We start from the raw sequence: 288,358 nt of genomic DNA, 5'->3' as shown, positions 1-288,358 counted from the left end.
ATTATTAGAATTTAAAAATTAAGTAATATGTGGCAGGACACAAAATCAGCATAATAGATATCAACAGATTTCATCTAAACCAGGAATATCAAATTGGAAAATGTGAGGGAAAGAAAATTCTATTTATAAAGTACCTAGTAACCTGTATGCAGGTCAGGAAGCAACAGTTAGAACTGGACATGGAACAACAGACTGGTTCCAAATAGGAAAAGGAGGATGTCAAGGCTGTATATTGTCACCCTGCTTATTTAACTTATATGCAGAGTACATCATGAGAAACACTGGACTGGAAGAAGCACAAGCTGGAATCAAGATTTCCGGGAGAAATATCAATAACCTCAGATATGCAGATGACACCACCCTTATGGCAGAAAGTTAAGAGGAACTAAAAAGCCTCTTGATGAAAGCGAAGGAGGAGGGTGAAAAAGCTGGCTTAAAGCCCAACATTCAGAAAACTAAGATCATGGCATCTGGTCCCATTACTGCATGGCAAATAGATGGGGAAACAGTGGAAACAGTCTCAGACTTTATTTTTGGGGGGCTCCAAAATCACTGCAGATGGTGATTGCAGCCTAAAATTAAAAGACGCTTACTCCTTGGAAGGAAATTTATGACCAACCTCGATAGCATATTTAAAAGCAGAGACATTACTTTGTCAACAAAGTTCCATCCAGTTAAGGCTATGGTTTTTCCAGTAGTCATGTATGGATGTGAGAGTTGGACTGTGAAGAAAGCTGAGTGCCGAAGAATTGATGCTTTTGAACTGTGGTGTTGGAGAAGACTCTTGAGAGTCCCTTGGACTGCAAGGAGATCCAACCAGTCCATCCTAAAGGAGATCAGTCCTGGGTGTTCATTGGAAGGACTGATGTTGAAGTTGAAACTCCAATACTTTGGCCACCTCATGCGAAGAGTTGGCTCATTGGAAAAGACCCTAATGCTGGGAAGGACTGGGGACAGGAGGAGAAGGGGACGACAGAGGATGAGATGGCTGGGTGGCATCACTGACTCGATGGACATGGTTTGGGTAGACTCCGGGAGTTGGTGATGGACAGGGAGGCCTGGCGGGTTGTGATTTATGGGGTCGCAAAGAGTCGGACACGACTGAGCGACTGAGTTGAACTGAAGAGATAGCTTTAAAAAGAAGTATGTGGAAATTCTGAAGAAAAATATAAAATCTCACTAAGGGACATAAGATTGAGATATATTAGAGCTCTGCCAGTTGGCTGGGGTGGAAACATGAACTTTATGTAACTTAGTTTTTCACCATAACTTTCAGTTTCCATTTATACAGGTTGGCTTAAAATCTAAAGTCTGAAGGAGATAGATTAATGTGAATATGACACATATAAGTGGTATGTATTTCATTAAACAAGTCCAGAAATTATCTAGAAGAATAAATGGAACAACATAACCAACATAACAACATAACAACCATAACTGAACAAGTATACTTGGGGGAAAGAAGTATACTTGTTCAGTTTAACATTAATATGTTATAAAGTAATTGAGATGGTGTGGTTTTACTATAGTCATATAATGGAAGACTAGTAGAACCATATAAATAGCCCAGAAATTGACCCTAATAAAAATTTGTAAATAATAGTAGTGGAAACAAATCTGAGTATAAAACATATTACACAACAAATTAACTACTTTGAAAGACCCTAAATATACTTTTCTTCCTTTAGACATTCACCAGTCCCTAGTAGATTTGAGTTAAATTTAAATGTAACATCATAAGTCAAAAGAAAATATGGATGAATATTGTCTTGAGTTGGAAAGAGTGTGTGATTTCAAGCATAAAGTAACAATGATAACAATGGAAAAGAAATCCAAATATTTGCCAATATAAAATTTTAAACTCTCTATAACTTGAAAAAAACACAAAAGTGAAAAAACAAGTACATATTGATAAATTTTATCATATTTATTAAAAGGGTTGAATATCCCCTGATACTTCAGTTGGTAAAGAATTCACCTGCAATACAGGAGACCCAGTTCGATTCCTGGGTTGGGAAGATCTGATGGAAAAAGGATAGGCTACCCACTCCAGTATTCTTGGGCTTCCCTTATGGCTCAGCTGGTAAAGAATTCACCTGCAATGTGGGAGACCTGGGTTCAATCCCTGGGTTGGGAAGATCCTCTGGAGAAGGGAAAGACTACCCACTCCAGTATTCTGGCCTGAAGAATTCCATGGGCTGTATAGTCCATGGGGTTGCAGAGTTGGACATGACTGAGTGACTTTCACTTTCACATCCTAAATATAGGAGAGAAGTAGTAAAAAGTGCTTTGTGATAATAAGAAAAGCAGCAAAATCCTATTTCAAAAATAGGAAAGACATGAGTCATCTCCCCATTGATTATGCATCTGATATATATTTATCCAGCACCTATGATGTCCCAGACACTGTGATGGGTGTGAGTCATACATGTGAAAGATGATTGAACCAGCGAGAATATATTTAGCCTTACTAAGAAACAAAACACGAATTAATGAAAAAATACTCTGCCATTTTGCCTACCAAACTGAACATTTTAAACAATACTACTCAATGCCACTGAAGATGTACTGGGTCGGGCCCTCAGAAAATGCAGAGGAAATGTATGTGAGCCGAGTTCCTGTGCTTCAGCTGTCTGTTTGGCAGGTCACATCAAGACTATGCTGAATCTTCAGAGAATAACTAAACAGGACAGATACTGGCACAAAGAATAAGCATTAGTTGTTTATTTGCTGTGTATTTACAGTAGTGAAAAATTAGAAATATCTTACAGAATCCAACAAAAAGATTACTTAAAGTACTGAAAGTAACATAATATGAAATGATAATAATATATAACCTTTATAAAACAGACCTCCTAACAATATTTAATAAGACACTTCCCTGGTGGTCCAGGGGTTGGTACACCAATCTTCCACTGCAGGGACACAGGTTTGATCCCTGGTCAGGCAGTTAAGATTCAGCATACCTCTTGGTTTGGCCAAAAAATTAAAAAAAAAAAGACTTAATAAAATAAAAATTGTTCCTGACATGATATAGAAGTCTAGCACACTATTATTGCTATATGCAGCATAATAATTTTTTAAAGATTTTTTTTAATGTGGACAGTTTAAAAAGTCTTTATTGAATTTGTTACAAAGTTGCTTCTGTTTTGCATTGTAGAATCTTAGCCCCTAATTCGTTATTGAACCTGCACCTGCTGCATTGGAAGAGGAAGTCTTAACCACTGTACCGCCAGGGAAGTCCCTGTAGCACAATAGTTTTGGGTTAAAAAGCACTTAGGCTTGCACTGAAAATAGTTGGGAAGGAAATTTCTGATGTGTCATTCGTGCTTACCTTGGGGTGATGGGACTTGAGGTGGTTTTTTGTTTCTCTCTGTTTGCTTTTGTTTATTGTAAATTTATAACTAGCATTTTTTTTTATCATAAAGACTGTCAACATGGAAAAAGCAGTGTTAAGTTTTTGAAAAGGCAAGAGGAGGAAGTAATGTAGATGCAAGGAGCATCTGCCCAAATGATGGAGCTGCCTTGCATCCTGGTCATTAGTTCATCACAGTCTCTGTGGCCCCTCACTCTCTCCCTCACTCACACACACACGCACACATGCAAACACACACACACACACACACACACGCACGCACACCATGCCACCCTCCTGCAGCAGATCTAGTCATTGTTCTTTCACTAGATAGGCGGCTTTACGCTTATTCAGTCAAATGCTTTGCAGCATTTTTGCCAATATTCTGCTAATTGATCCATGGAGCTGTTTCCTCTAGTGATTTATAGCTTTTTTGTGGTGTCGGCTTCTATTGAATTTCCTTAGTGGATTTTTGTCGTTACAATTGTTTCATAAATTGAGAGCTATTGTAGTGAATGGCATTTGATACTGGTGCTGGGAAGAAGCAAAGGCAGTTTTCAAGAATTGATTGTGCAGAACACCCCATGTCAAAGGGCCCACTCTAGTTCCAGCTGATGGAGGCCCTGTGGTGAGAAGTGACCCTTTATTTATCTTTTTGTCTGTAAGGATAGCAGAAACCGTGGGAAATCATGTTACATAAAAACCATGTGGTGGACAGTTGGTTTGGGATCAATCTCACAGACTGACTGACCGCCTGGCCTGTTCTTCAGAAGTGTCTACAGGCCAGCGACATTGATTTCCACATCAGGACTCATAAATCCTGGTACATGTAGCTCCCCCAGAGAATTCCCCTTCTGTCTCAGCAAGTGCCTAGAGACCCCAGTGATGCTGATCCCAGTTTGTCACTGATTTTAAAAATTTAATCACCTCACATAGTGGCTTATAGAATTTAAGGAGATGTTAAGTTTTTTAAAAAATTCTATGTTATCACATGCTATTTGAAATAAAATGCAAGCAGAAATTCACCTGATTATTTTTTAAAGGTTGTGATAAGTAGCCCTTTCTCCTATACTAAGGAGAATTTCATCATCTTTATGTCATCATCAATTATGAACCCCAATAAAATGTGGCTGGGTGGTTAGGTCATAGTATTTATTTTTATACAGCTAGGTGCCTTAAGCCAATCATAGTCTTATGGGATCAGGCCAAGAATGTGGGGAACATGTGGGAATGTCGGAAACTCTCCCAAGAACATGCCTATCCACTGACGTACTTATTCCACATTTGAAGTAGACTTCAAACTGAAACCAATTAATATTTGATAGCATATGCAGAATTAGTTCAGCTTTGCTGTCTCCTGAGGAGCGATTCCCATCTTTGGCACATGCTCTGGTGTTCTCTTTTCTGTTTTGCTTTTCCTAAAGTGCAGTCAACTAACCTGAGACACACAGAATGCACTTAGCCCTCAGAATAGAAAGTTTGTTCAACTGAAGCACCGATATCGCTTATCCTGCTTTTTCAGGTTCTCTTTGTCTCAGAAGACATCAGTTACTCTTCTCTGTGTCCACCAGAAACTCCATTTGGAGTTTCTCTTGGGCTCTCAGGATGCTCTGGGCTCTTTCTTCTCCTCCTCTTCTATCTTACCCATCTTCTTTCTGTATATAACATAGGAACAGATTTTATATTTGTAAAAGAAAAATCAAGCCATTAATTAATTAAAGTGTGATGATGAATAAATTTCCGTCATCTCCCTCCCATCCTCCTACTCAGATGATAGATGACCCAGAACTCACTTTCTTGAGACAACTGAAAGGATCAGAAAACCCTCCCTGCCTTGTATGGTGGAAAAACTACCATGCCTCTCTCTAAACCACTTGTGCACCAGACCCCACCCTCCACCTCCTACTGACAGTACCACGCAGCACCCACTCCCTCTCTGTGATTTCGCTCTCAGCTCTCTCCTCCACATCTCCTCATCTCATCACCAATGTCCCTTGCGTCTCCCACCCACCTCCTCCTCCTCCTCATGGCAGAACTTCCTCAGTCAAGGGTCTGGACTGTCTCCAGTTCCCCTCCAGTTCTCTGCTCAAGCATCTTTGACTTGAGCTCTCATTAGTCACCATTGGCCCCTACTTTGGAAAATTCACCGGTCAGCTTTCAGTTCTCACCTTCCTACACTTGACATGCTCGACATCACCTTCCATAAAAGTCTGCTCTCTCCGCTTCCAGGATAACATCCCTTCCTGGATTTTTTCTTAATTTACTGATTATATCTTGAGCTTTTACCCTGACTCCCCCGAAACCCTGAACTGTGGGCTGCCTCAGGGCGCACAGACCTCTTCATCCTATCTATACACACACCTCCTGCTTTGTGGTCTCATCCACTCTTATGAAAAATATTTGTAGTCTAGTGGCTCCCGCATTTATATGTCCATTGCAGACCTTCACCCTAACTCCAAGCTTGAATTCAACTCCTGCTTGAGATCTCCAGTAGGATGCCTAATACATACCTTTAAGTTCTGTTTAGGTTTAAGTTATCCAGCCAACATCCTCATCTGCTTGCTTACCCCCTCCGCTCATCGTCGCCCTGGTGTCAGCTGATGGCACATTCTGTCCTTCCTGCTTCTCATGCCAAAATCTATAGCGTCATCCTTGCCTCATTCTTTCTCTCCACCTCATATCCAAACCTCTGTCCTCAAAAATATGTTATTTATCAGTATGTCCACAGCTACCCACTCTGGCCATCAGCGTTTCTCCCCTGATTACTACAGCAGCTTCTAACTGCCATACCTGCGTCCACCGTTGGCACATATGGCAACAGATCCACCATCATATGCCTCTTCCAGCCTAATCTGGAGCATGTCACTTCTCTGGTGGAGCCTCCCATGGCTCCAGAGCCGGTTCAATGGCCAAGGAGGCCCTACATGATCCAGCCCCCTTTCCTTGGTCCCTGTGCTCCAGCCGCATGGGCCTCCTGCTGTCTGTCCCTCTTGCACTCCAGGCACTCCTGCCTGGGGATTTCTTCTTCGGTCTCCCCTCTGTGCCAGATGCTCTTTCCCCTGATGTCCAGGCAGCGTGTTTCCTTCCTCTCCTCCTCAGACACCACCTCTAGGAGGTCTTCCCTGACCACCCCATGTAAAACTGAAGCTACCCCCACTCTCTAACACCTTTTCCTTCTTGTCTTTCTCTACAGCCCTGATCCCTTTCAAATACAGTCTGTAGTGTATTTAATTGTCTCACTTACAGTCTCTTCCCCTTTAGTATTTAAGCTGTCTGAGGGCAGAGGTGTTTGTCTATTATTTGATGCTTTATCTAGCGTGCCTAGCACAACAGGTACAAATAAAAGCAGTTGCCTGAGTGAATAAATCCAATGGTTGTTGGTGATTAAGAACAAAGACACGGGTGTAAATGCAAATATTATTCCTTTGAGTTGGATCTAGGCTACAATTTCCTACTCATTTATCTCATATGCAACCTTTAGGGTGGGCTCAAGGGACAAGTATTTGATTTGAGTTATAAATAAGACCACTTTCTTTCCAGCCAAGGGGATGCTGTGATAGTGAACTAAGTTTCATTTTCATAAGCTCATTTTGAATGGCAGGACAGTCTTGGGTTTTTGTATTGCCACTTTTTTCTTTCTTTCATTTTAAATTTCTACTTAATGTATAAGAAGAAATCATACATTTCCAGTTCCCATCTCAGAGCCTTCACCTGTGCTCTGCTTCTGCCTAGCAAAGCATTTCCTTCTTGGTTCACTTGGTTCATTTGATCTCAAGTCTCAGATAACGTATCACCTCTGCAGAGTGGTCTCTGCCACTATCTTCGGTGGTATCTTCAAGGTAACCCTTGTCTTGAGCCTCTTAGTGCAGCTGATCTTTCTCCTTCGTGGCATATTGCAATTATTTTTTAAAAGTATTTTTATTTATTTGGCTGCACTGGGTCTTAGTTGCAACATATGAACTCTCAGTTGTAGTATGTGGGATCTTAGTTCCCTGACCAGGGATCAAACTCAGGCCCCATGCATTGCAGATACAGGGTTTTAACCACTGACCACCAGGGAAGTCCCTGCAATTCTTAAGGATATTTTTATGTGTATGTTTCTTTCCTTGACTGTCTTGCCTAAACTGTAAGTTGTCTGAGGACAGGGCCATACCTGTTGTGTTCAGCTGTGTAAACTCAGCAGCTGGGTGATAGTCACAGTGAATGCTCACTGGACACTTACCTGTGGTCAGTGATCACCAGCACTCCCTCCACTGGGTGTGCAGAGCCCATCTGGGATGCAGAAGGGAAGATCAGAGAGAGATGGGAGTGCGTCAGATACAGAAAGGGAGTGGTGAGTGCGAGAAGTCTGGCTCCTGCCGTGAGTCTACCCCAGATCCTGGGTCAGGACCAGGAATCCGTTCATGACTCGTGCACACACGCATGCCCAGGGCACAGATCTAGCTGACACCAGGGCAGCAGAGCCCACCCGTGCTTTCTCTTTCATTGGTGAATTATAGTTCATAGTGACTGGAAGTACAAGGAGACACGTTTCACAAATTAAACCAAGTCGTGTAAGAGCATTCTCAGAAGTCATTCGGGAGAAGGTGCAACCAGTCATGAGAATTCTAGAAAAATGAGAAAGCCAGCACCCTCTGTCTGGGTCATCATTTCAGTCCATGTGAGGTAATATAATTATTTTGCATAAAATGTTATCCATGTTAATATAAGTGTGTTATTATTGTTTTTAATGAGTTAATATGTATACTTAAATATTTTTCAGTGTCAATTTCATTTCTAATATGACAAATATTGATAGGTAAAACCCATATAAATAAAAGTCCTTTGAGTTCCTCAATAATATTTGAGAGTGTAAAGCAATCTTGAAACCAAAATATTTAGAGCTACAGGAATACCAATTTAAGAGTAATACGTATTGTTTAATAATATGAATGTCCCACAGCCTCTAACCTACAAGGTCCTAAGACCTCCACGACCCTGAATTGGAACAAGAAGAGAAGAGCTCAATTTTTCTGGGAAAGGGCACTTTATTGTGCAATAATTTATTTTATTTATGCTTTTTGAGAGACACATTTGACAAGTTAATGAAGTCTTTTCCTTTTATCTGACCACTGCTCTGTTCAAATCCTCCCCAAAGTAGAGGTTACTTCTAGGTCAGCAGTAGAACAACCACCCACCCCTTCCTGGTGCTCAGACACAGTGGCTGCCCTTTGAGTAAAAGACGAGGGAAGTACAGGGGGGGAGTATGTCTCTGGGGTCTGGGGTCCCCAGCAGAAGGGGCTGTCATGGGTTTGAGATTAGTGACTTCCCTAAAGCAGAGTCCCAAGACTTGGAGCCTTTCTTTAGGGTCTGTAGGCTCTCCTAGTCAGAGGTCATCTCATTGTAAGACGTGTGAGGACTATTTCCCCAAGGATCTGAAATAATTTTCATTCTATTCTGAATAGAACGATAACTTTATGAGATAAATTCACAAGCACTATTCCATTGTCTTCCCACCTGTAAAGTCATAGTATTTACATTTTGATGTTACAGATGAGAAAATTGAGGAGGTTATAGATTACAAATCTAGCAAGTGGTAGAGCAAAGCCATTAGCAGGGTTTATCATTCAGACTCTTAAAGGCCTCTGATTGTATTCATTTTTGTGTTTTATTCTCATATGTCTGCTTTGTTTATGGATTTTTCTTCTTATTTTAAGTCTCTGATTTTTACTTAAATTTATTAAACTAAGTTATATGAACTTAGTATAACTTTTGTTATAAAATGAGCTGGCTCTTTTTAAAAAGAGCAAGCCTTACCAATAACTGGGAATTGCTAGGAAAGTATTTATAGACATAGCATAATTAATTCCTTGAGCCTTCAAGGCAAAGGCAGGGAATGGGAGGTTAGGAAAGGGAAATAGGTCATTGTGAGAGCTTCCTGGTATTAGATGCTAGACAAACTGAATCAGGGTCTCACCTGCGGAGCTTTGAAAAACTGGAATGCCCAGGCCATGTGTGTGCCAAGTCACTTCAGTTGTGTCCAACTCTTTGTGACACTATGGGTTGTAGCCTGCAAGTCTCCTCTGTCCATGGGATTCTCTAGGCAAGAATCCTGGAGGGGGCTGCCCTGCCATCCTCCAGGGGATCTTCCCAGCCCAGGGAGTGAGCGCCTTTTCTGTCTCTTGCATTGGTAGGTGGGCTCTTTACCATCAGTGCCACCAGGGGAGCCCCCAGGCCACACTACCAGCCAATGAAGTCCGAATCCCTAGGGGTAGGAACCAGGCATGAGCTACTTCTTGTTCAGTCTTTGTGACCCGATAGACTACAGCATGCCAGGCTTCCTTGTCCTTCACCATCTCCCAGAGCTTGCTCAAACTCATGTCCATTGAGTCAGTGATGCCATCCAACCACCTCACCCTCTGTCGTCCCCTTCTCCTCGTGCCTTGGGCTACCAAGTGCTTCCTGAGCAACGACCAGTGGACTGGAAAATCAAGATCCAGCCCTGAAAGATCAGTGGGAACTCCTGAAGTTCTTGAATCATATGCTGCTTGGATTCTAACTACTTATTGGAGTTCAGTCAGGAATGAAGTTGCTCAGAGTCACAAAAATTACCACTCAGAGTGGTCTGAGGGGAAGAAAAGCAAATAGCAGCAAACTTTAATCTCTGAACTCCCAGGAAAATGCTTAGACATGGAAGAATAGGTCATACTGAAGGCTGTATCAGGAACCCAAGTTGAGCAAAGGTCAGTGGTCTAAATGGAGTACTGGGCAGAAGTCTCTTAGCCTATGCTTACACCTTACAAATAAATGAGAGAGCACAGAGATGGAATCACAGAGGTCTTGAACCTGTGTCCAAAAGCGAAAGGACAGACCAGGGGCAAGTACATCATTGTCCTTGGTTCCAAGGGTGAACCCTGAGGGTTGAGGGGTCATGGAAGTTAAGTAGAGAGGCAATTGAACAGAGATAGGATGAGACATCAGCATAGTCCAAACAAGCTGCACTGGGGCTGAGTGCAGCAGAAAACGTGAAGCCCAGTGTTGCTGCTGCCAAGACTGACCTATCCTGCAGTGATGGGGAGCCCTTAGGATGCCCCCCTTTAGTCTACAGCTAGGTTGGGCCCTCTGAAGAGTATGGCACAGCAGGAAGCATGGTTTTGGCATTCTCTGATCTTGCTTCCTTTCTACTGATTATTTAGTTGATCATAGCTCAGTTTGTACCCTGGAGAAAGTAAAGTCAGTTTTATTTTATATTTATATGATTTATAAATTTATGTATTTCATTATATTTAAAATTATTTAAAAGAATATTTCACAAAAATGCTGACAAATTGTAAACTCTCAAAAACTGTAACTATTATTTTTTTTGTTACTTCTCCTATTGGCAGATACACAGAGTTTCTATTTGCCACTCTTAAAATGTTTTGTATCCAGTAGGAATCCAGACTGCCACCCCTAAAAGAGGTATCTCTCACCTAGAATCCTCACCTAGAATCACACCATTTAGTTCTGTGTGTACAGTCAGAAAGCGATGGGTAGGGTTCAGGAAGTTCCATGATGCTCATTAAGTGCCTGCCATGAAGCACCCTGAACTTCCCAGGGGGATCCTTTAAGGTCTCCATACTAATTAAATGGGAAAATCAGTAGATCTGCAAAGGATTTACAACCACGATGGCAGTAACGAAACTCCTTTATGCACCCACTCAAAAGTTATTGAGTGATTTCCTGTGTTCCAGGCTTCAGGGAGATACAGTAGTGACCAAAACAGTCCTGACTCTCAGGGAATGTGCCTTATAATGGAAGAAGATGGACAATGAACAAATGGATGCATATTTGTTGGTCACTGGTGCTAAGTGCTATGAAGAGAGTGCAGGGGAAAGTGAAGTGAGAAAAGAATGCTGCTTGCTTCAGGGCAATTAGGGATGAGTGGATGAGTAAGGGATGAGTGATGCTGGAACAGAGGCCTGAGGGAAGGAGATGGAGAGGCATAGGAAGAGGACCTTCTTCCCCTGGAGGAAGAGCACCCTGGCCAACGGAGCACAAGGGTTAGAGGCTCTGTTGCACCACTTCGATCAGTGGACTGGAGGAAGAGTCATGAGGTTGTGGCTGCTGGAGCAGACGGAGGAGGAGGAGAAAGATGGGAGCTGAGGTCAAGGAAGCAGGGCAGGAGGATGGATCAGGGAGGTCTTAAAGGTTTTGAATTTAGACTGTGTGAGAAGGAAACTATGGAGGGCTTGGCAGAGTGGAATGCATGCGGTTTATATTTTTTGAAGATTGCTCTGGCTGTTGAGTGGGAAATAGAATATCAGTGGAGGGAGAGAGACCCATCAGTCTGGAGGAGACTCTAGCAGCTGAAGTTAGGAAGACCACAGTGAGGGCGGGTGAGAAGTTGTCAGAGGCAGGGCCTATTTTGAAGTGAGCATTGTTGGGTTTAGGCTGAGTTGATCTGAGGTGTGAGCAGGAGAGGTAAGGATGTCTCCACATGTACAGACTGAGCACCTGGGATAGTGGAGTCACCATCTCCTGAGATGGGGAAGAGCAGACCAGGGCTGGGTTGATCAGAGCTTGTTTAGATTTGCTGTGTTTGAAATGCTGTTAGATATTCATGGAGATGCAGCTGGTTGGAAGAGGAAACCCACCAGCATTAGTCATATGATTTTACTCATGTTACAAATGGGGACACTCTTCCCATGTCATGAGGAGTGTTATATTAAAATCTTTCTCTTAGGGTTTAACATCTTCTCCAAGAGTTTCTCTTGAACCACCAGGACTGCTTTTGTTAATGAGGGGAGGAGCAGGATTAGTAGACAGACTGTAGCAAAGGCTGATAGATGCTAGAGTTACAAATCTCCTGAAAACTAGATGTGTTGAGGTGACGCTCTCAGAATTTGGTGGGCAGAGCAGGGAGGGAGGAACAGGGTGCCCATATGAATTTGAAAACAAAAACAGGGGATTCTGGTAGTATTTCTCTTGCTTGATATTTTTTCTGGGAACATTATAATAAAGTTTTCCAAATCTTATTCTTGAAGAGAAAATATGTATTTGGAGTAAATAACATTTTTGCTGGGAAAGGAAATACATAGACTAGAAGTCTACGAGTTACAAGCGTGAGGTCCAAAGTTCCACTTTGCTGCTCTTTGTCTTTGGGACCCCAGACAAGTCCCACATCAAAGCCCAGCTTCTCCTCTGATGGGGACTATGGTCTGTCTCTCTGGCCACTGCCACTAAGAGGATTATGTGGCATGACAGCTGAGGAAGCCTCTTATAATTTGACAAATGTTATGCAAAAACTTGCTATTATTATTAACCCACCTCTTCTATCAGAGTTGTTTTTCTAGAAGTTTGTGTCATCCCATTACCACCCACCCTTCCTGGAGAATGCATAATGGCATGTTCTTCCCTATCTGGGATAGTAAATTCCAAAGATAAACCTCCTCTGCCCATATTTAAGGCTCCCCAAACTCGGTCCCAGCCTGCTTCTCCTGCCTCATCCTCGCCTTCCAATTAGGTCAGTATTCCGGTGTGCTGAGCCTGATTGGATGCAAGCTTCAATCTCTTTAGTTTTCAGTGGTCTCTTTAGTTCACTGGTTTGTCCCATTGTCCACAACAGTGCCGGCTGGTAGCAGGCATTCAGCAAATACTGTCCAGTGAAGGGAGAGAGTGCAGGCTCCTAGGACTTGCTAATGCTTTTCCTGTCTAAATGGTAGGACCACCCAGCAAGGTGGGCATTCTGGCCCCTTTCTTAGGCTTCCCTGATGTTCTCACTTGCTAGGAGGTCTAGAATGGAAGAGAAAGAGGACCTGGAGACGGTTATTAAACCTGTTGGTGGGTCAGGTGTATACAGGATTTGCCTGGCCCACAGGTGGCACAGGAGAAGTGGGTGGGATTGTCATAATGTCCAGAGCCCATACTGACAAGTGGCAGGTCCCTGCCTGCAGAGTGTCCGTGAAACCCAACAAGGAGTATCCAGTGTACGAGGCAGCAGAGGGAGTCTTAGATGCAGCATTTGGGGAGACTGGGTGTTGACATGGTAGAGACCTGAGAGCTGATGGTTGAACTGAACTGCAGGGGCAGTTCCCTGTCCAAATAAAATGACAGGACAAGGCAGGGACCCAGTTTCAGAGGATAAAGGAGAGACATGAGGTTTCCATCAAGATAAGATGTGAGAATACTCAATAGTGAAGCTGAAACTTTAATACTTTGGCCACCTGATGTGAAGAACTGACTCATTTGAAAAAACCCTGATGCTGGGAAAGATTGAAGGTGGGAGGAGAAGGGGACAACAGAGGATGACATGGTTGGATGGTATCACTGACTCGATGGACCTGAGTTTGAGTAAGTTCTGGGAGTGGTGATGGACAGGGAAGCCTGGTGTGCTGCAGTCCATGGGGTCGCAAAGAGTCGGACACAACTGAGTTATTGAACTGAACTTGTACCATTGCCAAGAGCCCACCTGGGCCCATTACCTCACCTCAGTTCTCTTCAATTCTTACAACCATCTGGGGTAGTTATCCAGCTGATGAAACTGAAGCTCAGAGGAAGGAAACATTAGGCCTTTCTGGCTGAGCATAGCTGACTTATGGCTGCATCATTAGTCACTGATACAGCCACCGCTTTGCATAAGGGTGTCCTGATCCAAAGCAGGTGCTCTTTCTGCCATATCATGTGGTCCCACGGAACCAGCCACAGTCACAGGGAGCCAAGGTGGAGATAAGTTCCTAGAACAGTCAAAGCCCAACTAATGACCAAGTCACGAGGTCACAGCAGAATAGAAGCAAATTGGATTTCGTGCTGCATCACCAAAGGTCCCCACTAAGCACGAAGCATCGGAGTCCAGAGCCTCAGAGGGCGCTCAGGGCACCACCCGCAGTAAGAGGACTGCTGACGTACAGCGCTGGGCAAGTTGCTGATCTTGGACAACACCCTCCTCCTCCCAGCCCTCTTCACGCTGCCCTGTTCTCTTCTCTGACTTTACCATGGATGCAGGAAACATCTCCCAGGGAGTTGTGGTTTCTCTGCATTCAGCTCAACTCCTCTGTTAGTACAAGGTAAGCTTAGGAAGTTTGTCTCAAAAATGCTATATTTGCCTGCATCTGCACCTTCCAAAAGTCTAGTCCTCAATTTTGAGCATCACGTGCTTTAGGGCACTCTCCAGAACTAAAATGATTTCTCTGGTGTGGCAGTGAGATTTTGTTTCTCTAAATTAGGCACAACTTTAAGTGCATTATATAACCCAACTTTAAACCCAGAGGGAAAAAGTCTAACATACATTAAAGGAGAAGCCTCATGGTGCCAGCTGGCCAAAACGTACTGCTGCATCTCCCCTGTCCTCAGATGCTTGGCTACTTTCCACATTTCCGTCATCTCTCTTTGAAAGCAACATGGACATCCGCACAGGTAACCAGAAGACCACAACAGGGAAAACCTTCAAGACAACGGCAGCAGTCCTACAACCAGCCTTTCTGGGGCTTGCAAGTGGGTGGTGGGAGGGAGGATGTTTCTGAGAGAGCATTTTCTGGGCAGAGAGAAGTGAAGTGACTCAGAGAAATCCTCAGGGGTTGGCTGCCGCTGTTGCTGTAAAACTAGCTCCTGACAGTCCTGCGGGAAGCAGGCTTATGTAAGGCTAAGCCAATGCAGGTTCTTCACTTTGCTAACACCTGGCTCTTTAATCCCCATCCCAGTCCAGCTCTGGCTGTAGCAACCAGTCAAAGGAGGAAGAGGTCAAACCTTATTTTGTCGAATCAACTAAAGTTTGGAGGGTCTTCCCATGTGGCTCAGATGGTAAGGAATCTGCCTGCAATGCAGGAGACCTGGGTTCAATCCCTGGGTCGGGAATATCCCCTAGAGAGGGAAATGACTACCCACTCCAATATTCTTGGAGAGGGCCAGTGATTTGTTTAGGATCACACAGCAGGTGGAAGAGTATTTAGGTCCAAGTCAGTCTGACTTCAGAAGCATTTTCCCCCAATACCTAGCCTTTATACTAACTGGGAAGGATGTTCCCTTGTTCTGCCATCTTGGGTGCAGGCAGCAGGATTGACTGAGGACCATACAGGCATGACACCTGGATCAGCCCCTTCTTGGAGGTGAGGCTTCCATAGAATGCAGGGGAGACCAGAGGACAGAGAGGCGGCCAGAGGCAAGAGGGGGCCTGGATGATTGGTGGAGGAGGATGTCTGTGTTACACACGTATTTCCCAGCCTCTCTAAAGACTTCCAGGTCAACCTTTGTTTGTATTCAATTATCTCTCCATCTCGTAGCCCGTAGTCAGTCAATAGCTTCTGCATTTCTCCATCTTAGTCAATAGTTTCTACATCACTTCAGTGAGAGAGAAACAAAGTGATAGCAAGCCTATTCATACCAGACAAACAAAAGGAGATTCACTAAATCAGTTTTAAATATTAATGGCATCTGTGACATCACCATGTTGGTTTTTTAAATTAATTTTTATTGGAGTACAGTTGTTTTACCATGTTGTGTTAGTATAGCAAAATGAATCAGCTCTACATATACATGCATATTGTTTTTACATATTTTTAAAATCTCAAATCTATATATGAAATAATGCTTTTGACTTGAACATTTTCACTGATACATGGTCATGCCAACTTAATAGCATTACTTATAATGGAGAAAAATTCAGTTCAGTTCAGTCACTCAGTCATGTCCGACTCTTTTCGACCCCATGTCTCTAGGCCTCCCTGTCCATCACCAACTCCCAGAGCTTATCCAAACTCATGGCCACTGAGTCAGTGATGCCATCCAACCGTCTCATCCTGTCATTAGAGCAATCTAAATTTCTAAAAATAGAATTAGTATGATGATTATTATAAATATATATTAAAATATTCTAACTTTAAAATCTACATGATGTATTTTTAATAAGAAAAGGCAATTCTTATGTATTGTAACAGCTAAATGTAAAAAGCAGAATGCAAAAATGTGTGTTCCCAACTATCTAACAAAATGCATAAATAGAAAAGGAAGGACATATTGGCAAATGACCATTCTGGTATTCTCTGTGTGGCAAAGTTGAGAGGGCATGAATTTAAAATTTTTTTAATTTAAATTTAAACATAATTTAATTTTTAATTTTTGTGTATTTTTCAAACTTTTAACATTCATCTTTTAAAAAAATTTTTTTTGCCACATCCCGTGGCATGTGGGACCTTATTTCCTCCACCAAGGATCAATTACACACCCCTTGTATTGGAAGATGGAGTCTTAACCACTGGATCACCGGGGTTAAGTCCCAGCATGTATCTTTTTTATACTCAAAAGTCCAAACTCAGAATTTCCTCAAGTGCTTGGAATTTGCAGAATGTGACTCAGCTTTCCAATGCCCAGGAAAGGCTGTGGTTGTGTCTGCCCAGTGGCAAGGACGAGGTGTTGTGGTCCTTACAAGACACACCCACGTTTGACTTTGAGGTCAGCAGCACAGCCATTGACACCATGGGGCAGTTTCAGCTAAAAGAACTGCTGGAGACAGTCTCCGCTCTCATCCACCACTGGTGCTGTCAGGTCCAAAGCAAGCTTTTCCATGTTACTTTCACTCGACAGCTAAGGTTTGCGGCCCCTCTGACCACTCTAGGTCAAGAAACGAGGCCAGATGTGAACTAAAGCTGGTGAATCCATTTAGGAACAAACTATTCCAAGGTTCTTTCTGGCACCTGTCAAGACACTGCAGCCCTCAGGGTGTGCTTGACAGCCTCAGTAGCTCTGCTTTTGGCTGGAAACTGCCTCCTTCTCCATCCTTTGCTTCACCAAGTCTGACCCAAGCCTTCAAGGCACTTAATGCACAGTTGTTGCTAAAATATCCCAATAGCCAACTCCTCTTTGCAGCTTTCTGTGATCACCACCCATTAGAGATAGTGATGAATGCTTCTGGGGGGATTAAAATACTGCTACCTGAACCCCACCCCAGTCTGCTGAATCAGAATCTCCACGAAGGTGGGTCATTTGTTTTATTTTTAATTTTGCTCACACAGTCAGCTTTTTCTGCCTCAGGTGTCTTGAGTTGAGTCCAGGGATCATGTCTCAAACAGCTAGCACAGGATAACCAGACTACATATTCAATGGACATTGTTAAAGAGAATTGAATTATATACAGTTGAAGCAAGGGCGCAGTGCAGTCCTGGTATTTAAGTCCTTGCCAAAATGCCACAATAACTTTTGTTTATTTATTTCTGACACTTCCTAATGGGCGGATAGAAACATGATAATTATAGAGATTGCTTTTCATCTTCTTTCAGACGGTTTTTGCATCCTGTGAAGCAGAGGCTGTGTGGAACTAGCCTTTTAGTTGTGTGTGGCCAGTATGCTCTAGGGATAGTGCTGCAGAGGTGGCCAAGAGTACAAACGGTTCAGGTTTACTCAGAAGGAGCCATTCACTGAAATGGTTTGCAAGGCTTTCCAATCATTACCAGTCCCAGCAAGGATCATACCTTGATCCTTGAGGTATGAGGTATCGTACCTCATACCTCCTCCCCTGCATAGGTAAAAATGAAAATTGCTACCCAGATTTTGATGGTATCTCAAGATGGGGGAAGTGTTTTCTTAGCTACATGAGGAGCTGCATGGTGTTTGGCTCTGGGCATCCTTCTTCAGTGTATTGATAATATGTCCATTGAGAGACTTCCCTGTTGGTGGTCCAGGGGTTAAGGCTCCACACTTGCACTGCAGGAGGCATGGGTTCAATCGCTGGTTGGGGAATTAACATCCCACATGCTGCATGGCATGACCAAAAAAATCCCCCAAATGTACAGTTGTGTGTTGTTGTTGTTTTTTAATCCAGTTTAAAAATATGTCCATTGAAGCACATATAAAATAGAATCATTCAGGTCAGTTCAGTTGCTCAGTCATGTCAGGCCCTTTGTGACCCCATGTCAGGCCTCCCTGTCCATCACCAACTTCTAGAGTCCACCCAAACCCATGTCTGTTGAGTCAGTGATGCCATCCAACCATCTCATCCTCTGTCGTCCCCTTCTCCTCCTGCCCTCAATCTTTCCCAGCATCAGGGTCTTTTCAAATGAGTCAGCTCTTCGCATCAGGTGGCCACAGTATTGGAGTTTCAGCTTCAAAATCAGTCCTTCCAATGAACACCCAGGACTGATCTCCTTCAGGATGGACTGGTTAGATCTCCTTGCAGTCCAAGGGACTCTCAAGAGTCTTCTCCAACACCACAGTTCAAAAGCATCAATTCTTTGGTGCTCAGCTTTCTTTACAGTCCAACTCTCACATCCATACGTGACCACTGGAAAAACCATAGCCTTGACTAGACAGACTTTTGTTGACAAGGCAATGTCTCTGCTTTTTAATATGCTACCTAGGTTGGTCATAACTTTCCTTCCAGGGAGCAAGTGTCTTTTAATTTCATGGCTGCAGTCACCATCTGCAGTGATTTTGGAGCCCAAAAAAATAAAGTCAGCCACTGTTTATGCTGTTTCCCCATCTATTTGCCATGAAGTGATGGAACTGGATGCCATGATCTTAGTTTTCTGAATGTTGAGTTTTAAGCCAACTTTTTCACTCTCCACTTTCACTTTCATCAAGAGGCTCTTTAGTTCTTCTTCAGTTTCTGCCATAAGGGTGGTGTCATCTACATATCTGAGATTATTGATATTTCACCCAGCAATCTTGATTCCAACTTGTACTTCCTCCAGCCCAGCGTTTCTCATGATGTACTCTGCATATAAGTTAAATAAGCAGGGTAACAATATACAGCCTTGACGTCCTCCTTTTCCTATTTGGAACCAGTCTGTTGTTCCATGTCCAGTTCTAACTGTCGCTTCCTGACCTGCATACAGGTTTCTCAAGAGGCAGGTCAGGTGGCCTAGTATTCCCATCTCTTTCAGAATTTTCCACAGTTTATTGTGATCCACACAGTCAAAGTCTTTGGCATAGTCAGTAAAGCAGAAATAGATGTTTTTCTGGAAAAAAATTAGAGTCATTAGAAAGTAGTAATGCAGTGTTTTTCTAAGAAAACCCAAATTGGGTAAGACTTAAAGTGCACATCCTAGACCCTTTATATTATGGTTGAGTAAGTACCACCCTTCTTGTCAGGAATACCCACCCGACTCCAGCCCTGAATTTGTATTCTTCTCAGTAACTCTTACTTTGGCAGTTGAGTATGAAATATTCCATAGACTATCTTGGACTGTTGTTAGTTTTTAATATGAGTGTGACCTGGTTTTCCAGGGCAGATATAAACCATAGCTTGTACTCTAATTCATATTCTAGTATTTGACATGTGTGTTGGTTGACTTAATGACTAAATAAATGAAGTTTGTCTGGGAAAAGCACTCTTAGCAGTTTAAAGCCATTCTGACATGTGACTTTAACGACCTTGGGATAATTTTATTAAAGCAAGAGTGAAATGCTGGCCTCTGACTGTAGGTCATAATTAAGCTACCAAATTGGAGTCTGTCATCTTCCTGGGACTAGTGTGGATGAGACTGGTTGTCAGAAAAGAATAAAACTAACATCTTGAAAGTATATGCACTTAAAACTCATTAGCATGTACCTGTGCCTCTTGCTCCCTCAGAACTAATGTTTCATCTTGAACAGCCTTTCAAAAACCTGAATTACTTCATTTTCTCATTTTCCTTTTAATTCTGCTGTCTCTTGGGTCTTTGCACAAAAGCTTCACGAGCAGTTTGAAGGGGGACTCAGGCAGATGACAGACTGCCTGTCGCTGCCACCCCACCAAGTGAAGGCTGTGTCTGCTGCTCCCACATCCCTGGAAGGATACAAAACTTTCATCTCTGATGTTTTCTGCCTACACAGTAGAATGGAAAATTAGAGATGTTATCTGAATAATTAATTCCAGCCTCAAATGGAAAAAAAAAAAAGCTGAAATATCTAGATTGTTGAGACTTCTGAATTTCTATTTGTCTGAGTGTAGGAGGCTTTTCTTGTGAGTAATTGGAGTGGCAGTGAGGACCCTGAATATATTACTCTGTCATTGAGACTCAAAACTTCTAGGCATCAGCTTCAGAGTGAAAACTGTTTTAGTCAATTGATAATCATCTAGTTTGCCTCCTGGGGATGGCTACAGAGAGTCAAATTAACTTGTATTAAATTTTATGTAAACCCACACCGTACTATTGAGCAAAGATTTCCCCATGGTCAGGAATCAGTGGGATAAGTCCTGGGATTTGTCATTTCACTGTGGCAGCTGCAGCTTTTGTGGATCGCAGACAAGCTCTGGTGACAGTCCCAGGCGTACAAAAAAAAATACAACTATGAGAAAATCATTCCCTTTATCTACCCTGTAAAATGAAAAATCCTCTAAATCCCTTCAGACTACAGCTCTTCCCTGTGTGTTCATAGGTTCTAAGCTGCCTCAGTTGAGGCAGCTTAGAACAATCAAAAAAATTAATGAATGTGACTGATTAATGTCAGAAGGGACTTTTTCTGTAAAGTCTGTTCGAGAATTTCAGTAGCAAGTGTGATGTGAGTGTGTTTACATGGTAGTCACTGCATTTCTTGTCTCCACTGGTTGATTTTCTTTCCTCTCACTTCAGCTGTCCCAATCATTTTATCCTAAATCACTGAAGATAGGCCTCATTTTTTTTTAATAGTCCTGGGTCTTTCTTATTTCCTTGTTTTTCCAAAGATAACTCTTAATTTAAACCATCTCTGCTGGCCCTACTCTTATAGCCTGGGGTCTGAGATGGTGCAGTGTGCAGTGGGTAACAGAATGAGTGACAGTTGAGTACCACAGGTGAGAAATATCTTAGGAGTGACCACAAGGATGACAGAAAAGAAACTTGGGAAGGAACATATCACCCAGGATGTGAACTGGCCTCTGCCTCTCAAGAGAGGCAGAGGATGGATATGAAACAGAGAGAGAAACCAGATGTGTTTCACTTATATTGCCAAATCATAAATAGTTTACTGTTCATTTCTGCTCTAAGTTGTCTTCCAAAAGTGGTTTTATTGTTGTTGTTCAGTTGCTAAGTCATGTCTGACTCTTTGCAACCCCATGAAATGTAACATGCCAGGCTTCCCTGGCCCTCACCATCTCCCAGAATTTGCTCAAACTCATGAGTCAGTGATGCTATCCAACCATCTCATCCTCTGCCACCCCCTTCTCCTCCTGCCTTCAATCTTTCCCAGCATCAGGGTCTTTTCCAATGTGTCAGCTCCTGACATCAGGTGGCCCAAGTATTGGAGCTTCAGCTTCAGCATCAGTTCTTCCAATGAATATTCAGGGTTAATTTCCTTTAGGATTGATTGATTTGATCTCCTTGCACTCCAAGGGACTCTCAAGAGTCTTCTCCATCACCACGATTACTAACAATTGAACTTACATCAGCTCTGGATGTGTTCTTCCCAGGCATGTTGATAAGAGAAGCAGAATACTGCTTCTGGTCTGTTCCTCTGTGTCCTGAAGACAGGCAGCCATGACTAGGTTCATGGCCCTAGTGACTGGCTCCTTTGTTAGAGCTGAAGTCCAAGATGGTGCCTTCCTATCAGAGTCCTGACAGGTGATCTGAAAGAGCAGTGCGGACTATCTCCCATACCCCTGAGGTGACAGCTGTACGACGTCCATCTACCCTTCTGGTAACTTCCCCTAATAGCTTGGCAGAGACTTCTGTCAAGTTACTCCTGAAGGAAGTTGTTCAGTAGCATTTCACAACATTTGTGAAAGCACAGTGGAGGTGAGCCCACTACTGTATCTTCTATCTCCAGAAGGGCTCACTCTCCCCAAAAGAAACACCCCTCTTCTTACCTTGGTGCATTTGGCCTTTAAGTCAGTCTTGTCTCTACTTCAGCTCCATCCTTCCCCACTGCTCCTGCCCCAAGCATCCTGCCTCTGACACACAGGTCTTCTTCCTATCCCCTGAATATGCGTGGGCAGTCTTTAAAGCACTCATGCCTTTGTATATGTTTCTTTTGCCTAAATTAAACCTTCTCCCCTTCTCCCTGAAGACTTAATTTCCTTCCTCATTAGACAAAACAAATAGTTCTTGTCCTGTCCTTTGATCCTTCTAAATGTGTTTGTCACCCTGTACTGAAATTATTGCTTATGCATCTTTCTTACCACAAGTTAGTAGCCAGCCCAAAGATTGCAAATACAATATGTTCCAGAAAGTCTAATTTGCTCTGTATTGGTGTGTTGGGCAAGCTTTGCAAATGAAGAGTGAAAAAATCTTGAAATGTACTTCTCTTGATTAGTCCTGACGAGAAAATTATTCTGGAGCACATGCTGCTAAATGATGCAGTGTTTTCCAACAATAAAATTAGGTACAAGTACCATGTGTCGTAGGATGCACCACATGGTACCTGACACTCCTGTGTTCTGGGGTGAGATCCTAGTAGAAGCAGGCCACACGGGATACCTCTGTGGTCTCCATAGCCGAGCCTTCAGATTGCTCTTCATTTACACACCCCCTCAAAGACCCAGGATGTACCTTGTTCATTTCCCTCTCCTCCTCTCACAGTGCAATTCAGCGCCTGCTTCGCAGATGACACTGAGGGTTTAGACTTCAGGGACTGTCTGACTGGTAGAGCTTCTCCATCCATGTGGACTTGACTTTCAGAGTTGCTGTAACACAGGCTCCTCCAGACACAGCAGGCTTCTTGCTCTCCTCCTCATTGCTATAGAATGATGCTTCTAAGTTGAGCAACTTGTATTATTTCCTAGGTCAGATCTCTCCTATGGCTCACCATCCTCCAAGGGAGGAGGTTGTTTGTCTTGGTGTGGCATGGAGACCTGCCTGCCACTCTTCCAGCCATGCCACCTGACTCTCTGGCCAGTGCCTGGGAGAAGCTCTGCTGAATCTAGAAGCACGCCAGGCTTTTCTGAAAAGCTGTGTCTTTACACACTGAGTTTGTTCTGCCTGAATTGCATTCCCTGTCCTTGCCTGGTCCTTGTCCTTGTCACCAGACATTCCTACTACTCCTTCCAAAGACAGTGTCACTGTTCCCCCACCTGGAAAGTCCTTCCCAGCATCCATCTCCCTTCCATGGGGGTCCCTTCCCACTGCTCCCTTATCATTGTGTCATAGTTGACTGCTTAAATGTCTGCCTCCTGTGCAAAACTCTTGGAGGAGAGGAACACTGTTTCATTTATCTCTTTCATCTCATCTCATCTCATCTCCATTCTCAATACTGAGCACAGCTTCTAGTATATAGTAATGACTCAATAAACAGTTAGTCTTTGGGATCAAGGAAAGAAGAAGAAAACCAAGAGCAGAGTTTACTGAAAAATCCACCCAACTGGCCAGGTCCAACCTTCCAGGGGTGGAAGATTTTAAAAGAGAGCATCTATACGGCACTCCTAAGCCTCATGGTAATCACTTACTTTGGAGTGTTAACTCCAGCATGTGTGCAAACTTAGCCCCTCATTTGAAACCCTACTGAAGTGTCCTTCTTACATCTGTATTCATTGCCTGGCTGTGTTGCCTATTAGCTGCCACATCTAATCAGGATCATGAAAATAAGAGGGAAACCTCCTCACATTTCCCACAAGCCTGATGTCCCTCCTGAGAGAGGAAGGCCCTGGGTTCCCTCATGGCTCTGTCACTCACCTGCTGTGGTCAGCAGTGGCCGCTGCCCTTCTGGGGACCTCTGCTTCCTAGTGGGGGGGACAGGACCTCCCACAACTCACTCTGGGGGTCTGGGTGACTCAGTCTTATAGTCAGATTTGGGAGACAGAACTGTAGCCAAGCAGGAGCCCTGGGTACGTGTGTGATGGAGAGACACTGTCACACATGTCAATGGCTCAGCTGCCCTGTGGAGTCAGGAGCAGAGATGCAGAGTCAGGATGTTCCTCGTGGCTGCCTAGTGCTGGACGCTGAGAAGATCAGACATGCAGACATTCTGCTCCCCTACACTTTCACCAGGGGCCTCCCGAGGGGTCAACAGGGTCCCCGGGAGCTTGAATGGCCCAACCTGGCCTGACCACTGTGGTTCTGGGAGATAAGCATTTGGTTTTCTCCTGCAAGCGTCAATAGGTGAAGAAGGAACTTTACCAACATCTGGTAGTATGGGACCCTCCTGAGGAAGAAAAAGACCTATTTAACATTGAAAAGGGAAAGACAGGAATGTTTTTCATATCTGGACATGACCATTCATGTTCTGTCTCTGTCATTTGTCTGTCTGTCTCTCTCTGTTCACACACACACATACACACACACACACACACACACACACACACACACACACACACACACACACACAGGATTACCACTTTCAATGACCTTTCTCTTCAACATAGGACAGAATGAAGCACTAGAGATCAGGGATTTCTTGCAAACAACACAGGAAGCTTCCCACCCTTCCCCAAACTATCTCCTAACTTCCTTTCTCCCCATCCACTGTTTCACTCATACAGACCACCCAGATTTTGACAGCTTGGTTCTTGAATGCCTCCAAACATAAGCCTCTGTAGAGACACAGAGCTTCATCAAGAAATTCCAGACTTGACTGAAGCAGTGAAGGGCACACACCCAACGAAGCATGGCAGGCCATCCCAGTCACCCATCTTAGGCACAGACAGAGAGAAGGCATCTGGCCCACAAACAAACCCTTTCTTCCCCAGTCAGTGGGGTCCCAGAGAAGTGGGGATGGGACTGTTAACTCTAATCAATGTCTTGTTGGACTTCATTGTCAGTGATAAGGCTTTACATGTTCCTAAAAGAATGGATTGACTGTCATTTTAACCAGCTAAAATCCCAACTTCCTATGTGGATATTCCCTGGGTTGGCTTGACTTGCTTATTAAAATCTTCTCTGCCTTGTGTTCCCTTTCAGCCGACAACATGTGGGATTCTATTTCTTCTTTCAAGAAAAAGAGCCCACACAATTTAGTTTATGTAACTCTGTGATATTTTTCTGCACAATGGCCAGCACAAAAGATGGAGTTTTCAACACATGGCTTTGAGGCTAAAAACATTTTGGAGGCACAATTTCAGGGACGGGTGCCCAGCTGCTGAAGAGCTGGACAAAGATGACGCTATTGCAGCCACCTCCCACTCTTCCTCCTCAGACACGCCCAGCCATCTGGTGGGGTCAGGGCCACCTCAGCGCCTCACGCCCGCCTCTGTCCCGCAGCATCACTCACAACAGCAGAGGTAGGAATGTACCGGCAGGACTCAGGTCTTGGGATATGAAATGGAAGAGGGGACCTCCCTGGGGGCAGTATTTTGTCTCATTCTCAAGCCTTCCTTCTGACCAGTGTCATTTGAAAATCAATAATTCGAGGGATTATGGACACAAAGTTGTGTGCTTGAGACAAAAGAGGCACTGAGTTGAGTTCCTGAGAGCAGGGAAGAGAGCATCACATCATGGCTTCAAGACAGGGGAGGCAGGTCTGTCCCAGGCTTCGTCACCCACGTGCCCATTCATTCATTCATTCACTCACTGAGCATCCACTGCATCCTTACCCAGCGCTACCTTAGTTGGAAATGCAGACCTAAAGGAACTGGGCGGGGACCACACTGTCTTGGTGCCTACATCCTAGTGAGTGAGGTGAAAGTGAAAGTCGCTCAGTCGTGTCCGACTATTTGAGACCCCATGGACTATACAGTCCATGGAATTCTCCAGGCCAGAATACTGCAGTGGGTAGCCTTTCCCTTCTCCAGGGGATCTTCCCAACTCAGGGATAGAACCCAGGTCCCCCTCATTGCAGGTGGATTCTTTACCAGCTGAGCCACAAGGAAAGCCCCTACATCCTAGTAGAGAGGCACTAATAAGAAGTAAGTTAACAAGATAGTTGCAGAGAGAACATGTCTGTAAGGCTCTGGCTTACTCTCATTATCAAGGAAAATAATAAACAGCCTATAATAGGAATGGAAAAGAGTTTTATTTGAGCCAAACTGAGGACAGCCTCTCAGACAACTCTGAGGAACTGCTCCGGAGAAGCACGGCTTTAGGCATGGTTTTCTGTCTCGTCAGAGCAAAGAACACCAAACAAGTCAGGGGTACATTCCTTCAAAGTGTCCAGAAAAACAGACCAGCACGTACATAGCCAGTCAGTATGACCTTAGCACCTGGGAAGGGAGTCATAATGGAAAGAGTACCAGTAATGGCATCCCAGGAAGGAAGGCATTTAATCTTTACTTTTAAGATGGACATTCTTTATTTCTGGTCAGTGAACACTTTTCTTTAATAATTAAAGCAGATGTACAATGTATGTTTTATAGGCCACAAACAGGCTGTTCTGGTTAGCATGAAATTTAAGTTAACTCATGTACAAGCCAGATTGATTTCCTCATACCTCAATATATGAAATTTTATTTTATCAGCATCAAGGCCAGAGAGCGAGATGGAGGATTAAGAACAGACACCAAGTTGAGAGCAAGAGACTTGGGGCCTCAGGAGTGCAATAAGCCAAGGGGACTTCTGAATGTGGTCAAAGCACATAGCAGAACCCATCCATTCAGCCCTTAATATACTCTGTGGTATGACCTCAGCTTTCATCAAAGACTTGTCCAAGCAATTGAAAGGTTGTTGCTGAACCATGAAAAGACACCGGAATTCAATCCAGGGCCAGAGACAAGGCTTGATTGCTCAGAGCTTTTGTGTAATAAAGTTTTATTAAAGTATAAAGGAGATAGAGAAAGCTTCTGACATACGCATCAGAAGGGGGCAGAAAGAGTACCCCCTTGCTAGTGTTAGCAATGGAATTATATACTCTCTAATTAGTTATTACAGTGAATCAAAAGAATGTCTGGAGGTTGTAAAGATCTCACTAGACCTACTCCCATGATTTACATTTTAAGATAATAGGATTAGCCAGAAGGTTTTTTTCCAGAGACTGTCCTCATGCGGGATACATTATTGTTATATAATCCTAAGGAATGTAGAGGGGGAAAAAAAGTTTGTCCTTTCTTCCTCCTTGAGAATTCCAGACCCCTCTCTCCTTGGGGACCCCTAGACTTCTTATCAGCCTGCCTAGGAAATGACTCTCTCACAATCTGCCACTACATTTGTGATTTTAAGATGATATATTCTTTTAAGATATTGTTTACCACAGCATGCAGTGTTTCCTACATAAAGCTGAATATGAAGCATCTTATAACTTAGAGGGAAAAAATTATTCCCATATTCTGATTGTGAGAATTAAATTTTCCTTTATCATTTTGACTGCCAAGAATCTCAGAGGAGAATCTAAGTCTCAATTACCGCAACTATATCTTCCCATGTTATAATTTAGAGAGAGGGCTTCTGAGTGATCAAAGTGCCCACTTATAATCACATTGTTGCTGTTCAGTTGCTAAGTTGTGTCTAGTATTTGTGATTCCATGGACTGCAGCATGCCAGCCTCCTCTATCCTCCAATATCTGCCAGAGTTTGATCAAATTCATGTCCATTGCATTGGTGTTGCTATCTAACCATCTCATCCTCTGCAGCTCCCGTCTTCTTTTGCCTTAGATCTTTCCCAGCATCAGAGCCTTTTCCAGTGAGTTGGCTCTTCACATCAGGTGGCCAAAGTATTGGAGCTTCAACTTCAGCAACAGTTCTTTCAGTGAATATTCAGGGTTGATTTCCTTCAGGTTTGGCTGTGGTATGCCCTCCTCATAGTCACATCAGTTCAGCTTAGTTCAGTCGCTCAGTTGTGTCTGACTTGTTGCGACCGCATGAACCACAGCACGCCAGGCCTCCCTATCCATCAGCAACTCCCGGAGTTTACTCAAACTCATGTCCATCGAGTCGGTGATGCCATCCAGCCATCTCATCTTCTGTCATCCCCTTCTCCTCCTGCCCCCAATTCCTCCCAAAATCAGGATCTTTTCCAGTGAGTCAACTCTTCGCATGAGGTAGCCAAAGTACTGGAGTTTCAGCTTCAGCATCAGTCCTTCCAACACCCAGGACTAATCTCCTTTAGGATGGACTGGTTGGATCTCCTTGCTGTCCAAGGGACTCTCAAGAGTCTTCTCCAACACCACAGTTCAAAAGCATCAATTCTTCGGCACTCAGTTTTCTTCACAGTCCATCTCTCACATCCATACATGACCACTGGCAAAGCCATAGCCTTGACCAGACGGACCTTTGTTGGCAAAGTAATGTCTCTGCTTTTTAATAGGTTGGTCATAACTTTCCTTCCAAGGAGTAAGTGTCTTTTAATTTCATGGCTGCAATCACCATCTGCAGTGATTTTGGAGCCCCCCAAAAATAAAGTCTGACACTGTTTCCAGTGTTTCCCCATCTTTTTCCCATGAAGTGATGGGACTAGATGCCCTGATCTTAGTTTTCTGAATGTTGAGCTTTTTTTTTTTTCATTTATTTTTACTAGTTGGAGGCTAATTTCTTTACAATATTGTAGTGGTTTTGCCATTGACATGAATCAGCCATGGATTTACATGTGTTCCCCATCCTGAACCCCCCTCCCACCTCCCCCCCACCCTATCCCTCTATGTCATCCCAGTGCACCAGCCCTGAGCACTTGTCTCATGCATCCAACCTGGACTGGCAATCTGTTTCACACTTGATAATTTACATGTTTCAATGCTATTCTCTCAGATTGACTCTATGGGAGAAGGCGAGGGTGGAATGTTGAGCTTTAAGCCAACTTTTTCACTCTCCTCTTAGAATGGCTCAAATCCCTACTTCCTGCTGCAAGAGGTGTGACTTTGGCATTGTTTGTTAATTATTAAATATCTGAGCTGGGTTTCTCACCAACATGGAAAGAGTGATACGTGCTAGGGTTTTAATGAGATAATGTACCAAGTTCCAACCATAGAGTAAATGCTCCTAATATTATTATCCTTTCTTATTGCTACTCCCCGGTTTCTATCTGGCTTATATTTCCCTATTTCCATCTACATTTCTTTTGTTGTAAATTTTCTCAAATCCACTGCAGAAAGAAATGTTATATAATTTTTTTGAGTTCCATTACCCGCCTGATGGCATAACAAGAGCTGAGGATAGGATAAAAAAGCTTCAGGCATCTACTTGCTCAAAATCAAATCTGTTCATGAACTCAAAAAACTCTCATGTTCTTTCTTTCTGCTAAATAACGCCAGTTTCTATAACCTCAACTTGTCTACTCTAATGAAGTTTCCTTCAGGGCCTGTGTTTTCCAGTCACAGTTTTTGATTTCTGAGTGTAGAGGCATTTATTAAGAATCACTTTCTCTATTCTAGATGTCTTTTGTCCACTTTCTTTTCATTTTTGAGATAGCACTCACTCACAGCTTTATATTCCAAAACAGCAAAGCTTTTAATAACTCTGTCAGTTAGAAATTGACACAGCCAAACTTTTTGTCTCCCTATGTTCTTTAAAAAACCAAAAAAAGATGTACATAGTAACTTGTTCCTTCCCTAGAAGTGATGTTTTTTGCTTTTAAGATTCTATCTCCTCCTGGAAGGTTTTGTTTTTGCTATTGTTCTACAATGCATACTAAACAGATTAAACACACATGGCCTATCCCAAGATTTAAAAAAATAACTGAAGAATATAACTTAATTCAAAACATTTCAACAATGATGAATTATTTAAGTCAGAAAGCAAAACAAGTAAACATCATTGTTAGATCTTCTGTGACAAATGGGAAATAAGCCAACAGATGGAATCACACTCCCTATGAAGCAGGACATGATGTGATCAGATTGTTTTTAATGCTCACTCATTGGGCCTCATTTTCAAGGGTCAATTAAAATATATGCTTAGCATAGCCCATAACTAGAGCTATAATTAGAAAATTACAATGTTACTGAACCAATAATTAGAAAATTGCAGTGTAACTGAAATTGTTACTAATATTCTATGGTTTTCTTATCAGTGTCTATTGCCTATCAACAATGTAAGAGAAGATAAGCGACATTTGAATTACTTGATGGAATATGAAAAAAACTGGGATACAGTTAGTAATATGGTTAACTTCTCTGCATCTGTTGAGTGAAGGAACTAGGAGAAAGAAGGGAAAGATTTGCCTTAGAGATGAGGGAGAATTGTGAGGTTATAAATATTGGAATTGCTGTTAGGGAAAGAGTAGTCTTTTATCCAGGGCTATTTAAAAACAGGACAGATGCTCATCTCTCTCCTACAGTTCAGATGTGAGCAGAGAGTGATTAAACTGTGTCTTCTAGCTGGATGCATCTATAGTTTGAACTAGAACACGTGTGAAAGTCTTGGGGGAACATGGCCACAAAGAAATGACATGTTGGAAATCAGCCATCCACCTGCTCTATTCTAGAAGCAGCTGTGTGAGTCTTTAACAAAAACACCTGTTTAGGAAATGATGGTGTAGCATCTGATATTAGCCTTCTTCCTATGTAACTGTCTCTATTTTTTTCATTCCCTGCACCATTTACTACTAACATCACATCTTTCCGTATTTTATATATTAGTCATTTTAAGCTCTTTGTGGAACAAGAAGGGACTTCATTGAGTAAAATAAATACTATTAAAGTTTTTAGCCCTTTTGTGTGTGTGTGTGTGCGCGCGCCAGATGTCACGGAAGTTCCGGGAGATATAAAGAGCGGTAAACACTGGCCTCAGGGACTTCATAGCTTAGGGCACAACACAGGTCAACTAGCGATAATACAGTGAGAATCCTTGCAGGGAAAATGAGATTCCTATGGGATCACAGAATAGAAAGCCCCTCTCTCTTGGAAATGGGGAAAGATATAAGGAGAGGTTACAGCAGAGCTGGTGCTGGAGCATAACCTCAAAGCAGGCTATAAGTCCTTCCTACAAGCATGAGTGAGGAGGATGTGGACAAAGCTGGGGTGAGGTGAGGGAGTGTAGTCTTCAAAGAGCAGCATTGAAGCTGTCCTTCTAATTCCAGGAAAATGCTATTAATTCCAATCTAGTAAATTAATGAGAAACATCTTCCTTGACTAACGTTTCTTTCTATGCGTTTGTTCCCACCATGTGGATGGTGTAAACTGGTGTAATTTGACAGTGTCAGGAGACTTGCCTGGTTTCCGGGGAATTCTAATAAAAAATACAGCAGCAGAAATCTTCAATGAAAGCAAAGCACTCTATAATCTACCTTGAGCCCTGACTGACATGACATAGATAAAAATCTCTCAGCCTCAACATGAAAGCAAAAAAATATTCCCTTCAAGTAGTAACCTGACAAATAAAGAGAAGTTTTTGTTGTTGTTGTTGTTGTTGTTGTTGTTTTCCCCTCGAAGCAAAAGGAAGACTTATCCAAAGGCTGGTAGCTAGGACACCTTTCCGAACATGCTGGCCTGTTCACTGTTTGCAGTGTCAGGTTTGTAAGAGGAAACCTGGAAGGTCATAACTAGGAATGAGCTGAAGGTCTGCCGTTGAGTGACTTAAGTGTGAGGCTCTGAGGACACATGTGGGGCTCCTCGACCAGTACAAGAGGCTCACTCACGGCCCGGGACCTCCGTTTCGGTGGTGCTTTCTTACTAAAACAATACTAGTAGTGTTTCAGTCGTAGATTTTTATTTATTGAGCACTTACTATAGTAAGAGCTTGGTTTGCATTTATCTCGTTAAATTTTGACAGCAACCCATTTATAGACGAGTAAACAGAGGACTAGAGAGATCAAGTAAGTCGTCCAGGGATACACAGCTTGGAAACTGGAAGGTGATGCTGCAGAATTGCCCGTCGTTTGGTCTCACTCATAATTATATACTTGATTATGTCATTTAATTCCAAGTAGTCATTTTGTGTTTTGGTTTTTTTTTTTTAATTAGACTGTAATTACTTTACAATGGTGTGTTAGTTTCTGCTGAACAAGAGAATGAATCAGCTGTATGCATACATATGTCCCCTTCCTCTTGGACCTCCCTCCCAGTCCGCCATCCCACCCCTCTCGGTCATCACAGAGCCTCACAATGAGCTCCCTATGTCACACGGCCGCTTCTCACTATATTTTACACATGGCAGTGAATATGTTGGTGCTACTCTCTCAGTGTGTTTAAATCTCCATGATAACACAGTAAGATTCTATTGGTGCACATGAAGTGCATGTGAACAGAAGAAAGGTTACACACCAGCAGCAGGCTTCCTTATTTTGGAGGCTTTACAAAGGTCTCTGAGCGAAGTTCCCTGAACAATGATCAGCTTCCTGTGGTCCTCTTGGAACTGTCTGGAAGAGCCAGGGTGCCTGTGAGGTGGGCTGTTCATGAGCTGTTCCTGAGCTCAAGGCTGTGCCTGTGTTCCTGAGAAGTGGACTGGTTTCCAGGCAACACTGTGGTCCATCTATTTTCATACTGTTGCAGTGGAAAGCATTAGAAAGAAAAAAAAAAAAGACATATGGTACCAATAGTGTGATAAGATGTTTCTGAAGCCTGGCTTCTCTGCCAATAGTAATTCCATGGTTACCACCAGTGGGGCTAGAAAAAGTCCCAACAAGAGACTCAGATGATGAATAAATAGGCCTGACATATGGCCATTAAGGCCCAATATTCCAAATACCAACACTGTGCTTAATCAGGTTAATAGACTTTTTACAAGTGCCCTGATCTTCCAAGATGGAAAAAGTATGGACCCAAATTACTGCTAAATAGACTTATATCATCTCAAGAGTAGACTGGTGCCGAGTCTGGTTCTCCTGGCTGGTTAACAGAAACTCAATAACTTGCATTTGATGGATGTGTATAATAAGTTACAGTCCTGAGATCTAAACTGCATGATGTAACATATTTTAAGACCTTAATCTTCTCTTCTTAAAAACAAAAGTGCTATTAGTTGTATAACAGCAGGTTCTTTTATAGGCAGGAACCCCCAAAATGCACATTTAAATCCCAATTGTAGTATACTTTGATGAAATAAAAATCACCGCTGCTTGTTTCAAAAAAGAATCCCTCATTCCAATTCTACAGAATGCCCTTTCCCCCGTTTTCAAAGCCATCTGTAGCAAAACAGTCATGTTATTGGTCTGTATCAGCTCAGCTAGTTTGAAGTGCTCCAAGTTGTAAACAATAAAAAAAAATGCATTTTTTTTTTCTCAGCAGATACAATATTTTCTACGGTATTAGCTCTAAGGGAGACACGGTCTTCTGAGGTTGGGTTTTAGTGAAACCTGCAGTCTTTGAAGATTACTAAAATATCTGAGATCCTTAATAGACATTTCAGGTGGTACAGTGACCTGCTGTAGAATGAGAGTTGAGAATGAAAGACAGTGACCGCCTCCTCCAGCAGGGACTGCCAATGATTCTGGGCTGTGTGTAGGGTCTCGAATGCTGCAGACATCACTAAAATGTGCCATGATAATAACCATCATTTGCCATAAAGAAGGGTAAAATTGGATCCAATTGAATTTATGCCAGAGAACTCAAGAGATGGCACTCTGGGGGCAGTCACACCGCCAGGTCATTCTGTAGACATTCCTGGCCTTCTGATACCAAGCAGGCTGGAGGGAGCTGAGGGAGGCAGAGACCCCAGCAGAGCAAGGAAAGGCATGGCCCCTTGGTGAGCGTGTATTTCCTTCTTGCCTTCCCCACCTGAACTCAGAGCTACCACTTTGGCCCCGAGGAAAATGCTCTGTGTCTGTTTCAAATCTTCCTCAACGGGCTTCTCTCTCCCTGCTGGCTGCCCCCAACCCATCCTCCCTTCCCTGTGAAGACGATGACTGACTGTGGAGCCAACATCTCCCGCCCCTACTGACTGTCTGTTTGCCCCCACAGAATCTGTACCAGAACAGGTTCTTAGGCCTGGCCGCCATGGCATCTCCATCTAGAAACTCCCAGAATCGACGCCGGTGCAAGGAGCCGCTCCGCCACAGCTACAACCCAGGCCAGTACCACAGTGTGGCCATCAGGACTGGCCCCCACGGTGCCGTCACCATCCCCCGCTCCACCAGCGACACCGACCTGGTCACCTCGGACAGCCGCTCCACACTCATGGTCAGCAGTTCCTACTACTCCATAGGGCACTCACAGGACCTGGTGATCCACTGGGACATCAAGGAGGAAGTGGACGCTGGCGACTGGATCGGCATGTACCTCATCGGTGAGTAGAACAGCACTTAGTGCGGAAATAAAGGTCGGAGCACCGTAGTTCAGGCGTTCAACAAGTATGTAATGCGTAATTCACTTTAAAGGATGCTTTACTGTGTCAGTAAATGGGATCATTTCATTAAAGTGCACAGTTCACAACCGAATGTGTTATAGGCCACATTCTAACACACAGAAGACCACACACGTAGGCATCACTTCCCACTTCTATTCAGTGGCAGAGAATTGGGAGATAGCAGGGCAGGATGTAGCTGAACACAAATGTCATCACCATTGCAACTATACATTTGCTCTTCTACTTATGAGTGAGTGAATATGAAAAGCTTGATTTTAAAGTGAAAGTGTCACTCACTCAGTCATGTCAGACTCTTTGTGACCCCATGGACTGTAGCCTGCCAGGCTCCTCTGTACATGAAATTCTCTAGGCAAGAATACTAGAGTGGAGAATGATTTCCTTCTCCAGGGGATCTTCCTGATGCAGGGATCACACCCAGCTCTCTTGCATTGCAGGCAGATTCTTTACCATCTGAGCCACTAGGGAAGCCCTGTTTTTAAATCCATTTGTTTATAAGTCCAGAGCAATACAATATATGCAACCAAGGTATGCACATATATGTGTAGTAATTTCAGTTTAGTTTTCAACATTCAGTTTAGTTCAGTCACTCAGTCATGTCTGACTCTTTGTGACCCCATGGACTGTAGCACTCCAGGCTTCCCAGTCCATCACCAACTCCCGGAGCTTGCTCAAACTCATGTCCATCAAGGCAGTGATGCCATCCTACCATCTCATCCTCTGTCATCCCCTTCTCCTTCTGCCTTCAATTTTTCCCAGAATCAAGGTCTTTTCCAATGAGTCAGCTCCTCACATCAGGTGGCCAAAGTATTGGAGCTTCAGCTTCAGCATCAGTCCTTCCAATGAATATTCAGGGTTTATTTCCTTGGTTGGATCTCCTTGCTGCCCAAGGGACTGTCAAGAGTCTTCTCCAACACCACAATTCAAAGCATCAATTCTTCAGCACTCAGCTTTCTTTATGGTCCAACTCTCATATCCATACATGCCTACGGGAAAAACCATAGCTTTGACTATATGGACCTTTATTGGCAAAGTAATGTCTCTGCTTTTTAATGTGCTATCTAGGTTAGACATAGCTTTTCTTCCAAGGAGCACATGTCTTTTAATTTCATGGCTGCAGTTACCATCTGCAGTGATTTTGGAGCCCAAGAAAATAAAATCTATCACTGTTTCCATTGTTTCCCCATCTATTTGACCGGAAGTGGTAGGACTGGATATCATGATCTTTTTTTCATTTTGAGTGTTTCCACAGGGCTCTAGTGGGCTGCAGTAAAGGATTAACTTTTCCATTTATACTAGCTTGCACCCTTCAGTTTTGCCACATTCTTTCTGCCCATCTATACTTTAATTATAATGGTTACTTGTTTAACACCTTAGACAATTAGGTTGTTGGCCCCAGATCTGTTTTTTTTTTTTTAATTGTTCTTAAGTAACTGGTTTAGTCGCTAAGTCCAACCCCATGGACTAGGGCCTTCTAGGCTCCTCTGCCCGTGGGATTTTCCAGGCAAGAATACTGGAGTAGGTTGCCATTTACTTCTCCAGGGGATCTTCCTGACCCAGGTATCAAAGCTGGGTCTCCTGCTTTGCAAGTAGATTCTTTACTGACTGCGCTATGAGGAAAGCCCTCTTGAGTAACTAATAATTATCAAAGATTATAATTGAGAAGTATAGAACAAAATGCAGTTATTGGAAGACAATTACTTTACAATATTGTGTTGGCCTCTGCCACACTTGAAGACAAATCAGCCACAGCTATACATTTGTCCCATCCCTCCTGAACCCCCCTCCCATTTCCCACCCTATCCCACCCCTCTAGGTTGTCACAAACACTGGATTGAGCTCCCTGTTTATAAATTGATATAGTCACTATGGAGAACAGTATGGAGACTTCTTAAAAAACTAGGAATAGAACTACCATGCGTATGTGCATGCTAAGTCCCTTCAGTTGTGTCCAACTCTTTGCAACCCTATGAACTGTAGCCTACCAGTGTCCTCTGTCTGTTCTCCAGGCATGAATACTGAGTAGGTTGCCATGCCCTCCTCCAGGATATCTTCCTGACCCAGGGATCAAACCCGCATCTCTTACACCTCCTGCATTGGTAGACAGGTTCTTTACCACTAGCACCATCTGAGAAGCCCTATAACTACTATATGACCCAACAATCCCACTGCTGAATATATACACTGAGAAAACCATAATTGAAAGAGACACATGTACCCCAATGTTCACTACAACCCTACTTAAAATAGCTCGGACATGGGAGCAACCTAGATATCCATCAACAGATGAATGGATACAGAAATTGTGGTACATATACACAATGGAATATTACTCAGCTATAAAAAAGAACACATTTGGGTCCATCCTAATGAGGTGGATGAACTCAAATCTGGTTTTGAATCAGCTCTTCACAGCTTTACCTTCCTGTAGTGGTCTCAGTGGCATTTATTTCTCAAGTCAAAGAATAGTTGGAGTAGGAGCATGGCAGAGGAGAGAGGTGGAAACCTTCACCCATGGGAAGAGATGAAAGAATCTGGAGCTCAGACTTAGATCAAGGCTGAGGTGTAGATCTGGGGTAGTTGTCCCTGAAAGTGGAAGAATTCACTCATGGATTGTATGTAGAAATAAAGCGCCAGAAGGTCCCTATCAGAAAAGAGAGGGAGGCAGAGGAGGAACTCAAGAAGAAGGTGGAGGTTCGATGGAGAGGTAGAACAAGAACTTGGCAATCACATCATAGAAGATGAGAGAGGGGGTGTTTGAGGAAGGAAGAGTCAGCAGTATCAAGTGTCCTGCAACTCCATGAATGAACAGAATCTGATGTTAACATGACATTTCGACTGAGACAAAAGTAAACACAGTGCATCCTCTTGAGAATCTCAGTTTGACAGTTTGTTCTTCCCACAGTAGAACACATATATAACTGTGAAGTGATTTAATGCAAAATGCCAACACTTTCGGTGGCATAGCATTTCAAAAACAACTTCCATATCCAAAATTATCTGTGAATCTTAAAAGTTCATTATTTGTGAGTCCTTAGTAACTCATCTGCCAGATTCACGGTGCCTTGCCAAAGAGCAAATCATAGAGCTCAAGTGATTTCATCTAATCTGTCATTCCACAATTGAGGAAATGCCAAGTTAGTGGTTCCCAAGGCCACACAGCTGCCTACCCTGGCAGCAGACCCCACGCTGACCATGGAGACATCTTGGGACATTTGGGGGTAACTCCACATATGGGCCATTCCACATCAGTGGGTAATCTAATTGTCCATGTGAGGCCAGGTTTGTGATGCTCTCAACTCTGACCTCCAGAGTTCTCCAGACAAACGTGACTTTTCTTCTGCCAAAGTAAGTGAGATATCTGGATTTGGAAGGGGACATGTGGCCCTGTTCACTGACGCTATCAGCAAGTCATTAATGCTGTCTTTAGCCAGGAAGCCAGCCATAGCACAATAATAGTAGCATTACTGTTACTTTCACCATGAAATCACATTTGGTTGCCCTCATTTATGGGGTGGTTCCTGAACTCAAGAATGTAATGAAGGATTCTCTCCCCTATGGCACAGAATGGGGAAAGATATGGGGTTTCAGTGTCAGCTTGATCTGGCTATGGAGAAAAAACATAACTTTCTTCTCAGGATCATTGAATGGAATTGATGAGATGCTATGCCCTTACTGCCTGTTGATCATTAAATTGCATCTTGATTTAACTTGTCAGGTAGCTCTAGTCTCTGGATGCATTATGGCAAATTACTCTAATTCCCAGGATTCGTTGAGCCTAGCCATGGTTGTTAAACATGTGCTCAATTGTTTCAGTTGTACGTTATAGAATGTAAAAATGTCTTACCAAACCCAGAGGAACCTGGAAAAAGACTTTCATTGTCATTAAATGGGTAGAAGCTTATGATTTGGTCATAGAGGCAGATACAGTTTTCATCACTATTCCCAGGAAATAGTTTCACAGTCATTCATTCAGTAATGACTTTGACAAGTGAAAGCTAATTGTTTGTGAGTCCTATACTTAGGGTTAAAGATTCAGCAATGCCTATGGCTTCTTCACACTGAGGAAACAGTAGTGTATATTTGGATTAGGATACATCAACTAAAGGATACTGTTAAAACCTCTAACCATTAGAATGCTAAGTTAATTAGAGTGAATCGATTCAAGTATTTTCCACCTCTTCATTTTACATTCTAATATGTTAAAAAGCTGAGTATCTTAAAACCCTCTTTAGAATGATCAATTTCTAAAAATAGCCATTCCTTTGACTCTGTTGGAAGGAACCCTTATTAAAACTGCTGAAATATGAAATAAGTATGCAGTTACCATTATTAAAAATATTATTGAATAGGTAAATTAGGCATAATATGCTTATAATTTGCAAAACTAACCTTCTTATTAACTTGGGGCTTCCCTGGTGGCTCAGATGGTAAAGAATCTGCCTGCAATGCTGGAAACCTGGGTTCCCTGAGTTGGGAAGATCCCCTGGAGAAGGGAATGACTATCCACTCCAGTATTCTCGCCTGGAGAATTTCGTAGACAGAGGATCCTAGTAGGCTACAGTCCATGAGGTTGCAAAGAGTTGGACACGACTGAGCAATCTTATTAACTTAGCACTTTAATAAATCATATCATTTTTATATCATGTTATATACCATGCTAGCCTTATACCATGCTAGAATCTGCTCAATACTTTAAGTCATGATGAAACTAAAGCATATTCATGCATTTACATTTCAACAAATTAAGAGATGATAACTCAGTTTGAAGGCAGGAGAAGGGGACAACAGAAGATGAGATGGTTGGATGGCATCACCAACTTGATGGACATGAGTTTGAGCAAGCTCCAGGAGTTGGTGATGGACAGGAAAGCCTGGCATGCTGCAGTCTATGGGGTCCCAAAGAGTCAGACACGACTGAATGACTGGACTAAACTGACTGAACTCAGGTGAAATTAAGACTAAAAATTTCCTAAAATGGCATTTTTGAAGCATCTCCACAGACTGGTGCCTGAGGACATATATTCTCTTCCATACCTTTTGGTTGCTTTATCTATGTGAGGTTAGAGATTATGGCCTGGATCAAACTGATTTTTTCTAATTTTTGAGGGCTTCTTCTGTGACCTATCCATGCTCAATGTTTATAAATATTGTAAAATAAGGACACAATACTTATATGTACATGTTTCAGTTCATAGGGTACCTCACAACGCAAGGATCTATCCATGCTCAATGTTTATAAATATTGTAAAATAAGGACACAATACTTATATGTACATGTTTCAGTTCATAGGGTACTTCACAAAGCAAGGATTCTTTCTCTCTCCCGTGTGTACGTATGTATATTTAGCTTCAGTTATATAAATTCAGTTGGGCTTCCCAGGTAACATGGTGGTAAAGAAAACGCCTGCTAATGCAGGAGACACAAGAGACATGGGTTCGATCCCTGGATTAGGAAGATCCCCTAGAGTAGGAAATGGCAACTTGCTCCAGTATACTTGCCTGGAAAATTCCATGGACAGAGGAGCTGGGTGTGCTACAGTCAGTGGGTTCACAAAAAGTCGGACACAACTGAGCAACTCGGCACACGTGCACATAAATTCAGTTACCTGTTGTATATTCTGTTTTCTGTCTCTTCCATTTTTTGAGTCAAGTATGTCAAAATTGGTAACAAAAATTTTTTGCTTTAATTTTGGCTCCTATATCTCTACCTTTGCCTCTGTAAGTTTTATATTTTGTGGATTTCATGCTGATTACTAAGTGCATGGATTTTCATGATGTTTACATCCATTTCCTCTACAATTTCTTATAGGTTATTGTTACAGATATGCCTCTGTCTGCTGTGCTATTCTTTGTCTTGAATTTTGTTTTTTATTTTTTTTAACTATTTAAGGCTGCTAGTCTCTCAGTTTTCTTCTGCTTCATATTTTCTTGATCTTTTTCTTTTCTTTATTTGTAATCTTTATCTTTTTTTTAAGTGTAGCTCTTTCTGTGTGCTTTTTTATTCTGAACTCAAGGTCTCTTGACCTTTAAGTTTCTAGAATAGCATATTTACATTTATTACACTTACTGTTCTATTAGGACTTGTTTTTGCCATCTTTAGGTACTTTACTGTATAGTCTGTTTCTTGGATTCTTCTTTTCTTCTTCCCATTAGATCTGTTGATTTTGAAGTTATGTGTTTTTAGTGCTCTTATGGTGACTCTTTTAATCATAAACCAGTAAGTCTCAGTCAAGGGTAATTTTGCCTCCAGTGGACATTTGGTAATATCTGAAGACATTTTGGGATGTCACATTGTAGGGGGTGTTTCTGGCATCTGCAAGGTAGAATTCAAGGATGATACAAAACAGGATATAAAGCACAGGACATCCCCCACTACAACAAAGATAACAGAGTTAGCCAGCTGAAAATATCACCAGTGCCAAGGTTGAGGAGCCCTGTCTAGACCACCATATTGAAGAGCCCTGTCTAGACCACTGTGTTTGCAACCACTGGTTTTTTTAACTTTGTGAATATCTCTTCCAGTAGGCTAGTAATTCACCCAGCATGCTTTCATATTCCTTTGGTCTTCTAGGACTTTCATTTTCCAGATGTGAACACTGTCCTTTTTATCCTCAGTATCCATTAGTCTTTCTTGTATATCTTGAACTTTTTCTAAAAGAGTTTCTCAATCAGATTTTCCAGCTTCCTAATCCATTTTTTCACCAAAAATCATAAACCGTAGTAGGATAGTGCCATGATGGATGAAGGGCAAATGTAACAGCCATATGCATAGCACCCATATCCTCACATCAGTTTCACTGTATCTCAGTTATCATTCCATGAGGCCATAGTCCTCGGGTTCAGTAAGAATGGAAAAATTTGCCTACATTGCCCCACTTTAGACTAACAATATGTATTAAAGGTTTGAGAAGCTTTGTGTAAGCAACGTGCTTTATTTAGTTTAACCCAGTATTTTTTATATTTCTTGAGTAAGAAACCCTTTCTTGTCTTCAATATTTGTCTATGAGATATTCCACTGTGAAAACCAAACAATAGCAGTTATAGGAAGCTATAGAATAAGTATGGAAACCCAGTCCTTGCCCTTAAGAAAAATTTAATGTGCTGAGCCTTAAAATGTAAAGTTTTAAGATGAAAGCCAAAATTGTCTCTTTAACTAGACAGCTGCACACAGAAACTCCCAGATTGCTTCCTATGGACATCAGCTCTTAAAGCACTTTTTCTTTTATAGAGTTTTATTTTTTAAGTTTTTCTTTTTATATTCTTTATATTTTAAGTTTTTTTATAGCAGGCAATCTATTAGAATATAGAAGAGCTGAAGGGGGGACTTCCCTTGAAGCCCAATGGTCAAGACTCTGTGCTTCCAATGCTGGGAGCATGGGTTCGACCCATGGTTGAGGAACTAAGATCCCACATACCACACGCCAGAGCCAAAACAAAGAGTTGAAGCTATGCTTCCCAATTTTGGTACAACCAGTTAGAATACTGTTTCAAAGAAACAATCTGAGGGAAAAGTTACAGGGAAAAAGAGCGGCATTTATTTTTAGGGCCTCCCCCATCCTTTACCCTCAGATTCCCTTCCTGGAATGAGAGAACTACAACCTTTGCTTAGTAGTGTGAAAGGCAAGTAGAGTCTCCCCAGACCTCCTGGCCTACTATTTAGTAAACTCATAGTCTAGTGATAGTGGGAGGACCTTGGAGACTTTTCCGAGGTTGATTATCAGAAGGTGTGAGTTCTTCAGGGAAATGGAAGCTACACTATATTTTTTCTGGTAGGCTTAGGGAGTAGATCAGCTTCCCTTTATTCTGTGCTCCCTTGCCCATTCTGTTCTCAACAGCGATAATATACTCTTCTTTTATAGATTAGAATGTCGGAAGCATAGCTACAGTTTTCATTTGGAAGACAAAGCAATTTGAAGACAAATGCAGTCCTTGTTTCTTAGATGTGCTTCTTTCTGTAAGCTTCACTGGAACTTTCTGATTCAAAATTTTAATAACTTGCAAGGGTCTTTTTTCTGTAATAAATTGTGGAGCAGGAGGTATGAGGCTTCATGCTAGAAGAAATAAGTATCAACCAGCAAATGCAGTCTTTTTTTTGAGAAACCTAATATACCTCTATATGTTTTGTACAAAATGAGTGATGAGAAAAATTTTAATAGTACTAGCCTAAGCTAATGTTTCAGAGGCTTCCCTGGTGGCTCAGATGGTAAAGCGTCTGCCTGCAATGTGGAGGACCCAGGTTTGATCCCTGGATTGGGAAGATCCCCTGGAGAAGGAAATGGCAGCCCACTCCAGTATTCTTGCCTGGAAAATCCCATGGATGGAGAACCCTGGTGGGCTACAGTCCATGGGGTTGCAAAGAGTCGGACATGACTGAGCAACTTCACTTTCACCAGCTAATGTTGCAGACTATTATTAATGGTTTTGCACATTAAGTATCATGGAGCTTTGCCATAAAGGGCTCTATTTTTAGCCCAGACTATAAATACAAATAGCTGCTTGTTAGATGCCTGACGCTGTTCTTAGACCATTACGTCTGTTGTTAGCTCATTTATTCCTCACAGCGGGCTTTGAGGTTGGAATTAATATTATCCCCCTTTTGTAGTGAGAAAGCAAGGACACAGAGGGATTAACTATAATGCCTAAGCTCAAGTAGCTAGTAATGGTCTAAATACTTGCCTCAAGGCAGCTGTAGATATCCCTATAATCAAATAAACACTTCCACAAAGACTTGCACCCCAACGAAAGATGCAGAAAAACGCACCTCGGTTGGTTGTAGGAAACCAGTGGGGCTGCCATTCCTCAGTGTGATGGAGGGCATGGCTTGGCCTCCTCCATCCCAGTCCTCTTCTCTTCTCCAGTGCCTTCCTCTAGTGTAGACCCTGGTCCCTAAAAGTTACATTCCCCAGACTCCTGTGCAACCATTTTCCAGGTGCAAATTTGCTCCCTTCATTTAGATGCACCTGTGCATCTTTGGGAAGGCAGAAGTGAGCTAGGTGTTTCCTCCTGATGTTAAGTCTATGGCTGCCACAAGCATGGCTCTGAGAAATTAAGCTTTTCTGTCACAATGCCCTAGCATCCCCTCCCTCGCTTCCTGGGTGCCAGCAGGCAGCCATGTAGTAGTGGCAATAACCTACTCAGCTTGCCTCTGGCTGGTCACTCTTACTGCAAGTGGAGAGGCAGTTGCTGCGGCTGTGCCTCGATCTTTCTAATACCTAATTCTCTGCATTAAGTCCCTTACTGCATAAAATATCTGGTCTGATTCTGTTTTCCTGCATCTGATCCTGACTACACCTGGATTCCCAAGCAAAGACTAGTAACTTCTAACAGTTGGCAGTACATGCCTTGGGGAAGGGAGCTGACCCCTCAGCACAGATGGTCTGGGCAAGGATACAGACTATTCTTTCTCTTGTGTGACTTGCTGTGAAGTGTTACAGTTACTGTAAGGAAATGGGATGCTCCTCAGGATCAATTGGCAATCTCTTAGTATGTGTTTAACCTGTACAATGGAATGTATCCTTGTCTCTTTAAAATGTGTGTTATTACCATTCTCTGCAGCCTTTTCTGATTTTCCCACCTACTCACCCCCATCCTTTTTTCATTTGTTCCCTTGTGGTTCGATATTTAGTCCATTCTTATACCCACAGCATTCTAAAGAAATTGCCTGTGTTCCTGAAAAAAAAATTCCTCAAATCTATTAGGAACTTCCTGAGAACATAGGCTGTCTTGTTCAGCAGTATATCCCAAGGGTGTCGCATGGTAAGTGGAGCAAATACTCAATACATGTTTACCTAGTGCATGAAGGAACACTCCCTTTCTAGGTGTTATTCTATGTGGATACCTGACCATAACTATTAAAGTGACTATTCTGGTGATCAGAGTGGATAAATTCAGGAAAATACCTCTCCTTGGAGAATTGCCATAATGAGGCAAATTCTATCCAGGTACCAAAGACCCAGGGAACCAGGGAAATATTATGCCTTTTTTTTTTTTCCAGAGATGAGGCAATTACTGTAAAAGACATATTATGCAATCATCTTAGTAACCCAAACAGGGCTGTGAGCATACACTCTGATTACAAAGACAGACAAATTTTGCAAACAAGTGATTTTCCAAGGGATACAAACAGTTCCTGCTATTAATGAGGCAGAGACGATGCTTCTCTGCCTGATTGTCTTTGCCAAGGAAGAGGCAGCTGAAAATGTGCAGTCGACTTAGCAGATCACAAGCACATTTACCGGTGGGCTCATGTAATCCTCCCCAGCGAGGCCCCAGTTATCACCTGCCCCCTTGTAGATGAGAACCCGCAGCTGTAGAAATGACACTATTGGTAAATGACACACAGGTCCTTGGAGCTGGGTCCCTTAGCCACAAGCTCTGCTCTCTTTTCACTTCATCCCTGTTTCCCTATTCTGGCCAGATGCACAGAGTGAACCTCAGTTGCCAAAATAGCTACCATGACCTAGCCCCTCTCTGCAGAATCCAAGTTCTGGGTCTGTTCTTGGAAACCCCTGAATTCTGGTTGTTTCCCCATCTACTGTGATGGATTTGCAATCTCAAAACATGGATTTCTCACAGCTTCAGATCCATTTAGCTCCATTGATTACTTTCTGATAAAGTGGAAACTGCAAGGGCCCCATAAAAGATTAAGGTAAAATTCACATCACTGTTTTTGTGCTGAGAACATAATGTCTGGAACCAAAGAAGAAGCAGATGGTTACATCTTTATGGATCTGTCCTCTCCAAGGATGCTGCCTTGCTCTCTGGACACCCGCTTTAAGAAGGACATTGATGGGTTACAATATGACAAGCCGAGGAAGGGCAGGAGGGAAAAAGCACAGTCTCCCCCACCCCCAGCTCCTCTCAGTGCTTCCACAAGCAGACTCTGCCTGCTCCAGGCTTGGACACCACATGGAGGCCTCACTCCATCCTCCATCTCTACTCTGGTGGCACTTTCTCATCCTTCATCTGCCCCTCAACCTCCTGTTGCCCTCCCTTCCTGTAGCTTCTTGTCAGAGCACTCTGTTCTGTTCCTTCCCCTCCCCTGTTGCAAGTTGTAATAATGCATTTATTTCTTTACTCAGTATAAAATCTGTGTCTTTAATTGTTTGCAAGTTTTAGTTCAGAAAGGTTTTGCTCAACACCATGGCCCCTGCACTTTCCCAGCATGGCAGATGGGTGGATCTCAATAAGTATCTGTTGAATGAACAAATGAATACATAACTGCATAAAGAATGGATGGATAGGTGGATGGATAAATTCATGGATGGGTCCCAAGTATTGGATGATGATGGGTGTCCAGATTGGAAAAGAGATGATAAAAGATGGAGCCCATGGGAACTGGGCCCCAGATAATAAGTGTGCTTAGATGTCTTCTTTATGCCTCATTCTCAGACCCAAATAGGGACCAGTTAATGAAAGCATTAGGAGAAAGATTTTTGCACTGAGATTCTACACATGTAAGAACTATTCAAAAGGAAAATGAACTGCCAGAGAAGCAATGATTTCTCTGTTCCTGGAGCATTCAAGAACCAGCCAGATGTGACAAAGAATCTGCCTGCCAATGTCAGAGGGACAGGGTCCCTCTGGGTCCTTGGGTCACAAATATCCCCTGGAGTAGGAAATGGCAACCCACTTGAGTATTTTCCACTGATATGGAAAATTCTATGGATACAGTAGGCTGGTGGGCTATAGTCCACGTGGTCGCAAAGAATTGGACATGACTCAGCAACTGAGCATAAGCACAGGTGATCACTTGCCAGGAGTGCTGAGGAGTAGGAAGGAGATTTCTGGATTAAAAAGGGGTTGATCCAGATGGTACCTGAGAACACCTCTTACTCTCTTTTTCTGTAACTCCAGGTGCTTTTTCTTCTGTTGAGCTGGAGGTAGCATCAATATCTTTTGCTCTTTTCTTTTTTTTTTTTTTTCCATTTATTTTTATTAGTTGGAGGCTAATTACTTTACAGTATTGTAGTGGTTTTTGCCATACATTGACATGAATCAGCCATGGATTTACATGTGTTCCCCATTCTGAATTCCCCTCTCACCTCCCTCCCCATCCCATCCCTCTGGGTTATCCCAGTGCACCAGCCCCGAGCACTTGTCTCATGCATCCCACCTGGACTGGCGATCTGTTTCACACTTGATAGTATACATGTTTCGATGCTGTTCTCTCACATCATCCCACCCTCGCCTTCTCCCATAGAGTCCAAAATTCTGTTCTATACATCTGTGTCTCTTTTTCTGTCTTGCATATAGGGTTATCATTTCTATCTTTCTAAATTCCATATATATGTGTTAGTATGCTGTAATGTTCTTTATCTTTCTGGCTTACTTCACTCTGTATAATGGGCTCAAGTTTATCCATCTCATTAGAATTGATTCAAATGTATTCTTTTTAATGGCTGAGTAATATTCCATTGTGTATATGTACCACAGCTTCCTTATCCATTCATCTGCTGATGGGCATCTAGGTTGCTTCCATGTCCTGGCTGTTATAAACAGTGCTGCGATGAACATTGGGGTGCATGTGTCTCTTTCAGATCTGGTTTCCTCGGTGTGTATGCCCAGGAGTGGGATTGCTGGGTCATATGGCAGTTCTATTTCCAGTTTTTTAAGGACTCTCCACACTGTTCTCCATAGTGGCTATACTAGTTTGCATTCCCACCAATAGTATAAGAGGGTTCCCTTTTCTCCACACCCTCTCCAGCATTTTATTGCTTGTAGACTTTTGGATAGCAGCCATTCTGACTGGCATGTAATTTAAGATCTAAATGTAAGACCAGAAACTATAAAACTCCTAGAGGAGAACATAGGCAAAATACTCTCTGACATAAATCACAGCAAGATCCTCTATGACCCATCTCCCAGAATATTGGAAATAAAAGCAAAAATAAACAAATGGGACCTAATTAAACTTAAAAAGCTTTTGTACAACAAAGGAAACTATAAGCAAGGTGAAAAGACAGCCTTCAGAATGGGAGAAAATAATAGCAAATGAAGAAACAGACAAAGGATTAATCTCAAAAATATACAAGCAACTCCTGCAGCTCAATGCCAGAAAAATAAATGACCCAATCAAAAAATGGGCCAAAGATCTAAATAGACATTTCTCCAAAGAAGACATACAGATGGCTAACAAACACATGAAAAGATGCTCAACATCACTCATTATCAAAGAAATGCAAATCTTTTATTTTTTTTCTAAAATTTCTGTTAGCTAATATGTTTCTCTACTCTGCTTTCCCCCTTTCCTGGGACTATAGATGAGGTCTTGTCGGAAAACTTCCTGGACTATAAGAACCGTGGAGTGAATGGCTCTCATCGGGGCCAGATCATTTGGAAGATTGATGCCAGCTCTTACTTTGTGGAACGTGAGTACTTTTCCCATTCTTGTTGCTCGGGCTGAAGCAGAATGCAGCTGCTTTTGTTCTTTGCTGTGATGCATTGCCTTCTCTTAGAAATATGTCGTATAATAAATGTTAGACACCATCATTGACTGTACGGTCCTAGTCTACACTGGAAGTTTGGTGGAAGAGTCCTTTCTTACGACACACCCATTTTCTTCTTTTGAATTTTAACTAAATGAGAAGACATAATTTAAGGTCTAAATACAGTATCAGACATGAACACAACTTGCAATTTTTTATCTTTCTAGAGTCAAGAAAATAAGTGTTAAGGATACATGAAGTCTCAGGATACATGAAATCTCATAACTGTATCTTCATTCTGCATGAACCAAAATGAAAAGGGATTTGCGTGTAAATTAATTTAGTACTGGTACCATTCCTTTCAAAGCAATTCTCCAAGATTTCTGTGACAGAACATTTCCTACATGTTCAGTTCAAATAACAAACTATTCAACATAACTGTCTTCATCAGTTGTATAAAGATACACTTTAAATAAAATCATCTTTATAAAATATATAAAATATTATTATTATTGAGTGAAAGTGTATTCAAACTCGATGAAGTTGTAATGTTCTGGAATAAATATTTGACTTACCATGTCATTATTCAAAATAACTAAACGCTGAGCACTTTAGAGAACTGACATTTTTTCAAGTACAAACTTGGAAGGATCTCACTTCCCAGTATACCTCCTGGACTGAAAATATCTCAGTCTTTTTAGAAAATGGATGAATTTCCATTTTGCAAATAAATCAAATGAATGCACAATATACTAGGAATGTAGTTTTCTGCGCAAGTGTAGCATAATTTGTCAAAAAGTAAAAATTTATCAAGACAAAGCTTAATTGAGTTTGCAAATAATTGGAATATTCACTCAGGCACACACATAAATCAGATAAATTAAAATGTAATAATAAATTATAGCTTTAGGAGTCAGTGCTTTAAGATTGTATAAAATATGCCATAAGAATTTATATTTTTAATATAAAGTAATTTGCATTTTCAAAATTGTTTTATAGAACAAGTACCAAATTAAGGAACAGAAAGAGATTGGATGTACAAAATGTTCTAATATGGCTATCAAAGCATATGCAAATCAAAGATCTTCTTGCTATAGTATAAAAATGTAGAATCCAGGTTATATAAAAATGCGGAATCCCAAGCCATTATCCAGAAGGATAGAGAAGTTTTTGTTACAAATCAAAAATAAGACTCTTTGAAGTCTCTAGGTAGTAGTAAACACATTAATCTCATTGGCAAATTATTGCTTCTTAAAATAAAAATAATTTTATAAACTTTGAAAATTGGCTATATTTTAAATCTTGAAGTATAACAGAAGGGCATTTTACCTGGAAATTAAATTAGAATAATAAAATAACAAAGCTTTGTTTTGTCCATTTTTCTCTTTATTTTTTCCTTTTAGTGTTTACTTTTATGAGAATGGAGGTATATCACTTATTACCTGGAATCTGTTTTAGTAACACATGTCATTTGGAGTTATGATTCGGTTTAGAATTAGGTAATAGCTACTACATAGGGCTTCCCCGGTGGCTCAGTGGTAAAGAATCCGCCTGCAATGAAGAAGACTCGGGTTTGACCCCTGGGTCAAGAAGATCCCCTGGAGGAGGAAAGTGCAACCCATGCCAGTATTTTTGCCTGGGAAATCCCATGAACAGAGGAGTCTGGTGGGCTACAGTTCTTGGGTCGCTAAAGAATCAGACATGACTGAGCAACTAAACAACAACATTAATTTACGTGGTTTTTTTGAAGGCCTGATTAAGTCAGATTTTTTAAATACTAACAAATTAGAAACATTCAAAACAAATATTTTCTGGACTCTCCAAGGAGTTAAATGCAGGATAAAATATGAAAGAAAATAACTCCTGACTTCTTTCCTATTCTGTGACATAATTTATTCCTAGAGGGCACCTAGCTGTGTGACTATGGTAATAATTGTTGTAATATGAGAACTAAAAAGATGCAAATTTTAGCACTGACAAAACAAAGAATTAGTGAAATTTTAGCTTTACCTATCCTGTGGCTCAGATCATGAACTCCTTATTGCAAAAGTCAGACTTAAGTTGAAAGAGTTTAGGTAAGACCTAAATCAAATCTCTTACGATTATACAGTGAAAGTGACAAATAGATTCAAGGGATTAGATCTGATTGACAGAGCGCCTGAAGAACTATGGACAGAGGTTCATAACATTGTACAGGAGGCAGTGATCAGAACCATCCCCAAGAAGAAGGAATGCAATAAAGCAAAATGGTTGTCTGAGGCGGCCTTACAAATAGCTGAGAAAAGAGAGAAGCAAAAGGCAAAGGAGAAAAGGAAAGATGCATCTGAATGCAGAATTCCAAAGAATAGCAAGGAGAAATAAGAAAGCCTTCCTCACTGATCAGTGCAAAGAAATAGAGGAAAACAATAGAATGGGAAAGACTAGAGATCTCTTCAAGAAAATTAGAGATTCCAAGGGAACATTTAATGCAAAGATGGGCTCAATAAAGGAGAAAAACAGTATGGACCTAACACAAACAGAAGATATTAAGAAGAGGTGGCAAGAATACACAGAAGAACTATACAAAAGTTATACTATATATAATGACCTTGTATATACTATATATAATGAGCTATATGAGTATAATGAGTATACCTATACTATATATAATGAGCCAAGGTGAGCGGTGGCTGCGCGGCGCTGGAGCAGCTGAGAGGAGATACCCACGTCCAAGGTCAGGAGCGGCGGCCATGCTTTGCTGGAGCAGCCGTCAAGAGATAACCCATGTCCAAGGTCAGGAATGGTGGCTGCGCTTTGCTGGACCGGCCCTGTGGAGATACCCCAAGTCCAAAGTCAGAGAAACCCCAGTAAGACGGTAGGTGCTGGAGCAGCTGTGAGGAGATACCCCACATCCAAGAGCAAAGGAGAAGCCCCAGCAAGACAGTAGGAGGGGCAAATTCACGTTTAGAATCAAACCCCATTCCCGCCAGAGATGCTCAGAGGGCTCAAACAAACCTTGTGTGCACCAGGAGCCAGGGACCCCACAAAGACTGAGACAGAACTGTGTTTGAGAGTCTCCAGTGGAGGTACCGGTCGGCGGTGGTCTGTCGCAGGGACAGGCTCTGGGTGCAGCAGACTTGGCTATGGCATAAGCCCTCTTGGAGGAGGGCGCCATTAACCCGACCATAGGGCTGCCAGAACTTACACAGCCCTGGGAAATAGACTCTGGGAGGGCACAACAGAACCCCGTGCACCAGGACCCAGGAGAAAGGAGCAGGGACCCCACAAGAGACTGTCCCGGACTTGCCTGTGTGTGTCCAGGAGTCTCGGGTGGAGGTGTGGGTCGGTGGTGGCCTGCTGCAGGGTTGGGGGTACTGAGTGTAGCAGTTCATGCATGGGATCTTTTGAGGGAGGTCACCATTATCTTCATTGCCTCCACCATAGTTTGGCCCCAGGCAAATAGCAGGGAGGGAACACAGCTCACCCATCAACAGAAAATTGTATTAAAGATTTACTGAGCATGGCCCTGCCCATCCGAACAAGATCCAGTTTCCCCCTCAGCCAGTCTGTCCCATTAGGAAGCTTCCATAAGCCTCTTATCCTTCTCCATCAGAGGGCAGACAGTCTGAAAACCACAATCACAGAAAACTAACCCATCTAATCACATGAACCACAGTCTTGTCTAACTCAGTATAATGACCCAGATAACCACAATGATGTGATAACTCACCTAGAGCCAGACATCCTGGAGTTCAAAGTCAAGTGGGTCTCAGGAAACCTCACTGTGAACAAAGCTAGTGGAGGTGATGGAATTCCAACTGAGCTATGTCAAATCTTAAAAGACGATGCTGTGAAAGTGCTACACTCAATATGCCAGCAAATTTGGAAAACTCAGCAGTGACCATGGAGCTGGAAAAGGTCAGTTTTAATTCCAGTCTCAAAGAAAGGCAAGGCCAAAGAATATTCAAACTACCACACAATTGCACTCATCTCACACGCTAGCAAAGTAATGCTCAAAATTCTTCAATACAGGCTTCAACAGTACATGAATCGAGAACTTCCAGATATTCAAGCTGGGTTTAGAAAAGGCAGAGGAACCAGAGTTCAAACTGCCAGCATCAGTTGGATCATAGAAAAAAGCAAGAGAATTCCAGGAAAATGTCTACTTCTTCTTTATTGATTATGCTAAAGCCTTTGACTGTGTGGATCACAACAAGCTGTGGAAAATTCTTAAAGAGATGGGAATACCAGACTACTTTACCTGCTTCCTGAGAAACCTGTATGCAGGTCAAGAAGCAACAGTTAGAACTGGACATGGAACAACAGACTGGTTCCAAATTGGGAAAAGAGTATGACAAGGTTGTATATTGTCACCCTGCTTATTTAACTTATATACAGAGTACGTCATACAAATGCCGGGCTGGGTGAAGCACAAGTTGGAATCAAGATTGCTGGGAGAAATATCAATAACTTCAGATATGCAGATGACACCACCCTTATGGCAGAAAGTGAAGAGAAACTAAAAAGCCTCTTGATGAAAGTGAAAGAAGAGAGTGAAAAACATTAAAAAGAACTAAGATCATGGCATCCAGTCCCATCACTTCATGGCAAATAGATGGGGAAACAATGGAAACAGAGACAGACTTTATTTTTTTGAACTCCAAAATCACTCCAGCTGGTGACTGCAGCCATGAAATTAAAAGATGCTTACTCCTTGGAAGAAAAGCTATGACCAACCTAGACAGCATATTAAAAAGCAGAGACATTACTTTGCCAACAAAGGTCCATCTACTCAAAGCTGTAGTTTTTCTGTTAGTCATGTATGGATGTGAGAGTTGGACCATAAAGAAGGCTGAGCACCAAAGGTTTGATGCTTTGAACTGTGCTGTTGGGGAAGGCTCTTAACAGTCCCTTGGACTGCAAAGAGATCAAACCAGTCAATTCTAAAGGAAATCAACCCTGAATATTCATTGGAAGGACTGATGCTGAAGCTGAAACTCCAGTACTTTGGCCACCTGATGTGAAGAGCCGACTCATTAGAAAAGACCTGATGCTGGGAAAGATTGAAGGCAGGAGGAGAAGGGAACAACAGAGGATGAGATGGTTGGATGGTATCACCGACTCAATGGATATGAGTTTGAACAAGCTCCAGGAGATGGTGAAGGACAGGGAAGCCTGGTATGCTACAGACCATAGAGTCTCAAAGAGCCTGACACAACTGAGCAACTGAACAACAAAAACTATCCTGACAAAATCTTACAATGTTGTATTATTATAGTAACTCAAATGTTATTTTAAATTATGTTTTAGTTATTTCACCCTGTTGAGTACTTGGGATCTTGCTTGCATCATGCAGGATCTTTCATTAAGGCCCACAGTCTCTAGTTGTAGCATACAGGCTCAGGAGTGCGCAGGCTTCAGTAGCTGCAGCATACATGCTTAGTTGCTCCACAGCATATGGGAACTTAGTTCAAGACCAGGGGTGGAACCTGCATCCTCTTCATTGCAAAGAGGACCACTGGGGAAGTCCCTCAAATGTTATTTTTTAATGTGTGCAATCTGGCTCAGCAGCCCAGTCCCAAGCCTTCAGGAGGAGCTCCCACAGTCCTTGTTGACCATGTGCTCCCAAAACAAATGTATGGTTACCAGGGGAGTAAGCGGGATGAGGGATAAATTGGGAGATTGGGACTGACCCACTCACGTGTCTGACTCTTTGCGACCCCATGAACTATATACAGTCCATGGAATTCTCCTGGCCAGAATACTGGAGTGGGTAGCCTTTTCCTTCTCCAGAAGATCTTCCCAACACAGGGATCAAACCCAGGTCTCCCACATTGCCAGATTCTTTACCAGCTGAGCCACAAGTGAAGCCCGACATATACACACTACTGTATATAAAATAGACAACTAATAGGAATCTATTGTGTAGTACAGGGAACTCATCTCAATACTCTATAATGACATATATGGGAAAAGAATCTTAAAAAGAGGGGACATATGTGTATGTATATTGATTCACCTTCCTGTGCAGCAGAAACTAACACAACATTGGTAACCAACTATATTCCAATAAAAATTAATTAAAAAAAAAAAAAAAGTCCCTCAGAAATCCTTTTTGCCTTGCCAAGAGGAGGTGATTTTACAGGGAAGGTATCTTTGTTTTGGTCTCTGGCCCAGACCAGTTATATGTAGTTCCCTGTTCATTGTCGCTTCCCTTGGGTAGCAGGAAGAACAGCATAGTAGGCCTGGAAGGACCACTGATTATGGCCAAAAGAATTTTTCCCAAAGGGACTTCCTTTCTCCAGCCATCTTTGGGTCAAGTCACATGATTATGGTCATGATCTCTGCCTTCTCACAGCTGTCCAGGCCTAAACTAGAAATCTGCAGTCATTTTTGACTGCTCTGTTTTGCCGCAGTTTCCTGTTCCCCCTCAGTACCACCAATCACCAGGTCCTGCCTTGCCTCCTGCTCACACCTTCACATTCAGCCTTCTCTGTCTCTGCACCCGCTTTCAGATTCACGTCCTGACTGCTGCTTGCTCTGATTTCATCACTCTTTGCATTTGTCAGAAGAGTGAACATCAAAACCCCTTTTCAGAACATCATTTCCAAATCCTCTTCCAAATCCTCTTTCATAATTTCCTCCTCCCAAATTAAACAAAAAACAACAACACAGTGTTCCTTGATTACACATAATAGAAATCTAAACACCTAGTCCTGCTCTGAGGTTTTTGGGTTTTTTTCAATTTTTTTGTATTTGAGTAGAGTTGATTAACAAAGTTTTTAACAACACCCATTAAGCATGGTGAGATGAAATTTATACAGGTCAGGGGTGGAGTTTGCCTCCTCTCTCCACCCTTCAGCAGGTGGCTTCAAGCGAGAGGCTTGTGGGCTCAATGGCCCTTGTACTCTGAGATTTTGATCCTTCTCCTATAAAATGAAGTTAATGCACAGTCTCCACAATGATCCCATGAAGACTGAGAAAGCATACCCGAGGGGGGCCAGGCACATGTTTAGTATAGCCAGGTAGGCAGTCTAGTAAGAAAGCTTTGAATGAGAGGTTGCGGTGCTTTTCTGTTTGGGGAATGGACATAGTGGTCCTTGTTGACAACTGTGAATTGAGTGGCTTATTTTGAGGATTTCCTCTGGGGAAATCCTTTGCAGCCAGAGTTGGGGACTGAAGGACACCAAAGGAAAAGCAGGGTTCCAGGAGAACCAGCTGACTCCTCCTTGTTAGCATTTCTGGCCAGTGCCGGCAATACAGAAGAGCCAGAACAAGCCCTGCTGGAGCCAGAAGGTTCCCTAGATCTGCCCAACTTAGCCACAGGGATCCTGCCAGGTCAACAATCCAGATGGTTCAGATGACATGTTGTTACAGCTTTTTATTTGAATCCGGATGTGTTTCCACCAAGACTGCTCTGCTTTTAGAACTGATATGGCTAAGAACTGCACTATGGGCTGCCATTTTCAGTCGCTGTTTACTTCGTTCCAAGGAGCTGTCTCCTTTCATATTGCAATAAATATTTGAATCATAGGCTCTAAGAAAGTCTACTTCTTTGTAGGCAGAACTAGAAGACACATCTACCTTTCTTTCTTTCTTTCTCCCTATCTATATAACCTTATGGTGATCATGCTGCTTCACAGGTGTTCTTTAGAAGCAGTGTGGCTCCATAAGTATTTGCATGATACTGGGCATTTGATTATTATGCCACCTTATTTTTGGGCTTCCCAGGTGGCACAGTGGTTAAAAAATCTGCTGCCAATGCGGGAGATGCAGGTTCCATCTCTGGGTCAGGAAGATCCCCTGGAGTAGGAAATGCAACCCACTCCAGTGTTCTTCCCTAGAAGATTCCATGGACAGAGGAGCAATGGCAGGCTACGGTCCATGGGGTCACAAAGAGTCAAACATGACTGAGCATGCATGCACTAGATTTTTATTACATAATTCCATGGAATTATACCCCATTATAGTTATTATATCATAACTACCCTCATCGCTCATCCAGGTTCACACTATCCTAAAGGGAAACCATGCTCAAAATTGTACCCTACACAATCATGAAGTAATTTCAATATAGGTTATGACCTTACTTGTATTTCTTAAATCTTGAGAAAAGAATATGCAGTTCACAGCAACACTCCTAAAATGCATTTCCTCTTTCACCTGTGTTCTTTAACCACACAATCTCGCTGGTGTTCCCTTCCCCACTGAACTTTGTAAGCTTGGCTCAAACTCATGCTGGTTTTCTTCCCTTCTTTGTTTCCTGCATGTTTTGCTTTAAAAAGCTAAATGAAGTCATCTTACTAGAGAGAAGCCTCTGGAGTGGTAGAAAAAGGAGCCCAGGCCACCAAAAACACACTCACTCACTCTTTAGGAGATCAGAGTGAAATGGTTGGAAATATTCATACACTAATAATGTCTGGGCTGCTAGAGGCCAACCTAAAGGTGCAGCAGTTCAGACTGAAAGGGGCCAATGAGGCAATGGAGTGTGGCAGTGCGGGCGCAGGGGTCCATATGGGAAGATGGGACATAGGAGTGAGGGGACACACATAACAAGCTTATCCTTAGCCCACCCTAGGTGAGAAGCCAGACTGTATGCAGTCATCTCTTACCACATCCAAATAGTCCATTACACCCACAGGCATCAAAATTCATCTTCTGTCCATAGATTAAATATCAGACCATTAAAGAGTAACTAAACATTGTTACAGAAAACAGCTAAAAAAGATGCAATCAAATCTTTCAGTTCAGATTTGCAGCAACACAGATGGTTCTGACTTCTAACTGGTTATGTGTCAGACTCTCCCAATGAGATGGGACTCTGATCTATAGGTGAAGGCTCAGTCCCTGCCCTCCAAGATTTTTACTTTCCAGGAGTGGGGACAAAATCATACTTCTTACTGTGTCCTATATCAGTGAACGTGACCACCCAACCTGGCTTTGGGGCCCAGGGTTAATCACCACCCACAGGTAAAAGGAGCCAGTGTGTGGACTTGGCCAGTGGAAAGGAAGGACTGGCTTTGGCGGCCAAGTGGTAGAGAGCTCATTGTAGTGCCTGCAAAGGCATGAAGGCATGGGAGGTGAAAGTTGAAGGTAAAGCTCTGAGAAAGAGGAGAAGGAGGAGGAAGGAGTCGAAGGTGGAGCTGGAGGAAGAGAGATCATCAAGTCAGGAGGATTAAGTATGACCACAAATTCTTTGACATTCCTTTCATCAGGAGGCTAGGTCCATGCCCCCTTCCCTTGGGCCTGGGAGGCTCTATGACTCTGTTCTGGCTTCTATGTTGAAATGATGCTACGACCATTGGGGTGCTTGTGTCTGTTGAATTACTGTCTATTTTTTTCAATTCTTCTGCTCATTTAAAAAAATTTTTATTTCTTTTTAATTGAAGGATAATTGCTTTACAATATTGTGTGAGCTTCTGCCATACATCAACATGTATTGGCCAATGGTATAGATATGTTCCCTCCCTCTCTTCTGCTCATTTTTAAAACAAGTTGTTTGGGGGTTTTTTGATGTCAAGATGTATGAACTGTTTATATGTGTTAGATATTACCTTTTTCAGTCATATTATTTGCAAATATTTTCCCCCATTTGTTTTGTCAATGGTTTACTTTGCTGTGCAACCTAATTAAGTTTAATTAGGTCCCATTTATTTATTTTTGCTTTTGTTTCCATTATCCTAGGAGATGGATCCAAAAAAATATTGCTGTGATTTTCGTTGGTGTTCTGCCTATGTTTTCCTTTAGGGGGATTTTATAGTATCTGATCTTCCATTTAGGTCTTTAATCCATTGTAAGTTTATTTTTATATATGATGTTGGAGAATGCTCTAATTTTATTCTTTGACATGCAGTTATCTGGTTATCCCAGCAACACTTACTGAAGAGACTGCCTTTCTCTACTCTATGTTCTCACCACCTTTGTCATAGATTAACTGACCATGGGAGCATGGGTTTATTTCTTGGGTTTCTATCCTATTCCATTGATCTATAAGTCTGTTTTTGTGCCAGTACCATACTGTTTTGATTATTGTAAACTTGTGGTATAGTCTGAATATAGCCTTTTATTTTATGCTGCTAAGAGTACCATGAGGTGAGTGCTATCACCATTGCATTTGAGGACAAAACTTAATCTGAGACATAATAGCTGATGTGGCAAGTGGTGGACCTGGGATTTGAACCAGCCTTATCTGCTGTACTCATCAGCCCCAGGGGAGGATCTATGGGGATACTGGAGATGCAGGACACAGAAGGGTTGCTTGATGAACTGAGGTTCACAAGGAGTTGGAAGGAAGAGGATGCAGAGAACTGTCAAGGAGTCCAGACTTCCCTAGAAGCCCTTGACCTACTATGGACTTCCGATCAGAAGTGTGGGTGGGCAGGCTGGGAACCTAAAATAGAGAAGGAAAAAATATTCTGTGTTGACTTTTCTATAGTGACTCCCATTCTACAGTGACTCTTTTCTGAATCAGAAGGGAAAGGAGAAGAAACAGGAAGAACTCATGAGTAATTTTTAACTATACAGACATGGTAGGGTCAAATTAGAACTCTACAAAACAGATTCTTTTTGTCCCTCGCAAAACCACTCTATACACAGAATGCATCTCTTTAAATCACAGACACAAGGATCTAGAAACAACCAGGGCTGCAGAGGCCCCTCCACATCTCTGCCTCCAGAGAGGGTTTCAGTAAAATAAGGACAGCGTAGTAGAGTGAAGTAGGTCAGAAAGAGAAAAATGAATATTGTATGTTAATGCGTATATGTGGAATCTAGAAAAATGGTATAATTGAACCTATATTGTGCACAAAACAGAAGCAGACACGGATGAAGAGAACAAACATATGGACCTCAAGGAGACGGAAAAGGGGTGGGATGAATTGGGAGATTGGGATTGACATATATACACTATTGACACTATGTATAACATAGATAACTAATGAGAACCTAGTGTATATAGCACAGGGAACTCTACTCAATGCTCTGTGGTGATCTAAAGGGAAAGGCAGTCTATAACAGAGTGGCTATATGTATATGTATGAAGGATTCACTTTGCTGGACAGTGTAAACTAATACAACACTGTAAGGCAACTATACTCTAATAAAAATTGTTAAAATCTCCTTGAGACAGGAACAGTAGCTTTCTCATAAAGGCCTGTGGCAGACCAGGGCAGACAGAGGCCAGATTGGCAGGAAAGTATGTGGGGCAGACAGGGAAACTGACCTAACTAAGACTCTGTGTCTGGACCTGCAGCCAGGTGTCTGAAGGACATGGCAAGCTCATTACCATAATGTCCAATTAGACACAGCAGATGGGCACAGGGTGACTCCAGCCATCCCAGAAAGGTGCCTGTACTTGTCCCTGGGGAATCTGTGCATGGCTCACAAGATCTCATCTCTGGGCTGTCATTTGGATTAAGGCTGTTGTCCTGAATAGAGGAATAAGAACAATAACAGCAGCAGCTCAATATCTCTGAGCTTTCCCAATGTGCACGGCACCATGCTGAGTGCCTCAGACATCTTGTTCCATTTATTCTTCATGAAAATCCTAGGTGGCAGATGTTATTTTTCCCTTTTCTGATAAGGAGTCTGAGGTATAGGAATATAATGCACTTGATCCAAGAGTCACAAGTAACAAACAAGTAGTGGGGCCAAGACTTGAACCCAGATAGTCTGACCTCCAAACCTGCTCTTTAGCCCCCATGATGTCCTGATAAGACTAAAGTTGGCCAGAAGGGCTCCCGCCACTCAAGTGGAGGTTCAATGTAGAGTTCCGGTCCTTTGGAGGGTAAGATGTTAGGTAATACACTAGATAGAACTCTGAAGTTGGAGTCCATGCTGGGGCTTTACCTCCCAGAGTGATTGGCGGGGAAATTGTTTGGGCATCACAGTGGGAACCAAGTTATCACTGGACTGAGCAAATCCTTGACTAGAGGAAGGAAAGTTTAGATGATTAATGTATGGCTTTCCTCCCCTCCAGATGATTCCAAGTGGGGAGCTCCATAGACGCCATCATAAAAGCTATAAAGTCAAACTAGAAGACAGAGTCTATCCAAGATTTCAACCACTTCCTCCCACATAAATTCAGAATCTCCTCCATTTCAATGTACTTGTTATGTATGTATGAATCCAATTTGTGTACTCATTTTTAAAAATATTACTTATTCCCTGTAGAAAGATGAGAAAAATATCAAATGTCATCCATAATTTTGGCAAAGATAACATTTTTAAAGGTTTGTTTTTGTTGTTACTGCTGGTAGCATCTCCATTTGGAGGGTCTTAGTAAACAGATTTTTGTTTTTTAATTGGAATATAATTGCTTTACAATGTTCTGTTAGTTTCTGCTGTATGATGAAGTAAATCAGCTATACGTATACATATATCTCCTTCGTCTTGAACCTCCCTCCCACCCACACCCATCCACCCATCTAGGTCATCACAGAGTACAGAGTTGAGCTCCCTGAGCTTGTATAGCAGGTCTCCTCTAGCTATCTATTTTACACCTGGTAGTGTATGTATAGGGCGTCCGTGGAGGAGGCTCAGTGGTAAAGAATGTGCCTGCTAAGTAGGAGATGGGGTTCGATCCCTGGGTCAGGAAAATCCCCTGGAGGAGGAAACGGCTACCCTCTCCAGTATTCTTGCCTGGAGAATCCCATGGACAGAGGAACCTGGTGGGCTATAACCTTTGGGGTTGCAAAAGAGTTGGACACGACTTATCGACTAAACAGCAGCAGTGGCATCAGCGTGTGATAATCCTAACCTCCCAATCTGTCCTACTCCCCCCTCCCCACACCCCGTGCCTGCATCTCCATTCTCTCTGTCTTTGTCTCTATTCCTGCCCTGCAAATTGGTCATCTGTACCATTTTTCTAGACTCCACATACATGCATTAATATACAATATTTGTTCAGTTAATGAATGAATGAATTAAGCTAGTGCTCAAAATGCCTGTGCAGGAAGCAGAAGACTTGTGCTCAAAGGTGACAGCCATCATGTCTCATCTTTCCTACTATGGGCCCCTGAGCTGTCATTATAGAGACAGGGAAACCGAAATGGAGAGTGGAAGCCAGGTGGCCCCTGGTCAGACACACGGCAGGAAGATACCACAAAGAGAACAGAGTTGACTGACCTACCCAGCTTCTTGGAATAGGGAGGCGGCAGAGAGGCACCACCTTTCAAAGCAGAGAACTCTGCTCTCTAGTGAACATAGCCTGGTTCACACTAGAAATCTGACTAAACACTGCAGCACCTCCTCCCTTTATTGAGGGTAGGGAAGTGGATGCTAGAAGAACAGTGGGAAGGGGGATTTCCCCCTTTTCTACTTCATTCTGGGCTTATACCTCTCTCTTTTGACCCCCTGAGCCTTTCCGCCAAGTCTTTGGTCATGCACAGCTGTAGGGTCCTTTGTGAGGATGGAGACCCACAGAGGGCAGCGACATCCTGCCCACATGCCGTGTGTGCCTTCCAAGACACTTATCACTGCCACCACGTACCAGCCTGGGGCCAGTTCAGAGGTCACCCTCAGGACTTCTCTGACATTAGCCAAGACAGGTCAGTCTTGGCTGACGGTCAACTCTAAGGCCATTTTCAAATAATGCCAGCTATACTGTCCATACCAGCTTTGGATAGCTAGGAAAGAATTCAGAATCCAAATAATATGTTAAAAGTACAGACTCCCTCACAAAATCTCATGCATCACAGTTGCCCCAAGTTCCAGAGTTGATATAGTACTCAAGAACACTGCAAAACCCACCAAATCTGGAAGATGTAAGCAATGCCTCAATCCATGGTGGCAGCTGCTAGCCTAAGCCCTGTTTCCCTCTTTCCAAGCAAACCCAGAATCTGCAGCATCTGGCCCATTGCTAGTGACAGCTGTTACCTGAGGGAAGAGGGCAGACAAAAAGGAAAAAGGAGCTAATTGTCTTTAACCTTTGCCAGAATGAATGTCAGTCTCTCCCGGGTTGCTCAAGGCCAACGAGCCTAAAATCCAAACAAGAGAACTCGTCCTATAAGCAGAGAATTTTATCTTATGCGTCCCACCTCCTTGAGGAAAAGGACAGCACCCTCACCCTCTACCAGAGAAGGACATACAGGAAACACTCCTATTTTTATATAAAATCTATCCATTTTAGCCCATAGACTTAAAGTGTTTTCATGGGACTCCTATTCCTTATATTTAAAATTTGTCAGTCTTTTTTTCTCTCTCTACATGAATAGTTAGCCCTGATGAAAAAAGACTTTTACATTATGAGTTTTCTGTAACAAAGAACACAAATTTCTAGTGAAAGCTAAGCCTTTAAGGTCTGACTTAGCCTTTAACAAAGGAAAAGACGTATAGTAAAAGACAGAATAAATATGAAACACTTTTCAGAGGGGCAAGAATAGACTATGTAAAACCTAAAAACAAAGACAAACAATAATAGAAGGGAAAAACAATAATAGAAAGAGTATAGGAACATAGAAAAAAAATAGTAAAAATAATCTACAATTAGACTTAACCCTTTTTAACAGCATAACCACTGTCAGTTTCCAAATTGTAGAAAAATATAGGCAAACTCAATGTAAAAAACACATTAAAACATCAAGACCAGTTAAATGGAAGTTCTGGGTATTTGACACAGTGACCTTATAATGCTGCTGCTGCTGCTAACTCACTTCAGTCGTGTCCGACTCTGTGCGACCCCATAGACGGCAGCCCACCAGGCTCCGCCGTCCCTGGCATTCTCCAGGCAAGAACACAGGAGTGGGTTGCCATTTCCTTCTCTGATGCATGAAAGTTAAAAGTGAAAGTGAAGTCGCTCAGTTGTGTCCAAACTTACAATAGTACAAAGCAAATTCTTACAAGATTTGGAACCTTGAAAGAAGACCAACCCACCCTTCAGCATGGAGATGGAGAAGATTTCCTTCAGTCTTCATCTTCCAGCTCCAGCCAAGCTTTTGGCTGGGCCTCAGGTGAGGTTTCCAGCCAGGTGCCCCTGCATTGCCCTCTGTTGGCAGGTCCGCAGAGGCCATGTGAAGGGTAACAAGAAGAACATCCTTAGAGTGCCGCTGATGTCGGCTGAGACTGGACAACAGGGAACCTGGAACTCAGCAAAGGGGTCAGTAAAGGTATCCTAAGACCCTTCATTAGAAGCATAGGTTCATGCAAAGCTTCCAGGATAGTCCAAGCTCTCAGTGGTCATGAAGCTATACTGAGGGCATGATGGAAAGAATTTCATAATGCCTGGTTCCTGCACCTAAAGGAAGTGTAGAAGTGAGTGAGTAGTAGAGTAAGTACCATACAAACAAGAGCCTGAATCCGATGTGTGGAGGGTCTTCTATCACCTCTCCCACCTCCACACACTTTGCTCCAGGACAGTTGTTGGTCATCCACTATAGACTCATCTCTGAACCTACCCAGAAAGAGATACTGAAATTTCCAGTTAAGGCAAGTCAAATGGATGCTAGACAAGTAGAGAGGGAGCCTCTGCCAGCTGAACAAAGACAGCACTGTTAACCTGCCTTGATAGTCCCCTGGTTTTACAGGAAGACATCTGTGCCTCATCCATCACTTGCTTCTCTGACAGCCATGACACTAACCTGCCCTGACAGAGCATCTCATGTCTGCTGACTCTTCCCAGTTGACCTCCACAAATTGGCCAAATAGTCAAGATCAGTGTCTCTACTCAGGAATGGATTTTTTCCCAAGAGAAAGCAATCCCAATAGACTCCAAAGCTGCAAATTTCTTTTCCCATGAAACCCACACCAATGGAGTGCAGTGTCCCTTTTTCAGGAAAGGAACTTGCTTACTGTGAAGGCTGCTTTTTTGGTATCAGGGATCCCTTAGAGGGACCCAGCATCCAGGTACTGTATCCCAGGTCAGAATCGTTGACATGAAACAGACTGCCAGATATTGCTGCAGCTAAGGTCTTTTATTCAGGATTAGCAGAGAATTGCAACCATGGTTCAGGGTCTGCAATCACGATGAGCCACTCGCAAGTCCTCTCCCAGAAAGGGAAGGAGACCACTTTTATAGAGAGGATAAGGATGTTGGGAGGGCTGTAGTAAACAGAGAGCTCATGGCTTTTCACTGGCTGAATCCTTGCTAGAAAAGAAGAGGAGTCTTTCTTCCTCCCCCTGGGCTCTGCTATCATGGCAGGGCATGAGTGCTCCCTCTTCTGGTCTCCCAACTGTATTTAATTTAGGTTTCTGTTTATTAATTTTTAGCAAAATCAACTGCAACTGAGAAACACAGCAGCCAGTTCCATATGCAGCATGCCAGATGGCCTGGCATTTTCATATGTGCTTTGAATTACCGCGTCTGATGTGCCAGGAAGCCAAAATGGTGGGTGGGTTCTCCTGGGGCCCAGAACTGAAGCTTTTGAGTGCAGAAGCCTAGTAAAACTATAAAATTCTCCCCACAGAAAACCATGGTCATTCAGCACATCTGCAGCTGACCAAGTTAGTCCCAACTGAGCAACCAATTGGAAGAAACTTGAATGATGTCTCCTAGATTCCAAGGGAAATGGGTGGGGGTTGGCGGGGGAGGGGTGGGGAAGAGAGGTACCCTGAGAGGAAGTAAGAAGAGCTTTTTCCACTAAGATGTTCTCCTGTATTTCTTGCCAAGGAAGCCCACCACTGAGGAGTTCACCTTGTTGTGCAGCTCCTTCACAAGATTAAAATATGGTTGTCTGTGTTACATAACTCCGGGAGAGCCTTTTCCATAGACTTTTGTGTGAGCAGTGTCCCTGGATTTGGTAACACTTCAGACCTGTTATTCATAGGAATATCTGGTGACCACATATCAGAAATTATATTCTGCCTCATACTACCATTGCTAAGATCTGTGCATGGTCAAGGGTATATCCCTTTAGCCCAAAGGGTTACTGTACCCCTTCCAACCTCCAGAATAACCATAGGCTTGAATTCTGCCCTGCTTCACCATGAAATTGCATTGTATCTCATACCCCAATATCATAAAACCTGTACATCAATTAGATCTTCTAAAATACCCACAATCTGTGTCTCTCTCACATCCATCCAGTTTTGAAAGGGGATATTCAAAATCTTCTCCCTGACTATAAAGGATTCATTTGAAAGATTGCATCCCTCCCTCCACCTCCACCTCCATACTTTCAAAAACCTTACCCTTCATACATCAGACCTATGCCCCAGTATGTCCTCACACCCCTTGGCACCACTAATCTGCATAAAGTTAACTAGTACCTAAGAAAATGACATACTTCCCAGAAAGACCTCTGGAACACCTCTGGAAGGTCAAGAGCTGACTCAAGACATACATCGTCATCACAGGATATGGGGAAGGGTCTCCATATGGCCTTTGCCCTTCATGCTTCTGGCCTGTGCCCTTTCTGCCTTCTGGAGCTCTTCAGTATGTTGTCTGTCATTCTACAGCCTCCTGGTTTGTGTCCTATCTCCATTTCAGGGAACTCACTCCTCCACCATCCGACCAGCCATGACCCTCCCTTTCAGTTGGACTGAAATACAGAGACCCACCCCAGTAATCCAGGATTAGGGACGAAAATATGTGACAAAGAAGGCACTCGACTTTGTGGTCTGTACTTGTCCTTGGAGGATCTGTTGAGACCCCTACCTGACCCTGAATGCCCCAGGGAGGCTCAGAGCCTGCTCAGCCCACTCCATCTAGGAGGGAAGACTCCTAAGAGTGCCTACAGCTGTGTGATCCTCTTTTTCCATTTTACGTGGTCTCCTCAGTACCAAGAGACAGAAGCTTTTGGCTCACTCTTCTGATGTTTTCAGGATTCAGGATTCAGCAAATGTCCGAGGGGAAACCAGCTGGGTACTTGAGGCCTCCAGAGTTCTTCACTCTGGCCCCACGTGGCCACAGTCACTCTGCTGACTTCCCTGCCACCAGGGCAGAGGGCTGTAGGTAATCAGCTCATCTCACCAGTACTCTCCCATCTGGAATTTTGTAGTCCTTGTTGCTTCCATTATTCTTCAGTTCTTTGACCATTCTGTTTTAAAATCAGCTTATCTGGTTAGCAGCAGAAGCATTGATCTGCTACAATTACTATATCCCGGCAGGAAAAGGAAGGCTCTAATTGCCTTTTAGCAAACACTCTATGTGCAATGATCCCAGAGAACAGAAGCACTGTCTAGGGGGTGAGAATAACCAGCTCTGAAATAGGAAACAAAAGGCATTTATTGGACGATTTTTTTTTTTTTAGCTTGAATTTGGCCCTCTAATACCCAAAATAAGTATTTCTGTATAGTATCATTTCACATAATGATTTTTTAATCGTTCTCCCACATTTTCTGTGTCACCATATTTAAAGCATTAACATAGGGTTTATGTTACTGTGCTAAGTAGGAAATTGGTGAAATAATATACAGTTCTTCCTATAAAAAGGATATAGCAGTTAACTCAAAAAAGTTACAGTTAACCATTTTTTCATTCAAATAATCATAATTTATCTATTAGAGAAACATGATTGTATCAGAAGACAATTTTTAAGTTGGACGAATGTGGAGTGCTTAAAGATGTAAACATCTTCTGGGTTTAATCAAAATTTATCACCTTATTTTCTTCAGTTATTTTCAAATTTTGTACAAAGGTAATATAATCAGTCCATAATACAGCATTCTAGATCATTTCTGGAAATCCAAGTCCAAGTAAGATTGTATCTCTACCAAATTAGAAAATTTTGACAAATCAACATCATATTCTCTAATACAATAAGATGATTTTTTTCTGTAAGTGTCATAGATTAATGAGAATTTTACTTAAAAAGTATCATCTGAGAACCAAATAAAAACACCATGTCTTTCAGAGCTGTTTATAGGAGAATGAACTTTTTTCATACAATTTAATATGGCTTATACACTGATATAATGTTCTTCTTTGGAATGAGTTCTTGGATGCACGTTTCTGAGATTAGATGTAACAGGACAAGAGTGTGTAAAACTCTTCTGTTGTTTTTAGTCTAAAATGAGGGGCTGCTGCATGAGGCCTTTAAAATTCTTAGAGATCCAACAGACAATATCAATTTTAAATTAAAATAACTTTTTCAATGTTACATCTTTACACATGTAGTAGAATCTGCAATGCTAGATGCCTTGTCAGTTAGTATAGTACAGTATACTATATTGTATAGTATATTACATAGTATATTGTACAGTATAGCCCTTCACGCTTCCTTTTATTTTAATAAAAAGTAAGTCTTTCTCTAAGCTGCTCATTTATTAAAATTCCTTTAAGTCATATTTTAAAATAAATCAAGTACAAGTGAACATATTGCCATGTAAGATAGACTGGGAAGACCTCAGGTTTTATACCATTAGTGTTGATTATTTCTTTGTAAGAACTGTTCTTGCTATTTCCTCTTACTGAAGCTAAATGTTCTTCAGACTCAAAATTTAATTTATATCTCTTTATTCCACTGCTTCTTGATCTTTTTGAGCATTTGAAGATATTGTACTTGCTATTACTCCTTCTAGATAACTACTGAGACGATTCTTTCCTGGTGATTATAGCTTAAGTTAAAATTGCCTTTCCTGGATTTTGAGGATGTGGTTTACATCTGTCTCATGTCTGTTTTGTGAATGAGATATTAGTAGATTTTTTTTTCCATTTATTAGTAGATTTAAGTTCATTCTTCTCACTAAAGAATGTTACTGCATAGATAACTTGGTTCCTTCTGCACAAATAAGTGATTCACAATGGAAGACATTCCGCTAATGCACTAATCCATATGTTTGTGTAGTTCATCAATTGATCACACTTCCGTTCATGAGAGTTGGACATTTCTGCACTGCAGATGTGGTGACATACGGATAGCTAAAACCTTGTTATGGAGTTCAAATATTTGTGGTGCTTCAACCTGTGCAATGTCTAGACAGCAATAGGAATAATCTCCTTATTCTTAAAGAATATTTTTATCAGTTGCAGACTTCTCTACTGACAGTTATTTTGTTTCAGCACTTTGAAGCTGTCATTCCTCAGTCTCCCTTTATTTCAGTTTCTATTGAGAAGTCATCTGTCAGTCTGACTGTTGCTTCTGTGGAGGTAATCTGCTTTCTTCATTGGCTGATAAAGTGATCTTTTTTTCTTCTTTTTTGAACTTTTACAGTGATATCTGGATGCTATGGTCTTTCTGGATTCATAGGGCTTTTTGTATGTATGAAAAGTGAAAGTGAAGGTCGCTCAGTTGTGTCCAACTTTTTATGACCCCATGGGCTTCACTGTCCATGGAATTCTCCAGGCCAGAATACTGGAGTGAGTTGCCATGCTCTCCTCCAGGGTGTCTTCCCACCCCAGGGGTCGAACCCAGGTCTCCCACATTGCAAGCAGATTCTTTACCAGCTGAGCCACAAGGGAAGCCCAAGAATACTGGAGTGGGTAGCCTATCCCTTCTCCAGCAGATCTTCCTGACCCAGGAATCGAACTAGGGTCTCCTGCATTGCAGGTGGATTCTTTACTAACTGAGCTATGAGGGAAGCTTTTGTATCTACAGCTTGATATCTTTCATAACTTTTAGAGAATTTTTAAAATTAATCTATTTTAATTGGAGGCTAATTACTTTACAGTATTGTGGTGGTTTTTGCCATACATTGACATGAATCAGCCCCAGGTGTAGCATCAATGTCTCTCCTCTCTTTTTTTTTTTGGATTCCAGTTTACAGGCATTTTAGACCATATCCTAGTTTCTCATATGTTTCTTATTTGATTCTATATTTTATATCCTTTTTCTATGCATACCTCATTCTGGATTTTTTTTTATGACCTATGTTCCAGTTTCCTAAATTTTCTCTTGTATTTTGTTTAACCTACTTTAAACCTGAGTTTAAACATTGAGTACACTATTTCAAAATTGTAGTTTTATTGATCCAGAATTTTCTGTTTGGTTATTTTTCATAGACTTCATTATTTGGAACATATTTTCAATCTTATCTTTTATTTTTTTTGACTGCATTAAGTATATGATCATTAAAGCTGTGTATGGTAACTCCAATATCTGAAAACCCCAGGAATCTGTTTATAGTGCTTTCTGTCTTTATTGGTATTTTTTTTTACCAATAGAAAAGTACTCATCATGTGCCTGATCAATTTTAATTGAAAACGAGACAGTAAACTGAAACTTGTAGAGAAAATTTGAGGCTTAAAATGATTTGTTTTCCTCCTGTGAGGATTTGCATTTCCTTCTGGGCTGTATCTAGCAATTCAGAATAACCTCAATTGAATTTTAAGACCTGAAATGATTTGAGGGGCTAGGGCTGGTATATTTTTCAACAGTCTCTCTGTTCTCCTATTCAGGGTTCCAGTTTGGATCATGAGGACTTACCAGAGTCCTCCTCCTTAACAGGCTCTGAACGCTAAAGTTTTTATTCCCTTTTAGCTCTGAACGTCTGTCAGAAGTTCTTTTCACCGTTCCAGCCTCTCAGTGCGTTTTTCTGGAATCAACACAGCCCCCCACAGGGATACAGCAACCCCGAATCCTGGGCACATCTCCAAGTTTTCTTCTTCTGTATCTTATCTTCAATTTACCATTGTCTTGCTAGGTCTCTGATGTCCTCAGGTTAGGATTTCCACTTTTAGGAGGAAAAAATTTATTGGACTCCCAATAAAATTTGAGTTTGAGGTAAAGAATGGATGACTTTTATAGTTTCTGTCCCATGTAATAATTGGAGCAGACTTATACTGAGAACTTATTCTCTGTTTATCTGACACTCACACTTAGGTGGATATCTAGTGTTTTATTTGACAACCCTACTTCAGGCAGATATATTTCCATATTTTTCCAGCTTGTCTAGATGTTCTTTGAATTACCTAGAACATCATTGCTGGAAGTGAAATTTCACTTTTTCTAACTGGTCAGCAATCTTATGTTATTAAAAACATTTTTAAAGACAAATCACCAAATGAAAATTAATGGTTTCTTAAATCCTAGCTGCCATGAACTACACATGTGACCTTGTATAAGTGGCCTCATTTTTTGGCCTCATTTTCCTTAAATGTAAAATAGGAGTGATAGATAACATTTATTGAGGTCTTGTTATATGCCAAGCATTATATTAAGCCATGTTTTAAAAGGGTTAATAATAATTACCTCTACTTCATAGGGATTTTGTGAGAGCCAAATTAGAAAATAATTTTCTAATGAATGGTCTGGTGCATTTTAAAAGCTAATTAACTATTAAGACCAATTTGTTATAAATTTTAAACTAAATTGAACATTATACAAATACTAGGGCTACTACTATCATTGCATGCTGATGTTTCAAGTGCTACAACAGGCTTACATGTGTCACTTCAGTCATGTCCAACTCTTTGTTACCCTATGGACTGTAGCCTGCCAGGCTCCTCTCTCCAGGCTAGAATACTGGAGTGGGTTGCTGCACCCTCCTCCTGGCCTACTAATCTCTAAAAAGTAGAGCGGAAGAAAAGCAATAGTTTTCTTCTTTCTTTAAGTGATACTATAAGTGAAAGTCTATACTTTTAAAATACATGCCTCCCAATAAAAACTATAGTTGTAAGCATCCATATTTGTAGAGGTAGAAACTTCAGTTTTATTCCACTTTGTGATGAGCTAGCCACTCCTGCCCAACTCTGAAAGTAAATCATATGCCAAGCAAAAATAGCCAAAATGTTATAAGGCGATCAGTTTCACATCCACCATTAACCTCTAAGAGTTTAGGATGTCATATTCCTCTGAAAGGGTAAGAACTACACCCTTTGGGTGGAGCATGGACTGAATTTTGACTCCCTACTCACTGCTTGTTTAGACAGCTTTAGGTAGGACATGCCTGAACAACTATACATGACAATCCTATTGAACAAAAATCAATATACAGTGAAGAAGGGCAACATGTATGTGTTGGCTACTTTGCACATACTAGGTTTCACACATTATTTCTCCTTTGCTCTGTACAACAGCCATACAGGAAACAATGCATACAAAGCTGGCAATGGTCTCACCATTCTACATTAAGACTAAGGCTCAGAGAGTCCATGTAACTCATTCTGTTAATGATGGGCAAGTCAAGAATTGGACTTGCATATATTTGATCCCACATTCCTACTCTTTCCTTAGATGACTTTTCCTTCCTAGACTTCTGTTGCTCCATACATAATGAATCCAATAAACAACAAAATGGCTATAACAGAGATGTCTTGTGTTCAAACTTTGAGGGGATTTTAAAATTATTGTTATTTTTAACTAGAAAAGCAGAGAAAGATAGAACTTCACCCCCCTTAGATGAAGTATCTGAAAAAACAACCAACAACCTTCTAATATTTCTTGGCCTTTGCACCTTGATAGTTTTCTCTGAGGCAGCAATAATAGCAACGGTATAACAATGTCTTTATGTTTGAATCTGTTCTAAAAGTCATATAGTAGTCAGTTTCAGTTCAGTTCAGTCGCTCAGTGGTGTCTGACTCTTTGCGATCCCATGAACTGCAGCACGCCAGGCCTCCCTGTCTATCACCAACTCCCAGAGTCCACCCAAACCCATGTCCATTGAGTTGGTGATGCCATCCCACCATCTCATCCTCTGTCGTCCCCTTCTCCTCCTGCCTTCAATCTTTCCCAGCATTAGGATCTTTTCAAATGAGTCAGTTCTTTGCATCAGGTGGCCAAAGTTTTGGAGTTTCAGCTTCAACATCAGTCCTTCCAATGAACACCAGGACTGATCACCTTTAGGATGGACTGGTTGGATCTCCTTACAGTTCAAGGGACTCTCAAGAGTCTTCTCCAACCCCACAGTTCAAAAGTTAGGCCATAGGAAATTATCTATGAAGCATTAGGACCACTAGAATGTAATAGAGCACAATTGCACACAGACCTTAACACATGGCATTGCTGCCAGTGGTTACCCCCTCCACACATACCATGTTATCAGGCAACAGTTAGTGCGAGACCAGTAATGATCACTCAATCATTGCTCCGTGCCAGGCCCCTCCCCCAAGTGAGCATCTCTCAATGTTGTTGATTAGTCGCTTAGTCATATCTGACTCTTCGCGACCGCATGAACTGGAGCCTGCCAGGTTCCTCTGTCCATGGAATTTCCCAGGCAAGAAAACTGGAGTGAGTTGCCATTTCCTTCTCCAGGGGATCTTCCCAACCCAGGGATCAAACTCACATCTCCTGCATTGCAGGCAGATTCTTTGCCACTGAACCACCTGGGAAGCCCAATTGTCAGTGAGGGACCATTAATAGTCCTTCTCAGCCATTGGTTGGAACAGCAGTAGGGCCCTCCCCAAAGTGAGCTGCTGTCAGTGAGCAGCCGTTAGTGGCTCACTTAGCCAACGGTTGGTGGAGTGGTGGTCATCAGGCGGAGAGTGAGGTAAAAGGTGGGGATTGAGGTAAGAGATGGAGCCTTGAATCAGCAGGTGAACTGAGGGGCTCAAGGAACAGGCTGGGGGCTGTGTCCTGCAAAACTCCAGAGCCCTGGCCAAGGCTGCCCACTGGCCTTGGTCCAAGCCTTGAGGCAGCACTGAACCTCTCCCTCATCCTTGTCTCTGTGACCTAATGGCGGCAGCAGTCTGCCTGTGAAGTCGGTGGGACTTGGCCCTGGCTATTTGGGCAGCCTGAGGAGCCTGAGGGCCAGATGAGTTCTGGGTGCCTGGCTCCCTCAGTGATGACAGCTGGCACAGTCTGGGGACCTGGCCCTGAGGGAGCCTCCAGCTGAGATTTGCCTCCTCTTAGCCAGGATCTGGACCTCAGAAGGTGAAAGTTGTGCCTGGGGACCCCTCCCTTTCTTGTCAGAACAGAGAATTTGTTTGGTGGAGGTTTGCAGGGACGCTGTTACATGACCATGACCTGATCTCAAGAGCAAAGGATCTGACATCAAGAAGTGTGTAACAATTCACCATGCCCCTCTCTCACCTTTCCTAGAAAAGGGCTGAAAGCTTTCAGGGAGTTTGGGGTTTTTAAGGCACAAATCACTGTCTTCTTGCATGGCCCTCAATAAAGCCTTGTCTGCTCCAAACCCTGATGTTTTGGTAATGACTAGCTTTACTGTGTGTTGGGCATGTGAACTGGTATTTCGGTAATGAAGGCACTGTAGCTGCTCTTGGGTTAAGGAAGGTACTGGAATCAGTCAAATGAAAGCAATAGTTATCAGTCATTTTTCAACAGGCATTTCTTGAGAATTGCTGCATTACATGTCACTGGAAATATAAAGATAAATAGTACCTAGTCTCCTTCTCCTGGAAAAATTCAGTGTGGGGCTAATCAAACAGACCAGTTGAATGTAACTGTCACCAAAGTAGCATGGAATTTTGCAAGACAAAGCATACCACAAATCATCTGTATATGATACTGTTCATGTGTTTTAACAATTGTAGGTAACTTTTCTATAGAACCCATCTCAAATTGTTATTCAGTCGTTCGGTCGTGTCTGAGTCTTTGAGACCCCATGGACTGCAGCATGCCAGGCTTCCCTGTCCTTCACTCTCTCCTGAAGTTTGCTCAGACTCATGTCCATTGACTTGATGATGCTGTCCAACCATCTCAACCTCTGTCACCTCCTTCTTCTGCCCTCAATTTTCTCAGCATCAGGTTGTTTTCCAGTGAGCCAGCTCTTTGCATTAGGTGGCCAGAGTATTGGAGCTTCAGCATCAATCCTTCCAATGAGTATTCAGGGTTGATTCCCTTTAGGATTGACTGTTTTGATCTCCTTGCTGTCCAAGGGACTCTCAAGAATCTTCTCCAGCACCACAGTTTGAAAGCATCAGTTCTTTGGTGCTCAGCCTTCTTTATGGTCCAGCTCTCACATCCAGAAAACAATTGAGTATCTCTTTCAAGTTTGAATAGGAAATCATTTTAAACAGCAGGGGCTATTTAGGTTAAATAAAAGGAAAATCCATTAGTAAATTAAGTTGCTGAATACTGGAATCTTAAAAAAAAATTGCCAGCAGTTTTTCAGAAAACAATGATAATACTTTGAAGGTTTCCATGAATTCTTGGCTCTCAACATGCACTGACCCTCTCACCTAGCAGTAGGATTCAATAAAAGATTGTATATAGTTTCCCTGACCTTTTTATGTGAAAACGTTGGAATAATTTACCTTGAAAGGAAAGCTAGTAGTGCCTTTCGGGATACCTGCTATATAAAATTTTCTTCCACACAACTAAACTTGAAGTGAAGCCTTTTGGCTCCTCCATGCCCATCTCTGGCATTTACAGGCAGAGTAACTCATATTCTGAACTATAGTGACTCACTGTGGTTACCTGGTTCACTGCTCAGGGTGCCTCCATGATCCCTTGTCGTCGTTGTTCAGTTACTCAGTCATGTCCCACTCTTTGCAAACCCATGGACTGCAGCACGCCAGGCTTCCCTGTCCTTCACCATCTCCTGGAGTTTGCTCAAACTCATGTCCATTGAGTCAGTGATGCCATCCAACCATCTCATCCTCTGTTGTCCCCTTCTCCTGCTTTAAATCTTTTCCAGCATCAGGGTCTTTTCCAATGCGCTGACTCTTCACGTCAGGTGGCCAAAATATTGGAGCTTCAGCATCAGTCCTTCCAATGAATATTCAGGACTGATTTCCTTTAGGATTGACTGGTTTGATCTCCTTATAGTCCAAGGGACTCTTAGCAGTCTTCTCCAGCACCACAATTTGAAGGGATCAGTTCTTTGGTGCTCAGCCTTTTTTATTGTCCAGCTCTCACATCCGTACATGACTACTGGAAAAACCATAGCTTTGACTATACGGACCTTTGTAGGCAAAGTAAAGTCTCTGCTTTTTAATGCACTGTCTAGGTTTGTCATTGCTTTCCTTCCAAGGAGTAAGCATCTTTTAATTTCATGGCTGCAGTCACCGTCCACAGTGATTTTTGAGCCCAAGAAAATACCTGCCTCTCAGGCTAAAACAGTAATATTGACTTAAACAAAAAGTTTGTTGAGGTTTTCCTGCTACTGGGATGTGTAGACCTATAGATCTCTGTGTGTAGACCTTATGTGGGGTGCCTTGGAGAATATGGAACTAAGTTATAAGATTGTCCACCAAGAGCTTAAAAGGCAATCAACAGATATGCAAAATCACTGCACCGCAAGAATGAAGAAGAAAGGAAATTTAAAATATTGGTATTTTAAAGTAAAGTAAGAATATGTCTACAAAAGGTAAACATATGGCAGTGGGAAATCTTAACAACTGCAGTTCAGTAGATTAAAAAACAACTAAATACACATGACTAATTAAAATTTGATTAAAAATCTTTAATCTCACTAGTAATCAAATAGAATAAAAACGAGATGCTATTTTAAGCTTATATATAATTGATAATATTCAATGTTAGCAAGGATTAGAGAGTTGATCAGAGTTATATTTTCTGGTGGAAGTATACAGTGCTTTGTAGAAAGCAGTTTGGCCACAGAAAGGGAGAATCCTTAAGTAGTCCTATCTTCTAAGGAAGAATATTGCAATTCTCATATGCTTTATATGTTATATTAAAAGAAGCCTTTCTATATCATCTAGGTTTAGGTTCAGCTACATATACTAGAAATCCCCAAATAACAATGGCAAACAGCGTAAATGTGATCTGCAAGGGAGGCTACAAAATGTTCTTTAGCTGGGCATTACTACCCAAAATAAAACTAAAATTCAGTCATTAAGGAGGAAAGGGAGAATGAGTGTCGGTAGATAAGTAGCAATTTTTGCTCCATTATCCTAGAGAACAAACTTGAGTTTAAAACTAATTTTCAAAAAGGCATTAATTTTAAGAGAAAACCCCAAATTTCCAAGATGAGGAAAATATTTTCAAGTCACAAATTGATTCAGATTCCATAGAACAAGGAATGTTATCTACAAAGCTTTGAATTGATGGTTGATGTTTAATCACTAAATCGTGTCCGACTCCTTGTGACCTCATGGGCTGCTACACACCAGGCTTCCCTGTCCTTTACTACCCACAGAGTTTGCTCAAACTCATGTCCATTGAGTGGGTGATGCCATCCAACCGTCTCATCCTCTGTCACCTCCTTCTCATCTGGCCCTCAATCTTTCCCAGCATCAGGGTCTTAGATGGTTGAACATGCTTTATTAATAATTTACTTTAAAAAGCAAAAGGTGTTATTATGTGAAGTGTATACACGCAAGTATGCAAAACATACTCTTAAAAGTGTTTTTTATACTTTACTTCATTGTCCATATTTTCCATAATCAACATATTAAAATGAATGCTAAGATAATTGTAGACATTATTTTTAAATACATTGTAATTGAAGACAAATTCCCAGATTTGAGAAACAAGAACTCAAATTGGGAGAGTCCTCATGTTGTTCCAGACAAAATTAATATAAGGGACTAAGAAAAAGCCCAATAAATTTTTCAAATTTAAAAAGAAAAAAACCCTATTAACAGTAAATTGGGAAAAGCAGGCCACCTTCCAATGAACCAGACTCAAGTTGGCTACAGATTTTGTCCTCTACAAAATAAAATGCCAAAAAGTTATGGAGTTTCCACATGATTATCTAGTCATCATCATCAGAAAATATGCCTCTCTTCTGTGTATTTCAATAATTTCTCAAAGTCTTCCTTCAAATTACCAAGATACTAATCACAATGAATTCAATAAGAGAAAATTATAGAAGAAACAGACACAATAATCACCAAATCACCTAAAATCTTAAGACTGAGGGTTTAGAAACAATAACTTCTAATGGGATAGGATGAATGCTGAGAAGTCTAAATGATAGGTTTAACTTGGGTTCAAAAACACTAAAAACAAAACAAATTTTGATGACACACTTTCAGAAAAAAGCTGGACCACGTGGCCACAAGTGAAGTGAGGCTGTCAGGGGTGGCCACAAGTGAAGTGAGGCTGGCAGCCTGGATGGGAGGAATTGGGTGGCAGTTCCTGGGGGTGTCCTCTCTAGCTCTGGCCTTTTCTTCCAGGGTTACACCCTGCTTCTCAGTCCCATTTTATTTTTGTCTTTCAGCTGAAACTAAGATCTGCTTCAAATACTACCATGGAGTGAGTGGAGCCTTGCGAGCCACCACCCCCAGTGTCACTGTCAAAAATTCGGCAGCTCCTGTAAGTCCTGTGTCCTCCTCTTTTGTCCTCTGAGAACTAACTCTGGTGCTTCTTTACTCTGCTATTCTGTTCTTATATTTTAATGTGTGTGTGCTGAGGGTGGGGAATCTCCACACAAATATAGAGATATATTGATAAATTATGAATGGGTAGAGGAAACACATCTCAAAATCATGCAGTGAAATGAGATCCCAAGTAAACTTACTTATCAGAATGCATACATCCTGCTTTTTGTTAGAGAAATATCAGGCTTCATTAGATAACCAGATGTTTCTAACAGATTCACACATAAGTGGGCTTCCCAGATGGCACTAGTGATAAAGAACCCACCTGCCAACAGAGGAGACATAAGAGGTGCAGGTTCAATCCCTGGGTCAGGAACATCCCCTTGAAGAGGATATGGCGACCCGCTCCAGTATTCTTGCCTGGAGAATCCCATGGACAGAGAAGCCTGGCGGGCTACAGTCTGTAGGGTCGCAAAGAGTCGGACACGCCTAAAGTGACTTAACACGCATGCGTAATTGCAGTGAATAAAAGTCTCTCTTAGGAATACATTTTAAAAATTCCTTGATATTAAATATTTAAATTACTGTATGTTTACATTTTTTAGGCTTAAGGTAAATTTCTGGGATAGAATTTAAAGTTTAGACTGATTTTAGTCATAGGATTATAAAATGATAGGCCTAGAAAAGACTAGAATCTCTTGTCCTTTTCTTCTTTTCTTTATATAAATGAGAAAAGTGTAATTTTCCTGAGGAATTTAAGTAATATACCTAGGGTCACACACTTAGCAAGTTGCAGATTAGAGATTTAAATCACACTGTCTGTTTCCTACTTGGTGGCTCCGCTGAGTACTATGGTGATAAATGCTCTCTTTTCCTAAACTACAGTCTGGTTTTATCTTTGTTGATGCTTCTTACCTTTGTTCTCAGTTCATCAGATGAGGCTAACTGAAATCTTACAAATGGCATTCCCTTTCCTTTCATGTAAATTAAAAATGACTGACGGGAAAGTTGAACCACTGAGGACTTTGTAAGTAGTGTATCACTTTTACTTACTAGTGTAAGTAAAAAAAGATTTGAGGTTTTTTTCCCAATGTAAAAAGAGAGAGAGAGAAATTGAATGAGAAATGAAATAAGAATGATTTAGAAAGAACCTCAGCTCTAAAACACACCATTTGCTGTTTCACAAATCATTTCTTCCATGTGCTAAGGATGATTGCATTGAGTCCTCAGTGGGAGCAGTAAGACAAACAGGCTTGAGAACCAGGAACCTGTCTGCCTCCATCCTGGCAGGTGGAGCAGAACTGGACTTGGGCTGGGGCAGGAGGAGGCTGGGGGTGGACAGGGCTTTCCAGGGCTTCCCATGAGGGGACACACAGTAGGCGGGGCAGGGAGAAGAGAAGGAGGGGCCAGCTACATTGTTCACTGGCTCCACCATTTCTCCCTACATTCACCCTGTCTACTTATATGTGATGTCTGTCACTTTATGGGGTGGGTCACAACTCTTAAGTGTGATAATCTGACGACATATCCCCAGAATGGTCAGCCCGACTTCAGGCCCATTTGTAAGGACCATCCCCCAAAGAGGGGAGCTGATTGTCCAGGGAGGAGGGGCAACAGAATAGAAGCAGTGAAACTGGAGCTGAATATCGAGGTGGACAAAGCAAGAAGGCTTTGAACACACAACAGAGAAGGAAGAGGCTGAAGGCAGGGTCTAGCTGATTCAGCCTCCAGACAGGCTTGGCCAGTTTTCGCCACAGCACAGCGAGTCAAGTGATGGGGCAGCTTCTCCCAGGCACCTGAATTCCTCAGCCAAGATGGGCCTTGTCCAGGGATGGGACTGGCCTGCTGGCTCAAGGCTGGAACGGGAGAGGAGAACTCCTCATCTTCTGCTCAGGTGGGCTGCTATGGGTGTGTCCAGCCCTGGAATTCCAGTGAATTCTTATCTTCGGGGAAGTCCTTTTTGGAGGAAGCTCTCTGGGGCATTTGGCTTCTGTGAACTCAGCCTACTGGGAACTCCAGTTTTAACCTGCTGCTCAGATTAATGCAAAATGTGGTAGACATCATCAGAGAGGTATACAACCTAAGCCTAAAAAAATACAAGGTGCCAGTTACCCGGAAAACTGCCTAAGGTTACACTGAGGAAAAGCCCTCTTTGAGATGAGATCAGTCTGTCACCTGGCTTAGGCTTTCCAGGGGATGTGGCATCAGAGACATGGGCTTAGGTCTGAGGAGAGGAAACATCAGGTTGTTTGACAGGCAGGTTAAGGAGCTGGCCTGCTTCTGAGTCAACACTGACCCCACCGCATTACTCCATGTGTGCTCCTGTGGCTTATGCTTAAAATGCAGACATCTGGAAACACTCTGACATGTTACTGCTGTCCTGTTATCTTCTCCTAAGTGATTTCTTGTATAAATCAGTAGACACTTGGGTTGACACTTTAATGTACTTTCCATACACAACTTTTGTTTCTTTTCTTAATCCGAGAGCCTGACCTCCAAGCCCATGTGATGCCAGGAGTGGAGAGTAATCTTCCCACTACCTCGTCAGTGATGAGTCCTATGGCAGAAGGGAGGATGCACTTTCTTGCAAGACAGCCTTTTAAAGTGCAGTTGGATTTTGTGATAGTTAAACTCCTGGTGGCCTTTATTATTCTGTACCATGGTTTACTTGTATTGTTCTAGTTGATTCATGGCACATGGTGAGACAGTTGGGAAGTGTCTTTTTGGTTAATTGACCATTGGCCATGTGGTCGTGGAACTGAATTTAATCTAGCCTTTGCTTTCTGAACTCAGTTTAGTTTTTGAACTTTGCCTTTGCATTTGGTCTGTGGACTTAAGCTCACTGTTTCTAAAGGGAAGTGCTATTCAATCTTTCTAAAATCAGCTTGTCAATAAACTCTGAGTATCCATTTTTAAACTGAGGATTGCTGGTGCTGCCCTGATCTCTTATGAAGAGTTGTTTCTATATGGCCACTCTGTCACGTCCCCAGTTGTGGTGGCTGGAAGTCCAAATCAAGGTGTTCACAGGGTTGGTTTCTTTTGATGCCTCTCTTCTTGGCTTGCAGACCACTGTCTTCTCTTTGTGTACAAAAATAGCCTTTTCTCTATGTGCCTGAGTCCTTGGCATCTCTTCTTGTTCTTATAAGGACACCAGTCCTATTGGACCAGGACCCAACTCTAAAGACCTCATTTAACCTTAATTACCTCTCTAAAGGCACAGTCTCCAAATACAGGGAGTTAGGATTTAAACAAATGAGTTTGGTTGGGGGACACAAGTCAGTCCATAACAGAGACCCACTGTCTCCACACACGCTTCCCAGGTTACTCTAGTGGTATAAAAAAAAGAACAAAAAACAGCTGCCAATGCAGGAGACGTAAGAGATGCTGGTTCAGTCCCTGGTTCAGGAAGATCCCCGGGAGGAGGGCATGGCAACCCACTCCAGTATTCTTGCCTGGAGAATCCATGGACAGAGGAGTCTGGTGGGCTACAGTTCACTGGGTCACAAAGAATCAGACACAACTGAAGAAGCTTAGCACACACGCAGGCATATATACACATATGTATATATTCAGTTATATATATTGTTTTTATTTACATGAACTTGATCATTTCTATACAATCCAATAAACCAACTTTATACTCATCCATTATAATACTAACCATGAAACACTAGAGATTTTTAGAATGAGGACCAAAATAAGTATAAATGAGGACCAAAATTTTTAACATTTAAAAAATACACAAATAGTATACCTTCCTTGGAAATACTTATAAACAAAGAGGAAAATATCACTTGTAATTCCACCACTCAAAAGAGCCTCAGGAACTTGTCAAAAAGAAGGGCTTTTGATTGCCTCTGGCCTTGGAGGCGGCTTTTGGAGTAAGGTTAACAAGTGTCCTGGGGAGAGGGTGGCCAGCCAGCCCCTGGGCTCCACGGGCCTCAGAGCCAGTCAGCACTGTGGCTTTTACACAGAAAGTGCCCGATAAATGGCCATCAGGTTGACGAAAGTCTAGCTAAAAACATTCTGGTTTTCAAATTCTAAATGGCCTTTCTATAAAAAGTTTCCTTTTTTTTTTTTTTTTTTTCACTGAGAGATAAGAAATCTCAAATTATAAAGATGTGGACTTCAGATTTGCACCTTTCAACTCAAGTGTTCAACTCAGAGGTCACGCTCTGGGAAAAGCACTCCTTCAGGGAAAGAGTCTGAGAGAAAGTAAGTAAATTAAACCTGACCCATGAGCAGAGTGAATGAAAGCAGTGTGTTGAGCATCCAATAGGTTAGAGATACCTGGGATTGGCAAGGAGGGTCCAGGTTCTCCCCTACTTCAAGCAGGAAAATAACCCCCAGCCCACACTGGTTGAGATGCTGGCCAGAGAGAGAAGCACAGCCCAGGTGGTCTCCTCCACCACCCAGAGGACTGTCTTCCGTTACACTGGCCACTGTTCAGACATCATTAAAAGTTCCATGGTTATCCTGTACAACAAACTGACATCAGGGCGTTTGCCTTTCTTGGTCTATGCAGAAAGCGAAGTTCAGGTTGATTAACAGGCAGATTAACTCTACTGTTTTAATTTCTTTGGTTCAAAATGCATGATCTGCAAGACTGACCTGAGGAGCCGAGCCCTCAAATGTGCTTACTCCAAGGTTTGTTGCTTCCCCTGCCCCTCACAATAATTAATCTTGGGTCTAGTAGATCATTAGGTATGACCCCTTTCAACCACCTGAACTGAGCCCAGGATTTAAGGTTGCCCATTGGGCTGACTGGGGAGGGAGACAGGGTCCCCACTTTTAGGTTAGGGTTCTTCTCCAGGGCTTTTTCATTAAGGAGTCCCAAAACTCAGAAGCCAATCCTTGCATCTTAATCACAGAGATAAATCTTTTTTCTTCTTTGAAGTTTTCCTATGTTGCTCTTAACAGAGGTAGCAGAAGCCCTTAAATGAGTAAAGTCCTCAGGCATGTGAGGGTGTAAAGGCTCTGTCTGTGCTCAGCCAAGGGTAAGTCAGAATTATCAGGCAGCGTTAGGATTGAGAGCAGAGTCTGACCCTTAGAGCTTTCTTATACCTCCCCCAGGGCTGTAGACAGTTTCCCTGCCCACGTTCTTGACCGCAACTAACTTTGATGAAAATGGCTGCTCTGTCAGAACCTAAAGAGGACTGCATTTCAGAGGAGGTTAGTATAATCTTAGCACTAATACTTCAGTTCATGGGTTCAGGTATTTGTTCACCCAAATAGATGCATGTGCACATAGCCACTACCGGGTTACTTTAAAGAACTCCCTGAGTTTCTTGGGAGCCTCTTTAATTTTTCAGCCAACTACATAGTTTGTGTGTGTTACACTTTCAAATGACAAAAAAAAAAAAAATATTGGTTGCTTAAAATTGTCAACATTAACCTAATATTTTTTTCTTAATCTATTTGAAACTATTATTCTCTTTTCTTCCTAGACCCTTTCTAGCAATTTGTAAGTTTCTATAATTGCCTTTTTCTGAAGGCTTAGCTGAAATGAGGTGATTTTGCTTTCTTAGGGCATAATGACTACTGCTGAGGAAAAATAAGGAGGTTTTCTCAACCAGGAGACTAACATGTCAAAGAGTTGTTTATTACCTGAAACAACCATGCGGTTTATGGGTAGAGTTCTCTCAGATAACCTGCCTTAGGAAGATTCTGCGTTGCGCTCTCAGATGTCCCAAATTTGCCTTGTTGAAACACTTTGAACTGAAAAGCCAATAGCATACCCAATCCCAACAGTTATTTGGCATTTTTTGCCTTATTCCTTTGTACACTTAATTCCCACTCTTAAAATCTTTTCTTGAATAATGTAGGGAAAGAATGGAATAAAGTTATGGATAATATCATTTTCTCATATTTTTTCTTCTTACTTGGGCTGTGCAAATTAAAATGGGACTAATACTTTTCTCATTCATTGAATAAGATTTTGTTGCCAAATATTAGAGAAAATACCCCACTGCTCTGTACTTCCTAAACAGTAAAACAGAGATGCCAGGAAATGAATTTATACTCCTGACCATCAGAATTACTCATGTAGAATTAAGGTCCAGATGTGGTAGTTATGGGTCCTGAGTTTTTTCCTCTACAAGTTTAATCCTGAATAAAGGCATGAACAAAAATCAGTGACCACTGTTCTTATTATCCATAATTGTACTATAAAATGCAGTTAAGAGATAATTCTGTTGTATTTCTTGATGGCTTCCATATTCATATTAAAGAGACAATCTGTCCCACATTTTGGCCTCTCAGTTCCTATGACCAACCTTCCTCAGCCATTGATTCCCATGGTTCTAGTCTGGGTCTTCCCAACACGAGTGGTTGCATCACTTCCAAATTCTCAGATCCCAGTATACCACTCTTAGGCCATTATCTCCCCACTTTGCAGCTTGCTGGCCTGCCCCAAGTCTGTTGATCTTAACTACATGATCACACACGTGTTTCACCTCCCTCTTTAGGCTTATCGCTGACCCATTCATCTCTTTGTCACTCTCATCTGACAAAGTCCAACTATGGTTAAACCCAATTTTGCCCACCCTTGTTCTAGGAAGTAGAAGAATTTTTATAACCACAAATCTCAAGAGCCCTCTAGCACTCCCAAGGAGCACTCAACTTTTCCCACATTTAAAGAAGGCTATTTCATATTTTCTTCTTTTTCCTCAAATCTATAGCACCTATCCCCTCTCCACCATGATGACCTGCTTTCTTTTGCTGAGAAAATGGAGGCCATCAGACCCCAGTCAGCTTCCCTTCACACAGCCCACTGTGCTAGCCTGCCTGAACGTAGGCTCACAAGCTCTGTTCCTTCTCATTCCCACTGTATCAGGTCAACCTGTCAATTTATACATAGGATCCTAGCTCGTCTTGCCTTCTAAGAAACTCTGATCCTGAGATTAATATCCGTCTCCTGCAATTCTCCTCTCTGTTGGAACTTTCTCAGCTCATCACGTAATGTTTCTGCTCAAAATTGGCTTTTCTCTGCAACATTCTTTCCATAACCTTCCAGTCCTGGGTGGCCTGCCCCCGCCTACTGCTGCCCCCCCTCCTTTTCCATGTATTTCTAGTATCACTGGTTGTCTTTCCCACCCTTGAGTTCAGCAAGCCAGTCTGCTCTTAGGGCCTTTGTTCTTCATGTGAGGAACATTTCCCCCAGATATTGAAATGGCTTACTCCATCTTTTCATTCAGGATTTTTCTCAACGTCACCTTCTCAGTGGTCTCTGTAAGCATCCAATGTAAAGGAGTCTCCGCACACGTACAGGCACTCTCCAGGCTCCATCATACTTTGTTTTCACTCATGGTGCTCATGGTGCAATTTCTGTGTGTTTGATCCCCCTATTAAAGTATAACCTCTAAGATCAAGGATGCACTTGCCTGTCCTATTCAGAGCTGGTTCCCAGCACCAGCTAGAACAATACCTGGCATGTGGCGGGCCACCCATAAAACACTGGTACCCAATAGGTATGGTTCAAGGCCCTGGCTTGGCCCTTTAACTTGGTGGCCTTTAACTTCTCTGAGGGAGGCTCCATTTCTGAATCTACAGCAATATAGAGGGATGATAAAAATAGGACCTATTTCATTGGACTGTTAAAAGGTTGTCTGAGGATGAGATGAAATGATGCCAGGGATGTTCTCAGCACTGGCCCAGCATGTAGTGAGGATACAGTAAGAATTGATTGCTATTATGAGTCTTATGAGCAGATCCTGCTTCTCTGTGGGTCTCCTCCAGCTCTCTGGTTGCAAAAATATATAGATTTCAGCATCAGTATCATATAGAGAAGCTGAATGCATATTTGGACAATATACAGAAAAATTAAAAGCTCCAAAAATAATGAGTTAGCACCTATAAGAATGGGTTTAATCCCTTCATTCAGGGTATTTTAAGAGGAAATCACTGTCCCATAAACAGTACCTGTGGGATGGATGGAGAATAGTTCAAAATGGTGGCTGAACTGTGGATTGTAGTTTAATAAATCTTTGTGAGAAAAGAACTAGGCCAGAAGTGCTACAGTTTACTTCTTGTGCCCAAATGAGCCTGTTGCTTAGAGATGTTGTCTTAGAAGATCACAATGTAGGCAACCAGAGAGTGGGCCTGGGCTTCCCACACAGCCCCCGGAAAGGCAGAGAGGAGAGAGAAGAGGTTCTTGATGCTGACCAATATTTAATGAAAGAGCCAGAACTCTCCTCCAGATATGAGATAAAGGGAGGTACCCACTCATCACATCGTCCAGCAAGTTATAGGGAGCAGGAACCTCCACGATGTGTCTAGGGGAGGGCAGCTGTTGCTGCTCTGGGGGTATGAGGGCCCTGACGTGGCAGAGTACCTGGGCATCTGTGGACCTAAGCAGGCTTCTCTTAGTTTTTCATGGAAGATGAGTATCTGTGTGCCATGTCATGGGACAGCAGACATTGCCCTAGAGAGAGACACACATTTTGCTTAGAACCTAAACACATTTTTATATTTTAAAATACACCTTAGAAATTTCAAAGCAAGTCATTGAGGAGATAGTTTGTATGAAAGTAAAATCAGTTTATAGGCATCTTTTCAGGAGCATCATTCATTTTTCAAGGAGTAAATATTGTCGCAGCCTCACCACACACTCCTGTAGCTGAGCCGTGCACACCGCTCCCCAGGTGAGCCCTCACATTGCCTTGCTATTTAGTCAGAGGGAGTGGGTGGCTGCAAAGAGCTCTGTGCAAAGTGCAGCCCTTGTCTTCCACTGATCAGACTGTCTGACACAGATGGAAAGGCAGCTGATATACTTCCTATGATCTAATTTACCCAAGGCTTTGCAGTACATTTTTTTTTTTAATTGGAGGATAATTGCTTTACAATGTTATGTTGGTTTCTGGTGTACAACAATGTGAATCAGTCATAATTGTGTGTGTATATATGTATATATATATATATGTATGTTTATGTATATATATATATCCCCTCTCTCTTGCTCCTCTTTTCATCCACATCCCACCCCTCTAGGTCATCACAGATATCATATATTAACGCATATATATGGAATCCAGAAAAATAGTACTGATGAACCTATTTACAGGGAAAAAATAGAGATGCAGATGTAGAGAATGGACTTGTGGACACAGCAGAGGAAAGGGAGGGTAGGACAAATTGAAAATGTAGTATTGACATATATACACTATCATGTGCAATACATTAATTTAATAGCTATTTTTAATAAGCAGAATTAAAGCAGGTTTTTTTTTTCCTTCAACCACATAGATTTAGATACAAAGACCAAACTCTTGTCACTCTTCCATCCTTAGCTGGACTTACTAGTGGTAAATAACAAAACCTAGGTCTGAAGGACAGTCATTTTGAGGAATTTAAATAGTCTGTAAGAAAGCAATTCTAAATTCAAAGAGTACAAAGAAAGAGATCAGCCAAAGGAACTCCTCTCTTTTGCTCAACACCCTCTTCTAATCAGCCATCAAGTTCTATCCCTTTACTATCTAATGGTACAAGCCTCTCCTCTCCCCTCTGCCCTTCTAATCATATTGTCAAAACTCTGACCAGCTGTCTCCAGATTAGTTCTCTGCCTCTGTCTTTGCTTTCTAAATTCATGCTTCTCAGCCTGGGGCCCACCGTGGACTTGAGGACAAAAACTTGGCCTCTGTGCACCAGTGACAGATTGAATCTCAGAGGCAGAGTTTTGGATGAAGTAGAAAAGGATGATTTTATTGCTTTGCCATGAAGAGCAGATCACAGCAGGCTCCTGCCCCTCAAAAACTGTGTATTCAAACCGAGGAGGATTTAGTGAGGAGTTTTAGAGTAATAGTTCAAGGGTGGGATTGCTGTTAGGATTAGGGTATGTGCAGGTCTTGCACTCCTTTTATCTAGTATCAAGTAATCTCTTGATGAGCTTCTCTGGTTCCATTAATCTGCCCTCAGGTAGTCTTTTCTAAAATGAAGAATGCTGACATCTTCCATTTGTTGAGGACTTTAATTCTGTAAAGAGCTCATAGATCTTGTTATGAGTATCCCTTGAGGCAGAACCAGGACCATGCTCTAAGACTGCACTGTTGTTTCATTCAGCGATGCATGAAATTGTTTCATGTTGTTTCATGAAACATGAAACAAGAATTGTTTCATGGCTGCATGAAGGGAATCACCGACTCGATGGACATGAGTTTGAGTAAACTCCGGGAGTTGGTGATGGACAGGGAGGCCTGGCGTGCTGCGATTCATGGGGTCACAAAGAGTCGGACACGACTTAGTGACTGAACTGAGCTGGACTGAACTGAAATAATAGGGCTTCCCTAGTGGCTCAGCTGGTAAAGAATCTGCCTGCAGTGTGGGAGTCCTGGGTTCCATCCCTGGCTGCTCCTCTTCCCTGCTGAGCCTCATAGCCATCAAAAATTAATTAAAATATCCCAAACATGACATGAGCTGGACGAAGCTCAAGCTGGAATCAAGATTGCCACGAGAAATACCAATAACCTCAGATATGCAGGGACTTCCCTCGTGGCTCAGCTGCTAAAGAATCTGCCTGCAATGTGGGAGACCTGGCTTTGATCCCTGGGTTGAAAAGATCCCCTGGAGAAGGAAACGGCTACCCACTTCAGTATTCTGGTCTGGAGAATTCCACGAACTGTATGGTCCATGGGGTCGCTAAAAGTCGGACAGGACTGAGCGACTTTCACTTCATTTCCTGTCACTTTAGATATACAGATGACCACCCTTATGGCAGAAAGTGAAGAGGAACTAAAGAGCACTGTGATGAAGGTGAAAGAGGAGAGTGAAAAGCTAGCTTGAAACTCAACATTCAGAAAACTAAGATCATGGCATCCAGTCCCATTATTTCATGGCAAATAGACGGGGAAACAATGGAAATAGTGACAGACTTTATTTTCTTGGGTTTCAAAATCACTGCCAATGGTTACTGCAGCCATGAAATTAAAAGGTGCTTGCTCCTTGGAAGAAGAGCTATGACAAACCTAGACAGCATATTAAAAAACAGAATCATTTTACCAACAAAGGCCTGTACAGTCAAAGCTATGATTTTTCCAGTGGTCATGTATGGATCTGAGAGTTGGACTATAAAGAAGGCTGAGCACTGAAGAACTGGTGCTTTCGAACTGTGGTGCTGAGAAGACTCTTGAGAGTCCCTTATAGCAAGGAGATCAAACCAGTCACTTATAAAGGAAATCATTCCTGAATATTCATTGGAGGGACTGATGCTGAAGCTGAAACCCCAGTACTTTGGCCACCTGATGAGAAGAACCGACTCATTGGAAAAAATCTGATGCTGGGAAAGATTGAGGGCAGGAGGAGAAAGGAGTGGCAGAGGATGAGATGGTTGGATGGATGGTATCACTGACTCAATGGACAAGAGTTTGAGCAAACTCTGGGAGATGGTGAAGGACAGGGAAGCCTGGAGTGTTGCAGTCCATGGGGTCGCAAAGAGTCAGACACAATTGAGCAACTGAACAACAACAAAGCATGACAAAACCAGCCCGCTTTTCTGTCTCCTGCAGAGCCTCATGGCCTCCCCAAATTCTAGCTCAGGGATGTGGCAGGGCTTGTGGCTCCCCAAACATCGGGCTGGTGTGCTTCTCCTTGCCTTTCCTACTGCAGTTTCCTCTGCCTGTGGCATCCTTCTCCATCCTCCCCATCCTCCCCATCCACCCTCTCCCCATCCTCCCCTGCTTCATTTCCTCCTATCCAGAGATATCCTGTTCAAAAGTCTTCAGCTTTCGGAGAAAGCCTTGGTCATGCCTCCAACTGTGAAGTACTGAATCAATCAGTTGTCAAAGATTAATTTGTTAACAGAGGATGCCAAGTTCCCCCATGACTTTTCAGGGTCTCAGGAGTGATGATGGTGGGCAAACCTCTCCCTGTAACACTCACATCAGCCGCTGACATCCTCTCTAACTGCATTTCTCCCCTTGTACACTTTTGCGGCACCCTGTCCAACTTCCATGCCCCTGGCCTTTTTATTATACTCTGAAAAGATTTGACTTTAGTAAAAGTATGACCTGTAAGTGCGTCAGCACACAAAACAGTTGCAGTTACAGAAGAAACATAGGGTTGTAAAAGGAGACTAGGGAGATAAGTCTTACGCATATAATACAGAACATAAATTATTCTGTATGCTGTATTATGAGGATTATCCACACACATGTATATATAAAAAGTTGGGAAACAGAATAAACTCATCTTTAGACAGGTTAGCTAAATACATATAATCATATGTATTTCCAGTTAATATATTTTTCTTTACCTCCAAACACCTTTCCAAGAGTTTTAAATTTAACACAATGAATTCAATAGTTAATCATGAGCTGCCAGTTTCTTGCCCCTAAGTGTCCTTAAAGTGTGTAAACACAAGGAATATTGTACATTCTTGCCTGTGTGTGGATGTGTGTGTGTGTGTGTGTGTGTATACATATGCACATGCCCTGTCTTGATCCAGAAAGAGTTTTATGCTTATAAAATAGAGGAGCATGTACTTTTAGCCAGTGAAGAGTGGGACTTCAGGATCAGGTGTGCCCATGACAATTGCAGGCACACGTTTTACAGGAGTTGCAGCAGGGATTGATCTCTTAAGTGTTCAAATGGTTCTTGCTACAAAAGGAAACGGCTGGTTATATTGTTCACAGGTTCCAGGGTGATGAAAATTGAGCACAGTCACTCAGGAGAAACAAAACTATTGTTAGTTCTAAGATCAGGCAGATGTTTCTCTCAAGGCAAAAGAATGTGTTGAAAATGAGCTCTGGGTGACCAAGGAAACAAAGTAAGGAAGGTTGTCTTAGTTTTCTATTTAGCTTAGTGCAGTTCAGATGCTCAGTTGTGTCTGACTCTTTGCCACCTCATGGACTGCAGCACACCAGGCTTCCCTATCCATCGCCAACTCCCGGAGTTTACTCAAACTCATGTCCAGCAAGTCGGTGATGCCCTCCAACCATCCCATCCACTGTTGTCCCCTTCTTCAATCTTTCCCATCATCAGGGTCTTTTCCAATGAGTCAGTTCTTCACATCAGGTGGCCAAAGCATTGGAGTTTTAGCTTCATCAGTCCTCCCAATGAATATTCAGGACTGATTTCCTTTAGGGTAGACTGGTTGGATCTCCTTGCTGTAAGGGAGTCTCAAGAGTCTTCTCCAACACCATGGTTCAAAAGCATCAATTCTTCAGAGCTCAGCTTTCTTTATGGTCCAAATCTCACATCCATACATGACTACTGGAAAAACCATAGCTTTGACTAGACAGACCTTTGTCAGCAAAGTAATGTCTCTGCTTTTTAATATGCTGTCTAGGTTTGTCATAGTTCTTCTTCCAAGGAGCAAGTATCTTTTAATTTCATGGCTGCAGTCACCATCTGCAGTGTGATTTTGGAGTCCAAGAAAAGAAAGTCTGTCATTATTTCCATTGTTTCCCCATCTACTTGCCATGAAGTGATAGGGCTGGATGCCATGATCTTAGTTTTTTGAATATTGAGGTTTTTTTTTTAATTAAAAATTTTATTTATGTATTTATTTATTTATTTTATTATTTTTTTAATTTTATTTTATTAGTTGGAGTTTATATGAAATTTAGAAAGATGGTAATGATAACCCTATACGCAAAACAAAAAGAGACACAGAAGTACAGAACAGACTTTTGAACTCTGTGGGAGAAGGTGAGGGTGGGATGTTTCAAAAGAACAGCATGTATATTATCTATGGTTAAACAGATCACTAGCCCAGATGAGATGAATATTGAGTTTTAAGCCAGCTTTTCTACTCTTCTCTTTCACTTTCATCAAGAGGCTGTTTAGTTCCTCTTCACTTTCTGCCATAACGGTGGTGTTACCTGAATGTCTGAGGTTATTGATATTTCTCCTGGCGGTTCTTGATTCCAGCTTGTGCTTCGTCCAGCCTGGCATTTAGCATGATATACTCTCCATATAAGTTAAATAAGCAGGATGGCAATATACAGCCATTCCCCAGGCTGGCGCTGCTCAGTACCAAACTGTTTCAGCTGCAAAGACTTCTCCTCACTAGGAAAGGGAAAGCAGGATGAGCAGCTGGCTTCCCCCAGGCTTTGAGGCCACTACACACGAAGATCTCTCTTGGTTTTCGCTGCACCCAAACCACCAATGTCAAGATGGCTAGGAACAAGGAAGAAAAGCAGAATCTACCAATAGCTGCCATAAGGTGGGAGTGATTGTGGTTCACAATGATCAGTTGTATAAGCAAACCCAGTAACTTTTCCCAATGAAGAAGGAACCAATGACCAGCACAGCTGTGCTGGAATTCCTGCAGATTTTAGCAGCTTTTGCCCCACGGGTATTCTTGTTTGCTCATGCAAGCTACCTAAGTCCCTCCCTGCCCCTGCCAGAGCCTGGGAACCACAACAGGAACTAGCCCGGGCCTCTGAGGATGCACAAGTGCGAGATGCCATCCTCCACACCCCATGGCTGACCATCATCATCACGTATACACTTGGGGCTAGCTCCTCCAGCTGTGCCCCTGCATGCTGCCAGCCCAGACCTTGTCATCAGCCTGCACTGTGTGCGCACACTCAGGCGGAGACTGTGCAGCCACAGGACAGCACAGCTAACGGCCACAGCCTCCATCACTGCAGCTGCTTGTGGGCCCAAATCAGGCTCTGTCTTCTGTTACTGGTGCGCACCAACTCTATCTGACGTAGTCCTGAAAGTCCTAGCCAGGCAGAAAAGAGAAATGCCACTTCATTGTTCATCAAATGATCAGTTTCATATGTGAATTTCACCTCATAAACTATTTTTAATAAAACAGAAAAAGTAAAAATTATTACATACATACATACATGCCAGAGCAAAGATTAAAAATTCAAAAGCTTCCGGAGAGCCAGGTGAGGTCAGTATCACATTTCATGAAATCTAAGGTGATTTTAAGAATTTTAAGGCCAATCATTGATTTTCACACTGCCAGTCTAGAAAAAGCTTTCCAGTTACAAATAGGATGCTTTGGTGGATAGCCACAACCTGATTGCTGAGCCCTAAAATTGAAAGCACTCGTGTGTTAGGATTGATGCACGCAGTCCCAGAGAGGAGGGCCAGGAAGATACTGTGTTTCTCAACAGGGTGCTAGTTTCTCAGCTTTAGTTGCTCCCTGCTGGATACTCTGATACTTTAAAAATCTGAAACCCCACACTTTATGTAAACCTTCTGATTTTTAAAAATATGTTGGAAACTAATGTTTTGAAAACTCAAATATAGTATGAGCCAAAGAAAATATGTCACTGGGCCATACAGCCTGCAGACTCACTGGTGCCCCAGCAGATGCCTTTTGTCAGATCCAAATCACACAAGAGGGATAAGCCCACAGAGTAGAGTGAAGGCAACTCGCAGATTGAGGGACCAGCTGATTAAATGACAGTCCTCTAGGCAAGGGAGTAAGATCTGCAAAAAGTGGATTGTTTGTCTTTAATAGAAGGTACAGCTTTGAATGCTGGAGGTGGGGCTCCAGGGGCTATGGCATTACAGAACCCACTTCTGGGGCTTGGGACTGGAATCAAGCCAGTTTTTGAGATAAGAGTTAGACATCTTTGCTATACCATTTGAAAGAGGAAGACCCTTGATACTGATACTTCTCCAGGTGTGTTCCCCCAGCAGCAAAAGCCTTACCTGAAACTTGAAGTGCAGGCTCTCAGGCCTTCCCTAGGCCTACAGAATTAGACCTTCCATGGTGGGGCCCAGCAGTCTGTCTTGTATCAAGCCCTGTAGTGACTCTGAAGCAGCTCATGGTAGCGAACTTCTGCCCTAGAGCAAACAGAATGACTCAGTCATTTTTTAGAATTTGATAGCGCTTGTCATGTGCCCACTTTCAGAGTAGTCTGTAGATGCAAGAAACTGTGTTCAAAAGAATAGCTAAAGAATCTAAAATTCATCATGGAAAATCTGGTAACTGATTACTCCTAGCTAGCATCCTCCTTCCCAGTATTTCTTATCCTTTTTAGGAAGCCAAATGCCTCACCTCTCAAACATAGCAGTCCTTCGCCTCAATCAGATCTGCTCCTGGTGTTAGTATCTGTCCCCAAAAGTAGTCAGTATAAAGAAAATCATCTCTAATTAACACACTGTGTCCAATTCACACAATGAAAGCTAGAAGAAATGCCTCATTTTTCCAACCCCTCTCTTTTTCCCCATTATGATTGGCAGAAGAACCCTGAAATTAGGAAGCCTGGATCTTGCCTTCAAGGCAATAAGGAAAGCAGAAAGGGTGAGGACTTTGGAAGCTGACTTGGTGACTGCAGGATCAGAAGGCAGAGATGAGCAGTAAGAATATGAACCAAATGTGAACAGATTATGAGCAAGAGAGAGCCTACCAGTAGCCAGGCTGGGTCTGAAAAAATGACCCCAAGATCCCTCCCACTTGAATTTTGGGAAGTCATTGATGTAAGCTTTCAAGTTTGTTAACTGCAGTGAGGCTCATGAAGAATGTCTAATTTGCAATCTGTTTAGAGTGTGTCCACAAGAACTGGCTTTGTGCTCGGCACACCATCAGCTCTCATCCCTGTCACTTGTCTTCTTGCCCCTTGGAAGGGCCTTCTAAGTCTTTCAATCACAGTGTCCTGCAGGGTGGGGAAATTGCCTGAGGGTGCAGTTGACCGTTGGAATTTTATGTTTCATTCTTTTAGCCCCTAGAGATGGCTTTTTCTTTGAGATTACAGGACTTTCTGTGGGAGGACTTCAGATGAACTAGGTCTAACCACCTAGTCATCATATTGTGAGGATTCCATGAGGGAGATGTTCTCCAAAGTGCTCTGTAAACATTTGTGAGGTGTGTTTGTTTATTGGTTGCTCTTTGGAACATTTCAGAGATTTGGTGGTAGAAATGGAACTTAGGCTTTTGATTGGATTGATTTTTGTTTTGTAAGGTGCCTTGAAGGCATATCAGCTTATTTAATAGACTTTATCTTGGACACAAAAGATATTGAACACAGGAACCACTGATCTTTGATCTAAAATGGAATCCCTGATTCCATACTCTTGGTTACTGACATGCCGTGACTTGAAGATTTTATTAGTTATAATGTGATGCTATTTTGGACCTGATTTTTAGATTCACATTATCAACTATGGAGTCCTGCACTTTTTATTTATAGGAAAATTAAAGTTATCTTGGTCAGGTGAATATATAAAGGCTCAATGAAAGTCATGAATTTCATCCCCTGGTGTTACTGATGGGTTAATTGTTCTGTAACTAAACCCAAAGCTAATCAACAATTTGGGCTCAAAGAAGTCATTATATAATTAGTTGGGAGTAATAGTGGTTATGTAAACAGAGTTAACATGTTAGAATCAAGCATAACATGTTCACACCCCTTTGGAAATGCCATGTATGCTAATAGGGAGCTTCTCCCACTTTTACCAAAGGAAGTTAACCCAGATCTGGGGCACATGTAGAAGCAACTCAGAGTGGCCTTTCACATGCAAGAGAGTTCTTTGAAAACTCCTGTTTACCTTCAAAATGCATCTATATTTTGTATTCAACTTTAACTTTCCTCATGTTTGCTTTTAAAATAGATTTACCCCAAATTCTGGGTAAAAATGGTGCTCCAGGACAGGCACCCTTTGCCCCGGCACACTTATCTGCCCCTGGGAATAAGATCACACCTGTATGAGAAGCCTCTGTGTTCTTACAGACTGGAAGATGAAGTATGAAGGTTAAAGAGCACTTATGATGGGGTAATTGAGACACATATGTGTTTTTAGCAAACAGCCTCATCTTCATGCAGAGGTATTGTGAAAGGAAAGCTAGGATTTGAATGGTGTTGTAGGGATCTAGTGAGAAGCGAGACTGGTCAACTGAACCATGTGTCTTCATGCTTCTGAAACGGAAGTTTCCCTGCAAAGGTATGAAGACTTGATCGTCACTCTGTTTTTTACTGAATTTCACTTTTGGGCTTTACAACAGTATGTGCGTTCATATTTATAACTTCAAAAAGCAGATGTAAAGAGGACATGAGAATGGGAGTAGGAGAGATACATGTGAATTAATCCCAAAGGTCTTAATTCAATTCCAGGAGCCTTCTTGATAACCCTATACAATCTTCTGCTGGCCACCAACAGATTTGGCTTTTTTAAAAATAAAATTATATATATATATATTTTTTTTTTAATTGCAGCAAAGTGTTTCACTAATGAATACGTTGTAATTTATTTAGCATTCCCTTATCCATTAACTTTTCATTTCCCCTCCAATCTTTGGCTCTATATAAACAAAGCCACAATAAATTTCCTTTTATACACAGTATTTAACACACAGCTGAGTAATTTTGTTATAAATTCCTAGACATGAAATTAATGGTCATTTACCAGCTCTCTTGGGGATATGTGTGTATCAATTAACACTCCCCTCAATAATGAGTGAGACTGCCTGTGTCTCCACACTTTTGGCCACTGTATCAGTTAAGAGCAAATTGGATACCATACCAGTTACTTAGAGTTTCATATGAATAATTGTTAAACAGATTAAAAAAATCTGTTAAGAGAATTAAAACAAGAACCCACTCCAGTATTTTTGCCTGGAGAACTCCATGAACATTCCATGTGGTTGCAAAGAGCTGGACATGACTGAGTGACTAACACTTTCCCTTTCAAGGTATCAGTAAGGTAGTAATTGCAAAAAGAAGCTGCCATCTCTAAGGCTGGAGGAGTAAGTGAAGAGATTGAAATAAAACTTAGAAGCTTAAAGAAAGGAGCTTACAGTACTGAAATGCAGACTCTTTGGGGGAGGATTTTATTCAACAGTGCTGCGAGCTTAGAGGAGGGACCCCAGGGACCCAGACCGGACTTCTGAGGTTAGTGATGCTGCTTCACTGAGAGGGGAAAGATCAGACTGACTTTTCAGTGTTGGAAGAGTATTGGGAAAAGCCCACAAACTGGATTTAGCTGCTGCAGTGGTGAAGCACTGAAGCCCCAGGTGAAATGTGGACCGGAACAGGAAGCAGAGAGGGCAGAGCTGGTCTCTTTTCCTTCTTTCCGTCTTCCTCTTCCCCTCTGGCACCTCCTGCTGGCAGAGCCTGTGCAGGTACCAGGTGGCAAAGCAGAGATGCTGTGAGCATTCTCCACTCCAGCATCACAGGGCTTAGAAGGGTGGGAATTGAATCAGAAGACAGCTCAAAACCTAGCAGATCACCCCTGTGAGTTCTCAAGCTTTTTGCTTATTACCAATGTGACAGGTGAAAACTCAGCATTGATTAGCATTTTTTCCTTATTGTAGTCAAGGTCAAATACTTCTTAATTTTTAGAGTTGATTCTCCTTTCTATTAATTTAAACTATCTTTTGATATGCTTTGTTCATACTTGTTTTCTTTTGGTTGTTGTTTTTGTTTCTTAGACAAGAAAGAAAGTAGACTTTTGAATATGTGAGTTGAAAATACTTATCCAGGTTTGTCATTTATCTTTTGATATATGGTGGCTTTTCCAGGTATGCATTTTTATTTTTACAGAGTTGAGCTTATCAGTATTTTCTTTTGTGACTTCAGGGCTTTTCTTCACTGGCAGGAAAAACTCTTCAGGTTTGAGACCATAAAAATATTCTTCCATCTTTCCCCCCAATGCTCTTAGGATTTTGATTTTAACATTTAAATATTTGACCAATTTGGAATTTTTTTCTATTATATAATATGAGGCATTACTCCAAATGCATCTCCATCTTCCAGACTTACTATCCCGATGTCCCATTTTCTCCACTGATTTGAAAATTCACCTTTGTTATATTTCCTACTTTTTTGGGTCTATTTCTGTACCTTCTATTTTGTTGCTATGACTATTCATGTACCAGCATCACACTGTTTTAATTACACTAGCTTCATAATATGGTTAAGTATCTTTCACAGCATTTCTTCCTCATTATTTTCCCTTTTTATTATAGAATCTTGTTTGTTCTTGGTTTTTCTTTCTCACATAGGAGAATTTGAGTTAGCTTGTCCAATTTTAAATGCTATTGGTAGTTTCACCACGATCACATAATGATATGGATTAACTAAGAACATACTGAAATTGTTACCATTTTCGAGTTTTTCTCTTTAAGAATATGGTATACCTTTCGGTTTGTTTTTCTTCTTTTGCATATTTCTTCGATATATTCCAAGGTGCTTATGCTGCCTTTTTTCTCATTTGCAGTCACATGCATCTTGACTTGATGTCTTCCCATACCCCAGTTTTACCTCCAGTGCATATAGCAGCCATACTTCATGTATTGTGTTCAGAGTTATCGATATCTTGTGGTTTTATTAAGGATGGAGTTTGCCTTTTGTTTTTCTTCTTGTTGCTTTTGTGTGATTGGTTCATGAGAGAATAGCAGGAACAGCTTTTTCCTCTTATTTAAAACTCAGATGCTATTTCATTTACATGTTCATGTACTCTGGGATTCTATCATGTTGACTGCAAGAAATCCAGCTTTTATCACTAAATATTTCTAGGAATCTTTGAAATGCTAAATAGTTCACAGATATACTCTGAATATCATTGCCACCTCATCTAGGCATGTCTCTCAAGTACTTCTCAACCAACTGCAGTTAGCATTGCTCTATCTCAAGTCAGGTATCACCCTTTCATCTATCTCAACTGCTTGCAACAGGGGGTAAATATTTCCCTGGGGGTACATGATGATATTCCCAGTGGTAACAAGAACAATTATTTCAGGTTCTCGGTTTCCATATGCTTACTTTCCTGAAATTGAACTGCCTGAAAATTGCCAGTGGTCTGTAGGTTCTTTCTTCCAATTTCTCCTTCCACCCTTCCTCTTTCATATGTTGTTAAGAAAAGGCATGTGTCTTTGTCTCATCCATTCTAGATCATACTATGTATATTGGCTAGAGGATGGAAAAGCATCTAGGGAGCAACCAAGTGGGCACTTCAGAAGACTACAGTAGTGCTCGTGTTGAGAAAGTGAATGGCTGCAGTGATAGGTCACAAAGGCTTTTGCAACTTAGTAGTTCCAGTTCTTCAGAGAAGGCAATGGCAGCCCACTCCAGTGTTCTTGCCTGGAGAATCCCAAGGATGGCGGAGCCTGGAGGACTGCCATCTATGGGGTCGCACAGAGTCAGACACGACTGAAGCGACTTAGCAGCAACAGCAGCAGCAGCAGTTCCAATTCTTGGCTTTCATTAACGCTAAAAGAAGATTTAAAGAAGTTGTGCATGGAGAGGCAATTTTAATTAATTTGTATTGATTGATTACTATGTTTTTGTCTTCTATGTAGCTTGCAAAGGATTAAAGTAAATAAAAGATGTTACTATAATTGCACCTACTGTATAAACAGTTCTCTCAAACACTTATGTAACAAGGAAAAAAAATGGATAAATTCTCTCACTCTAGTAATGAACGATGTTCATCTATGTAGATATAAACTAATTTCCTTTATTGAAGTATATTTAATTTACAATATTATGTAAGTTTCAGGTATACAGCAAAGTGACTCAGTTATTTTTTCAGATTATTTTCCATTGTAGGTTATTATAAGATATTGAATGTAGTTCTCTGACCTAAATAATAAATCCTTGTTGCTTATGTATTTTATGTATAATAATTTCTATCTGTTAATCTTTACTCCTAATTCATTCCTTTCCTCCCTCTCTTTATCCTTTTTTAACCATAAATTTTCTGTGTCTGTGAGTCTGTTTCTGTTTTGAATATATATAACTTTGTGTTTTTTATTTTTCACATATAAATGATATCATATAATATTTGTCATTCTCTGCCTGACTTACTTCACTAAGTATGATATTCTTTGTTTTTCTTCTTGGTGTCCTTAGACTCCTCTCTTCATTTTTAACTTTGTCTTTTTAATTATGATGTGACTTTGTGTGGGTTTTTTAGGTTCCTGTACCTGGGTATCTGTTTCCTTCTTTAGGTTTGGGAAGTTTTCAGCCACAATTTCCTCAAATACATTTTCTATTCCCTTCTCTCTTTCTTCTCCTTCTGGAAGCCCTATTATGTGTAGGCTGGCACACTTCATATTATCCCATAGATCTTGCTTGTCGCTTTTGTTTTTTGGTTTGTCTTTCTGTCTGCTCTTCTGATTGGGTGATGTCCATTATTCTGTCTTCCTGTTCATTATTCTGCATTATTTAGTGAACTACTCATTGCTTTTAGATCAGTTTTTATCTTGGCAGTTGAGTTATCTAATGTTGATTGTTTCCTCTTTACAGTTTCTGGTTCATGGTTACAGTGATCTGCCAATAATAATGTTTATTCATTCCTTCAGCATTTTAGGGACTTCCCTGGTGGCTCAGACAGTAAAAGCGTCTGCCTACAATGCAGGAGACCCAGGTTCAATCCCTGGGTTGGGAATATCCCCTGGAGAAGGAAATGGCACCCCACTCCAGTACTCTTGCCTGGAAAATCCCACGGATGGAGGAGCCTGGTAGGCTGCAGTCCATGGGGTCTCAAAGAGTCGGACACGACTGAGCGACTTCACTTTCTTTCACTTTCAGCATTCTTATTACTTCCTTTTTGAACTTGGGGTCTGGTAGCCTGAAGAGGTATTTCATTTTTTTGTTCTTTCAGGGGATTTTTCGTATTCTTTTAATTGGGAGTTTTTAAATTTCTCTGTCTCTGTGAATTTAGGAGAAAGTTATCTATTGTGGTCTTGAAGGGCTCTTTTTATGTGGGCATCCTTATGTAGATTGTGCGAGTCCGGTATTTTTGGTGCAAAGGCTATCTTCTCAGTTTGCTGGCCGTTGTAGTAGGTGTGATTGGTCTGGTGCCCAGAGCCTGCACTGGATGTTGGGCAGGGCCTCCTCTTTGCTCCATGGCTGTCACAGCCTTGTCGGGGGCAAGGTCCCCTCCCCAGCTGTTGGCGTGGAAGCCCTATGGGTTGGGTTTCATAAGGTTCCATTTCTTTTGTGTCCTCATTCCCCAAGGGACTGAACACTGAACCCACACAGCCCTGTGGTCACAGTGAACCTATGCTCTGGCTGTGCAGGCATCCGCAGTTTTGCCCATAAGTAACCCAAGGTCATATACCTTTTTCTGTTGTGTTCATCGCAGACCCTAGTGCTAGACTGGTGGTGGAGGCCAGAGCACTGTGACTGCAGGAATCAAGGTGGTTCTGCTGCTTCCTGGGGCCTCCTCTGCCTCTTTGGTAGGGCTCTCCCCAGCCTTGTTCACTCCAGATATGTCTCCAACTGCCACGTGAGGAGTGTTCCTGTCAGGAAAGGAACTCCTGCATACTCCTTCCCAGGGGCAGCCCACCAGGAACACTGAGTCCATCATCAGTCCTCCCATAAAGCTGGAGTCGCAGTTTGCTGGGACACACGGTGACAGTGGGTCTTAGGCTGTTGACCTGGGGCCCACCTGGCCCCACCCGGCGCCATGCTGAAAACGCCGGACTCCCATCATGTATCAAGCAAACTCTATCATGTATCCAGTGTGGCATCCTGGACCACACTCCAGGCTGTCTCTGTGCCCCTAGACTGAGTCCTCTCCAGGGTCCCTCCTCCCAAGTCTCAGTGCCTGGCCACTGTGTGTACTAGCAGCCCTGCTGAGCGTGCATTTTCTGCTGGGAGGTACAGAGATAAATTCTGTACAAAATAAACACTGATACCGTGCACTGTGTCTGAGAGGCGGCATCACAACTATGTGCCTGGTGGGTGGAATAACAGATGGGGATCAGACAGACTGAAACGCCAAGGGTATGTGCAGACCAGAGAAGATAAGCAATTCCCTGATGTGCTCCCTCTGTCTCAGGTTGTTGTAGGGTGAGACTGTTTTGGCTGGGTTTCCATACCATTTTCATTGTCAGTAAATGGTAGAGTGTCTCTTTGTGAGTACAATAGATTTCTTAACTTCAGACAAGCCTCTGGAGCTCATCTTGAACAAAAAGTTGGAACGTACAGCTTTCCCAAACACCGTTACTTCCTGGAAAATGTTTATCACATCTACTACTGCCTCCCTCTTGTATCATCAGTCTGGCACTGAGATGACTTGATAAATAATGTTAGCAAAAAGCCAAGAGTTAGGGAGAATTTTGTGGAATTTAAAATGTGTATCTCCCTTCTGAGCTTGGTAGCTTCTGAAAAATATACATTATCTTTTTGTCTGCATACCTGTTTCAATGCAATATACATGAAGAACCTTTTTGTAAATACCCTGAATACCCAACAGAAAAATCTTTAAATATGAGGATCAAAATATGTATGCTGTAAGTAAGAAATAATGAATACTATTCTTTGTTAGCTATTTAGCCTGGGAAGACATATGCAGTTTAATCCTACATCTTGTAAAAAATATAAATTGGAATGCATACACTCTAGACTTGTATCTACAAGGCTCTATTAAAAGTAGAGTTTCTGTTGTGCTCTCAAGGAATTTATATTCTGAGATGAAACAAGTTAGGGGTTGACATCTTTAAACTACAATTAGGAGCAGTCAGTTGCAACTGTCCACCTAGGCAAGTACAGCACCAGAGGGGGGTGTGGCCAGCCTGCCCACTTCGCCCATGGCCCTTGCCCAGGTGTAGGTTTGAAAATGAAGAAAAGTCTTCAACATAAAGAAATTTTGAATCCTGATTAGACCCATGCATACTGACTACTTTGAGAGCTAAAAGAGTGGTCCAGTCTGAGGTTGCAGTCTGCTGTGTTTGCTGACCTTTGCGGCTCTGGGTCAGCCAGGTGAAGAGAAAGACATCCAGTGTGAAGAGGGCTGATATCTCAGACCAAGCAGTATTCCAACTCACCCCATTCCGTATGTCACCCACGTTGGTTCCATCTGCTGGGCAGCCCCGCATCCCTGAGATGCATCTTGTATGTGGACCTAACAGCAGACATACTGAGAAGATTGGCACATGAGCTGCAGCCCATCATAGAAGTCCACCAGGGGCACCTGCTTAACAAAGAAGTGTTCTAATAATCATTTTGGACTCTCCTTGGGCCGAAATTATGAGCCTTAGTGATGCCCAGTCATTACTCTTAGTCTCAAATAAAGCAAATTGACGGTCACATCCAATCACAGCTCTTTCAGCACCAAGAATACTGACAGGCAGAGAGAGATTAAGCCCACACAACCTAGAAACAAAGAGACTTTGAGTGAGAGGTCACTGAGTTTTCTGTTTTTCCCTTCTTTGGTATAGCTTATCTTCTAAAAAGTGGACCTGGTAGAGATTTGCTTTATATTCAGATTTTTTTTTGTATTATTTTCTCCAAATATGTAACATATGCAAAGGTAACTCTGCCTTTGAATATATACTCAGAATCATTTCAGGGTAAAACTTGCCTAGAAGAGAATGGAAACAAGAACTCTAGCTGCTTTGATTAATCCATTAACAGATCAAGGTTGAGCAATGATGGAAAATAAAACATTTTAGCAACCTGATTTTGAAATACCTATTAGATGAAGATGGGCTCCACTTGTGGCTCAGCTGGTAAAGAATCTGCCTGCAATGCGGGAGACCTGGGTTCGATCCCTGGGTTGGGAAGATCCCCTGGAGAAGGGAAAGGCTACCCACTCCGGTATTCTGGCCTGGAGAATTACATGAACTGTATAGTCCATGGGGTTGCAAAGAGTCAGACACAACAGAGTGACTTTCACTCTCACTAGATGAAGATATACCCATGTAACAGCTGTGTTCTGAAACTTCCCAGGAAGGCAGTTAAGTAAAGAGACCTCAGAGTAGCTTCTTAATGTCATGCTCATGCTCCTCCCTAATAAACAAAATTTCCTGGGAATCTCTAGATAATAGTACAGATCAGAAGAAATAGAGATAGGGCAGTTTTAACTATACTTTGCTAATAGAAACACTTTGTAATTGCAACAGTAAACATCTATTGACCTCTTGATTTTACTGCCTTAGGGTCTGCTTTAATAAATACCTTTTTGCAAATTTGAATATGAAAAGGCATTGTTTACATAGGTAGTTATTAAAGGACCTCTGATATTACACTAATTCTGTTTGCTGATTTCCATTTCTCTGAGAAGTACCCCTTCATCCTCAGTAGCATTTCCCATTCTATTACTGGAAAAGACATTAGGTTGCTAAAAGCTTATGCTAATCGATAGTAGCCTAATGAAATCATTGTACTTCTGTGTTTGTATTCTATAGTTACAGAAATGACTGATTAAGCATGCTTGTATTGGAGTGTATCTATTTCAATGCTTCTTTTGCTTGTCTCCCATTTTCCTTCTTACAGATTTTTAAAAGCATTGGTTCTGATGAGACCGTGCAAGGGCAAGGAAGTCGGAGGCTGATCAGCTTTTCTCTCTCAGGTATGTTTTGCTCATCTGAAGGCCTTTGCGGAGAAAATAAGAATGTCAGTCAGCAATCAGGAGATGTCTTCAGTTTAACTCTTACCTACAAGTTACTCACCCTCTTGCCTCAATTTATCCATCTGTAAAACAAAATTTTAAAATATATTTTAAAATTCTCCTTGACCTCATAAATATTCTGGAGAGTTCAATAAGGAATAGGTGCATTCCTTAGATGAGATGAAATGATGAGAAGCTACCGTTCTAATTGTCCTCCTTTGCTAAATAATAGTAACTGAGAACTTATAAGGTGGAGGTAGAGAAAATCTGAGACAAGAAGCAGCTAGCAGACCTTTATCTAAATAAAATCTCACATGAAATCCAGATGGCAAAACATAGAAACTGAACAGCTCAAAACAATGCATCTGTGGAAAGAGCAGAGAAATCCAAATAAAGTCTGTAATTTTGTTAATCATATCTAGTTAATAGTTAAGAGTCATTTAATTTTTTTTAGTTTTCATCATGTACCATAGCTCTGAAACATATTAGTAGGGAAATTGGCTAAATCCTCTTTAAATCTAAAGTAATTTAAAAATTAAAAATATAAAGAAAAACTGAGTTGCTGTAGCAAAAATGATATAGAAAGTTCAGGACCCCATTCTCTCAATTTTACTCATAGCGGTCTTTACAAAGACACAGTGGCATGAAGCTTTAGAACTCTGTCAAGCCCAGTTTGAAAACTATTGCTTTAGCTCATTGTCAAACCAACAAATGGTTTGTAGGCCATTAATGTCAGAGATCTGAGATCAAAGAAATGAATGAGTGTTCATGAGTGTCCTTGGAAGATGAACAGTCAACTAGGGCTTTTCATGTCTAAGTGAGCCCCCAGTAAAGCAAACAAAGTAAAGATCCACTGATAAGTGATAATAACAAGGTTAATGTACAAAAAGTCAGTCACTTTCCTATCTACCACAATGAACAAATGGAATTTAAATTAAAAGCACAAATCTATTTATATTTAGCACCTCCCCAAATGAAGTACTTAGGTATAAATCTAACAAAATATGTATAAGCTATGTATAAGGAAAACTGCAAAACTCTAATGAATTAAATCAAAGAGCTAAACAAATGGAGATATATTCCATGTTCATGGATAGGAAGACTTAATAGTGTAAGGATGTCAGTTCTTCCCAAACTGATCTGTTGAATCAGTGCAATCCCAACCAAAACTCCATCAAGTCATTTTGTGAAAACTGACAAATTGATTTCTAAAATTTATAAGGAAAGGCAAAAGACCCAGAACAGCCAACACAATGTCGAAGGGGAATATCAAAATTGGAGGATCAATGCTTCCCAGCTTCAAGACTAACAATAAAACTGCAGTAATCAAGACAGTGTGGTACTTGTGGGAAAAAAAACAAAACAGAAAAATAGATAAGTGGAATAGACTAGAGTACCCAGAAATAGTCCCCCATATAGTCAGCTGATCTGTGAAAGATGAGCAAAGGCAATACAGTTGAGCAAAATAGTCCGTTCCACAAGTGGTACTGGAACAGCTGGACATCCACATGCAAAAAAAAAAAAAGAATCTAGACATCAGAACTTTATGCCCTTTAAAAAGTTAACTGAAAATGGATCACAGACCTAAGTGTAAACCACAAAACTATAAAACTCCTAGAAGATAACATAGGAGAAAGCCTAAGTGACCTTCGGTAGGGTAATGCTTTTTTAGATACAACACAAAAGGCATAATGCATGAAAGAAAAAAATCATAAAATGGACTTCATTAAAGTTAAAAACTTCTCTGCACAAGACAATGTCAAGGAAATGAGAAGACAAGCCACAAACTCAGAGAAAATATTTGAAAGACACATCTGATAAAGTACAGTTAATTCAAAATATACAAAGAACTCTTAAAACTCAACAATATGAAAACAACCCAATTGAAAAATGGGTCAGAGATCTTCTGATCTTATCAGATATCTTACCAAAGAAGCTATACTGATGGCAAATATTCATATGAAAAGGTGCTCCACATCATATGTCACTCAGTTCAGTTCAGTCACTCAGTCGTGTCCAACTCTTTGTGAGTCCACAAACTGCAGCACGCCAGGCCTCCCTGTCCATCACCAACTCCCGGAGTCCACCCAAACCCATGTCCATTGAATCGGTGATGCCATCCAACCATCTCATCCTCTGTGGTCCCCTTCTCCTGCCTCAGTCTTTCCCAGCATCAGGGTCTTTTCAAATGAGTAAGCTCTTTGCATCAGGTGTCCACAGTATTGGAGTTTCAGCTTCAGCATCAATGCTTCCAATGAACACCCAGGACTGATCTCCTTTAGGATGGACTGGTTGAATCTCCTTGCTGTCCAAGGGACTCTCAAGAGTCTTCTCCAACACCACAGTTCAAAAGCATCAATTCTTTGGCATTCAGCTTTCTTTATAGTCCAACTCTCACATCCATACATGACTACTGGAAAAACCATAGCCTTGACTAGACAGACCTTTGTCAACAAAGTAATGTCTCTGCTTTTTAATATGCTGTCTAGGTTGGTCATAACTTTCCTCCCAAGGAGTAATCATTTTTAATTTCATGGCTGCAGTCACCATCTGCAGTGATTTTGGAGCCCAGAAAAATAAAGTCAGCCACTGTTTACACTGTTTCCCCATCTATTTGCCATGAAGTGATGGGACCAGATGCCATGATTTTAGTTTTCTGAATGTTGAGCTTTAAGCCAACTTTCTCATTCTCCTCCTTCACTTTCATCAAGAGGCTCTTTAGTTCTTCACTTTCTGCCATAAGGGTGGTGTCATCTGCATATCTGAGGTTATTGATATTTCTCCCAACAATCTTGATTCCAATTGTGCTTCCTCCAGCCCAGTGTTTCTCATGATGTACTCTGCATATAAGTTAAATAAGTAGGGTGACAATATACAGCCTTGACGTCCTCCTTTTCCTATTTGGAACCAGTCTGTTGTTCCATGTCCAGTTCTAACTGTTGCTTCCTGACCTGCATACAGATTTCTCAAGAGGCAGGTCAGATAGTCTGGTATTCCCATCTCTTTCAGAATTTTCCACAGTTTATTGTGATCCACACAGTCAAAGGCTTTGGCATAGTCAATAAAGCAGAAATAGATGTTTTTCTGGAACTCTCTTGCTTTTTCAATGATCCAGCAGATGTCATTAGGGAAATGCAAATTAAAATGAGATACTACTGTGTACCTATTGGAATGACCAAAATCCAGAACACTGAAAACACTAAATACTGGCAAAGATGTGGAGCAAAAGGAACTCACATTTATTGCTGGTAGGAATGCAAATGGTACAGACACTCTTAAACACATTTTGGTAGTTTCTTTCAAAACTAAACATACTCTTACTACATGATCCCATGATCACATTGCTTGGCAATTACCCAAATGGAATAAGTTCCATGCAAAAACCTAACACAGATGTCTATGGCAGCTTTATTTAGATTGCCAAAACTTGGAAGCAATCAAGAGGTCTTTCAGTAGATGAATGGATAAATAAACTGTAGTACATTCAGATAACGGAATATTATTCAGTGCTAAAAAGAAATGAGCTATCAAGCCGTGAAAAGACACGAGGAATCTTGAATGCATATTACTCATTGAAAAAAGCCAATCTGGAAAGGCTTCATACTATGTAAATCCAACTATGTCACATTCTAGAAAAGGTAAAACTATGAAGATGCTAGAAACATCAGTGATTCTAGGAGATGAGGGGAGGAGAGATGAACAGGTGGGGCACAGGATTTTTAGGGCAGTGAAAATACTCTGAGAGAGTAATGATGGATACATGTGATAATGCATTTGTCAATGCCCATTGATTGTATACTGCCAAGAGTGAATCCTAATGTAAATTATGGATTTGGGGAAGAAAGGTAAAGTGTCTCTCAACTGTGATGATGGTGTGTCAATCTAGGCTCATCAATTGTAACCAATGCACCGCTCTAGTAGGAGATGTTGCGAATGGGGGTCGGGGGCTATGCATGTGTGGAGCAGGCAGTATGTGGGAAAATCTATGTATTTCCTTTTGATTTTGCTATTAATCTACAACTACTCTAAAAGAAAGTAAGTCTTTAAAAAGCCCACTGTCATCAACAGAATGTGTCTGTCAGTTTGTTTTTTAAAGAAAAAAACTCAATAATTTGTATTACTAGGACAGAAAACTGACAACTCCTGATTTGTTATTCTTATGTTCCCATTGAAATGCTTGATAACTAGCAATTATTTATATAAACCTTCAGAAACAGTAGAAACCAGGAAAACTACTGTCTGTAAGAAATAAAGAATTTTCACTAGCCAGAACTCACTAAAATCCTAAAGTCTACAAGGATGCCATTCAGGATAGACAGCATGGGACTGTGGAAAGAGACAAAATCTCCATTCATTGGTTCCCATTTTGGCTCTGCCATGCAGACATGGACTCATAGACTGACCAGAGGAAATGAAACCACTCCACTACCATCACCAGTTTGATTCAAAAAGCTACTTTCTAAGGATCAGGATTGGTTCATTTCCTATGGCCCCCAATATATCATTTTTCTTACAGTTATCTCAAGGCAAAAATTGCCAGCAATGAAATGTGACTGGAGGTGTAAAATGAGCAACTAAAGAAGCAAGCCTGGAATGGTAGTGGAGATATAATAGTTTGTAATTGAATATGTATGTGTTTACCTCACTGTCAAGGAAAAGTAAATACTGCTATCATGATAAATTCCATGCCTCAAAGAAAGCTAAAAAGGTCATCAAATCTATAACTAAGCAAAACCTACAAATTATCAAAGAAGTTAACTAGATGCTAGTCATCTCTAGGTATAAAAGTGGGGATGAGGATTCTAATAGCAGCCCATTGAACAACCAAACTAACTAAAAATGGACAATACCAGGGCTATACACAACTTACTCATGGACTTAAAAAATGTGTGGATAATGGATTCTATCTTAAAAAGAAAAAGTTGAAGGACATAACACTCAAGAGGATGAAGGAAGTATTTTGTCACAAATATCTACTGAAGAGAAGTAAAGGGTATATCACTTGTCTGCTTGTACACTCTATAAAGCACAAGAAAGTGCAGAATCTATCAAGTAAAAAGTCTAGGATGAAGAAAAATGATAAGGGAGATCTCTGAGGTTCTTTGAAGCTAAAAAAAAAGTCAAGTGTAATTTGTTTCCTATTGCTGCTGTAACAAATTACCATAAAGTTAGTGGCTTGAAGCAACACACACATATTCATACAGTTCTGGAGATCAGAAATCCAAAATGAATCTTAAGGGAAGAAAATCAAGGTATCAACAGGCAGGGCTGGTTCCCTTCTGGGATCTCCTAGGAAGAATATGCTCATCTCTTCCAGATTCTAAAGTCTGTTATGCATGTTTTGGCTCACGGCTGTATCACTCCAGTCTCTGGTTCTGCTGTCACATCACTTTCTTCTCATTTACTCCTCCTTCCTCCACTTTATAAGGGCTCTTATAATTACACTGGATCTCTCCATCTCAATAAAGATTCTTCAGCATGTCTGCAAAGTCCCTTCTACTGTGTAAGGTGACATATTCACAGGTTCCAGGGATTAGGTCATAGTCATCTGTGTGAGACCATTTTTCTGTCTATTATAGTGAAGAAGAGATTTAAAATAAATTCTGAAAGGTACAGTCATAGAATTCAAAGTGAGCTTTGAGAGATTTTAGAAAGCAGTGAAGAGCATACTCACCACTACATCATTAGAATCAATGATACGGTAGACCGACTTGAGATTCTCTCATCAGAAATATAGAAGGGCCAGACTTTAAAAAATAAGGAAGTAAAAAGATGGATGACAAATACAGAGCTATACATAGATAATGGATGTTTCTGATGAAGAGATCTGAACAAATAATAGTAGCAGAAAGATTTCTTGAGCTGGATATAATTTTGCATCTTTAAATTTGATTATCATGTACTAAAAAAAAAAGTATGTGCAGAGAGCAACGTCTAGACAAATACCTTTTTTTTTTTAACGAAATTTTCAAATGCAAACAGAGCAGCCATCTGAGTGGAAAAAGCATGATACAAAAGAATAAACCTCATGTTAATTTCAGACTTGTCTTCTAATACAGAACTCTAAAATCATGGAGCAAAGGCTACAGAGCTTTAAGGGTAGCATGCTTTAGCTGAAGATTGCTGTGCCTACCAGATTGTCATTTATGTGAGAAGGCAAGAGAAACACATCCTCAGGTTTGCAAGGGCTCAAAGAGCTTCATCCTTGCATCTTACCTAAGAGTAATATGTGAATATCCACTCCAGTATACAGAGAGATTAAAAAAAAAAAAAACCTCAAGAACTGGAGATACTGCATTTAATTGGACTGCTTTTCTTTTTAGGATATAAAATGAGAAATAAGCAGAAACAGAGATCATAGAAAATTTCAAGGATACAGTAGACATGGCAAAGCAAGATTGTTGATGCAAATGTTTTACTTTTCAAATCTGTTTATACATTCAGTTTTTACCACTTCTTGGTGGTAATAAATTTCCTATATAACTATTATCCCTTTAATTTCAAAGAATTAACCCTGCAACCTCAACAAATTACAAATGCAAATGAAGGATTTTTTCCCCACAAGTATTATAGACAATTTAAACATTCAAAATTACCACAGAGTCAAATAATATTAATACCATATACTCTTAAGAATTACATATACAAAATATTCTAAAAGACATGGGACTAGACATTTTATTATATAATCCAGGCAAAAGAAAAAATTTAGGACAAATGTTTGTATATACAGTATGGTCTCAACTATGCAAATTAGTGAAAGACAATAAAGAAAAAATCTAGCAATGGCTGCAACTAGGCAGTACAATTTGAAATAATTTTTAAGTTGTTTCTTTTCCTTCTGTATTCAAAAATGTTACAATAAGTGTGTATCATGTTTATCATCAGAACAAAAAACTAATACAGGAAAAATGGAGGAAAATTAAATATTCTCCCATTAATATACCCTTTACTTTTGGAAAATCATAAAACTCTGTGTGTTATTGTACACATCCATTCCAAAAATCTCAGAGTTGGAGAAATTGAGACCTGAAAATGTTACATCCATTTTCTAAAGTTATAAAGTTCAGCAGTGAGTGTTTCAGAACTAAAATCGAAATATACTGACTCCCAGCCAAGCACTGTTTAAACTCCTAATTAGCTCTTTAATACAGCAGTTTTCAAACATTTTACTCTGTGAAACACATATTTTAATAAGTATACAAATTGAACTTAAACTATAAAAGCTCACTGGAGGACATGAAATGAGGCATGAAAATATGAAGAAACATAATGCTGAGTATAAAGTTCCCATTTCTCCCAAAATTAATCTATAAATTTAGTACAATTCTGATCAAAATCCCAATTCTTTGGAGGCAGCTTTTAAAAAAATTAATAAGATTAATCTGGAAGAATAAATGTATGAGTGGTAAAGAAAGATGTTTTCTTTTGGACAAAAAGCAAGAACAATGAAGCATGACTAGACTTATCAGTTATCAAAAATGTGGTAAAGATGTATTATGCAGATTTAGAAAAGTTGTTTGATGGAAGAGAATTTTTTCAAAAGAACCATTTATACATAACAATTTGACCCTTGCCAAAGTTGAAATTTTTATAAAAAGGTAGTATCACACAGACTTTGGAATCAAAGAGGCAGGTTCAAATTTCATTTCTGACATTGACCAACTGTAAAAACCTGGTCAAGTTACTTAACTCAGAAGCCTCTATACTTTCTTCCTCAAACTAGTGATACAATAACTACTTTGTAGAGTTTGTGGTTAGGATTAAATAAGATTATGCATTTAAAGGGCATAGAATGGTCCCCAGAATTTAGTAACTAATCAATAAATGGCCAGCAGTAGTGGTGGAGGTGATGAAGGCGATGATAGTCATATTATTTTATGGTGAATAAATCTGTATGTCTATCACATTCTCGGCCATTGTCCCCAGTACCACCCCCCAGAAATGGTGATTCACTAGGACAACTCATGAGTATTGTTATACTCATGACTATAAAACATTAAAAAGAGAAAAAGCAAATTGCAAAGGAAAAAGGTACCTAGGATGAAATCTGGAAGAAATCAGGTGCAAATTTCCATGAGTCCTCTCCCACTGGAGTCATATAGTTTGGGTTTATTTTCCCCAGGAACAAGTTATGATAAAAATATGAATTATTATATATCAAAAATTTTTTAGTCACTCAGTCTGACTTATTAGTCATTTTAGTCTGACTCTTTGCGACCCCATGGACTGTAGCCCACCAGGCTCCTCTGTCTATGGAATTCTCCAGGCAGCATACTGGAGTGGGTTGCCATACCCTTCTCCAGAGGATTGTCCTGATCCAGGGATCAAAACCAGGTCTCCCACACTACAGGCAGATTCTTTACCTTCTGAGCCACCAGGGAAACAAGGAAGCTCAATAAAGATTCAGAGCCCATGGTTTTCACTGGGGGCTGCTCATGTGGCCAGATTCCTCCTAGACCTACCAAAATTCCAGACTCCCAGAGGAAAGCTGGTGTTCAGTGTAAACAAGGTAGTTTGCACAAACACTTGGGGCACAGAGATTAGATGAATTCTTATCAGTTCTGAGATGTGAGAACCCCCCAGACACTAGCGAAAGATCAGCCCTACAAACAGATGTTTCTAAGCAGAGAAGACTCAGGTTGTCACACATTTCTATGGGTGATACCCGAGTTTTGCAAGCTTCTGTGATGTTTGTATTTTCTAACCTTTATTCCACCCTACAGCAGTATATTATAATGCCAGAGTGGAAGAACAGTTTTGTTACAGAGATTGCCTTGAATCAATTCAAAGTATAGTTTAGCTAAATTCACATGAAAGCTTCTGTACTTTTTTCCATCAGTGACAAATTCCTCCAAACACCTCACAACTTATACCATACTTGAGAATCAATCCAATATATTTTTACCTTTTTCTTTCACTTATATGGTTGGATGGCATCACTGACTTGATGGACATGAGTTTGAGCAAACTCCAGAAGCTAGTGACGGACAGAGAATCCTGGAGTGCTGCAGTCCATGGGGTCACAATGAGTTAAACATGACTGAGTTGAACTTCTGTACTTTTTTCCATCAGTGACAAATTCCTCCAAACACCTCACAACTTATACCATACTTGAGAATCAATCCAATGTATTTTTAACTGTTTCGTTTACTTATGTAAAAGTAGGAACAATTTTTTGGAAAATACTTTAATAATACAAAATTTTTAATTATATTTTTGGTATTATAAATTTATTTCCAATAAATATAAGATGATTTCAGATTGTCGCAGAACAGCGATAAACTGCTATCACCTCTCTCTCCCCCATACACACAGCATGAAATTATACATGATCAGATACTTTCAATTACAGGGAACAGCTCAGTTTTCAAAGCCTTTCCTCCTGACAGCATGGTCTCTCCTCAGAACTCTCCTCACTGAGGTACATTAGCTCCATGGAGGCCATGATTTTTTTCTTTCCTCCAGTGCCCCTGCTCTTCACTCTTTTAATCTTTATCTTTCTCTTTTTTCTCCTAATTCTCTCTTTCCTTACTCAGTGAAGATCCTATTTACTGTGAGACTAGAGCCTTTGTTTTTCTGTCTCCACTTTGAGGAAGAATTTTCACCTAGACCCACTGAACTTTCCAAGATGGATTTCCTCCCTCAGTGTACACGCAGGTTTCCTGAGGTAACCCTCAGTCTCATCCCAACCTGCCTGAGGAGCACCAGAAGTCCAAACCAGAAAGGGTCAACAGTCCTCTCTTGAAAAGCATAGTGACCACAATGCCAGTATTGATTTGTTACAGGCAGTTCTAACCAAACCAATTTAATATACGTCAGTAAATGTTCCATGTAATGGATTCTGGAGACACATCAGTCCGTATTTTGTATGAGGTGAAAAATGGTGGTTCAAGATTGAAAATCTTTTCCGTGTTTCAGATGGACTCTTCTCCTTGTATAAAACCTACTATAATCTTTCGGGCCTTCCCTGGTGGCTCAGACAGTAAAGAATCTGCCTACAATGTGGGAGACCTGGGTTTGATCCCTGAGTCAGGAAGATCTTCTGGAGAAGGGAATGGCTACCCACTCCAGTATTCTTGCCTGGAGAATTCCATGGACAGATAATCTTTAACCTTGCTAAAACACATAAAATTAAACTATCCTCTATTTTATAGATTTCCAGGCCATGGGGTTGAAGAAAGGGATGTTTTTCAACCCAGACCCTTACCTGAAGATTTCTATTCAGCCTGGGAAGCACAGCATCTTTCCTGCCCTCCCCCACCACGGACAGGAGAGGCGATCCAAAATCATTGGCAACACTGTGAACCCCATCTGGCAGGCCGAGGTGAGTTCCCAGGCCCTGAAAAAGGGGCTTAAGTGAAAAAGCGAAGTGACTGACCATAAGCTCACGTGCTACTCCCTCCCTTCTTGGAGCCCCAAACTCTTCTGCTAAGTTCATGGTTCTCTTGGTCCTAGAAGGGGGCCACGTTCTCTTTGGGTTATAACTCCTAGGGATTTTTTTTTAAGTGGGTGAAATGTAGTTTTTTAATATTTATTTTATTTTAATTTTTATTGGAGTATAGTTGATTTACATTGTTGTGTTATAGCAAAGTGAATCAAGTATATAGCAAGAATATAGCAAAGTGATTCAGTTATACATATATCCACTCTTTTTTAGATTCTTTTTCCATGCAGGCCATTAGAGTATTGAGTAGAGTTCCCTGTGGTAAACAGTAAGTCCTTATTAGTTATCTGTTTTACATATAGTAGTGTGTATATCCCAATCTCCCAGGTTATTCCTCTGCCCTTACCCCCTGGTAACCATAAATTTGTTTTATATGTCTGTGACTCTGTTTCTGTTTTGTAGATAAGCTCATTCATCCATGTTGCTGCAAATGGCATTATTTCATTCTTTTTTATGTCTGAGTAATACTATACTGTATGCATGTAACACATTTTCTTTATTCATTACTCTCTTGATGGGCATTTAAGTTGTTTCCATGTCTTGGTGGGTACTGGAACCAGTCCCCCAACAAATGAGGGGACAACTGTAATAGCCTCTTCATCTGATTCTGAGCCTGCACCAGAACACCCTCTCTCTGCCTTTGTGTGGGAGTAGGAAGAAATGCATTTGATCCAAGCATTCTTACACACTTCCCACACATGTGGTCCTTAAGTGAGAGTGACAAATTTAAACTGTGTCTGTCCGGACCAGTTCCAAAGATTCTGACACTGTCAGGTTCCTGGGACAGGTAAAACAAGCCCTAGAACAACACTGGGGTTGCATACTATTTGATTTAAATAGGTATAAATTTAAATAGATTTAAATAGTTCACACCATCTTCCTGGTTTGCACAGTGCTAGGCACCTTGCTGGAGCTTTGAATAGTTTGTTTCATCTGATGAAGGTGATTTTCTTCTCCTACATGTGTCTCCTCTGCCAGCTGGGAGCGAGGAGGTTCCTCAACTAGGCCTCATCTGGCTCAGCCTCCCACTGATTAGGTCTTGTCTGAGAGAACTAGCAGGAAGTTATCACCCCCACTGACTGCCTAGCTCCCTTCTTTAGCTTGACGGGATAATATGCAAACTGCGTGGCTTAAGGAACAGGGAGGCTTAGGACATGAAAGTGCCACAGTATAATGTAGGAGTTAAAAGTATAGCTTTGCAGTGACACAGACCTTGGTTCAAATCCCAGCTTGGCCAGTTATTAGTTGTATAACTTTGAGAAATCAGTTATCCTCAATCTGAGCATCAGATTTTCCTTATCAGACTGGTGTTGATGGATCCTAGGCACTCACTTTGGGCAAGATTCTTCTTTTATTCTTCAAAGTAGATCATCTCTGATGCAGAACTTTCAAGCATCCTTGACAAGAAAGTGTAGATATTTAGGGACAAAGATTTTTCATTTTCTGTTTCCTAGGCTTAATTAGGCTTTATAGGGGCTTCCCAAGTGGCGCAGTGATAAAGAATCCACCTGCCAACATAGGAGACCCAAGAGACTTGGGTTTGAGTCTGGGGTCGGGAAGACCCCCTGAAGTTGGAAATGGCAACCCACTTCAATATTCTTGTCTGGAAAATTCCATGAATAGAGGAACCTGGTAGGCTACAATCCATGGGGTCACAGAGAGTAGGACATGTCTGAGCACCGCACACGCTTTGTAGAAGGTGACCATCAGGGAAATAGAGTTGCATTTGAACTTCTTACTACTTTGGTTATCAATAGACTGAAAGCACTCATAGTGCCACTCGCATGGAGTCATGAATCTTAAATTATTTGTTCCTACATTCCTGGCTATTCTTGGCAGTTATTTATGGACTTCTCACTGCATTCCTGGGAATACAAGATGCCACAGAAATTTATAGCACATGAAAAGAAAAAAGCCTCTTTCTTCTGAAGAACTTTAGAGCAGCTTGTACTAAGACTTTTAGTCATAAAGGTATTATAAGTCTCAAAGAGCATTTATAAAATCCAGCACCATCAGAATATGTTTTGGCTAAAAATGTCAACTAGATTCACTTTAGGTTCTGAAACTATTTCTGAATCTTTAGTTCAGATTTATTTTGCTCTGCAAGGACATAGCAGACTCTCACTCTTCCTCTGCTCTTGACCTACTCGGGTCTTTCCAGCATGCTGTGGCAAAGGTTTGCATCCCGAAATAAGTTCTACCACATGTCTCCCTCACAAGGCTCAGAGGGAGCTTGTTTCATTTGCTTTCTCAAGTTAACCAGCAGAGTAACTGGCTGAGCTGTGATTTAAAACAGTGTGATTTGTGGTACTGCAAAGCTATATTTTCAAAGCCTCTACATGAGCCTAGAGTGCCCAGTGCTCAAATGTGGATGTCTTAGGCCCATTGGAGGCCTTCAATGACCCAGCCTTGTTTACCACTTGTGTCATTTAGGGATGCCTCTGGCTCTGAACTAGAGAAAGCCTGGCCAGCTGTGATATTTCTCACAAACAGGAAGTCCAGAGGGAGGTGTGCAGGCCACGCAGCTACTGAGCACGGCCCCCAGGGACCCGAGCTCTCTGGGTATTCCTACTATACCTCAGCAGATGGCTCTCCTCTTCCTGTCTGATAGCTTCAAAGCCAAGTCCCAGGTAGGGACAAAGCAAAACAAAAAAAAAAAGAAACTTTCTTCTTGAAAGGCTTTCACTTTTTATCCTGTAGGAGACGCCCTTTTCAGCAAAAGCCCTATTAACTGTCACAGGACCTCACCTGTTTGGGAAGATCTAATGTTTCACTTCCCCACCTCCAGCAGGGAGGGCAGGGGAAGAGACAGTGAACATGGGTGCTGAATAAACTGGCTTATCGTGTCCGCAATGTGCTTCAGTTGTACTTCCAGCACCTTTCACCTCTGACTCTGCACTGAAGTCACTCTCAGTGGCTGCTTTCACATGACTACATAAATTGTGTCTCTGCTTACATCTGCCTAAAATGTACATCCTCAACTAATGCAACCAGTGACTCCCACTTATACACAGATTCTCAACTAAAATACCACCTCCGCCTGGTGCCCTCTCCTAGGCCTCAGAAGGAAAATGCTCCATCCTCTGCTCCTTTGTCCAGACTTCTACCAGAGTATCTTTTATTTGCACAGCTGTCTTCTTCATGAGACTTTGAGCTCCTCAAGGAAAGAAATCCTGTCCAATTTATCTTGATACCTCCAGTTCCCAGAGCCTAATCCTGGTAGTTTCTATAAGGCTTACTATGCCAAGCCATGTTCTAAATGTGTTATTTAATTAACTCATTTCATCCTCGTAACAACCCTCTAAGATGTACCATTGTAATCCCCATTGAAAGATGAAGAACTCAAGACACAGAGAAATTAAGTGATTTTCCTAAGATCATACAGCTGGTAAATGACAGAACCAGAAGTTGAACCAGTTCAGAGCCTGATATTGATCAGTTTTGTGCATAGGTGGTTGTGAATAAATTCTGGAGAAAGTATCTACAGCTTGTATCAGATACTCAGAATGACCATTATATGTCCTCTTATTTTAGGTGGAAAAAATCAGTTGACATCGACAGCATTGAGTGATAAGGCCAAAGTCAATTATCAAAAGCTTTAACTGTTCTTTCCAGCTAATCGTATGAATGCCTACTTCTGGAGAATAAGTTTGAAGGATAAATGAATTTTTTAATATGGGGAAAGCAAGGTGAAATTCTCATGGTTGATTATTCATTCATTTAAGAAATATTTATTGTGCATCTACTCTGTAATAGAGGTTGAAGTGGCAGGAAGGACACAAAAACGATTGATAGATAAGACCCCACAAGCACATGGAAGGGAACAATACAGTGAAATAAATATCCTAATCACAGTGTAGACAGAATGCTGCAAAGCACTGAGGGAAGACCTCACAGAGGCTACACTCTTGGACTTGGGTCTTGACAAGTGGTAGGACATTTTGGGGGAGAGGGAGGGCATTCCAGGTGCATATGCAAAAGTACCAAGACATCCACAGACACTTAGGGGGCAGGTCAGAAATGTCTCATGGGTAGCTTGTGGTATGCACAGACGTGAGATGGCAGCTGGGCTGGGTTTACTTTAATCACACACATTGCGTGGTTTCCTGATTTCCTTACAAATGAAAACTAATGTTGGCTTCTGGGTCTCACATTGCAACCCATGGTGAGTGAAATGAAGATTCCTTGCTCCTACTGGATTTATGCAAATCAGTAAATCTCTATGCAAGAAGGTAAATGAGGACCAAGTGTCCTACTTTCTGTATTTGCTGATTAACATTCCAGCGATGTTCAGTGAGAAATAATTGATGTTGCTTACAGTAAAGAGCAAGAATACCCTGTAACATGTAGTTTAAATGCTAAATTTATTTCTATGATTAATGTTTCATTAAAGTCTTATGTGATTTTTTCAAATTTATGCAAGTTCAAACTTGAAACATATTTTTGCTGATTAAAACCTACTAAATCTTAGAAAAATTAAAGTTACAATCAGAATTTTTAAATGAGGGAAAATGGAGAGAAATAGATATTAAATTTAATGCAAACTAAAAAAATTAAAATGAAGACTTCCAAGTTGATTGATTTATCTCCTTTTTTTTATTATTACTGTAATTAGAAACTTTTTTTCACCCTGGGAACACTCTCCTTGATTTTTAGGTCTGTTTACTTTCCAAGATGGATATAATGAGCATTTTTAAGATTATAGCTTCACAGAGAAGTTAAACAGAAACAGCAGCAACTAATGAGTTTTGGGTTATCTGTTCAGCATGCTTATATACAGAGTATAATTCTACCTCTAAATAAAACAAGGAATTCCTAAAAGTGGAGTCTCAGAAATATCAAGCAGGTTGAGCAGATATTAAAATTGGGCCTGGGGCCCTGGTGTATATTCATCTCCACCCAGTCTCTCTGCTTCTACTTGCAAAGTTGGGTTAATTAATCCCCTTACTACTCCAGTCTAGTCACAAGATTAGAGGATTAGAAGCCAAGGAATATTAAAGTTTCCCTGGTGCTCCGATGCTAAAGCGTTTGCCTATAATGCGGGAGACCAGGGCTGTGATCCTTGGGTCGGAAAGATCCTCTGGAGAAGGAAGTGGCAACCCCCTCCAGTACTCTTGCCCAGAAAATCCCATGGACAGAGGATTGCGGTAAGCTATAGTCCATGGGGTCACAAGGAGTCGGACATGACTGAGCTACTTCACGTTCACTTTCTTTCTTTTCAACCTGAAGGAAACGCCATCTCATAATATGACGTGTCTGGTGGAGTAGAGCTGCCTTAGATTTCTGTGCTCCAGGAAGGCCTCTCTGAATTGCTGTCATGTGAACTGAGAAGCCAAACATATGAAGAACTGGTTGGATGTGCATCTCAGACAGAGGAAACAGCCAGTGTGAAGTCCTGGGCATAACGAGCTTGCATGTCTAAACAGCAAGAAGGTCACTGTAACAAGAGGATGTCAGTTGTGGAAGGGATAGGGTCGGGTATAAGATGAAGTGTCAGAGAGAGGCAGGGAAGTGATTGGGATTGTAAATGTGGTAAGAAGTCACTGGAGGAGGGAAGCATCTGATTAAAATTTTATAAAGATTGTCCCGCTTTTATGCAGACAATGTGTGGAATAGATTATAAAGAGACTGAGGTGAAAGCAGTTGATTGTGCTTCTGGCTCTCATGGACACACTGTCACAAAACAATGAGAAAAGCCAGTTAAAAGACAAAAATTAAAAAGTGGTGATGACCTATGAGAATGGTTAAAACAATTAGAACTTACATGGTTAAGATCCTGGAGAGAAAGGAATTGCAAGTGAGCCAACTTTCTGCTACTACCTTTTTTTTTTATCTTTGTTGTTTTTTTTTCCCCCCTTTATTTTTATTAGTTGAAAGCTAATTACTTTACAATACTGTAGTGGTTTTTGCCATACATTGACATGAATCAGCCATGAATTTACATGTGTTCCCCATCCTGAACCCCCCTCCCACCTCCCTCCCCATCCCATCCCTCTGGGTCAGCCCAGTGCACCAGCCCTGAGCACTTGTCTCATGCATCCAGCCTGGACTGGCGATCTGTTTCACACTTGATAATATACATGTTTCAATGCTGTTCTCTCAGATCATCCCACCCTCGCCTTCTGCCATAGAGTCCAAAAGTCTGTTCTATACATCTGTGTCTCTTTTCTGTCTTGCATATAGGTGCTAATACTTTTTAAAAGAGGAGTAAGGTAGGCAAAAAGCTACTGAAGGTTTAAGAGGAGTTTGATGTAATCTCATGGTACTGAAAAGACAAACTAGGAGTTCTGGATCCTCCAAGGAGGAGGTGACCTAGAAAACCCCAGATTCTTAGGTGGACTCTGGCTGGCTAAGTATATGATCTGTGTGTGCTCAGTTGCTCAGTTGTGTCTGATTCTTTGCAACTGGGACCCACTAGGCACCTCTGTCATGGGGATTCTCCAGGCAGGAATACTGGAGTGGGTTGTCATGCCTCCCTCCAAGGGATCTTCCCAAGTCAGGGACCGAACCTAGGTCTCTCCCATTGCAGGTGGATTCTTTACTGACTGGGCCACTAGTGAAGCCCAAGAATACTGGAGAGGGCCTCCTATCCCTTCTCTAGGGGATCTTTCTGACCCAGGAATTGAACCAGGGTCTCCTGCATTGTAGGCATATTCTTTACCAGCTGAGCTACCAGGGAAGCCCATAAGTATATGATCAGGGCCAACCTATGGTAGAAAACTTGAAGACAGCTCAAACAACTCAGTCAGTCTCTGATTAAATAAAATAATTTGAACCCAGTAACAATAAAAACAGACACAAGGAGGCTTATTATTGGAGTTTTTTAGACATAGATTTTAAGTACTTTGTATATGTTTTCAAGCTTAAAAAGCTAGACATAGACAATAAAAAGATAAATATAAAATGTCCACTGCCTTGAAAATTAAGCAAAAAATACTCCTTAAAAATCTATGAGTCAAAGAAGAAATCACAACAAAACCTATTTTAAAAAATATTTTGAACTTATTATTTAAGTAATAATGAGCATAGGACATATCTAAACTTGCAGGATGCAGCTTAATTAGAAAAGAACTGAATATCAGTGTTCTGAGTTCACATATGAATAAGCTACAAAATTAAGAGCAAATCAAACAAAAAGAGAGCAGAGGGAAGTATACTAGTATAATGAAGACAAATGCAAAAATCACTGAATTAGAAGACAAATGCATAACATAGAAAATTAACAAAAATCAAAATGTAGTGTTCTTATATTTATTTAAAAATAAGTGTATATTATAGTGTTTATGCTAATAAATTTAAATGGAAAATTCCTAGAGCAATATATCTTACTAAACTTACACAACAATAAATAGAAATGCTGAATAGTCTATTAAGGAACTTGAGTATGTAATTTAAAAACCCTTCCACAAGGAAATTTCTAAGACTAGAATTGTCACTGTTGAAATCTCCCAGACATTTACTGAAATAACAATAATCTTGTACAAATTCTTCCAAAGAAAAGAAATTTGTTTTATGAGGCAAACTTGTTTTATACAACCAACAAAACTTTGATACCAAAATCTTACAAGGTCAATACAAGAAAGGCAAATTACATTCCAAACTCTCATGAAAATCTGTGCAATTATCCTAAACAAAACATTGGCTAATTGAATCCAGAAACATAAAAAGGCTAATACTTTACCAAATTGTGTTTATTCTAAGAATACTAAAAGCTCAAATTGATGTAGCAGTTTTTCTCTGGCACCAGTGAGTGTTGCCATCATTTGCTGAACTCCAGCTGAACAAGAAAGGGAGTAACTAGTACTCTCTGTTATGATTTGTACTAGGCTTCCTACAAATCTGACAATCATAAAACACCCAGGAAGCAATTAGACACAAAACTTGTTCACAGGAGTGTGCCACCATTACCAGAAGTTCACATAATTTGTAGTTCATGAACTTCCCTCCAGTGTCTGGTATATATCTACATAGGACTTCAAAAAGATCTCCAGTTCCTGATCACTGCTGTTGATTTCTTGTTCAGAGTCATGAAGCTGTATGCTCTCCACCATGTGTAACAATTGTACCAAATGATATCTAGTTAGGAAAATTGCATAGGGATAATGTGCTTAAAATCTCCCATAATGGTAAATATTTAAGTATCTAACAAAACAACAAAAATCTTCCTGTTACTGGTAATTATGAGTATCAGAATTTTTTTGTGAAGTATCTAACTGCAAACATAAAAGCAGTGCACAGATTCAGGGTTTGGCATTATAAGGGTTTTTTTTTTTTAATTTTTAATCCTCCTTTCAAGATTATTTTTATCTTTATTATCTTTATTAGGAAATAACTTATATACATAAATACAATTTATTACATACGAGTGAAAAAACTGCATTTATTTAAAACTGTTTAAGTCATGACAATTTTGTGTATGTGGTAGTCACTCAGTTATGTCCAACTCTTGTGACCTCATGGAGTGTAGCCCATTAGCCTCCTCTGTCCATGAGATTCTCCAGGCAAAAGTACTGAAGTGGGTAGCCATTCACTTCTCGAAGGAATCTTCCCAACCCAGGGATTGAATTCTGGTCTCCTGCATTGCAAGGCAGATTCTTTACCATCTGAGACACCAAGGAAGCCCAGTTTGTTCTTTTTACTGCAAGTACCATTCAATTGTATGGCCATGCCACATATTGTTTATACACTTACCTGCTGATAGACATTCAGATTGTTTCCAGATATTGATTATTGTAAGCTGCTATGAATATGCAGGTACAAGTCTTCTTTCTCTCAAGAAATACCTAGAAGTGGACTGGTTGGATCATTTTAGTGGGTGAAAACTGCCAAAAAGTTTTCAGTGTGGTTGCACCAGTTCATATTCCCACTAGTAGTGTTTGAGAGTTCCAGTTATTCTGTGTCCTCATAAACACTTGGTATTCTTTCTTAATTTTAGCTATTCTAGTAGATGTTAAATGGTAACTTAATGTGGTTTTACTTTGCATTTCTGTGATGATTAATGGTGTTGAGCATCTTTTCATCTGCTTATTGGCCGTCTGTACATCTTCTTTTGAGAGTTATGTGGAGATATCTAACTTAGGTTTGAGAGTTCTTTATATATTCTGATTCAAGTTCTTTGCCACATACTTATTTTACAAATATTTTCTCCCAGTCTATGGCTTGCATTTTTATTAATACTATGCTTTAAAGATGAAATATTTTATATTTTTATGATGCCCAGTTTATCAGGTAATTTTCTCTTGATTCATGTTTTCTGTATTCTATCTAAATCTACCCAAGTTAACAAGGATAACTATTAAGTTTTCTCCTAGGAGTTCTATAATTTTCATTCTGTTCAGTCATGTCCAACTCTTTGTGACCCCATGGACTGCAGCACATCAGGCTTCCCTGTCCAATACCAACTCCCAGAGCTTGCTCAAATTCATGTCTATCGAGTAATGGATGCCATCCAACCATCTCATCCTCGGTCGTCCCCTTCTCCTCCTGCCTTCAATCTTTCCCAGCATCTGGGTCTTTTCCAGTGAGTCAGTTCTTTACATCAGGTGGCCAAATCATTAGAGCTTCAGCTTGAGCATCAGTCCCTCCAATGAATATTCAGGACTGATTTCCTTTAGGGTTGACTGGTTGTATCTCCTTGCAGTCCAAGGGACTCTCAAGAGTCTTCTCCAACACCACAGTTCAAAAGCATCAATTCTTCAGCATTCAGTTTCTTTATGGTCCAACTTTCACATCCACACATGACTACTGGAAAAACAACAACTTTGACTATATGGACTTTTGTCAATAAAGTAATGTCTCTGATTTTTAATATGCTGTCTAGGTTGGTCATAACTTTTCTTCCAAGGAACGAGTATCTTTTAATTTCATGGCTGCAGTCATCATCTGCAGTGATATTGTAGTCCCCCCAAAATAAAGTCTGTCACTGTTTCTATTGTTTCCACATCTATTTGCCATGAAGTGATGGAACCAGATGCCATGATCTTAGTTTTCTGAATGTTGAGTTTTATGCCAACTTTTTCACTCTCCTCTTTCACTTTCATCAAGAGACTCTTTAGTTCTTCACTTTCTGCCATAAGGGTGGTGTCATCTGCATATCTGTGGTTATTGATACTTCTCCTGGCAATCTTGATTGTAGCTTGTGTTTCATCCAGCCTGGCCTTTTGGATGATGTACTCTGCATATAAGTTAAAAACAGCCTAAACTTACTCCTTTCCCAATTTTGAACCAGGCCATTGTTCCATGTCCCATTCTAACTGTTGCTTCTTGACCTGCATACAGATTTCTCAGGAGGCAGGTAAAGTGGTCTGGTATTCCCATCTCTTTAAGAATTTTCCACAGTTTGTTGTGATCCACACAGTCAAAAGCATTGGCATAGTCATTAAAGCAGAAGTAGATGTTTTTCTAGAATTCACTTGCTTTTTCTGTGGTCCAATGGATGTTTGATTTTTTGATCTCTGGTTCCTCTACCTTTTCTAAATCCAGCTTGAACATCTGGAAGTTCATGAATCACGTACTGTTGAAGCCTAGCTTGGAGAATTTTGAGCATTACTTAGCTAGCGTGTGAGATGAGTACAATTGTGCGGTAATTTGAACATTCTTTGACATTGCCTTTCTTTGGGATTGGAATGAAAACTGACCTTTTCCAGTCCTGTGGCCACTGCTGAGTTTTCCAAATGTGCTGGCATATTGAGTGCAGCACTTTCACAGCATCATCTTTTAGGATTTGAAATACTTTAGCTGGAATTCCATCACCTCTACTAGCTTTGTTCATAGTTGATGCTTCCTAAGGCCCACTTGACTTTGCATTCCAGGATGTCTGGCTCTAGGTGAGTGATCACACCATCGTGGTTATCTGGGTCATGATGATCTTTTTTGTATAGTTTCTCTATGTATTCTTGCCACCTCTTCTTAATATCTTCTGCTTCTGTTAGGTTCGTACCATTTCTGTCCTTTATTGTGTCCACCTTTGCATGATGTGTTCCCTTGGTATCTCTAATATTCTTGAAGCGATCTCTAGTCTTTCCCATTCTATTCTTTTCTTCTATTTCTTTGCACTGATCACTGAAGAAGGCTGTCTTATCTCTCCTTGTATTCTTTGGAACTCTGCATTCAGATGGGTATATCTTTCCTTTTCTCCTTTGCCTCTCACTTCTCGTTTTTTCTCAGTCATTTGTAAGACCTCCTCAGACAGCCGTTTTACCTTTTTGCATTTCTTTTTCATGGGAATGGTTTTGGTCACTGCCGCCTGTACAGTGTTACGAATGTCCATCCATAGTTCTTCAGGCACTCTGTCTATCAGATCTAATCCCTTGAATCTATCTGTCACTTCCACTGTATAATTGTAAGGGATTTGATTTAATTCATACCTGAATGGTCTAGTGGTTTTCCCCACTTTCTTCAATTTAAATCTGAATTTGGCAATAAGGAGATCATGATCTAAGCCACAGTCAGCTACCAGTCTTGTTTTTGTTGACTGTATAGAGCTTATCCACCTTTGGTGGCAAAGAATATAATCAAACTGATTTCCGTGTTGACCATCTGGTGATGTCCACGTGTAGAGTCTTCTCTTGTGTTGTTGGAAGAGGGTGTTTGCTATGACCAGTGTGTTCTCTTGGCAAAACTCTATTAGCCTTTGCCCTGCTTCATTTTGTACTCCATGGTCAAAATTGCCTATTTTTCCAGGTATCCTTGACTTCCTACTTTTGTATTCAAGTCTCCTATGATGAAAAGGACATCTTTTTAGGGTATTAGCTCTAGCAGGTCTTGTAGGTCATCATGGAACCATTCAACATCAGCTTCTTCGGCATTATTGGTTGGGGCATAGACTTGGATTACTGTGATTTTGAATGGTTTGCCTTGGAAGTGAGTAGAGATCATTCTGTCATTTTTGAGATTGCACCCAAGTACTGCATTTTGGACTCTTTAGTTGACTCTAAGGGCTACACCATTTCTTCCAAGGAATTCTTGCCCGCCGTAGTAGATATAATGGTCATCTGAGTTAAATTTGTCCATTCTGGCCCATTTTAATTCACTGATTCCTAAAATGTCGATGTTCACTCATCATCTCCTGTTTGACTGCTTCCAGTTTATCTTGATTCATGGATTTAATATTCCAGGTTCCTGTGAAATATTGTTCTTTACAGCATTCGATTTTACTTCCATCACCAGTCACATCCACAGCTGGGCATTGTTTCTGCTTGGCTCAGCCTCTTCTTTCTTTCTGGAACTATTTCTCCACTCTTATCCAGTAGTATATTGGGCACCTACCAACCTGGGGAGTTCATTTTTCAGTGTCCTATCTTTTTGCCTTTTCATACTGTCCCTGGGGTTCTCAAGGCAAGAATACTAAAGAGGTTTGCCATTCACTTCTCCAGGGAGCACGTTTTTGTCAGAACTCTCCACCATTACCTGTCCATCTTGGATGGCCCTACATAGCATGGCTCATAGTTTCATTCAGTTAGACAAGGCTGTGATCCAAGTGATCATTTTGGTTAGTTTTCAGTTTTATAGTTTTAACTTTTTAAAATATGCTTCTTGGATCCATTTCCAGTTAATTTTTATATATGATGTGAAGTAAAGATTGATCTTCATTTCTTCCACATGGATGTTGAGTAGTTCCAGTACCTTTTGCTGAAAAGACTTTTCTGCTTCCTGTACTGTGTTGGTACCCATGTCATATTTCAGTTGAACAAATATGTGTGGGTCTGTTTCTGGGCTCTCTATTTCATACCATTGAGCAATCTGTCTTTCTTTTTACCTTTGTGACTTTAACTTGATTACTGTACCTTTCTGGTAAATCTTGAAACCAGTAGAAAAAGTCTTTCAACTTTGTTTATATATATATATATTATATATATATATTTTTAATATATATAATATATATATAATTTTATTTATTTATTTATTGACTCTTCTGGGTCTTTCTTGTGCAGATTTTTTCTCTAGTTGTAGTGTGACAGCTTCTCATTGTGGTGGCTTCTCTTGTTGCAGAGCACAGGCTCTAGGGCATGTGGGCTTTAGTAGTTGTGGCTCACGGACTCTAGAACACAGGCTCAATAGTTGTGATGCACGGGCTTGGTTGCTTTGTGGAATGCGGGATCTCCCAGGGCAGGGATTGAAAATGTGTATCCTGCATTGGCAGGTGTTTTCTTTATCACTGAGCCACCAGCAAAGCCCTTGTTCTTCATTATAAAATTTGTTTCAGCAACTTGCAGTTTCTGGTTCCACATGTAAGAAGCTTAGAAGTTTCCAGTCCATCCTAATAGGTGAAAATCTGAACAGACTGAAAAATCAACCTAGATTTAAAATAGAGGGGAGGACACAGAGTGAACTGTGGTACCCAAGATAAGAGAGATAGACTGCCAAATACAGGGAGTCATGACTTACCAGAGCAGAGACTCTTGGCAGAAACCTACCATATGAAGCAGCGATGAATTGTTGAAGGTCCAATATGCACCATTCTGACAGTTTAAAAACTCCAGAAGAATCCAGCTGTAGGGTGGACCCCACAACATTGTAATATTTATCTCCACGAGCTTGACCAGGTTCTCACAGTAAATATCAGAGAAAAAATTCCCCTCATGCTTCCAGCAAGGGGAGGGGACAAGGAAGCATTTTCAAAGTATATCAGAGCCCTCTGCTCTTAGCAAGGCCTGTACTCAGGAAATTATTTAACCAGAGCCTAACCTGCTGGAGTATTATCAGAACCTAACTGACCTGGGAGAAGAGAAATACCTTCAGCCCACTGTAGCCATCCTGTCCCACATAATGGGGAAAAATATAGAGAAACACTTAAGACATTCACATTTCAGAAGTGAAAATTTTGCAGGGTACAGAATTTTAGATTATGCGTGTGTTTTTTTCTCTCAGCCACTTTTCACATTTCATTCCATTCTCTCCTTGTTTGCTTTGTTTGTGAAAGTGAAGTTGCTCAGTCGTGTCCAGCTCTTTGTGACTCCATTGACTGTAGCCTACCAGGCTCTTCTGTCCATGGGATTTTCCAGGCAAGAGTACTGGAGTGGGTTGCCATTTCCTCTGTTTGTAAGGAGAAGACAAGTATGATTCTAATCTTTGTCCCTCTGTAAGAAAGATGGTTTTTTCTTCTTGCTTCTTTCAGAACTTTTTGTATTTGATTTTCTGTAGTTTGAAAATAATGTGCCTGGTGATAACTTTCAGACATTTGTCTTTCTTGGTGTTCCCCAAGCTTCCTAAATCTGTAGTTCAGTGTCTGACATTAACTTGGGCAAATTTTCATCACTGTAATTTTCTATATTTCTTCTGTTCTTTTTTCTCTTTCTTCTCCTTCTGGTATTCCCATTATATATATGTTATTCCTGTTGGAGTTGCCCCATAGTCCTTGGATGTTTTGTTCTATTCCTTCCAGTGTTTGTTTTTCCCAGTTTTTTATTTTGAGAGTCAGAATTTTACTGATGTATCTCTAGCTCAGGTTTTTTTCCTCAACTGTGTCTAGTCCACAAATCAGCCTGTCAAAAGCATTTTTCATTTTGGTAATTATTTTTTTTAATCTCTATCCTTTCTTTTTGGCTCTTTCTTAGGTTTTTCATCTCTCTGCTCACATTGCCCATTTGTTCTTGCATGTTGTCCATTAGAGCCCTTCCTATATTAATCACAGTTCTAAATTCTTGGTCTAGCACTTATGACATCCCTACTGTGTCTGGTTCTGTTGCTTGGTGTGTATCTGCTTTTTTTTTTTTTTTTTTTTTTTGCTTTTTGATGTGGCTTATAATTTTTTCTTAATAGCCAGATACAACATACTAAAGAAAAGAAACAGCAGTAAATAGAACTTTAGTAATATGGTGGTAAGGTGTGAGGGGATGTTTACAGTCCTGTAAGTAGATCTCAGTTTTTTAGTGGGCCTAAGTGTTCTTGCCTGGAGAATCCCAGGGACAGAGGAGCCTGGTGGGCTGCCATCTCTGAGGTCACACAGTGTCGGACACAACTGAGATGACTTAGCAGCAGCAGCAGCAAGTATCTTTTTCAGCTTGATAGAGAATCTCTACAATTTTAAAGTTCTATAGTTGACAGCATACTAATGGTGATAATCTCAAAGGTTTCCCCCACTAAGGGCAGGAACAAGGCAACAGTGTAACCCCTCACCTCTCTTTTTCACATTGTACCGGGAATCCTTACTAATGGAATAAAGCAAGAAAAAGAAATAAAAGGTATATAGATTGGGAAGGAAGACTTAAAACTTTTTCACAGATTATATAATTGTCTATGTAGAAAATCCAAAAGAATCAACAAAAATCTCCTGGAACTAATAACTAATTACAACATGATTGCAGGGTACAGAACCAATATAGAAAGTCAGTTGCATTTATATATAGCAACAGTGAACAAATGAAACTTGAAATTAAAAACACATGAAATACTTAGATATAAACCCATCAAAATATGTACAAGATCTCTATAACCACAAAACTGAAGAATGAAATCAAAGAAGAGCTAAATAAACTGATATATAGCCCATGTTCATGTATAGGAAGATATAAAAATGTCTGTTCTTCCCAACCTGATCTATAGATTCAATGCAATCCCAATCAAAATCCTAGCAAGTTATTTTTATGACTTCCTATGACTTGCTGACAAACTAATTCTAAAGTTTAAATGGAAAGGCTAAAGACCCAAAATAGCCAACACAATATTGAAGGAGCAGAGCAAAGTTTTAGAACTGATGCCACCCAACTTCAAACCTTACTGTAAAGCTACACTAATCAAAACAGTGTGGTATTGCCAATACATACATGCATGCATACGTACATACATACAAGTAAATCAATGGAACAGAATAGAGGGCCCAGAAATAACCTCCCATATGGTCAACTCATCTTTGACAAAGGAGCAAAAGGCAATAAAATGGAAAATAGAAAATATCTTTAATAAATGGAACCAAAACAACTTGACATTCAGATGCAAAAAAAAAAAAATGAATCTAGTTTTAGACCTTACACTCTTCACAAAAATAAACTCAATATGGATCACAGACTTGCGTGTAAAATGAAAAGCTATTAAACTCCTAGAAAATAAAATAGGAGGAAACCTAGGTGACCCTGGGTAGAATGATGCCTTTTTAGATACAACATCAGAAACACAATTTGTGAAAGAAATAACTTACAAGCTGGACTTCATTAAAATGAAAACTTCTGCTCTGTGAAAGACAGTATCAATAGAATTAGAGGAAAAGCCACAAACTGGAAGACAGTGTTCACATAAGAAACATCTAATAAAGGCATGTTATCCAAAATGTACAAAGAACTGTTAAAATTCAACAATAAGAGACCAAGTATCCAAATTTTAAAACGTGCCAAAGATCTCAACAGACTACCAGAAAACAGACAGATAACAAATAATCATTTGAAAAGATGCTCCACATCATATGTCATCAGGGAAATGCAAACAAAAACAATAATGAGATACCACTACACACCTGTTAGAATGCTCAAAATCTAGAACACTGACAACACCAAATTCTGATGAGGATGTGGAGCAACAGGGACTCTCATATATTGCTGGCAATAGTGCAAAAATGGTACACCCACTTTGGAAGACAGTTTGGCAATTTCTTGAAAACTAAAGATACTTTTGTACCATATGATCCAGCAATCAAGCTCCTTGGTATTTACCCAAAGGATCTGAAAACTTACGTCCACACTAAAGCCTGCACATGAATATTTATAGAAACTTTGCTCTCATAATTGCCAAAATTTGGAAGCAACCAATATGTCCTTCAGCAGTTGAATGGATAAACTGTTATAAAACAGTTGTCCATTGTCCATCCAGACATTGAAATGTTATTATGAGCTATCAAGCCATGAAAAGACATGATGGAACCTTAAATGCATATTAAGTGAAGAAGCCAGTCTTAAAAGGCAGACTGTATAATTGCAACTATATGACATTCTAGACAGGACAAAACTATGGAGAGAGTGAAAAGTTCAGTTGTTTCCAGGACTTTATAGAGAAGAAAGATGAATAGGAAGAACACAGAGGGCTTTTGGGAAAGTGGAAATTCTCTGTATGATATTATAATGATGGATGTAAATCATCATACATTTGTGTAAACTATTAAAATATACAGCAGCTAGAATTAACCCTAAGATAAACTCTTGACTTTGAATAATTGTGATAGATTACATTTTATGATATGCTGTGTAATTCTGGATGATGCCTTGAATATTATAAATGCCATGTAGAAAGCATTGTGCATTTTGTTATGTTGCTTAGAAAAACATTGAATTCAGCTCACACTGTCACTCACACTGTCATGCATTTGGTTAAGCTCATGAGCACATTGGTTAAGCTCACACTGTCTTGCATTTGGTAAGCAGTGCCTCAGATCACAGTTTGGTTCTTTAAGTCCTAAATGCAAGCTGAGTTCATTTGTCCTCTGCTTTTATGATTCTGGGATTGGCCAGAAACTTGGGCCGGGTTTATAAGCAAAATTTGTCTCTCTTCTTTCTAGAATTCCTCTTTTATTCTCTGGTAATGCTGGTTGCCCCAAGCTCCTTTGCCTGGTTCTTCCAGCCAGAAAGATGGTAGAATTTGTATTGGAGTTTTAGCAGCTCAATACCACTGTTGAGTGACTATAGCTATTGATACATTCAGGTCAAAGACACCGAATAAGGAGAACTTATTCCATGCCAGTCTCTTGTTTCAGTGAACAAGTGTCCATAATTTAACTATATAACAATTACAAACAATTCTTTTACATTTTTCTAGGATACTTGGATTATTTTTATTTAACAATGGTTTTCTGTATTCTGTTCTTTATAAATGTTTTATTAAAGTATAAGCTTATGAACTCTGGGGGAGAACGTGAGGGTGGGATGTTTTGAAAGAACAGCATGTATATTATCTATGGTGAAACGGACCACCAGCCCAGGTGGGATACATGAGTCAGGTGCTCGGGCCTGGTGCACTGGGAGGACCCTGAGGAGTCGGGTGGGGAGGGAGGTGGGAGGGGGGATCGGGATGGGGAATACATGTAACTATATGGCTGATCCATGTCAATGTATGACAAAACCCACTGAAATGTTGTAAAGTGATTGGCCTCCAACTAATAAAATAATATTAAAAAAAAAAAAAAAAGTATAAGCTTAAAGTCCATATGAACCACCACATTGACAGCATAAGGAAAAATATGTTTATTATAGTAGATCCAGAAAAAGTCATTAATAAAATTTGATATTCATTCCTGATTTTTAACAGCTCTTAGAAAACTAGAGAATAGAAGTGAACTTCTTCAATCTGATTTTAAAAAGGAAAAATGATAATAGAATCTACAGCATACATCATACTTGATAAAATATTGAAATACATGTCCCTGAAATTGAGAACAGGACAAGGACGAACCCTTTAGCCACTTCTATTTAATATTGTATCAGCAGCCAATATCCCAGCCAATACAATAAGGAAAAAGACCATCAGAATTGGAAAGAAAGACTATGCTTATTCTCAAATAGTGTTGTATAATTATCAGTTGTATCAGTGTAAAAGACTCAATAAACTATTCAAATTAATATATGAACTTAGTGAAGTCACTAAATAAATAAAAGTCAATGTAAGCTATATTTCTATAGGCAAATAGAAATTTTAAACAACTTAAAGATACCATTTAGAATTGCATCAAAACATTAAATACCTTGGACTAAATCTAACAAAAATGTGGATGATCTCTATATTGAACACTGCAGTATTTCTAAGAGAAGTTAAATGCAGACTAAATAAAAGGAGAGATATTATATGTTGGCTTAGAAAATTAAAGTGTTAAGGTGTTAGTTTTTCCTCAGATCTGTAAATTTGATGAAACATCAATCAAAATTGTAAGAGATATTTTTAATGTTAACTGGCAACCTAATTCTAAAAATCTATATAGAAATGAAAGAGACCAAGAAGAGACAAGAGGATCTGGTAGAAGAAGAGACATAGAAGGACTTCTATTACAAGATGTCATGATAAATATAAACCCATAGGAATTAAGATGGTATGGCATTCAGGACTTTTGTGAAGGTGGTCCAAGGAAGATTCCACTGCAGGGGGCATGGGTTCGATTCCTGGTTGGGGAACTAAGATCCCACATGCCTCATGGTGCCTCCAAAAAAAAGACAGTATGACATTGGCACCAATAGACCAATAGCTAACTGAATAGATTACAACCCAGAAGTAGATGCACATGCATACTGTTATTGTTTTATGACAGTGGTAATATTGCAATACAATAAGGAAAGATGGCCTATTCAAAACTTGGTGTTGGGTCAGTTTGCTGACCATATAGAGAACAAATGAACCTTAAATGCAGTCTCACAAGATACACAAAAGTTCATTAGTTCATTCCAAAAAGATTATAAATCTAGATATGAAATGATAACAATAAAACTTCCAGTTCATAACAAAATATGTGAGAATACTTCGTGACCTTGTGGAAGCCAAAAAATTCTTAAGTTGAGCACAGAAAGCATTAACCATATAAATAAAAAATTGATCCATTGGATGATATTAAAATTCAGAATGTTCATCAAAACTCTATATTGAAAGGAAACCTTGAAAAATATTGAGCTAGATCTAGATAACAAAGAATTGGCATCTAAAATGCACAGACTATTCCTCCAAATCCAGACGAAAAGGACCAAAATTAACAGAAAAATGGACCAAAGACTTGAACAGGCCCTTCACAAAGGAGAATGTCCAAATGCCAATAAATACATTAAAAGGGTGCTCAACTTAAATAGTTATCCAGGACTAAAAATTAAAAGTACTGTGTGATACCACTGCAAATCCACCAGAATGGCTAAAATGAAGATCAATATCTAATGCTGGTGAGATATTAAATAAGACTTTCACAGTACTGACACATGTGAGGGGTGTGGGGGTGTGGGTGGAGAAAGGGCATCAGTTAGGAAGCAATTGAAGAAGCTAAGTGGGAGATGATGAATCTTGGACCAGAATAGTGGTGGTGAACATGGAGAAGTATAGATGTAACTAGAATTAGTTGTGACTCACTTTTGTCTACTGGGTCCCTTCAATACCCCCAGCTACAGTGCACTTAAAGGAAGGTTCTGTCATGTGAGAGGAACACCAAGCAGTACAGGTAGAGCAGGGTAGCTTCTAGTGCTGGGGCTAACTGTGAGTCAGAAACCAACAACAAAGGCATTCCCTACAGTCAACCAAGCCACAAGCCACTGCCCTGACGACTCAAGTCATACATGAACATATACTCACAAGGGTCAGGCTTAAGAGTATTCTTTTATATACCAAGTGATAATAGATTATTTACTAGTTATCATGTTCAGTCAACCCCACATCATCATGAGTAAGTAAGAATGAGACCTACTGGGTGGGGAAATTACAAAAACCTAATTGAGTAGAGCAAGCGGACCAGCTTAGGTTAAAAACATCCCCTCTAGACATAAATACAGGTGCCTGGCTGAAGCCCTTGATCCCCACAAAGTAAGCACAATAGCTTAGTGATTACTGTAATAAGCCAGCCCTAATGAGTTGTAACCAAAGTAATTGATTTAAAATAGATTAACTTTAGTCCTGTTGGATTAAAAATTAAGTAATTTAATCAGAAATTAAATTGCACTTGACCTGGACAAAGTAAGCAAGATTATAAACCAAAAATTCACTTTTATGGAAGAAAAGCATTCTTCAAAATGCAAAGCTGGCACCAGTGGCTAGAATGCAAGAAGCCCTAACTAGCAGCCCTGCCCAGGACAATAGTTTAAAAAAAAAGACTCTTGAAGTCCCTTGATATAGACAGCCATCATCTAAACACCAAATCGGTTCTTTCTTTAGCTAAACTCTATTAAAAGGGACTCATGAATGGAACACCAACTTAAAAATTCCAGTGGTACTGCCTCTGGTTCCCAGGTGATGCCCAAGGCTCATCCACTAAACCTAGGACTCAGACAATTTGATGTCCACTGGCTAAAGTATTCCTTGTATTTGTCTGTTAGCATCATTTTGCAGCCTCTGAAAAAAGTAAGATGGAAGTTGAGGTTTTGAGAGGAGCAGTAGAACTAAATGCCTCATAATTTCTCATGGAGAAATAGAGTGAACTGGATGAGGGGTTGGCTTAGGACACCCATCCATGGGACCAGTGGTGTGCTGGAGCCAGCACATGTGGGCTCCCAGGAGCCACCATGTACATCTCTTCCTAACTCCACATAGTGAAGTGAGGTCAGCCATGGTGTACATATTAACAGCAAGAAAAACGCAAACACTGCAAATCAGAGCTGGAATCAGGTAGTCTCTTTCATATATTGAAACTTATTAAGCTAAAGACCAACACCAGCAGCAACATCATACTTTGGCTGATAGGAAAAATCAAAGGTAAGGCTAGAGTCAGGCAGAATCTATCAAAGTGGATTTCTGAGAATGCAGCCTTGAGAAAAGTAGAAATCAACAACAGGTGAGTCAAAGACATGGGTTTAGGAACCAGGCTCAGGAAAGGCAGGCAGGTGGAAGAAAAATCCGCGGAATTTCAGAGATGGTATGTAGTCGTCCTTGGCATATCTGTACACACTGGCCACATTTAAAGAATCAAAAAGAAATAGTCAATAAGGACTAAGTCATATTAATAGAAATGGCCAAATTCTTTGGACTCTCTTTCCTTACTGAGCAGAAATTCTACTTCAGCAAGGCCCATTTCTGACTGATTCCTTTCTTCTGGGGCTCTGCTAGTGGGTCCCCATCTTTTTCTCCATCAGACTTGTATTGCAGGAAGTAATACTGTGCCCAGAGAAAAATCTCAAGTTATAACAGCCTTTAATTGATTTAGCTTTCTCAGCTTCTTTTAGTACTTGGGATAATTAGCCTAGAATAAAGTTAATAAAGGAATGCAAACAAAAGCCAATATAAACAACAGCATTTTTTTAAATGATACTTTTATTTTTTTTTTAGTTTTATTTATTTATTTATTTATTTTAATGATTTTTAAAAAAAATTTTTTTTATTAGTGGAGGCTAATTACTTCACAACATTTCAGTGGGTTTTGTCATACATTGACATGAATCAACCATAGAGTTACACGTATTCCCCATCCCGATCCCCCCTCCCACCTCCCTCTCCACCCAACTCCTCTGGGTCTTCCCAGTGCACCAGGCCCGAGCACTTGTCTCATGCATCCCACCTGGGCTGGCGATCTGTTTCACCATTAATATACATGCTGTTCTTTCAAAACATCCCACCCTCACCTTCTCCCACAGAGTTCAAAAGTCTGTTCTGTACTTCTGTGACTCTTTTTCTTTTTTGCATATAGAGTTATCGTTACCATCTTTCTAAATTCCATATATATGTGTTAGTATGCTGTAATTAAACAACAGCATTTTAAGTTAAAAATATCAAGGAAAATCAATAGAGTTCTTGTCATTTTATCAATGACTTTAATTTGAAATTTTGTAATGACTGAATTACTGTTTAGGCTATTGATTTCATGTATTACAGTATTATTATTGTAGTAATTCCATGATTAATTAGCTAATCTCACATTTTCTGAGATTTTATTTATTTTTGTAAAAGCTTATGGTTAACATTTAGACTGTATCCAACTTTGGCTAAAGGAATATTTTATGTAAGGGAGACACTTAGTGGGTATGAGTATAACTTAGTATATCTGTGAGAGAGGCATACAGAAGAAATACACACAAGTCCAGTGACTTACAGGGTAATTGAAAGGGGTAATTATGCAGCCCACACATAATGTGGAACAGTAGATGGTAGATCCATAGTGATGGAGTTAGCAGTAAGGTTTCCAACCCAGCTAAAGTAACTAAGAAAATATTTGAGAAACAGATATTTTATATGCCTGCCAAACCACACAGTATAGATAGATAGATGGGTAGATAGACAATCTGCTTAGTTGAGTTGCCTCAATTCATTGGTGTGATGCCATAATCATATGTTAATTTCTTCCAGCCTCTGCATTCAGCCATGCTCAACTATCTCTTAAAGATGTCTTGGGCATATGCTATAACTTTCTGATCACTTTTATTTGTGAATAATCCAATCAAGTCTGGTTTCATGCTCAGTTTAAATCTCTTTTCCTCCTATCCACCATAGACCAGGACTGTGGGTTGAGGGTCTGGGAGTGAAAGGAGACATACCCTGTTCTTTTCTCCCTTCCCCCCATTCCAACACCTTCAAGAGAAATGAAATCACAGTAGGTGTCTGGGGACCCCCTCATCTTTTTCTACAGGGATAATGGCTCAATTGTTGGGAACTATGACTGGGAAAGGGGGAGATAGAGATTTTCTCAATTTATGAGCTGCCAGATGGTAGAGGGAACAGTAGGGGTTCTGGCCTCAAATGTTAGCCCATCTCTATAGGTATGGATCACTTGGTGACCTAACATTTTCTATGAGCACAGAAATGCCAAATCTGAGGTCACATAACATCCTGTATACTCTTTCAAATATTTTTTTTACCTTTTTTTTCAGCTGAGAATGCTTAAGTTTTATTCTCTTAGAAAGTTTCAATTATACAAAAGTATTGCTAACTATAATCATCATATTCTACAGTAGATTCTAAGATTTAGTTATAACTGAAAATTTGTACCCCAGCAGCCTCTCCCAACTTCCCCTATCTCTCTCAGACCCTGGCAGCTACCATTCAGCTCTCTATGAATTCAACTCTTGTTTTTTTAATTCCACATATGTCATGCCCTATTTGTCTTTGGCTCATTTTGCTTAACATAATGCCCTCCAGGTTCATCCATGTTGTTGCAAATGGCAGGATTTCCTTCTATTTTATGACTGTATAATATTCTACTATATACACACACATGTATATATCATCTCCTTTATCTATTTGTCAGTGGACATTTAGGTTGTTTTCATACATTGGCTATTATGAATAATGCTTCAGTGAACATGGTAATTCAGCTATCTCTTTAAGTTATTAATTTTCCTTTGGATATATGCCCAGAAATAGGATTGTTGAATCATATGACAGTTCCACTTTTAATTTCTTAAGGAACCTGTAAACTGTTTTCCACAGTGCTTCTTTCAGTTTATATACTCACCAACAATGTACAAGGATTACATTTTCTTCCTATCTTTACCAGCATTTGCGATTGCTTATCTTTTTAATAATAGACATCTTAATAGGCACAAGGTGATATCTACTTGTGCCTCTGCATTTTGTGATGATTAGTGATGTAGAATACCTTTTCACGCCCCTGGTGGTCATTTGTATGCCTTTGGAAAAATGTCTATTCGGGTTCTTTGGTCATTGTTTAATTGGTTGGATTTTTGTTTTTGAGTTTTATGAGTTCTTTATATATTTTGTATATTAACCCAAAGGAAGAAGTAAAAGATCACAAATTTATAAAAGCAGCCTTTATGATTCAAAGCAATTAGATTTCCTGCAGATACAAGGCTTGCTACCCAGCAGGGTTCTGGCACATCTTTCCCAGAATAGAGCCAGGCTTCACACTGCTTGGAGGCAGGTCTCCTATACCCAGAATCCAGGCATCACTTCTTAATATGAAACCCTGTTGCTAGTGAGAGAGAGAAAGAAACATTGCTCTTGATTCAGTGGTTGCTCTGCTAGTGAAGTTGTTTTTCTGTCTTTTGTTGACTTTAGGCAACACTATTTTTAAGTTCATTTTTTAAACTCCATGAATAGTGCCGCCTGAATTGAAAGTCATATAGCATGCATAGTTCTAAAGAAGAGTAGCTGCAGTTTGAATGCTCCATTTACTCCCTTCATGCTTTCCTTCTCCTTTGAAAACTTTTGCATAGGAAGCACCAAGCCTAGTCCCTTTAACTTTCATTAGTAATGAAACAATGTTGACTGAACAGCACCAGGCAGCATCTTGTGAATGGAGTTGGTATTTTATTTTCCCCTTATGTCTACAAGAGAAGAGAGGCAAAATTGGATGCCCCTTTAACTGCAAATCATAACCCATTTCACACAATTAGGACCGCTCCTCCCCCACATCACCAGGCATCCAATCATGGCTTCAAGCTATTATTCCAGGCCTACTCCTCAGCATCCTCCTACCTCTTCAAATGTAACATGACCCAAAACAAGTTAACCATTGCTACCACTTTTCAATTCTCAACCTTTCCCAACTTCCATAAGTTTGTAAGTGGACATAAATGAATCAACTGTACTTCTGCTCTCTCAGACTCCGATCTTCTTTTCTCCTACCTGTACCTAAATGTGTAAGTGAAAATACTTTCCAAATCATGCTGAATATGTCCATGAAATTTCTCACAACTATTTCTTCCTTTTTGATTATGGTATCCTTTCTCACATTGATGTCCTTATTGCCGTGGTTACATCAAGGCAGTAGTGGGTCCCATTTGTTACTTGGCTACAATTAGTCCTTTCTATCTGTGGTACCATCTTCTCTTTCTACCCAAGACCAGCCATTGTCCTGGATGATCAGTTTCCACATGAATGACCTATCAGACATCCTATTTCCTCGACCTCCTCAATCTCATTGACCTTATTTCCATCCCAGTCATCCATTCCAGTGCTTATACAAAAGATCATGTGAAAACATCACAAGCTCTTCAGGTCTCTCTTTACAATCTAATATTTTTCCATACCCAACCCCTATTTCTACCACTCTGTGCCTTCATTGCTTTGGGACATTCACTCACTCAGCCCCTCTCTCCAGCTGTTAATCCTCCCACATGCCATCAGTCTTTCAAATCCAGTCTTGGAAACTTGTGGCCTCTTCTTTCCCACATGCCATAGCTCTTACTAACATTTAGTCTGTCCACATATGTGCTGCCTTTTCCTTCTTACCTGCCAGGATTCCTCCTCATCTCTCAGTTGTCTCACCTGATCTGTCTACCTTCTGGCCTGACCGTTTATGAAATAAGGTACTAAATTTGAAAGAAGTCCAAAAATTAGAGAGTCCAAAGGAGAAGGAGATGCTAGAGGATAGGCAGGTAGGTAGAGTCTGGGTATAGAGAGGGAAGGATGCAGTTTAATCTAACAGGACATGAACCTTCTTTTCCCAGTCTACAGTTGAAGAAGTTGAGGTTCAGTGAGGTCATGCCTAAGAGTCAAGAACTTAGATGTGCAAATCTAGGGGAAAAAAAAGCCAAGTCCACCTCACTCCATAAGTTCTTCAAGGGCTCAAAGAAGGAACCAGGTCAGCAGCCAGACAGAATTTATCACCCTGGCCTCAGGCTCATGGGCACAAATAACTTGCTCAGGAATAGACAGGTTTTTACATTTTTAGAGGTGCTCACGGGTTCTTAAAAGAACCTGACCTGTATGTGTGTGTATGTGTTATTCACTCAGTCATGTTCAACTCTTTGCGACCCCACGAACTGTAGCCTGCCAAGCTCTCTGTCCATGGAATTCTCCAGGCAAGAATACTGGAGTGGATTGCCATTCCCTTCTCCAGGGGATCTTCAGTGGTTAAAGAGAACAATCAAGAACAACCATTTATGGGGAGAGGGGAAGGCAGTATTGCTGTGTTAGTGTAGGGCAGAAGCAGGGTTCTCTAAAAACTCTGCAGCCATTTATTTACAGACATTCTAAACAGTTATATTTAAAAATTGTCCAACAGTTAATACACTAAAATATAAAGTGACCTATATAATGTTTTGTAATAACCCATATGAGAAAGAATCTGAAAAAGAATGGATATATGTATAACTGATTCACTTTTGCTGACACCTGAAACTACACAATATTGCATGTTAACTATACTCCAATAACAATTTAAAATAAAGATCTAACCTAGCTGAGGGTTTATATAGACTCCAGTAAACCATGGCATGGAAGTAAGGGCATGGTGGGGAAGGTTTGATGCCACTGAGGCAGGGGTGGGTATGTGAAGAGAGGCTGAGAAGGAAGACTTTGTGAAGGGAGGAAAGAACTCAGTATTTGCTGCCAAGTTTCAGAGTATGTCTTGGTAAGCTGACTTCCGTGCCCCATGTAGGCTACTAGAGCCAGAAATACTCTTGTTTTTTAAAAAGCGATTATGCTTTTCATTGTAAAAATAATTCATGCTTATCAGAGAAAAAATGGTGGGGGGACAAAATATTACTCAGTAAAGCAACTGCTATTAAAATTTGTTGTGATTCTTTCCAGTCTTTTTTCTATTCATTTCACTCACATTATTGTGACCATGAGTTATATGTTTCCTGCTCTTGTCACTTAGCATTGGAAAACAAACATTTTCTATCTTGTCATTTAATGTGTTGTAATTGTATATTTAGTATAATCATATATTATTGTGATTTAGAAAATTATAAACTATTCTATCATCTACATCTACTGCAATGCACTTGAGTCTATGGTCGAGCATTAGGAGATCCATTATAGTACATTTCAGAATAGAATTACTGGGCAGAAGATATGGGAGTTTTGGGACATGAGATAGTTGGGGGCCCTGGATGCTCATGCAGTCAGGCCTGCTTGGAGGAGAATCCAATTCCTGAGCTTCATCCTCAAGCTTAGCATCTCGGTAAGTCCAGTTTTGTCAGTGCCATAAATGATTGATTCTTGGGAATTATATAGATGTTTTTGGTGCTTTTTTTAGTTAATTTTTTAAAATTTTATTGGAGTATAGTTACAATGTTGTGTTAGTTTAAGGTGTTACAGCAAAGTGATTCAGTTATACATATAAACATATTCATTCTTTTTTATATTTTTTTCTCATGCTGAATAGATAGAATTCCCACAGGTCCTTGTTGGTTATCTATCTTTTTTTTTTTTTGGCCACGCTGCATGTGGGATCGATCTTAGTTCCATGACCAGGGATTGAACCTGGGGCCCACAGAAATAAAAGTACTGAGTCCTTTCCACTGGACAACCAGGGTTATCTGTTATCTGGTTATCTGTCTTATGTATAGTAGTGTGTGTATGTTCATTCCAAGCTCCTGATACTGCCCTCCCTCCACCATACATTTCTTACTTGGTAACCATAAGTTTGTTTTTGATATCTGTAAGTCTGTTTCAGAACAGACTTATTTTGTAAATAAGTTCATTTGTATCACTTTTTTAAAAAAAATTAGATTCCACATATGAGTGATATCATATGAATTATATAGATGTTAACTAAAACTAATTTGTAATGGAAATTAGAAGCACCACATGGTGGGCATGGAAGTCATTATTGCTGTTTGCCAAATATATTTGCTCTGTATCTCCCAGACACGTGGTAACATCACGCTTCCTATTCTCTGTGGGTGGCTGGGGTGTGTGTCTAGCTGTGATGAAGACTTGGGTTTGAAAGTGAGCACTTATTTGCAAGAGAAAGACCTTCCAGAGTTCTCGTTCCTTCTGTCACTGTGTCTGGCAACGTTTGAGAGAGTGTCCATTCCATCAGCCTGGCTCCCTGAGTGACTAATGAGCAATTTCCTTTGCCAGCCACAGAGCCAGTGGCTGAACAAGGAACAAAGCTTTGCTGCTGTAAGTCACTGAGACTTGGAATTTGGTCATTACTGCACTGGGCGTCAGCCCATCCTGACTGATACTAACATTGGCATACCTGATATACTAATATTTAACCTCTGAAATTAAAACTCAACTAAAGTAAAAAAGATTACTGTTAGGAATTAATCAGAATGGAAGAAAATAAATATGTTTCAGCTGTTTCACAACCCTTGATTAAGGATACTGTAGTGTGTAATCAAAGCATTCCCCACCCCAGATAGTCTGAATTGGGCAATGAAAGCATTTACCTCTTTCTCCTTTTCTACACTTGCTGGCCAAGACATCTGTCTTCTGACAGTCATAGTCTTCCTTCAATTGTTGCTGCTCTTATTTTAAAAGTCTTACAGTATACTGAATAAAAAATGAATAGTGTAGAATAGAATGAAAAAGACCTGCTTTCTCCCCCTCTCCCACCCCCAGGAGTCCACATACCCTCAAGGCATTTTCTCTGCAATTCAGAGTACAAATGGGCTCCCACTCTTCATATTTTCTTCACATCTTGCCTTTTTTCACTTAATTTGTCACATGTCATTTCATGTCAGAGCATATTTATTTACCTATTTCTTTTTAATGCCAGCACAGTTCTGCATTTCAAAGATTTACCATCCTTCATTTAGCTGGCTTCCTATTGCTGGATATTTTTTACATTTTTCCAGCCATTTATAATGATTAATAATGCTCATTGAATGTCCTTATAAAAAACATGATTTTGAATACTCATGCAAGTTAATCCAGAAGGAAAAGTCCTAGAAGTCTAATTCTGGTTAAAGGGAATTTGTAATTTAAATGCCAATAAATATTACCACAAACTGCAGAACAATTATACCAAATAAATTTTTGCACTATTAAGGAAGTTCTAGGAACCACAACAGATTTCCCAACCTGGGAATCTAGCAAAGGAACTGAGAATCCGCAGGGACTTTGGCTTCAGCAGCCAGTGGGATTTGATTACAGAACTTCCACAGGACTGGGGAAACAGACTCTTGGAGGGCACAAACAAAACCTTGTTTGCACCAAGACCCAGGAGAAAGGAGCAGTGACCCCACAAAAGACTGACCCAGACTTGCTCGTGAGTGTCCAGGAGTCTCTAGCAGAGGTGTGGGTCAGCAGTGGCCTGCTACAGGGTCAGGGGCACTGAGTGTGGCAGTGTGTGAAGGGGATCTTTTGAAGGAGGTTGCCATTATCTTCATTACCTCCACCATAGTTTGGTCTCAGGTCAAACAACAGGGAGGGAACACAGCTCTGCCCATCAACAGGAAATTGGATTAAAGATTTACTGAGCATTTTCCTGTCCATCAGAACAAGACCCAGTTTCACCCACAGTCAGTTTCTCCATCCAGGAAGCTTCCATAAGCCTCTTATCCTTATCCATTAGAGGGCAGACAGAATGAAAACCACAATCACAGAAAGCTAGTCAAACTGATAACATGGACCACAGCCTTGTCTAAGTCAATGAAACTATGAAACATGCCACATAGGGCCACCCAAGACAGACTGGTCATGCTGGAGAGTTCTGACAAAATGTGGTCCACGGAAGAAGGCAATGGCAGACTACTTCTGTATTCTTGCCTTGAGAATAGTATGGAATAGTATGAATAGTATGAAAAGGCAAAAAGATATGACACTGAAAGATGAACTCCTGGCCCAGGTCGGTAGGTGCCCAATATACTTTAGGAGAAGAGTGGAGAAATAACACCAGAAAGAATGAAGAGACAGAGCCAAAGCGAAAACAACACCCAGTTGTGGATGTGACTGGTGATGAAAGTAAAGTCCGATGCTATAAAGAACAATATTGCATAGGAGCCTGGAATGTTAGGTCCATGAATCAAGGTAATTTGGAAGTGGTCAAACAGGAGGTGGCAAGAGTGAACATTGACATTTTAGGAATCATGAACTAAAATGGACTGAAATGGGCGAATTTAACTCAAGATGACCATTATATCTACTACTGTGGGCAAGAATCATTTAAAAGAAATGGAGTAGCCCTCAGAGTTGACAAATGAGTCCAAAATGCAGTACTTGGGTGCAATCTCAAAAATGACAGAATGATCTCTGTTCATTTCCAAGGCAAACCATTCAAAATCACAGTAATCCAAGTCTCTGCCCCAACCAATAGTGCTGAAGAAGCTGAAGTTGAACAGTTCTATGATGACTTACAAGACCTTCTAGAACTAACACCCAAAAAAAGGTGTCCTTTTCATCATAGGGGACTGGAATGCAAAAGTAGGGAGTCAAGAGATACCTGGAGTAACAGGTAAATATGGCCTTGGAGAACAAAATGAAGCAGGGCAAAGGCTAACAGAGTTTTGCCAAGAGAATGCACTGGTCATAGCAAACACCCTCTTCAAACAACACAAGAGAAGACTCTACACGTGGACATCAGTTCAGTTCAGTTCAGTCGTTCAGTTGTGTCCGACTCTTTGAGACCCCATGAACTGTAGCACGCCAGGCCTCCCTGTCCGTCACCAATTCCCGGAGTCCACCCAAACCCATATCCATCAAGTCAGTGATGCCATCCAACCATCTCATCCTCTGTTGTCCCCTTCTCCTCCTGCCCTCAATCTTTCCCAGCATCAGGGTCTTTTTCAATGAGTCAGTTCTTCGCATCAGGTGGCCAAAGTATTGGAGTTTCAGCTTCAACATCAGTCTTTCCATTGAACATCCAGGACTGATCTCCTTTAGGATGAACCGGTTGAACCTCCTTGCAGTCCAAGGGACTCTCAAGAGTCTTCTCTAACACCACAGTTCAAAATCATCAATTCTTCAGTACTCAGCTTTCTTCACGGTCCAACTCTTACATCCATACATGACCACTGGAAAAACCATAGCCTTGACTAGACGGACCTTTGTTGGCAAAGTAATGTTTTTGCTTTTTAATATGCTGTCTAGGTTGGTCATAACTTTTCTTCCAAGGAGTAAGCGTCTTTTAATTTCATGGCTGCAATCACCATCTGCAGTGGTTTTGGAGACCAGAAAAATAAAGTCAGCCACTATTTCCACTGTTTCCCCATCTATTTGCCATGAGGTGATGGGACCGGATGCCATGATCTTCGTTTTCTGAATGTGAGCTTTAAGTCAACTTTTTCACTCTCCTCTTTCACTGGACATCACCAGATGGTCAATACCAAAATCAGATTGATTATATTCTTTGCAGCCATTGATGGAGAAGCTCTATACAGTCAGCAAAATTAAGACCAGGAGCTGACTGTGGCTCAGATCATGAATTCCTTATTGCAAAAGTCAGACTTAAAGTGAAGAAAGTAGGGAAAACCACTAGACCATTCAGCTATGACCTAAATCAAATCCATTATGATTATACAGTGAAAGTGAGAAATAGATTCAAGGGATTAGATCTTATAGACAGAGTGCCTGAAGGACTATGGGTGGAGGTTCATGACATTATACAGGAGGCAGTGATCAAGAACATCCCGAAGAAAAAGAAATGCAGAAAAGCAAAATGGTTTTCTGAGGAGTCCTTACAAATAACTGAGAAAAGAAGTGAAAGACAAAGGAGAAAAGGAAAGATAAAGCCATTTGAATTCAGAGTTCAGAAAAATCACACAAAGAGATAAAAAAGCCTTCCTCAGTAATCAATGCAAAGAAATAAAGGAAAACAATAGAATGGGAAAGACTAGTGATCTCTTCAAGAAAATTAGAGATACCACAGGAATATTTCAAGAAAAGATAGGCACAATAAAGGACAGAAATGGTATGGACCTAAGAGAAGCAGAAGATATTAAGAAGAGGTGGAAAGAATAGATAGAAAAACTATACAAAAAAGATCTTCATGACCCAGATAACAACAATGGTGTGATTGCTCATCTAGAGCCAGACATCCTGGAATGCGAAGTCAAGCGGGCCTTTGGAAGCATCACTAAAAACAAAGCTAGTGAAGGTGACGGAATTCCAGCTGAACTATTTCAAATCCTAAAAGATGATGCTGTGAAAGTGCTGCACTCAATATGCCAGCACATTTGGAAAACTCAGCAGTGGCTACAGCACTGGAAAAAGTCAACTTTCATTCCAATCCCAAAGGAAGGCAATGCCAAAGAATGTTCTAACTACCGCACAATTACACTCATCTCACACGTAGCAAAGTAATGCTCAATATTCTCCAAGCCAGGCTTCAACAGTATGTGAACTGTGAATTTCCAGATGTTCAAGCTGGATTTAGAAAATGCAGAGGAACCTTTTGTCAGAGATAATATTGCCAACATCTGTTGGATCATCAAAAAAGCAAGAGAGTTCTAGAAAAATATTTACTTCTGCTTTATTGACTACACCTAAGCCTTTGACTATGTGGATCACAACACACTGTAGAAAATTATTAAAGAGATGTGAATACCAGACCACTTTACCTGCCTCCTGAGAAATCTGTATGTAGGTCAAGAAGCAACAGTTAGAACTGATCGTGGAACAACAGACTGGTTCCAAATAGGAAAAGGAGTACATCAAGGTTATATATTGTCACCCTACTTATTTAACTTATATGCAGAGTATATCATGCAAAATGCTGGGCTGGATGAAACACAAACTGGAATCGAGATTGCCGGGAGAAATATCAATAACCTCAGATATGCAGATGACATCACTCTTATGGCAGAAAGCAAAGAACTAAAGAGTCTCTTGATGAAAGTAAAAGAGGAAAGTGAAAAAGTTGACTTAAAACTCAACATTCAGAAAACTAAGATCATGGCATCCAGTTCAGTCACTTCATGGCAAATAAATGGGGAAACAATGGGAACAGTGGTAGACTTTATTTTGGGGGGCTCCAAAATCAATGCAGATGGTGACTGCAGTCATGAAATTAAAAGACGCTTGCTCCTTGGAAGAAAAGCTATGACCAACCTAAACAGTGTATTATAAAAGCAGAGACATTACTTTGCCAACAAAGGTTCATCTAGTCAAAGCTATGGTTTTTCAAGTAGTCATGTATGGATGTGAAAATTGGACCATAAAGAAAGCTGAGCACCAAAGAATTGATACTTTTGAACTATGGTATTGGAGAAGACTCTTGAGAGTCCCTTGGACTGCAAGGAGATCCAACCAGTCCATCCTAAATGAAATCAGTCTTGAATATTCATTGGAAGGACTGATGCTGAAGCTGAAACCAACACTTTGGCCACCTGATGTGAAGAACTAACTCTGGAAAAGAGCCTGATGCTGGGAAAAATTGAATGCAGGAGGAGAAGGGGATGACAGAGCATGTGATGGTTGGCTGGCATCATCAACTTGATGGACATGAGTTAGAGCAAGCTTCAGGAGTTGGTGATGGACAGGGAAGCCTGGCATGCTGAAATCCATGGTGTCGCAAAGAGTCAGACATGACTGAGTAACTGAACTGAACTGAAATATTACCAGTTCCCTTACCAAGGGTCAAATCAATGTGCATTTCCATCAATACTGAGTGAGAGTTCTTGTCTCTTCCCACTGACCAGAAGGCAGTGTATGATCAAACTTAAAAAAAATCTCTGCCATTATAATCATGAAAAAAAAAATGTTATGGTGTTGATTCCAAGTGCATTTCCCTAATTGTAGGTGAGTTTTGCTTGTTCTTTCTGAAGCTATGTTGGTAACTTCAGTCAAGTATGGTGAGGCCTGGGTAGTATTCTTTCCTTTTATGGATGATTTTATTATTTGAATGTCAGAGAATAACCTTATTTTTAGGGAATTTCATTGTGGTCCAGTGATTAGGACTCAGAGATTCCATGGCCCTGGGCACAGGTTTGATCCCTGGTCAGAGAACTAATATCCCACAATCCAAATGACCAAAAAAGAAAGAAAAGAACCTTATTCTTAAGCACTGAGGGGGTGTCTCATTGTGGCCATTATTAACTTCTGGAATAAACAGAGTTCACAGCCTTTCTAAAACCTTGAGATAGATAGAGATAGGTGGATATACTTAGGCTGGCAAGTAGAGAGAGAGAGAGATTGCTGTTGGGGTGTTTGACAGTGACATCATTCAAAGCAGAGGGACTGGGGATTGGCCACCCCTCACACCTCACAGTTAACTGATGTCATGTGTTTTTTCATTGCAGCAATTCAGCTTTGTGTCCTTGCCCACTGATGTTCTGGAAATTGAGGTGAAGGACAAGTTTGCCAAGAGCCGCCCCATCATCAAGCGCTTTTTGGGAAAGCTATCAATGCCTGTTCAAAGACTCCTGGAAAGACATGCCATAGGGTAAACTTTGACCAAGAGCTCTGTATCACTTAGGCATCAGCCAGTAGGCCAGGCCCAAGCAAGGCAACAATACAGCCTCATAGAGACTCAGACTGAAATACTGGTGTTGTATTTCCTTGACTTCTCCCGTTAACTGTGTTGTTCAAGCTATGATATTTTATTAAACAGACCCTTCTTTTTCCCCTTGTTTGTTTACCTCTGGTTACTTATGCACAACAGTAAAAATTCCTAAGATGCTAGTGAAAGAAGGCCTCACTGCAGCATGTTTTTCTGTACAGATAGAAATTAAAATTTGTTTTACCACGAAGAATATCATTTCATTCACATGCCTGTCTTGTGTGTAGGATTTAATCATTTGTGACATTTCCATAAAAAGATGAAATACTGGGTTACTAGACTAGAGTGCCTTAAAAAACGCTAGCATTTATAGAAAATGCTAGACAAAATGTGTAAAATTTTAAAAGTGTGAATCCTTATGAAACAACCACAATTATGCTGTTCACATTGTTTAGTTGTATATGACCTGCATTTTGTATCTTCTATATTCATGTCCATTCAATGTTCTTGGGACTTTCCTGGTGATCCAGTGGTTTAGATTCCATACTCTTAATGCAGGGGGCCCAGGTTCATCCCCTGATCAGGGAACTAAGATCCCACATGCCATGCAGTGCAGTCAAAAAATAAATAAATAAATAATATTCAGGGTTCTCATTAACCTCTGACCAGATAAAAATCCTTGTGCATAACATGCATTTCTACAGGTAATAGCAGCTATATTTGAAAACTTGTAGAGCTTTATGTGGTTTTCTGGTCATGGATATGCCTCAGTGCAATACTTAGAATGATACAAGGACATGTAATCAGAACCTATGGCAGAGAGTTGACATTTACGAGGCTACAGTTGTGTGTGAAACAAGATGTTTGCATTTTCCACTAAAACAAGAATATACATGAAGAACATAAAGCTGGCCATGGCACATAGGGACTAAATGATTCCAAACTGTTCATTTTTAAAATATCAAACTTTATTCCTTTTAAAATAAAGGCTGCTCGGGAGGTACCCTCGATTCCTTTGCCTGTAATATCCCAGTCCTCAGCCATCTGCCTTTTACTCTCTCTCTCCTCAAGTCCTCTACTCGTGCCCACCTCAGCTTCATATTGGAAGTATCACCGCTGCCTGGAACTCTTTACGTAAAGAATTCTTTACCAGTCTCATGCCCCCAGCTGGGTATAAGCTATTTAAAGACAGAGGTATGCATTACATGCTATGCATTACCTGCAGCACTTTTTACATTGCAGGGGCTCACGAAATATTTGTTGATAAAGTGGTCTCACTGTCTGATATTGTCTTTAGGCCTCCTCTGATTCCAACTAGGTTTGGGGTTCAGGATCTCTTTCTTATGGTCGTAGTAGACCTACCTCATAATATTGACCAAAGCCCTTGTCAATATTGTAGCTCATTCTAATTTTCCTGCATGTAATGCTTTATTTAGTGGACTTCCTAGGAACTCCAAATAGGAAACCAGGGCTTACCAAAGAGAAATGCTAAGTCAGTGGACCCCTGGGATATATGTTGTTTCACAGTGCTTGTGTTTTCTAGGAAGAAACATTGAAACACTCTTAGCCAGTGATTTACCTTTTTATTTGAATGTCACAAATGAATGAATGGGGTGAATATGTAATCATCTAAGTAACAACTGGTTTTGGAGTATGTCTTTGTTATTACTGGATAGAATGGATTTGTTCATTTCTGAATATCCCAGAGTAGTCACTCTTCCTATTTAGGCCAAGGGAGGGTATCTTGTATTTTGCTGAATCCGCATTGTTGATGAAACTATAATAGCAAACTATCAGATTGATTTCTCTCTAGATAATTGTCTTCCTAGTAATTAAAAATTGCCTTGGGTGAGCAGAGGGAATGGTGCCAGGGTCCACGGTGGAGTTTCAGTCTCTCTGTGGGACCCTGGAGCTGGTGTAATTGGAAGTCACAGGCCAGTGGACCCAGCCCACAAGTCTTGCTTTGCTGCTCTGCAGCAGGTCTCTTTCTGAAGCAGTCCACAGGGTCTCTGGGAATCAGGATTACATCCTTCTATAGATAGATAGATAGCAGTAAGTAACTAGCTAGCTAGATTATTACAAGACAAGCATCTGCTGCTGGCCCTGTTCTTAATTGAGGGCTTATTTGGAAAATGTCAACCTGCGCAGGAAAAGCAAGCAAAGGATATCCATGTCTTTTTTTCCTTCTTCTTTTTTTCTCTAAAACACAAGTTGGCAAACTTTCTGTAAGGGGCCAGATAGTAAATATTTCAGGCTGTGTAGGCCATATGGTTTCTGTCCCAACTACTCAGCTCTGCAACTGTAGCATGAAAGCAGCCCAGACAAGAAGTAAACTAATAAGCATGACTGCATTCCAATAAAACTTTTATTTGTGGAGACAAATTTGAATTTCATATCATTGTTACATGTCACAAAATGCTACTCTTCTCCTGCTCTTTTTCTAACCATTTAAAAATGTGAAAAGCCCATAGCATTATGAAAACAAATGATGGGCCAAATTTGGTCCATGGACTGTAGTTTACTGATCCCTGCCTTAGATTATTCAATAAGGATTTTATTGACGTTTTCATTACTATTGAGCAAATGTATTTTCCCATCTTTTCCTTAGGACCATCTTGTATGGTCCTGAGCAGACATCCTAATATCAGGGCCTTCCTGGCTTAGGTGCCTCACCTGCTGGCATAGTGTGTGGTCTTTAGGAGAACAGGTATTTACCAGATCTGTGATGGTGCTTATTTCCTTCTAGGGACAGGGTGGTCAGCTACACCCTTGGCCGTAGGCTTCCAACAGATCATGTGAGTGGACAGCTGCAATTCCGATTTGAGATCACTTCCTCCATCCACCCAGGTATTTTGGCATGTATTTCATGTGTTGTCCTAGCCTAGTGTCTTAGAGTGGTTCCTTTCTCCAAAATATAATAACCATGGTTCTCTCCAGACATGTCCTAGGTTTTGTGGTTCTCTACCTGTCTTCTCCATTTGAGGCCCAGAAGCCAGTGATCTGTTCTGCAAGCCAGGTTGCTATCCTCCTTTTTATTTTTATTTTTTGGTGGCACCACATGACTCATGGGATCTTAGTTCCCTGACCAGGGATTGAACCCGGGCCCCTGCAGTGGAAGCACGGAGCCCTAACCACTGAACTGCCAGGGAAGTCCCTGTTGTCCCCTTGATTGACAGCTCCTCTTCATTCCAGTGACCTAAAGGTAGAGGGTTAGACAGTGGAGTGGGGATTGACAAAGAGGTCAACATGGGTATGGAGCCATGTCTAACTTAACATTTTACTCCCAATAGCCTGGTGGCTCAGAGAGTAAAGAATCTGCCTGCAATGTGAGAGACCCGGGTTCAATCCCTGGGTCAGGAGGATCCCTTGGAGAAGGGAGTGGCTACCCACTCCAGTATTCTTGCCTGGAGAATTCCATGGATAGAGGAGCCTGGTGGGCTACAGTCCATGGGATCCCAAAGAGTCGTACACAACTGAGCAATTTACACTCACCCACACCCACACAGGACTTAACCAATAGATGTTGAATCATTGCATACATGAGTGAATAAATAAATGTGATACATATCATATTGTCAAGCTGTGGATTTTTACAATCTCACAGGAAAAATGAATATTGTAAATTGGACAGAAAATTTTTGAATCATCCCATGTTCAGTTTTTCAAGCCAAAACGTATTTCCAAATAAGATTGACAAGATGCCTCATAATCCCACTCCGACTCTTCTCTGGCAGCCCCCTCACAGGTAGAGATCATGCTGAGAATTGTGAGTTGCCACAACTTTATTAGCAACACATTTATGAGATGCCAGTAAAGCTAATAAGGCTTTTGGGAATCAGGGTCTGGAGTTTATCACTGCCCCCTCGTCAAACAAAAGTTGTGCTTTTCTGTGCCCAATCTACAAAGCAGATTGTAAGGAAAACACTTGACGGTTTCATTCTTTCACATCCAGCCTTTCCTACATCCTGAAAATAAAATTGATTCTTCCTTCAGTGTAGCAGTAAGAATAGCTTTACAGTGCACCAGAGAGATTGTTTTTCTTCAATGAGTGGATAGCACAAGGGCTTGAAATGGGAATCCACATCTGGAAGGGATCCAGTAGAGCTACTGGGGGAAGGCAGAGGTGAACCATGGTTGCTGCTCTGTGAATGGGTGCTTGGTATAGAGACCTGGTTTACTTTCCCACTTCAATATTCTCCAGATGTTGGGAGGCTTCCAGTCTGAGCCACTGAATGACTGTGGTTGCACCCTTTCCTTCTCTCTGGTCACCTCAGAACCCCATTCTGCCACACTGGGGGACTCAGCCATAGGAAACACTCTGAACTAGTATAATTAGCCCTGCCTGAACCCAGCAAGGACCTGTAAACCCACCTCTCATCTCTGAGGTCTTCCATATAACAGACATTATTGAGCATCTACTTTGTACCCAGAACAGGGGCAGCACTAGGATTTGGGCATTTTGACCAAAAAATGAAGTCCCTTGAAACAGAATTCTCAAATACATCGTGATTACAGATTTTCCTTAATATAAGGAGAGCCGTTTCTTACAGATGAGTTTTAGCAGAGCTTTGGTCCATGGGAAACGCTCATCAACCCCTCCATGCAATATCCTAAGGCAGAAATCCCTAACATGCTCACACGTCTTCGGGAGTAGACTAACACTGCAGTGACATTTTCTTCTTGTCCACAGATGATGAGGAGATTTCCCTGAGTACCGAGCCTGAGTCTGCGGAAATTCAGGACAGCCCCATGAATAACCTGGTGGCAAGCAGCTGTGGGGAGCCCCCTTGTGATGCATCAGAGCCCTCAGGGACCCCAAAGCCTGAGCAGCCCAGCCAGGGCAGCACTGTGGGCCCTCCAGGGATCGAGAGCCTGGAGCTTACCAGTCTGGTTGAGGCAGCACCAGGTACCACCGAGGCAGGAGATGATGGCACAGTCTCTGTGGGGCCTGAGGGGGCTGGGGAGCTGCTGGCCCCCGGGCCAGAGGACACAGAGCCCGCCTTAAGTGCAGAAGAACTGGCCGAGCGGTTGGACCTGGGAGAGGAGGAGGCCCTACCGGGGCTGCAGGAGGACGGTCAAGCCCCGAGCAGCCCTGGGGAGCCGGTGGCTGAGGAAGGGGCCACAGAGAGCCGGGCTGGGGGGCACGAGGAGGAGAAGGAGCAGGTGGAGGAGGAGGAGGGGGGCGTGTCTGCCCTGGGGCAGGGGGAGGACAGGCTGCAGCTGCGGGCGTCGGTGAAGAGGAAAACCAGGCCGTGCTCCCTGCCTGTGTCCGAGTTGGAGACGGTGATCGCGTCCGCCTGCGGCGAGCCGGAGACACCGCGGACCCACTACATCCGCATCCACACACTGCTGCATAGCCTGCCCTCAGCGCAGGGCGGCAGCGCGGACGAAGACGACGGCGCCGAGGAGGAGCCCACCCTCAAGGATGCCTCGGAGAAGGATGCGCTCAGCGAGGTGGACACGGTAGCCGCGGAGCCTCCTCCCCTGGAAGAGGATGGAGAGGCCCCCGAGGGGGCCACTCCAGGCACGGCTCCCCTAGGCCACTCGGGCTTGGCCAACGGCTCAGCCCCGGATGGCGACGCGCTCCCCAGCACGGGCAGCGAGAGCGACTCCAGCCCGCGGCAGGGTGGGGACCACAGCTGCTGCGACGCCTCCTGCTGCAGCCCGTCCTGCTACAGCTCCTCGTGCTACAGCAGCTCCTGCTACAGCGCCTCCTGCTACAGCCCCTCCTGCTACAACGGCAGCAGGTTCGCCAGCCACACCCGCTTCTCCTCTGTGGACAGTGCCAAGATCTCCGAGAGCACGGTCTTCTCCTCGCAGGACGACGAGGAGGAGGAGAACAGCGCCTTCGAGTCAGTGCCCGACTCCGTGCAGAGCCCGGAGCTGGACCCGGAGTCGGTGAACGGCGCGGGGCCGTGGCAAGACGAGCTGGCCGCCCCCGATGGGAGCGTGGCCAGAACCGTGGAAGGTCTGGAGTCCCCCGTGGCAGGGCCGAGCAGTCGGAGAGAAGGTTAGACCTCACACCCCATCAGAGTGAGAATAGGACCACCACGAGGGGGACGCAGGTCTCACCAACATGGTTTAAAACCAAGAGGGAGAGGATCAGTCCCAAATCAGGTTGCTGCGGCGGCCACGTGTGCCTGTCCTGTACTTCTCTGTGTGCATGTGTATATGTGTATGTCAGTATTCCAGACTGTGGGTAGCTGACACCCCACCACCGCTCAGATACACCCCAGGAATGACAGCTAGTTGGCTGTGAGCGTGTACTCGTATGTGTGCTTCTCTGTTCTAACTAATCACTGATGATAGGGTACATATTACCCTCCTTGACAGCAGCAAGAGCATCAAAGCTAGTACCAAATGATATGAGCAGAAAATGATCAACATTAAGTGGGTAATATGTCAATATCTGCTGACTTCCCACAACTTACGAAGATTAGCAATAAATGTTAATATAAGTGGAAGAACATTGGTATTACCTGTTTTAGAATTTAACCTGTGTACATACGAATATGTATAGCCTACATATATGTGTCATGATTTCTGTCTACTTGATTCTGTTATTGTTGTTGGTTTTGTTTTGTGTTGTTTTGTGGGATTGGAGAGCTCTTTTGGCTAATGCAAAGGAAGGATACCATGAATGTGTGAATCACTTTGTCTCCAGTAAGATTCTAATCCAACAGGTGCCCTTTTTAGTTTAAAAATGTATTCTGTGTCCTAACCAAAGACCTTTCTTCTTAGTCATGCCTGTGGAAGCATATATAAAGTTAACTTGCATTTCCTAATCCAGAATTGGGAACCACCTGCCAGTCAAGTGACAGTGACATTGAGGGAAATAACTTAAAAATCACATGATAATATGAAATAATTCAGCTGTTTTAAAAGCAAAAAATATAGATTCTGCTATTTTGCTGTTCTAATTTGTTTAAATTAGCCTCCAAACAACATGCAGTGGTATTGTCTCTAGATTGTAAGCTCATCAAGGGCCAGAATTCATATTTCCTTTATGTCTGCTAAGCAAATGCCTGGCACCTGCAAATTTTTATAGGAACGTACGTGAGTGTAAAAGAAATAATTTTAAGTACTTCAAAGTACCCAATTCTACATTCTGGAGAAAGAAGGGGTGAGCGAAAGTGGCACATAGGGTAAGGGAAGCCCAAGAAAACTGGTAACAAGGAAACCAGAGTGCCGTACTGTAAACCACACATACCGTGCAATGTGGAAAAGCATGCATGAGTGTGAGAATGGGGTGCACAACCCCTTTGTTTAATAGGGGTGTTTTGAGTCTCTTCTTTGTTCTAGGTCAGACACTATGTGTGGAAGGCACTCAATAATTACAATAAAATTAAAAATAAGTATATTAAAAGGCAATTTGGAACAACTGGGAGCCACCAGAGATGCTTCAGACCAAAGCTGGGAAAACTTTTTCCATAAAGGTCCAGATACTACACGTTTTAAGCTTTGTAGGTCAAGAGGCAAAACCAAAGCAACTCTTCTCATCAAAGGGGCGTTTTTTAAGAAAGAAAAAAAACATTTTACCTTTAGAAGTATAATAACCATTTTTACCCCAGAGCCACATAGCTACAAGTCTGAATTTATAGTCTGTCAATCTGTTGTAGCCAATGGGTTATATTTGGACCCATGTCTCCAGTGATAGGAGACAGTCCACACATGGGTAATAGAAACTTGACTCAGTATACATTGATATTTTGAAAAGGATATTGCCCATGCCTTTGAGGGTCTAACAGTTAGCAGTGGGGAAACCATCCCCTTTACCAAAAGGATGAAAAAGTTTTTCAGGGCCAGAGTGGAAGTCTATGTTTCTAAAGAAATTTTTAGATTCCTGAAATTTTTTGCAGATTGTAAACTCCAAAAAAGTTAAGAACATATGCTTCACTATAGTGATTACTAGGGGCAAAACAAGGATTCCTGGGAAGGACTGTTGATTTCCTGAAGGCTGTACCTATGCTGGCACATGACTTCCTACAGCCAGTTCTTCTCTCCCTTGGTAGGGAGTCCCCCGGCTAATGAAGTCAAAGTGGCGGATCTGTCCCCCACTCACCACCACGCTTCCAAGAGCACCCGCTCAAAAGCAACACGTATGCCTGATTATATGCACGTGTGCCCTCTTCTTCCCTCACTGTGACTCTGGAGATCGCAAATTCTTTCCTGAGGTTAGCCGAGGAAGGTGTACTGTACTCACACCCACGCAGGTGCGTCTGCGGCAGTTTGTGGAGGATGTCTTCATCTACTTTGTATTTCTTTTCCCTCCACGTGTGCCTCTTTTTTTAACCTCAAAATAAAATGATTTTTAAAAAACCTTCAGATCAAATGGAAAAAAAAAAAGGAACATAATGTGATTATGGGCAGCTTCCAAGGTAGCTCAGGGGTAAAGAATCTGCCTCCCAAATAGGAGAGGTGGGTTCGATCCCTGGGTTGGGAACATCCCCTGGAGAAGGACATGGCGATCCACTCCAGTAATCTTGCCTGGAAAATCCCATGGATAGAGGAGCCCAGCAGGCTACAGTCGATGGTGTCACAAAGAGTCGGACACAACTGAACAACTAAACAGCAACAACAGTAATGTGATTATGAGCTCAACCCTGTCATCAGGCTCCCCTGGGTTTATCTTCAATCTCCCCACTTCCCAACCATGACACTTTAGCCAAGTTACCTAACTGCTCCAAACCTCACGTGTAAACTGGGTGCAAATGTGGAACTTACCCTAAAGAGTTATTGGAAGGATTAACTGAGGTGATTCCTATGAAGTGCTCAGCCTCTGAGTGAGGGTTCTTCCAGGTAGATGAGCAGCAAGGCTCCCTTTTAAATTGGAATACGTTTCCTTCTCAGAAGTTCTAGCAGGTCTGACCCTTGCTTTGTGTTTGAGGTGAGGGGGATGGTGCGGAGCTGCAGCCTCATGCAGAGCAGAAGTGGCTTGCTTCCTCTTGCTTCCATCCCGTTGGCTGAGATGCATCAGTCACATCATTGCATTTGCTTGGGGTTCACGGGAAGGTGGGGTCAGCTCCATTAACCCGGCAAGCAACACTATTATGTTTCCACTAGCTTGGAGGAGTAATTAACCTGATTGGTTGAATTAATTACAAGGTAAGTCTCTTGTTTTTTTTTTTAACAAACTAAATTCAAAACACAGCAGCTGGTGACATAACAACTGTACCATTGTTTTTCTCTCTTTTGTTTTTTTTCAGTTTCTGACATTAAGCACATATAAATACTAACATGAGTGTTATATCCACTAAACACAGAGCCCAACTTTGGAACAGGAGTTAGTTTGCAAGGAGCTATATGCTGGCATGAGGGATGGGCACCTTCCTTGACTTTCCTTAGTCTCCAAGGACCCCAGGGGTGTGAGTCACACACCAGAGTTTGCACAAGAAATGATGTTATATATTTAATATTTAAATGTATTTAATATTTAAAAGGACACTTTGTTCCTGAATACATTTCTGTTTTTGTTTTCCAGTTAGCTCAAGCTGTTAGATGGCTAAATTCACTTAATTTCCTTCCTAATTAATTTCTGCTTATGTTTTTAAGTCAGTTCTATAGATCTAGAGCAAAAAGAAATAATCATCTTTTCCATGTATGGACACTCTGAGAAATATTTTTGAAATTTGAGCTCCCACAAATATCTTAACCACTGGTTTTCACAGTTCATCTCTTTTGGACCACGGAATAATGGGACACTTGGTATTTGCATCAACCATGGAAGGGCAAAAGGAGAAGCCTGACCTTCGTCCTTTGGCCAGTAGGGGCTATTGTGAGAAATCCAGGATGGGGTGCAATGGGGGTTACCAGTCTAAGGGCTGGCTCATGGCCTGAACTTTTCTAGCTCCTCACAGATCAAGAGCAATTGATTCTGATTATGTGACCCAAACTGCTGGTACTGGAGGCCCCTCCACATGCAGTGTTACCGAGACCTGAAGACATCATGAAATAGGAGCTCCATTTTAAAACACTGTTCAGTTCATCATAGGTCTGCCTGACAGTAACGTTAGCTGTCTATCATAATTGGGCCATGCATTCTATGGACATGTTTATTTCTAAAATTGCTCCATGTCTGTCTTTCTGCTTTGTTCTATCCCACTTCCATGTTTCAAGTTCTCCTGTCTCAGTCTTCCTGCCTCTTACCTACTTCCTTCGTCTCTTGTCTTTTCTCTTTCCAGAACACCCTGGTTTGTCTTCTTCTTCCTCAGAGTAATTTGAAACAATCACGAGATCCCACAGGTCCTTGGCTCCCCACCCCAGCCCCTAGGTGTCATACGATAAGAATTTACCTTCTTGGCCAATCAGTTCCTTAACCCCATCTTGAAATGGCAGCAGCTAAGAGTCTCATTCCAAACACAAAATCTGAAAGACGGCCTCTTGGCAGCCCTCAGATGAAATCTATCCGAAAAAGGAGCTGTCATTTTGCACAGTCTGCAAAATTTATGGGACCTTATAAATGCTGTTCTTCCCTCCAACAGGCCTGTTTCTTTTCCTGGGCTAATCTCAGGCTCTGCTTATTTTCTTCTAGGTCCCTGTCTGATGCCACCTTCCCCTCAAGAAAATTCAGGTCCCAGTCCTACCTGTTGGTCTGTTATGGTACAAATCAGAACCATTAAGTGTTTGACTACTTGAGTTCAAAAAAAAAAAAAGAGTTCCCTCTATTCACTCATTCATGAATGGTTCTGAATGTCACAAACTGACAACCAAAAAATCGATTGCCCACTCTTTGGGGTTTTTTCTTGCAGTAGTTTGTTTTACAGTCATGCTTTTTTGATGACATTGCCACAGCAATGAATGAATCTGAATATCTTGACTATCTTGTCCGTAGGTGAATGTCCTACACTCCATAATTCCCAGCCAGTAAGCCAGCTTCCTTCCTTGAGGCCTGAACATCATCACTACCCAACAATCGATGAGCCTCTTCCACCAAGTAAGCGTTAGTTTTGAAAATCTATGCCTTAATTCTTCCTATCAAATCTAAGCAGGTCAGTATGAACTTTGTATATAAACATCCAAACTCTTCCCCCACTCTGTACCTTACAGTGTGATCAAAAACCATTATGGCGCCTACCGTAAAAATTGTTTGGTTGGTGTTTTTGTCAGATGGTTTCAGGATGTGATCTCAAATAGATAACCCAGTATTTTCAGTAGCCCTCAACTTCTGAAATAGAGAGCATTTCTTTACAAGACTTGACTAGTCCTTGCAAACTGTTCATGACCCTTATTTCACAAATTTTACTATTTACTATTTAAAAGTTTTCAGTTCAAGATGGGATAATCCTATTATTCTCCATGGGACCATTTATGGTTCACGCATAAGACATTTCAACTTGCATTTTCCTTACTCTAAATTGTACCCATATGTGACAGCCGCAAATTTTTTCTACAGGTCTTGGAGGTTTCCAGGCAAAACATCATCTTTAGGGGTAGAATTCAATCACATTCTCCTGATAACTGTAATGTGTATTAATAATTATCTAGCTGGCTATTTGAACTTGGGAAAATCACTTAATCTCTTACAGACTCAGTTTTCTTATTTGTAAAATTTTAATTTTTTCATCTGCTAAGTGCTAGATTTGGATTAGATAGTCTCTAGATATTGTCCCAATGTAATTTGCCCTTATAATATTCCATTATTATGTTTGTAAGAAGGAACTGACACCCCAGATATTATATATTCACTTAGCATCACATATGTTCACAAATTCTAGAACATCCCTGTTTTGGTTTCAACTCATTTTTCAAGCAAAGATAACCTTTAAAATTTGATAAATTTTACAACTGCAGAATCTTTCCAGGATGCAAGGAATCAATGTTTCTTTACTTTCTTTTGCCTGTGCTTACATTAACCCAATACAGTTTTGAAAGAAGAAAGACTTATTCTTTAATTCATCTATTCTTGACAATATGATATATTTAACATTTACACCATTCTTCTCCTATTCAGTTGTATTTTATCAGTGATAAAACAGTGTTTTTAATGTGTGGACCAATTTAAAGAAACACTATATTTGTTGGAAGAGACCAAGATAGACATTATGTCCTTTAACCTTTGATGCCTGATTTCTTTCTTTATACATTGATTTATGGATATCCCATAAATGTCACTAGAGATACTTCTGACTTAGAAAAATACCTATAACATTTTCTCTCCAAGAAAGGAACATTTTGTCCACATCGAAAAACCTATCTGTGAGTGTGCACATGAATTGACCTTCAACCCATGCAAGAGTAATAACTAGTTATACATACAGATATTGTAAATGAGTATAATATATTCTGTTTTAAAGAATTGCTTTATATAAGCTGCTTTAGATAATGAAAATAAATTTCTTCCAGACAGGTTTCAATTTTCTGTCCATATAACACTGAAAAATATTAGAAAAGTTGGTAGTGAAGCTAACAGCTAAATTTTCTTAAATAATTTCACATGGCACATGGATGAATTCTTCCCTGATAGTTACTCATTGGATAAATATTTATTGAACACTTATCCTGTGTGAGGCACTATTCTAGGTAAGGCAAACAAGTGAAGATCCCTGCCTTCAAGGAGCTTTACAGTCTAGACTGGCAGAGACAGATAATAAAGAATAAAAAGAATAAATGATAAATAATGCAGCACATTAGAAGGTATTAAGTGCTGTGAAAAAGCAAAAACAGAACAGGGGAAGGAGGATCTGGAGTGTATATTGATGGCCAATTTTCCATTTTAAATAGAGTGGTTGGGTACACTTTATTGACAAGGCAACATTTGAAGCTAGACTTAAAGGTGGTAAGAGAGTTGTCCACCCAAGTATTGGGAAGGAAAAACTTTCTGAGCAAATAGAACAGCCTGCCTGGTGGGCTTGAGAAACAGCAAGAAGGTCAGTGTGTCTGAAGCAGATTTAGGAAGTGAGGAAGCAGCAGGTAAAGAGATCTATCAGGGGCCCAGATCACTCACATAGGACTTTGTAGACCACTTAAGGGTTTGGCTTTTATTCTGGATGAAAGGGGAACATTGTAGGTTTCTGAGCAGAGACTTGACATTGTCTGACTTAGGACTTAACAGTTTTTCTGTGTTGACATTAAATTGTGAGGAAAAAAAAAAATAGAAGCCTGAGACCCAGTATAAGGTTCTTGCAGGTGAAAAACAGTGGTGGCTTGGGCCAGCAGGGAGCAGAGCAGGTGAAGAGAAGTGGTCAGATTCTGGACAGATATTGTTTTGTTTTGTTTTGTTTCCATTTATTTTTATTAGTTGGAGGTTAATTACTTTACAATATTGTAGTGGTTTTTCTCATACATTGACATGAATCAGCCATGGATTTACATGTATTCCCCATCCCGATCCCTCCTCCCACTTCCCTCTCCACCCGATCCCTCTGGGTCTTCCCAGCGCACCAGGCCCGAGCACTTGTCTCATGCACCCAACCTGGGCTGGTGATCTGTTTCACCCTCGATAATATACATGTTTCGATGCTGTTCTCTCGAAACATCCCACCCTCTCCTTCTCCCACAGAGTCCTAAAGTCTGTTCTGTACATCCTGGGCAGATATTTTGTGGGTAGGTTTGCTGACAGATTGGATATGATGTACGAAATAAAGAGAAGGGTCGAGAGTGACCTCAAGAGTTTTAACCTGGATTTAATTGAGACAGAAAAGGAAGGCTGCAGATAAAGCAGGTTTGTGTGGAAAGAGCTGAAATTTGGTTTTGATCGTGTTATAATTGAAATGTCATCCAGGAACTGATGTCAAGAAGGCAGTGAGATGTGACAGAAGTTCAAGAGAAAGGCTCAGACTATAAACATGATATTGCACTTGTTAATGTGAAAGTAAAATTTATAGGTTTTATGAGTGTAATAATTAAAATAGGATACATTATTAGGCTCTACATTGTTCTTAGACTTCATGGAAAATATATAGTATAATATATAACAGATCCCTCTATCACAAATGAATGGACATACATGAGTGACTACTATCCCAAGGTCATCCATAAAGGTATCCTTTTCAGGAGTCTGTTTTGGTATCACAAAGCCAAGTGCATTGGACATGCTGAGGCTGAAGTTCCATTCAGAAATTTTCTCTTAAAGCAATATGGTTTATACAGTATTTGAAAGTAAATTCTTTACAAAGCAACCCAGAAAACCCACTTATAATCTCTAATTATGCTTAGCTATTATTTTCTGAATATTTATGAGAGGTTTAATTAGCCCTCTGCCTTCCACATGTTTAATATATTAACAAAAGGGCCTGTCTGTCTGGCTTGACATTCTTTTCCATGAGTGATTTGGAAATACTGAAACTCATAAAAATGATCATTATCATTGCACCATACTTCAGTTCTTTTCCTTGGAGAATCCATGAGACTGGAGTCTTGTCTTTGAAGGAATCCTTCCTCTACTACAGGTCACCTGGAGGGCAGGGATGTGTGTTAGTCAGCAATGTGTCCTCAGGACCTGGCCTGATCTCTAGTTCATAATGAGTAAAAGGAGGTGTTTGTTCAAGTGAATGAAGTAGCATGATACTCTTCAAAGGTTAACACTCATTCTTTGTTGGATGACAGTCATGTTGGGTTCTTTTAAAAAAAAAGCCCAAGCTGCTAGTTTGGGAATCACTGAAATTTTTTAATGTTTGGCTTGCAATTAATTACTCAGTAGTTACACAAATACACAATTCCATCAATGAGCTAATTAACATTTACAACTAACAGTTGACAACTGAATCATTTAGTAGTTAAATTTAATCAAAACCTTCTAGAATATATTTATACAGCCTGACTATATTTTTTTTTTCAATTTGTCTTATAAGCTGAATTTGATATTTTCTGGTATTTTAGATTTCCTCGGGCATTATTTGGCAGTCCCTCAGGTAAATGTCAAACATAAACCATAATGTTCACAGACAGATAAACCATGCACATATCAAACCATAAATAAACCAAATATATTTTTTCATTTTAAAAACAATTGAGAGTTGCTATGTCATTACCTGAATGATACTTTTTCAACAGAATTGTTAAATATCTGACCTACTCCCAAAAGCTATGGCTTTTCTCATTTAAAAGGCTGAATAGTTTTCCTCATTTGCGGTCATTTCTGCATTTTTTTCTTTAGTGTAACTCATTTTTCAGCATAACTTTATCATGAAGCTGTTATTTCCACCACATTTTTACATGTGGACTCTAAAAGCTTTGCCCATCTCGGTACCGCAGACATTAAGCTCATCTTCGTTAAGCTCAGGTGTATACACGTGACTCCCAGCTCTCTCGGTTTTCAGGATTTTTTTCATCCTATCACCCCAGTCCGGCCCCGACGTATATCATGGACTGTATCATCTGTGCTTCCACCTTTTAGTTGGTTGCTATTGTTTAAATTTGAGAAGTAAAGAATTTATCTTTATCTTGGGCTCCCTCTACTGTTTGGGATGGCTATTTATCAACAAAGAGATACATAAAAAGCTTGATGCTAGTTAATAGTCGTGATCGGTTTTGTTTTGGTTGAGAAATATTTTCCAGCCACAGATAGGTTGAACATAAACTATGAATTCACAGCTTATCAAAGGATGGTTTGAATTTAGTTTCTAATGGTCAAATCTTTCCATTCTTTCTCTCAAGAGGTGATCAATTAAGGCTGTGACCTGTTAGAGATTATAGGAAGCTGCACCTACATGCAGTATTTTAGAACTGTAGTCAAACCTGGTTTTAAGAGGAGCCATAATTCCTTCCTAACCAGCCATCCTCCATCAGATTTAACAAAGAAAGGACTTTTTTCAGCATCAGAGTGTCAGCTTTTGCTGGAGGACATTTCCAATCTTCCAGCTGTCACTTGGTAGCCAAGAAAATTGACAAGATGGAATTTTTTAAAGAAGGAAATAAATATTTGACTTTGTCTTTAGAAATTGTTAGAATTTTAACATAGGTCATGTCTGAGGAACCCCAGTTACTGTCTCAAATGGTCCGGCAGAGAATCAGCATCCCATGGGCTCTTTCCTGGCACACCAACTTCCATGCCAATGCCTCAGAGGTCACGCAGGTGCTCTGGGCAGTTCTTGGTCTTCGGCGAGTCACCAGCAGTGAGTTCTACCCGCAGAAGACCTGGAAGTGCTTATCTGTTTCACATGGCTCCGTAGTTTGTCCTTGATTTTTCTTTTTGCCTTTTTGTCACGCGCTAGACTGGGAAGCTCGCATTGACAGCCACGGGCGGGTCTTTTATGTGGACCACGTGAACCGCACGACCACCTGGCAGCGTCCCACAGCAGCAGCCACCCCCGACGGGATGCGGAGGTCTGGATCCGTCCAGCAGATGGAGCAGCTCAACAGGCGGTGGGTGACCAGCATGCAGTGAGCCCCTAGAAACCACGAAAGGGGAAGGGGCGATTAATGAAATTCCCTCTTAGACTTCTCTGCTCAGATTGTATGAGGAAACTGCAAAATAATTAGCCAACTCATAGTTAGGACTTGGAAAGCTACATTTATAATTCAGTGGCAGGACATCAGCTAAGCCTGAGTGTCATTTAAAGATGGGGAGTCCTCTGTACACCTTGATGGCCCAGGCTCAAACACAGGTGTTCTTAGCCAGGGGCTCATGGACCACCCCCCACCCAGGTATTCACTGAGGGTGTCAATGTTCTGGGAACTGTCCAGAAACTGTAAGCAAATTATACATGGATGCACATTTTTCTGCCAGACATTCATATCTGTCATAAGAATCTCAAACAGGTCTGGAACACAAACAGTTTGGAAACAGTTTGAAAACATTCCAAGGATAGGTTTAACAGAATACTAAAAGCTGCCTGGAGAAAAAGCTGTCTCATAAATTGCTATATTCATGCCTACTCCAGTCCCATAATTGCTACATACTCAGAAATATACATTCTTAAACAGCTTTCATTATAGAAAATGAAATATTTAAAAATACTTTTTGAGAATTGTTTTGTCTAAAGCATAGGCCCTTTGCTAGTTTTTAGTAAGTATGTAAAGATGTCATTTTGTTTTCAACATGCAAATGAAACCCTCAATAGCATCTGTCCCATGTTGTAAGCTAGTACGAGCATCATACTCAACATCTTACTCCTTTAAGATCAGGGCAATGGCTCTTGGATATTTTTAGTAGCCAGGAATGCAAACTGCAGGCTCAACTTCGTTTATATCCACCTAATGTCTTGCTAGCGTGAAGTAAAGAAGAAAGGTAGAGAGGGACAAGAAAGAATAAATAATTAGACTTGGGGGACACAGCTATGGATAACAAACAGAAAAAATGTATACTACAGAAAAAAATGGACAATTTAACACTCTTAAACAAAAAAAAGTTGAACTTCTAGTTACTGCTGTTGTAGACAACATGAGTTAGTCACTCAGTCGTGTCCGACTCTTTGTGACCCCATGGACTGCTCTGTCCATAGGATTCTCAAGGCAAGAATACTGGAATGGGTTGCCATTTCCTTCTCCATGTTGTAGGCAGAGGAGGATGCTTTAGGTGAAAATCGCGAGGATTCTTTTATCACACGAGCATTTGAAGACACTTGCTTTCCATTTTTCCCCATCAATAGCCAAGTGTCATTAATAAGAACCATAAAGCATTTTCATTGGCAGCGTATTTCTCTAGTCATTCCCACGGAAAGAAATCATATTACAAGGAAGAACATGTTATATATAAAGTACCAAAAGCCATGGGAGTGTCCTCTCATGGTGACTGCAACTAAAAATGCAGGGAACACAGCAAGCTCATTTTACATAGAGATGCCATAGGCAGAAATAGCCTCAAGGTCTGTCTTGCCAGATGGATAATTGAAAGTATTTATCAGACTAAGAAACAGGGAGAGCACCATCAGGCTATATCTATGAAAGTTCCGGTTGAAACACTAAGACAAAACAGAAGCAGAAGTAAACACCTTGACCCATGACACAAAAATACGTGGAAGTTTGTTCATGACGTTCAGATTGTATAATAGAAAAATGAAACCAAATCCAACCTTAACCAGGTCTCTAGAGAAGTGTGCAGGCTTTGGTGTATAAAGCCCTGTGCCCTGCAGTGGAGCTGAACATGCTGAGAAAAGCCAGACTTTGATGAACAGGAAGCTGTATTTGCTGCATCCATTTGGACAGATAAAGAAATGGAGCAATTTGAGAAAGTGCTTATTTCTTGTGAAAAATCCTACCTAGGGAAACTTAGATAACCTTGAGATAAGTATCCAGGCTCTTCAATGCTTATTTTAGCCTATTGCCTTCAAGCACTTAAAATTTTTCAGTGATTTGGCCTGATAACAGCAGCCACACAAAGTATACTGTCAGTCTTTTATCCATTGCAGATGTGACCACACATAGGGGGCATTTGTTTGATAACCTGCAGTTATCAGGAGAAATTGACACCTGTCACTGTCTCATAGCAAAATGGAAAATACTTCTCAGTGTTGGAAGAAGGAGTTTCTTTTTACTTCTGGCAGGGTAATTGTGAAAGGCAAATGTTTTGTGCAAAGAGATGTGCACTGCAAAATAAGGAGTTGAAAAAGTAGCATGCCGTGACCACGTGCCCTCAGCCACTCCCCAAGTGGCCTTGGTGGCGTTGCCCCATGCTCCTACTGCAAGGGAGCTCCTACTGCTCATTACCTGCCTTCCATCTGGCACCTGTCTCCATCCTACAAAGATCCAAACCTAATGTTGTATGGTCCCTGAAACCTCCCCAGAGCCCTCCACATGGAGCCAGTGGCTGCCTCCTCTGCAGCCCTGTTACTGATGGGGCACCATGCCTTACCTTCTTTCTCATTCTTCTGTGTCCCTCCTCCCAGTGGCTGGATAGGGCCAGAGTTTACCAGGACTCAGTACAAGACAATTTCCCAAGTTAATTCCTGCACTTTCAGAATATCCTGAATGAACTGTCTCTTCCTTCTTAACAAATACTTCTCAAACAAACCAAAAATATAAATACGTAGTCTGATTTTTAATAGTCAACTCAAGTTTGATGTTTTAGTTATCTGGATAAAATTATACTGTGGAGAAATGAAAGTCTTAAATATGAAAAAAAAAAAAAAAAAAAAGATCTTATAATCTTATACCCCAAGGATTAGCTTTTTTAAAAGATTAAACTGTCTTCAAGTTTTCAAGTTCCATATGCACAGTTTTTGTATATTTAAAATGATGATATAGTTTTATACTCATTTTTCACTTACTACATTATTGGCATTTTCATATTGCTACATAATCTTAAAGTTATCACTTAAATGATAGTGTTCCAATGAACGAATGTAATTTAGTTAATTTGTCATATTGTTGGATATTTATTTTTATCACTATTTTCTGTAAGACCCAAGGGCATGTAAAATGTTTGGATTGTCTTAGCATGTTTCCTTTGGGTTATATTCCCAAAACAGCAGGCCAAGGGAGATCTCTGTGGTTTTAGTATTTGATATCAGTGTTTAAGTATTTTTTAAAGTGATTCTGCAGATTCACTCTGCCAGCAATGGTACCCTCCCTTCCTTATCATCCTTTGGTGGGTTTTTACTGACTTAAGCAATTCTCCTGTTTTGGTGCATCTTACATTTCACTTCATGGAGGAAGGGTCTACTTCTGCTTCCATGAGCTCTTTTACAAATTTTAGCTGCTCCTGTGAGAATTGTCTGTTCTATAAGCTTAGTTTGTTTGGTTTTTGTTTCGTTTGTTTTGGCGTAGCTCCTGAAGGGTTGTTTTTTTTTTTTTTTTTTCCCTTCTGGTTTGATTTTGTGTGTGTTCCTCTGTGTGTCCATTTACAAATTAGACATTCCAGCTGACTTTCTTATCAGTTTCCATAAACTCTATGCGATATAAATATTTAACCTTTTACTGAAGAAATAAAAGGTGAGGGGGATATTGAAGGACTCTTCTTGATGAAATAGAAGAGAAGTAGCTCTCCGACCCCCTCTTTCATCTTCAGATCAAAGAGGGCCTCTGAGGCTACAACCCTGCCCTTGCTGGGTGATCCTCCGTGAGTTGCTGTGTCCTGCTTCTCCAGGACCGTCCCTTCTCCAGCAAAGGCCAGGGGTGGGGTCTGGCACTTGGGTTTTGAGGCTGCTGACTTAGTAAAGTGTGGGATACCACAGGTCCAACCAAGGACATGTGGAGCAGGTTGTGAAATTTCAGACATTTTTATCAAATAAGGTTATATTAACTCATTAAAATTCTCTTCTGCGGTCACTGCACTTTGGGAAGGAAAAGAGAGGCCACACCGTGAGGTTTGTCTAAGCCCTGTTCCAGGTGTCTGTTGCTGAGGAACAAACCACCCCAGACTTAGAGGTGTAAACACCAATAATTGATTATTAGCACCATTGTCATCATCATCGTCATTCTCTCTCATGGTTATCGTGGTGGGCTGAGTTCAGTGAGGCCCTTCTCGGGATATCTCATGGTTTCAGTCAGAGAGGGTGGCTGGGCTGGAGACTCAACATATCTAGAGGGGGATACCGGCTGTTGGCTGGGACCCCAGCTGTGGCTGTTACCCAGGGCACCTCCATGTGGACCTTCCATGTTGCCTGGGCTTTCTCACAGCATGGCTCCTGTATTCCATCACAAGTTGTCACTTTCATTATTGTCTATTGGTCCAGGAAGTCACAAGACCTTCCCAGCTTGAAGGGGAGGGGACATTGATTCACCTCTTAATATTAACAGGAGAATGGCAAGATTCTGGAAGAGCCTGTGGACTAAAAAATATAGCTGAGTCACTTTTGGAAAGTGCAGCCTTCCTTGAGCCACTTAGGGGAGCCTCTGACAGCAGGTCCTTTGGTCTTTGGCAGGCCTCATGCCTCCCCGAGGTCAAGGTTACACCCTCGGGCAGCTTATCACTGAGTAACCCCCCACCCCTGCCAAGGCTGCACTACTTGAGTCCCAGCAAGAACTCAGGAGCATCACAGACAAACAGCCTGCACCTTCCCTACATCCCCCCTGCCACAGACATGTGGGGGCTAAACACACATAAGCCTTTCTCTCTCTCTGAGTCTTTGCTCATTCCTGCCCTTCCACATTTTCTCATAAGAGGCCACAGGAATGCCTCCCAGTAATAGCTGCAGGCAAAGCCATCATTCTGCCAGGTGTCAGGAGGGAGTGGCTGAGATTCCTTAGATAAAATAAAACCTCAGAGCCGTGAGTATGTAGATAATACCATCTGAAGATTTGTTACAAATACAGATTTCAATTTTGCTCCAGTTTCTGTAATTATAATAATCACCCAGATTATCACTCTGGCAGGTAGTCTGGAAACCACACTAGAAAACAAAACTCCTTTTTATTTTATTTATGTATTATTTTTGGCCAAACAGCATGAAGGATCTTTGTTCCCCGAACAGAATTAAACCCCTGCCCCCAGCAGTGGAAGTCTTAACCACTGGATCACCAGGCAAGTCCCCAGAACGTCTCTTTAAAGGTCAAAGAAAGGTCACTGGTCTTCGGAATGCCACCACAGAAGACCCCGTCTGTGTGACAGTATCTCCCGTGCCCCTACCTTGGATTGCACTGGCTACTCGCTGCTGCCCAGATGCTGGTCCCCCTTCTCTTCACACTTCTTCCACCACTGCCACATCTCTTCTCTGAGCACAAGACCTGTATAGCAATGCTCCCCTGACTATGGTCGCTGGTGTGACCTCTGGAACCTCCAGGTCAACCTGTCCAAATCCACACTAAAATCTTCCTGCCAACCCGCCCATCCCACCTGGTCTTCCTCATGGCTGTTGCCTCCACCCACCTGCTCTAAATGGAAGCCCTCCTTTCCTCTTCTCCAGCTTCCATATCCAGGCTCCAAATCCTGTTAAGTCTACACATAAAGTTATTACAGCTTGGCTGCTAAAGATCTCTTAAATTCAGTCCCTTCTCTCATTCCTACTGTGCCAGGAGGAAAAGGGAGGCAGAATTCCTGTCCTGTGCCCCAGTGGGCTGAGAGACATCAGGCAAAGTCAAGGTCATACAGGACGGAGGAAGGAAGCAAAGCAAAGAGGATCAAGACAGCTGGACACCTGCATACAAAACACAGTGAGGTGTAGGCAGGCAGGTATACTTTAGGTAGAGTCTAGTTTAGGCAGGTGTAGTTTAGGCAGGCAGGGAGGTTTAGGTAGGTAGGCGTAGGTGATCTTAGCATCCCTACAATATGTGGGTGTTCCCCTCCCCCGGCAGCATCCTAAGAGGCCAGCATGATACACCACGCCTGCCTGGGTTCAGGCTTCAGCATCCCCAGCCTGGAGCAATGCGGTAGTTCTCAGCTGCTCTCCCCGACTCCAGGCTCATCTCCTCCCATGCACTGCACGTAGGTGGGGGTCAGTGTAGAGCTGAATCTGCCTCTTTCTCAGCAGCTGTCCAGTCCCTACAGCAGCAGTTCTCAAAGTCAACCCCTGGACCAGCAGCAGCCGCTGCATCACCCAGGAACTGGTTAGAAATGCATGTTCTTGCGTCCCATCACTCCATCCCCAGACCTACTGAGTCAGAGAGACTCCGGGAGTGGAGCCTGGCAGCCTGTTTTCACCAGCCCTGTAAGTGATTCTGATGTAGCTCGAGTTGGAGACTCTGGGCCTCGAGAACAGTGTTCCAGCCAGTGCTGGGCACCTGCTGGGTGCTGTCTGCCACTGTGCTGGTTCCCTGGCCCTGCCCAGTGCCTCCACATCCTGGTGCCGCCACCAAGCTTCTCAGAGTTCTCTCAGATTCTATTCCCTCTGTGCACCTCCCCTCCAAGCTCCCTGATAAGTCCACACGCTGGCTTCAGAATATATGGGCCTCGGGTGTTTCCTGTCCCTGTCCGTAACTCTCGTACACGTGGGGCGTCATGTTCACATCACCAGAGTCATGGTCTCCGTGCCTTTCCCTTTTTTGCTCTGTCCTGACTCTGAGTGTTCAGAGAGTAAGATCATATTCCAGTCTTCTCTTTGGTCTGAAAGTCCGGCATAGTGCAGGCCCCATTGGAAGAGTCAGTGAATATTTAGCAAGTGCCCAGTTAGGTGACTGACTGGCCTACTGACGAATTCTCCAACTTGGGAAGAAAACTCAAGGGAAACTTCATATTAAGCTGAAAGCATTCATTTGTCTGCCAGTGTTTTTTTTTTTAATTTTTAAAAATGTTATTTATTGAAGTATGATTGATTTATGATGTTGAGTTAATTTCTACTGTACAGCAAAGTGATTCAGCTCTACATATGTGTGTGTATATATATATATATATATTCTTTTTCATTATGGCTTATCACAGGATATTGAATATAGTTCCCCCTGCTATACAGTAGGCCCTTGTTGTTCAACCACTCTATATATATTAGTTTGCATATTTTAGTATATAATCTTTGCACACTCCTTCCTAGTCATATCAGTTAACTGTCAAATGAAAACAAGTGAGTAGAACTTTTAGTTTATAGACTTATCACAATCAACGAGAGGTGATTTAATATCTTAATTGTAATATTTTTAAGTTCCTTCCCACACCATTATTTTAGAATCAGTCCAATTTCATTTAATCAGTCCAATTTCATTTAATGCAGGCTATTTTTTATAATAATTTTTTGTGTGTTGATTTTTTTTTAAGTCACCATACTTGAAACTCATCATAGCTTGCAAAACAAAATGAAGTCAAATCACCTAGAAATACTTGTCTTGCAAATTGTCTTAAGTATCTTGGGAAATTTTTGAGCACTTCTCTCCTGACATTTCTTGACATCTAAGACAGTTCTTTACCGATTTCCCCACTTACATGACTCAGAGCATCAGCCCCTCAACAAGCCAACAAACCAAAGTTAACTCCTGTCTTTTCACTTTCTGATGCAAAGGTATCAAAATATTCAGCGAACCATTGCTACAGAGAGGCCTGAAGAAGATTCTGGTAGCCAAATTTGTGAGCCAGTTCCAGCAGGAGGTGGTGGAGGAGGTGGCGGGAGTGACTCAGAGGCTGAATCTTCGAGCTTAGGTATGGCCAGCGGATACCCATGGGATGGAAGGTGGATAAGGGAGAGCAGGGGGGTGGGCAAAATCCAGGAAGAGAAAGAGGCTCGGCGCCAGCAGGGTAAAAACAGACAGAAGTGCCTCACCAGGATTGTAAAGGGAAAGTGGATTCACAGTGAAGAGAACTTGTACTTGTTCATCAAGGTGATTTTTTCAGTGTCTTAATCATTTCTTGTGTAAATTTATTTATTGGTGTCCTGAAGATGTTTTCCACTTGTAAGTAGACGATGCAATAAGAATTCAAGGTCTCTTCCAAGGAGCCACGTGACAATAATAGGAATAAGACTTGTTTGTATTTAGAATAAAATATCAATACACTCCCCGCTGAGGGAGGAACCTGGCGGTAAAGAGGTTTTCCATTGGTCTTACGATTTTTTTACCAAATACCATCAGCATCCACTAGGGGGTCTGGTGTTCATTTCTTTGAACCTGCCTGAGTGGGACTCACATGTAAATATTCAAAAGGCCTGAGACTGGCTTCTTTTTTGTTTGTTTTTAGCTGAAGTATAGTTGCCTTACAATGTTGTGTAAGTTTCAGGTGTACAACAAAGTGATTCAGTTTTACACATATTTATTTCACTTTCTTTTTCATTACTGACTGTTGTAAGATATTGAATACAATTCCCTGTACTATACAGTAGATCCCTGTTATACATTGTTTTATATTATATTATATTATGTTATGTTATATTATATGTGTGTTTAGTCGTGTCGAACTCTTTGCAACCCATGGACTGTAGCTGGTCAGGCTCCTCTGTCCGTGGAATTCTCCAAGCAAGAATATTGGAGTGGGTTGCCATGACCATCTCCAGGGGATCTTCCCAACCCAGGAATCGAACCCAGGTCTCCCACATTGCAGGCGGATTCTTTCCTGTCTGAGCCACCAGGGAAGCATCTATATAGTGATTAATCCCAAACTCCTAATTTAGCCCTCCCCTGCTCCTTGCCCCTTTGGTCACCATAACGTTGTCTTCTGTGAAGAGATTGGTTTCTATTTTTTATTTTTTATACCTGTAATAGCGTAAGATTATCACAGTGACATCCTGATAACCCACATCTCTTAAATTGGGTAAATGACGACAGATTGACAGGTATAGTACAGTCAGAGCAAACGGCTATGTGTTTTGCATCCTGCCAGGTCTCAGCTCTCTCTGAAAAGCAGAAGAGTGGATACTTTCATACCCTCTTTTAAATACACATACGTAGTTCCACCAACAGTTCTAATTGCCCCCATTCTAATCATTTTATCAGATATATTAACTAAACTGACTAGATAAGGTTTTTCTATTATTAATTCCTTTGTTTGACTGCTGAGAGAGATTTGCTAAGGTGGTAGAATAATTGGAAATATGAGGGAAAAGGAAGAGAAAATTCCTTTTTGGGTTTGGTATTGGATCTGTTGACATTTGCTGTGTAACAAATTATCCCAAAGCTTAGTATCTGAAGCTCATAGCCGTGCATTAACTACCCCCTGCCCCAGTTCTGCAGGTGGGCAGTCTGAGCTGAGCTCCGCCAGGTGGTTCCTCAGGGCACTGGACTCACACATGTCTCCTTGGTCAGCTGTGGAATCGGCCACAGGCTGGCTGGCCTGAAGTGGCCTCAGCCAGGGTGGCTTGTCCCTGCTCCCCCTGGCTTTTCATCTTGTACCGGCTGTTCTCTTGATGAGGGAGAGAAAGTAATGAGGACCCACAGGCCTCTCAAAACCCTGGCTCAGAACTTCTGGCAAATTTTATTGGTTAAAGCAAAACTCAAGGCCAGCTTGATTTAACGTGGGGAGAGGCTGCAAAGTCTCATAGTAATGGGGATGAAGGGAGAGGAAGGACTGTGGTCCTTTCTGCAAACAAACTGACATAGCTACAGTGAGCAACTTATAAAGAAAATAAGAAAAATTCATTGGGATAAAAGGAACGAGTTATTCAAGGGCTTGATCCAACTGAAGTTACACTGGAGTACTCTGGGAAATAATGAGTCTCAACTGACAGAGTGATAGCACGCCTGGCCATCACTGTGACACTGGTCAGACCACCATTCAAATCAACAATCCTCCCCAGCAATTCTGGTGAAGGCTTATAGGCTGCTAGTGCCACAAAAGAGAAGTCCTCTAATTGAAACGATCTTTTTCCAATGCATTCAGTTGCTTTGTTTCACTTCTTCCAGATCTGAGAAGAGATGGGTCACTTTCTCCAGTGAATTCACAAAAAATCACCTTGCTGCTACAGTCTCCAGCGGTCAAATTCATCACCAACCCTGAGTTCTTCACTGTACTGCACGCCAATTATGTGAGTGTTTCCACACACAGAGGGGGCCTGGCCTGGCTTCTGGCAAGACCCGAAACACAACTTTGCAAAGTCATTGGATAGATTAAAGAGGATAGCATTTTAACTCAGGCAAGGGGGTGGAGTGGGGTGGGGTGAGGGGTGGGGGCAGGGAAGAGGAAGAGAAAAAAGATGGTTCCTTTTTGTTCTCTGTGAGTCTCTCCAAAAGGAGAAAAGCTCAATTTAGGAATGCTGTATCTTCTTTGGGTTTTTGTTAGATTCAAATGGGTTAATGTCAGTGAAAGTATTTGGAAACAAAGATGCGTTTTTATTATAGCTAAAATTTTTAAGGGGCAAAATTAGGAAATTGACAGAGTCCCTTCAACCTGAATCATTTTATAAAATGACTTTCATGAAAGAAAGTTTAAAATAGATAAATAGGTTTCCTTTTCATATAATTAGTTTATCAAATAACCTGCTTATGATGAATTTAATGTGATTTTTACATATTTAGCTTTCTCTCTCTCTCTTTTTTTTTTTTTTTTGGTATTATCAAGAAAGCAATGACATGATATGGTATGCATGCATACTAGGTTGCTTCAGTCATGTCTGACTCTTTGTGACCCCATTGACTGTAGCCTCCCAGGCTCCTCTGTCCATGGGGATTCTCTAAGCAAGAATACTGGAGTAGGTTGCTATGCCCTCCTCCAGGGGATCTTCCTAACTCCGGGATCCAACCCAAGTCCTAAGTCTCCTGTGTCAGCAGGCCAGTTCTTTACCACTAGTGCCACCTGAGAGTAACGTGAAGCCGCTCAGTCATGTCCAACTCTTTGCGACCCCGTGGACTGTAGCCCGCCAGGCTCCACTGTCCATGGGATTTTCCAGGCAAGAGTACTGGAGTAGGCTGCCATTTCCTTCTCCAGGGTATCTTCCTGACCCAGGGATCAAACCTGGGCCTCCCGCATTGTAGGAAGACGCTTTTACCATCTGAGCCACAAGGGACGTCCACCTGGGAAGCCCCCCTGATATCCTGGTATTACTGTAGTCATTGGTTTTTTTTTCATTTGACACATGTTTCCTGCGGTTCAGGCACGGATCTAGGTACTAATGTAAAGACAGATTAGGGTGACACCTGATCAGCAGAAGCTCCCCATTTTGTTGGGCAGCAGACATGCAAAGATGAGTCTAACGTGACAGGACAAGGCTGTCCTCTGGGAGGAATGGAGTGTACTGGAAACACACGTGATGCTTTGGACACTCAGGGAGCAGTCCTGAGGAGATAGAGTCCTGCACGTTCTCCTCCCTGGTTCCTCCTTTGACAGCACAGGTTCATCCTTGCTCTTCTTGAAAGTGCTGAAAGTGAAAGTTGCTCAGTTGTGTCCGACTCTTTGCAACCCCATGGACTATACAGTCCATGGAATTCTCCAGGCTAGAATACTGGAGTGGGTAGCCTTTCCATTCTCCAGGGGATTGCTCCTCTTATCCATCTATATAACCCACTCCAGTATTCTGCCAGAGGAGGAGCCAGGGAGGAGAGGGAGGAGAGGAAGAAGATGCCCAGAGAGTGAGAAGGAGGTTCAGGGAAGCAGAACCAGCCTGGGGCAGAGTGGGTTGGGGAGGGAGGAAGGGGAGGGGAGCTTGAGATGCAGGGGATTTGGACAGTGATGCTGGAGCAGTGGTAGAGTCATATTGCAAAGAGGTCCATGTGTGTTCACGTGGGCAGGTATTTACTTCTGGAGCAAGATCTCTATTTCCAAGGCCTCCTCCTCAAGGCTCACAATAAATCCCTGTGTAACAACCATATCACATCCTATTAAGGTGTTCAAAGTATGCTTGGTGTGTGTTTCTCCTAATCCCCACTCCCTTCCCCATCTGCCTGGACCACATCTCAGAGTGCCTACCGAGTCTTCACCAGTAGCACCTGCTTGAAGCACATGATCCTCAAAGTCCGGAGGGATGCGCGCAACTTCGAACGCTACCAGCACAACCGAGACCTGGTGAATTTCATCAACATGTTCGCGGACACGCGGCTGGAATTGCCCCGGGGCTGGGAGATCAAAACGGACCAGCAGGGAAAGGTGAGCGTGACTGCTGCTGGGGCCTTACATCAGAAGACCCATGAGCAGGTGAGGAGGGAGGTTGATGAGGAGATCAAAGTCTGTTCCTGAGACACACTATTGGCCACCAGGCGGAAGGGAGGGTAACTCTCCGCATCGGGATTTCTGTCTTTTGATGTTTAGAATGTTTCCAAATGTCCCTGACTTCTGCCCACCAATGCTAATAGCACCTCCAACAAGTTGTGACATTGCTATGTGTCGCCTGGGTGGGGAGGAGGGTTGGAGGACACTTTCACACCCAATTGAGAACTACAGGCTCCATATTTCTTAATTTAGATTTGGAACTTGAAACCAGATTCTATTCAATGACCTTTCTATTGTTTTGCCTCCTTAGTTCCCTCTCAGAAGATGAAATTATTAGTTATTTAAGTGTGACATTATTAAATTATTCATTGTGATTTCCCTAATAAGCCTTCAGTTCCCATTAAAACAGAGTGAATTGGGCCAATGCAGCGTTACTGACTGGCATTTTGCTTTTGTGTGGCTTTAACCAAAACTGGTCTTTCCCAGGGATGCTGTAGAAGCCTAGCTGAGTCAGCTAAAGTGAGAATGCTTTTTCTTAATCACCATCAATCACTTCAATGTATTTATAGGGCAGGTCAAACAGGCTACCAAGGAATCGTCCCTGTGTAATCTTTTATAAACTTTAGTAGAGAGACTCCTTCCCTCTTCTAGGATCAGAAGAATCAGGAGTATTGCCAGCAAACATGTGTTTCAACAGGAAACTGCGTCATGCAGCTCTCTTCCTCTGTGATTATGACCATGCAAAACCACAGTTCCCCAAAGTCAGCTGATGAGGCTTCTCAGTGCCCTGGGAACCAGAAACCCCTCACCCACACTTTGCCATGTGCCAGTACCCGAGCCCTCTGGAATATGGGAGGAAAGATTGTGTCCTCTAATTGATGCAAGTCCACCAGTACAATGAATCTCTATGACCAGCTCTGCAGTCAGGGATGAACTTGGCAAGGGGTGCCTTGTGTAGTAGAAAACCCACCACAGACAGAATCTACTCTTATTTACCAGATGTGGCCTCCACTGGGAGAATGACAGTGAAGCATGGTGTGGGAAACATGCTTTCTATACAAAAGAAACAGAGCCAGTTCCAGAACCCTAGACCATCTTCTGGTCTGTCACTCAGTCAACGTGCTTCTCACTTTGTCAACCCATTCAGAGTCAACAGTCTTCACTTTTAGGGTGCACCATGTAGGAAGAGGAGGCCTGGGCGGGGCTGTTTGGTGCCTTTGAAGGCACATCAACCCCACAAGGAAGACAAAATGGCACCTGACTCACCTGTCATCTTGAAAACCTGGGGAAGGTGGACACAGCCTCGGCCCAGCATCAATAGAGATTGCATGTGAACCTCAAGTTGGCTCCAGGGTTGAACTGTGGAGGATGGTCATCATCCGGGAGGTGGTGGGGCTCAGGAGATGGGACAGGTGACAGCCTGTCAGTGACAGGCGTGAGATGGAGGTGGCCTCTGCTGAGGAATATACATATAACAACAAAGAATAAGAAGCCTCTGAAGACTCACTTCATGAAGGAAACAATCTTTATCTTGAGAAAAAGCACATCTTGTAGTATACTTTTCTTCAGAAAATAGAAATAAATATTTTAACGATATCTGTTTATCATCTACACAATGGCACAAGAACACATGACTTATATTGAGCAAGAAGAATCCACACATAGAAAACAAGCCACAGGAAACCAGACGTAAGAAAACAGAATCAGAGTAGGATCTAGCAATCCTACTCTGGGTATTGATTCGAAAGAACTGAACTCAAAATCTCAGAGATATCTGTACTACTGTGGGTTTTGCAGCTTTAATCAAATAGCAAAGCAACCTAAATGTCTCTTGATGGATAAGTGGATAAAGAAAATGTGGTATATACATACAAAGGAGTATTATGTAGCCTTAAAAAAGAAGAGGATTCTGACATACTACAACATGGATGAACCTGGAAGACATTGTGTTAAATGAAATTAGCTAGTCACAGGAGGACAAAGACTGCTTTATTCCTTTTATATGAGAGATCTAAAGCAGTCAAACTCATCGAAACAGTAAAACAGTGGTTGCCGAGGGATGGGGGCAGGAGGAAATAGGGAGTTTCTGTTCAACAGGTATAAAGTTTTAGTTATCCAAGATAAGTTCTGGAGATCAGCTATCCAATATTGTGCCTATAGTTAACAGTACTGTACTTTATGCACTTTAAATTTTTTCTTTTATTTTTTACACTTTAACATTTGTTAGAAAGGAAAAATCATGTTAAGTGTTCTTACTACATTTTAAAACTAGAAAAGGATGTGGGCTAGATAAATGGTTTAAGATTTCATGGAACAAGAAAATGTAATAGCATAGGGATAAAAGAGAGGAGAAATGACACTATGTAAAATCGAATCCTGGTTATAGAATACGAACATGGAAGCAGCCCCCAAAGCACAGAGAAGGTACCATTTTGCAACCAGTGAAGGATAAACTGAAAAAAAAAAAATATGAAAACCAGAAAAAGAAAAAAATGTATCTCACTTCCTCAGCAAAAACCAATTTAATATCACAAACTCCCTTAAGATCCCTTGCCTGTGTGCTCCACTGTATAGTTTACACGTTTGTTCTATGTACTGTCTTCTCTGTTTCTCCTGGCAGAATTTTAAGCTCTTTGAGAGCAGGGGTCTTTTTGTTGCTCATTGATGAAACTTCTGAGGGCCTAGAATAGTGTCTGGCACATAGCTGACCCTCACTAAGTCTCTGTTAGATGAAAGGCTTATAGATATTCTTGAAGAAGAAATTAAAATAATAGATACAGTAGCAATAAGTAAATATTAACTAAATATTAAATTATTAATTAAATATTGAAAATAAAGCTTTGATCTACAACAGATTGTTCAGATGGGCAGATTAATTGGACTCACTGAGTTACAGTAAAATTAATTAAAATAAATGCTACTCTGGAATGTCTTTAAATCGAGATTTTAAAAATCTTATCAATATACAGCCATAATAACGTGAAAGTCATTTACAAAAGAAGTAAAAATCAGACAAACCTCAAACTTCCCATCCATAAAACCAAACTGTAGAGATTCACAGAACAATGACTACAGGTTATTGATGAGAAAGATTGCTGCTTAATAACCCTGTTTCTGAAAAAAATTGTTATTGAAGTGTGAAGACAGTAGGGAAAAAACCTCATGTGCAAGACTTCAGGACTCACCCTACTCTTTTGCCTGCCCTAAGAAAATACCAAAGCCATTCTCCAGATGGCTCACAAATGATACAGAAGAGAAAATCAATAATGGGAAAATCATAGCATTAAAAAACTTTGGTGATAGGTATTTTAATCAATCAAATGCACAAATATAAATATAAATAATTGCTTTAAAATTATAATGCTTTGAAAAAGCTCAATAAAGTATGGGAAAATATGTATAATAAAAATGGAATACTTGTATAAGAACAATTTGGATCAGTATCCCTGGACCAGAATTTAAAAAATGAGGAAACAGAGAGTCAACTGGCAACACAGCCCCCGAGCCTCTTATGGTGTCGGATGCGAGAGCCTATCCTTAAGTAAGAAATCAGGCCTTACTGGAGACATTCAAGGAAAGATTGGACAACTACTTTTCCAGAACAGAAAGGAAACTCATGCATCAGAAAAGGTGACTAATAATGTACCAAAAGAATATGGATGCACAAATACTAGAATCTAATCAGATAAAACATTTTAAGGAATTTCTTGGGACCTACAGTAAATTTATAGAAACCTGCTTTCTGGACTGTGTTAAAGAAAAGAAGTAAAACTTCTTTTTACAAGAAAAGAAGTAAAACCTGAAGAGACCACCTGTTCAGAACATTGCTTACAGAAGTATTTAAAAATGATTCAACAAATATCTATGAGATTTCAGGAATATCATATTCAACAGAATGAAGCCCTGGCTGCCAAAACAGGACTCCTTGGCCAGCCATGATAGAGAAGTCCAAATGGATGGACTTTTGATGAAAGATTGCCAACAGCTATTGCACTGGAAATGAGGGTTCACCCGATAGAATCCCCTGAAAGTAGTAGACACCATGTTAAACCTGGCAGATGGAAACCACTGGAGAAACTGTTAAAGACTGGCAAATGGAAACCACTGGAAAAACAACATTGATATATACAGGAATAGTCAAAATAGAAGGTCTCATTGTTCAATGAAAATAATAAGATGCAACACTTGTTGAGGTCTTAAGATTCAGCAGCTTGGTCACTTGATTAGAAAAATAAACCATTGTTTCTTCAATAGTGACTGTTAATTTTAAAGTAAAATATGTGTCCAATCATGTATGAGATAGAAAAAATTTTATTACTAAAAATAAATGAAAATCACTGGAAAAAAGAAAAGATGAGGAAACAAAAAGTGGGTAGGTGAGCAGGGCAAGGAAAGTCGTACTAAGTTCCTAGTTGGGTGTAAGGGGAGGTCAAGTGGATAATTTGAAAAACAAAGGCTAAATATAGTTGCTTGACGAACTTAAAAGGCAATCATTATACCATTTAAAGCAAGATTTTTCCCTCTTGAATTCCTACAACAGATAAAATCAAACAAAATACAGTGTTTGTATCAAGACACACAAAAGAATCCACAAGGAAGCAAAGAAAATTAGAATACTAAAACTCAAATGACAACAGTAAAGCCAAGCATAACAGTTGTGGCAGCAAGTGGAAATAGGATAAGCTTGTTACTCCTTACAAACTTAGAACTCCGCATAGGGAACGATATCTCCTTACCAAAAGGAGCTACTATCAGATTTAATACCAAACAAATACAGCTTTAAATAAGACATACCTAAGAGATAATTTAGAGTGTTTAATAGTAAAAAATAAATATTAATATAGTATAAAAACAATAACAGAAAAATCAGTGTTGGTGTATTAATATCATACAAAGGAGAGTTGAAACCTAAATCCTTAAAGAAAGATTTTATATTCATCAGTGGCACAATTAAATTACAATAATCATATATACATTATGAGCCAAAGAACAAGATACATATTATATAAAGAAAAAGAAATGCAAAGGAAATGAAGAAATGCAGAAAGTGGGAAAATGTGTTTTATATCCATCGGTTCAATAGATTAAATAGACAAAATAAGATTTGAATACTTTCCTGTTAATGGAACATATATTAATTCTTTCATTTAAAATAAAGCTTACATTGACCTTAATTGCATACAATTTTTATCTGAGATATCAAAAATAGTCATATTAATAGAAACAGAAAGTAGAATAGAGATTACCAGGAACTTGGGGGCAGGGTGGAGGAGAGAATGAGGAGTTATTTCTTTTAATGGGACTATAGTTTCAGTTTTGGAAAGTGAAAAAGTTTAGGAAATGAATAGTGGCAATGACCACATAATGAGAATGCACTTAATGCCTCTAAATTGTGCATTTAAAAAATAACTAAAATGGCAGATTTTATATGATTTTTAATAAAATATACTTTTATTTATTTTTAATTGAAGTATAATTGAAATATAATATTAGTTTCATGTATACAGCATAGTGATTCAGTATTTTTATAGATTATACTCCATCTACCATTATCATAATATAGCAGCTATATTTCTCTGTGTCATACAATATATCCTTGTTGATTATTCATTTTATACATAGTAGATTATATCTTTTAATCCTGTTCCCCTATCTTGCCACTCCCCCCTTCCTTATCACCACTGACAACCAAAACAAAAGTATATTTGTTTTCTGTGTCTGAGAGTCTATTTCTGCTTATATTCATTAATTAATTTTATTTTTTAGATTCCACATATAAGTGATAACATACAACACATATATAACAGTATTTTTTTCTCTATCTAACTTACTTCACTAGGGATAATAACCTCTATATCCATCCATGTTGTTGCAAATGTCAGAATGTCTTTCTTTTTTTGGCTGAGTGTGTGTGTTTGTGTGTGTGTGTGTACCACATCTCCTTTATCCATTCATCTGTTGACAGACACTTATGTTGTTTTCGTATCTTACCTATTGTAAATAATGCTGCTGTGAACATTGGGGTGCATGTATCTTTTGAATTACTATTTTCAGTTTTCTTTGGATGTATACCCAGGAGTGGAATTGCTGGATCATATGATAGTTCTGTTTTTAGTTTTTTGAGGAACCTCCATTCTGTTTTCACAGTAGCTGCACCAATTTATGTTCCTATCACCAGTGTACTAGGGTCCTCTTTTCTCCATGTCCTCACTGTAATTTGTGGAGAAGGAAATGGCAATCCACTCCGGTATTCTTGCCTGGGAAATCCCAAGAACAGAGAAGCCTGGTGAGCTACAATCCATGGAATCGCAAAGAGTCTGACACAACTGAAGCAACCTAGCCCAGCACAGACTCTTTGACATTAGCCATTCTGACAGGAGTGAGGTGACATGTCTCTTTATGGTTTTGACTTGCACTTTTCTGGTGATTAACAGTGTTGAGCATCTTTTCATGTGCTTATTGACCATCTGTATATCTTCTTTGGAAAAATATCTCCTCAGACCTTATGCCCATCTTTTAATCAGATTCTTTTTTTTTTTAACATTGAGCTGTATGAACTATTTATGTATTTTGGATATTAAGCTCTTATCAGTCATATCATTTGCAAATATTTTCTCCCATTCAGTAGGCATCTTTTTATTTTATCAATGGTTTCCTTTGCTGTGCAGAAGTTTTTAAGTTTAATTAGGTCCCATTTATTTATTTTTGCTTTTGTTTCTTCGGCCTTGGGAGACAGACCCCAAACAATATTTCTACAATTTATGTTAGTGTTCTGCCTACGTTCTCTTCTAGAATTTTGTTTGTTTGTTTTAGGTCTCACATTTAGGTCTTTAATCCATTTTAAGCTGATTTTCGTATACAGTGTTAGGGAATGATCTAATTTCATTTTTTTACAAGTAGCTATATCCAGTTTTCCTAGCATCATTTATTGAAAAGACTATCTTTCCTCTCCATTGTATATTCTTGTCTTCTTTGTCATAAATTAATGGCAGAAAGTGAAGAGGAACTAAAAAGTCTCTTGATGAAAGTGCAAGAGGAGAGTGAAAAAGTTGACTTAAAGCTCAGCATTCAGAAAACTAAGATCATGGCATCTGGTCTCATCACTTCATGGCAAATAGATGAGGAAACAGTGTCAGACTTTATTTTTTGGGGCTCCAAAATCACTGCAGATGGTGACTGCAGCCATGAAATTAAAAGACACTTACTCCTTGGAAGGAAAGTTATGATCAACCTAGATAGCATATTAAAAAGCAGAGACATTACTTTGCCAACAAAGGTCCATCTAGTCAAGGCTATGGTTATTCCACTGATCATGTATGGATGTGAGAGTTGGACTGTGAAGAAAGCTGAGTGAAGAATTGATGCTTTTGAATTGTGGTGTTGGAGAAGACTCTTGAGAGTCCCTTGGACAGCAAGGAGATCCAACCAGTCCATTCTAAAGGAGATCAGTCCTGGGTGTTCATGGAAGGACTGATGCTGAAGCTGAAACTCCAATACTTTGGCCACCTCATGCGAAGAGTTGACTTATTGGAAAAGACCCTGATGCTGGGAGGGATTGAGGGCACGAGGAGAAGGGAACGACAGAGGATGAGATGGCTGGATGGCCATCACCGACTTGATGAACATGAGTTGGGGTAAACTCCGAGAGTTGGTGATAGACAGGAAGGCCTGGTGTGCTGCAGTTCATGGGGTTGCAAAGAGTCAGACACAACTGAGCGACTAAACTGAACTGATCCAGTTTTCCTAGCATCATTTATTGAAAAGACTATCTTTCCTCTCCATTGTATATTCTTGTCTTCTTTGTCATAAATTAATTGACCATAAGTGCATGAGTTCATTTCTGAGCTCTTACTTCTGTTCCATTGATCTTGTGTCTATTTTTGTGCCACTGCCATGCTGTTTTGAGTAGCTTGTAGAACAGTCTGAAGTCAGGGAGCTTGGAAACCTTTGTTCTTTTTTCAATATTGTTTTGGCAACTCTGAGTCTTTTGTGGTTCCATATACATTTTAGAACTATTTATTCTAGTTATGGGGGGAATGTCATGGGTATTTTGAAAGAGATTGTATTGACTCAGTATATTGCTTTGAGTAGTATGGAAATTTTAACAATATTAATTCTTCCAATCCATGAACATGGGATATCTTTTCATTTCTTTGTATCATCTTCAATTTCCTCCTTCAGTGTTTTATAGTTTTCAGAGTTATAGGTCTTTCACTTCCTTGATTAAGTTTATTCCTAGGTATTTTAAGCTAACAAGAATACTCCCAAATTCATTCTGTAAGGTTACCATTACCCTGATACCAAAACCAAAGATACTACAAAAAAAAAAAAGAAAGAAAATTACAGGCCAGTATCTCTGATGAATATAGATTAAAATGCTCAATAAAATATTAACAAATAAATTTCAACAATAGCTTAAAAAGATCATATACCATGATCAAGGGAGATACATTCCAGAAATGCAAGGATGATTGAACATCCACAAATCAATCAATGTGATACACTGTATTAACAAAAGGAAGGGGAAAAAAGCACATGATCATTTCAATAGATGCAGAGAAAGAACTTGACAAAATCTTTTTTTCAAGTCTTTTAAAAATTCACTTCTGATAAAAGCTCTTATTAGAGTTGGTGTAGAGGGAACATATCCCAACATAATAAAGGCCATTTATGACAAACCCATAGCCAACATCATACTCAGTGATAAAGAGCTGAAAGATTTTCCTCTAAGACCAGAAACAACACACCAAGATGCCCACTCTTGCCACTTCTATTTACAATAGTCTTATAAGTTCTAGCCACCACAATCAGATAAGAAAAAGAAATTAAAAAACATCAAAAATTGGAAGAAAATAAAGTAGAATTCACTATTTGCAGGTGGTATGATAGTATATATAGAAAACTCTAAAGTCTCTACCAGACATCTATTAGAACTAATAAGTGAATTGAGTAAATTTTTAGGATCTAAGATTAATATGTAGAATATGTTGCTTTTCTGTGCACTATTAGAAAGAGAAAGCAAAAAAAATAATCCCATCTAAACTCATAACAAAAAGAATAAAATACTTGGAAATAAAATCAATTTTTTTTAAAAAATGGATCTTATAACTCCTTTTCAAGAGCGTATGGATTATTTATCTAAGTGATAACATTCTATAACACAAAGAAAGCAAAAAAGCAGAAAATACTCAAATTCCATGGCCACAGACAATAAAGTCAAATTTTAAATAATGAGTTTAAAAGCAACCATTAAAAACAAAATCTTTGCTATTTGAAAATTCAAAACAATACTCTGTGTGACTGTTGGATTTTAAATAAAATTAAGCCTTATAGATCATTAAGAAATTATTGAAAATGCAAGTGAGTGATACTTAATAAAACATGGAATTCAGAGAGGCTATACTCAGAAGATTAGCAGCACTGGTTTGTATTATCAAACAAGAAACATAAATATTAAAAAAAAGTTTTCAAATCAATAGCTTAGAGAAGATAAAAAAGCGGCAGTAATAAAGCAGAAATGTATTTATTATTTATTTTAAAATAATAAAAGTGCATGAATTAGAAAATAATGTAAGAGTTGTTTTAGAAGAGAAATAAATTAAACTAAGGAAAATTTTTCATTTTTAAATAGATGGGGAAACAATGGAAACAGTGACAGACTTTGTTTCCTTGGGCTCCAAAAATCACTGCAGATGGTGACTGCAGTCATGAAATTAAAAGACGCTTGCTCCTTGGAAGAAAAGCTAGGACAAACCTAGACAGCTTGTTAAGAAGCAGAGACATTACTTTGCCAACAAAGGTCTATCTGGTCAAACTATGGTTTTTCTTATGGATATGAGAGTTGGACCATAAAGAAAGCTAGGCGCCAAAGAATTGATGTTTTTGAACTGTGGTGTTGGAGAAGAATCTTGAGAGTCCCTTACAGCAAGGAGATCCAATCATTCAATCCTAAAGGAAATCAGTCCTGAATATTCTTTGAAAGGACTGATGCTGAAGCTGAAACGCCAATACTCTGACTACCTAATACAAAGAACTGACTCTTTGGAAAAGACCCTGATGCTGGGAAAGATTGAAGGCAGGAGGAGAAGGGGACGACAGAGGATGAGATGGTTGGATGGCATCACCGACTCAATGGGCATGAGTTTGAACAAGCTTCGGGAGTTGGTGATGGACAGGGAAGCCTAGCATGCTGCAGTCCATGGGGTCACAAAGAGTTGGACACAACTGAGCAACTGAACTGAACTACAGGAAAATAGTAAATAAAACCAAGAAATGAAGTTTACCAGGTGCAGGAAAATTTTTAAAAGGAAAAAAAAAGATATGTATATAATTAAATAATACCACAGAAAACCTAGAAGAAATGAGTAATTTGACTTGGTAAATACAAAAAATTTAATGGACTTACAGAATAATTAGGAAAATGTATCAGTGAATGCATTACCCAGTCCCAGATAACTTTGTGCTCTACTCTGGAACATAGGAGTAAATGGAAATCATTCATTTTATGAAGCCATTTTAACTTTACCAATGAAACTGGACAAAAAGCAAAAACTATTGTCATAAATTTAATACATCTGTACCATAGAAAACTAACCAGCAATGTAAAAAAAAAAGAATGAACTGCTGATACATGTAACAAATTGGATGAATCACAAGGAAATTGTATTAGTGAAAAAAGTCAATCTCAAAAGATTATATACTGTATGATTCCATTTATATAGCATTCTTGAATTTTTTTTTAAAGGGCCATAAAGGCTCTTTACAGTGACTGAACTGTTTAGTATTCTGACTGTGGTGATGGATACGTGAACCTGCACATTATTAAATTGCACAAAACTAAACATACACAGATAATTACGAGTAAAATTAGGGAAATCTGAATTTTTCTTAAAAAAAAAAAAGCTAAAGACAAAATTCACTCAAGTTTCAAAAATTTCATATTAAAAATGAAGTTGAATTTGACATAATTTAAAAGAATGACCAAGCACAATTAAATAGATTTTTCTCCCAAAGATGTACGAGTCATTTACTACTAGTAAATCTATATCTCTAGTATTTTAAACAATAGTTTATAGGAGGAATTACAGGCGATCATTTTAAGAAATGCTCAAAAAGTACTTGATGAAAAATAAATACACATTTAGATTTTTTAAATAAAACATAGTAAAGTAGGAAAGGAAATGTTTTCATGACATAATAAAGACTCTTTGATGTAATGAACCACTTTCCACTTTACAATTGGACCCTAGTAGTTTACCTATCAAAATAAAGAACAAGAATATTGCAGCTTCCCTATCTTATTTAACATTGTTTTGGAAGTTCTCACTTGTATTACAAAAAAAGGAGGTAAAAGATAAAAGAGCCCTCTAAGGGAGACAAAGTTATTATTATTTGCATGTTAAAATCACAGAGGATATATCTAAAAGGATAATTTATTCATTCGAAGCATTAAATATGGTGAACAGTAGGGGCATAGATGAAAAGGAGGGGCAAACATAAACTTGATGACTGAGTCCTGGAGTGCTCCTGGGTATCACTCACTTCACTTGGCTGGTTCTCATGTGTATGCTCTTTCCTGGTCTGTCTGTAGTCTTTCTTCGTGGACCACAACAGTCGAGCTACCACTTTTATTGACCCCCGAATCCCTCTTCAGAACGGTCGTCTTCCCAACCATCTGACTCATCGACAGCATCTCCAGAGGCTCCGAAGTTACAGTGCTGGAGAGGTAACACCTCCTCTGCCCCTGCCCTACCATTCACAGGACCACAGGGTCAGCCTGTCCTGGTGGGGCCCGGATCTAGAGTTGCCTTTTCCCCCAGGGGCTGGGCCAAATCCATTTGCTCTTTAGTAGGGAGGATGATGACTCGAGGCACCCACTTCGTGTTCTGGACCCATCCTCAGATTGCTTTCCTTCTGCCTTTCCTTTTTTCCTACATAGTCACGTTACTAAAAAACCCATCTAGTTTAAAGAAAACTGAAAATACAGCATCAAGACATCCCTATACTTAGGGCTGATATGATGTTTCCTCAACCCACTGGTCACATGTGAATTCTTTTTTTTTTTTTTTTTTATGTGAATTCTTAAATGGTGGTAGAACTACTAGGCAGCATATGACTGCTTTTAAATTTCTCCCTCTCCCTAGATTTTGGACAAGACTTCAGTAATGCATTCATGGACTAAAACTGGGGGAAATGAACTGGGTCACATGAATACTCTGTTCCCACCCTAGCATCTGCCCTCCCCTGGTTTATATGTTCTTTCACTCAACATGATTGATTACCTTCTGCTGGGCCATGAAAGGCTGCCCCCTTTCTTAAGCATCAGGTTCCTTGCCTTTCTGAATTCCTTTTTCTATATCCCATATCCTTTCCTGTTCTCCCTTATGGAACCAAAACTCAAAACATAGCTTTTTTTCTATTGACAATATGAGCAAATCTCTTTTTTATGTCCTGACATTTCCCAAGTATCTATACCTTCTTTTCATAGAAACCACCAGGATCTCAGATGATACAGGCTCTGAGAACCGTTTCCAATAAAACAGCTTGTAGAGTTAGATTATAATGAGATTTTTTTAAAAATGGAAAAAGTGCTGTAGAAAGAAAGAAACATATATATGGTCCCATAGAGAGTCATTCGAGGGAGAGCCACAGTGGACATCTCTGGAGAGGCAGAAAATAACCATCCACCTGTCAGCCTCTAGAGAGCAAACCTAAGTCTCAAGGGAAGAGCTTGTTTTAATGAAAGCTTAGTATACAAAAAAAAAAAAAAAAAATCTTTACTAGTTTTTTAGGACACTCATCTGTATACACTGAGAAATGTAACCATTTCTAACCAGGGGCACTCACAGTTTAATAAATTGTGATAAATTGATATTTTTCTTTCATGGAGTCATCTTAAGTATCATTTTAGGGTGCTATTGAAAGCGTGTTAACTCTTACTGCATATACATAAAGTGTGTATGTGACCATGCATGAGGGAGCATTACACACTCTCCAGGGGTTATGTGGGTGTCAGGACCCTCCAGATTCCAGGCACTCAGCAGCTGACACAGTCACAGGCTACAGAAAGCCGTGCCCCAACTTCTCAATCAGCACATATACTCCCTCTCTCTTTTATAACACTTCAGAAATCATAAGATGTATTGTCTTGATATGATAATGGATAAATTCAGAACTCTGCATCAACTTGAATATGCCAATTTAATCTATTTTAAATGTCCAAGCTCTTTAATATTATTAAGGTGAATTTCAGTATTAACATAGGGCATCATAGCATATGATAAAAGAAGCTCAGTACTGCCAGATTCAGAGTCACCATGGTCAATTAAAAAAAATAGTCAATTACTCAATGAAACTCCTAAACATAAATCTTTTACATATATATATATATATGAAGTTAACCTGAAAATATAAATTTTAAAACCTTCCTGTTGAAAGAACAAGATTAAGATCATGAGCATCACTTTACCTGTTCCAAAACATTTCCTTAATGTTATTGACTAGCCCAAACACAGTCACACTGAATATCAATGTTAATAACAAAGTGCCATCTGCATCAGCCAAAACAGACTAACATGTGATGAGAAGGGGGCATCAGCCATCTGTATACTTCCTAATTCATTCACTCTCCAATTGACCATCCATCAGGTTTTTAAGCCACTGACATCCCTCTGCCCAGCCTCTCTCTGCTGGTAGCCTTGCAGTGACACAAGGGAAAACCAGGAGGGAAGCTGGGAGGCAGAGAATACCTGATCCAGAAGCAGCACACCAGGGTATAAACAGAGACTTGGCCTCTATGAAAGCAAATACCTGGTTCCTCCTACTGTGAGAACACAGCCTAGGGTGTGAGGAGTCAGGAAGACCTCAGTGTAAAAGCAGAGAGAGGCGAGTGGTGGAAATATTCCTTGTATTTGCTCTAATATGATTTTGTTTCACAAATATTGATGAAGTACAGGGTTTGCTACGAACACTGTGAAATGCAAAGATGTGTGAGATACGACCCCTGCCCTGGAGAAATGTGTATTCTATTTTTGAAGCCAGGCCAGAAACATACACAGAGTTAAGTAACAAAAGAAATTAAAGTATGGTTGAGTGCCAAGAGAGATGTTAGGACAAATGCCACAGAAGTTCAAAGGAGGCCAAGAAAAGGTTTCTTTTAAAAGAAGGTGCTTGACCTAGACCTAGAGAAATTGGTAAAACCTAGCAAGTACAAAGGCAGAGAAAGGGCAGCCCCCACAGAGAGCATAGCTGAAGGATAGGAGCCTAGATGGGGTTGAGAAAGGTCTTAAGAAAGACAGGGAATAAATAGTCCAGTGTGACCGGAATAGTAAGTTTCCACTTGGTTTTTGTTTCAAAATTTGGAAAGCTTTGAATGCCACATGAAAGAGTTAGGACTTTTATAAAAAGCCCATGGAATGAATTTGAGAAGAATAATATGATGATTTATATATTAAAATGGACTTTTAGAGATCAGTTCACCCACTGTTTCACAAAAGGGGAAGATTATTAGCAATTTGGGGGGACAGTTCTCTGAAGTGTAGAATCATTCCTTGTCATTGCAGGATCTTTTCTCCTGGTCCCATTCATTAAATTTCAGGAGTATCAGTTACTATGACAACAGAAACAAAAACCAAAATACCCTTGTGCTTAGTCGCTCAGGCGTGTCCGACTTTTTGTGACCCCATGGACTATAGCCCACCAGGCTCCTCTGTCCATGGGATTCTCCAGACAAGAATACTGGAATGGGTTGCCATGTCCTCCTCCAGAAGATCTTCCCAACCCAGGGACTGAACACAGGTCTCCCACATTGCAGGTGTATTCTTTACCTGCTGAGCTACCAGAGAAGCATCTCCCTTAAGCATCTCCAAACACTCCTAGATGGTAATTCCACTCTGGTTAATGATCATATTTCACAATCAAGTAAACTAAAGTATCAAGAACTCAAGTCACCCAGGGAGTTCAGAACTGCAGTTCAGATTTCTCAACTCCCAGTCCAGTATAAACTCATATTTTTAAAGGAGACAGTGGCAGCCAAGAAGAGATGGGATTGTGGCACAGGAGGATATGAGAAAGGCCATGAGAGGCCACTGCCATAGACCAAATAGGTGATGAAGCCCTAAGTTGGGGTGACAAAGAAACAGCACAACCTCAGGAAAGTCGGGGGGTGTGGAGGAGGGAGACTTAAGACTTGGGTCAGCAGATTGAAGTCCCATCTCTGGCCTCTCTGCAGAGGTGCTGTGGGTCATTGTACCTTCCTTTCCTTTCCATGGTCTCAGTTTCCCCATCTGTAAACAGAGACAAGGGAACTGGGATGGCCACTAAAGTCCCCTTCAGCTCTATGATTTTCAGCATCTGTGAGGCTAGACACACAGTCCCATGAATGGCTCCCAGATAAGATGAGCAGGAAAGCCAGGTGGGGAGGCTTGCAGGTGTAACTTTATATAAGTCGATGATGAGGATGGAAACAGCAGGAGAGCCAATTAGAAATGACAGCTAAGCAGTCGGAAAGATGAGACTTAGGAATATCAATGAAGTATTTCCATAATCCATGATTTTTCTGTGTCACCTCTGATGGGCAATAGGGAATTCACTCTAGATGTTTCTTAGACCTCAACTTTGGGAATAAATATTTTCTGTTCACCTTCATGAGCCATTTCTTGAGTGTTGTTCAGGGGTTGATTTTTTTATCCATTGTACTTAAGGATGGAATTAAAATCAGTTTCCAAAGTCAAGATCCTAGATGGTAAAAATTCCTGTCAAAACCCCAACAATAGGTTATTAGTAGAGAAACTGCTCGATGTCTTTTTAGCCTTTACTTCACCTGAAATTTGTTGAGGCAGTTTCCTGAAAGCAGTTAATATGAGGAATATAGGATTCTATGCGTAAAAAGATCATTCTTTGACTTCTTTTAAATTAATTTTTACTGGAGTATAGCTCATGATTTGACTCTTTCACATGCATTTTAATACAGTGGCACATCCATCTGCAATATATTTAAGTGCCAACAAAACAGGCTTTATCACTTCCATAGTGTCCAGATAGAATTGGATATGGATAAGTAGGAAAGAGCAGATCAAGATCCCATGTTTCTATCAATAAGGAAATCACTGGAGGTCAGCTTTGCTTGTTTATACTGCAGTTTGCAATGTAAATTACCATTAATAAGGAAGGGTAACAGACTACATAATGTTTGTTTCTTTCACCATCTTATCTTGGTCGAGCAAGAGAAGTCATTAGTCATAGAACATTTCTGGAAGGGTACATATAAAAATGCTTAACAGTAATTGCCTCAAGTAAAGGACAGGAGTCTGACAGAAAAGAGAAATTGACTTTTCACTCTCACAGCAGAAGTCACTGTGAATCATACTTTGCAGTGAGCTGCTTTTATGACAAAAGTCATTGTATCAACTCTAATGACAGAGGCCATCATGCAGGAAGCTGGCCTTTGGGGAGGGTAACTTTTGCACTGCTTCTTAAAATTGAGAATTTTCCTCTTGATTCCATGTAACCTATACTTGATCACAAGTTTGTTTGGAAGTTTGTAAAATTCAGATAACCTATGAAAGTACATTTTTGAATTAAAGATGGTATCTAATGAGTATAGAAAATATAGGCACAGATGGAAAAGAAATCAAAAGGCTGATATAGCCGTCCATCTGGAGAAAATACCTGGTACACAATGAAGTAAAACAGTTGAATTGTATTGTCTATGCTTCTGTATCTTCCTTTACCATTATAGCACATTATAGATAGTTTCTATGCCATTAAAATTCTTCTATAGTTTATTCTATGGATTGCCATAATTTAATTCAAATTTTTCTCTTGTACATTATGTTTGTTGCCCACTTTTTGCCTTTAGAAATATGTTGAAAAACCTCATAGATCGCTGTTATTTCTGTATAGTTCTGCAAACTTTGTTAATGATCTACTTTTAGAATACAAAAAGAATCTAGAGATGAACATAAATTCATCACTTGGACTTTTCCTCTGAACTTGCAATTTTTATCACCAGGTCTCCAGCATTTTTGAGACAGCATTAGCTGATGACCAACCCAAATTCAGTCTAAAACCTGCAGTTTTCAATCACAGATTTTAAAAAAACACCAGTTTACATTTCCAAATTGTAACACAGAAGAGAAGCTTGTTTTCCAGTTGCTGGAAACTATTTTCTGAGCATATCTATTCTGTTTTGTCTGGAGAGCTGAATGTTTGAAGTTTGTGTATTTGCAATTATGATTAAAGCTATCTCAACATCAAAAGGAAAAGAAATCTAAAAAGCAATCATGTGGGGCTCTCTTCTCCCTCCCTCCCCTGGCCCTGTCTCTCTCCTCCCTCCTCTCTCTCCTTCTCCCCCTCCCTCCCCACCTTCCCCCCTCCCCCTCCATTCCTCCCCCCTTCCTCCCCTCCCCCCTCTCTTTCTGTATCTCTCTTGTGTGCGTGCACACACATGCACCCCTACCTGAGAAGCTCAGTGACCCAAAAAGTGTCCAAAAGTGTAAAATTCTGGGAATTTCGGGGAGTCATATAATCTAGGTTTTAAATGGAAAATACATTCTTTTAGGTATTGTAAGTAGTTAGGAAAGCAAATGTTAGCATCATGTTTGCAGTGAGATCCACATTAGTCGCTCAGTTGGTGGCAGGCTTCCCTCGATGAACCATTTATCACCACTTTGGGGCCACATTTGTGATAGTAAAGGACAGGAGAGCCGAGGTCACGCTGCAGTCCATGGGGTCTACGGGGTCACAAAGAGCTGGACACAACTTAGCAAGTGAACAACAACTGAACCACGAGGATCCCAGCACGTACCAAGTTCTATGAAATCTTAGAATATTAGAGTCTTTTTAAGCTCTGCCTGAAATTGTTTCCATCCCTGTAAATTCCTGGCCCCTAGTTAGAGAAGCGCGTTTCTATTTAACGCTATCACCCTCCAGTTCTCTCATCTGGAGTCCATCCAGTACCACTCTGCAGTCACCTCATTTATCCTCGGCCGATGTTGCCACGGCTGAGGACTCCACAAGCCTCACCGCTCCCCAGTATTGTTTCCTTCATCTCACTCATAGTCATGGTGACACATATCCCTCAGCCAGTCATCTGCCTTCAGAGTAGCTGACCTTCCTCTGGTTCTGCAGTCTTTCAGTCTGGCTTGGTTTTGCAGTAAGCAGGTAACCTTAAAAGCAAGAACCATCTCTCCCTAAAGCATTTCTACAACACATGAATTCCTTATGACCCCCGTGAAGAGAAGTGAGCCTCTTCGTGCTTCAAAGTCTTGTTTTTCTCCAGGCAAAGTTCAGTGCACAGCCAGGCCTTCTTGAGTTCCATTCTCAGGTCTACCTGTTTTCCCAATTTCTTTCTGTAAATCATCTCTTAGATAGCCTTCAGCTGTTTTTGAGATTCCTGTCTTTATAGTATCACAAATATTTTCAACACACATTACAGCAGACTGACATAACCCCCTGGAAGGAAAAGAGATATTTCAGTCCCAGGAAGCCTTTACATATTTATTAATTCATGGAAAGAGAGAAATATGAGACTAAATATTGCATATCAGCCATCAGCAAACCTTTCTTTCATCACTTTGCATTGTAACCGTTTAACCAGAAAGTGCTGTTATGGACGTTCCAGCATCTAAATCTCGGTAGCTGGCTACACCCACTGAAGAGAGCTGGGTACTGGTGGCATCAAAGTGAGAAGTCAGCCCGAGTGGCACAAAATCCATTCCCCTTGTCCCTTAAGTGAAACAAGGGCAAGAAGAAGGATCAGGAGAGGAAAAGGATGAATCTGCATCCCTCCTTATTCCAGAGGAGCAGTTCAAAGACAGCTACATATAGAGAGTGAACTGGTAGCACATCTCATCTGAGGGATATTATTCTTGTCTGTGTGAAATATGAAAGTAGAACCTAAAGGAAAACCAGCAATTACCATTTCTGTAATTAGGAAGCCCTACATAATCTGCCTTGAAGATTGCCACCTGCAATATCACACAGGGCCTCAAGTGACCACTTTTATATGGACCTGGCCTTTCCAGGGTTTATGCCATAGGAGCTCATCACCTCTCCTGAATTCTCTCTGTGTGAATTCTGGTCTTGGAGAATTTTCTTTCTTCTTTTTGTCTGGATATTTGAGCTCTTTATGAATATCTTCCAATGTCATCTTCAAAATTCTTAAATATTTTAAAGCCTATTTTGACTTCTTTGTCACATAGAGTGAGTCATCTACACTCATCGCCATATATCTGGTGAATGTACTCCAGTGTGGAAATCTGTGGTACCTCCGTTCAAATAGCTTACCCTGCAAGGGTCCTTTCGGAAGCAAAATATATATGGAATCATGGTAGAAACTCATTGTCATGCTCTAGAACCTAGGGAATTTATAAAAATTTAAAATCAAGCTAAATTAAAATTAATCATCACAAATATCAGTTTTAAGCTAAGCAAATTCTGTGTCCCATGAGGTTTTGTCAAAATGTCCAACCCAAACCAAAATACTGGATGCAGGCTAGTAGTATGGGGAAGTGAAAAACAATTCTTGACAGTCAAGTGTAAATTAGTATCCTGGTTCTATCTCTTACAGTTAAAAATTTTGGAAAAAAACTTATTTTCTCTGGTCCTCAGATTCCCCATTTGTAAACTAGGGCGAATAATGCTTATCTTGCCAAATTTTGTGAGGATGTGAGACTGTGTAAAGAGTAACCAGTATAGTGAGTGGGAGAAAAGATGCTAAACGAAGAATAGCCTTTCAAGTATAATAAACACTGTTTAAGACAGCCAGCCCAGTCCACATTTGGCTATGAAGTTCAGTGCTGCCTCTTAGAGATGAAGATCATAGACCTACTTTACTGACAATATTCCCTTTAACATATTTCTAATGATAAATATTTCTTAGTCTATTGCATGTATTAATGAGATGAACATGCATGGCATTTGGCATAGTCACTTTCTTAAAAACCACAACACAAACCATCCTACTGAGACATTTTTTTCGAACATGCTAATTTTCCATCACGTTTGGGATTATAGCTTCATTCCTCCTTTCATTTAGGTGATGTCAGGGCCTTTTTGCCACTCATTTTGAAAAATTAGTATCCAAAGATCATCCGAAATGGATGAGGTTTTTAACACTTACAATTTTATTTTGAAATCAGGCCTCAGAAGTCTCTAGAAACAGAGGAGCCTCTTTACTGGCCAGGCCAGGACACAGCCTAGTAGCTGCTATTCGAAGCCAACACCAACATGAGTCATTGCCGCTGGGTATGTATCACACTTGTGAACCCCTGGAGAGCCAACACCGTGTTTTTCTCATTGTGACTCCTTTAATATTCAGGACTCTGTGTTTCCTTTCTGGTATTGTCTACTCCCCTACCCCTGGTTCCCATCTTCCTCTTGCACCTCTTGCCTTTCCTTCCTCCACTATGTCCTTCTCTCTTCCCTTCCTTTTCTCTCCCCTCTTGCAGACCCTCATTCCCTCCCTCTTTATTCTATTCAGTGGTTTGTTAGCTGGGTCCCCGGATAGCATAGTTTAGATAAGGTGATGGATGTGGTTGCTTAGATGCAGCTTCTAATTTAGACCTCTATTCCCATGTGTGTGTATGAGGATAAGCTAGAAGAGGCTCCATTCCTAACTTCAGCTACCTCTTTCCAAAACACTTATATCAAGATGGTGAGACAGTCTACATGGATTTGGATGTTTTCATTATCCTTATTGGGAAATTCAACCAATGGCAGAAGTCATAAGTGCAAGTGCTCAGTAAAGGATTTCTTTGAATTTGCCATAATAACTCTTTTTTTATAAGAGAAGTTAGAAGGAACAGAGTATAACTCCACTCATGAAAGACCTATTTTATTCTCTTTTATCTATTCACAAGGCGGGGGGGGTGGGGGGTGATGGTTGAGTTAACACCAAGTTAAATTCCTACAATATTAAAGATAATTAACTTAGATCTGGTTCGCTTTGGGTTTGATCATTTAAAAATAGTCAGGCTATTATGTCACAGAAAAAAAAGCCCAAGAGCTTACATTATTTTGATGAGTATGCTCCCTGCCCTTCAGACTCTCCTCCATTAATCCTGGTATCAAGCTGCCGTTTTCCAATCATTAGTGAAATCATCTCTGGGCTGGAGACTCAACCACAACTTGCTCTTTTGTCTGTTTCAGCATATAACGACAAGATTGTGGCATTTCTTCGCCAGCCAAACATTTTTGAAATGCTGCAAGAGCGCCAGCCAAGCTTGGCAAGAAACCATACACTCAGGTAGGGGCTTGTCTACCGCTCTCTAATTCCAGGTCTCTCCCACTGGTTTTCCAGGTGGAACGACCTCTGTGGAGAGACGGCAGACGCTTACGATGTGTTTTATTCGTGCATTTAAATTATAACCTAAATACTTACAATGAAGAATCCAGGTGTTCTATTGCAATCAGAGATAGCTATCATGTCAGCTTACCAATTAGTCACATGATGCTAAAATGATTTCCATTGATTTGGAGGGAAGCACAGAAAAGGAGCAAAATAACTTTCATCAAAGATTATTTATGTAAAGCACCACATGAATTAGTTTATTTAAAGAATATAATTGTTTAAAGGTGTACTGATATTAGATGACTATATTCATAAATAAACAAACAAAAAAGTTTCATAAGTGTTTTAACTACTTAAATCTTATTGTTCATTAGGGTCATTTTTGAATGAGTGTCTCTGAAACTCTGAGTCACTTTATTTGGAAGGGAAAACCACCCAAAGTGATTAAAAAAAAAAAAAAAAATTACCCTCTGAAGTTAAATCCTACATTCTCACCGAGGTATTCGAGTATATCTCTCCTTCAGCTTACTACCCAGCATTTCAAAAGCTAGAGATGCACAGTGGTTAACTGTGTCCCCTTGGAATTTGAAAACTTGCTCTAGCACATAGGTGCCAGTGATGGAGGCATGTCACTTAATCCCCTACCCTCAGTCTCTTTGCTGAAACCAGATCACAATGTGGGCTCCACTGAGATGCTTCTCTGGACCAGGTAACATGGGCAGGGGGGCAGCTAGTGACTCCCGCTGGTTCCAGCTCCCGTCTGGTGGTCTTTTGATTCTGCTGGACAACTGAAATCCTCTACTTTGACCTCCTCAATGAGTCACCAACACCTCAAAATAACCTCTTTGCTATTCAAGTCTTTATTAATCCTGCCAGGATGGATCCCTCACTGTTCTTTCCTATCCATCACCTCCCATTGACACCTACTTTCTCTGTGGTTTCACTCTACATAAGTTAGAGCCTCCATCCTCTCAAGTGCCCATCTTAACTCCTCCTTCTTTCTTCAGCTTCAAATCTAAACACTTACCTCCTCAGTTTCTCCCAACCCTTCTTTTCTCTCCTCCCTGCATGGCCTATGTTTGGATCTTCACCATTTCTCTGCTGGACCTTGCAGGGATCTCTTAGCAAATACCCACTTTCACTCTACTATAAACAGCGTTACCTCCTTAGATCCCATACCACCCATGCCCTTCAATAAAGTTTCCCATGGAGTATCCTTAGGGCTAGCTGCCACAAGGGCACTCTTCTGGAGAACCTCAGAGCCGCTCAGTGTTAGCCACCAGTTCTTGGCCTTCCCCAATCAATAGAAATTGACTAGAGGCCAGACAAGAAATTCAGGCAAGGTCGTACTGGTACCTGCTGCATCAAATTGGAGCAAAAAGGAATCAAAGGTCGCCTTGCTTTCTCACTCCCCTGGGTGTAGAGGAAGCGGGGATGGTGAACTGGTTTCTTATGTAGGGGGAGGGGAGGGTGTATCCAGGGGTCAGTCCAGAGGGGTGGCTTGGGTGTTTTGCACCTCCCTTTATTCGGTGTTGTGTGCAGAGGGCATGCTCAGTTGCCCAGCTTTTGCTTCCCACCCTCTACTTTTGCTTCAGGCTCTTCAAAAGTGGCAGCTAGGTTTTTTGGCCTCTGTATCTTTTGTCCAGAATTTGCCCCAACTGCCCCCACACACAGTTATTTCTAGTCCCACACAGTTACATTCTATTCTGTTGCTCAAGGAAGTTATGTCCAGGGGCGAGCACTGCAGCACAGCCGCAAAGGGACCCAGGTCCCAGGCTTGTCTCATTGGAAGCCTCTCTGGAATTTAGTCCTCAAGGAAGCATGCCACATGATAGCAGGTGGAGGGGCAGTGGTGGATATGTGACTATCCTCACTGTCATTAAGGGGGCCAGCAGGGATCTTGTTTCAGGCTGGGCTGCTGCCCCTCACCCTCGCTGGGCCCTGGTCGGCCCTGCCTTTTTCCTAACCCTGCTGTGGCTGCCCTAGCCAGGCCACTGAGCAGTTCAGGCCAGATTTGTGATTTGGGGACTCATGCCCACTTCATGAGGGTTTGAGAGACAAGTGAAAGAGGCTGTCCATGTAGATCTGCAGTTTTTTCTTCCTCCCCATTACGATAAGACCTTAGTTTCATGGGGGAGTGGGTGGAAATCTGGGTATAGTTTGAGAACTTGTGAAAAATGCATCAACTAATAAAATTGGCTTATTTACATGGGGCCCTTGGGGGGAATTCTTTGTGGGGAGCACTTCAATTTCTTGTGAAACTCTGAGCTCATTTTCCAAAAAGGGACTGGTTTGACAGAACCTTTCTTATACCAGAGGTCATGCTAAGGCAAGATGTAAGCCCTCTCATAAGAGTGGAATTCTTTGCAATTAAAGAACTAGATGAATACGTGTAACTATATGGCTGATTCATGTCAATGTATGACAAAACCCACTGAAATGTTGTAAAGTGATTGGCCTCCAACTAATAAAATAATATTTAAAAAAAAAAAAAAAAAAAAAACTAGATGAACTGTGTTGAGACACTCCTACATCTTTTCTCTCCAGAATTTCAAAATGCATTAACAAATACTTCCATTTTCATCTCTCAATACAAACAAAACAATGCCAAAAAACAAAAACTTCTCATGGTTCCTTTTGTGTATATAATAAAGTCAAAATTTCTAAGCACAATTTCCATAGTCCCCTAAGTCAGGTTCCAATCTAACTTTCCATCGTGGGCTAGTTTTTCCTTCCTCTGGTGTCTTCCACCTCCCTCAAAGGGCCTGTATTTTCTCCTACCCCTACCCTTCCTAGAATAGCTTTTCTCTTAAGGGCATTTCAGCCCATTTTAAAGATTCAAATCAAATGCAAAGATTCAGTGATCTAGGCAGACTTTAGCATTTATTTTGCCTTGCTTTACTAGCATTTGTTTTTGTACTTCTAAGATATTTTTCCTTTATCGCTTGTATTCTACCACTACTGATGTCTGCCTACAATACCATAAGCTCCTTAGGGCAGGATCTATATCTTCTTTGTCTTTGTACCACTCTCCTGTCAGAGCTTGACCCTCTATTTTGAAGATAGGAAACAATGATCACTTTCAGACTGAACTAAAGATCTTTAGCTTGAATGAGTGTTACTTCCATTTATTTTCAACTGTGCCCAAGTTTTATTACTCTGCCATGGAAGGCAGGGCCATATTTGGTCAATTCATGGGCTGCTGTCTGACTCACACTACATAATAATTTAAGAGAATTTCCAAGGGATTTTCAGAGGCATTGTAACCTGAAAACTTCCTGATACATCACTGCTCTTGAACATTTTTTACCTTACTGATTCTACCACTAAGTAAGGAATTCACTGCTTGCTTTTGGGAGAAATGTGAGTTCTCCAAAGGCACTAGACTCCCATTTAAATCATTTTAAAAACAATAAAAACAATCCTCTTTGAAAATAAAGACTGGAGTATATTTCCCAAGGGAAGTAAAGAGTTTCAGCATTTATATAGCAAACACAATGTGATTTTGTCACATTATAACAAAATCTAAGAAACCTTGAAGGTTCTGTTGCAGTGTGAAATTGCATAATTACACTTTTCCAGATATGGGCGACATGAAATTAGGGAATGTTGAAATTGGGAAAAGCTTGGAAATTAATGTAGAAAATAATATCCTTCTTAATAAGGATGCTTCTGAGAATCTGAGGAAAGCTCTTATAGACTCTTCCCAACATAGAAATGTGAATCTTTGCATATAATTTCAAACAGTTAATGGACCCTGAAGGACCTGTAGAGTCCAGATTGGAAACCCAAATAGCTCCTGAAAAATTGAAAACTCAAAGTGACATCAAAAACTGGCCATGAAGTCAAAAAGGCAAAAGGAGAGCAAGCGCCCGCTCTTCAAGGGATCAGGCTTCAAGGATCCAAAAAAACGGGTCGCAACTCACTGTGACTGGGCCTTTGCCTGCCCCTAGCTGTGGTGTGAGGGTGAGTTAACTTGATTTTAAAGGTCCACGAGTTAAAAGGAAAACCTCCTCTCCCCATGACGCTGACCAAAGGAAGAACTTACTGCTTCCTCTGTGGTCCTCATGAGGGGCCATGATTCCTGTTTGGTCATTGCTATTCTCAAGGAGCCATGGACCCACTGTCCTGGATTCACAAAGTCAGTCGCTGGGTTAGACGATAGAGGATGAGTTCTCAGAAAACTGAGTTCAGCAGACAGAAGTGAATCATAAGAAACCACACAGGAAGAGGGAAGATGCAGTGGTAGCCATCCTCATTCATTCTTTCTTTCTTCAACGAGTGCTTTTATTGGGCAGGTGTTCTGAATCAGGATGGCGCTAGGGCTGCATACCCAGTGGTGAAGCAAAACAGACATTGATCTCATGGGACTTATAATCTATTGAGAAAGACAAATGATAGACAGTTGTGACATTTTTAAGCCAAATATATAGCTATGGATTGTATTATGGGCCACGGAGGACATGATCAGAATTCAGAGATAATGAAAGAGGGGTGTCAAGGATTTCATTGTAGACATTGAGTTTTGAGGCCACAAATGAAGATGTCAGGATGTCAAAGAAGCAGGTGGCTCTACTGACCAGAGCTCTGATGGGAGTTTTGCACTGGAGTTTTCTTGATGGGATGCAAGCAAGAGAGGCAGATGGCATTCTCACCCTCAGAGATCTCCCCACACCTAGGCCCCAGTGCCTTTGGGCTGGACCCAGGGGCACTTGGAGGCCCCTTAGACTAGTAGATATACCTGAGATTTTCACAAACATGACAGAGGATGTCATGTCCCCTGAAGAGCCACCAAACTCTCAGAAAACTCACATGTGGATGTGGTTTGAGCGTGGGGAGCAGTGGTAGGACTACTGCAGGGGGTGCCGCTTCCCCTGGCTGAGGAGGGCACCCTGCTGCCCTCATGGACTTGACTCTTTTCAGGCTTCTTTTCCCCAGGAACGCTGGGAATAAAGAGTGACCCCTAAAATGTTCTCTCCCGTTTTCCCCAGGCAGGGAGACCAGGGGCATACCCAGATATGGGTCCCCTGGGGCAGCAGAGTGACTTGTCCCAGGGACATTGACATTGGGAGAACACATCAGTTTGACAGTCCTCCATGGGACTGAAGTCAGTGAGCGAAAGGAGCAGGGTCCACAAGAGTCCTCCGGACAAGAGGGTATTAGGCGACGTCAGGATTTGAGGACAGCACTCAGGCACATGAAATGAAGGACACGGAGACACAGAAGGAGAAGCAGCTGCTGGAGGAGGTGTGGTTCTCACAGCCCAGCTGGGCTTTCACCTGATCCAATTTCCAAATCCCCCATCCGAGAAGCTACTATGAGTACCCCTGGGTTTTGGAAATAACATTTACCACAACGGTACTCTATCTATACTGACAGGTTGGACCACAGTGTGTTTCTCTGTTTAATTCTATTTTGTGTATCTTTGTCGAAGCCAAAAAGTTTCTCGTTTCCTTAAAAAAATACCCACACCAGAAGGTCAATTTCATTATAGTTTTACCTGAAAGCAAGCAAGTTATGATGAAGATTTGGATTCACATTATTATAATCAGAGAGAGAAAAAAGTTTTATCTGCAGTATTTTTATTAATCTTTTTTTAATCATCCATTAGAGGAAACTGATTAAAAGGTATACCAGATCACTCTTTATTAATTTCTTACAAGTACATGTGACTCTAAAAGCATATCAAACATTTAAGCAAAAAAAGTGAAACTAATAAAATATCAATCCTTAAGTCTTCCCAGATTTCTGCTGTATCTCTTCAAGAAAGAGAAAAAACATCTAACTTCTTTGAAGCATGATTACAAGGGATGATTGTTAGCCATAGTGTTTGAAATTTTTGAATATATGAATGTTAGAAAAACACATTACAAAGTTTATTTGATAGAAAGGAAAAATCCTATTTGTCTATAGACTTATTGGAATAACTGCCAGATTGGAGTTGAAGGTTGTAAAAAAGTCAGAATGCATGTGTTGTAATTAAACAGAGACAAATTGATGCCTGTGCTTGGATTGATGTGGGAGATTCTTCTATATTCTGGGGCTGGACTCTCTCTGGACTCAGTATGGACTTAATTCATTTTCCATCAGGCATAAGTTTTCTCAAGAGACATCCCCTCACTCTTTCCTCCCATGGCTTCTAAAACACCATGAGCCCACAGCGGCCCTTCCCAGCTCCACTCTGTAAGGACCTACCAGTGTTGTGCTCCTCAGCTCCTGTCCCCATGTGAGTCTGAGAAATACAGCTCCTAGACGAGCATCCTGGGAACCTATAATACGAACCTAACCTACCTCAAAATACTCTGGACACTAGAATATCACTGTTCAGCCCTACTGAAGAAGAAAAGGGGTTTGGAAAGGGATTCATTCCTTAGCTTTTATGTCAGTGCGTAATTCTTATTTTCTTTCCCACATTTATCCTAGGGAGAAAATCCATTACATTCGGACTGAGGGTAATCATGGGCTTGAAAAGTTGTCCTGTGATGCAGATCTAGTCATTTTGCTGAGGTAAGGGGCTGAACCTGAAACAATTCTGGAAACGCAACTGGAGAAACTGCTCTGGGTGGTTCTCCACGACAACCTGGACTAAAACACCCATTGTTTGTTCTAGAAGATTCTAGTGGCTGCGACTGAAGTAGGGCACCCGCCCTTACACCTGCTGTTCATTTCCTTCTTTACACGTATGACTGGGGTATCACAAGCTACATGTGGTCCTTGATGGAGACCTTGTTGTGGGACTAATTAGGGTTTAAAACAATAGGGAGAGTTTACATGTGAGGACGTGCCCATCTGAGTGAATCTAAGTGCTTTTATTGTCTCATGAGAATCGTAATTGCTCTTACACTAATTTGTGAACATTCTCTCACGGACAGAGAACTAACTTAATTTTTTTTTTACTTTGCAGTCTCTTTGAAGAAGAGATTATGTCCTACGTCCCCCTGCAGGCTGCCTTCCACCCTGGGTACAGCTTCTCTCCCCGCTGTTCACCCTGCTCCTCACCTCAGAACTCCCCAGGTAACTTGAGGTTCTGGCACCCTGTCTCCTGCTAGTGGCGACCTGTGTTTCCACTGGAAGAAGCGGTCCTCTCTCCCTTATTTCCTCTCAATTTTCTGATCATACGCACACTAAGTTGGGTGTTGACACATTGCCACCTGTTTTAGTATTGCCCCCAAGCTATTACATGTTTTGCATTTTTAAATGATTTGGAAACATTTATTGTGAAACTAATATTTCATGATGTGAAAATTATAATGAAATTCATGTTTCATTGTCTATCAATACGATTTACTGGAACCCAGCGATACCTGTTTATATATTTTTTTCTCATTTAAATTATTTATTTTAATTGGAGGCTAATTACTTTACAGTATTGTGGTGGGTTTTGCCATACATTGACATGAATGTTTATATATTTTTTGTGGCAACTTTCATGCTACAAACAGCAGAGCTGAATAGTAGTGACAGACACCATAGGACCCCCAACATCTAAAATATTTGCTGTCTGACTCTTTACCAACAAAGTCTGTGGGCCCCTGCTCTAAATTGCTGTTTTGTTCTAAAGCATATTCTCAAAGCATTTAAAAGGGAAGAGCTCTTTCTGGGACATTCTGCCATATGAATCAGAATGTTATTAGTTACCAATTTGAGTATTTTTTTTTGTTAAGTTGTAAAGGAGTTGCTAGTTTCCATACTAACTAGGGACCACCTTTATATCCCCATGAAGATGTCTAAGAATTTTTTAAAATGATATGAAATCATTCCCCTGAAGTTTTCTTAGAATGAATTTACTCATGATACACTTTGTGGATATTTTCCATTCCAAATGAGGAAATGTATATTGAACTGTTGAGCGAAAAGAGAAGCTATTATTTCCTGGGTTCATCAAGATAATTAGTTTAAGACAAATTAAAACTCCCAAACAAGATCCAGATATTGAAAATGTTTCCCCTATTGTCTTGATTTGCATGTTGTCATGGATGTTTGTGGTAAACTCACATTTATTTTTATAACTTTAAAATTTGGTAAAGGAAGTTAGTTTTGAAAACTCTAATAACGTCCTATCTCATAACCTCTAGAGTCAGAGTTTAAACTTTGCTTTTGAAGCCAGTGGGGAAATGGAGAAGAGAAACCAAATTTAGCAATATGCTCTATCCCCCAGAAGGGATGTCTCACTCAGCTGGTGCCACTCAATACTGCCATAGGTCTAGAATATCTCAGTTCAGTTCAGTTGCTCAGTCATGTCTGACTCTTTGTGACTCCATGGACTGCAGCACACCAGGCCTCCCTGTCCATCACCGACACCCAGAGTTTACTCAAACTCACGTCCTTCGGTGATACCATCCAACCATCTCATCCTCTGTCGTCCCCTTCTCCTTCTGCCTTCAATCTTTCCCAGCATCAGGGTCTTTTCCAAGGAGTCAGTTCTTAAAACTGGAATACCTTTTTGTTTGGTGTACCCCCATCATGTCATTCAGAACTATCTCCCAGAGGTAGTTTTGCTAATCTTAAAAGCTGTTTTTAAGTCAGTATCTCTTTGTTATCCCTTCCTCCACAAGTGTATCAGCGGCATTGTTGAGGAAATGTTCCCTGAGTGCTCCCTCTGACATGCAACATAACTAAGATGACATGCTTGGGAAAAGGAGGACTGGGAGCTTTGTCAGAGCCAGCATCAGCATAATCAGTTGTTTCTGGTGTGCATGGGATGACTTACTTCTGGAGAGCAGAGCATTCCCATTTAGGGGACTTGTGTGTCTGCATGATGTTTGGTCCCAGTCTGATAATGTGTCTATGTGCATGCATTGTAAGTCGTGTCTGACTTTGCAACCTCATGGGCTGTAGCCAGCCAGATTCCTCTGTCCAAGAGATTCTCTAGACAAAAATACTGAAGTGGGTTGCCATGCCCTCCTTCAGGGATCTTCCTGACCCAGGGATCAAACCCATGTCTCTTAGGTCTCCTGCATTGGCAGGTGGGTTCTTTACCACAGAGCCACCTGGGAAGCCCCAGTGTGTCTACACTTTGGTCCAAACTTCCAGCACTAGAGTATGGTTTTGACGTCATTACATGGTGAAGATACCATCTTGCAAATAGAAAAACTAAGGGAGTATAAAGAGTTATTTGCTAAATGAGAATTATTTGGGTAAGTTTTTTTTTTTAAAGGAATCAGCATTCCTAATAGCTGTCTGGTGTCAGCTGATACATGCTGATACCATGAACTCAAACAATCATCCAATTTATGTATCAAAGTCCTTAATTCTTTACTCTCCTAGCTTTGATCACAGGATCTTAGAGTGTGTAATCCAAATATTTGATGCTAAATTTTATGATTCCCACATTTCTAGACCTTTATGACTTTTACCTGAGGCAACAGAGATAGTGACTCATGCATGCCAAAGCACCTCATGAAGCATAAATTATTAAAGAAATGCATAGTAGTGACCATGGGCATAGTGGTAGTACCAGCAGTGAGAAAGTCATCTTATAAAATACACTGAAATCTGCTAGAAGAAACTTATACTTGCACCTGCAGACTTGTATTCTAGTTTTACCTACGTTCTGAAAGCTGGCATTTAGGCAAAGACACTGTCCTCTTCAAGTGGTGGCTTGGTTCCTTCTTATAAGTCACCTATTCGGTTGACTTCTGAGACACCACAGTAGGCATTTCATCTATGTCTTTGACCACCTCTGCAGACTCATCCTTCTCTTCCTACCATCCTCAAGACTCAGTGCCAGGTTTTATTCTCCTCTCTTTCAAACTATGTCTCTTTCCAATCAAATATTCAGAGGTACCACCATCAAAGACCAAGCTTGTGATCTCCCCACAAGTTTGTGTTTCTTACATTTGTCCCCATCTCAGTGAATGTCACCAAAGTCCATTCCATTATAATGTCTAAAACTCACCTTTACTTACTACCTATATCCAGTTCATTGCCTCCTAAACACATCTCCAATCTATCCTATTCTCATCTCTGCTGACGCCACCCTAGTCCAGTTTAGGTAGGCTGAATCCATTCTGGACCTCTCTGGTTTTCTCTCTCTACTGCAGAAAGACTGAGGTTTCTGTAACTCCAGATACATCATCTTGGCCCCTACACACTAACTTTCTGTGGTGTTTAACATTAAACAAAAACATTTAATCATTTAAAGGAGAATACCTTATCCTACTTGACCTGTCTCCTGCCCACCTCCCAAGCCTTGTTTCTCATCATTCTGGTCCTCACTCCCTGTCTCCACATAAACTGGAGCACCGCTTTCCATCCTGCCTCAGTACCCTTGCCCATGCTGGTGCTCTACCTGGAATCTTCTCCCAGCTCATCTCTTCTCTTAGCTAAGCAGAAGCCTTTCCTAACTCACTCAGTCTAATCCATGCCTACTTTCCCGGGGAGGCCTTCCTGAACTTGGCTAGTGTCCTGTGATCTCAGAGAACTGAATTCTCTTCCTTCATGGGGAGCAATCGTCTCAACCTGTAATTATATTCTCATTTCTGTGAGTTTGATGGTGTAAGTCTTCTCCAGATTATAAATTCAATATCTGGAACATAAACTAAACATTAGTTGTTGCAGGAGCAAACTGTGATCCTAGCCATCTGGGAAACTTACAAAAGGATGCTATTTTTTCCAGTCCTTTTTTCATTGAAAGGTATATAAAGAAAATAAAGCATTTACAAAGCATTCTAAGTGATACAAAAGCTCCTTCTATAAAGAGAAAGGAATTATTATTAATAATAATGTTCTTAATAATTTTGCTTTTATGGTACATGATAATCTAATATAAACCCCTAAATAATCTGTGCTCTAGTGGACAGGTATGTTTATATAAGCATCAAGGTCAATATAGTTAGAGAAGTATAATATACACATATATTACAATCTTGGTTGCTCCATTGTAGTTACATTCACTTATAGCAACTTATAAGAACCTAATTTGATTTATGTCATTTTCAAATATTTAAGTACAATTAAGCCAAGAAATATGCTCATCTAGATATTTTGAAGAGAGATACAATTTAAAATGGAGTGGAAGATATAAGTATTTATTGTCATCAGAATTTATTTTTCTCTGCATCATATTATTTCTGGTTATTATCAAACTGACTGAGGGAGTGATAGGGAAACTTCTTGAAGAAGAAAAATACGAGGACTTAGGATTGTGCCTCTGGTTGGGCCTCCCACTACCATTGCTCTCTGCATATTCGTTCTTCAGTAAAAAGCGATGACCTTCAGCCTTTGTGCTTCTCTCTGCAGGTTTACAGAGAGCCAGTGCAAGAGCCCCTTCACCCTATAGGAGAGACTTTGAGGCCAAGCTCCGCAATTTCTACCGAAAACTGGAAGCCAAAGGATTTGGTCAGGGTCCAGGGAAAATTAAGTGAGTGATTTAATTGAGCTCCACTGAGCTTGGCACCGAATTCATTTGGAAGATGTTTCTATCCTTTTCTCCTCTATAACTTGGTAATATTTGTCTGGAGATCAGATACCATGGTATGACATCAGTCATGGTCATAGAATTGAGGAAAGAAAAAGTTAGGAAGTTGGAAAGAAGAAAGGAGGTTAAGAAATTGGAAGGGGAGCAGGAAGAGAAGGTAAGGAGAGAGAGGAAGAACAGTAGATTTCAGACAAAACCATGTATAAAATCAATGACAGGCCTTCTCAGAAAACAAGGAATCTCAAACTAAATAAGAACTCTTATGTTTCCCTTTACATATTTCTGGGACAATTTTAACTACTCACTAGTCAAAAAACTTTGATTTGGGGATCTAAGTGAGAAGTTGTTTCTTCCCACTATATGTTTACTATTTTCATCTTGAAAAGTTGAACCCAAATTCAGGAATTCAGCTTAAGAGATTCTTTTTAGAATTGATAAAAATATATAAGTTTATGCTGACAATAGTATAATATGGATGGAATGTGTCCCATTATAAACTAGTACATGTTATCCTGGATATTTTATCATTTTGAAAAGAGCATCAGAGTAAGTCCATGGTTGAACTGCTGGAATCTGTACCTTGATGAAGAGTCTAGGGGATAAGACTGTCAGCCTGGGCCCCCACACCTCACCTAGAGCACGCCCCAACATATGAGCCCAAGCCCCAACTGCCCGCCCACATGGCTTCTCATTTCTAGGCTCATCATTCGTCGAGACCACCTGTTGGAGGGAACCTTCAATCAGGTGATGGCCTATTCCCGGAAGGAGCTCCAGCGAAACAAGCTCTACATCACCTTTGTTGGAGAGGAGGGGTGAGCCACCAGCACTTTCATGTAGACACCTCAGTGTGGGTAGACCAGAGCCCCCGGGTCTTGGGTGATTTTCCTCAAGGAGCAGGGTGACTTTAAGCTTTTGCCCCAAGGTGGTGCCGATCATATCCTCCCAGGAGGCCTTTCTCTCCAGGTGTTGCCAATCTTTGAATTTCATGTTCTCCAAAAGCCTAGGATGATTGGCGTGTTCTAGAATCTGAGGTCACATGGTCAAAGTATAAGCTCAAAGTATAGACCAAGCTACTAGGTCTTTACTTTTTCAGCATACACCCTGAAAAGTATCCCCTTGGTGTACACCCCTCTGAGTATCTGATGAAAGAACTCCTTCCCCAGGAGTGCACACATGTGACTGGTGGTGATGGTAGTGGTTGAGTTGCTAAGTCTTACAGTCGCGTGGACTATAGCCTGCCAGGCTCCTCTAACATGGGATTTAACAGGCAAGAATATTAAAGTGGGCTGCCATTTCCTGCTCCAGGGGATCGTCCCAACCCAGGGGTCAAACCCAGGTCTTTGAAATTGCAGGCGGATTTTTTAATGACTGAGCCACCAGGGAAGCACCTATATGCCTATTTACCAAATTTTTCATGTAATTTCAGTGATTTCATAGCAAACCACCTCAACTGTGGAAAGCAAGCCCACCCAGGAGGGCATAGCAGGATGAACTTAGCAGAAAGTGTTTTCAATTCATGCTCATGCACACATGCACCATCACAGGAAATTCTTTTCTGTCTCCCACGACAAAGTCCAGCTGAGGACCAGCTGTGTGTTTTATCCAATAGGTGTGATGTAATTGAGGAAGAAGTTTAAGGAACACTACTATAAATGTTTAAGAACATCATCCTCAAACCAGTCACTGCATCCTCATTTTCTTCAGCAAATCATACTTCCCTTGGAATCCATTATAAAGAGCAGAGGCTGCCCTCTACTTTCCTGGCGCTGACTCTGAAAAGGCAAGCCAGGTCCTGTATAGAGACAGGTCCCCCACCTCCCTCATGTAATGAACTTCCCGGGCCTCTGCTTCCTTTGCAGCCTGGACTACAGTGGTCCTTCGAGAGAATTCTTCTTCCTTCTGTCTCAGGAGCTCTTTAACCCTTACTACGGACTCTTCGAGTACTCTGCCAATGACACCTACACCGTGCAGATCAGCCCCATGTCTGCCTTTGTAGAAAACCATCTTGAATGGTAAGAGCTTGAATTTTCACTTTCTCATGTTGGAAAGTTCTGGTCTTTCTCAGTCAGAAGTCAGTGGTATTCCTTGAGGACCATTGTGTTTGGAGCAGTGGCCCAATGTCATGAGGAGTGATGAGAGTAAGCGACAAAGCACTGGAAACAAAGTTCTCTGCTAGTGTTCACCCAGAATACAAAATGAATTACTAAAGATGCTGCAAATTTCCTATCAACTGCACATTGATGTAAGATACTACAGTTTTTCTTCGGAGGAGACACTGAGGTAAGTAGATATAGGTCCTGAGTGTTGATAATTCTACTAAAATCCTAAGCGTTCCCAGGGAGGGCTTCTTGAAGGTACTCATGGATTTGAGAGTCTCTGATCTTGGACTGATCCCTTTTGCACTGTGGCCATCAGCTTCTGCATCGTGCTTTAAAATAAGGCTTTTGGGTTAGATGATCTCTCAGCATCCTTCTGACTTAAAAGTGCAACGTGTCTTTGGTCCTCTCATCTTGAGGCAATTACCACTTACTGAAATGAGTAAGAAGATCAGTATCGGTCAATTCTGTGCACTTCTGTGGCTGAGATACCTCAGGTATGGGTGGAAGTCTCCAGAAAGCTGCATGGGAAAACTAGGATGCATGCACTTTTCTGTTTTGTCACCCCCACATGTGACTTGAAAAGTACCCCTGATTTCACTGCAGGAGCTCCTGTCATCAGGAGGGAAATGAGTCCTGGGAACTACTGACATGGTTCTTATCTGACATAACCTACTGATGATGTGTCATGGGGCTGCTGGTGAAGGGAGCTTCTGGGATAACACCTGACCACTGGGCTTACAGCCCAAATCCCCATAATTTGATTTCATAGTATCAGAACAACCCACCTCTGCTAAGGCTGCCAGCTACAGCCCATAATTTCTCTCTCCAAACACTCTCACCTCTGAGTTCTTCTTTTTCTTTAATGTTTTCAAGTTTATTGTATTGAAGTATAGTTGATTTAGAATGTTGTGTTAATGTCTACTTTACAATAAAGTGATTCAGTTATACATGTATATTTTTTTTCATATTATTTTCCATTATGGTTTATCTTAGGATATTGAATGTAGTTCCCTGTGCAATATAGTTAGACCTTGTTGTTTATGCATTCTATATATAATAGTTTGCATCTGCTAATCCCAACTCCCCAACCCATCCCTCCTCCCCTGCTCTCCCACTTGGCAACCATTAAGTCTGTTCTCTTATGTCTGAGTCTGTTTCTGTTTCAAAGGTAAGTTCATTTGTGTCGTATTTTAGATTCTCCATTTAAGTGATATCATATGGTATTTGTCTTTCTCTTTCTGACTTACTTCATTTAGTGTGATAATCTCTAGGTCCATCCAGGTTGCTGCAAATGGCATTATTTCTTTCTTTTTTTGTGGTTGAGTAGTATCCCATTGTGTATGTGTACCACATCTTTATCCGTTCATCTATTGATGGATATAGGTTGTTTCCATGTAATGGAGATTGTAAATAGTGTGGCTATGAACATAAGGATTGATATATCTTTTTGGACATAAGGGTATATATGTCTTTTTGAATTATACTTTTGTCCAGATATATGCCCAGGAGTGGGGTTGCTGAATCATATGGTAACTCTATTTTTAGTATTTTGAGGAACCTTCATACTGTTCTGCATAGTGGTTGCATCAATTTACATTCCCACCAACAGTGTATAAGGGTTCCCTTTTCACCACACTCCCTCCAGCATTTATTATTTGTAGACTTTTAAATGATGGCCATTCTGATCTGTGTAAGGTGGTACCTCATTGTAGTTTTGACTTGCATTTCTATAATACTTATCAATGTTGAGCATCTTTTCACGTGCCTACTGGCCATCTGTATGTCTTCCTTGGAGAAATGTCTCTCTAGATCTTCTGCCCATTTTTTTATTGCATTGTTTGCTTCTTTGTTATTGAGTTATATGAGCTGTTTGTACATTTTGGAAATTAAGCCCTTATCAGCCACATCATTTGCAAATATTTTCTCCTAACCCATAAATTGTCTTTTGTTTTGTTTATGGTTTCCTTTGCTGTGCAAAAGCTTGTTAAGTTTGATTAGGTCCCGTTTGTTTATTTTTCCTTTTATTTATCTTGCCTTGGGAGACTGACGTAAGAAAACATTGGTCAATTTATGTCAGAGAATGTTTTGCCTATGCTCTCTTTTAGGAGTTTTATAGTGTCAAGTGTTATATTTGAGTCTTCAAGCCATTTTGAGTTTATTTTTGTGTATGGTGTGAAGGAGTGATCTAACTTCACTGATTTGTATGAGTCAGCTCTTGAGCTGAGCAAGGCATGTGCCTGCTCAGGGCATGTGCTTCAAGTGTTTGGCACAAGTTAAGAAGCAAATGTTGTTGCATTTTGTTGCTTTTTGCCTTTGTTGTTTCTTTTCATGTAACTTATCAAATAAGTGGATGATGTAGCTTGGGAGGCAGAAACACAGCTGATGGTGTGGGCAGAGCAGGAAGTTGTTACAGAAATGATTTAGGGTTAAGAATTGAAGACCAGCTCTAACTTAGTCACATTCAGGTAGGGTTCACTCAGACAGTGGAGCGTACCATACCCCCACGAAACAAGAGTGGGACTTGTGGGACTTCCCTGGGTCCAGTGGTTAAGAATCCTCCTGCTAAAGCAGGGGACATAGGTTTGATCCTTGGTCTGGGAAGATTCCACATGCCTCAGGGCAACTAAGCCTATGCACAAAACTACTGAAGCCCAAGAGCTCTAGAGCCAACAAACCACAGCTACTGGGCTCATGTGCTGCAACTACTGAAGCCTGTGCACCCAGAGCTCACTGTTTTGCAATAAGAGAAGCCACCACAATGAGAAATGCACACAGCACAGCTAGAGAGTAGCCCCCACTCACAACTGGAAAAAGCCCACATGCATCAATGAAGACCCAGCATAGCCAAAAATAAATAAATAAATAAATAATTTTTTAAAGACTACAAATGTATGCAGATTATACTTCATATAATCCCCCAATTCTCTCAGTCTATGTGCATGAAATTTAAGATGGTGTCTTAGAGGTCATGAATTAGAGTTAGCAATCACTGAGGAAATACTTTTGCAAATATTACAGCATATAGGCCTTTGGTGGATATTGTGGGGATACATTCATTAACTGCACAGTTGTAAATCAAGTACATGCTGTGTGTTGGAAGAATACAGAAATGAAGTGAACGAGATTTCTTCCCTCAAAGGGAGAGAGCACATGAGTAAATCTGTAATTACACTATAGTATCTTAAATGCCAAATTATACATACATAATACATGTGTGTGTGTAAGTCTGAGATACATATACAAGCCTGGGAATTGTATTAAATCATGAAGGAAAATCTCATTCAACCCAAGGCAGGGGATGGTGCAGTGGGGAATAAAACCAGGGAATCTCATAAAAAGAGGGAATAATTGTGCCATCTTTTTTTTTGTTGTTGCTCTTTTTTTTTATGAAAAAGAGTGGATATATGTGCCAGTCTTTACTGATAGTTGAGTAGGAGACTCAACAGAGCAGAGGAGAGAAGTGTTTTGAGAAGCCAAGATTGGAAACAAGAATCGAAATGTATGAGAGGAAATAGAGCCTTTGGCAAGCAGTGTAGACAGATCAGAACAGAAAATGGCTTTTGAGCTTGTGGGAATGAGGCTGGAGACAAAGAGAGAGCCAGATGGTCTCATCCCATAAAGAGAATACTGTCATTGGGTTTGTGTTTTTAAAAAGTAAATCTTGCCGTAGCACGGGGAAAATTTTGAGGACGAAAGGCTGAAAAGAGCTGAGACCAGCTCCAGAGCAGTTGATACATCACAGGGACAAACAGAATTCAAACTGAGACAGAAGTGGGGTCTGAGAAAGGAGGGAACTAACCTTAAGAATGTCTCAGAGGGAGATGAGACTCAGCTAGTTGTTTTACTCTTTGACTGTTGAGGTGAGAGGGAGAGAGAAATATAGAATAAGTCCAAGGTTTCTGGTTGCACCATGGGATGGGTTGGGACATTCACTGTGATGAGAATTACATGAAATAGATGATATTTAGAGGAAAGAGGAGGAATTCACTCTTTGACAGGTAGAAATTTCAGGTTCCATTATAAATACAGGTGGGTATATTAGTACATACCTGGATTATTGCTCTGGAAATCTGGGCTGGAAACTGAGATTGGGAAACACTAACACAGTCATGAAATTAAAAGACGCTTGCTCCTTGGAAGAAAAGCTATGACAAACATAGACAGCATATTAAAAAGCAGAGACTTTACATTGCTGACAAAGGTCTGTATAGTCAAAGCTATGTTTTTACAGTAGTCATGTATGGATGTGAGAGTTGGATGTAAAGAAGGCTAAGCATTGAAGAATTGATGCTTTTGAACTATGGTGTTGGAGAAGACTCTTGAGAGTTCCCTGGACTGCAAGGAGATCCAACTAGTCCATCCTAAAGGAAATCAGTCCTGAATATTCATTGGAAGAACTGATGCTAAAGCTGAAGCTCCAATACTTTGGCCACCTGATGCGAAGATCCGACTCATTGGAAAAGACCCTGATGCTGGGAAAGATTGAGGGCAGGAGGAGAAGGGGCTGACAAAGGATGAGATGGTTGGATGGCATCACTGGCTCAACAGACATGAGTTTGAGAAAGCTCCAGGAATTGGTGAAGGACAGGGAAGACTGGCGTGCTGCAGTCCATGGTGTCACAAAGAGTCGGACACAACTGAGTAACTGAACAACAACAACAACACAGGCAGACTGGCTCAGGAGGAGGGAGGAGAGGAGGAGATGGGAGCTCACAGAGGTGGAGGATACTGATGAGTCTGGGGTAGCCAGAGCCCCAGGTCCCTGGGGGAAGCTGAGAACGAGTGGCCAGAGTGCACTGTGGCTGATCTCAGATATAGGCACCTGGGCCTCTTCCCTCCCTCACTCCCCAGGACACTTTGTCCACACTTACTATGACCAACACATCACTCATAAGAAAACAGAGACCAAAAGGTTACAGGGCTCATCACAGTCAGAGCCTTGACCTCATAAAGCTGGAAATTGTCCCTAACACAGGATGGGCCAGGACAGGAGTCTGCCTGGAAGAGAAGTGACTCCTGCCCCCTGCCCTCTCTTCCCTCGGCAGACAGGCCTATAGGCCAGAAATAAACAGAAAGAAAATCAATCAACTTTACAGGATTAAACATCACCCTGGATGGAAACATTGCTTGGGTGTGTCTGGAAAAGGCCTCTTTGCACGGGTCATTTTTAAAATTATTATCCACATCCTTTGTCTTTTCACTGGCCTTATTCTGTGTCCCACACTCTGTTTTGTCTGCGTCCGCCTAGAGAGTAAGCGCCATGGAAGCAGAAATGAGTCTGTCTTATTTTACTCTAGCACAGGCCTGGCACTTAAGGTGTTCCAAAAAGTATTTCACTGAAGTTTGGGTGCATGAGTAAGCCTTGTTTCACAAGCCACATGAGCCACTTCCTTGTACCAGGGCCATTAAGACAGAGGGCTCATATAATCCAGGGGCTGTTAATTGCTCAAAGGTCACACTTTCATTTGTCATCTGTGGCTGTAACTCCCTTACAATGTCAGCAACAGACGCACATGTCCCCTGGGAGCTTTGCACTCAGCTCTACCCGATGCCCACACTCTACTTATTACTGACACAAGGTCGCTCTACACACCCTGCACCTGCGCTATGGGCCTCCGCCAGTCACCTCCAGGCCAGGCAGTACCCCAGAGATGGGCAAAGAGGCCTCTGACCCCAGGTCCTTCCCCTGCTAGCTCCTCCCTGACTGTAGCTACTGGAAATTCTCTGCTTCCTGCTTGCTGTGCATGGGCTTTGCATATGCTGGGATGCAGCCTGGAAATCAAAAGCCTCATATCAGCCATAGGGTTTCTACCTCCTTCCCTCTGTTTCTAGTGAAGTGCTGAGAGATACTAACATGAATAAATATGGTGAAGATTCTATACACACATAATAAGTAAACTGAAAAAAAAATCTATTTTTTTGATCTTCAGCCTAAAAGGACTTTCCATAATTGTTTCATTACGCATTTGTGTTACCTAGTTAGGTTGTATGGACCCTGCTTTGGCCCTAGTCCCAGAGGCTCTCTGTAGTGGCACGGAAGGAAGGTTCTTTTTCCCCTTCCCTTTGGTTAGAGCAGCCAAATAACGAAACTGAAGCTGAGATTGATACAGCACAAGCTTTATTCAATAACCAAAGAATGGAGAAGCAAGGACTAAGTTCACAGGTCAACTTCTCACCCACCAGATGGGAGGGATTTAATTTTTAGGAGTAAAGACAAAGGCAGAAGGAATGAGGCTAATGATGAGGAGACCTATGCTTTAGTCCACTGGGGAAGGGGCAAGTCTTTTTCAAGGGAGTGTGATGCCACACCCCTAACCTTTTTTGATACTTAATGTCCAGTCATAGTCAAGGGTAGGTGTGTCATTTAATATGCTAATATAGTAAATATCAGTGTCTGATGAGACTCGGGGTCTGTCGGAAGTCAGATTCATTGCCATCTTGTTCCCAACTGGTGTTTTTATTTGCAGCTATCTTTCTTATCTCTGGACCCTTTAACTTAAAGGTTTATGTTAAGTCCTGCTAAAGTGGGAATTGATGGGTTTTGAGCAAAAACCTGGAGCACCTCTAGCAACATTTGTACCACAGAATTTCCAAGTTGATAAGGACACTGTTAAAATGTGCAAGGCTAACATTCATGCCAAGTAAGAGAGAGGAGGTGGAGCTGGAACCCCGTTGGGCCTCCCGTAGGAACTGTGGTCACATGTGGACACAGCCCTGCCCACCCTGTCAGGCAGAGAAAGGCCAGGAAAGAGCACAGTGTCCTTCTTCCCCCCACCAGTCCCACTGGCCAAGCCAACCATGAACCCGAGGGCAAGGAATCGCCAACTATTGCAGCAATAATGGCCTGTCCTCAGGTTCACATAGTGGGACAGAAAATGGTGGGAAACCCATGAGGAGTGCAGGACAGGGATTAAAAATATCTGAAAGAGCCTCTACAATTCAGGACTTTCAGTTCATTCACTAAAAATATTACCATTTCCTTAATTGTATGTGTCCATTGTATGTGTCTTTGACCCAGAAATCTTAAAGTAATATTCCAAATTCCTTATCTTTATTCTTTGATTATGATTTCATTTGCATATTAATGAGGTACTCATGCTGATCTTTTTATCCTTTTAATCATCATTGTATGCTGATTTTATGTCTCTCAAGATACAGAAGTGAATATAAAGCTAAATAATAAAACATTCATTGAAAATTTGTTAAACATGCCAAGCACTATTCTAGACACTTCCAACAGCCCTATAACCCAGGGCTATAGGATAAACCCAGGCTATAGAAGAAAATAAGGTGCAAACATTAGCAAACTCACAGAGATAATCACAGACCAAGCTGGGGCTGGAACCCAGAAAACCTGACTTCAGTGTCAGGTTCTAGCCCCCTCTATTTCCCCTCTGGGCAAATTGCAATACAATGTGATAAACGCTATCTGTATTCTATTATAGCACTTAGCACATTACATAGTTATCAGTTTTAGGTATAAGGAGCTTTAAAAATGAGTGAGAATAGTTGGCTGGCAGAGGTGGGCAAACGAAACTTCCAGGGAGAGGGCCCGAAATTCACAGAGGTGTGGCAGGTGAACAAACAGATGTCAGTTGTATTTGACTGCAGAACAGAGAAAAGAAAAGCTGTAAAGCCTTCTTGCACCAGAGAGGGAAGGGCATTTAATGGCATCTAGGGACTTTGGGTTTTATCATGAACATGTCAGTGTGTTTTTTTAGGGGAAAGAATGTCTTGAGTAGGTCTGTATTCTAGAAAGTCAACCCTGGATATAAGTAGATGAATTGGAGTGGAAATTGGAGGTGTCAGATTTAAGTGGCAGTTGTTTGAAATAATTGTTTGAAAAGAGGATAAAGAATCAAACTAGGGAGAAAGCAGTGGGAATGAAAAGTTATTTCAGAAGAATGAAAACATGAGCAAAACTTAGTGATGAACTATAGACAGTGGGTGGAGAAGGAAATGGCAGCCCACTCCAGTATTCTTGCCTGGAGAATTCCATGGACAAGGGAGCCTGGCAGGCTACAGTCCATGGGGTCACAAGAGTCTGACACAACTTAGCAACTGAACCACCATCACCACCATAGACAGTAGGGGTGTTCGTTATATTAAATGTACCACTTGCATAAAACGATACATACAAAAATACCAGGTAAAAAGTTCTCATCTATTTTGAATGGAGGTATAAAAAACAAAACTGTAAATGTGGAAAGCTCCAAACTTACTTTTATGTCTAATAAATTATGAATAGTACACAATGCATGTGTTTTCAAATCTTTATGCCTGGATAGGAAAAATTCATGTTTCAGCTGAAACATCTCCTCTAAGTGCCTTCCCTGAGCACTCAGTTTAAAACAGCCCAGCCAGTTATAATTCTCCAGCTTAACTTCTTGACTCGTTGTATCGACAGAACTTACCACTCTCTGAAATAAAGTATATTTTAGATTTATATTGTATAGTTGTAACTCCTTACTATTTGTCTCACTATTTATTACTTACTAACTCCTTACTATTTATTTAAGAGAACAAGATCTTGCTTTCCTAGTTATAGACTTTGCACTCAATAAATATGTGTGGAAGGAAGAAAAGAAACAAAGGACAGGAGGGAGAGAGGGAAGAAGGGAATGAATGGATGAGTAGATGAGTAGATGGGTAGATGGATGGATGGATGGGTAGATGAGTGGGTGGATGGATGGATGGATGAATGGATGGATGGGTAGATAGATGGATGGGTGAATGGATGGATGGATGGGTAGATGGATGGATGGATGAATGGGTGGGTAGATAGATGGGTAGGTGGATGAATGGATGGGTAGAGGGGTGGGTGGGTAGGTGGATCGATAGATGGATAGAAGGAATAATATTCAATTCAAACTCCTTGGTTGTGAGAGCTTCAATCTCATTTCAATTTTTAGTTCAGAACATTTGGGATTCAGAAAAATGGAGATCATTGTTGAGTGTCAATTAAGTTTCTACTCATTGTTCTCTCTGAAATCACCACTGAAAATTCTGTATCTGTCTCAATGATTCTGAGTACCACTTTTCCCAGAGCAAATCTAAGATGCACTAAACAACTGAAAAAGGTGAATTCTTTTGAGTAAGAGTGCCAGAGTGTCAACATGCACTGTTCGTTAATGTATCATTTTAACACGTCATTGTGATATGAGTCATTCTTTACGTAATTGTCAGTGTGAGAAGAACTTTCAGAAGCCAGAGTTAGAGATCTGATATTGTTTAATCAGTTTCTGTGCAACCACCAGAAGGTCCGAGTGTTCATTTCATGTTAGTGATGGTGACAAATTTAACCTATCAGTATCATAACCAGAAATTCTGGGCCCTCTCAGGCCAGAATTTCCGAGAACCTCTCCTAACTGTGAAGCAGGCTCCTCCCTGTCCTTCTGGCCCTGCCATGCCCTCTCCCTTTCCAAGCAGACACAACCTGGGTGGCAGAAATCTGTTTTCAGGTCTTTAGCAAGAGGAGATGGAGGCGGGAGGGAGGCCTCTTGGAGCATGTTTAGAGTTTGGCCAAGTGGGTATTAAGTGTAATTGTAGAGTTTTATGGAACTTAAGAAGTCCTGGATAACACACTTTAAATATCCCTTGCTACATCTGCAGAGCCTGAATTAGTAGGTAGAAACCACAGTATCATGAGATTCCACTGAATGTGTCCTGGCCCTTCAGCCCCCAAAGGCCGCTCCTGGAAGAATAGCTCAGTGTGTCTTGTTCGCTTGAGTCATGGCTCAGATAAGCTCCCCCACCCCCACGCCATCCCAGCAGCAGCCCCTGTATTCCTTCTTAGGCACCTACAAGAGCTTCCCTGGTCCCAGCCCTGGCTGAATCTAAGCAGCCTTCCTAGCAATGCCCTGGAGAAGTTCAGTGCACACATTAGTTGAGAAGTCACCATAAAATATGCATGTCTGATTGTGACTGTCTGCTTCTTAACCCAGTTTTCTTCAGAACTTGTAAGAAACCTCTAGTAAAGCTTTCAAAACTATGAAAGAGAACACTCTTTTTCAACACTTGCATTATGCAGAAAAAGACCTAAGGTTGTGTGAGATTTATATGACAAAGATGGCACTTTAATTCAGTTGGAAAAGAATGGACACTCAGTTAATGATGCCAAAACAGCTGACTGTATAAACAAAAAGGGGGGGAAAAACAGGTTAAATTCCTCTCTAGTTTAAAGCACATGTAAAAATATGACAGTAAAATTTCTTCAAGAAGCTCTAGAGAACTTTCTATATATTCTAGAACAAACATTTTTGGAAATAGAAAACAAACTTGAGAAATTTTGAATAGTAGAGACTTTTTCGGTCAAGATTTGAACCCTAAAATCTGTAAAAGAAAAGACAGATATATTTAAATGTATAAAAATGAAAATAGTTTTTATGGCAAAAAAAAACACCACAAAGGCAAAAGGTAAGATTTGATTTTGAAAAATAATCTTTGTAAATCAGAAAAATCAGAGATTGAAAATCTGTAATATAGATTTAAAAGAGCTCTTCTAATGTGAAAAGAAGAGAGAAACAACACGAGAAAAATCAGCAAAGAAGATTTAAAAAACTGTTCAGAGAAGAAAAAATCCAAATAATCAACAAACCCATGAAAAGAATTTCAACTTTACCATGGACAAATAAAATGACAATGATGTATAACTTTATAATAATCAAATTAGCAAAAATTACAAAGAATTGTATCTTTTCAAGGGGATATGGGTGAAAGATTATTCTCTTGCATTTCCAGTAGAAACATGACTTTTGGTAGCCTTTTTTTCAAAGCACAATCAATGATATATACTAAAACTTTTAAACCCATATACCCTTTGGCCCATGATTCTATCTCATAGAAATAAAAGCACTGCTATAAGGACTCTTATAATAAAAGTTAATATTTATTGAGCCTTTATTATGGACCAGGTTTCTTTGTAAAGGCTTTGCATGAGCTGCACATGCTGTTATGATCCCCCTATTTAATAAGTGAGGAAACTGATACCCATACAGGTTCAGTACTTGCCCAAGGTAACACAGCTGGTAAATGGAAGAGCCAGGAATCCAACCTAGGCACAAAGTTCTCCAGTGTAAACTTCTAAAAGCTATCCTATCTTCCCTAACAAAACATACCAGGATGTTTATTTCAGCCTTGTTTGTGAAGACACAAATGTAGAAGCATCCCAAGTATCTATCAGCAGAGACCAGTTAACTTCATCACAGCAGCCCCACACTGCACAGTGACATGAGGTGTTAAAGGGCTGAGTTAGATCTTACCGGGTGATGGAGGGGAATTTCTTTAAGATATTGTTGAGGGAAGAAAAGCAAAAAAGTATAAACAACACAATTTAAAAACTGAAAAATAATGACAAAAAACCTGTATGTATATAAATATAGATAGATATGTAAATACAAATAAATTAGTATATGATCCATTGGATCATAGGAAAAGCAAGAAAATTCCAGAAAAACATCTACTTCTGCTTCATTGACTACGCTAAAGCTTTTGACTGTGTGGATCACGACAAACTGGAAAATTCTTCAAGAGATGGAATTACCAGACCACCTTACCTGCCTCCTAAGAAACCTATATGCAGGTCAAGAAGCAACAGCTAGAACCAGACATGGAACAACAGACTGGTTCCAAATTGGGAAAGAAGTATGTCAAGGCTGTATATTGTCAACCTGATTATTTAACTTATATGCAGAGTACATCATGTGAAATGCTGGGCTGGATGAAGCACAAGCTGGAATCAAGATTGCTGGGAGAAATATCAATAACCTCAGATATGCAGATGACACCACCCTTCTCCAGAAAGTGAAGAGGAACTAAAGAGCCTCTTGATTAAAGTGAAAGAGGAAGGTGAAAAAGCTGGCTTAAAACTCATCATTCAAAAAATGAAGATCATGGCATCCAGTTCCATCACTTCATGGCAAATAGATGGGGAAACAATGGAAACAGTGACAAATTTTATTTTCTTGGGCTCCAAAATCACTGCAGATGGTGACTACAGTCATGAAATTAAAAGACACTTGCTCCTTGGAAGAAAAGCTATGACAAACCTAGACAGCGTTTTAAAACACAGAGACATTACTTTGCCAACAAAGGTCCATCGAGTCAAAGCTATGGTTTTTCCAGTAGTCATATATGGATGTGAGAGTTGGACCATAAAGAAGGCTAAGTATCGAAGAATTGATACTTCTGAACTGTGGTGTTGGAGAAGACTCTTGAGTGTCCCTTGGAATGCAAGGAGATCAAACTAGTCAATCCTAAAGGAAACCTATCCTGAATATTCATTGGAAGGACTGATACTGAAACTTCAATACTTTAGCCACCCAATGTGAAGAGCTAACTCTGAAAAGACCCTGATGCTGGGAAAGATTGAAGGCAGGAGGAGAAGGGGACAACAGTATGAGATGGTTGGATGGCATCACCAACTCAATGGACATGAGTTTTAGCAAGTTCTAGGAGATGGTAAAAGGCAGGGAAGCCTGCCATGCTACAGCCCATTGGGTCACAAAGAGTTGGACATGACTGAGTGACTAAACAGCAACAAATAATATGATTAAATGATTTAGATGAAAAATATGGAAGAATACATCTTAGTCAACATGGGTCCCAGGAGATGAGATGAGGAGAGAGACGCCAACTGAGCTGACTGCTCAAGAAGACAAAACCAATTATAATTTTTAAAAGCATCCATGAGCATATTAATGAATTTATATAAAAATTATGTGTGTGTAAATTTTTTTAAATCCCTAGCAATTAAAATTCCATTTGGTTCAAACGGCTTAGCTAAGTTTTAGAGAAGCAGTTGTCTTAGACATGAATTCCTAAATGCTCCCTCCTATTTCTGAGGACCCGGTGCTGGATGGTGAGCCTCTGGTGTATTAGAAATGTCACATGACTATACTGCCACCTCACTCACTCCACCTCTGGTGTCTTCCATTCTCCATCCCATTTTGCCAGCCGCCTCCCTTTACTCTATCTTCTCTGGTAGCTAGGACATTAAAGGATCCACCTGCAATGCAAGAGACAAAGTTCGATCCCTGGGTCAGGAAGATCCCCTGGAGAAGGAAATGGCAACCCACTCCAGTATTCTTGCCTGGAGAATTCTACAGACAAAGGAGCCTGGTGGGCTACAGTCCATGGGGTTGCAAAGAGTCAGATACAACTTAGTGACTAAACAACAACATGTACATTTATATCCTGCACCTCTGTAAAGATAAAGAATTTTTCTATCACCTCAGAAATCTTCTCATGGTCCTTCCCAGTCTATCCTTGACCCTTCTCAACTCTGTGAAACCACTGAATAACTATTTTCAGCACCTATTTCTTTGTATGTTCTAGAAATTCATAGAAATGAAATTATTTATTAGTGCTCTTTAGGAGTGATTTGCTTACTTGTTTTCATCATTTGCCTCCTGGACTCAATCAGGAGCAAAACTTGGCGCCAAGTCACACCCTTCCGGAGTCAGGATTCCCATGGCTTTTCTGGGTGGTTGGAGGCGAGGAGTGTTCAGGCAGGTGGTTCTGTCACCTGCCCAGCAGCAGGCCACCCCGCCTCTCCCCGCAGGCCTGCATGTGCGGGAGGACAGATACCACGCCTCAGTCTTCCCACAGATGAGGAGGGAACAATTACAGAGCAAACCACTGGCAGGAATGCCAGGACAGAGCCGAACCCACTATTAGCTGTGGAGATGGGAGGCTAGCTTAGGGCCAAACGCTGAACTCAGCGAGCAGGAATGTGCACCCAGCAGAGGGAATGCAGACCACGACGGGTGTGGCATGGGAGCAGGGAAATGCCGTTCTGCAAGTAGAGGGGACTGCAAAGAATCAAGACTCCACTTGCCAAAGGCTAACTCCAGAGCAGCTCCAGAGCAAGGATGAACTTACTATGCCCACCTGCACCACGTCCCCCCACCCCTGTTTGTACTGTGCTCACATTCTAAAGGGAGTTCTGTGTGGTTTCATTTGTCTTAGCCATCCATAGCCTGATCACTGCTCTTTCTGGAAGCTCAGCTGGGTGGGGCAGCTCAAAGGGTGCAAGGTTTTGAGGAAACAATGTAAGAAGAGAGGGAAAGAGTTGAATTATAAGAGAGGACAGAAATTGATGGGACAGGAGCCCCAGGGAGGCGGGAGGGAAGGTACTTGTGTTTAGTCACTCAGTCAGTCTGACTCTTTGTGACCCCATGGACTGTAGCCCACCAGGCTCCTCTGTCCATGGGATTCTTCAGGCAAGAAATACGGGAGTGGGTTGCCATTTCCTTCTCCAAGAGGGAAGGAGGTCTATGGCAAAAGTGAAAAGAGAAACCCCGAAACCTGGGTAGTCCTTCTTCCTCTGGACTGGAAGGAAGCCCCTAGCAAGGGTCACCGCTTACAGGCTGGTGACACAAGAAGGAAATTAGCTTAGGAAAAAAAGGAAGAACCCCTCTTCTATGTAATGGAGTGGGAGAAAGCATGGATGCAGGTCGCTGGGCTGAGAGGAAGACAAGCAGGACACTTCACATCCTCTGCTTTTGGAAGAGATAGGTTTCTGAACTCATCCTTCTGTGGTACCCGTGAATAGAATGCATTGACTGATGCCTAAGGCAAAACTTCACTTCTGACTCTGAGACCTTTTTTTTGCTCGTGGGATCTTAGTTCTCCTACCAGGGATTGAACCGTGCCCTTAGCAGTGAACGTGTGGAATCCTAAACACTGGAGCACCAGGGAGTTCCCCAGAACTTTTTTTTCTATCTTAAAAAAAAAAAGGTGGAAGGATGAGGGACTTGGAGTCTGTGGTTCTCAAACTTTAGTCAGTAACCACAGAACTTGTTTTAAGAGCAGATTCCCAGAACCCAACCCACAAGGAGTCTAATCTCTGGGCACTTGTATTTGAATAAGCTCTCAGGGACCCTGATGCCAAAGGAAGGATCGCCACCCTTGGGGAAACATTGGCATAGTTGCTGGCAGCTTCATGAGCCCCCCAACCGCCTGCCCCACCCAGAAAGTGTCAGAAAAAGAAAGCTAGATATTGGTGCAGTTTTCACACAAAGACATGAATTCACCCCAGGCAGAAATGACAGATTTTCACTTCATTTACCAATATGTGAGAAGCAAGAAAACATGAAGATCCAAAAAGGAAGGCATTGGATAAAGCATGGAAACAGGCATGGTGTGGGAACCTCATATTTAATGCACTCAAATAATGAGGTTGAGAAAGGATAATTATTTTTAATTAATCAAAGTTATGAGCATAAGGAAAGAGAAATATCTTTGAGATGGGTTTTTAAAATATAATAGAAGTTAGCAATTATGAAGTGCTTTTTCATCTTCAAAGGAACTATTAACATTAAATTACTCTTTTCTAAAATTCTCCCTCCAGGTAGGTAAGCGAAATTGACCATTATTATCCCTTATTTGAAGATGGGAAGAGAAAAGTGGAGAGGCCAGGACATGCCATGTAGACCTAACAGTGAAAGGATTGAAAAAAAAAAAAAAAAACAAGATCCCACTGCAGAGACTGTGGAGATCTAGGTTTTCAGGCTATGATTTCCCCATTAGCTCTCCTGTATTTTTGGAATATATTTTTGGAAAAGAAGTCACAGCACATTTTGTATAAGTGACAACTGGTAAAGGCATAGGAGAAGCTACCATGCTGCCCTGAGATGGGAGATGTCATTTCCTGTTTTTCTAATGTCCCTGGTTCATTAGGATTTAAACTGAGGAAAGCTTTCAAGAAAATCAAAGTTAATTATTATTTGACCAGACTGTTTACATTGCTTTACTTTAGCAAACTAACATGTAGCATGGGGATTAAAAATTATGCTTTGATTACATGAGTCAGGCCCTGTTTTGTGAATACATTATGACCTGATTAAATAAATGGAAATGGTTGATACCCATCTTAAAAATTTGCTTTGAGGACAAAGGAAATGAAAGTAGTCTCTAGTAACAATACAAGCCTGAAGATAGATACAATATGTGGTCAATATCAAGGCTGAAAAATTCTTAGGCTTGACTCTAAGTATAAAAATTTAAAATATTGAAAGTATTGGATAAGTCACTGAAAGATGCACTTTCCATGAGATGTGTTCATTTTCTCACTTGTTTAAATAGAATTAACAGAGTCAGCAACATCTCATCTTCAAAAGACTTTCTATCAGAAGAGGTTTTTAAAATGTAAGTTATATAAAGGTTTATTTTCTGTTTAGCCTCAATTTCATTAAAGGATATATATATATTCAGAGCAGTGGGAAGGGTGAAGAGTTTGATTGCAACAGATATTGGGATGACTAGAGGGCCAGGGCCAGTGTCAACCGCCTGGAAAGGATTTCCTAAATTGAGAATAGTAAAGCTGTCTGGGAAAAGTGTTGAAAGGAACATTTGCACAGGTGGACCAGAGATAGAAGTTCAACCATAATCAAGCTGAGAACTGGAACAAAGTACCCAAATGGACATAGGTTCTGAGAAGGGTCATAATTGATGGAGACGTGTAAATCTAATGATCAGTAATATGTATGTGAAAGATATATGGAAATCACTCTACATTTCTAAGAAAGTGTGTGACATAATCTAGGAGACAAACCCTTAGGCACAGGCTGGGGACAGATCAGACAGATGCTTTGGGACCTCTGTGGGCACAAAAAGACAAGAAGGGCTTCCAGTTTTCAGATGATGAGTAGCAAACGTGGACTCAAAGATTGACTTTCCCTACTATCTAGTCTTCTAGGGACTTTCTCCTTATATTCTAATCTCAAAGACTATCAATTAATTATATTTTATAAAGAAATATAATCAGTTGGTAAATCTTCAAAACCACAAAGCTGAATAGAACATAGTTGCAAGCTCCAACATCATGTTGATTTATTATTTTGTGTATGCTTCCCATCCTTCTCCTTCACCAATACAATTAATTCAGAACCAATTACATAAATAGCTTCAAGTATTCCTGGTATCTGGCTGTACCAGTGCTTCCAGTATAGCGTGAGAACGTGATTTGTCAAGCCATTACTATTTGGCCAGACATGTAGAAAGTACAAAATGTCATTTTAGCTGAGACTTAGGTAGTTGTTCAGTAGTTCTAATAATTTCCTGAACCATAATGTCACTAGGCTGTATGCTCTTGTCTGTTGTACTCTAAGGACCCCAGCAACTAGACAGTGTCTCAAATATGGCTTATTGAAACCATTTTCATGGATTTGCTAAAATATTGAGTGGATGGATGGATGGATGAAAAACCTAAAAGTTGCTTAGGTTATATCCAGTTGATTAGTTTTTTAACCTGATTCAGTTTTCATGTAATACTGTGCATTATTTAATGAAGCATAGACAAGGGAATGGCATGACCGTTGAGGGGTCAGTAGGGCACTGTGAGTTTTGCCTGGAGCACAGTGACACCCCTATTCCTTCAGTCTCTGGGCTGTGCAGCTCAGATAATCAAGGCCTTTTCAACCTTTACCTTCCTATTTTACCCAGTTGGATGAGGATATAGCAGATCTCAGAATGTTTTAGTTATCCAGACAAGCAGCATGTTTTGTTCAATTTTTTAATATAATTCTGGGCATGGAAGCAAACTCTTTGTCTCATTGAAAATCAGATTCTCCTCTTGCATGAAATTAAATGTATGACTTTAGGGATTCTGCTTATAAACTCCACAATAATATCTTTGATAATCATTCCAGAAGACTAAGGAAGAGGAGTATCCTCTTTGTAGTACCCTGCACTGGGCACTATATTCCCTTCCCAGACTTGCCACAGCAAATTTTCACAAACTGAGTATTCTCCATTCTGGAAGTCCAAAATCAAAGTGTCAGCAAGGGGCTTCCCTAGCGTGGCAAAGAATCCACCTGCCGACGCAGGAGACACGGGTTTGGTCCCTGGTCCAGGAAGACCCCACATGCTGGGGAGCAGCAAGGCCCACATGCTACAACTATTGAGCCTATGCTCTAGAGCCCGGGAGCCACAGCTGCTGAAGCCCACGTGCCCTCCAGCCCATGCTCCGCAACAAGAGAAGCCACCACAACTAGAGAATAACTCTCATAGCAATGAAGACCCGGCACAGACAAAAATAAATTAGTAAATTTAAATTTTGTAAAAGTGTCAGCAAGGACTTATTCCCTCTCAAGACACCAGGGGAGAGTGCTTCCTGGGTTCATTCAGCTTCTGCTGGCTCCAAGCATTCCTTGGTTTATGGGAGCACCACTTCAGTCTCTGCTTCTGTATCTTCTCTTCTGTCTCTTATAAGGACCTTTGTCAGTGGGTTTAGGGCCCACCTGGATAATCTAAGATGATCTCAGCTTGAGATCCTTCATTATATTTGCAAGGACCCCTTTTTCAAATAAGGTCATGTTGACAGGTTCAGGGTTGAGGAAATGGATACATCTTTGTGGGCACATTCAACCCACTTCAGATAATCTGCTCAATCTACTTCTGGATGAACTTTCTCTGGGAGGGAGTTACCCGTTTGGCCCACCATATTGCCACACTGAGGAACAAGCAGCTCTAGTCTTACTCCTTTGCCTTCCCACAAGACTGATACTAATGGGGGCACTTGGCAGGGACCAAGGCTAGACATTCATTTCAGTTGCTAATTAGCAATCAGAAGGTCATATCCTGTCATTATCTTGTGTTGGCGTCTTTTTCATGACAGATGAAGAAAACTTCAGATTTTCTCAGCTAATTTGCAATGCTGTTTCCACACACAGGGAAGCTAGGAAAGCCAAACATAAATCAGGCAATATTTAAACAGTTTGAGAGGGCATGAGGGAGGCAATTCTTTATCCATTCCTTGAAATATCATCTGAATTAAAGGTATAAAGAATAGACTTAACTTCCTACTGTATAGCACAGGGAACTATAGTCAACATTATGTAATAACCTATAAGGAAAAAGAATCTGGAAAAGAATATATGCATACATACATATATATGTGTAACTCAATCACTGTGCTATATACCTGAAACTTACACAATATTGTAAATCAACTATACATCAATTAAAGTTTTAAAAAAATGGACAAAACGAATATATATTAGTTTGCATTTAACAACAACAGAAAAAATAATAGACCTAACTGTCCTAACCCCAGTGGCCTTGACCTACATTCCACTCCAGTCACCTGCTCCCACAGTGGCCTTCCCAAGCTCATTATCACCCAGAACTGTGCCATGTCTGAAACTAAAACTCTAAAATCCGTACATCAGTCATTCCACAACCAGTGTTCCCACCTCCTCCCCTTACCGCAGCTGCTCACCAAGCTCATTTGCACCTCAGACTCACCATCCGCTGCCCATCTGGCATGGCCTCCTTCACCCCAGGCCTCCTGCATCCGTGCCTACACTCCATCTGATGGGCTAAACGCCACCTTGGATCAATATGTAACTCACTCTTCCATGTTCAGGGCCAGAGCTGTTTCCTGCGCCTCTAGTATCAGATCAAATGAGATGATCCTGAGATATGGTACAATCCTAAATCATACTCTCTGACCTCAGCAGGTTCTACAGCAAAGCTCACCAGTCCTTTGATGCATCTTTCATTCCCTGTCTTGAAAGCCTCAACCAACCAGATTCCTTCACTTTGAGAAGATGACTTCAGATCTTGCAGACATGGAAGCACTGAGAAGGACCACCACAATTACAAATACCCCCCAACTCTAGCACTGTCCCTGCATTGCCCTCCTCCAGTTCCAGGCAGATCCCTCCACTGAGCCTCTGGACCCATTTGTCCCCAGCTCCTCCACACCCTGCTCCAGGAGTTTTATCCTTCTCCTCCATTTTTATACTTTACCCTCTCCCCCTGCTTTCAGCTCCTTTCCCTCACCCTCTACTTCACCTCCTAAAATCTAACATAAGTATTCAGCTATTTCTTTGAGCAGTAGATACCCACTGGTCACAAACTTAGGGGACTATTATCCCTCCCTACCTTAATGGAAACATCACTGCAGTAGATATGAACTCCTACCTGGAAGTCTCTGGGAAGTCTGCTTCCTAAGATCCTGAGACACCAAGATCTTCTAGTTTTCCTTTTGTCTCTATTATATGTAAATAAATATTTATAACTTTATCAGTAGTCAACATCCATTGTAAAAAACTTAATGGGCATGAGGAAATATTCCACACAGAAATAAATGCTCTTAATATTTTGACTTGAGTCCTTCCATGCTATTTTATTAGATAGATGGATGGATAGTTGGATGGATGGATGAATGGATGGGTGGATGGACAAATGGATAGATGGATGGACAAGTGAACAGACAGACACATAGATGGAAAGATATAATTTTACATAATATACTGCAGAGTACATCATGCAAAAGGCCAAGCTGGATGAATCACAAGCTGGCATCAAGATTGCCAGGAGAAATAGCAACCTCAGATATGCAAATGATATCACTCTAATGGTGTAAAGTGAAGAGGAACTAAAGAGCCTCTTGATGAAGATGAAAGAGAAGAGTGAAGAAGTAGGCTTAAAACTCAACATTCAAATAACAAAGATCATGGCATCTTTGTTCACCATCACTTCATGGTGAATAGAAGGGGAAAAAGTGGAAACAGTGACAGATTTTATTTTCTTGGGCTCCAAAATCACTGTGGACAGTGACTGCAGTCATGAAATTAAAAGATGCTTGTTTCTTGGAAGGAAAGCTATGACAAACCTTGACAGCATATTAAAAATCAGAGATATTATTTTGCCAACAAAGATCTGTATAGACAAAGCTACAATTTTTCCAGTAGTCATGTACAGATCTGAGAGTTGGGCCATAAAGAAGGCTGAGGCCCGAAGAATTGATGCTTTTGAATTGTGGTGCTGGAGAAGACTCTAGAGAGTCCCTTGGACTACATAGAGATCAAACCAGTCAATCCTAAAGGAAATGAACCCTGAATATTAATTGGAAAGGCTGATGCTGAAGCTGAAGTTCCAACATTTTGACCACCTGATGTAAAGAACTGACTCATTGGAAAAGACCTTGATGCTGGAAAATGTTAAAAGCAAAAGGAGAAGAGGACAGCAGAGGATGAGATGGTTAGATAGCTTCACTGACTCAGTGGACATGAATCTGAGCAAACTCTGGGAGATAGCAAGAACAGGGGAGCCTGGTGTGCTGCATTCCATGGGGTCACAAAGAATCAAACATCACTTAGCAACTGAACAACAGCAACAAACAGCAGTTAAATCAAAGTTTGCTGTTTTATAAACTTTATTCCGTGTCCAAACTATGAATTTTAAATCTGTGTTTTTATCCTGATTTCTCTGTTGAGTTTCAAACTCTTACTTAACATCGTCACTTGATCCTCCTCCAAGTTAACGTCTAATCTCTCCCAGGAGCCACTTCCTGTCATCCTTCTCTTTCTGCTCAAATAAAGCTTCTTGTCTTATCAATTTTCCCTTCAAGATGTTCCTCACAATTACCTGGACGTACTGTAATGCCCTCCAATGTGTCCCATTTTCAAATCTATCCCTCACATGGCTGCAGGTAGATTTCTCTAAAACGCCAAACCAAGCATATCACTCCCTTGCTTAAGTCCTTCAGCAGGTCCCCATTCTCTAACAGTTGAAAAGCTGAACTGGTTGGCCTGGAAAATAAGACCTTCCAGGATCTCCTGCTTCCTCTTTCTTCAGCATAATCTTGCCCCCTCTCCCTCTTTCTGTTCTAGTCATCGTCAATTTCTTGCTGTCCCAAACACATTCTGTTCTGTGCCTGCCTCTTTATTCATATGATCTTATTTTCTTGAAAAGCCCTTCCCTGCCTTCTGAAGCAGACTAACTTCTACTCATTCTTCAAAGTTCACCTCAGTCATCACTCCTCTGGGAAGCCTGCCTGGATTTAATCCCTCCCAAGTCAGCTAAGTCTCCCTTCTCTGGATTTGCACACATTCTGTGCACTCTTCTACAGCACATGTTAGTTACATGGTAATGAAATGCTGCATTGTTAGCTCTCTCCACCTTCCTGACACATACCTTTTTTGGAATGAATGTTTGCCTTCATATCTTTGCATGCACCTGGCACATAGGAGGCACTCAGTAAATTTGTTGAAATTAAAAATGCATTTAAAAGCAATCCAACCCTCCTTTGCTGTCACACCCTCCACGTATCACTTTGGTTCACTGCTCTGCTTTAAAGAAGCATTCCTATGAAGAGTTATCTGTGCTGACTTGCTCTGCTTTCTCTTCTGCCATTCTGTCCAGCTTTTCTTCCCCTTTCCTGCTCTCATTGAGGTTACCTAATCCAATGGACAACTCTCAGACCTCCTATTATGTGATCTCAGAGGCATTTGACAGTCTCTGCCTCCTTCCTGAACAGTCTCCACACTCCTAGGTTCTTCTCGTCACTCATCGCCTGTTACTGCTCATTTTACTTTATCGTCACTCCTCATCTTCCAGATCCCTGGATGTTTCATTGCTTAAGGTTCAATCCTTGGTCCACCACTCCATCTGCATGCGCTTCCAAGGTGGTCTCATCCAACTTCATGAATTCATGTAGCTCCGTCCATCTCTATCTGTCGATTACTCCACATTAACATCCACAGCCTGGCCCTGTTCCTAGAAATCTTGACTAATTGGTAAAACTGCCCACTCAGCAACTCTACCCTGATATTTAATAGGCATCACAAACTTAATAGGTCTAAGTTTAGACCTATTAGAGACCTCTCCAGTTTCCCTTCTAAACCTTCTCTTCTCTGGTGTTTCACATCTCAGTAAACGGCACCACCATCTGCACAATTGCTCTGGCCCAACACATGGACTGTCTTTGATGCCTATCTTTTTCTCACATCTCTCATTCAGGCCATCAGCACATCCTCTTGGCCCTGTCATGAAAATATATCCCCAAAGTGACGTCATCACCTCCACCCCCACCACCCTAGTGTACATTGCCATCACCCCCCACTTGGATGACTGCAGGAGCCTCCAAACTGGCCTCTCTTCTCCCACGCTTGGCCAGCCTCACCTCTCTTCATGCAGCATCCAGGGGGTCATTCCCAATGTCAGTCAGTTCATCCTATAGACCCTACAGGAAACCTCCGGTGGATTCCCGTCACACTCTGGATGAACTCCACAGTCCTTCCCATGCCTCCCAAACCTGCGTGTTCTGTGGCCTGGGGGATCTCTCCAGATTCATGTTCTCCTAAACTCTCTTTCTCTCTCTGGCATCCAGCCCTTGTGCCCTCTTTATATTATTCAGAGAAACCATACATGTTCCCACCCCAGGCATTGTTTCCCACTAGCTTGTAATACTCCTTCTCCTGGAGGCTCACTCAGATCAGACAGCATTGCCTCAGAAAGGATGACACAATCTGGTACATTTGGGAGGAATTGTCCTCCCCTCCTGTCCTTTTCCCAAGAGAGTCGTAGACCTAGAACCCAAGTTCTAGGTGAGAGTCTAAAATGATGTTTGGGGGACTTCCCTGAAGGTGCAGCAGTTAGGACTCCATGCTTCCACTGCAGGGGGCGTTGCTTCCATCCCTGGATGGGGAACTAAGATCCCTCAAGCTGTGCAGTGTGTCCAAAAATAAAAATATCAAAAAAAGAAAATATCAATAAAATGATGTTCAGTGAAGTAGGAGTGATGAAAACTGCTCAGAGTGGAGCACAGAGCCTGGGGTTGAGACCTTCATTGCCTCAGAGAGCCCAGGAGAGGCAAGCGGTGCCCATGTGTCACAAAGGGGACTGTGATCACCTATTAGAATACCCTGCCCTGAAGAGGATGGTTTTGCCCCATAGCCCCCAGTGGACATCTGGCTACATCTGGAGGCAGTTTTGGTGATCACGACTTTGAGGGGATGGATGGCACTGGAATCTAGTGGCAGAAGCCAGGGGTTGTGTGAACACCCTGCAGGGCACAGAGCAGCCAATGTCACCTGTGCTACAGTTGAGGAACTGGCTCTGTTCTTTTGAGAACCTCCAGGATCTCTTAAAGGACTTTAACCCCTGCAGATCTTGGTCTGTTGCCAGGGAGCAGTGATGGGGGAAGAACCCAAAAGGAGCAGGGATGGAAAACATGACTGCTGTGGAGAGAACCTTCTTGAACTCAGCCGTCAGTCTGCAGGAAGTAGAGCGTGCACAGTGTGGATGTAGTTGCAGAGTCATAGCGTGGGAGGCAGGCCATTGTGATGGTGTCTAGTGGGCATTCAGGCCCAGGGCAGTTTTAGCAGCCCTCGGGTTTCATTCAGTGACAACAAAATACTTCTGAGCCCCTGGGATTTGCCAGTGCAGTGCTGGTTCTGACAGTTGTTTGTGCTCCAGAAGATGCTGTGGTCTTTGGAAGAGACCACCAAAGTCTGCACTCCAGAAGATGCTGTAGTCTTTGGAAGAGACCACCAAAGTCTGCAGACTGTGTGCCGGCTTTTGAGCAGACCTCAGAGTCCTGCCGGCTGTTCTTGTATCTGCCCCAGCCCCCCAGCCCTTCCTCAAGGGAAGCAAGAACCCAGCACGCTGTCACCAAGTGTCCAGCTCTTTACAGTTCCCTGATACATTGAGTTGGTCCAAAAGTTTGTTCAGGTTTTTCCAGAAGATCTTATGGAAAAACCTGAACAAACCGTTTGGCCAACCCTATACTATTTGATGCCCTTTCCAGGCAGGAAGGCCAGGAGATGGGGCCAGCTTTGGGCCTTTCAAGGCTGAAGCTGGTACAGGAAGTATCTCTGATGCTGAGTCATGCAGAGAGAGATTGATAGCTTACTGCTCAAGAAAACCCTGAAAGGGTCACTGGAACCTAGAGACACTGTGGGATAATTGTTATAGGGCCAAGATTAATGCCAGAGGTTCGAACCAGAAAGATTTTCAGACTTGAATCGTTGCCTGGGAGCAGCTTTGAGGGTGTTATTCCATTTTTACATCACTTTCATATAAGAGAATTAAGAAGCCTTTTAAAAGGGTTTTGCTGCACTATACAAACTGTCCTTCCAGAGTAATTTGGTATTTCTATAAAATTTTATTGAGGTATAGTTGATTTATACTATTGTGTAATTAGACCTTTTATTTTCTTCACTTGGCAAACCATCCTACTTCCCCTTCCATAAATCTGATCTGTGAACAAGAAATTCCTCTCCCAAACATCCTGAATTCTTTGCCTTATGCAAACTGCTGTTATTTAAACAATCAGTTGAAAAGTACACCGTGAAATCATTACATCCTACCTCCTGCTAAACCATGTCTCCATACAAACTTTTGTTAGAGAGACAGACGAGGGAGAGGGGAAGGGAGGGAGAGACCTGCTAGTTCAGCTTCTGGGGGTAAAACATTCATCACATCCATCCATTGACTCAGTGACCTCAAATCTCTGCAGTTTGATCTTTCTGTCCATCTTTCTGAATAGAGACCTACTCTAGATATTAGAAATGTGAACAATTAGCTTCATTGAGCAGACTTCAAATGGTGCTTCAAAAATTTTCAGTAGGTTTGTACTGAAAAGTACAAAGCAAAAGTTTGCAGCTCTGCAACAGTAGGGATGTGCAGGCTAGTCCTCTGGTCCAATCCATGTTCTCGTCCTTCAGTCAGGCCTGGATGTGTAGTCTAGGGTCCTGAGTCTGGGAAAGGGATCAGACATGCCAGTCTCTGAATGAATACCCAGATAGGCTGACTCTACTAGTGGGAAGTCTTTCAGCAGTTGCCCTATACAGTAGATGCTATTATGATCCCATTATGCAGATGAGTACACTGAGGCTTGGGATGGTAAGCAGCTTCCCCAAAGTCACACAGGTCAGAAGTGTTAAACAAAGACAGCCTGACATCAGAACTTTCAACTTTGTCCTCACCACCACACTGCTTTTCTTGAATTATTGGCAAACTGCCCAAAGAGTAATGAATCAACAGTAATTCACTCAAGGGGAGAGTCATGTCTTTGCTGGGTCTTTTAAGCCATGTGAGAAGATGTGCTAGAAATGTGTGAAACTCCATTGCCTTTGAACGCTCAGTACAGTGTACAAAACTCAGATGGAAGTGAGATAAACCCTTGCCAGTAACATTGGTTGCTTTCAGATCTCCTGCCATGATCTCCCTCAGCGTTGTTAGGAAAGCTCAGAGTGGCTGCAGTTGCTTTCATCAGAGGTAATTCAAGTTCATCTCCCAAACGTCTGGTGAGGTGTTGATAAGACTGCTTAAAGAGTGACATCTGCCCATTTCAAAGTTTCTCCTGTGGTCCCAGAGTTGACTGGCTGTATGCTGTCCCTGCTCCAATACCTGTGAGCAGATGGGTAAAGATGAAAACCAGTTAGGTGTCCATCAGAATGGGAAGGGCTAAACCAAGCATAGGACATTCATAAAAATGAAATACTTTGGAGTTCATTTAAATTGGATGATGAAAACCTGTGTTTGCAGATATGTGAGGATCTCTAGGCTGGGCTGTAGTGTGAAATGAGGAAGCTTTAGAGGAACAAGAGTGGGAAGGAGACTTCATTTTCAAAAGCACGTGTGTTGTCACCACTGATACTTCAGGAGAAGCGCCCACCAGGGTCAAGGATATTGCTTCAGGAGATGGAGTTGATGCATTTTTTTGATATTGTCTATGTTGCTTATATTTTTCTTTGTACTAAAAAATGCCCAATTCTATTATTTTTGTTTGACAAGAGGGTAAGGATTGGTGCTACCAAAAATGAAAACTTGCAGTGTATTGAAAACCAAGGATTTGAAAAGAACTTAGTCCAACAGATGTTTCTGCAAACCGCAGGGTGGGTGAGGTTGGGTTCAGAAATCAAGCGGTGAGCTGCCTGTGTTCCTGCCCTGAAAGAAGACAGACCAGGCCTTCTCACAAGACCCATGTTTGACTGACTGTCGGTAGAGGAGTTTTTTCCTATTAAATATGAGGTTCATGGTATTTTGCTATACGATCATCTAATTGTGATGTCTTAAGTCCAAATGGATTTCTGTGAAATCATCTCTGATCAGTAAATAAATAGAAAAAAAGCCAGTAACACACCTTAAGGTGATGGCAAATCAGAATGTCCTAGGGAGTTTTCATGTTACACCAAGAGGGAGCTAGAGGAAAACATTCTCTTCCTCCATCCCCTGCCTTGAGGATTACTGATGGAGAGAGACCTCCTTTCTGACCCTCCAGGGTGTCGTAATCTTCAGGTAGTTAGAATGGAAGAAAGGCTGAGCCCCACCATCTAGTACCAGGAGATGGTCCCAGTGAGACCCAGCCTGGTATAGCTAGCATGTGGATTTAGACATGCCTGGGATGTGCAGTTGGGGGACATGGCTTGTCTCCTCATGTCCTCCACATCGTATGTGCATGTATCTGCTGATTTACCTGATAGCTGAGGCCTGTCCAGTGCAGAGAAGTGGTATAGTGCCCGTCACTGGAATCACACCCTGTGGGCACATCCCACATCCTTAGGAAGTGGGGGGGGGGGGGGGCGGCCAACAGGAGGCACACTGCAAGCAGGGCATCTGGGGTTTCAGAAGTGACGTGATCCAAGAGAAGCAGAAGAACCACCCAACAAGTGGCCAACAGCACTGAGGTTCAGCTGTGAATGTGTGGGGGTGGCTGCCCTTTAGCCCTCCGTGACTTTTTCAGCCTCAGGATGAAAAGACAGGAAGTGGCCCGGTGAAACCCTCAGGGGCCCAGCAACTCTGCTGTGAGGCCCCTCTGACCCGAGCAGGTAGACACAGAGGAGCTGTTTCCCTACCAGCCCTGCAGAAATGAGCTCAGGCCCCTCGGAAGAGCACGTCTGGGGCAGCAGCTGGGGGCTCAGTAACCGTCCCTGGGCTGTGCTGAGCTCAGCGTGCCTTCAGGAATGGCAGCCCATGCCAAAGGAAAGTGGTACCACACCAGGAGCAGGACTGGCCTGCAGCCTCAGCGAAGACCCCTCATGGGTCCCCTGAGAGGAAGGGGTGCCCAAAGCCCTGCAGGTTCACACAGACGGCGGAAGGGGGCTCTTGAACTGGAGACCCCAGGGCCTGGATAAATAAAGTAACACATGCCTACCATGCACTGGGGAGGAGGAGGCTGCTCCTTCTGTAGGGACTCACTTTCATTGATCCTTAGAACTCTTTATTTGTGCCTAGTAACTTAGATCAAAACAGAAGCATTGGGGGTATTTTTGCTTAAATTATCTGGATAGTTTCTCTAATAATCAATCTAAAGTCGAAAGAAAAGGACTTTCTTTCCATCTCCTAATTCCTACACATTACCAACCTGTGTTGATACCAGACACAATCAATTTCCCAGCAAGTAGTTGTCCAGGCTGGGTAAGACAAAGGAGATGTGCAAGCCCTAGATGTTTTCTTGTTCGTGAGATTGTCAAGGCAATTCATCAACCTGGAATGGTTTGCCATTCCAATCTCTGCTTTCTAAGCTGTTGTTTGGATTTGAATTGTACAGTCCCTGCATGTGCTTATACAAACACGTCCCAGATCATAGTTCATCACTCTGGAATATATTTTACTGTATGTACTTGACTGGCTGCAAGCCATCCTGTCTGCGTTTATATAAAGCCAAACCACATTGTCATAGATTGCTTGCACAGCTATGAAAAAATAAAGAGGACCTACTAGTTGCCCCCAGCAGCCTGTGAAACCAATATAATTTAGTCTTTAGAAATTCCATCTATGCCCAACCCCATTCAAAGCAGATAAACAGTTCTCAATGGGTGGTCTGCATTGCAGTCCCCTTTGCTAAAAACAGCCCCATCTGCCTCCCTCCATCTGATCCCAGTTCCTGGTGGAGAGGCAAGCCATGGTGATCCTGGCTGTAAAGTGCTAAGCAAGACACCCAGCTCTGAGCTCTCCTCACCAGATCCTACTTGCAGGTTTGGTCCAGGGTGGGCATCCAACCTGAGTTGGACAATCAGGGAATCATGCTGGAAATCTGAACCTAGCTCAGTGAAAGTCCAGTTGGTCTCTCTAGAGGCTTGAACTCCAAGCTGAAAAGCATTAGCAGTGTTGGCAGTGGGAGAGAAGAAAGAAGCAGATGTTCACAGAGAGAAACAAAAGGGAGACTCTGGATGAGGGTGGAGTCACCCCAGTATCTGAGCTCAACTGCATTCCTGACCCTAGATTTCTTGAGACACCACCAGAACTTTATAACAAATTCCCCTTCTAATGATCACAAGGAGGTGTTGGAAGCCAACATAAAATAATAATAGTTATCACTTGAAGAGTGCTGTTTTCCAGGAAAGGAAATGAAGAATAGGTGGTTAACTGCTAGCACAAGGTCACACAATGGGCAGCCTAGCCCCTGGACCAGAGAATTAATTGTGTTGCTCTGTGGCTTCTCAAAATGGGCACAAAGGATAAGACTTGGTCTGGCATCAGACAGATGTGGGTCTGTCTTCACTGTACCACTTCCCCAGTGCTAATTATTGACCTGTGATTTCTGGTGGAATGAAGATAGCCACAGTCATAAATAGAGTTGTTGCAAGAATCAATGAGATAACATGATCTGTGTTGGTCTGATAGGCATTCTGTAAAAGTTATTTTTAATCTGTTTCCATTTTTCACTTGTAGCAAACTACAATGACTAGAACTGATAGAATATTGTGAAGGATGATGATAACCAACATCCTTCTATATCTTTATTGTCAAATATGATGCTGAGATCAATATCCTTTATAATGTAAGGAAACATTCTCCTACTCTTGGTTTACTGTGGAATTTTTATTTTTCTTCAAGGAAATTAATGGTGGATCTTTTCAAGCAAATTACAGCTTCTAACCCCCCAAAAAAAGAAAGGAAAGAAAAAGCCATATGATTTTTGTCTTTCGATGTTAAAATTAATTTCAATGATGGAATGCCCAATAATAAACTGTCCTTAGTTTCCTAGAATCAAGCATCCTAAATCATTTGGCATTATTCAGGGAATGGACTGGTACTTTCTCTTGTGTTTTACTTATGACTTTTTAGTGTATGAGTTCAGTGTCTTTAGTTTTCTTTCCTTTGCTCTTTTCCAGATTGTATTTTGTGATTATGGTAACTCATAATGATGAATTAAGTTTTCTACCATTTTATGGTTTCTGGAGCTATTTAAATATTTGGGGTGAAAATACCCCAACTATAAGGATATAGGATATATCCTTATAAGGATATAGTCCTTTTTCCTCAAAGTTTTCTAGTTTATACTATGGTTATTTGTCTATTTAAGTTCTTACTTTTTCTTGAATAGATTAGAATAATGTATATTTTGCTGGAGAATTTACAGTTCATCGAGATTTCCATTTTTAACATTGAATTGAAAGTATTTTCATGTAGTATATTTATCTGCTCCATTTCTGTGGACACTTTCTGTCCGCTGAGATTACCATTTCTCTTTATTAGGGCTTCCGGAGCCACCTCTAAGGGAGGCAGGTTCTTGGCAGGCACCTCTGTGTTGACATTTGCTCTCTTCCCACATTGGGCGGTGCTGCCATCTCCCACACATGGCCACAGCCCCACATCATGTTAGGAACATCAGTTGTGATGCCCCAGAGTCCATTAGAGTGGGTAAGCCTGCATGGGGTAAGAGTGAACAGTGCTTTTAGATGCAGGACTGTAGCTGCCAGGTTGGGAACCTGCCCGATATTGCGATATCAGGAAAGACCCCCAGGGGATGCAATACTGATGGCACAACCTGGCCTCAAGGACTATAAGCTGTTCATCTGGTCCACGGGCCTCCCCATCCACCTGTGCTGAGGTTCTGCTCACCTGTTGACTCTCCAGAACCAGTAATATTTGCCTGTTATTTCATGCAAAAAGGATGGAGGAGCCTGGCAGGCTACAGTCCATAAGGTTGCAAAGAGTTAGACACAACTGAGCAACTTCACTTTCATGCAAAAAGAATAGACTACTTTAAAGATGGCAATTTGAAGTGTTATTTATGATTGCATTTATTACAGGATCTGATCATCTATTCATTTAAACCATTTTCATAGCAGTTACAGAGTACAAAGTCTTTAGTCTAAGAAGAGCCTCGTGAAAGATTGTGGAGATGGGTTAGTTGGAAATTCCAACAGAGGGTCTTAGAAAAGTCACAGCTAAGACTGTGTTGAGGTGAAAATCTAGTTAGATAGGAAGAGACAGGAAAGATCCCCTTAGGTCTCTAGATATAGGTACCAGAGATGGGCAGAGCCCAGGGTGAGGGAGCCAGTGGGCTTGACCAGACAGAGGGAAGCTGATTTAGGAACAAGGCAACCTGTTCCTAATGGGACCAAGCTCTTAGGAGCTGCAGCATGTAGCTAGGCAGATTGCCAGCAAAAACTGCCAGAAAACTGTTTGCTCAAATAAGGGTTTAAATCAGTGAAGACCCTTACATCTGGAGGTGGCCAGGTCTATACAACAAGTTCTTCCCAGCAGAGACCTTGTTCTTCGTGTGTGGCCATGTAGGCTCCATGTAGGTCATGAAGCCATGACCGCTTACCTCACTGGGATTCCGCATACTTCACCTCTCTGACCATGAGCATGATTGCCATATGTGAGTCATGTTCAAGTTCCCCCACCTTCCAGCATGGGGTCAGGCACACATGAGACCTTCGGGTGGTATCTATGGAATGCTTGAATGGGTAATAATGCATGGTCCAAAGAACTTTTCATACCCTTGGGTTTAGCTCTTCAGGTTCAGTGCTGGCTGTTTGTCTAGGGTCCCAGAATTCCCCTTCACCAGCTCTTTTCTTCTCTTGGGTCCTTATACAGTCAGGTCTGAGAAGAGGATTCCAGTAAAATGACTCTATTCAGTTACTTGAGGAGGTATGTTCCTTTAGTACACACCAAGTTCATAGCCATTGTTCATGGTAAAGAATAAAAAGGAAAAAAAAAGAATGAAAAGAATGGATACCTCTCTTGTGTCATTACTTGGCAAGTTTTTGAAGTGGCTTAAGACGAACTCTACAAAGAAACACATCAACTAACAATACATGGTTCTGCCTTACCTGTGTTCTAGGTTCAGGTTCAGTGGCAGAATCCTAGGCCTGGCTCTGATCCACCAGTACCTTCTGGATGCTTTCTTCACAAGACCCTTCTACAAGGCTCTCCTGAGACTGTGAGTGTCCCCCCCCGCCCCCCCCCCCCCCCAGCCAGGACCAGAGGCACCGACCTCCCTGACTTCTCTGGCCCTTTTATCCCTGTTTTCCCTATTCATTCGTGTTAGGTTTATGGTGGTTTACTTTTCTGAGTGCTTAGCTATCACATAAACCTTTTAGTCCCATAAAAAGACATTTGGAGGTTTTATTTAAGCATAAGAGAACATCATGTACCAGATATAAATCAGTTTATATAAATAATTATAGTAGCATTACAAGCGTTGTCTGAAACTACTAAGTAGAATTGATCTGTCCTTGTGTGTAAATCAGTATGCTGTACATTCTAAACTTATACAGTGCTGTATGTCAATTATATCTCAATGAAAGTGGAATAAGATAAAAGAAAAAATTGATGTATAACTTGATTATTTTTAAATGATACTCTTCTCCGATGGCCATGGAGAGTCCCTGAGTCAATAATTGTTTTGTGTTTGTTATTTTAAACATTTTAATACTTTCTTTTCCAATTACTGAATGAACTAAAGGTTCATCGATGTATTCAAAAGTATCAAATCACTAAAATATACCTGTGTTGCTTTAGCCAAGAATGGTATAACCATATTTTGACATGAGGTCTGAGCAGGTGTTTACTGAAACTATCTGTTTGCCTTTCTCCCTTTGAATGCACCCAGGCCCTGTGATTTGAGTGACCTGGAATATCTAGATGAGGAATTCCACCAGAGCTTGCAATGGATGAAGGACAACAATATCACAGACATTCTCGACCTCACGTTCACAGTTAATGAAGAGGTTTTTGGCCAGGTTTGTGAGATGCGGGGCTTGGAAAAGACATTTTGAGTCTTATTGTGGAAAAATTGCATGATATGAAATTTACCATCCTAACCAGGATTACAGTTCATTCAGTGTTGCTAAGTAGATTCGTGTGTTATACAATCCATCTCCAGAATGTCTTCATTTTGCAAAACTGAAACCACATCCATTAAACAACAGTTCCCTATTTTCCCCTCTCCCCAGTCCCTGGAACCACTCCACATTTTCTTTCCAAGAACTTGTCTACTCTAAGTATCTCATATTCAGTGGAATCATACAGTGTTTGTCTTTTTGTGATTGGCTTATTTCACTTGGCATAGTATCTTCAAGGTTATCCATCTTTTAGCATGTGACAGGGTTGCCTTCTTTTCTAGGGCTGAATAATATTCCATAGCATGTAAATACCATATTTTATTTAGCCATTCACCAGTTGATGGACACCTAGGTTGCCTCCACCTTTTGAGTGTTGTGGATAATGCAGGTATGAATATAGGTGTGCATATCTCTGTTCAAGTCCCTGAGAAACCTGTATGCAGGTCAGGAAGCAACAGTTAGAACTGGACATGGGCCAACAGACTGGTTCCAAATAGGAAAAGGAGTACGTCAAGGCTGTATATTGTCACCCTACTTATTTAACTTATATGCAGAGTACATCATGAGAAATGCTGGGCTGGAGGAAGCACAAGCTGGAATCAAGATTCCGGGGAGAAATATCAATAACCTCAGATATGCAGGTGACACCACCCTTATGGCAGAAAGCGAAGAACTAAAGAGCCTCTTGATGAAAGTGAAAGAGGAGAGTGAAAAAGTTGGCTTAAAACTCAACATTCAGAAAACTAAGATCATGGCATTCGGTCTCATCACTTCATGGCAAATAGATGGGGAAACAGTAGAAACAGTGGCTGACTTTATTTTTCTGGGCTCCAAAATCACTGCAGATGGTGACTGCAGCCTTGAAATTAAAAGATGCTTACTCCTTGGAAGGAAAGTCAATACCAACCTAAACAGCATATTAAAAAGCAGAGGCATTACTTTGTCAACAAAGGTCCGTCTAGTCAAGACTATGGTTTTTCCAGTGGTCATGTATGGATGTGAGAGTTGGACTAGAAAGAAAGCTCAGTGCTGAATAATTGATGCTTTTTAACTGTGGTGTTGGAGAAGACTCTTGAGAGTCCCTTGGATTGCAAGGAGATCCAACCAGTCCATCCTAAAGGAGATCAGTCCTGGGTGTTCATTGGAAGGACTGATGTTGAAACTGAAACTCCAATACTTTGGCCACCTGATTCGAAGAGCTGACTCATTTGAAAAGACCCTGATGCTGGGAAAGATTGAGGGCAGGAAGAGAAGGGGACAACAGAGGATGAGATGGTTGGATGGCATCACCAACTCAATGGACATGGGTTTGGGTGAACTGCAGGAGTTGGTGAGGGACAGGGAGGCCTGGCATGCTGCGGTTCATGGGGTCCCAAAGAGTCGGACACAACTGAGTGACTGAGCTGAACTGAACTCAGAAGTGGGATTGTTGGATCATATAGTAGTGGGATTTTGTATTTAAAAGCAAGGACTGTCATTCGTTCAAAATACAATTCTTTGAGGACTACTGTCTTGAGAAGACAATGGCAACCCACTCCAGTACTCTTGCCTGGAAAATCTCATGGACGGAGGAGCCTGGTAGGCTGCAGTCCATGGGGTCACTAAGAGTTGGACATGACTGAGCGTCTTCATTTTCACTTTTCACTTTCATGCATTGGAGAAAGAAATGGCAACCCACTCCAGTGTTCTTGCCTGGAGAATCCCAGGGATGGGGGGGGCTCGTGGGCTGCCATCTGTGGGGTCGCAGAGTCGGACACGACTGAAGCAACTTAGCAGCAGCAGCAGCAGCCTTTATTAAAGTTACTCATGTCTTCTTTTTCTTGTTTTGACATGAATCTAGTTTATAGAGTTTTTTGAAAATCAAATGTGACAGTGGAGCAGAAAGCATTTTTGTATAGTGTGCAATATATCTGTAAGATATTTCTCTTATCTGTGCAACTACAACAATACTTTTTATCACTAGCATCCAGGTATTTACTGCTCCAAAATGTATGTATCACAATAGTATTTAATAAGAGAAGCTTCCCATTTTTTTTTTCTTCCAGTGTTTATATAACATTGAATCATCTGGCTTATAGTTTTATCAGACCAGCCTGATAACCTGAGCAGATTTAACAATTAAGGTTTTTTGAACATCATTTACAAGAGATTCAAAAGCCTATGACATGTGTAATTTTTGTAATGGAATATTATAAGAATTAAGCTGGGATACTTTATAAGTACCTTCATGACTGTGGGCAGTGTGCTGAATCTATGGGTGATAGTCACCCACTGAACCTTGCAGACCACCCAACACCCGCATCTCAATCAAGAATCTTGTTCAGGTCCTGGAAAATGTTAGTGTTCTGATGCATTGTCTTTGCATAAAAATACCTCTGAAGAATACTCTTTTCCACATTTGAGAAAAAACTATTTTTTCTTACATCTTTAGAGAGGGCATTTAAATATATTCAAGAAGATGTGATTCACTTAACTGTCCTCCCCCATGTACTAGATGAATGTGTAAGATACACTATTTTTTCTGCATGACTACTTTTAGCCCATCCTTTACATTTGCCCTAGAGTAGGGTTAACTTGTAAAACAAACAAACAAAAAAGCACAATTATTTAGCAAAATAGATTAAGACAAATGGGTACCCATCTTAAAAAACTTAAGTTAGATCCCAAACCTAACTCATTATGCTTAAATTAATTCCACTTGGGTGAAAAAGCTGAGGTCTTAAAAGAACAATAAAAGGATGAAAATGAAAGAATTTTTCTTTTTAAGTTGCTGTAAGAAATGCTGTTGTAGATGTGACAAAGTCATGAAAGAAAAGATAGACATAGTCAACTAAAATTACTTTTTTAATACCTCATGTCAAAACTACACCATAAACAAAGTAAAAATGGCATAATATTTGCTACATTGTAACATATAGCACAGACAAAAGTCTGTGTCTTTCAATATAAGAAGAGATCCTGCAGATGAATAAGAAATGATCAACAACACAATGGAAAATTAGCAAAGAATATAAATGGGTAGTTCCCGGGAAAGGAAATATTCAATATCATTTACAATTTTTTTAAAATATAAATTAAAATAGAATGAAATACCATTTTCCCTCATGAGAACATCAAGAATCAGAAAGCGTAGCAGTATTCTATTTTGGAGATGGTGGAGAGAAACAGGTACTCTGTACAAGAGTGTAGGTGGAAGGAAGCAGAAGTTTGTTTCACTGTCTATGAAAGGCACCCTGTGATACCTATCCTCGTTCTAAATGCACCTGCCTTTGACTCAGCATCTCCGTCTAGAAATTTGACCTACAGATATGTTCACATCTAATTGAAATGACTCATGGATAGCAATCTTCATTGCAGCATTGTTGATCACCACAAAAATATCTGAAGCAATCTAAATGTTCAGCAGTAGAACACTGATGAAATAATTTACAATCCATTCACACAATGAAATAGTAGACTAGTAAGATATGTGGTCTGATACCCCGGCCCATCCATTTACATATAAACCATAAACAATAAGACAGGTAGTGTAACAATAACAAAAAAAGAATAAGGTCTTAAACTATTATAATCCTGAAGGAAATAACCCTGAGTATTCATTGGAAAGACTGAAACTGAGGCTGAAGCTCCAATACTTTGGCCACCTGATGTGAAGAGCCGACCCACTGGAAAAAACTCTGATGCTGGTAAAAGAGAAGTGGGCAGCAGAGGATAAGATGGTTAGATAACATCACTGACTCAATGGACATGAATCTGAGCAAACTCCAGGAGATGGTGGAGGACAGAGGAGCCTGGTGTGCTGCAGTCCATGGAGTTGCAAAAAGTCAGACACAACTTAGTGACTGAATAACAACAAACCAGGATAAAACAATGGCCAATGTGTATCTTTAACTAAAATAAAAAAACTTTGGTGTGTATGTGACCATGATAATGAACAGTGTGTATAATATGCTACTGTTTGGGGAGAGAAACTTGTTTTTCACTGTATGGCTTTTTATAGCACTTGAATTTTTTTTCCATGGACACATGTTATCTACTCAAAAGAAATCAAGTAAATTGCAAATGACTAAATGCATTAGAATTAGAGGAAAAAATAACGTTGAAACTAAAAAGAGCAATCTTTCATGTGTGTATAAGGTAGGAACTGAACAATTCAGAGAAAGTTGAAAACATTCCCAGTGATAAAAATAAGGATGTGTTATAGATCTAGATAGGAAAAGGAGTACATCAAGGCTGTATATTGTCACCCTGCTTATTTAACTTTTATGCAGAGTACATCATGAGAAACGCTGGGCTGGAGGAAGCACAAGCTGGAATCAAGATTGCCAGGAGAAATAATCAATAACCTCAGATATGCAGATGACACCACCCTTATGGCAGAGAGTGAAGAAGAACTGAAAAGCCTCTTGATGAAAGTGAAAGAGGAGAGTAAAGAAGTTGGCTTAAAGCTTAACATTCAGAAAACTAAGATCATGGCATCTGGTCCCATCACTTCATGGGAAATAGATAGGGAAACAGTGGAAACAGTGTCAGACTTTATTTTTTTGGGCTCCAAAATCACTGCAGATGGTGACTGCAGCCATGAAATTAAAAGACGCTTACTCCTTGGAAGGAAAGTTATGACCAACCTAGATAGCATATTGAAAAGCAGAGGCATTACTTTACCAACAAAGGTCCATCTGGTCAAGGCTATGGTTTTTCCAGTGGTCATGTATGGATGTGAGAGTTGGACTGTGAAGAAAGCTGAGCGCTGAAAAATTGATGCTTTTGAATTGTGGTGTTGGAGAAGACTCTTCAGAGTCCCTTGGACTGTAAGGAGACCCAACCAGTTCATCCTAAAGGAGATCAGTCCTGGGTTTTCATTGGAAGGACTGATGTTGAAGCTGAAACTCCAAAACTTTGGCCACCTCATGTGAAGAATTGACTCATTTGAAAAGACCCTGATGCTAGGAGGGATTGGGGGCAGGAGGAGAAGGGGACGACAGAGGATGAGATGGCTGGATGGCATCACCGACTCGATGGGCATGAGTTTGAGTAAACTCCAGGAGTTGGTGATGGACAGGGAGGCCTGGCGAGCTACAATTCATGGGGTCGCAAAGAGTCGAACACAACTGAGCGACTGAACTGAACTGATAGATCTAGAATAATGTATTTCTGTTTAAGCTTAAACTGATCCTGTTTCTTTTCAAGTGGGGTTGCCAAGAGTGATGATTTTGGTTTTAGAAAACTGAGTCACAGCCCTTCTGTTGGCAAGTTACAGAGTGAAGAACAGGCAGACAGATGTAGCTGAAAGACATCACAGACTTTTCCTCAGTGTGTTAGCTAAGATTAAATTCAACCGTTAATGAAGAAACCCAATGACCATGCCTAAATTAACAGTTTATTTTTCTCTTACATAAAAATGTGGAGGCAGGCAACCCAAGACTGCAATCCCTACAAGGCCCCCTGCACCCACAACCTTGATGCGTATGGCACCCCAACCAGCACATCCATGTCTGAAGGAGCAGGACAAAGGAGAAATAGCCCTGCTCTTTATTTTATTTTATTTTATTTTTTAAATTTTATTTTATTAGTTGGAGGCCAATTACTTCACAACATTTCAGTGGGTTTTGTCATACATTGACACGAATCAGCCATAGAGTTACACGTATTCCCCATCCCGATCCCCCCTCCCACCTCCCTCTCCACCCGACTCCTCTGGGTCCTCCCCGTGCACCAGGCCCGAGCACTCGTCTCATGCATCTCACCTGGGTTAGTGATCTGTTTCACCATAGATAATATACATGCTGTTCTTTTGAAACATCCCACCCTCACCTTCTCCCACAGAGTTCAAAAGTCTGTTCTGTACTTCTGTGTCTCTTTTGGTTTTGCATATAGGGTTATCGAAACTGGAGCCCATTATACAGAGTGAAGTAAGCCAGAAAGATAAAGAACATTACAGCATACTAACACATATATATGGAATTTAGCCCTGCTGTTTAAAGAGCCCTCATGAAAGTGCCATACAACACCCTCACTTGTACGTTATTGGCCAGAATTTAGTTACATCACATACTTAGAGTCAGGAAATAGTCTCTAACTGGGCAGGTAAAAACCAGAGGCTCCAAAGAATATGGATCTTGGGTGGTAACTATTATGCTATAATTGACCAATATTTCATATTTACCAAAGTCACCCAAGTGATCAAAGAAAGTAATCAGCAGACTTCTATAAACTATTTTGTTTGGGTACTTTGCCCATGAGTATCAAATATATACACGTATTTTTAATCAGTAACTAAGTACATCTATGGGCTTCCCTAGTGGCTCAGTGGTAAAGAATTTGCCTGTCAATGCAGGAGACACAGGCTCGATACCTGGATCAGGAATATCCCCTGGAAAAGGAAATAGCAACCCAGTCCAGTATTTTTGCCTGGAGAATCTCATGGATAGAGGAGCCTAGAGAGCTATAGTCCACGGGGTTGCAAAAGAGTTGGACATGATTTAGCAACTAAACAATAACAGGTATAGTTATGCCTCACTTTTCTTATGTTAATCACACTGAGCACTGAGGCAAACCCCTTAAGCAAATTTAAGATAACTGATGCTTCCCCCTTCAAACACCAACACTTTTTGATCACAGTGTCTAATATGTTACCTGCCTTCTTGCCTTTCAAAACAGATCATAAGTTTTCTTGTTAGCTTGTCCTAACAATCATGCATCTCCATACTATGTGGCAACATCATTCTCTCCTTTCTCAAGGTCGAGATGTCGCCCTTCAATCCCTGTTATACCTACTGCAAAACCACTCTCCCACCCTCCATTTCTTTTTTGCCAATGATCTGCTGTTGGTGGGGAAGATTTGTTTGTTAAGAATGTTATGTAATTGGGACTTGGGTATAGTTAAGGACATTCTAGTCTATTTAGGGGTAACCAGGGGCATTTTTCTTTTATTTCCGTTATGCCTCTTAAGTTTAAGAAACATGCTTCCTCTTTGTGTAACAAAAATGCAGCTTTTCTAAGGTACTGATGTATCTGCTTAGAACAACCAGAGCCTTTCTAGTAACTTCCAGAAAAGGAGAAAGAACCAAGAACGTAATGATGCTGAACTCGCGTAAAGAGAACTCTTTACAAATAGTTCATCCTCTTAAAACTGATCTGTTTCACTGGAAGGTAACGCAAGTCAACAATCATCATGATCTTTGTTTCCCCACAAGGTAACGGAGAGGGAGTTAAAATCTGGAGGCGCCAACACGCAGGTCACTGAGAAGAACAAGAAGGAGTACATCGAGAGGATGGTGAGGTGGCGGGTGGAGCGCGGCGTGGTGCAGCAGACGGAGGCACTGGTCCGGGGCTTCTACGAGGTGAGACCCGGCCCAGCAGGCTGCTTGTTAGGAGAAGGGAGAGGAAGAATGGGGCAGGAAAAGGGCTCAGCTCTGCTCACCAGCATGCAGGGAGGACCCCCTGGGGGTATTGGGAGAGGGGTCAGAGTTCTCTGGGAAATCCAGCTCTTGTGGTCTCACAAAACCAGCATCAGCGTGGCCCTGCTGAGCCATACGTGAAAACACATGGCCCATCCTGCTGAGACGCGTGTGTGTTGCATCCTCTTTTATTCAGTGAGATAAAAATAAATGAAGTGAAGGCACTGGAGGGAATTATCCACTCTGGCTAGATTTTTTATTTTCTTACAGGCAGATCTCTGAGATGTTGCAGGTTTAGTTCCAGACCTCAGCAATAAAGCCATTATCGCAGTAAAGCGAGTCACATCAGTTGTTAGGTTCTTAGTGCAAAGAAGTTATGCTTATACTATCCTATAGTCTACCAAGTGTGCCACAGTAGTATGTCTAAAAAACCAGTGTACATACCTTATTTTTAAAATACTTTATTACTAAAAAAAACTACCCATCATCTCATGACCTCAGGTTGCTGCAAACCTCCAATTTGTGAAAAATGCGATATCTGCAGAGTGTGATAAAGCAGAACACAATCAAAGGAGATATGCCTGTGATGTCACTTTGTGCCACATAATCCATGCAAAGGTGCTAAATCAGGACAGCGACTTATGAAATAAGCTGCATGAAATCACATGTGAAAGTTTTGAAAATGATAAAGCACTGTATAATTTAAATAATATGTCATTCAATAAAAAGGTTTTTAAAAAAGCATCAGAGATCAATAATAATTTTTTTAAAAAGAGGACACTGATAGGTGCTAGGCTTCCTGTTTACCAAAACTTGACATAGTTAAATTTTTCCAGTTTAGAAACAAGGGCTTGGGTGTTTGAAGGTGTTCTTTGCTGCTCTGCTGGAGATCGGAGTGGGTGACTGGCCGGTCCACCAGTGTGATTAAAGGAGGTGTCTGCTGCAGGTGTTCGGGGGTACCACATACATTCAGCAACAAGATATAAAGCCAGAGCTCAGAATCCTCTAATCAAGCAGGTCCTCCCAGATCTTTGAGGGTGGGAGGGAAGAAGTGAGGGGGAGAAGGGAAGAAAAAAACAATTGTTTCTTTTTTTTGACGATTGTTTTACTATATAAAGTCCATTCCCAGGAAACAAGTCCTAGTTTGTATGTGGAAGAAAGGATTCCCTTTAAGTGAAATGATAGCACTAATAGCTACTGAATCACTTCAAAGCAAATTGGACTTTTTGCCTTTAAAATGTAGTGTTACTGCGAAATTTAAATGTGACTACAGAAAGTCAAGTCAATCTGGTTCATAACATCATTCCAAGAGGGAATATCAGAGGTAACGAAAAGCAGGGGACCTTTTTTGAGTTCCCAGTTCATTAAAGCGTTGTTCTTCAAAATGTCATGATTTTTAACTTAAACATAACACATTGGGAGGGGGGAAAAGATTGTGAACAGTGGTCAGCTTCCCAGCTTAGCCCATAGAAGTGGTAATGATGAATGTAACTTCTCGATAAGTTAGGGTCTGTAGGCTAAAGCTTAATTTGGGTCTGTAGGCTAAAGCTTAATTTGGATTTCAGGTGGTGGACTCAAGGCTGGTATCCGTGTTCGATGCCAGGGAGCTGGAGCTGGTGATCGCTGGCACGGCGGAGATCGACCTGGCCGACTGGAGGAACAACGCCGAGTACCGGGGAGGTGAGCGAGCGGGACTTGTGATGGCTCAGCTCCGGTAGACACAATCCATCACTACTTAAAAAACATGACTGATTTGAAATTGACATAAGAAAATTAACCATTTCTTTTCTGTTACATTTTATCTTTTTTTTTTTTTTGAAATATAGTTGATCTACAATATTCTGTTAGTTTCAGGTATGCAGCAAAGTTTTTCAGTCATATGTATATAAATTATATATTTTCACATCCTCCTCCAATACAGGTTATTATAAGATATTGAGTATATGGTTAAAATTAACCATTTTAAATCCACAAACAATAAATGCTGGAGAGGATATGGAGACAAGGGAACCCTCCTACACTGTTGGTGGGAATTCAACTTGGTATAGCCACTATGGAGAAGAGTATGGAGGTTCCCTAAAAGAGCTAAAAATAGAGTTACCATATGATCCTGCAATTCTACTCCTGGGCATATATCCAGAGAAAAACATGGTCCAAAAAGATACAAGCACCTCAGTGTTCATTGTAGCACTGCTCACGATAGCCAAGACATGGAACCAACCTAGACTTCCATCAACAGTGAAATGGATGAAGAAGATGTGTTACATAGAGACAATGGAATATTACTCAGCCATTAAAAAGAATGAAATAATGCCATTTGCAGCAACATGGATAGACCTAGACATTGTCATGCTGAGTGAAGTAAGTCAGACAGAGAAGGAGAAATATCACATAACATCCCTTATATGCAGAACCTAAGAAGAAATACAAATGAACTTATTTACAAAAAGAAAGAGACTCACAGACGTAGAGGACGAATTTATGGTTGTTAGGGGGGAAGAGTGGGGAGAAGAGATGGTGAGAAAGTTTGGGATCAATATGTACACTCTGCTATATTTCCAATGGGTAAGCAACAAGGACCTGCTATACAGCACAGGGAACTCTGCTCAGTTATGTGGCAGCCTGGATGGGAGGGGAGTCTGAGGGAGAATGGATACATGTATATGTATGGCTGAGTCCCTCACTTATCCACCTGAAACTATCACAGTGTTGTTAATTGGCTACCCCCCAATATAAAGTAAAAAGTTAAAAAAAAATAACCGTTTTAAAGGGAATAGCACAGCAGTATTTAGTGCATTGCAGATGTGGTACAACCATCCCCTCTCACTAGTGCCAAAACATTTTCTTTGTCCCCAAGGGAAACCCAGGACCTGTGAAGCAGTTGCTCCCCATTCCTCTACCCACTCCCCATCCCCAGCAGCCATCAGTCTATGTGGATGTGCCCATGCTGGATATCTCATATAAACAGAATTATACTGTTTGGCCTTTGGGGTCTGGCTTCTTTCACTTAGTAAGGTTTGTTTGTGTTATAGTATGACTGAGTGTTTCATTCCTTTTTATGGCTGAATAATATTCATATATATATATATATATATATATATATTCCGTATGTTCAGTTCAGTCCCTCAGTCACGTCCAACTCTTTGCGAACCTATGGACCACAGCACCCCAGGCCTCCCTGTCCATCACCAACTCCTGGAGTTTACCCAAACTCACGTGCATTGAGTCAGTGATGCCATCCAACCATCTTATCCTCGGTCATCCCCTTCTCCTCCTGCCTTCAATCTTTCCCAGCATCAGGGTCTTTTCAAATGAGTCAGCTCTTCACATCAGGTTGCCAAAGTATCCACCTTTAACATCAGTCCTTCCAATGAACACTCAGGACTGATCTCCTTTAGAATGGGCTGGTTGGATCTCCTTGCAGTCCAAGGGACTCTCTCTCAAGAGTCTTCTCCAACACCACATTTCAAAAGCATTAATTATTTGGCGCTCAGCTTTCTTTATCGTCCAACTCTCACATCCATACATGACTACTGGAAAAACCATAGCCTTGACTAGATGGACCTTTGTTGACAAAGTAATGTCTCTACTTTTTAATATGTTATCTAGGTTGGTCATAACTTTCCTTCCAAGGAGTAAGCTTCTTTTAATTTCATGGCTACAGTCACCATCTGCAGTGATTTTGAAGCCCCCAAAAGTAAAGTCAGCCACTGTTTCCCCATCTATTTGCCATGAAGTGATGGAACCAGATGCTATGATCTTAGTTTTCTGAATATTGAGCTTTAAACCAACTTTTTCACTCTCCTCTTTCACTTTCATCAAGAGGCTCTTTAGTTCTTCTTCACTTTCTGCCATGAGGGTAGTGTCATCTGCATATCTGAGGTTATTGATATTTCTCCTGGCAATCTTGATTCCAGCTTGTGTTTCATCCAGCCCAGCATTTCTCATGATGTACTCTGCATATAGGTTAAATAAGCAGGGTGACAATATACAGCCTTGATGTACTCCTTTTCCTATTTGAAACCAATCTGTTGTTCCATGTCCAGTTATAACTGTTGCTTCCTGACCTGCATACAGATTTCTTAAGAGGCAGGTCAGGTGGTCTGATATTCCCATCTCTTTCAGAATTTTCCACAGTTTGTTGTGATCTACACAGTCAAAGGCTTTCGCATAGTCAATAAAGCAGAAATAGATGTTTTTCTGGAACTTTCTTGCTTTTTTGATGATCCAACAGATATTGGCAATTTAATCTCTGGTTCCTTTGCCTTTTCTAAATCCAGCATGAACATCTAGAAGTTCATGGTTCATGTAATGTTGAAGCCTGGCTTGGAGAATTTTGAGCATTACTTTACTAGCTTGTGAGATGAGTATGTAGTGACAATATAAATATAAAATAATATCACTTTTGAAGACTACAAAAAACTTGGCCTTATTTCAGTACATGTGCAGAGTAGGTTCTAGTCCATGCCTTCCCCCCCTCACTCCCCACCCTCTGTTTCCAACCTGGACTTCCCTTCAGGCGACAGTAACCTCCAGGTCATCGCTGGCAAACTCAGCATAGGTGTGTACCAGGGAACACCGCCAACCACGGGCCAGCTCTGGAGCTGGGTCACGTGCTGCCAGGAAAGTGTGTCCTGCTTCCTGTAGAACGGAAGCCCTCCTCACCTCCATCCTGATTTGTTGTAACAGTCTGTCATCTCTCCAAATCCAATGTCTAACTCCTTCTAATGCTTCACCTTCACGCTGCCAAAGCAGTCTTCCTGAAACATTCTTTTCATCAGGCCATTTACCAACCCACAAAACAAGCAAGCTCCTTATCCCTTAGAGAAGAGGTCTTTGAAAGATTTTTTATGCTCAAAACCCTTTCCTCACATAAAATATTGCAGAGACGAAATGATAGAGGGTGAGCCAGGAGTCCACCATCTCAGGCCCTCTTGTCTCCCCGATACAGTCAGTCATGTAGGAGGAAACCTCTGTGGAACCGCTAGGCCCTTGCTGGCTTGGAAGGAAAGCCGCCAACCTAAGGCATCAGGTCACAGTGTCTCTGCCTAGCTATCAAGGCCTCTAAGCCCCCAGTAAGGTCCCTCAGTCCTCACCAGCAGTCGCTCTCTGCTGGCCTAGATGCTTGCTGTTCCCTGCATATTTATTCTTCACTCTCATCACTATAGCCCCTCCTCCACTCACACAAGCCTTCACATGCTTAACTCACACCTCTGAGGTGAGTTACACCTTCCATTTGATGAAGCTGTCCTTCTTTCTGCCCCAGCCCAGCCTTCCTTCTTCATCTTTGAGTCCTCAGTGCACTTGCAGTCCAGCATTTTCCTTCAGTGATTGCTCCAAGCCTGATTTCTGTACTCTCCTGTGGGGCCCCAAACTTCTTCCTTGGGCCCAACTCCTCTCAGCCCAGGGCTGGTCAGAGCACAGCAGCTCTAAGGGTGCCAAGGGCTGTGGGGAGGAACCAGCATCTTCCGTTCACCAAGATTGACGTTCACCTTTCTTAAGTCCTAGATGCTCCCACAGTACATGGTTACCAAGAGCTAAGACATCAGAACAAAGACAAGATGAGGAAATATCCTACTCATAGAGGGTTTTGTCCCTTCAGAGCCCCAAACATCTCTGCCAGCTCACACCACTTGTGCACATTTATCTCAGGCAGGAAAGGGACTCCTGGGGGCCCCATTGTTTAAATAGAAAGCAGATATCTCTGAGGACATCCCTGAGAACATAAAGCCTTTCTGTAAAATGCCTCTTTTCTCAATTGACTTTTGTTTTCGAATTTGACTCAGTTACACAGATTGTTTCAGACCTACCTGAAGGCCACCACTAGAGAAATGAGCAGATCTAGAGCAGCTGTTGAGTTCTTAGCACGTCTGATGTATATTTCATCTCCCCCCACCCCCCCTCCTCTCTCCGCATCCTCTCCGTCTCCCTCCTGCTTCCGCTTAGGTTATCATGATGGGCATCTCGTGATCCGCTGGTTCTGGGCTGCGGTGGAGCGTTTCAACAACGAGCAGAGACTCAGATTACTGCAGTTCGTCACAGGAACATCAAGTGTGCCCTACGAAGGCTTCGCAGCCCTGCGAGGAAGCAATGGGCTTCGGCGTTTCTGCATAGAGAAATGGGGGAAAATTACATCTCTCCCCAGGTATGGAGCTCCCACCCACCTTCAGGAAACGTACTGAAGAAGGCCAAGTATGCTGTTATTTGAGCTTGAGCGATCATCCATAGGAATGGAATTCTTTCCTGCTGCCCAGTGTATTGTTTTGAGTCATTAGTGAAAGATGTGGGGGAGAAGTCTCAGGGAAATGCATTTAGGTCATGCTCAGTCATTTTTTGATGACTGATGGTATTGGCGTTATTGGTTTCATGGTCCGTGGATCAGTCATATGTGGCCCAATTTAATTTAAAGAGGAATGTCTTGCCTGAGGGAAGGGGGATGCCCAGAGGCTTGAAGCCCAAAGTGGCCCTTCTAGCACTGAGTCTGCACTTCTGTGTTACTGACCAAGATTCTTGGACTCTTTAACCTATATAAATTATAGAAAGAGACTAGAAATCTATAGAAAGAGACTAGATGAGAAATTTAGGCAGAGGCTCCTGCTGCAGCATGAAGTGAGAACAAGTAACAGGTCCCTTTGCTCACTCCACCAGGGGGAGTGAGCTAGTCCCTTAAATGGCATGGGGGGTGGGGGCTGATGGGTGGGGTCAGGCTGGAGCAATGGCTTAGGTGGTCTGCCCACCCTCTTGGTAGTACTGTGTGCCGTCCCCCACTTTTGCTCTCAGCACCTCAGAAATGGCAATTGGGTTTTGGCCATTTTGTATCTTATTGTTCATATTCACCCCCCAGCTGCACATATTACAGTTATTTTTAGTTTCTTTGTGTTCTGTTGCTCAAGGAGATGTTCGTCCAGGTGCAAGTATTGACATAAATGGTCCCAGCCTGTCTCACTAGGGCATATCACTTGATACACGGGGATTTGTGTACATATTGTGTTTTTCCACTATGTTTTAAAACATGTGCAGACAAAACCATATGTATCTTGGGTCTCTACAGTGGCTTCTATACAGTAAACTATCGAGGAAATTATTGTGCGATAATGCAGAAAAGGAGGCACTAGAGCTCCAGGCAGTTTAACAACATCGTTTCCCTGTGCTACGAGTTTTCATCCCAACACTTCCTCCATGCTTTCTGTGCCACTTTGGATGGCATATTTTCCTGCTCAGTGAAATAAGGAGCACTAAAGAGTGGCTTCTGTGTAGCTACTAAAGTCATAAACCCCGCTCAGCAAATAGAAGAAAAGATCGATCCACATTACTCTCTTCTACTATGATATTTTTTAATTGTAAGAGAAGATTCATATTTAATTCAGCTCTGTTTCTACTTGGCCTCTGAGATGCTTTGCTAATCCCTTTTGTGGCGGGATTTATTGAACTATAATTTTTATCTAGCTTTCCTAGACTTTATAGCATCCTGGAGATAATTCATGATGAACATAGGAGGCCCAGGAAACAGTACATGCCCAGCTGGTTAATAACAGCCTGAAGCTTTAGGGCGCTTTTCAGCCCTGTCTTCACCCAGTTAGATCAGCAGACCTTCAGTGCTCATTTGCATGGTTCTGCTGACAGCTAAGCCTCCTAAATAAAGTCTGGCAAGAAAATCAGGCTCAAAAGGCAAGATTTCCATTTGTTGAGTTTAATGATAGGTTTGAAGTATGAGGTTCTTTGGAAGCATTTTGCTTTTACTTTAAAGACGTGAGTTTGAGTCACATTTGGTGATATCCTACTCCCAGAGTGAGCACCTCGGTGTGCACGTGGACAGGGATAAGGGAGCTACACAATGCACCTGCCCAGAGGGGCTGAGTCTAGGGAGGACCAGAGCCAGATGATGAGTAGTTACAACCCCAGTTGGAATCAGAGGCGAGCAAAGAAGAGACAGTAAAAGCAGGGATGCTATGAGGTTGTATGACAGGATTACCTGACTGAATTGACAGGAGAAGATGTCACAGAGAAGCTGGCATTCAGATGAGCCATGAGGGGCAAGGAAGGGCAGAGGGGATTCCAGGCTAGAGCAACAGCAAGAGCAAGGCCTGGAGGTGGAAAGGTCAGCTGTGTTCAGGAAGGAGCGCCAAGCAGGCATGGAAGACAAGGTGTCTAACATGACATTTGCAGGGTACATGGTTGAGAGAGCAAGTTTGGTGGGCCACAGAGAGAAGACCCCATTGAGGAGTCTGTACTATTATTTAGGAAGCAGAAGCCGTTGCTTTTGTCACTGAGGTCAGAAATTGAGTTTAATTACATATATGCTCTGGGAAGCTTTGAAATTTGTATTAATCCTATCAACCCACACAGAGAACTAATAGAGTGGGCATCAGCTTATGAAAAGGAAATGGCAGCCCACTCTAGTACTCTTGCCTGGAAAATCCCAGGGACAGAGGAGTCTAACAGGCTACAGTCTATGGGGTCTCAGAAGAGTCAGACGTGACTGTGGAACAAGAACAACACTGACCTTCTGGGCTAAGGCATCCCTAAAAACGTTGCTGTGCTTCGAGCCCCAGAGAGGGTTTCAGGGTCTTCATCCTGGGGCAAAAGGGCCGCAAGAAGTGCTGAGAGGCCTCCAAGAGGACAGTGACAGTGACCCTCTGAGTATGAACCCCCAACTAGTCTCTTGTATCTGCTGAAGATTCAGGAACCTGGAAAGTGTCACCTAGGGTGGAGAGAAAGAAATAGCCTCTGAATTCCTAGAATGGTAGTTCAGAAAGACCTGCCCAGGCCATGGGGCAGGTGGCAAAAGCCCAGGCAAGCAGGAGAGCCAAGCACCCACGGGGCGATCCAGGGCTCTCCAGAGACTGTGAGCCTCAGGCGCACTGCCCGCACTCCGAGGAGAGATGTTCAGGCTGCCTTCTCCTCAGATCTTCCCTCCAGAAAGGCAGCTGGCCTCCTAGATGAGGGAGCCAAATAGCGTCACACAAACCCGTGCTTCAGTCCAAGTCCTCGCCCTCTAGAGTGTGTGGGAGTTAGAACAAAGACTCCGCGGCAAGGTTTATAGTTTTACTGAGCCTGGTGAAGAAACTCCATGCATCACCGTCACTGGAGCATCGGCGGGGTGAGATGGCCACTGGGGCTAAGGGCAAGGAGCTGGCAGCCCAGGGCTCTGAGCAGTCAGCCATAGGGACTCAGAAACTGCACAGTGTGGTGGGAAGATCTGAAGTGGGAAACAAGCCAATTACCAGAAATGTTAGCAAATGTGTTCCTCAGGAGGTCAGACGGTGCGGAAGGTAGATCTAGATCACTGATGGTCACACGTGCTTCACACAGAGAGAGGGTCCCTTTACGCTCCAACCTAGTAAAAGCAGGCATACTCCTGAGTATGTATCTGAAATACTAGTTCTTCAAAACAGTTGGTGCTTAGTCATTAAGTCATGTCTGACTCTTTTGCGAACCCTCGGACTGTAACCCATCAGGCTCCTCTGTCCACGGGGTTTTCCAGGCAAGAATACTGGAGTGGGTTGCCATTTCCTTCTCCAGGGGATCTTCCCGACCCAGGGACTGAGCCCACGTCTCCTGCATTGGCAGGCAGATTCTTTACCCCTGAGCCACTGTACCTCATCTTTATTATCTATAGGTAGTAGTCTCTATTTTCTACCCTGTCCTATTTGTTAAAATAAAATGCCAAACAAAACCTGCAGTTTGAAGAAAAAATCTACCTAAACGGCATGAGATTCAGGGGAGCAGAAATTTTTTATCAAAAATTGAAAAGTAATGATCTAGAATTGGCAATGGGGAGTGAAAAAAGTATTCATCCATCCACAGCTGAGAATGCAGCCAGGTGAACAATGGCTGTCTCCACTCATGAGGGCAAGAATGCTAGGGCTTGTAGGCCAGACCAAGAGACGGGAGAGTTTCCTCACTGTGAAACTGGGAAAGGAAAAGCTTGGAAGGAAAGAAGACTTGGGAGCTGGTCAGGGTGGACACAGCACAGGCAGTTTGGAAATAAAGTAAAGGAGAGGACGAAAGCTTAGGGGGTTACATTTCAAGCATGGACAAGAAAATCAGAATTATGAGTCAGGGGCAGGTGAACTGTACTAAAATTCTAATATGAACATGTTTCACTGCAGGGGTAAACTGAGCCCAAGCCCAGGATGGAGGTGGAGACCTGGTTTTGGCTTACTCTATAGCGATGGTTTACGAGGGTGGAGGCAGGAAAGGTGATTTTGTCTCCCCAGGGGACATTTAGCAATATCTGGAGACATTTTTGGTTTTTGGGTGGGGGTTCTTCTGGCCTCTATCAGGGAGAGACCAAGCATGCTGCTAAACACCTACAAGACACAGGACAGTCCCTCCTAGTGAAAAGTCATCAAGCTCCAAGTATCCTAGAGAGCCCTGCTCTCTAGGCTGACGGGCTACAAAGGAGGCATGAGGGAGCCATTGGGAGTCCCTGTGAGAAACTGACAGCCACTGAGAAATTGTCCAGAAGTCAAGGGAGAGAGATGTCATAGAAAGAGCTGTCAAATGCTTTCAATGAGCTTGGGGAGGTGGGCATAGAGAATGCACCTCTGGATGAGGGAATCAAGAGGTTATTGACAAATTTGGAAAAGAGTAGATTTAGCAGTGATAGAGTGAGAACCTGCCTGGTGACTGAAGCTGTAGTTGGGAAGTGGAAGAGGATGACAAGAAAAGGAGACATGGGGACTTCCCTAGGCATTCTAGTGCTTAAGACTCCAGACTTCCACTGCAGGGGACATGAGTTCGATCCCTGGTCAGGGAAGTAAGGTCCCGAAAGCCAGGTGGTGTGACCAGAAAAGGAAAAAAAAAAGCAAAAAAGACACAACTTAAATAACTGACCTCACAACTGACTATACAGCCAGCTACAGTGGGTAGTGGTGCTGCCCCTTTTTGTTATAATATTTACTCTGAACCAACCTTAAAGTGGTCTCTACTGCAGAGAAGCAAGACTGACTTCAGCCCTACCTTGGTTCACCTTTTGATCAAAAACTTGGAAAATATTGAGGAGACAGGGAGATGAATTATGTAGATGACATGGATTAGAAGTATCACAGATAATACTATGATGGATTACAATCCAAATCCAGCATGATCTCAAAATGCTGGAACCCCAGAATAATACCAAAGAGTGCAGTTTGACCCAGCACAACTGATCGGATCCAATGGAGTTCCAAAATGTCAACTGCACAAATATGAGATGAGGACAGTTCATTTGCCAGCAGGCAGGTGGAAAAAGCCAAGAGTCTGAAGTCCTCACAAGGGGCACACGGTTCCTAAAATCATGATTGCAACTGTGTTTGCATTATTAAGAAACTCTGATGCTTAAATGATGATTCATGGTTTACGAAAGGCACTTGTGTGTACTCTTTTCTCACACCAACCCTCTGATGTGCACGACGCATGTATTATTACCCCATTTTACAAGTGAGAAAGCTGAGGCCCACAAAAATTCATTGACCTTCCCAAGGCTGTAAAACTAGTCAGTGACTGGACTGCGATCAGCATAGAGGTCTTCCAAAGTCTGGTTCTGTGCTCCCTCCATGCCCCACCTTACCCGAGAGCACTGGGTCCAGTGCCCAGGTAATGATGTGCTCAGATCCTTGGTGCTGTCAGGATCACATAGAGGGTAATGAGGATTTAGGAATGTGGAATCCAATTGTGATTGGATAATGTTTATTCATTCTAGATTACTGACTAAGACGTATCAATATCTAAGAGCTAACCAAGGCTATGGATGAATGCAGTGAGAGCAGCTCTTGTTCAGACTAGGTCTTAAAGAGGTGCCGTTTGCTAAAGTTTCAGTTTATTCCCAGAAATTAACTTTTATAGAATCAATCTGATTCGAACTGTTTTGTAAATAGATGATTCTTTTTCTGTATTATTTCCACTCATGAGTGATAGTTAAAATGACCAGATAAAGAAAATCAAGAAGATGCTGTCTGCCTGTATCCTGTCCCTGGCTTTTGGAATTCAGCCCGTTTCAAAAGCACACTTGGCATTTTTCTGTCCCTCTTAACTTAGTCGGGCTTCCCTGGTGGCTCGGTTGGTAAAGAATCTGCCTATAAAGTTGGAGACCCAGTTTCGAGCCCTGGGTTGGGAAGATCCCCTGGAGAAGGGAATGGCTACCCACTCCAGTATTCTTGCCTGGGAAATCCCATGGACAGAGGAGCCTGGGCAGAGGGCTACAGTCCATGGGTCACAAGAATCAGACCTGACTTAGCAACTAAAGCACCACCGCCACCACCAATTTAGTTGGCTAGCAGGGTATAGTCCTGGTCCACATATTGGCACATGGCAGGGGAAGCCATTCTTCATCTAGGCCAGACACTGGCCCACAGAGATGGGCCTATAGGATGATGAACATGACAAAATAAGCAGAATCCAGGGCAAGTGGCTCTAGGATGCTGCTGGCCCCCAAGAAGGAGTATCCCACAAATGCAGCTGTTCTTGGAAATGCAGCATCTTTGCTCCAGGCTACACAAGCCCCACTGTGAACTGTAAAGGAGTCAGACCATCTCCAAGACACACCTGCCTTGATGGAGCTTTGTATCTCAGAGTTCCAGGCTGTCCACTGGCATCTCTAAGTCAATGCACAGGGCTTACAGAAGCCCAGAAATCAGAGTTGGGCAGGGAGACTTGGAAATATGACTCTAATACTAATTATGTTTTCTGCCTCCTTCACTGACTACATCCGGCTTCATCTCTTAATTGTAGAACGTCACTGGTTTGCTAGTACTGTGCTAGTGTAGTGTGGTTTGCTTCCAAATGCAGACTCCCACAGGTCTAGGTATTCTAGTCCCATAACTGTTCTGTTTGCATCTGAAAGGCTGTGGTTCTTTGCAGCACGTGCGTGGTGGTGCTAAAACACAGGTCCACTCCCTTTTGGTTCGCTTTTTGACTCACAGACTCAGACTGATCGCTGAACGAGCCACGCCAGTTGTACCAGTGAAACAAACACCTTGACCAGCCTTTTCTCCCCTATTCAGGGCACACACATGCTTCAATCGACTGGATCTCCCGCCTTATCCCTCGTACTCCATGTTGTATGAGAAGCTGTTAACGGCAGTAGAAGAAACCAGCACCTTTGGACTTGAATGAGAAACTGGCAACTTCCCTGACATTTTCCTGGCCAGTGACATCATCCTTTCCCTTTCCCCGAGTCAACTCTTCTTTGATTTTGGTATTCTGTGATTTTCCTTTTCAAACCAAATCAGGATTGACGAGCTGTGCATGAAGAATTGCCTTCTTCTAAGATCTAACCTTCAGGCTTATCTCCTCTACTTTCAATGAACTGCTAGCCTGTATGCAATATTTAAAAAAACAGCTGTCTCAAGGTCTGTGTATATCTCCACATACCTCCATTACTAACAATGAAGTATGAATGCAAGTTATGCTACACTTGACCAAATGGTAATAAATGTTTACTTCCATTTCTATGATTTAAGGGGAAATTTGAGCATTAAACACTCCAAGCTTTTCTATACCCATGTCTTCTGAGCAGAACCACCATTTTTTTTTTTTTTTTAATAATTTCTAACAACCAACTTCAGAATAGGAGCTGATCAACTGTTTCTTTTCTTCCCATTCTACTTTTCCCTGGGCATCCAATCCATCCAAAAACAGCAGTGGCTAAACCGAAATTTTGATATATTCAACTCATGATTTGTATGTGTCATCGGTCCCATCAGCTGGAACTAGCCTAGACATATGGTGCAAATATCACACTTTCCAACCAACAATAACAGCAAGAAAAACACCTGCTGATGCAATGCGGGGCATCCCAATGGTTGTGGGGATTATGGTTCGACTTGAGTTCAGAGAAGTCTGGGGGTGGGGACACACCCCCTGTGAACACCCACCACCCAGGAAGCACAAACTTGTGCACACATCCAAGAAGGAGATCGCATTATGTAGCATAAGCAACGAGGCTTCTACCCCCATGATGTTGTATAGAAGTGTTGAAGCAAACAGGAGAAAGGGGGAAAGGACATCAGGACGATTTAGAAGGACATACTCAGTTGCTCTGAATACCTGGGTTCTGTACAGTTTTATTTTGCTTTGTTTGATTCACAGGTCTCTTTCCCAAAGGAAAAAAAAAAAATGTCCTGATAATCTCATGACTTCTGTTCAAGCCAAGTAATTACTTGTTTGGCAAACAGACTTTTATTTCAACTTTGATAGCGTTTTTATTTTTCATGTTTACTTTTCAGTTTTCCTTCACCATGGTGTTCAAATTCCTTCACATATGATTGTCCACAGGGACCACACTAAATCAGAAGCTGCAGAGAGCGATGGTGCTTGTTAGGGATCAAGGGCAAAATAATACATCTCCTTCCTCCATAGCAATCCTCCTGGAGCAGAGACCTAACCCCCCAGGGGCACACCGATTTGTGTCAAATAGGGATCCAGTTTCCTTTAGCATTCAGTAAAGAGATGTCTCAGTAAACGTGGTGTTTCAGAATAACAGTTGCAGGCTCCAGAAACAGCCTGACCTCTTGATTACGTTTGGAAGAAACCCAAACATGATGGTCATTTGCTATTTTTCTAATGTTGTTATCCATGTCGTCTGAAATATGTTGTAAAAGAAAGTGTTTTTCTTCACTGGGAAAAGAAATGTTGAAATGTTACATTGTTGTCCTTCAATATATATTAAACAAGGGGAAAATGTGAGAAACATGGGCAAGTTAATTTCATTTGGAACCATGTCTTGTGTTCATGTGGGTTTGTGTCCGGACAATGCATCGATTGTGTTCCCTGCCCTCCATAAGGAAGCATTCCTTTAGTAGGAATTAGAATGCCCAGCACCCCTTGCTGCTGTGACCTGTGGTCCATCAAGGAATATGTATGTTACAGAAATCTGGCCTTCTGTTGTTGTCTACAAAGAATATTTACTGACATTGGATGATGGAATGTGTAAGTTCCATAATGCAGAATCGAAGGGATCTGTATAATTCAGGACACATCTCAGCATCTGGAAAGTCATGGATTCCAGTGGAGCTATTATTTATGAAATCAGGACATAAGGATGATGCAAATCATTTCACCATCCTATATAGAATAGTATCTTTAGTAAAGGGAGCATCTTTCATTTTTAGGACTTGGTGTTAGATATAGGTAAATACTTGTTAATTCAAGCATTCAGTTCTTTTTTTTTAGGACTCATATGTTAGGCTTTGGCAAGAGAGAAAGTTGTTCCAAAATGGAACCTGTTCCCAGGAATCTTCACAATTTACACAAATATCTAATCAAGCTGTTAATAGATTAACTGATGTCTATTCTCCCCAGTACAGAAGGAACAAGGTATCCTAGAAGATATATATAGATAGAAAACTTAGACATGAGTAGTTTTCAACTAATTTCTCCTTATTCCTACTGCCCTGCCCAGTACCATGGTTCAGATATATCCCAGAAGCATTACAGGAACAGTATTTCGTAAGAGTATGAAATTTCGGAAAGAAATACTGGTGTCAGAGTCCCTGAAAGACTGAAGTGTGCTTAGTAGGGTCCCAGTTTCCCTTACAGCCTTGCACAGACTCCCTGAGGAAGGAAGACAAAGACGACAAACAGTTGTTATGGAAAGATCTTTATTTCTCTTTGTTCCAGATTATGTTTCTTTACTTAATATATGTACAACATAATATATATAGATATATATATATATATGTAATTACATGTATAACAAAACAGCTATATGACTCAATTATGCTTTTAATTTTACCATATGGAGGTGCAAACCACCCCAAATCATATAATTCATAATGAGCAAGTTAGAGCTCACCCATTTGTTACCATGTATAATTTATTTTTAAAGTATTTGTTTTCTCCATGGAGGCACATTATAAAATTAATCACTTTTGAACCACGCTTTCCCTAAAACAAGATCTTTTAGAGCTAGTTTTAGTAAGAGTATATTACCTTTAATTGGGGGACCAAAAAAAAGTAAATAAGAGAACACTTATGTGTCAATTTGAAAAATGCTTCAAAAATACTATGAAGTATTATAATAATTTTGTGTATATTCCATTTTATTCTATTATATGAAAATGATAATCTAAAAATAGAAATGGACTCTGCAGAGTCAAGAGAAGTACTATAAAGCTACTGATTTCTTTGTAATTCCTATGTCTATAAGTTGACCGTGGTTGTGAAAGTTTTTTACTACCATCACAATTGTCATTCAAAGAGAAAATTAAGAAAAAGGGGTATACAATTTGTTGGCAGGCTTTGAATATACAGAATCTCGATCTTTTTCTCTTCTAACACACGATCATACGTCATTTAACAGTAAGTGCATTTGTATGACCAGCCCACAAGCTGGACCTTCCAGAACAGTTCTAATGTTAGACCTGTGGCACCATCCGTCCATGTGTCAAATCACGTGTCCCAAATTTGGGTTCAGAAAATTTCTCAGTTGCCACAAATGTTTTCCCAGTCAAGGTAAAACACTTTCAAATGAAAGTAGTTAGAACTTTACATAACAAATGTGGTGCTTTATTATTATTATTATTACTATTATGTACTTCAGTGTTCATTCTTAAAACTACTGCAATACTATATCATCAAAGTCCAGGATAGATGTTCCAACCATCATAAGGTCCAAAAGAGAACGTGTTATTTTCCTGTTAGTGACATGTAGTCCCTTTGTTCTAGTAGAAAAAAAAAAAGGTGCCTAGAGGTAGTATTTAGAGTAAATATTGTTCCATTAGCCTCCTTCCTGCAGCTTCCAATTTACCTAAAGAAATGTCTATAATGATTTTGTTCAAGTCTTTGTTCTAGACAATAGCAGGAGAAGTCCTTGTTCTTGGGCTGATTTTGCTTCCATCGACAAGAGAAATGTCACATAATACTCAGGCCGAGCTTTCTCTTCCATCCTACCACCTTCAAGGAATGTCAATAAACACTTTGGTATGGCATTGTGTGTGCTCCTTATTGCAAACGGAAGGCTAGGGTCATGCACAGAAATTGGTATCACGCCTCTGCTCTCGTTGAGTATAGGCGATAAAACAACACAGAAGACTACCAGCTGCTATGGTAAGTACCCCCCTGGGAAAATTATTTATCAAACAAGCATAATAATACGCTCACAAGCGCAGGTTTTGTAACAAATTCCTGGTGTATGCCATTTAGAATGGCACACAAAGAGTGAAATTAACGAGTGACCTTTCTGTCGAACCAGGCATCCACTGGCTTATTGATTCCCTACCTGTTGAGATGCTTCTACCAAAGCTTCAGGCCACAGCCTGATACCTGGTGTGACCCCAGGACAAAGTTTAGCCGTAGACAAAAATGTTGTGTCCAGTGGCATATACCATGACTCCCAATACCACAGTGATGTTCTCTTTTTATCTCCTTCCAAATTTCTAAAAGAAAACCATGTGACTCTCACTGGGTGGTCAGAAGTTGATTTATTCTTTGAGGAAAATATATTTTATTCTTAGAAAAAAGTATGGGTAGAATTAAGAAAAGGAAAATCCTGAGAGATCTCGTATTGTTTTTATACACATGCTGGGTTTATGTTAGACTCATTCCAACTTTTCTCTTAAGAAATAAGAGAAAATAACTTTTCTCTTAAGAAAAAAAATTAGCCTAGACCATCATTGACAAAGAGGGGTAGATGATATTATTTTGTGTTTCAATCTTACCATTATTCTGAAATCAAGATTAAATTTCAGCTCTCCTGATTTCTATGACCATACCTTTCCAGTACACTGTGCTGATAATTCATTAATTATATACTGAAAAAAAAAACAACAACCAAAAACCTTGACACACAAAGCTTATACTCAAGATATGGTTTAAATATAGAGGACTCTTCTCTAACAGAATAAATGGAGTTACAAAAAGTTAGTATCACCTTTATCAGTGTGGTAGGAATCACGTTTATAGCTTGGGGACAGACACTTAGATACTTTCATCTGTCTAGTTTATCTTGGAAACAAGGAATAGAGACCAGGAGAGGTGATCTGCTCAAGCCACTAAGCTTTATCTTGGGAACAGAAGTTATGCCCTGTCACAAAATATCCCTTGGGGTCCTGGGCTTCTGAAGCTAGCATAACTCTTCAGAAGTTTGCCAGGAAAATAGAAGAAACAGAAACAAAATCTACCATAGTGGATGTCAGGCAGGAATCCACAGCCAGTGAGTATTCACCTGCTGTATGAGTCTGCTGGGGCTGCTATAACAGGATTACAGCCGAGTGGCTTAAACATGGTTAGAAGTCCAAGAGCAAGGTGATGCTGGGGTGGTTCCTTCTGAGGCTGAGAGAGAGATTTTGTCCCATCCCTCTCTTCCAGATTCCGGTGGTTTGCTGGCACGCTTTGTGTTCCTTGGCTTGGAGATCTCTGCCTTCATCCTCGGGTGATGTTCTCCCCTTCTGTGTGTTTGTGTGTGTGTGTGTGTCTGTGTTTTAATTTCCCTTTTATATAAGGACATCAGCCATATTAGCTTACAGCCCACCCTGTGATCTCATTTTTTAAACTTGATTACGTTTATAAAGACCCTAACTCCAAATAAGGTCACATTCTGAGGTACCAGAAGTTAGGACCCCAGTCCTAACTTTGGAGGATGCAATTCAATCTATGCCATCCTCCTTCCTGCCACATTAATTGCTGTCATCAGTCCCAACAGTAATAGTAATAATAAATAAAGACTAGCATATTTAGAACCATGTGATTCACCATCAATTTACTAAAGGCTTTTTAATTGCAATGATAATCATGGAAGAAACAAAATTGTTACCTATAAATTACTACTATTTAAAATAGTTTAATCAACTGTATTTCAGTTTAAAATTTTTTAATAAAAATGAGTGATTAAATTCTATTGGTCCCTTGTAGCTAAATACTTATTGTTTTTGCTTTTCACAGAAGTAAACATTAAAACATTTTTATGGCCATTTTTGCAGTATTTAAATAGAAGTACCTTATCTGTAATATAAAATAAAATAGCTTAATATAGTAAATCAATGATTAATATTACTGAAAATTCCCTGGTGGTCCAGTGGTTAGGACTCTGTACTTTCACTGCTGAGGGCCTGAATTCAGTCCCTGGTTGGGGAACTAAGATCCTACAAGCTGCAAGATGTGGCCAATAATTAAATAAACATCAAATACCCACTTTTTTAAAGAAAATTAATATCATAGTATTTGTTTAATCAATGGACTATGAAGATGACTGGGATCACAATAAATTTTTCACTACTTAAAAAAAAAAACCCAACTGGTACTTTTCATGTATTATCCTAGCTATAGTATAGGATCCTATAATATCCTAGCTTTTCATATTATTATCCTAGTAAATGTATAGCCAAGATTTGAACAAGAAGCCTGACTTCCGAGCCTAAGTACTCAGCCACCCATACCCATTGCCTTCATTCCTTTAAGTATTTTTAAAATACTTATTACACCCTGGGCTCTGCTCTCAGGAGTCTTTGCCCTCAGGGAGTCCATGGTCCAGCCTATGACACTGCATTCTTCCCCTTTGTTTGAAATTTGGCCCCTGTTTTTAATATGCACAGCCCCTCACCCACTCACCACCCCAGCTCTTGTGTAAGAAGTGATGTCATTGTAAAATAATGATAATTAATAAGCAAAATGCTATGGGGAAAGTGAACAGGGGCCATTGGCTGTTTTCTGCTGGAGAGAAAAGACAGACAAAGATGTGTTTATAATTGAGACAAGATTTGAGCATGTATAAAATTGGGAAAAGTGACTTAAATTTATCACCAAGAGGGAAACATGTTGTTTTTTACTGAAACAGTAAACAGAGAAGGACCTAGAAGTGAGTAAATCAGCCTTAAAACCTTCTCATCTTGAAGACCTGGGAGAACGTAGATACAAAGACATTTTTTTTAAGTGTCTAGAACCTCTGAGTGTCGAAACTTCTTTCATTAGGCATCTCCCAGGATGCCCAAGAACTTGTATTTCTTTTCATTTTATTCCAAGGAGTGTACATTACAGTTTTCTTTTTGCCATTATAGTTATGTAATTTCTATTTTCTTTTTTGTGTTGAAGTATAGTTGATTTACAATATTGTGCTACCTCTTACTTTTTAAATGTGTTAAAAGTTGGGTCACGACTTTTACCCAAACTTTTATATTTGTCCATGAAAAAAGCTTCTCTTCTTTCAAGCTGATTCAGTACAATAGGGAGTGTCGTTTTCTAAGATTATAGCAGATCTCATAAAGTGGGCTCAATTCCTCACTTATAGCCACAGCCTTTACTACACCTATAACTCAACTATCACCTCCTGCAGGGAGACAAGCATTCTAAATTCTAACCCACCTGTTTTGGCCAGCTTACTGCAAACAGAGGCTTATACAGCACTTGCAGAATTAAGCTTGACCTCTCTTTTTCTTTCTTGCTGCTCTCCTGTCCTGAGGAGTGTACGCCTGGTATAAGAGGAGAGTAAGAGACACAGGGAGCACAGCTGAGACCAGGCTAGACAACCAACAGCCAGTCAATCCCCAGGTATTTGGGCAAACTCAGCCAAGATCATGAAAGCCACCCAGCCAAACTCCAGCTGAGACATGATTATATGCCAGTGGTATTTTATGATTGTTGTACGTCATTATGATGGCAATAGATAACTAATTCAAAGATCATTAGGCATCCTTTCTTCACTGGGATAACTTTTGAAACCAAGTACTGAAAGTTTAGTTTAACCTTTCGAGTGAGTCCACTATGCCTGGTGGCCACTGTTTAATTCAAATTAATAATGATGCTGAAGTGAGAAGAGAAATCAGCAGGTTTATATGAGCTCATCAACAAAAAAATATAAAAAATGTGAGGAACTCCACAGCCAGATAGAACAAAAAAGGAGAACTTAAAATGATATTGCAATCTAAAAGGTGTTAAGTAATTACTTCTAAATGTTCAGACAGACTGAGAAAGCATAGAATATATAAATCAGGACAGAAAATCATAAACTTTGAGAAGCCAGGTAAGAAAAGAACAATACTGTGCCTTTTTCTGTTTTTTTTTTTTTTTTTAATTCTTTAAGCATTTAACTTATAGGAAAATGTGCATCACCTCACAATATTTGATAGATATTGCTTCTAAACTAAGTGAATCTATATTTTTCATATGTTTATAAAATGTAGTTTTGTCATAATTGTATGATAAAAGCAAATATTGCTCAGTTGATGTTTTAAAAGTATTTATTTATTTGGTTGCGCTGGGTCTTAGTTGCAGCACGTGGGATCTAGTTCTCTGATCAAGGGTCGAACCTGGGCCCCCTGTGTTGGGAGTGAGGAGTCTTAGCCACTGGACCACCAGGGAAATCCCAGTTGATTTTTATTTTGTGGATTAAACTATTAGGTTGAGATAAGAACTCTGAACTTCTACCCTGAGAATGCTGAGCCCCAAAAAGTTGATGTGTAAGTGCTTAGTCAATGTCATTCAAATCTGTTTTTGCTATAAGAAGTAGAGTTTGTTTTCCTTGGTATAGAAACATACACACACACATAAATGTGATTTGATTTGTTAATTATTGTTATTTGTTTTGGTTCATTTTAGAAATAATTTATAAATCAAAATTCTTTGAATTTGTAATTCAGTAAGCTTCATTTATTTTGAGTGTGTATTATGAATATGTAAGTTAATGACAGTTGGGTCTCCTTGGTGGCTTATTTATTTTACAAATATGTAATGACCTTCTTACTCCCCAACAATATTTACCTGCAGTTTTGTTCTCTTCATTTTTAAGAGTTCTTAAGGATTTTATGGATAATCCATATCCTACCTGTTGTGTGGATACCCATAAAATCTTTTATCCAGAAAATATGCGTTCTTCCCAAGTACAAAAGACTGTTCCTAAATAAAGACTACAAACAACTCAATGAATGCCAAAGAAGTTATACTCCTACATTCTTCAAACACAGTGCAATGCAATTAGAAGACAATAGTTTTAAAAGTTATTTATTATAGGATAATAAAAAAAAAGACTAGATAGCCACAAATCATGGATATCACTAAAATATCTCTTATATTTTATATCCAACTGGTTCATGAATATCTCTATTCAGTGGACAGATAAACAGATCAAATTGTATCAGTTAAGGTTTTAATCAGGGAAGCAGTCACTCTGAGTGATGCAGAATAAGGACTTTATTATAGGGATGGACCTTACATAGCTCTTAGAGCTGGTAAATAAATCTCTGGAAGCTTTTACAGTCAATGGTTGGTCTGAATCAGGAAGAGAAGCCAGATCTGCAGCAGGGGAGGAAAAGGAAGCTCGCAGGGATGAACTGAAACCCGTGACAACAAACTGGAAGCCACATCAAGAACACTGGTCCTTGGCAAAAGTAATAGCCCCTCTCGTGATGGAATTACACACACACCTGATCCAAGACTCAGAGAAACGGCAGAAAGATTCCATCTCTCAAGCTCTTCATCTAATCCACCAGCAATTCCAGCTGGAACTACCTGGAAAGAATTTCCATTTCTTTTCACCAGTTCCGTTGCCACCTCCCTTAGTCCAGGCCACAGTGATTTCCCTTTTGTATTATTGTCATAGTCTCCTAGCTGGCCTTTCTGGATCCAGTTCAGCACCCTGCAGTCTATTCTCCACACTGTAGCCAGAATAAGTCTTATAAAACATGTGTTAGATCACATCACTCTCCAGTTCAAGTCCTCCAGTGGTTTCTCATCAGTATATAAATGCCTACATGATATGCCTCTGGCTACCTTGCTTACCTCTTACCTCTCTCTCCCAGCCACACACCCAAACATGTTTTCACCTGAGAGCCTTTGCAGTCATGATTTGCTCTGCTTGAAATGCTCTTCTCCTTCATGTCTGCAAGTTTCTCTTTCTCTCTCCATTAGGTCTCTCCACATCTGTCATCTTCTCAGAGAGACTTTTATACTCAACATTTCTGAAGCACAGTCCCCAATCCCTCCCAATTTCATTTTCTTGTTTCATGTTCTTTTCATACTTCTCTCAACCTTATATCTCTATCTGTTTATTGTATCTCCTCCATAAGAATGGAAGCTCCAGGAAAACTTCTTTTGCTTACCCTTATAGCACCAAAGCCTAAAACAGTTCTGGCTAAATATCAATGCAATGAATTCATTTAGTTCATTAATTAATTAATCACTGAGTATTTTATTGAATAAATGAATGAATTCATACAGGCTGTAAAAAATTAATAAGACTTTCAGTTTCCAGTTCCTCATGTAAGGAGCTTATAAGTCATCACTTCATCCTGATGACTCAAAAAAGGCAAAGACAGGCTGAAAATTCAACACTTCTTGAATCCATAAGAGAGAAAAAGACACGAAGTCAACTGTGGCCCCAAGATTGGAAAGACAGTTGGGCAAATATCAGGAGTAGTGACTGATCAGAGCAAAGACTCAGAAATTGCCACAGAAGCCAGTGCTGGAGAAGGAAACTCAATGTGAACAAGTCTGAGAGTGAAAAACTCCAGGAGGATTTAGTCATAGGGAGGTCCCCACCGTCTTGGGAGACTTCCTTCCAGGAGTTTAACCAGGTTCCCACAGTAATTATCAGAGAAAAATACCCTCAAGCTTCTGGCAGGGGGAGGGGGAAAGGAACCATTTTGAAACATGCCAGAGCACTTTGTTCTTTTTAACAAGTCCAGCCTACAGGGGAACCTAGCCAAACAGACCCTAACCCATTGGGGTATTACCAGAGCCTAACTGACTTCAGAAGAGGGAAATAGCAAACTCCAGCACACTTTCCCACTTAAGGAGGGAGAAAAAACCTGAGCAACACTTGTGAAGTTCACAGTCCAGAGGCAAAGGCTCAATAAAAGACTGAGACGGATCATGGGCCTGTAGAATGCTTCCCCTCCCCACAGACCATCGTATGACTAAAGGCCCATTTACAGCACTTCCTTCTACACAGCAGCTCATTTCTTGTTATCAAGAAAAACATTATTAGGCATACCAAAAGGAAAACAACAGCAACACTATTTGAAGAGACAAAGCAAGCATTAGAACCAGACATAGCAAGGGTGTTGAAATTACCAGAATGGGAATTTTAAAAAACTATGATTATTATACTAAGGGTCTATGGATAAAATAAACAACACACAAGAACAGATGGGCAGTGTGAGAAGAGAGTAGAATTCCTAAGAATGAGAAAGAAATGCTGAGAAAGATAAAACACAATGTAATAGGAACGAGGAATGTCTTTTTATGGGCTTATTAGTAGACATGGCTGAGGGAAGAATCTCTGAAATTGAGGATCTTTCAGTAGTAACCCTGAAAACTGAAAAACAAAAAGAACAAAGACCATAAAACACTAAACAATATCCAAGATCTTTGGGACAACTCAAAAAGATGTAATGTGTATGTAATAGGAATACCAGAAAGAGAAGGGAAAAAGCAACAGAAGACATACGTGAAACAGCTATGACTGAAAATTTCCCCTAATTTCATATCAGTCCAAACCACAGATCCAGGAGGTTCAGAGAACCAAAGCAGGGGGAAAAAAAAATACGCTTAGGCATATTATTTTGAAATTACATAAAATCAAAGATAAAAGAAAAGATCCCGTAGCCTAGGAGGGGTGGGAGGACACCTTACCTATAGAGGAACAAAGATAGTAATTATGTCCAACTTCTCCTCAGAAATTAAGAGAGTAGAGTGAAATGTCTGAAGGGTTGAGAGAAAAAAATCCACTAACCTAGAATTCTGTACACTGCAAATTACCCTTCAAAAGTGAGAGGGGGACTTCTCTGGTGGTCCAGTGGTTAAGACTACACCTTCCAACACAGAAGGTGTGTTTTCACTCCCTCACTGGGGAACGAAGATCCCTCGTGCCACAGGGTGAGGTCAAAGAAAAAGAAAAAAATGAAGCAGGAAAAAAAATTCTCAGAGAAAAACAGGGAATTTATCACCGGTAGACTGCTGTGAAAGAAATGTTAAATGAAATACTTTAGATGAAAGGAAAATAATATAGGTCAGGAACTCAGAACTATATAAAGACAGGACAAATAAATGAATGAAGGGCGAATAAGTGAAAGTTACAACCAGGTCCACAGAGGAACAGGGCTGCTCCTGCTTCGCAGCTGGGACCTCAGTCACCAGGCCTGCCAGCCTGCACCAGCCTGCCTTATCAAGGTGGTCCTGCTTAGACTTGGGCTGCGCTGAGGTCTCACAGCCTCCTTCCTAGATCCTGGGAAATGTGGGCTGGGAACCTTCCACTCCACCATATTGTTAACATCACCAATACCACACTATCTTGATTATCGTCACTTTTAACAGTTTAAGTCTTAAAACTGGGCAGTGTCAGTCCTTGACTTTGTTGCTTTCCTGCAATATTGTGTTAGCTATTTGCAGTCTTTTGCTTCTCCATATGAACGTTAAATCTGTTAGTTTGTCAATGTCCACAAGAATATTTATTGGGATGATTTTTATTGGGATTATGTTTTTATCTACAGATCAAGATGATGTATTTTGAGGCCTCGAGAAAGTACAGGTAAATTTTTTTAAACACTGCCTAGAATACCTTAGGGATTTAATAAATGTTATTTCTGGCTAAACAACCTTATCTGCATAGGAAACAGAATTTAGGAATGAAAGCATTCCTATGTCGAGCCAGTTCACAACAATTACTTCTGTGTTTCCAGAGTCTTTGCAGACTATAAAAGGCTGATCTTGACTTTCATTTCCCAAGAGGAGATCATCAGAAATTATTTTGTAAGCATGCTAATTAATCTAATTAATCTTGTTTTCTAATCTGTGTCCTCAGACCTCAGAATTGTAAATTGTAGAAACTAATCCTAGAGTCCATTATATGATTGTCTTTTTCTTTCCTTTTATTTTCTAGAGCTCATGCAGTTATTACCTCTAGGCATCTTATTCATGAGTGTTTAAAGGAGAAGTTAGGAGACAGGATCTAGGCTCCTATGCCACTGATTCTTTCTGAGACGTGGAGGCTCTTTTGAGGATGCTGTTGCCTCTTGCTCAAAGCTTTCCATCAATCTATTATGTGTTTTGCATAATAATAATAATTCAAAACTCCAAACATTGCAGTCAGTAAAATACCAGTTATATTACATTTTCAACCGATCTGAAGTGGATCCACATCTTCTGTCTTGAGCTGACATGTTCCTTTTAGAGTTTACACTATAAAACATAGAATTACAGACAATTTCATTCAGCTCATGAATATATTTCTTTTGCTTTTCATTAGCTTATCTACACCTAATAAGGTGTTTAATTTTCTTTCTTTTCAATTGGTTAACTATTTTATTTTTCAGAGGTTTATTTTATTTTACTTTATTGAAATATAGTTGATTTATAATGTGTCTATTTCTGCTATACAGCAAAGTGATTCAGTTATACATACACATATGTTCTTCATATTCTAAGGTGTTTAATTTTCTTAATCAATGAACACCTCAGAAGTCATATAGAAAGTTTTCATTTGGGAATTAACTTGCCCCTTTACCAATATTTCAAAGCACATTCAATTCCGTTCAGCCACTCAGTTGTGTCTGCCTCTTTGTGACTCCATGGACTGCAGCACATTAGGCTTCCCTGTCTGCCAACAACTCCAGGAGCTTGCTCAAACTCAGGTCCATCGAGTCAATGATGCCGTCCAACCATCTCAACCTCTGTCTTCCCCTTCTCCTCCCGCCTTCAATCTCTCCCAGCATCAGGGTCTTTTCCAAGGAGTCAGTTCTTAGCATCAGGTGGTCAGAGTATTGGAGTTTCAGTTTCAGCATCAGTTCTTCCAATGAATATTCAGGACTGACTTCCTTTAGGATGGACTGGTTGGATCTCCTTGTAGTCCAAGGGACTCTCAAGAGTCTTCTCCAACACCACAGTTCAAAAGCATGAATTCTTCGGTGCTCAGCTTTCTTTATAGTCCAACTTTCACATCCATACATGACTACTGGAAAACCATAGCTTTGACTAGATGGACCTTTGTTGGTAAAGTAATGTCTCTACTTGTTAATATGTTGTCTAGGTTGGTCATAGCTTTTCTTCCAAGGAGCGAGCATCTTTTAATTTCATGGCTGCAATCACCATCTGCAGTGACTTTGGAGCTCCCCAAAAATAACGTCCGTCACCGTTTCCATTGTTTCCCTGCCTATTTGCCATGAAGTGATGGGGCCGGATGCCATGATCTTCATTTTTTGAATGTTGACTTTTAAGTCAGGTTTTCACTCTCCTCTTTCACATTCATCAAGACACTGTTTAGTGCCTCTTGACTTTCTATCATAAGTGTGGTGTTATCTGCATATCTGAGATTACTGGTATTTCTCCTTGCAATCTTGATTCCAACTTCTGCTTCATTCAGCCTGGCATTTTGCATGATGTACTCTGTATATAAGTTAAATAAACAGAGTGACAATATACAGCCTTGACGTACTCCTTTCCCAATTTGGTTATTCAATGTCCAGTTCTCACTGTTGCTTCTTGACCTGCATACAGATTTCTCAGGAGGCAGGTAAAGTGCTCTGGTATTCCCATCTCTTGAAGAATTTTCCAGTTCGTTGTGATCCACACGGTTAAAGGCTTTGGCATAGTCAATAAAGCAGAAGTAGATGTTTTTCTGGAACTCTTGCTTTTTCATGATCCAACGGATGTTGGCAGTCTGATCTCCAGTTCCTCTGCCTTTTCTAAACACAGCTTGAACATCTGGAAGTTCTTGGTTCACGTTTTGTTGAAACGTCACTTGGAGAATTTTGAGCATTACTTTGCTAGCGTGCGAGGTGACTGCAATTTGTGCAGTAGTTTGAAGATTCTTTGGGATTGCCTTTCTTTGGGATTGGAATGAAAACTGACCTTTTCCTGTCCTGTGGACAAGAAAACTGCTGAGTTTTCCAAATTGCTGGCATATTCCATGCAGCACTTTAACAGCATCATCTTTTAGGACTTGAACTAGCTCAGCTGGAATTTCGCTAGCTAATGATTTCATTAGATTTCACAACATTGACCAAACAGCTGTTGAGTGATACTGTGACATTGTGCTTCATTTCTGTTCTCTCAGATCCATGTACTTTCAAATCTCTCAGATCCTCAAATGTGTGTGAGTTTATCTGCTCTCCAAAGTTATCTTATATAATTTATATAACTCTGGCAGAACAACTGTCATTCTCTCAAATGTCAACCTTATTTAGAAAGGCTAAATGGCCAAGGAAAAGAGAGAAGTGATGATCCTGTCAGGTGATTCTTCCTAAACTAAATACTGAAAAATGGTCATTACATTTGACCCAAATGCTATATAATTTTGGCACCAACATGAGAAGTACAAGTCAATCTTTCTTTGATAGGAGGTGTCAAAGGTTATTTATTTGAAATGTTGATCTCAAAGGCATATGCATCCTCAAAGAGCTTAGATCTATAACCTACATGTAATTTCCCAGGCAGTGCTATGGTATTTTAAAAATAACCAAAGTTTAGACATACAACAAGCTTTAATTTGAAGTAGAAGAAAGAGAATGTGACTTAATCCCCCATCACTAGATGAAAAGACAGGGAGCATCCGGGTAGGAATGAACTCTGTTTAAAATAACCATATTTCATGCCTGGATGGCTCAACTATGGAATATTTATTTTAAAAACAAAGCTTAAAATCTTTCACTTAAGTATAGAATCAATATACAACCAACCAAAAGCATTTGGAAAATACAAAATATAAAAGGAAATTACTCACCAATAGATAACTCAAAAAGAATCACTATTTGAGTGTAATAACGTCACCTGTTTCAATGCACTTTAAAAAATATACAGTAGATCTGTATGCAGGTCACGAAGCAACAGTTAGGCTGGACGTGGAACAACAGACTGGTTCCAAATAGGAAAAGGAGTACGTCAAGGCTGTATATTGTCACCCTACTTATTTAACTTATATGCAGAGTACATTATGAGAAATGCTGGGCTGGAGGAAGCACAAGCTGGAATCAAGATTGCTGGGAGAAATATCAATAACCTCAGATATGCAGATGACACCACCCTTATGGCAGAAAGTGAAAAGGAACTAAAGAGCCTCTTGATGAAAGTGAAAGAGGAAAGTGAAAAAGTTGGCTTAAAACTCAACATTCAGAAAACTAAGATCATGGCATCTGGTCCCATCACTTCATGGTGAATAGATGGGAAAACAGTGGAAACAGTGGCTGACTTTATTTTTCTGGGCTCCAAAATCACTGCAGATGGTGATTGCAGCCATGAAATTAAAAGATGTTTACTCCTTGGAAGGAAAGTTATGACCAACCAAGGCAGCATATTAAAAAGCAGAGACATTACTTTGCCAACAAAGGTCTGTCTAGTCAAGGCTGTGGTTTTTCCAGTGGTCACGTATGGATGTGAGAGTTGGACTAGAAAGAAAGTTGAGTGGAGAAGAATTAATGCTTTTGAACTATGGTGTTGGAGAAGACTCTTGAGAGTCCCTTGAACTGCAAGGAGATCCAATCAGTCCATCCTAAAGGCAATCAGTCCTGGGTGTTCATTGGAAGGACTGATGTTGAAGCTGAAACTCCAGTACTTTGGCCACCTGATGGAAAGAGTTGACTCATTGGAAAAGACCCTGATGCTGGGAAAGATTGAGGGAGGGAGGAGAAGGGGACAACAGAGGATGAGATGGTTGGATGGCATCACTGACCCAATGGACATGGGTTTGGGTGGACTCCGGGAGTTGGTGATGGACAGGGAGGCCTGGCCTGGCCTGCTGCGGTTCATGGGGTCGCAAAGAGTCGGACATGACTGAGCGACTGAACTGAACTGAGAAACAATTTTGAATCATTCTTTTTTTATAGCTGTCATTGCAAGACAGCTTTTCAGTTTGCATTCTAAGTATATAATTTTCTATTTTGCTAGAGAGGACAGAGACCATTTATTTCTGTATCTCAGTATGTGTAAAGTGGAACTCCATAAATATTGGTAAATAAATGTGGTTGAATTGAATATGCAACACTCTAAATGTCTCCCTGTAGGAAATAATTAATGAATTGTCATTGCAAGGAGGAGAAGGGGATGACCGAGGATGAGATGGCTGGATGGCGTCACTGACTCGATGGACATGAGTTTGAGCAAGCTCAGGGTACTGATGATGGACAGGGAAGCCTGGCGTGCAGCAGTCCATAGGGTTGCAAAGAGTCCAACACGACTGAGTGACTGAACTGAACTGACTTGCCAGACAGTGCAGTGTTATTCAGTTGAGTTCAGTCAGTCATGTCCGACTCTTTTCGACCCTGTCGACTGCAGCACATCAGGCTTCCCTGTCCATCACCAACTCCCGGAGCTTGCTCAAACTCAGGTCCATCGAGTCAATGATGCCATCCAACCATCTCATCCTCTGTCGTCCCCTTCTCCTCCTGCCTTCAATCTTTCCCAGCATCGGGGTCTTTCCCAAACAGTCAGTTCTTGGCATCAGGTAGTCAAAGTATTGGAGTTTCAGTTTCAGCATCAGTCCTTCCAATGAATATTCAGGACTGATTTCCTTTAGGATGGACTGATTGGATCTCCTTGCAGTTCAAGGGACTCTCAAGAGTCTTCTCCAGCATCACAGTTCAAAAGCATGAATTCTTCAGCACTTTCTTTATTGTCCAACTCTCACATCTCTACATGACTACTGGAAAAACCAAAGCTTTGACTAGATGAATCTTTGTTGGCAAAGTAATGTCTCTGCTTTTTAATAGGCTGTCTAGGTTGGTTGTAACTTTTCTTCCAAGGAGCAAGCATCTTTTAATTTCATGGCTGCAATCAACATCTACAGTGATTTTAGAGCCCAAGAAAATGAAGTCTGTCACTGTTTCCACTGTTTCCCCACCTATTCACCATGAAGTGATGGGACCAGAGGCCATGATCTTAGTTTTCTGAATGCGGAGTTTTAAGCCAACTTTTTCACTCTCCTCTTTCACTTTCATCAAGAGGCTCTTTAGTTCTTCTTTCCTTTCTGCCATAAGGGTGGTGTCATCTGCTTATCTGCTGCTAAGTCATTTCAGTCATGTCCAACTCTGTGCAACCCCATAGATAGCAGCTCACCAGCTCCCCCTTCCCTGGGATTCTCCAGGCAAGAAAACTTGAGTGCATTGCCATTTCCTTCTCCAATGCATGTAAGTGAAAGTGAAGTTGCTCAGTCATGTCCGACTCTTAGCGACCCCATGGACCGCAGCCTACCAGGCTCCTCCGTCCATGGGATTTTCCAGGCAAGAGTACTGGAATGGGGTGCCATTGCCTTCTCTGCTGTATATTTGAGGTTATTGATATTTCTCCCTGCAATCTTGATTCCAGTTTGTGCTTCACCCAGCCCAGTGTTTCTCATGATGTACCCTGCATATAAGTTAAATAAGCAGGATGACAATATACTGCCTTGACATACTCCTTTCCCAGTTTGGAACCAGTCTGTTGTTCCATGTCCAGTTTATTAAATCTCTGTAAAAGTATTGCATAAAGAACTATCAAGTAGATATATCATAATTCATTAATTATTTCCTACAAAGAGATATTTAGAGTGTTGCATATTCAATTCAAGCACATTTATTTATCAATATTTATGGAGTTTCACTTTATACACACTGAGATACAGAAATAAACAGTCTCTGTCCTCTCTAGGAAAATAGAAAATTATACATTTAGAATGTAATTTGATAAAGGTAAGCTCAGGTTGATATGAAAGCAGGTAGGCCAGACTCTATCTTACACCAGTATTAACAGAATCAGGTTAGACACTCTGTAGAAAGTGCTACCTGAGTTCTTGGAAAGGTAGAAAAATACAGATTAGAACAAAAGAAAGAAATAAAAAACATTTATGTGTTTTTCCTTCTGTCTTTCCGTCCATTATCACTAATGATGAGTATTGAATTATGTTAAAACTTTTTGCTAATTTACTGGCAAAAATTGAGCCCCATTGGTTAATTTATATTTCTTTAATTTCTAGCAAATTTGAACATTTGATATGAGTTCACTGTATTTATCCCTTTAAAAATTACTTTTCATTTTCTTGGACCTCTTTCTAACATAGTGTTGCCATACTGCTTATTGGTTTATGTGTTCTTTATATACATAGGGTGTAACTTTTGTTCTAAGTGGATAAATTTAATAAATTCATATCAAATGTTCAAATTTGCTAGAAATCAAAGGAATATAAATTGACTAGTGGGGTTCCATTTTTGCCAGTAAAACTTTTCCCAGTTTGTCTTTCTTTTTGTTTTGTGTATAATTTTTAAAATATATACAAGAATTTTGAATTTTTAGGTAGTCAAATAGTTTCCTTTGAGATTTTCTCCCATGGCTTTAGAAATTATTTTTGCTATAGAAATCAGTTAATTGTTATATACAATTTATTTCCAGATTTTAGTCTCTTTATATTTAAGTAATTTATTTTATAATCAATTTAATTAATGATTTAGAAGATTTTGGACCTATTTCAGTTTTGTAAATAGAATAACTCAAAACTATGCATTCTATTATACTGAGCTGTCTTATTTCATAATATATTTTAGTGTCTATTAGAACAATTCTCATCTTACAAATCTTCTTTTCCAAAATTTTCCTAGCTGTTCACATTTGAAAATTCTTCATAATAAACTTCAGGATAATTTTAATATATTCCAAAATAAATCATTTAGTGATTTATTAGAATTCTGTTAAATATGTTGATTGATTAACAAAGAATTATAGAATCTAAACTCTTCATTGAAAAACATGCTATGTATTCCTTTTATGTGTCCCAGAATAATTATGTTCTACATAGCTATAAAGTAAAATGTATGCTTTATGTTTTTTTGTTAGGGTTGTTTCTGCATGCTTTATTTTTCTCTCTATTGCAAGTAGAAAATTCCCCCTTTATCCTCATTCCTTATATTGTTTTTATGTATGAAAGCTGGTATTTATTTTTATTATATTTAATCACCTTTTTCTAATTTTTAATTTTCTTATTTTTCAGTTGATTCTTCTGGGTATTCTAGAAGTGTCCTTGAACTGTCTATATTCAACAATGCTGCCTTTTCCTTCTTGACCATTTTCACTCTTCCTTTCCAACAAGAACCAGTCTGGTTTTCCTGCGACATAAAGTAGGAGTCACAGGAGCAGGTGTCGTCATTGTACCCCTGACTTCAATTATAATGCTCCTGCAAGTTTTGAGACATGTCTTATTAAGTTTAGGATATTCCTTTTTATTTGAGGTTGCTAAATTTAAAAAAAATTAACCATGAATGGGTATTGAATATTATAAAATATTTTCCAGTATTCATCAAGTTGATGGAATTCCTTTCATCCACTAATCTGAACATGGAGTGAAACACCCTGAATTGTCCTGGGATAAATCTACTCTGATATGATGTATATTTTTATACATTGCTTAAATTAATTTTGCTTGATATTTTTGAGCCCATGTTTTTCCATCGGTTTGAAAATTTCTGTAAAACAGAAGCTTTTATAAAAAATGAAGTATAATTTAAATAATGCATATGTCCATGCAAGTCAGAGTAAAAATAGGCTATTTCATCACCCCAGAAAGTCTTGTTTTGCTCCTTTTCAATCTCCTCCACCCTGAAATCAACCCCTCTTCTGATTTCTATCACCATAAATGAGGTTTCCAAGCATTTGTGATTTTATAGAGCTTTCAGTTGTGGTCTTGGTTGTATGCCAAACCAATGAGTAACGTTTGGCTTCTTGCTTAATTCCACTATGATCATAGAACATAGTACTCTGTAGAACTTCAGTCCTTCGAAATTGTTGAAATGTGCTTTATGATCCAGTACATAATAAATGTTCTCCTTGCACCAAAAGGATGTATAGCCTGCAGTGTTTTACTTACATCGATTATGTTGTTTGTTCATTGTGTTGTTCAAACTGCTAAAAATGTTTCTTTATTTTTTATATGCTTGTCCTATCATATAGAGGAGTGTGTTAAAAATCTCAGGTTCCGATTATATTTATTTCTCCATTTAGTACTGTCATTTTGTTTTGTATATTTCCAGGCTATATTTTTAAGACCATAAAAATTTAGAATTTTTATAACTTACTGATGGATTGATTCTTTCATCATTAAGAAATGTTGCTCTTTACCTTTAGTAATGCCTCTTGCTTTAAAAATCTACTTTGTCTAATATATGCATAACTACACCAATTTTCTATTAGGTACTATTTATATGGCATAAATCTTTCTATCATTTTAATTTCCACCTTTCTGTGTCTTTTTATTTAAGGTGTCTTACTGAAGCACAAACAACTATTATTTTTCAATCCTGTCTACAATCTTTGTCTTTTAATCTAGGATATATCAAATTCCACTCAAATTTGCAGTAACTGCTGTTTAAAAAAAACAAACAACTTCCGTTTGCTTAAACATATCATCTTACTATGTGTTTTCTATTTGTCTGTATGATCCTTTGCTTTCTGTTCTTACTTCTTTTGAGTATTTTTATTATCCCATTTCCTCCCGGCCATTAATTTGTTATTCATTCTTTTTCTGTTATTTTCGTTGCTAATCTAGAGATATGCATTAGAGATATGCATTCTTGATTTATTAAAGCCAGGTACTCTTATCAATTCCCACTCCATGCTAGAACTTCAGCATATTTTCATTCCGTCTCTTTTTTGTGCTATTTACTCCTTCTCTTCTTCTGTGCTATTATTGTATATATGTTAATTCTGTATCTACAAATATTTAAATTCAGAAGACATCATTTTCATTGTTATATACAGTTCCTATTTATTTATATCTAGTCACATATTAATCCCTTTATTCTTCTGCATCCCTTCAGACATCCTCACAGTTTTATCTGGGATTATTTCTCCAGCTATGTAAAGAACTCCTTTTCAAATTTCCTTTAATGTAGGTCAGCTGATGATCTTAGTGTTTGTTATAAAAATGGCTGTATTTTACTTTCAGTTTTGAAGAACATCTTTACTGGATAGTATATAATCTAGATTGGAAGCTAATTTCTTTTAGCATTTTGAAGATATCTGAAGATAGCTTCAGATATCTTCCATTGTTTGAAAATAAGCCCTTGATCTTACTGTTGCTCTTTTGCAGATAATATATATCTCCTTTCTCTATTTTTCGCAAGATTTTTGTCTTCAGTTCTTAGTAATTGACTATGATCTGCTTAGGTATGATTTTCTTTTCTTGAAACCCTGCTTGATATTCATAAAGTATCTTGATTCTATGAGTTGTTGTCTTTCATTAGGTTTGAAGAATTCCTGGCCACTATATTTTAAAATATTGCTTCTTTTTTTCTCTTCCCTCTCTTTCTGATACTTCAGTTAAATGTATGTTAGAACATTCTAACACATAGTACCTTATGTGCTTTAGTCTCTTTTCTGAACATTATTTCCTCTTATCTTTCGTGTTTCATTTTGCATATTTTTTGACCTATTAAGATCCCTAATCAGGTTCACTAACTCTTTCTTTTTTTTTTTTAAGCTTCATACTACTGCTACTGCTAAGTCACTTCAGTCGTGTCCGACCCTGTGCAACCCCATAGACAGCAGCCCACCAGGCTCCCCTGTCCCTGGGATTCTCCAGACAAATATACTGGAGTGGGTTGCCATTTCCTTCTCCAATGCATGAAAGTGAAAAATGAAAGTGAAGTTGCTAAGCTTCATAGACTCGCTTATTAAACCCATCTATTCAGTCGTAGTTTTAGTTTGTGGGTTTTCCCCCCAATTCTAAAAAGCCCATTTTATTCTTTCAATTTCTCACTTCTGTGCTGAAATTCTCTATCTTGTCATTCAATTTCTTGAAGATATTAAACACAATTATTTAAAATATGTCTTTAAAATTCATTATCTGCATCTTCTCCCTGTTTATTACTTTTTCTATTCTCTGTCTTTTTCTCTTAGTTTCTAAGAGAATTCTTTTTGTGTGTCCCCCTTTTAAATTAAGTGCCCAACATTGTGTATGAAATATTGTACAGATAATGTTGACCCTGGATGATGGTGTTTTCCTCCAGAGGGGATTTTCTATTGCGCTTTAAAGCTGCTCTTCAGTCCTCAGGAGAGCTTGTCTGTTTCCCGTTACCAGTACTCCTAAGATGTAGCACTTTGGGGTGCCAACTGAAAGTCTAGAGTGTCTACCAGCTCCTTCTTCTTAGCAGATCCCTAAACTCCAATTTTTTGTCTCTCCAGCCCGATGAGATGCCTAACGCCCTGCTTATTTTCTCACCCTTTCAGTCATTGCTTTGGAATTATCAAATGCTTCATGGGAAAGGGGTGCCATTCTGGGCTGCCTTTCTTGTCAGGATCTCAGTGGTTCAAGTTCTTGCTGCTTTTGAAACTCTCTGATGTTTCAAGTAGAGGACTATCTGATTTAAAATTTTTTCCCAACTTTCTCAGTGAGAGAATTGCTCACACATAGACTAACTCATCATTGCCAGAAGCAAAACTCTGAGTAATGACATGATCTAACTTAGATTTTTTAAAAGATCACTCTGGTTGCCTCAAAAATAAATGATGTGGAATTGAGGAGGAAGAGGGATGGTAGCAGACAGCCTAGTTAGGGAGCTATCACAATAATTCAGACAAGAGAGAATGGTAGTTGTGGTCACGTGGGAGAGGAGTGGTCAGATTCTGGATGTTTTGAAGGTAAAGCCAAGAAGATTTGCTTACAAAATGGATGAGGGGTGTGAGAGAAAAAGAGGAGTCAATGTTGACCCCAAGGTTTTTGGCTTGAACCACTGGAAGGATGGAAATGCCATTTACTGAGGTGGGGAAACTTGGTCGGAGTGCATTTATGAAGGATGATCAGGAGATGACTTCTGCTCGTTAAGTCTGAGATGCTAATTTGGCATCCAACTGGTGATGCCAAGTGTATATTTCAATATATGAGTTTGAAGTTCAGAGAATGATTGGAAGGTGGAGATAAAAAATTTGTAATCATGAGCACACGGATGTAATTAAAACCACAAGACCGGATGAGAGCACCTTGAAAGTTAAATACAGAGAAGACTGTAGGACTGGTATGCGGGCTTAAAAATATTTATTCATCTCTTGCCTTCACGTCCTCCTCTCAGTGTGGGAAGGTACCAGATGCCCCAGGCAAC

At 40.9% G+C, this 288,358-nt stretch overlaps 2 protein-coding genes across 4 annotated transcripts; both read left to right on the top strand.

Annotated features, from left to right (window-relative positions):
* The first annotated feature begins 81,740 nt into the window (after nucleotides 1-81,740).
* Nucleotides 81,741-268,302, top strand: HECW1 (HECT, C2 and WW domain containing E3 ubiquitin protein ligase 1). 3 transcript variants are annotated; one of them, XM_065939400.1, is made up of 25 exons: nucleotides 81,741-81,873; nucleotides 102,828-102,903; nucleotides 113,100-113,269; nucleotides 147,856-147,998; nucleotides 150,802-150,902; nucleotides 152,746-154,065; nucleotides 158,887-158,988; nucleotides 164,207-164,357; nucleotides 171,800-171,936; nucleotides 174,129-174,250; nucleotides 176,119-176,304; nucleotides 187,958-188,092; nucleotides 196,509-196,614; nucleotides 197,518-197,614; nucleotides 204,083-204,166; nucleotides 204,564-204,673; nucleotides 208,901-209,021; nucleotides 209,777-209,890; nucleotides 210,938-211,090; nucleotides 242,994-243,092; nucleotides 243,765-243,894; nucleotides 251,193-251,339; nucleotides 252,962-253,076; nucleotides 257,343-257,541; nucleotides 264,383-268,302. In XM_065939400.1, exons 1-25 carry the CDS (start codon nucleotides 81,823-81,825, stop codon nucleotides 264,492-264,494), a joined length of 4,281 nt encoding a protein of 1,426 aa, XP_065795472.1. In that variant the 5' UTR covers nucleotides 81,741-81,822; the 3' UTR covers nucleotides 264,495-268,302. The 3 variants fall into 3 exon arrangements, with proteins under 3 accessions (XP_065795472.1, XP_065795473.1, XP_065795474.1); XM_065939401.1 differs by lacking the exons at nucleotides 242,994-243,092; nucleotides 243,765-243,894; nucleotides 251,193-251,339; ... (1 more) ...; nucleotides 257,343-257,541; nucleotides 264,383-268,302 and adding an exon at nucleotides 230,641-230,774; XM_065939402.1 differs by lacking the exons at nucleotides 242,994-243,092; nucleotides 243,765-243,894; nucleotides 251,193-251,339; ... (1 more) ...; nucleotides 257,343-257,541; nucleotides 264,383-268,302 and adding an exon at nucleotides 211,781-211,884.
* On the top strand, nucleotides 179,851-180,306 carry LOC136170865 (mitochondrial import inner membrane translocase subunit Tim9-like). The gene is made up of 2 exons (XM_065939403.1): nucleotides 179,851-180,132; nucleotides 180,237-180,306. Exons 1-2 carry the CDS (start codon nucleotides 180,008-180,010, stop codon nucleotides 180,304-180,306), a joined length of 195 nt encoding a protein of 64 aa, XP_065795475.1. The 5' UTR covers nucleotides 179,851-180,007.
* Nucleotides 268,303-288,358: the final 20,056 nt, after the last annotated feature.

The sequence above is a fragment of the Muntiacus reevesi genome, chromosome 6, assembly GCF_963930625.1.
Source record: "Muntiacus reevesi chromosome 6, mMunRee1.1, whole genome shotgun sequence".
Classification (NCBI taxonomy): domain Eukaryota; kingdom Metazoa; phylum Chordata; class Mammalia; order Artiodactyla; family Cervidae; genus Muntiacus; species Muntiacus reevesi.
Note: the sequence above shows the minus strand (reverse complement) of the source record. Positions and strands in the feature narration are given on the sequence as shown.

Bases quoted from the DNA above. Each gene is read 5' to 3' on its own strand.
- HECW1 (XM_065939400.1), top strand. From the start codon at position 81,823: ATGAAAATGGCTGCTCTGTCAGAACCTAAAGAGGACTGCATTTCAGAG. The intron at 150,903-152,745 runs GTATTTTGGCAT...TCTTGTCCACAG, and splicing joins CACTTCCTCCATCCACCCAG to ATGATGAGGAGATTTCCCTG. The intron at 158,989-164,206 runs GTAAGCGTTAGT...GTCACGCGCTAG, and splicing joins CGATGAGCCTCTTCCACCAA to ACTGGGAAGCTCGCATTGAC.
- LOC136170865 (XM_065939403.1), top strand. From the start codon at position 180,008: ATGTACCAAAAGAATATGGATGCACAAATACTAGAATCTAATCAGATA. The intron at 180,133-180,236 runs GTAAAACTTCTT...AATATCTATGAG, and splicing joins GACTGTGTTAAAGAAAAGAA to ATTTCAGGAATATCATATTC.